Source organism: Zosterops lateralis (assembly GCF_965231275.1).
Source record: "Zosterops lateralis genome assembly, chromosome: 29".
In the NCBI taxonomy this organism is placed as follows: domain Eukaryota; kingdom Metazoa; phylum Chordata; class Aves; order Passeriformes; family Zosteropidae; genus Zosterops; species Zosterops lateralis.
In genome coordinates, this window is record NC_139789.1 from 2,126,968 (window position 1) to 2,369,836 (window position 242,869).

Below are 242,869 nucleotides of genomic sequence, written 5' to 3' on the forward strand. Positions count from 1 at the left end.
AGAACCACATTCCCATCCCCCAGGTGCTGTGTTGCAGTCTCCAGCACCGTGTTCCCCTCCTCAGGAACCATGATTTCTTCTCCAGAGCCACTTTTCCATCTCCAGAGCCATGGTCCCATCTCCAGAGCCACATTCCCATCCTCAAGCACTCTGTTCCCACTGCCAGGCACTGTGTTCCAGTCTCCTGCACTGTGTTTCCATCTCCAGAGCCATATTCCTGTCCTCAAGCACTGTGTTCCCATCCCCAGGTGCTGCATTCCAGTCTCCAGCACGGCGTTCCCATCCTCAGCCACGACGGTTCCTCCTCCACAACAACATTCCCATGCCCAGGTACCACGGTTCCTTCTCCAGCAGCTTGTTCCCATCTCCAGAGCCACATTCCCATCCCCAGGCGCTGTGTCCAGTCTCCAGGACCATGTTCCCATCCTCAATAACCACGATTCCTTCTCCAGAGCCACTTTCCCATGCCCAGATCCCACAGTTCCTTCTCCAGAGCCATGTTCCAACCCTCAAGCACTGTATTCCCATCCCCAGGCACTGTGTTCCAGTCTCCAGAGCCACATTCCCAACTCCAGGCATTGTGTTCCAGTCCCCAAGGACTGCTCCCATCCCCAGGCACCACAATCCCTTCTCCAGCTCCATATTCCCACCCTCAGGTGCCTCTGGCAACTTTCTGACTCCTGAGGGTACAGCCAGGGAGGGTCAGGCTCTTCCCCTGAGCCCAAGGCACAGGACAAGAGGAAACTGCTCCAGGGAGGTTTAGATTGGAGATCAGGAGCAATTCCTTCAGAGAAAGGACACTCAGGCACTGGCACAGCTGCCCAGGGCAGTGCTGGAGTCACCATCCCTGGAGTGCTCAAACAACCTGTGGATGTGGCACTTGGGGACATGGAGTGGTGGTGGCCTTGGCAGTGCTGGGGTGAGGGTTGGACTCGATGATCCCAGAGGGCTTTTCCAATCTCAACAATTCCCTGATTCCATGTTCCCATCCCCAGGGCCACTTTCCCATCCCCGATGCCACTTTGCTGTCCCCAGTTCCATATTCCCATCCTCAGGGCCACACTCCTGTTCCCAGGGCCACACTGCTGTCCCCAGTGTTATGTTCTTGTCCCCAGTGCCACATTCCTGTCCCTAGAGCTACTTTTCTGTCCCCAGTGCCACATTCCCATCCCCAGGGCCATATTCTTGTCCCCAGTGCCACAGTCCCATTCCTAGGGTCACATTCCTGTCCCTAGTGCCACTTTCCTGTCCCCAGTGCCATGTTCTTGTCCCCACTGCCACATTCCCATCCCAGGGCCATATTCCTGTCCTCAGTGCCACTTTGCTTCCTCCAGTGCCACATTCCCATCCCAAGTGCCATGTTCCCATTCCCAGTGCCACATTCCTGTCCCTAGTGCCAGTTCTCTGTCCCCAGAGCCACTTTCCTGTCCCCAGTGCCACATTCCTGTCCCCCTGGGCCCCTGTCCCAGCCCATCCCGGCTGTGCCTGCCCCGGGGCCAGGCTGATAAAGGCAGGGTGTTGCCCGGGCTCTGGGCTGAAGGAAGGACGAGATAACAGCGGGAACTCCCCGTCGCCCTGGGGCTGGGGTGATTGGGGTGATGTTTTTCCCTTCCCTGGTGTGACAGGAGCACACAGAGCTTGTCCTGGCCAGCCATGAGCTCCAGGAATGCTGCTGTCGTCACAGGGGCCAGGACAGGGCCAGCAGGGCGGTCACTGCCCGTGGCCCAGGGGGTGGCCCCGGGCCCTGCTGTCCTTCCAGGGGGTGACAGAGCTGCTGGGACCCCCTGCAGGGCTGGGGAAGGTCCCCCCTCATGACACACAGGGCCACCAGTGCCAGGGACCCCCCACAGGAGGAGGATTCCTGCAGGATTTGGGCGCTGCTGCCTCCCACTGCATTCAAAATTGCTGAAAAAGGAGCCAGAGAAATCTCTCTGATCCACGACCAAGGCTCCAAGTAAACAGGAACACGAGGGCTCACAGGCCAGGCTCCATCGTCCCTCATTGTCCCCTCTGGCAAAGGGCCACCAGCCTGCCTTGTATGGCAGGAAATGGCTTTGTGGGCCACTGTGGGTCATTTCTGCCACTTGGCTCCAACGCCAGCCTGCTCTCCCTGGGAGGAGCAGAACGTTCAGCAGAGGGGCTCAGCCCCAAAGGGACCAAACCCACTCTTTTTCAGAGCAGATAAGGGGTATCTGCGTGTAGAGAAATTGGCTTTGATGCATTTTTGGCACTTCTGTGACTTCTCTCACTGAACACAGCTCAGTTTCTCCAGCCAGAGAGCTGAGAGGGGAGGGCACCACAACAGCTCCCCCTCCTTGGGGTGGCCCTAAAGAGACACCCAAAAACACCCAGTCCTGGGGCTGTGCGGGGCAGAGGGATGGAGGGTGAGATGAGTTTTGGGGGCACTGCAGGAGCAGGAGAGCAGCCCCAGGCTGGAGTGAGGACAACCTCTGAGTGCCCTGCCCTGCCCAGTCACATCCCGGGGGTGATGCAGGGAAGGGGTTTGGAATAGTGGAATTTTTTAGGTTGGAAAAGAGCTTTAAGACCATCGAGTCTAACCATAAGGTCAAGGCCAGGCTGGACGGGGCTTGGAGCACCGGGGACAGCGAGAGGTGTCCCTGCCATGGCAGGGGTGGCACTGCATGGGCTCTAAGGTCCCTTCCATCCCAACCCATTCCTTGATTTGATGATTGTACCACCATGGAGCCCGGCCACAGTCGGGTGGGTCGGGGTGATCCCAGGCTCCTCTGGCCCCTTTCGGCTGCACCAAGCCCCGCTCTTGGGGCGGCTCCAGCACCGAGGGGTCCCCGCTCCCCGCCCCGAGCCCCGGGCAGGCAGGCGGGGGATGCTCGGAGCCATCCCCGCTCGCTGATCTGCATTTGTTTTAAGGTTCTTTCATGTCCCCTTTGAGGCTCGTTTCCTGTCCTTTGTAGCAAACAATGGCCCGTCCCCCCCGCCCGGGCCGGGGTGGCTTTATCTCCCCTCCCCTGGGCCGCGCTCCCTCGGGAGCTCAGCTTTATGTTTGCCTTCCAATAAAACCCCTGCTCCGCTTCTCCCGAATGGATTTTAAAGCTGCGGCTTGCAGGGGCTGTCTGGGCGATGCATTTGCCGGGATCTCGGTTCCCTGCGCCCGGGCAGATTAACGCGGAGCCGGTAATTTACTGCGGGCGGCGGCGCTGGAGGCTGCCTGAACTGCTGACAGGGGCTGAAATTCAGGTCTGGAGCTTCTCAGGCAAGCTGCAGCACACATGCCGAGAAAAACGTATTATCTGTCTGTTATACAACACAATATCACCGGCCCGTGTTTTACAGTGTTTAACTGCTTCGTTCCTGGCCCGGTGCCTCCTCAGAGTCCCCGGGGAGCCCTGGCTGGGCCACGAGGAGCTGCTCAGCACGGCTGTCCTGTCCTGTCCTGTCCTGTCCTCTCCTGTCCTCTCCTGTCCCCAAAACAGACACAAAGGTCCTCCAGGTGTCCTGGTGGCTGCAGATCCCCCAGCAGACCCCCAGGAGAGCTGGGGGTCTTCACCTGGAGAAGAGAAGGCTGCAGGGAGAGCTCAGAGCCCCTTGCAGGGCCTAAAGGGGCTCCAGGAGAGCTGGAGAGGGACTGGGGACAAGGGATGGAGGGACAGGACACAGGGAATGGCTTCCCACTGCCAGAGGGCAGGGCTGGATGGGATATTGGGAAGGAATTGTTGGCTGTGAGGGTGGGCAGGCCCTGGCACAGGGTGCCCAGAGCAGCTGTGGCTGCCCCTGGATCCCTGGAGGTGTCCAAGGCCAGGTTGAATGGGGCTTGGATCACCCTGGGACCGTGGGAGGTGTCCCTGCCATGGCAGGGGTGGAATCTGGAATAAGGGGTCTCCAAGGACCATTCCAACCCAAACCATTCTGGGATTCCATGATAAGGCAGTTTGCTCCAGAGACCCTCGGGTCAGTTTGGGAATGGGCAGTGGATGTGCAGGGATCTGCAGAGCTGGAGGATGCCACCAACTTCACTGAAGGTTTACAAGGCAATAGGGAGTCTGCTGGGATACAAAAAAAACCCCAAACAGTTCCCTTGTGCACCCCAACCACTCCCAAGGAGGAGGGAAATGAGGTTCATGCAGGCCCTGGTAGCCCTTAGGAGGAATTGGTAGAAACCTGGACTGGTTGGAAGTGGAAGAGACCCTAAAGATCATTTAGTTACAACCCTTGTGAGTTTTGTTTGTCTATTTCTCTGGTGGAAATCGGGGATCTCAAAGTCGGGATACCCTGGGTCCCTCCTTTTCCCCTATATCCGAGGTCCCCCCACACCCCATATCATCTTTCTGCCCCCAGATCATGATCTGCCCTCTCCCCCTGCCCTGGGTGTTCCCTTTTGCCCCATATCCCAGCTCCTCCATCTCCTGCTGTGCTCTGATCTCCTCTCCCCCTGAACCCTGGGTTCCCCTCTCCCACACACCCTAATCCCTCCCTTTCCCCATATCCCAATCCCTCCTCTCCCTGTACACCAACCCCCCTTTCCCCCATATCCTGATCCTCCTCTCTGCCCATACCCCAATCCTCCTGTTCCCCTGCACCCCAAATCCCTTCTCATCCTCCTGTACTTCAATCCCCCTTTCCCAGTACCCTAATCCCCGTCTCCCCTAATCCCCCCTTTCTCCCTCATAGTTCAATCCCATCCCCTAATCCCCCCTCCTCCTGTACCCTGACCTCACCTCTCTCCCCAAACCATGATCCTCCCTCTTCCCCTGTACCCCAATTCCTCCTTTCCTCTGTAACCAAATCCCCTTTTTCCCTCTGTACCCTGATCACCCTCTCCCCATGCACCCCAATCTCCACTCTCCCTCTAAATCCCAATCCCTCCTTTCCCCTATATTCCAATCCCCCTTTCCTCATGCATCCCAATCCCCCCTTTCCACTCACATCCCAATCCCTCTCTTGCCCTGTACCCCAATCCCCCTTTCCCCCACACCCCTTCTCCCCCTGTACCCTGATCCCTTTCTCCCTCTGTACCCCAATCGTCCTTGTCCCTCTGTACCCCAGTCACCTGTTTCCCCCCTCACCCTTTCCCCTGAACCTGAATCCACCCTCTCCCAATATCCCAATCTCCCTTTCCCTGTACCCCAATCCCCATTCCTCCCATAACCCAATCCCCCTTTCCCTGTACCCTGATCCCTGTACCCCAATCCCCCCTTTTGCTGTACCCTAATCACCCCTTACCCCCATATCCCAACCCCCATTCCCCCATACCCCAAACCCCATTCCCCTGTACCCCAATCCCCCTTTCACCATACTCCAATTTCTCTTTCCCCGTACCCCAATCAATTCCCTTTCCTCTATACTCCCAATCCCCTTTCCCCGTACCCCAATCCCCATTCCCCTGTATCCAATTCCCCTTTTCCCATACCCTAATTAATCCCCATTCCCCCGTACCCCAATCCCCGTTTCCCGCTCTCCGGCTGCAGCGCGGCCCCGTTACCCGCAGGGGGCAGCACCGGCACGGCCATAGGGGGGTTCCGGGACTTGGGGGAGCCCGGAGGGTCCGGGGGGACCCGGGACGGGGCGGGAGAGAGGGGAACCCTGTGCAGGAGGGGGAGAGGGGAACCCCTGTGCAATAGGGGGAGAGAGGGGAACCCCTGTGCAATAGGGGGGAGAGGGGGAACCCCTGTGCAATAGGGGGGAGAGGGGGAACCCCTATGCAATAGGGGGGAGAGGGGGAACCCCTGTGCAATAGGGGGGAGAGGGGAACCCCTGTGCGGGAGGGGGGAGTGGGGAACCCCTGTGCAATAGGGGGGAGCAGGGGAACCCCTGTGCAGGAGGGGGAGAGGGGAACCCCTGTGCAATAGGGGGGAGCAGGGGAACCCCTGTGCAGGACAGAGGAAAGGGGAACCCCTGTGCAGGCGGGGATCCTCCCCTGTGCAGGAGGAGTCCGGGCACGGCCGGGCCCCGGGCTGACCCCGGGCACGGTGTCCCGGTCCGGGGTAACGCGGGTGCTCCCGGGCACTGCCGGGGTGGGATGTGCGACCTCCGGGCGGCTTTTTGTGACTCGGGACGAGGCGGAGGCGTCCCAGGGTTTGGGTGGCACCAGAGTCCCTGCAGGCATTTGGCAGGAGGGGCCGAAACGGGAGCATTGACCCAGTGACACCACGGTCACTGCCTTGTCCCCAAGTGCCACATCCGCGCTGCTTTGGGGCATCTCCGGGGATGGGGACTCACCACTGCCCTGGGCAGCTGTGCCAGCCCCTGGCGCCCTCCCGTGAAGGAATTTCTCCCAATATCCGATCTAAACCTCCCCTGGCCCAGGGGCTGTTCCCTCTCCTCCTGTCCCTGTTCCCTGGAGCAGAGCCCGACCCCCCGGCTGTCCCCTCCTGTCAGGGAGTTGCGCAGAGCCACAAGGTCCCCCCTGAGCCTCCTTTTCTCCAGGCTGAGCCCCTTTCCCAGCTCCCTCAGCCTCTCCTGGGGCTCCAGACCCTTCCCCTTCTCTGGACACACTCCAGCCCTTCAATGTCCTTCCTGGGGTGAGGGTCCCAAAGTGTCCCCAGGAGCTGAGGGGCCTCAGCAGTGCCAGCACAGGGGACAGTCCCTGCCCTGGTCCTGCTGGCCACACTCCTGACCCAAGCCAGGTGCCACCGGCCTTCCTGCTGCCCTGGGCACACACCGGCTCCTGCCCAGCCCTGCCTCTCTGCCCTGCAGTAATTAGCGCTGCTCTGCAGTAATTAGCCCTGCTCTGCAGTAATTAGCTGTGGATTCTGGCATCCCTGCGCCGTGTAACCATGAAACAACAGCCGGCCCCTATCTCAGAGCAGATCTGGAGGCACCTGGCAGATCCCAGCCCCATCTCCCCGATAGGGCAGGGCAGGTATTGACCCTCCACCACCGCCCTGCACAGAGCCCGGCCCGGTGCTCCCAGACAATCCACACCACATCCATGGCCTTGGAAAGAGAGAGTGGGGATGGCTCTGCCTGCAGCCCCAGGGATGTGCCTGGGTGGGGTTTGGGCAGTCAGGGCTGCCTTAGGGTGCTGTCCCCACCTCAGCTGCACATGGAATTGTCACCTCCGGCTGCCCCCAGCACCTCCCAGGCTGTTTGCAAGGCTTGGTAACAATTAATTACTGATTTTACAATGTCCCCCAGCCCAGCCAGACCAAGCAGTAACACCAGGAACAACCACAAGGTTGGTCGTTCTCCAAGCCCTTGGTGTTGTCAGCGTGTTTTTGTGTTTGATAAGGCTTCATGTTCTTCACTGGAATCCACTTTGGTCCTGTGGAGATACAAACATACCCTTTGCCCCAGGTTATCAGTGAAAATGGACCTTTAATTTGTCCTGTTTCTGGGTATCAAAATGAAAGGATTTTCTTTCAATTTTGCCCATGTGCTGTTGGAAAAAATCCAAATAATTGGTGGATTCCGTTCTGCAAAAGAGCTATTTAAAAAATTTAAAACATATAAGGCTTAATTTAAGTGCACTTGAGGCATCGCCTCTGCCTCCCTGTTTGCAACTCTTGGTAAAAATTAATTACTGATTTTACAGTGTCCCCCAGCCCAGCCAGACCAAGCAGTAACACCAGGAACAACCACAAGGGCAATTCCTGCTTGGCACTGCCGAGGGGTTCTGGATCCCTCAGAACCAACACCCAGAGAGGCCACAAAGAAACCCCCTGTCCCAGATGGGAAATGGACTCCAGGTGCCTCAGGCCCCAAGGTGCACCCCTGATCAGGGTTAAGGAATGCTGCATCTGCTGGGATGGCATTTCCAGGGACTCCAGGAGCACCAGAGAGCACTTCACTCCAGGATGGCAACACAGACAGGCCAACAGGCAGGAGGCGTCTCAAATGTCACCACTTTGGGGCCTACAGCTCACAAATGAGGGGTTGGAGCAGCACTCACACCCTCATTGGAATATCACCATGTCCTGCACCACTTCCCTGCCACCTGGATTGTGCTCCAGCTGCACCAGGTCTCAGCCAGTTCATGGCATTTCTGCTCAGTGTGGCCATGGACAGCTGAACCCTTCTCTGGCCTGGGCTTGCACCTGTCTGGAGAATTTCTGTCAACATGTAGGAAAAACTCAGGATTTCTCTGTTTGCTCCCACAGCACTGCTCAGTCAGAGCTGCACTTGCCCCTAATTCACACAGTTTGTGTTAATATCCTGGTTTTTTTGCAGGAGAAACATTGGAGTGAGAGCACCCCTGGGCAAGCTGGAGCTCCTCCTCATCACCTCTGTGCTCCCAGAGCATGAGCTGTGCTCTGCTCCCTGCCTGCAGTGAGATTTCAGGACATGAAGATCAGATTTGGGAGACATCTGTCTTTGGGAAAGAGTGGCACAGGGAGAGGCCCACTGTGGGTGGGCTGCTCCCTCTCCCTGTTCCCATCCCAGTTTCCCAGTCTCAACAACAGGGGAGATAGGCACGGGCTCAGCCTGGAGGCCAGAGCAGCCTCCTCTGTCACCAGCCTTGTGCAACCTCTCGCCCTCCCTCCGAGGGTGTGGGAGAATTCCTGGCAGGCAGGAGCTGCTCAGGGTCCAGCTGGGCTTGGGAAACAGCTCCAGGAGCACGGGAGAGCCCCAGGCTCCCTCCTGCACCCTCTCCAGTCTCCCACCCAACCTCTCAAAGCCTTCCATGCCTCCAGAGCTGGGATGGGGTGGCCAGATGCTCCTCAGGGCTGATTTGACAGCCTGGAGCTGTTTTGATGCCAAATTCCATCCTGATGCAAGCAGGAAGTCAAGGGAGTTGCAGCAGCCAGGGGTTATTTTGGGCCCTTCAGCTTCACCACAGAGTTGCCTGAAGACTCAAACTCTTGGGATTAGTTTGTTTTATTAGTTGGAGATGGGTTTTAGTTCCTGCAGGGAGAGGCAGGAATTAAAAGAGTAACGAGGTAGTGAAGAATTGGGAAGTTATTAAATGAAGAAAGGAAACATCTCTGCAGGTGAGGGCTGGAGAGGGCCAGGGTGGATGTTCAATAAAAGGAGTGTTCCCAAACATCTTCTCCACAGAGTTTGGCTCACCAGACACCTGGTTACCCATTAGATTGTAGCAGGGGAGGTTCAAATTGGGTATTATAAAAAATTCCTTTGTGGAAAGGGTGTTCAGGCACTGGAATGGGTTGTCCTGGGAAGTGGTGGAGCTGCCGTGGCTAAAAGTGTTCAAAAACCCCATGGGATGGCACCTGGGGACAAGGTTTAACTGTGGCCTTGCCAGTGCTGGGTTGATGGTTGGACTTGATGGCCTTAGAGGGCTTTCCAAGCCCAGGGATTCTGTGATTCCACGTTTGGTGATTCCCTGGCACAGCCCTGAGAGATTGGGCACAGGTTTGCCAACAGATCAGCACTGGCACAACCCTGGAAATGGCATCAGGACCTTCCCATGGAATGTGCACAGAGGAGGAATGTCCAGGGACACTCCTGCACCTCCCTGCCCTTCTCAGGCTCTGCCAGTTCAGGTGACAAACTCTCCCAAGAGGTTTTTCCAGTGGCTCTTCCAGGTGTCACCGTGTCCCTGTTCCAGCAGCCCCTCTGTGCCCTCACACCAAAACTTCTGTTCCCAAAAGGGAGACTGTCTCAAATATCCACCTTCCTTTATTTAGGTAGGAAGACAGAGCTTGAAACCACCTGGGATGGGATGGGCTGCCTTGAACAGAGATGGGAAACTCCACAAGGCACAGGGATGAGCACTGGAAATGAGCAGGGTGGGATGGGGAGGCCCAGGGGATGCACTGGAGGGGTCGGGGGGGGGAAGGGAACAGGGAATAACTTCTTGGGATTTCCCATTTCAGAAGGGAAGGGCTACCAGAGCAGCAGCCAGGCAGTGGGTAGGCAAGGGGGCACTGCTTTTACATTGCCAGAGGGCAGGGAGAGATGGGATATCAGGGAAAAATCCTTCCCTGTGAGGGTGGTGGGGCCTGGCACAGGTTGCTCAGAGTGTTGGTGTTGTGGCTGCCCTGGATCCCTGGGAGTGTCCAAGGCCAGGTTGGACAGGACTTGGAGCAGCCTGGGACAGTGGAAGGTGTCCCTGCCATGGCAGGGGGTGGCACTGGATGCTTTTCAGGGCCCTTTCCAATTGAAACCATTCTGGGATTCTAAGAGGAGGTGCTTTTCCAGCCATCACCTAATTAAACAGAACCCTGTTGCTGTAGAATAGTCTTTAAAAGGCTCAGATAACCACGGACTGGCCTGTCCTGACTGATTAAACATGCTGTCCCAGGTCCTCCAGCTCAGGAAGTATCACATTACTGACCACCAGAAGATGGGGCAGGAGACAAACCTGTGTCTGCCTTCTTAGGAACTTCCTAAGGCTCTAATTCCCCTACCCGAAACAGAGGCAGTAGGGAGCAGGGAGCACAGAGGGGCCAGGGGTCTCCTCGAGAGCTCAGAGACAGCCCTGCATGGAGAAATCTCTGGTTCCCAGGGCTGGTTGCAGATTTTGCTATCAAATCTCTCCCAGCACTTGCACAAACCACCGGGGTCTCCTGCCAAAACTTTGCACCACTCTGGGCAGGATTGTGGCGTGGGATAACACAGCTCTGAGCTGCTGCCAAGGCCCTGCCAGCTGGGATGGGGAGCAAAAAGGAACTTTCTCTGCATCCCCTTCCATTTTAATATCTCTTCAGAGTTAACATTCCAGCAAATGTCCCATCCTGGGAGGGTTCAAGGCCAGGAGCAGCCTGGGGTAGTGGAAGGTGTCCCTGCCCTTGGGAATGAGATGGGCTTTAAGGTCCCTCCAACTCAAACTCTTGTAGGATTTTATGAAATGAAGGTGACAAGTTGCTGACTGCAGGGGTTTGGTTTGGCAAGAGGAGCCTCCCTGCTCTGTGGCTGCTAAATCTGAAACCTCCCAGGACTCCAGGCAGCCCTGTGGCTGAGAAAGCCCTGGCTGTGCTGTGCATGGCCAAGGTGATTCCTGTCCCTCCTGACTGAGATATTTTCATCCTCAAGAAGGGGAGAGTGGGGCAGGTCCCTGCTCAGCCCTGCAGGTGCAGCAGCTCCTGGTGAGTTGCACAAGCCGAGCTCTCCCGCACAGCCCGCGGTGCTGGAGGCACATGTGACAGATGACAGCGCCGAGAGAACGTCCTTTAATTACTTCTCTTCTCGCTGTCACCATCAGCAATTATGACATTTGCTTCAAACCTGTCAGGATTTCCAAACAAGCCCGGGGTGTTCAGATTGACACAGCCTCCTGGGCTGCCTGGAATGGCATCCTGCCTGGAGCGCAGATCATGGGCTGCCTGGGAGATTGCTCAGTGCTGAGGGATTGCTGGGGAATCTCTCCTGGACCCTGAGACCAACCCTGTGGGGCCTGACAAGGCTTGTGCTGTGCCCCTGTGGAGGCTGACTTGCACAAGGTGTTGCACAGAGCAGGTGTTTCAGGCACTGGAGGCTCCAAACCACACCTCGCGTGGGGTGCTCCTGGCTTTGCTGATCCTGCTGCTGCTGCTGGTTTTTGGTTGCCTGGAGCCCCTGCCCTGCCTGGTGAGGAAACACAGAGATAATTCCAGCTCTGCAGAAGGGAAGGGAGTGGGGACATTGCTCCTGAGGAGCTCTGAGGCAGCAATGGAGGCAAATGCTCCCATTTGGCTGAGCAAGGCTCATCCAGCATTAGCACATCTCCTGCTGCTCTTGTTATTTCTTCCTGACCACAATTTGTTAAACAGCTTCCCAGGCAGGCAGAGGACAGATTCCTGCACTGTGAAGCCAGGAAGGAGAGGGATTATCTGACTGTTCAGCTTTAGCAAGGCTCCCAAGTCACCTGCCTGTGTTTTTATCTCTGGAAGCAAGAAATTGCAGCGCTGGAGTTGATGTACCAAAAGCTAAGGATGGCAATGGGATGGAGCCTGTCCAGGCAGCTCCACAGTCTCCCTGGACAAGGACAGATTGCTGCAGCAGGGCAACGAGGAGCCAAAATGCCTGATTCCCCTTCCTGACTCGCCCTAACCCTCGCTGTGAGAATGGAGCAAAGTCATTTGTCTCCATCCACCCCTGGGCTCTGACTCACTCGTGCTGAGCCGACAGCAGTGGGAATGTGAGATGCCAGCACTCCCACCCCATCCTCCCTGCCCTGCTCCTGCTGCCCCTCTGCCCACAGCAGCCAAAGGAATAAATAAACACACATAGCCCTGAACCACGGGTGCCATTGGTAAATTTCTCTGGAAAAAAATCCCTCATCAACAGCAGTTTGGGTGGAAATCTCCATCCAAAGTGCCACAGGGCAAAGCAGGCAGGACCAGCCTTGAGTTAAGCAACTGGATTCTCCCAAACTCACCTACCTCTTCCCAGTTTTGGTGGCAGCAGCAGCAGAACTGCCTGCCCAGCATGGCTTGTGGGCACACAGCTATAAACCCCCTGGCAGCTGGGCCCTGAGGCTGCTGCTTCAGCTCCTGTGAAGCCTCTGCTCCATCCCTGAACGTGGGCAAGGTTTGGGACACCCTGGCATGGTGGAAGGTGTCCCTGCCCATGGCAGGGGTGGCACTGGATGGACTTTAAGGTCCCTCCCAACCAAAACCATCTGGGGTTCTGTGGTTCACTGCCTGCTCTCAGCTCTCCCAGTGACAATCTCAGCACTGTCAGTGCCTGACCCAGGGATGACAGAGAGGAAAATGAGCTGGGATGAGGCTCTCCAGGTGAAACCCTGTCCTATGTCACAAAGCCTGGGACTTTGCCTGGGATGCAGGGCCTTGCAAGAGGCCATCAGTGCCAGGGAGCAGGGAGGGACCAGCTGGGGGGACAGGACAGTCCCTGAGGAATGCCACAGGTCACTGACCTTCACAGAGCTGGGCTGAGGTGTCTCCTGTGAGGAGCCAGGTGGGGAGGAGGCAGCAGGGCTCAGCAAGGAGGTGAGGACTCTGGGGAAGCTTTGAGAGAAAGAAGTTTCACATACAGGGAGGATCAGAATTATAGAGTCCTCAAGGCTGGAAAAACCTTTAAGATGATCAAGTCCAACCATCAGCCCAGCACTGCCACTGAGTTCATCACTGACCCATGTCCCCAAGTGCCACATCCACACTGCCTTTGAGCACCTCCAGGGATGGTGACTCCACCACTGCCCTGGGCAGCCCATTCCAATGGTTTACAATTCTTCTGTGAACAAAAAAAGCCTCTAATTTCCAATCTAAACCTCCCCTGGCCCATCTTGAGGCCATTCCCTCTCCTCCTGTCCCTGTTCCCTGGGAGCAGAGCCCGACCCCCCCCAGCTGTCCCCTCCTGTCAGGGAGTTGTGCAGAGCCACAAGGTCCCCCCTGAGCCTCCTTTTCTCCAGGCTGAGCCCCTTTCCCAGCTCCCTCAGCCTCTCCTGGTGCTCCAGCCCCTTCCCCAGCTCCATTCCCTGCCCTGGACACACTCCAGCCCCTCAAGGTCCTTCTTGTCATGAGGAGTCCAAATTTGCCCCAGAATTTGAGGTGTGGCCTCAGCAGTGCCAGCACTGGGGGGGTCTCTGTGTTATTCTCACGAGGCCCAGAAGCTTCACCCTGTGCTCCCTGGGCACCCTCCTGTCCCCAGCCCACCCCTGTGTCAGCACCCCCAGCATCCCAGGCTCTGCTGACCACAGCCAGGAGGATGTAAACATTAGCTGGAGTTTGGAGTGAGGACTCAGCAGGAAACCAAGCTCTCTTCATGACCTACTTATTGATGAATCAGGGGAGATGCAGACCTGTGACATCCTCCCAGTTATTTACCCACTGCTTGGCACAGGATGTATCAGGGATGTTTGGACACTTTGCTCACCCCAAGGATGCCAGAGATTTTTGGGAAAACTGATTCTTTTTGAAGATGTTCACACAGACCAGGCATCACCTGTGTGGGCTCTTCTTCCCAAACCCATCTCTGCCACCTTCCCTGCCTCTCTTCCAGTGGGATGGGCAAGTCACCACTTGTTTGTCACTGAGATTCCCTGTGGAACTGGGGAGCTCCTTTCAGCCTGGGAGCTCAGTCTCCTGCTTGCAGAGTCTGCTGAGAGTTCTAGGTGAATAAAAAGTAAATCCATCGCAGATTCCCTCTCCATCCAGGGGTGGGAGCAGCTCTCTGGGATCCCCTCAGATCCTCTGCTCCAGGTCTGTCCTAGCAGGGCACCCAGCCTGGGTTTGGTGACGCGTAATGGAGGTTTCCCCATGGTGCAATATTTGTGCTGCTGCAGTGGTTAATTACCCTCATTTCCAAACCCAGGGGGATTTGTGAGGTTTTTGTAAGCCCTGGCTCAGCCTGGGTCTCCCAGGGATGCTCCTTTTGACAGGAGTAGCAAAATAAATGTCTGAGCTTCCCAAGGAGCTTCTCACCATGGCAAAGGCTTGATCCCTACTCTTCAGGAAGGGCAGGGACAGGGACAGGGACAGGGACAGGGACAGGGACACCTTAGACCTTGGTCACACCCTGCCTTGTGATGTCTCCACCAGGAAGCAGTGACCAAATAATAAGTTTCATGTTTAAGAAAACAACATATTTCTCTCAACTCTACACAGAGGGAAAAATGTTGTTTTGGGGGGGAAAGCTTAATTGCTGCCAAATGTCTTGAACACCTGAATGAGGTCCAGGAGGAAAATATTTGCAAAGCAGTCAACCAAAGGTGCCTTGTTCGGATAGTTCTTTAACTAAATAACAAAATAAACTGGCTAGAAGATGTGAGATTTGATAACAACATTCTTTTTGATAATAAAACAGCTTTTGGGGAAAAAGTTGAAAAATGGCTTGAATTTAAACCCTGAAAGAGGCAGCATCACCTTGCTCCGCACCTTTTGGTGAAAATTCTCCTATTTTTCTCCCCGTGCAGGGCAGTTTGTGTGGATGTTCCCTCCCCTGGAGAAGCAGGACCAGGTGCACCTGCGCCTGCGCAGGGAACCTGCCTGAGGGCACTCGGATGATTTCAGGCTGCATTTCCACCCCGCTCTTCCAACCTTTCCAGCTCACACTTCCCTGCCCTGCCTCCTTGCCCCTGCCCATCTTGGGGCACGGATATAAACCCCTCCAGCCAATATGTTTCCTGTGGGGGCCCAGGTTTGCCTGGAGGGTGCACATGGCCCCTGTCCCATCCCAACTCCTTCACTAGGGACGGAGAGAGGGGATTTTCTGGCAGCTGCTGGTGGTGAGCTCACACTGTGGGCACTCCTTTGGAGCTAGAGCGGCAGGGCAGGTTCCTGCTCCGGCTTTGCTGGAAACCTTGGAGCTCCTGGAGCGTGTGGAAGCAGTGCTGGTCCATTCAGGGATCACAGGTAAGCCAGGCTGGGAGGAAACACCAGCAGCCAGTGCTGGGCACTCCATCACTGCTTCCATTTTTCTGCTCCTTCTTCTTGTCTTCTTCTTCTACTTCTTCTTTTCTTCTTCTTTCTTTCTTCTTTTTCTTCTTCTTCTTCTTCTTCTTCTTCTTCTTCTGTCTCTCCATCCCTTCACCATTTCTCAACTGACATCTCTTGAGCTTTGAGGTAGGATTTGCCACCCTGGATCTGGTTGTTTTTTCACCTTGCATCACTGTAGAAGTGATGAGGGATGAGGAGAGGGTCCCTGTGGTGTGATGGAGCACATGGAAACCCAAGAGCTGAAGAGTCAGCCCTCAAACCTTTCTGCTGCCACCTATTTGGCTCCTGCAGCTGTGATCTGAGCTGCTCTGGGGAGCAGCCAGCCTGGGTTAAGGAGAGGCCATGGTTAACTGTGGAGGTTCACCCTCCAGTCGGTCTGTCTGGTCAGAGCAGGAGCTGCAGATGAGCTCGTTTGTGTTGTGTTCACTCCTGTGTTTTCTGCCTTTGAACTGCTTGGGAAGGGAGGCAGAGGGAGCTGTGGGAGTCCCTCCCTGCTGCACACCCAGGGGACTGCTGGACACGGTGGTGGCTCAGCTCATCCCACTGCAAATGGGGAGTTTCTCCTCAAGAACATCATCAACTGATGAGAGGGTTTGAGACAAACTTCCCTTCCCTGCATTAGAGCTGAACAGATTCTCAAAGAGAAGCAAAGAAAGCTGTTTGCCACCCGTGCCTCGGGAGCTCTGAGATGTCACTGAGGCAGTGTCACCTCAGTACCTGCCTGGTGTCACCCCAAACCTGCTCACTCTGCAGGGCTGGACAGCACGGGTGGCTGGGTTAGTCCCACTCCACATCCAGGGACTGAACTGCTCAGCTCCAGGACATTTCTGTCTCTGCTTTGTACCAAAAATGCAGCTACCATGCTTCCAGATGCCTCTAAGGTTGGCACCTGTCTTCAAAAAAAGTTCTAAAGTCTCAAGGATCTGAAAAAATATATGGCAAATAGGAAACTTCTGATCAAAATAAAGTCAGAACTGCTTTTTCAAGTTAATGAAAGAGTACTGAGAAACAATGAGGACAGGAAAGTTTTTACTAAGGGGAAAAAAACAGGCAGAAGGTTAGACTTTCCTTTTGTTTGGAGTCCCATTTGTACGTGCGGTGCTACCAGAGGTTGGGTCTGGCAGTGGAGAACCCACTGGAGGTGTCAAACTCTGATCCCTTTCACTGGCAAACCAGGGTGGAGATTGGCTGGGAGGGCACTCCAAGCGAAATCCAAATCAGAGGGAAGAGGCACCTCCCAGTGCTCCCAGTGCCCCAGGACTCTGGTAATGCCCAGGGTCTGTGCTGGTGCTCCAGGGCTGAGCTTCCACGAGCCGAGTTCCAGCCCTCAGGAAGATGCTGAGGAATGATGGTGGAGAACAGAGCCAATGAGCACCAATCTCTGTAGGGTTGTCCACTCCCCAGAGGTAACTCACAGAGCACAGGGAAGTCCTCCTGGCAGGAAGGTCTGAGTCATAAAGAAAGTGAGGAGAAGGGAGAAGACGAGGTGACGAGGACTGGGCAGAAATGGGGAAGCGTCGTGTGGCAGCAACGGCGCCTGAGGAGAGATGTTAATGCCATGGATTGGTGACCATCCTGAGTCCAAGAGCATTTTCTGGGGCGATTTGCAACTCCTGCATTGAGGAGAGAGAGGAACTCTTGCGCAGTAGGATGTGTGTTGGGAAGAGGATGAGTCCTTGGTAGCCAGGTAAGGCACTGGGCTGGGCTGGGCTGGGCTGGCTGGTGCCACACGTGTGAGGATCAGGGTTCTCTTTGGGTGTGCAGCCCTCTCCTCCTCTGTGCCCACCACTGACCTTCTCCTCTCTTTTTCCCGAGGTGCCTGACGATGCCGAGCATATTTTCCTACGAGAGTGCTGAAGTGGATTGGTGTGAGAGCAACTTTGTGCGCTCGGCGGTGATCGCAGAGTACTACAACACCGTGAGTGCTGGGGGAGGCTGGGGCTGGCTCCAGGCACCCAGGAGCTGCTTCTGGGATCCAGGCAGGACAGGACATCCCTGTTTTCTTTCCTCCTCCTCGCTCCTTTGAACTCCCTGGTGCTGGAGGGTGCAGGGATGGGGAGAGTTTTCTGAGCTTCAGGTAAATCAGGGGACTTTTGTTGCTTGCAATGGTGGCTCCCCAAAATGTGCTGGGGTCAAGGGCCCTTCTGGTGTGTGTGTGGGGTTGATTCCCAGTGAGAAAACTCTGGCAGAGCTCCTTCACAGCCCAGATCTGTGAGTTCCTGTTATACCAGTCCTGCAGCTCTGCTGCCAACCAGGGTAAGTCCCACACAGGGCTCATGTATTCCAGCTAAATGTACAGGAGTGGCAAAACGAGAGGCAGCACTTCCATGAACCGTGTCAGGCAGGTTGGGAACTCAGAAGGAAGCTGGTGCCTGAGCCAGTTTCACCTCCTGTGATCCTTTTTCACCCAGTGCCAGTGCCTTGGCTGCAGCATGGCTGGAGCATCCATGCCTGCCTGCAGAGGGCTGGGAGATAAGCAGCCTCTCCAAACACATCCTGCTCCCTCAGAGCAATTAAAGGCTCCCAGGGGTGTGAGGCATGTGGATTTACAGCCTTCCACAGGCCTTGTTTACAACTTTTGGCAATTACTGTCTAACACTAGAAGATCTTGTTCTCATGGAAATGGCTCTTCCTCTTTTTTTTAAAGCGTTTCCTGGTTTTAATAAATTACCTGTAATAACGATAATTCCCCAGCTCGAGTCCTGCAGGCTCTAATCGCCCAGCCAGGGTCTCAGAGGAGGGGGCTGTGTGTAGTCACTGCTCTTAGAGGCACTCAACAGAGAAAGATCTGCCAGTCCAGACCTAATCCTGCTTCCCTGTGGCACCCAGCTGGGTGTTTTGTACTGCTCCTGCTGTGTGGGCTCAGAGGTGCAGAGCAAGAGATACAGAAATCACTCAATACTCACATCAGCATCTCAGCTCTTGGGGCATGGAGCAACCTGCTTGAGTGGAACATGTCCCTGCACATGGCAAGGGGTGTGAGATGATCTTTAAGGTCCCTTCCAGCCCAAACCATTCTAAAAGCAGTTGGAAGTGCCCAAAGTCTCTGTGTTTGAGAGAGTCACTACTAACACTGGAGAGGGGCTGATTTCCACCAAGAGCACAAAGCCTGAAAGTGAAGGTTCTGGTTTTGGTCAGAATTCCTTCTAGGAGATAAATTTGTCTCATGTCCTAGTTTGATACATAAGGCAGCATTTTTTAAACACATTTTTGGAGCTGAGATACCATTTACAGCCAGACTGACAAAGTGGCTCAGAATCCTTATCACACCAACAACTATCTCAGGAGCTCTTCAAAAGCACTTCAGTGTCTGATTCCTCTGCTGGACACCAGCTGGTGTGGCCAGATGCATGACTAATTCTTGTAGACCCTCTAATTCCCATAAAACATCAACTCTCAGCTGCCTGGGTCATTTTATGGCACAGGTTTCTGTGGCTACTCCTGAAAATCTCACCCAGGTGCCCAGTCCTAGAGGGAGGCCCCTGCTGGCCACAGCCATGTCCCAGGTTTCCAGACCACATCACTGGGCTTGTTGGGATGAGTTCTCATTGTGTCTGACTCAGGCATAGCGAGGAAAATCTCTCCAAATCATGTCTCAATGCAGATAAAAATGAGTGTGGTACTGAGGGACAGAGGGATATGGACAAGAAAACCCTGCAGGATTTTTTTCCAGCAGTTGGACTTGCCCTTGTTCTCTGTATGACACTGGGCACCTCTTCCTCAGCAGAGAAAGAGCTTTTTATGGTCCCTGCACTGATGTCCTTTTTGCCAGGCTCAGGAGATCAGCAGAGTGCCTGTGCAGGCAGGGAGGGAAACAATTCTATCTTAGGATGTGATTCCTGAGCAGCAGGAATCTAACTCTGCCATGTCAGCTGCCTGCCTCAGGCTGGCTGGTGACCTCCTGTCCAGACAAGGACAGAGGAGCAAACCCTCCTAAAATCTGCCACTATCTGAGCACCTCAGAACAGCCGCAAGGTGTGCTGTGCTCAGGGCCAGACCTTGTCACCAAACGTGAGCAGGAACATCACTGACATGGGGATCACCCCTTCCTCAGCAGCACAGCCTGGCTAGCACTGCCTGGGTCCCTTCCTCAGCAGCACAGCCTGGCTGGCACTGCCTGGGTCCCTTCCTCAGCAGCACAGCTTTAGTCTCACCCCCTGCTGCAGCACAGGGATCCCCCTTCCTGCTCTGGCATCTCCCCCAGGATCAGGCTCCTTGTGATGTGCCCTGAAGGAGGGATTACAGAAATCTGACCAGGCTGAGCTCTGTTGCTATCTCCACTGGCTGCATCCTGCAGATCCAGCTGGGGCTCAGAGCACTATCCCAGGTGTGATCTTAAAAACCTGCATCTTCTCTTCTTCCCTCCACTCATTTGTTCCCTGTATTCATGTTGCTGCCTCTCTGCAGCAAGCGTTTCTGCCCTGAATTAATTATATCAATATTTACCTCAGTGTCAATTTTCCAGAGTTTTAGGCTAGCTGGGAATCCAGCCAGCTCCTACCCAAGCCTCCTGGATCACTAATCAGCAGGGTTTCCTCACAGAGCATCCTCTTCAATGTCTTCCTCCCAGCCCTGCCTGGGGCTGGAGCAGAGCTGTTTTGTGCCAGCAGCAGCAAATGTGCTGCTGGGGATTGCTCTGTGCCAGCCACACTCTCTCAGGCCTGCTTGGCTTCGATGCTTTTTATTAGAAATAAGCACCAGGGGTATGAGAAAAGAATGTAAACAGTACCTTTAAGTACCTAGTAATACATGGTGGCTCATGGCTGGATGCAGTTCAGCAACAAAGCTCTATTTATAGTGACTCAGTGACCCAGAAATTTATTGTCTTCTGGTTGCTTGGGGAAGAGCAGAATTGTGCTCCAGGAGGGTCATCAGTCAGGGATTTGTCTTTCTACCCTCGTTTCTTTGCTGAAATGACCGATCCAGGATGCTGGTAATGACACCCACGTCCTCAGCAGAGTTTCTTTGCAGCAGCTCTGATGCTGCTCACACTCAGAGCTCCCAGATGCTCCACTGAGTGGTGAAATAAAGGGTGCAGATCTGCCAGAGAAGGGCTCAGCGGCAGTGGCAGGGCTGTGTGGGGTGTCATGGCCCACTCACATTCTCACTAATCCCACGGCTCTCTTGCCTGCCCAGAAAGTTGTGCTCAGCTGCCTCATCCCCTGCAACACAGGTCTGCCTTTAGGAACTTGCTGCACAGGTCTGGAGAACCTCAGAGGTGTTCACCTCTGTCTCTGGCCCTGTGGGCTCCTCTGTCAGCTAGAGCTGGTTCACTGTGAGTGACAATGAACTCCCAGCCACAAATCCTGCAAGAATCTCCTTCCACTGCAGAAAGTGCCTGGCTGGAGTGAGGAGCAGCCTCTGCTGCCATTGCACTGCTGCTGTGCTTAAACCAGCACCTCCTGCCTCAATCCAGAGCAGAGGTTGGTCCCACCTGTCACAGGTGAAGGTTCTGTCCCTCCAGCTCAGGCTGGAGCTGCAGAAGTTGGGTCTTCCCAATGATCCCATTAATGCACCAGGATTAGAGCCCTGCTGCTGATCCCAGCCTCGCTTCTCTCCGAGGAAGAGAAGCAAACAGTTGTGCTCAGGTGAGGCACCTGAAGAAGTGACTCACACTTACTGGGGAGTGGGACAGGCTGGGAGCTCAGGCAGGGGGACTCTCACTTGTTCTATCACACCTTGGCCCATCACCAATCCCTCATCTCCCCCGACAGCCCGGGCAGAGGAGTTGGTGCCTCCTGGCCAGTGTCACCAGAGAGGTTGGAATAGAAGCTGTGCTAGTGGGTCCCAGACTGAGCAGAAACTCCAGAAAAACTTCTAATGGGTGTCCTGGGAGCAAAACCCTCCTAACCACGTCTGAGACAGAGCTTGCCACATCCCAGAAGGAAGACAGAAAGTCGGCGTTTACAAATCAGTGCTTGAGCCAAGGAGTGATGAAAACGCCGTGTCCCCCACAGGGGTGTGAGCTGTCCCCTAAGCTCCCAGCTTGGCTGCTCTGCAAGGAATCCCGTTTATCTTCCTGACCCTATTGGCACGGCTCCCCTGGTTATCCCTCCTCTCTGTTATCTGATCTTGCACATCCCGTTCCCGAATTAATGAAGTGATAACACAGCTATCATGTAATTAATGGCACTGTTGCAATGCCCGGTGCTCAGGGATCCAGAGCTCTCCTCTCCCTCACTAACTGCGTGCTGACACTCGCACTCTCCTGCCTTTTCTCCAAGCGTTTTCCCTCTCCTTGCTATCCCTGCTTGCCTTCCAAAAGCCTCCTTAATCATTTCAGGGAAAAAAAAAAAAAAAAAAAAAAAAAAAAAAAAAAAAAAAAAAAACAAAAACAACAAAAACGTTTGAAGTATGGTTGTTGTTTGAACACATGGTTTGATTTCTCAGTCGTTTCTGAACAATTTGACCTCGAGGGTGCAAGTGGGAGCAGCACTTCCCTTTTCATGGCTGGAGTGGGAATTGGCCTGGATTTGGCTCTAAGCACCTGTGGAAAACCGATACATTCGGCCTGAGAACTGCTGCTAATGGGAGCATCAACTTGTCTCATGGAAGCCTCAGGGAAAATCAAGATGAATCTCCGGTGTTTAAGGGAATAGAGATCTCACATTAGGCGTGAATTGTGTTTCCCTCTGGAATAGGATGGGGTGTGTTCCAGAGAGATGACAACATCCCAGTGATTTGCAGCCCTGTTACCATAAACTGGGATCCCAGGGGACATCACAAGCCCAGCACAGATTTTACAATTTACCTGATGCTGCTGAGGCGAGGGAGAATCCAGCTGTGGATGCCGAATTCCAGGCATGGGGTCTGGGTCAGCATGGAGCTGGAAGATGAAAGGAAAAGGATTGTTAGGCTGAGATAAAAGTCACTCTGGTGCTTTGCCAAATGGCACTTCAGCAGATGGCTCCAGAGCCCCAAAGAGCTGTCTGGCAGGTAAATGCAGCACCATAATCCCAATATTTCATAAGCAAAAACCATTTTCTCTGGGGAGGCCGTGCTTCCCAGTGATATCCCTTCCCTGAGCTTGCAAAGTCAGGCGAAAAAGGGTAGGAACCCACAGAGGGTGATTAAATTAGTTCAGATTTCCCTCCCCCGTGCTGCAGGGTGGAGCAGACCTGGCCCAGCAGACAGGTCCAGGCTTTGGGCACTCGCTGCTCCTCCCCAGCTCCCACATTTTGCCCATCAGCATCTCCTCTCTCCAAAGCAATGGCACCTTCAGTCAGTCCAGCAAAGGCTGAGCCCCACCACCGTCCCCTGCTCCCCAGCACCATCCTCTCCTCCCCAGACTAATCAAAGTCCATCAAAGGAGGAATTTTGCAGAGTTGGAAACCAGAGCAGAAGAATTCCTCTGTGTTCGTTTGCCAGGTGTATTTAGAGGAGGTTTATGACCTCATGTAATTACCAGTGTCCAGAACACCTCCCTCCCCAGGCCAGGTGGCTTCACACCTGACACCACAGGATGTCACCTCAGTCCTGCCTGTTCCCACCTACTGATGTCCTGCTCATCCTGCTGCTCTCCACCACACCCACTCCCAGCTCAGGATGTTTTGCTGACCATGGCTTGCTGTGCTGGCAGAGCTCCTCACACCCTCCCAGCCCCTCACAGGGGAATCACTGCTGGCTGGAAGGGTCAGGAGCCATCCAGGCAGCTCCTGGAGGGTCTGGGTTGACACCAGAACAGAGGAGTTGCTTAGAGACACCGGGCAGCTGAAGATAAACCAGCATCACCCAAAAGGGACACAGCAGCTCACCCTGGGCTTGCTGGCCCCAGAGGGAGGGCAGAGGTGTCTGCAGCCACTGCAGCCAGAGCAAGAGCTGCCCTTCCAGTCCCAGCCCAGCTCTGTCCTCTCCCTGTGCCGAGAGCAACTCCTGTTTCCACACGAGGCCTCTGCTGGAGATCAGGATCCTCCTCACACACAGAGATACTGAGGTACGTGGTGGGATGGGGATTGCCAGGATCTGAGTGTGCATCTTGTTTTTCAGATCAGCAATGTGAGCTTCTTTTTGCTGTCTCCTGCACTGCTGTACCTGAACCGGGAGTACTGCCAGAAGAAAGCTGTGCCCCTCTACTTTGTCTCGGGGCTGCTGCTCCTCGTAGGTGGGTGCCAGTGTTGCCAGACTACCCAATATGAGACCTTTGGAGGGTCTCAGTAGCCAAAGCACAGGGAAAACTCGGGTGGGCCACCAAGTAGCCAGGTCTGTTTGAAGCCTGCAGCCCATGATTCCTGCCAGCTGTGGATATGCAGCTTCCAGCCCTGTAATTACCCATGGTGTGACTGGACTGACTCAGCCCAGCCCCTTGAACACCAAAATCCATGCCCTGCTCTTCAGGAATGGTGTATCTTCAGGAACAGCTCCCCTAGGGCTTGTGGGAGGATGGAGCTCTGTCATCTCAAGGTGCTCTTGCTCCTTGCAGGTGCCTTCTCCATGTACTTCCACATGACCCTGAGCTACGTGGGACAGCTCTTGGATGAGCTCTCCATCCTCTGGACACTGGCTGTGGCTTATTCCTTCTGGTACCCACAGGCTTACTTCCCCAAGTGCATCAAGACCAGGTATGACACAGAGGGACACAGTGCAGGCTCTGAGGGAGGGATGGGACATTGTCACTGAGGTGTAGTGACCCATGGATCCCCCAGTTCCCCTGCAAGGGGTCAGCTCTGACGTCACTGAAGGGCTTTAAGGCCAGGCCCTCCTTCTTTTGGTGCTGACAGAGGAGAAGTCACAACCCTCCTGTGCCAGGCCCCTCTCAGCTGGAGCTGTTTGTGTTTGTGTCGCTGCAGAGCAAACTTTGCATGGAGAATTTCAAAATTAATTAGGAAATGAAACGTTCCTGAACATTAGCATTCAATTACTCACCCTGTCAATCTGTTCCAGCATCCTCTATCATCCACAGAGTTTTCCCTCAAGGCTGAGGGGGTTTCCCATAGGACAAGATGGTTACACCCCTCATTTCAAGGAGGGCTGGCTGGAGGAGCCCAGCAGAAAAGATGGGGCCATTGGGAGGGCCTGGACCAGCAGAAATGGGAACCCGGCAGGGCTTTACTCAGAGGATGTCCCGTCCTGGATGAAGCCCCCTGAGTCAGCCTAATTCCTTGCAAAGACCTGCTCCAAGTCTGCTCTTCCCATGCCGAACAGGAGGTCACCAGGAGTTCACCGTGGAGACGGGGCTGGGAGAGAGGGAAGGGACTTGGGAAGGGATTTGCATGTGAAAGGCCCCACTGAGCCCTATTGTTGCTCAGGGAGCCCAAATCGGTGTTAGCACAGTCCTGCCTGGCAGCCCTTCCCTGTGCAGAGCTCCCTGCCTTTGCCTCATCCCTGGCACCATCATGGAAGAGCAGGAGCTGCCCCCTGGGCTGTGCACAGACCCACTGGGGGCTGTCACCTCAGCCTTCCTGCCAGGACCCCACAGACACTGAGCTCAGCCTCGTGCAAACAGACAAGGGATGCTGGAGAAGCTTTTCCAGTCTCAGGACAGGAGCAGGACCTTTCCCATCCTTACCCTCCCCTCCTGTGAGCCCTGGGGGCACTGACACTCACTCCCAATTCCCCTCAGGAGGCATTTCTTCTGGCTGACTGGTATCACCACCGTGATCAGCACCTTGATGTCTTTTGTCAAGCCGACCCTCAATGCCTACGCGCTCAACTGCATCGCCTTCCACCTGCTGTACATGACCAGGAAGGAGCTCAAGAAGTAAGGAGGGGGCTCGGGGCTGACCTGCAGGCCCAGCTGTGCTCGTGTCAGGCAGTGACTCTGTCCTCAACAGTGAATTGAGCCCAAGTCTTCACCAGCCACATGTACTGGGGAGGGGCCAGGCAGGACCGTGGGCAGCGGGGTACAGGAAGGGCACCTGGCCCAGGTGGCCACACAGAATGGGGACAACCCAGGGGACAGTGGTGGAGTCATCATCCCTGGAAGTTTTCAAAAACCCTGTGGATGTGGTGTTTGAGGACAGGGTTTTGTGCTGAACATGGTGGCAGTGCTGGGTTAGCAGTTGGACATGATGATCTTACAGGTCTTTTCCAGCCTTTACAGTTCTGAGTCCGTGATTCTCCCCCCCAGCTGCCACCTCTGCAGCTCCTCCCCCTTTGTGGGGCATTTGGGAGCTACTGTGGGGCTGGGAGGACCCAACAGGGTCTAGAGAGAAAGACAGGAGTGCTTTGGCATCTCCCAGCATCATCCTCACACCCAGAAAGTCAGAAATCCCCTCCCCAGAGCCAAAATTCTCCAGTTCCTGTGGAATCCTGAGGAATACACTCCAGAAGGAGCCTGCTGGGGTTTGCACTGCTGCATGTGCAGGCAGGAACCAGCCCTCTTTAAAACTCCCTTTCCTTCCAACATGATCACTCTGCTCCCTGTCACTCACTGTGTCCTACAGGTGCAATGACAAACGTGTTCACCGGATGGCCGCGGTCATGGTGATGTGGTGGGCACTGGCCATCACCAGCTGGATCAGTGACCGGTGGCTCTGCTGGCTCTGGCAGGCCATCAACTTCCCCTACTTCCACAGCTTCTGGTAAGGGCTCCAGGAACCCCAGCCCAAACATTTCCTGGGCTGAAAGGTCCACAGCAGACAAACAGCAGCTGAGATGAAACACTCAGCTGCATTATTTCCCCATCCTCTCCCCCTTTTCTGTCACTGTGGGTGCTTCTCCTCATTCAGCCCAAGGATTCACCACTGTTTAATGTTCCCTTCCTCCTGCACACCAGCCAACCAGCAAGTGAAATGGCTCCAGAAGTCCCTCCAGGTGGGCAGCTGGCTCTCAAAGGGCTGTGGCTGCTCTCGGGTGCTGTGTGAAGTGCAGTATCCCTGGGGTTGTTTTAGCAGCCAAGCTGAAAGGCAGGGCTTTGTTTGGACCTGACATTTCAGTGCCTGCCCAGGTGGGGCTGCAAGTGCTGCACATTCAGATCCATCCTCACAAAGCACTGGGATGCCTGGGACAGACAATGCACAATGCAGCCAGGAAACGGGGAATGGTTGGAAGGAGGCCCCTATGTCACCCCAGCCCCTTTGTACCAGGAATTGTCCCCAGCCCAGCTCACAGAGCACTGCCAGGATTTCCCTGTAGGCACAAGCCCTGCAGGACCCACACTCCCTGCAGCCTTCATGGGACCTTTAGGGGCTGCAGCCTCAGGGTTACCATGCCAGCAGGCAAAGATCCCTCTGTCCAACACAGGTTTTTGGTTTCCTTGGCAGGCACGTGCTGATAGCCCTGTCCCTGCTGTACTGCTGCCCGCTGGTCATTTATTTTGACGTCACCTACGAGATGCCCTCGTTCAAGCCAAAGCTGGAATACTGGCCCAGCGACTCATGGCCTGTTGTGGTGCCCTATGTCACCCTGGAGGAACCCCACAAGCAGTGCTAGAGCTGGGTGCCCTCAGACCTCCCTGGGCCACGGGGTGTGCCATGCTCACATGGGGAACATCTCGGTTGTGCTCCTCCTGTTCCTCAGGCAGGGACACTGTGGTAGTGGAGGGGGCAGGGAGTAGCTGAGGCCTCGTGATGCTGGGCATGAAGCAAGGTGGGAGCCCACAGGTGCCTTGGAAGGCTCTGCCCAGACTGGTGTTCAGAGAGCTGGAGATTTCCTCCAGCAGATCCCCACGAGGAGGGGAGGGACACAGTGCTGCTTCTGTGTCCTCTGTGTTAGTCAAGGACCAGCACCCCTTGCTGACAAGGGCACAGCAGAGAACACTGAAGCCAAACTGGTGACAGCTGGGTTTGTTGGGGCTGCTCTAATTATTATTATTAACTCTATTTATTGATGTATGTGGTCTTACTCAGGAGAGCTGTGCATTAAAGCTGTGGACACTGACTTATACTGAAGCCCATTTTTGTTCTTCTGACTGCACCCCATCCTCTCATCTGCCAGTCACTCCCATAGACAGGGGGGCAAATCTCTCTCTGACCCGGGGAGAGCTGTTTATAAAGAGAAATCCTGGGTGACAGCCCAAAAGAGGCTCTGCTGGCCCAGGTCCTGGCGTGCCCTGCCTCAGGCTCTTCCCCTTCCTCAAACCCCAGTGGCCCTTGTTCCTCCCCAGCTCTGAGTCTCCAAAGGCCACAAAGGTAACTTAGAGACTCCTCTGATTTCTGGAAGAGCTGTCTGGGGGCAGGATGAGGTAAGGAGCCAGGATGGTCAAAGCTGGCTGAAGGAGGGGATTGTCCCTCTCTGCTCTGCCCTGGGGCAGCCTCACCTCCAGTGCTGGGGGCACTTGGGGCACCACAAGATCAGAAGGATCCAAAGCTGTTGGAGACTGTCCAAAGGAGGGACACGGAGTTGGGGAAGGCTCTGAGGAGAGGCTGAGGGCACTTGGCTCGTTCAGCTGGAGCAGAGGAGACTGAGGAGAGGCTCCTCGGGGACTGCAGCTCCTCCCGAGGGGAGGCGGAGGGGCAGGGGCTGAGCTCTGCTCTGGGACAGGGACAGGAGCCCAGGAAGGGCTGGAGCTGTGTCAGGGCTTGGGATGGAGCTCAGGGAAAGGTTCTTCCCCCCGAGGCTGCTGGGGCACTGCCCAGGCTCCCCAGGGAATGGTCCCAGCCCCAAGGCTGCCAGAGCTGCAGGAGCGTTTGGACAACGCTCTCAGGGATGCTCAGGGTGGGATTGTTGGGGTGTCTGTGCAGGGCTGGCGGCTGGGCTGATGGTCCTGTGGGGATCCCTCTCAGCTCAGGATATTCTGGGATTCTTTGATTCTATGACAGTCGATAAATTGTCATTACTTTTGCAGGAACAAAGAGATGCAAAACCTCAGAGAAAGACAGTATTGTGCTATCCAGGTTGTTCACACTGTTGCTCTCACAGCCATGGAACACTCTCCTGTCCCCTAAATCTTGCTGCTCACAGTGACAAGCTGAGCCTTGGTGGTGGGTCTGGGTCCTGGCCCAGCCTGCAGGGACTGTGGCTGGGGAGCATCAGGGCTGGCAGGTGGCTGAGGCTGGCTCCCTGCAACCACACCAAGGTAATGTCAGTCCAGGGACCATTTTTGGGCCCCTGCGAGTAAACCAACAGCAGGAGCACTCTGGATTTTTTTTCTCTGAGGTGATGGGCAGTGCCTTCTCCCATGGCCGCGGCTGTCTCGTGGCTCCCTCTGCAATGGTCCCCAGGGCCACTAGATGGCAAATTCGGCTCATGAACCCCGAGCAATATTTCATCCTGCGAGAGGGATGCCTCGCCACGGACTGGACTCCCAGGCCCCGTCCCTCTGCTCTCTCCCTCCCCCAGCACCGGGGTCAGACACCTCTCCGCCAGCACGGCCACCCCCCAGACACCTGCACAGGGTGCCGGGCACTGGGAACTCTCATCTCCAGCCTGTGCAGGCCCCTGTCTGCCCCTCCTGGTGCCCATCCCGTCCCTTTGCCTCTTTGTCCCCTCCGAGTGCCACCACTCCCACCTCTCCCCTCATCACCCCGTCTCCCTTTCGCTGACCCTCCGTGCCGCTCTCCCCCCTCCTCACCCTTTCCCCGGCCCATCACATTCTTCCCCAGCCTATTAATAACTTCTGGGCAATTGCACCGGGTCCCCGCTGGGCCGGGCCCCGCCGCCGCCGCTGCCCCGCGCAGCCACTGAACGCGCCGGCAGCAAGTTCAAAAGTGCAGCGGGGCTTTCACAGCCCCCAGCCCCGTCGGGGGGTGGAGGAGGCCGCTTCCAAAGAAAAGGCGGCGTTGCCAGGGAGCCCCTGGCACAGGAAAAGGGGGTCACCTTCACCTCCGGCAGGACCCGCCGGGATGGACGGGCGCCAGCGGCCCCGCGGGCTGGAGATGCCGAGAGCGGCCGGGGGGATGAAGGGCCGGGCCGGGGCCGAGCGGGGCTAATTGGCCTCCTCCGGCCGCAGAGCCCCGGTGGGATGCTCGGCCCGGTGGCCAAATTCCCCCGTGCGGTATGGAAATAAGGGAGGTGTCCCCGGCGCTGCTGCCGGGAGAACAATGTTGCCGCAGTTGAGTGACTGTAACAGGCCCCGATGACAGCCGGGGCCGCGTTAAAAATGCCTATTCAAGCAGATCAAGACATTGAGAGGCCTCGTGGGGATCTGAAACCCTCGGGGATTTCTGGATGAGGCCAGAAGCTGAATCCCCAGCCCTGGGAACCTGGGGAAGAAAAAAAAAAAAAAAAAAAAAAAAAAAAAAAAAGAGAGAGAGAGAAAAGAAAAGAAACCCACAAAGCAGCTTTAAAAGGGCGGCAGCGCCCGAGGCTGGGCCTCCTGCTCTGAGCAGGGCTGCAGCCTGAGGAAGCAATGCAGCCCCAAACCCAGCCTGGGACAGGGCTCTGGGCATCCCCAGCACTGCACAAAGCCTGGGTTTGCACCTCCAAAATGTCCCCGAGCTGCTGGGGATGCTCTGTCCTTCCTGCCCGGGAGCCAAGGCTGCAGCCTGTGGTGCAGAGATGACAAACATCCCTAAAAACTGTCAGGGGGACAAAGGGATGGCCAGAAGGGTGAATGGGGAACTCCTCAGGGGGTGAGAGGCAGCAGTGGCCCCTTCTCACCAGCCTGGGGAGTTGTGAGGGTTCCCTGTGCCCCGGGGGGTCCTTGGCCGTGGGGATGTGACAGGGTGACACCAGCTCAGCACAGGCCACCTGGCAGGAAGGGAGGGAGGACCTGCAAACCTCTGTGCTCAGGGGGTCAGGCTGGGACTGGCCAAAAAGAAACCTCTCCTTAATTCTGGCACATCATTGCCCTGCTTTGGTTCTCCACGTGGCTGCATAAACCACAAAAAAGAGAGGCAAGAGAAGGTGCGGGAATGAGGAAGAGGATGGAGGCTGCTGCTGTCAGCTGATGCCAGATTAAAGAGGTTGGGAAACAACAGCATCAGTGGAGTCTATTTGGTGCAATTGCAAAACAAATGAAAGAAAAACGTTGATAAGGCACCAGTCCTGCAGCATCAAGGATTAACATTTACCTGTTCTGCTGCACCAGTTGCCTCCCGCTGTTTCAGATTCCCAGGATCTGGCTGGCAGGCTGGAAACTTTTCAAGGCAGAGTGATTTATCTGTAAAAGATATTGCACATTCATAGACCTGCATAAATAATGCAAAAGTAATTAATAATAACTCAGTCCCAGCTCTTAACAATGCCAGGAAAAGAAATTGCTTCACTGGAGTGTCGCTTATGCCTTTTGGAAAAGATCTTTATTTGTTAAAGTGCCTCCAAGAGAAAGGACAGGGTAGTTTTGAAACAGGGAATGGATGTCACACAGTCCTGGGATTTTAGTGCCAGCCTGGCAATCTTCAGGATTGATTTAAAGAACCTTCTGCTGGAATCATGTGAAACCAACACTAATTCAGCTTAGGTTTTATGTTTAGTTTTAATCTCCTATGTCTGCAGTCAAAAGTTTGAGACCATGAGCACAAAGGGCTGAGAAACCCAGGAAGGAAAGAGATAAGCTCCAAGAATTATTACTTACAAAAATCTTGTCCTTTCAACTCTCAGTTTAACTTTTGAGATTTGACACAGGATTTCCAACTTGGGGTCTTGCAGTCCAGTCCCACCCACTTCATTTTTTTTTTTCTTTCTTTTTTCCCCCCTCACTGTTTTTCCTACATCCTTGCTGTCCATTTTTCTCAGAAGACAAAATTAACCATAAATGCCAGGATTTCATAAATATTGATGGCTGTTCTGGAAAGGTAGAAGCTATTAGAGCCTGACTAGCTGACAGGGAATACTGTCACTATATTCCAGGGAATGCTCTGTTTTTGCAGGGTGTCGAGGTCCCTGCCTGTGTCCTTCTGTCTGAGCTGCACCCACAGCCAGGGCTGGGTTTGACCAGGGATCACAGAGATGTGGGGAAGAAGAAGTACAGCCATTACCTGGGCAAATAAACCAGCTGACCAAAAAATGAGGTTTTAATCAAAAGATCAAATAATCTCTTCAGCTGTTTCTATAAACCCCTGTGGTTTGGTTCCACTTGGGAAGACATTCTCACTGCTGCTGGCAGAAGAAAAACAAGCAGCTCCTTTCTGTCTGGCAAAGTGGTTTGAATAACTTCAACTCTCCACTAATGGCTGCTATCAAAATACCTTAAATGGAAGGATTAATTTTACTGTGCCTTCCCATTACAGCTCGAAAGGTGGTTTCAATTAGGGTCATTCTCCAGTGGTTTTTTTGTTCACTTTCTATGAACATTAAGTCACTTCTGCCCCTATTTGTGAGCTCAGTTCTGCAGAGGTTCTTCACAGATGTGTTCAAACACAAAACTGGATTGTAGTGAAATGTCACACTTTGCTTCTTCGGCACAAACATTTAACAAAAGGTGAAAATTTACCTGAAATGCTGAAATATTCAACATTAAGTTGTGGATGGGGTTATAAATTTCACAATCTGCTGTAGATGATGCATTTATTTAGATATGCCTTCAACAAGAGACCAGCTGTCTCAGCTTCCTGAAATGTTTAAGCATATGTTTAATTTTAAGAATATGAATAATTCCATTGATATCAATGGCACTTACTTACACTTCAGAATATATTTTGCTGAGATGGAGCAAGGAATAGTGCCATGTAATGCCAATAAAGTGCAAATTGCAATATCTCACTAAGTGCTTTCTGGGACCAATTTAAAAATTAATCAATGAAGATCTGTCGTGTGAAAACGCAGGAATTAATATATGTGAGGTTTTGCTGTTTGCTATCCTAATATTGCCAAGTATTAACATCCACCAGAGCACTGACAAGTGAAATCAAACCCAAATCTGTGAAACAGAGCAAAAATGGCAACAAGTTGCATGTGTTGCTCATCATGAATCATCCTATCAGGCTTCGTGATTTACCTGTGTAACATTAAATAAGATTTACCATCCTTACAGGCAGACACAGATATAGATTAATTCCAATTAAGATTTGGAATCAGATGATCTTGAAGGTCCCTTCCAAGACAAACACTCTCAGGGATGCACAGGGTGGGGTTGTTGGGGTGTGTGTGCAGGAGTTGGACTCACGATCCTTGTGGGTCTCTTCCAGTTTGCGATATTCTGTGATTCTATGACTCCTTGTGATTAAAATATCATAGAGCAAAGGGTCAAAAATAACATTATTTCCCTCCTCCTGCCTCTTACCCTCTACAAAACTTTTTTTTACAAGGATCAAATAAAAATTTCCAGGCACAAACACTTCAGCCATTTGTATTTGCCCTCACAATTTTACTCCTCACGAGTTCAACACCCCTGACACTGCCTGTGACCTACAGGGACCTGGGCCATGCCCCTCTTCCCCTGGGATGGTGTCACCAGATAAATAACTCTATATCCATATGCAAATGATTGCTGTTTTCAAGCTGTTCCCCAGCGACCTCACACACTGCCCAGACGGTGCAGGAATATGTTTCCCACATATGTCAGATGTTTCGTGACACATTTCACACGTATTTAAAATAAATCTCCTGGCCTATAAAAATGCCCAGGCACCCAAACCAAGCTTTCTGCACCTGCAGTGTTTGCAGAGTGCAATTCCAAAACTGCATGAAGTGGGTCCAAATTGATTGATTGAATCCTTCATCCAGCTCAAATATTGATGGTTTATAACTTTATAATTGCAGTGGGTTCACTCAAGGGAGGGTATTACCTGGCCTTTTTTGATGGCTGAGTAACAAAGGGAAAGGATTTGTTACAGCTCTGCCTCCACAGTGACAGCTCTGAATCCTCCCTGTGTTGGTCAAAACAGTGTTTGTCACATGTGTTTGTCACTTTATATTCCAGCCTGACTCCCTTGAAACTGCACTGGTTGTGCTTTTATGCAACAAAATCCAGCTCCAGGGTGTTCGAGATGTGCCAGGCTGCTAAAAAACAGCTTTGCTGCAATCAGGGGCACTCCTGTCTCACAGGTAACGATGGCACTGATAAAGCTGAAGTTTCAGTGGGCTGAATTTCAGCATGGCAGGGCCAGCCAAATGCCCTGAGTCACAGCACGTTGGCATAGCCCCCACTGCAGCGTGGGGCACGATCTGAGCTGGTATTGTACCTGAGCCAGGTAGAGCAGGGCTCATTTGCATACATTTGCACATGTGGCAACCCCTCCTGCAGTTGCTGTACAGACAGGTGAAAGCTCTCTTTACACCATTCCAGAAAAACAGTTTAGTGGAATCTGTCATGGAAGCAGCTGACCCAGAATCCACCAAAAAAATCTGAAATTCCTAATAATTTCATACAATCACAGAATCAATCACAGTGGTTCAAACCAGCAACCCAGCAGCACCACCACTCAAACCATGTCCCTAGAGGCCGCACCCACAAGTTTTCTGAACACTTCCAGCAATGGTGATTCCCTAACTGCCCTGGGCAGCCCATTCCAATGCTTCACAACCCTTTCTGTGAGGAAATTTTCCCAATATCCAACCTAAACCTTCCCTAGACCAACTTGAGGCTGGATTTTGTCCTGTCCCTTGTTCCCTGGGAGCAGAGCCAACCCCTACATGGCTGCACCCTCTTGTCAGGGAGTTGTGGAGAACCAGAAGGTCAGCCCTGAGCCTCCTTTTCTCCAGGCTGAGGCCTGGAATGCTACGGGCTCTGAAAAACAGCCCCAGGGGCTCTGGCTTTGTCTCACAATGTGCTCTGAGTGCAGAGAGCATCACACACCTGGACTGGGGATTCACTGCCCCCGGAAAATGCCAGGGGCTCTCCAAACCACCAGGCCGAATTACTGAGGTTGGAAATAGCAGAAACACCAGTGCCAAGAGGAAAAGGCTCCACACAGCGTGAGAAGGGCTCAGGATGCTCAGAACCAGGGCAAGCATGAGCGTGCACCCATTGGACTGCCACCTTTGTGGTAATGCAATCCCTACACCTCTAGCAGGTGCTTCCAAATAGAGAAAGAGTCTCACTTTACCTTTTGACATGTTAAGAAGTTAGCTAGAAAGTTCTGTGGATTTCTCTTTGTAATTGGCTGGGAGCCAGCCCAGAAGTGTAGATTGGACCCCGAGAATGTTACTCAAAGATTGTTGTTACACTCATTGGGCCAAGGGACAAAAAGCCCACCTATTAAGTACTATAGAGAGAGAACAAAGGAACTCCATGCTTTTTGAGGTGCTGTAGCAAGCAAGGAGTTTGTCCCTGTGCTGTGCTCAGCTTTATTGTTTTGGTTTTTTGTATTATTTTCTATCTTTATTAAAACCTTTTTGATTTTTCGAGACACTCTCAATCAGCCATCTCACTCATTATTATAGCCACATTTCTGCCAGGCTGGCCCTCAGTGTGTGGGTAAAACCCCTACACCTTAGAGCCCTAGGAAACTCCAAACACTGGGAGGGCCTTGGGAGAGGTTCTGTCTCAGTGTATTTGTAGAATCATGGAATGGTTTGGGTTGGAAGGGACTTTAAGCCTATCCAGTCCCACCCCTGACACAGGCAGGGTCACCTTCCACTATCCCAGGTTGCTCCAAGCCCCACTCGATCTGGATTTGGAAACTTCCAGGGATGGGGCAGCCACAGCTGCTCCAGGCAATGTGGGATAGAATCCCCTACTCACTTTTTGTGTTCTTCAACCCAGAACAGAACTCAGAACAGACTCTTTGGTCAGACTTCCCTACCAATCTCCTTCTGCCATGTACTATTTTTCAAGCTATTTTGCCCCTCATATGGTATTTTTCAGTGGCCTAAAGGGTACCCTGCCGAGGGTGACAGCCCTCAGTCACAAGGTGGCCTCTCTCTCAGCATGCAGATGGGCACCTTTCAAAGACCTTGGCAGCAGCCAAAAGCAGCCCTGTGCAGAGCAGACACCGATTTCAGCAGTGGATCTGCCTCCCTCCTATTGTCCCACGATTGTGTTTGCTCCAGTGGCCACATGAGGTGCCCGGGCCCGTCTTCTGCAGCTGTCCTTGTGCCAGCAGTTTGTATTCAGCCTGGGACAAATCCAGCTGGTGAAATTCTCCCTGTGGCAGGTCTGGCCAGCTCTGGCAGCACCAGGCTGTTACATCACTTGGCCAAAGCTGACCTCTGCCTGCAGAGCACAAGGGGAAGGTGCCCTCACCTCAATAGCCAGCGCGGAGGATTGATGGGTGTCACTTCAGCAGCCCATTATAATGCCAAGCTCACCTTTGGTGTTAATGAGGCCCCTTCATTAACAGCCTGGAGCAGAAGGGTCAGGGGCTGAATAGTGACAGGCTCCTTTCTCCCCCAGCAGGCTGGTGCTGCTCATTCAGAACTGGGTCACGTTGGCGGGGCAGTTCGAGGACGCTTGTGCTGCCCATGTTGCATCTGCAAGGGACGTGATGTGTTTGGGACTATTCATCTGGCTCTTTTCACCAGCACTAAATACCCAGAAAGAATAAAATAAATTCTCATTGTGTTCCCGCTTACTGAGAGAAAATTTTCCCTCTTCCTTCTGGTTCGGAGGGTTATTGTACATTTAAATCCTTCTGCGTTTTTCAGTAGCTATAGCATGCTATAATTTAGATTTTCCTCGGGCACAAAAGAACGTAGTTAAGCTAAACTATATTACAGTGTGGGTTGGGTTTTTTTTTTACAAAGTCCTTCATTAATAAGGAACTCAAGAATTTCCAAGCTGTCTGTAATTTTTCCCAGATGCAGCTAGTAGTTGCTAGGAGTATCTTTTTGGCAATCAGAGTTTTTGGTTATTAACAATCTGGGCTCTTGCTACACTACACCAGTGTTAAATATGTTCTGTGAACACTGCAGTGTGGAGTGTGAACTGCAGAAGGGGAAGGCAGACAACAGGCAAAAGAAAATCATTTTTTTAGAAGAATAAACACTGCTGGGGTTCACAGCTGATTGAAACAAGCACAGGATTCCCTGCAGGGATCCCAGTGTTGATTAACAAACCAGGAGCCGGCATGGCTGCAGTTCTCACTCACCCCTCACTCACAGCTTCTCCCTGTCACCCTGAGGTGACCCTGTGCCAGACACAGACCAGAGCAGCACCCAGGTGCCCCCAGAGAAACCAAATCCTCCCTCAGCTTCAGGACATTTTCAGAGGCTGCACACAAGGATGTGATGCTGTGTTTGGCAAAGTCTTGGTCCACACCAGGAGAAAAATCTCTGCCCCTTCTTACTTAAATGTCACCAATTCTGGGTTTCAGCTGCAGATTTGCTTATCATGGGAACACCACAGAGCACTTGGCTTATGGGATGCGCTTTGCAGAAGTGGGTGAAGACCACTGTCATCATTTTGCAGCTGTCAGAGAAGGCAGTGAAGTCACTGACATCCAGAACTTGAGAGTCTTTCCACTCAAGCACGTTGAACATGGGCACAAAGTGGAAGAGTGAATTTTCTCAGAGAAACTCTGCACAAATGTAAGGTTTCTGTCCTAATCTTTAAATCCTTTAGAGCTATTACAAGATGATAATTTTTCTGCACTGCCTGATTCTTTCTGTGCTGGAATCAGCCTTGCCTGTTCCCTGGCTGGTGTCCAAGCCACTCAGAGCCCAGACTGACCACAGAAGTCGTGGTCCTCAGTGCAAGAGTGGAAACAGGGAAGGCAGCAACTAAATTAGTAATGAGAAAATAATAATGAATGATGAAAATCAGTGAAACAAACTTGTTTCTCCAGAGACAGGAAGGGCAAGCCACAAGCACAGACATACAAAACCATAACAGGGACTTGCAGTCAATATACAGTTGATGTACAGCCCACCTCTCAGTGAGGGATGCTAAACCTACAGGAAAGAACTTTTGCTGAAAAATGAGCAATTCTGGCATCTTGGGCTGTAGGAGGATGGTCTGGAGGGGCTGCTGGGGAGGGTGGGGGGCTGTGTGTGTGTATGAGCAGGTCAGTGCTGTGTTCCTGCAGGGAAAGGGAGCCAGGAGAGGGAAGAGGTGCCTCGAGGGGCAGTTTTGTCTGCAGTTGCTTGCTCCTCAGATTACCCCAAGAGCTGGGGTGGGCTCTGCCAGTCTAGTGACTGGGGGGACACCTGAGTGTGGGCTGCTCTGTCAGGACTTTCCCCACTGGAGCACCAGGACTCACCTGATCCCAACACCCTGGGATCAGATGAGTCCTGTTCCTCCTTTGCTCACACTTCCCAGGAACAGCCACGTTCGGCCTGTCAAGCATCCATGGTGTGCACAGGCAGGAGAGAGAAAGAACGTGTTGTCCTTTCCCAGAGCTGGAACCTGGGAAAACACACCCGAAATCTTTCCCATCCCTGGCCAAGGCAGGGATAAGCGCGGTGCAAAGTCTTTTTTCCACTTTATTTTCCATCATCCCCAACTCTCACGGGACAGAACCAGCCCTTGGCATGGTCCCCTACCATGGGCCAAGCCAGATTAAACACACACCTTTCAGTCCCAGACAAGGATCTTTGAGGCAAGACTCTGGAAAGAAAAATAAAAAAAATAAAAACCCCAAACAAAAATGAAGGAGAGCTGTCGTGTCTCATTTGCATATTTGAATATGCAAATAAGGGCTGTTTCTTATCCATTGGCATTGGCCCTACTGTAGATGGCAGCAGCACAGCGGATCTCTGCCAGCATCCAGTGCCACAAAGAAAGACGCTAATTGGATTTGCAGACGCTTATTGCAAAGCCCAGAAGTTGCTGGAATAGGTATAAAGAACCAGGAGCTCAGCCCACGGCTGCCTCGGGTGCGAAGGCACTCGGCTGACAGCTCGTTAGCTTGAGATCTCCCTGCAAAATTAGGAGTTTGGAGAAGCCTGGATGGCTGCTGGCTCCGGCATCCCCAGCACCCGAAACTCCCAACACACTCCCAAAGAGCCTGGCAAATTTTCTACCCTTGGCTGTGATTTTTTTCTTTTTTTTTTTTTTTCCTTTTTGAGGGGAGCTTGAAAAGAAAAATGGGGGTAGGTTGATCAGTGGTTGCGCTGGAAACGGTTCAGGCTGGGAACTGCAAGCAGAGCAAAGGCTGGTTCTAGGAATTTCTCTCCTTGAGTGTTTTCGCAGTTGAATGTAAAGAGCCACCCCAGCACATTTTTAAATTAATCCGTTCACGCCACTTCATCGAATATCCTGAGCTGGAAGAGATCCACAGGGATCAGCACAGTCCAGCTCCAAAGTGCTTGTCCCAGCCGAGAGTGCTTGGAGCACCAGGTGGTGCTTACCCCAAATGGGACACCTCAAATCGTTCAGTAAAAATGTGTTTTAATGCCCAATTATTGGGCTGCCAGAGTGCATGAGGGACCTGGCTCTGGGTTTCCCATCTCGGAAGTGTCCAAGTTCTTGCTCAGATCCTGCCCCTGAAAGCTGGAGGAGTGACCTGTGTCCAAACCAGAAGTGGGATGGCAGCTGTGTCCTGCACTGGGAGACCACAAAACAACCATTAACACCAGGCTGGGCAGAAATAAAGGCATGGAAAAATTGCCATTGAGGGAAATTAAATCAAAAAGCAAATTCTAATGGTGTTTCAGAGGAAGTAACAGGCAATTTTTCAAGAAAAAGATCAGGGCTTAGTTTGTCTGAACAACATCTCTCGCACAAGGTGGAAACTCAGCAGAGCAAGAGCAAACTTGGGAAAGACCAAGACATTCCCAGGAAATACTCAGCCCTGGGGGCACAGAACCACCGAGGACTCTGATGAGGCCTTGGTGAGTGAATAGCCAAGATGGGGAGGTAGAAAATAAAAAGATTTAGAGCCGAGAGTCACGTGCATGGGAATAATGTTCACAATTAAAGATATCAATGAGAACTCCCAGAGAAAGAGGCCCTTTCTCAACGGAGAAGAAAAGGGACTGTCCAAGGAGATGTCTCTTGGGACTGCATCAGACAGAAACATGGAAAATTAAAACCGGAGCACTTAAAGGAACCCAAATCAGGCTCTTTTTTTGTTGTTGTTGTTGTTAACTGAAGCGATTAAGCATTTTGCTCCGCTAATATCCTCTATCAGGTTGATGAGGTAAAGTGGCTCTTTAGAACGATTTGGGAACCGATTAATCCTCGCCTGTGGCGATCAGTCAGCGACACACAGAGTTATTGGCTAACACGGGGGGTTTCTGCCGCCTCGCAGAGATCAACAAACTACCTCAAACAAGAAAAGTTGCACGGAGAAAAATTCTGGGCGAGTTTGCTCGGAAACAGTCACCAATAGTCCCGCGTTCCTTTAGGGCCGGCAAAATTGAGAGCTATAACTTGTCACTTAAAACTATATAAAAAAAGAGGGTAAAACTCTCCCCGGGAGGGAGAAAAAGAAAGGGGAGAGAGGGAAGGAAGGCGGGAAGGGGAAGGGAACTGCGGGGGAATGAGGGACAAAGGGGAGAAATGAGGGAAGTGAAGGGGAAATGCAAACCGAGAGGAAATGTGGGAGACTGAGGGGAAGAATGAGGGGAAAGTGAGGGAGATTGAGGGGAAAAGAGGAAACTGAGGGGCAAAATGAAGAGGATTGAGGGGGAAAAAATGAGGGGAATGAGGGTGACCAAGAGGAAAATGGAAACTGAGAGGAAATGTGTGAGACTGAGGGGGAAATCTGGAAGACTGAGGAGAAAAAACGAGGAAGACCAAAGAGAAAAGGAGATAAACAGAGGGAAATGAGGGAGACTTGGGGGAAAAATGAATGAGACAAGGGATAAATGGAAACTTAAGAGGAAATGTGGGAGATTGAGGGGGGGAAAGGAATTAAAATGAGGAGGGAAATGAGAAAAACGGAGGGAAAAATGAGAGAGAGTGGGGAAAAGGAGAGAAGCTGAAAAAAGTAAGATTGAGGGAGAAAATGAGAGAAAACATGGGATACTGCAGGGAAAACAGAAACTGAGGGGGAAATGAGGGGGAAAGAGAGAAAATGAGGGGGCAATGAGAAAAATTGAAAGAAAATGAGAGAGACCAAGGGAAAAAGAGTGAAAGACGGAAAGGAAAAAAACAGGAAGAGAGATAAGGGGAAAATGGAAACTGAGAGAAAAAGTGTGAGATTGATGGGAGAAGTGAGGGAGACTGAGAGGAAAAGGAAAGAAATGGAAAGAAAATGAGAGTGTGGGCAATTGAAACGAGAGAGAGCAAAAGGAAAAATGGGGGAGAACAAGGGAGAATAAAGGGGTAAGGGAAAACGGGGGAGAACAACAGCAAATGAGAGAAACTGAGGGGGAATAAGAGATGGTCAGAAGGGGAGCAGTGAGGGAAAATGAAAGACAACGAGGGGAAAAATGAGACGGGAGAAGGTGAGGGAGAAACGGAGAGAAAAAAGGCGCAGGAAGGAGCGAGGCTGCGGAGAACGAGGCGAGCCCTGCCCGGCCATCCCGAGCCCACAACATCGGGACCTGCGGCTTCCCTCCTTTCCCTTTGCTCCCACCTCATTTGTGTCGGGAATTAACACACCGCCGGGGAAACGTGGACCGAGGGCGGGATGGGAGGAGAAGGGGCGGGATGGCGCGGCCGGGAGCGCACGGCGAGGCCCACACGCCCGGCGCCGGTGTTGATTGTGCACTAAGAGGAACATCGCGGGGGACAGGAGCGGGGACAGCAGCGGGAGGGCGGCGGGAGCGGAGCGGCCCCGCATCGCCCCTCACGGGCCTGGGGGGGCGGCCGGACCCGCTCCCGCCCCCCGCCTGACCCACAGCGCTGGCCCCGCCCACGGATCCGCCCACTCTGCAGCTCGCCCGTCGCTCATTGGCGGATACTCCTGTCCATCATGAGAAGGGGCGGGGCCGCAGCCGCGGCGTGCGGCGCGCGGGCATTGGCGGCGCGCGGGGGCCGCTGTGGCGCTGAGGCGGTTTCCGGTTCCGCGGGGCGGGCGCGGGGCTGGCGCTGCCTGTGAGTGACACACAATGAGGCGGGCGGCGGGGCCGTGAGGGGCCGCGACCGAGCAGGCGGCGGCCGAGGCGGTGGGGAGGGGGGTGGGGGGGAACGGAGAGAGCGGCTTCGCTCGTGGACAGAGCAGGGGAAGAGATTCTCTCCCCCCCCGCCCCGCCGACCGGGCAGCGAAACCGCCGCGGCGGCGGGAGCGAGTGAGCGGGGCCCGCGGCGCTGCTGTGCCCAGCCATGGACAATCAGGTGAGGGGAGCGGCCGCGCCGCGCTGCCGGAGGGGTGGGGCGGTGCCGCCCCCCCTCAGAGAGGGGGGCACGGAAGGGAGGCACCCCCGGGGAGGGGGCCCTGAATGGGGGGGGCGCCCCCATCCTTAGGAATGGGGGTCTGGGGGGCATCGCCCCCCTTTGGGGGGACATATCTCCTCCTCACACCCTCTTGGGGGGGGGGGCACATCTCCTCCATACCCCTCATTTGGGGGGTACATGTCTTCCCCATACTCTTTAAGGGGCACACCTCCTTCCCCCCATTCCCTTTGGGGGGGCCTACCTCCTCCCCAGCCCCTTTTGGGGGGCACATCTCGTCAGTCCCATTTGGGGGGCACAGCTCCTCCTTCCCCCACCCTGTTGCGGGGGCACATCAATCCCCTTTGGGCGGCACACGTCCTCCTCACCCCCCTTTGTGGGGACACACCTCCTCCCTGCACCCCCCATTTAGGGGGCACGTCTCCTTCTCACACCCTTTTGGGGGTGGCAGATCCCCTCAGTCTGATTTGGGGGGATCACACCTCCTTCTCACCCCCTGTTTGGAGAGGGTGCACGCCTTCTCCCCGCTCCCCTTTTGGGGGACACATCTAAATCCCATTTGGGGGATACACCTTCTCTCTCCCACACCTTTTCCACGGGCACATTCCTCCCTGATCCCATTTTGGGGGGGGCTCACACATCCTTCACACCCTCCATTTGAGGGACACACCTCCTCCCCAAATCCCTTTTGGGGGGATACATCATCTCCCCAATCCCATATAGGGGGGGCGCATCACACCCCTCATTTAATTGGTACTCCTTCTTCCCATCCCGCATTTGTGGGGGAATCACATCCCTTCCCCAATCCCATTGAGGGAGGGACACCTCCCCACACCCTTCTGTGGGGGGTTTCAGCCCCGTCCCCTCCGTGGGCGGCCGCTGCAGCCTCGCCCGCGGCGGGGGGTGTGAGCAGCATTTCCCGCAAATTCCTGCCTGGGATTATTGCCGGGGAGGGAGGGAGGGAGGTGCCGGCGGGGCGACCCCCCCCCAAGCCGCGCCGGGAAGGGTTAATGCCGCCGGGAAGGGTTAATGCCACCGGGAGAGTCCCCGCCGGCCCCGGGGCTTTCCAGGATGCGTGCGGGAAGTTTACCTGAGGTGATGGGGATGGGGAGCCTTTTGTGTGCGGGGAGCGGTAACAGGTACCTCCCGGGCTGAGGTTCGGAACCAGCCCCGCTATCCCGGATAATCACCCCGAGGAGCGGGAATGGGAGCTGCTGATGGCTTTCAGGCAATTAGCACATCAAACAAAAACCAGAGCAGCCTTCAGAATGTTTATTGAGAAGTTGAAAGCAGGCTCCTTTGTATTATTACAAATTGTTTGAATAGGATCCTGATTTCTCTTTGTTGAGAGACACGCTTGGAAAAAAAGGGAAAAAACCCTCCATTTTCAGCGGAGCAACTTTGGATGCTGGTTATGTTGGGAGATCTAATTTTCAAATGTGTTTCAACTTCTGGCTTAATTCACAGCGATTGTTAATTGGAGCAGGGTGTGAGGAGTGCAGCAAGTACAACTTTCACTCTCAGTTAAACAGTTCTCTTTTATGTTTAATTTTGTTCTCTTCTACACAGCCCCATCTGGTTCTCAGCTCCAATTTCTCAGCCGTTTCAACTCGGAAAGGCAGATTTTGTAGCCTGACAGTCATTTGCACTTCTCAGGAGAGAGGGGTAGTAACTGGCAACAGTAGCAGGATTTAAAGGGTAATTATGGAATCGATAACGTGAGGCTGCGGCACAGCCTGGCTCAGGGGATGTGAACACTGTGGGAAGCATCCCAGATAAAGCAGGCCTGCAGGCACACTCCAATGTGAGCTCAGGATTTCGGCAGCCTGGCTCCACATAAAGCTTTTGCGGCGTTGGAGGGATTGCTGTGCTGGGAGAGAAGCACACCTTGCCTTTCTTCTCAGCCCTTAATGCGACATGAAAGAGCAGCCGGCCCTGGGCCTCGGTTCTTAGCGCAGGAGCGAGGTGGAGCTGCTGTAGATAAGCCTTAAGAACAGGAAAAAATGGCCTGCCAAGAGAACTTGCAGGGAAAGGTATCCCAAGGAAATGCTGTAGCAATAATGGTGAAGGAATTAATTAGATGAGTTTGTCCCCGAGCCTCAGGATTGATGTGTTGGGTGGCTGAAGGTATTTTGCTGTAAGGATTTAAACTGCCTGAAAGAGTGTGTTAAGGCTTATGGTTGAAATTGGAACTGGACTGCAATTTGGGAGGTCAGGCTTTGATGCCTGGTGCCCTGCAGACCTCCTGTGAGAGCTTTTTACAAAGACAAGGAGGCTGAGATGGAGTCACTTGTGCTTTTCCAGCAAGCATTCACCATGCTCTGGAAAAAAAATCTCGGGTTGGAGATGCAAAATATTTTTTTTAGCATTAATTGTGATCAAATTCCTTGCTGCAGTTTGTCAGGGGGAAAATAAGGATGATACTTTCCCTAAACATTTGTCTGGAGCTCAGGAAGCTTTCTAAGCTTTCTCTTTCCCTGCTCATTGTCTAACATGCCCTTGGTTTGGCTCCAGGTCAACATGTAATATAGGTAATGACAAATAATGCTGCCTCTCCCAATGGTAATTGGGATTTGCTAGGAAGAGCAAGACACTTATTTTCAAGCCTGAAGTGAAGAATGGGGTAGGGACTAAAACCAGCCCCTTTTTCTATGAGCCTCCTGGTGCTGAAGCTGAATTTTGGTAGGTTTAGTTTGGAATCACTGCTGCTGCTCTGGTTTGTGTAATAAATGTGCACAAAAGTTAGGTACCTTGAGTGTTATTCTCTGTCTACAAATGTAGCTCTAAGATTTCCTTGATTTATCTTGTGTTGGAATCCCATTTGCCTTTTCTCTGTTACATCTGTTTAATTCATTTCCTTTCTCCTGGCTGTGAAGTCTGCAATACTATGTGGAATTTCACCATTAATTTCATTTGGTTTTTAAGGCACTTAACGGGATTTTTGTGCTTTGAGCCAGACATGGAATACACCTTCTCTGTCACTCAGTGATCAGAGTAGGATTCAGGAGTGCAAACCAGAATTAGGTCAGTTCAGTGCTGGACATTGTACAGGCAGATATGTTAACTTGATCTTTGAAAGTGAGATAATAAAATATATTTAGAACCATACAGGAAACGTAATTTTCTTCTGGTGAGTGATATATTCTAGAGACTATCATAAACCACCAATTCATGATCTGATTTTTCCTGTTTCAAGATGAGTTTTCTGTCAGTGCTGTGAATTCTGTAAGCTGTGAACATCAAGTTCTGTCTCTGACACTTTCTAGAAATAAAGATTCCTCAATTAGGACTTTGCTGACAATTTAACTGATAAGTGAGGCAGAGAAACCGATCCCTCTTGTAGAGCTGCTTTCTCTGCAGTGTTAATATTAGGCAGAAAATAGGTATGAAATGGTGCTGGGAGCTATTTTTGTGCCGGCTTTGCCGTCGATAACAGCGGTTTGCAGCGCGAGGCCGATCCCCGCACGGGGCCTGCCGCGTTCCCTGGCGGATCCAGCCCGGGTTGTGTTCTCTGTGCTGACGGTGCTGCCTCTGTCCCCACGCAGTGCACGGTGCAGGTGAAGCTGGAGCTGGGGCACCGGGCCCAGCTGCGCAAGAAGCCGACCACGGAGGGCTTCACCCACGACTGGATGGTGTTCGTGCGGGGCCCGGAGCAGTGCGACATCCAGCACTTCGTGGAGCGCGTCGTCTTCCGCCTGCACGAGAGCTTCCCAAAACCCAAGCGAGGTCAGAGGGGTTGGACGTGGTTTATCTCTATGAAAAAGCATTTTGCAAGTCGAGGTTGTGTCAAACTGTCACTTTTCTGTGAAATATCTCCTTAAAGAGGAGCGAAATGTCCATTGCGTGCGCTGCAGCTTTAACCTTTCCCCACTGTGTTTGAGGGAGGTCAGGGAGAATGGGACCTTTCTTCTCCTGAAAGGGCAGGAGGTGAGCTGCTTTCTCCTCTTATTTAAGCATTAGTATGTGCAGGTTCTCAAGACACAAGTGACAGCAGAAGATAATTCATGTTACACAATGGGAAAGATGGGTTTGATTTGTTAGAATTCACCAGCAAAAGCTGGAAGCACATGAGGGATGCTCTAATACTGGGCTCAGATGTGTACTGGGTATGGCGAGTTTTGCAGATTCTTGCAATTTCTGATCTCAGGTGCCAGTTCAGATAGCCTTAACCCAGCAGAAATCAATGCTGTCATGGGCTGATGGTGTCTTTGCTGTACATTCCCCCTGCAAGCCTGGTGCAGCTATTGTGGTTGGGTTGGAGTGTTATTTTCTGACTGCAGCAAAATGAACCTTGTTGTTGGCATGGGGCAGCAGAAGCTCATGAGGTTGAGGTGGAGGAGCAGGAATTGCCCTTCTCAGGGGCAGTTCAGTTACATCTGTGTAGGATTGTGTAACTGAAGCTGCAGCATTAGTGCTTTAAGAAATACAAGCTGCCCATGAGAATTGGTGTACTGTGCATCCTTGGAAATATTGCTTTGGGAGCAGGACACTCAGGATGCCTCAGGACAACCTGTGACATTGGGTATTTTTGGGAGTCCACAGTGGAAGGGAACTGAGGTGCTCAGCATTCACAAGGGTGTGACTCTGGTCTGTGTGTTGATTTCTCCTTCAAATTGATCTGCTAAAACTGATATATGATAAGCAGATACAGGACTGAACTGAAAGCTGATTTATAGAATAAAAACACAATCTGTAGGTTATGGTTCTTGTCTTCTGGTGTAATTAATCTATTACAAATAACTGTGTTGGGATAGGACATAGAATCCTGGAATGGTTTGGATTGGAAGGGCCCTCAAAGCCCATCCCATTCCACCCCTGCCATGGGCAGGGACACCTTCCACTGTCCCAGGTTCCTCCAAGCCCTGCCCAGCCTGGCCTTGGACACTGCCAGGGATCCAGGGGCAGCCACAGCTGCTCTGGGCACCCTGTGCCAGGGCCTGCCCACCCTCACAGGCAGGAATTCCTTCCCAGTATCCCATCCATCCCTGCCCTCTGGCAGTATAAAACCATGGCCTTTGCTCAGTCAGTTGCTGTATCATCTGCCTTTACAGGGGTGTTTTTTCCCAGTGCCTGGGTTTTCCATGTCCTTGAGCTTGCTCCTAATGCCAGCTTGCCTTTGACCAAGGCGTGTCTGGGTTGTACCTAAACACTGTGGAAAATGCCTCTCCCATTCCTCAGTTTGTTTGAAGGGTTTCTTCAGATGGTGCCCTCTTGGAGCAGATCCTGGTGCTGAAGGTGGGCTCGTGCTGCTGGCAGATTGCTCTTGGAGCCCTTGGAATTTGTCAGAATAGAGTGGCAGAGGAACAAAGGCTGCTTGGCAGATAGGCTTAAGATTCCTGCTGCCATATTGGCACTGCTCTTTGGTTTGGGATTTTTCCCTCTAAATGACAGGGTTCTTACACGAAATTCAAGTTAAAGCAAGTCTAGAGGTTTTTTGTTATTTTTAGTGATGCCCTTTTTTCTCAGTTGCATTTGGAGTGCTGCTTTCCAGCACCTTAATGATGGTAGAAGTGCTTAGAGCTGGGTGGGGATAATACAGCTACATTAAAGGAAAATAATTTGTGTGCTTTTAGATTTGATGTACTGTTCCCTAATCATATTAATTACTTGGAATTCTTAAGAGAAACTCAAAAGATTTGCACTGAATTCCTCCAATTACCTAATTGACTTTATTTACATATATTGCAGTGCATAAATTATATGCAAGTGCATCCGGTTCCTGAGAGGGAGAATATCTGTGTGGGTCTCATGTTTCTTCTGGCAGCTGCAGTGTGCTGCTAGATCATGGCCAAAGAAATGATCCTGGAATCCTTCAAATTGGATATCCTGGAATGGATAATAGGAAGGATTCAGGAGCAAGAACCCACACCAGATAGCGGGACAGGGGGAGCTGAGGTAGGGACATGCAGATTAATTTCTGAGAAGCAATTAACTTTTCTAATTGCTGTTTCTGAAGTAAGCAGCTCTGACCTTAGCAGCAAACTGGTTCACCTTCCTCCTCTTGTTTCCTTGTGTGTGGAATAAATAGCAGTGCTCACCTGCCCTTCAGGTTTGTTCACCTGTGGGGGAAGCAGCAGCCTGGAGTGTGGCTGTTACCCAACTGTGAGCATTGAGGAGTGCAGGGGAGTGTTTCAAGGAAAAAATAATCACTTGCTTGTGTGTGGTAGTGTTTTGATTCAGAAATAAGGGCATCAGAGTTTACCTTTCTGTGCTGTTCCACCTTTTGGTTCTTGGCCTTTCCTTGCCAGGCACTTGGAGCTGGCAGTTTGCATTGTTGTGGAACTGCCCAGAAATGTAATTGTATCTCAGTGCACAGGAGGGGAAGGATCTCACTGGGGCTCGGGCCTGCAGTGTTTTATGTTTCCGTTCCATGGGAGGAGCTAAGAACAGATTTCATGTTCTTAACTAAGCCTGTGGCCACCATCTTATTCTGTGTGGGTTTTTCCACAAAGGTCAGTGTTTTAATTGTGCCCTGAGTCGTCAGAGGCCCAGTTCTCCTCTTGCAGCTCCTTTTTGGCTCAGATAAAGTAGTGCTGAATTCCAAGTTCACATTTATTTGTTCTCTTTCAGTGTGCAAGGAGCCCCCCTACAAGGTGGAGGAGTCTGGCTACGCTGGCTTCATTATGCCCATTGAAGTGCACTTCAAAAACAAGGTAGAATCTGATTTCTGGTCTTCTAATTGTTTTGAGCTGTGCCAGAGCCTGAAACTGCTTGACAGAAAGACTCTAAATTATGTGACTGTTTTATGTGTGTGTTTTTTATTAGTCTAATAAATAGAATTTAACTGGGAGTTGGAAGCTCCTGCCAGACTTCAAAAGAAAGCTTTTGGCAGAAATGGAATTGCATAGAAAGGTGATACCAGGACAGTGGATGGTCCTAGAGATTCTGAGCAGAGATTGTACCACCTGTAGCTTCTTTAGCATAGAGGATATTAAAGCAATTTAAAATATTTTATGTACATATGGAAGTAAATAAACATAAACCACTGATACTATAAATATTTGTAAACACTGTGTTGTCAATATATTAAAATATCTGCTTTTGAATTTGCAAGCTTATTAAATTAAACTGTATAGGTATGAAATCTGCAGAGGCCCAAGACAAACATTTGCATGTGTAGCACAAGTGTTTAGAGCTGTATTAAAGATATCCTTGTTCCAGCTCAGTGCTCTCACAGAAAGAAAACACTAAATATTTGAAGTCTTAAGATGCATTGCCAGCAGGTATATGAAAGTTAAAATTTGGATTTATTGCTTGTTTTAAGTCTACCACAGAGGTCACATGCTGTAGGTTATGAAAACAGGGAATTGGGCACTTGTGTTCATATTACCTCAGTTTCAGTTAAGTTGTTTTGTTAAACATGAATAATGGATGTTTCTGGGTTTGATTACTGCTTAAATAATAAAATAAAAACTAATGTTTTGCTTATGATCCCGAAGAGGGAACTGAGGTAAACTAAACCAAGAATGTTGAGCCACATCCTTGTAATCTGTGCTCTCCCACCCCCTCAGCTCTCCAAGCACCAGCCCTTACCCCAGGTGTGTTGACAGCAGACCACATGTAACAGCCTCATTCCATTTAGCTTCCCATCCTCCTTTCCCTGTCCCTCCCACAAACATCTGTCTGCTGTTCCCTTCTGTCCCCACTCCAGCCCAGGATACTCTGCTGGCAGTGTCACTTTGTGAATAATCAGCATTTTGGGTTGGGTTCTTGGCCTACCACATTGCTCTGACCCCACTTTATGGGTTGGAGGAATAAGCCAGATGATGGGACTGAGCCACTGAAGACAGAGTGTCCTGCTAAACCTGGGAATGTTTTGCCTACAAGTTGTTTTTTGGATGGGTAGGGAAAGCCAAAAGGCTGGGAAGAAAAATGGCAGGCAGGGGCTGAGGGGTGAATGTTGTTGATAAAAGCAGCTGTTTTGGCAAACACTGAAAACTACAACTTGAGTGCAAGAAAAACACCTCAAAAGCTTGAAAGTAGTTTTACTTCTGGTGGCTTTTCTGAGGTTTTAGATAGGAATCAGAAAATTCTCCCTCTGCACTAAATGTTGGCTTAAGTCAGGTCCAAAATCCTTTACACTCCTGACCAAAAAATTATGAACTTCTCCAGGCTGATCCCTTAAAAGTGGAACCTCTAATGCCTGGGAGGCATGAACTGTGTTTTAGTTCTACCCTTTCCTTTTATTTTCCCTTCATGTCTTCATCCAGCCATTCCCACTCTTCCTTTTACCCTGCAGCTCTCCAATGATTTCTTTCACAAATCTTCAGATCTCCCTCATTTCTGTGCCTTTCTGTAGATGCTCACGTTCGCTGTGACTGCCATCTGCATTCCTATGTTTTCTTTCCCCTCTGTCCCTCATATTCCTGTGTTCCTCATGGAATATGGAGCTGGCAGCTTTTCTGCCTAGAACTTGCCTTCACACCCACTGGGGTCATCGCTCCTCATTGTTTCTCCCCACACGTGACTGCGAGTTGTTCCCCAGCACTGAGCTGAGAGGTGGCTTTTATAAATAAGGGAAATAGGTGGGCTCTGTTCTCCCTGGAAACAATGGAAGGAGCTGGTAATTTAGGAGAAGGCTCGTTGTTACTGACATTTTGGTCTTCAGAAACATGACAAATAAATAGTTGCAGACTTGTTTTCAAATCTACAGATCTTCAAGACACTCATTTTTGCCCTGTTTTTTAGCTGCATGTTTTCTGGAGAAGTTCTTTTCCATTTTCAAGCTGATTAACAAATTGCTAATTAAGGAGTTTCAGGCAGCACCTCTCATTATTTAATTGGGGCAAGTGGTGGTTAAGGGAAAAGGTGGAAAATGTTCCATCTTCCAGCACATCATTGGAACAAAGATGCATTTTCAGATTCAGCCGTGAACTAACTTAGGACTGCAGGGAGCCCAGAAGCTGCGGAGGGGGTGAGCAGGGACAGGAGCCCAGGAAGGGCTGGAGCTGTGTCAGGGCTTGGGATGGAGCTCAGGGAAAGGTTCTTCCCCCCGAGGCTGCTGGGGCACTGTCCAGGCTCCCCAGGGAATGGTCCCAGCCCCAAGGCTGCCAGAGCTGCAGGAGCGTTTGGACAACGCTCTCAGGGATGCTCAGGGTGGGATTGTTGGGGTGTCTGTGCAGGGACAGGGGCTGGACTGATTATCCCTGTAGGATCCTTTCCAATTTAGAATATTCTGGGATTGTGTGTGAAGAGCTGGGCTCCTCTGTCCACCACTACCCAATGATGATGCCATCCAGGAATTTTAAGAGCTCTGGTCATTTTAGTAAGTGGAGTTGAAGGAAATGTAAGAGGTAAATGCTTCTACAAAAGCAGAAATGCAAAGACTGGGATGTAGTAGAAAGATAGGGTAAGAGCAGGAGGAGGAGTGGCAAAGGTTTCGGGTACAGCCTGTGTTCTGAATTAAAGAGGATGGTGTTAAAACATCAAATAAATCAGAGTCTTCATTACTTCAAGACCTTGTTCTCACTCTGATCTGTGTAAACCTGTTGACATTGGTGGGGATCAGCTGGTGTGTGTGCAGCAGATATTGTGAATTGATTACAGCATTTGGGACTCATCCTTGAGTAATTCTCTTCAAGTAGATGTTATGGATTGGTTCTGGGACTGGGGGGAAAAGGCTCTTTGGAGGTGACTGGGCTGGGAGCTGGGTGGGTTTTGTGGCCATATGTTCCTCACATTCTGACACATTTTTGTTGATGTGTGTCCTCAGCTGAAACCAGACTTGCAGAGGCTTTGGGATTTGTTTATCGATGCATGTTTAGCTTTGTGAAGGTGAGAAGAGAGAGGATTTAAAGAAGGAGTGAGCCAGTCTGTGGAGATTGATCTTTGCCTTGGTTAGCTGAAATGAGTTTTTTTCCACAGTTGAAGCCTCCTTTCTTAGCCATTTCCTTTCCCTGTTCTGAATTGTTACTGGGATGACAAATCTTGGCTGTCAGAGCCAGAATGCTCTTTGCTTTGGCTAAAGAATTACCAACCTGTGCTCTGGGAAGGAACAGCTTTACTAAGAACCGTTTTAATGAACTTCATCAGGGATTTTTTAAGCAACTTGGCATAAAATTGCCCATTGATTCTTTGTGCTGCAGGGACTCCCTTTTTGTTATCACTGTTGTGTGTTTGGAACAGCAGACTCGGTGCTCTTGGTGCCTTTTTGTCAGATAAGGAGGTGTCAGCAGAGTGTGAAAAAGGTGTAAGAGGCTGTTCTTATCCTTTGTGAACATTGCTGGCCTGTGTTTGTCCTTCCTGTGCTGCAATCCAGCTCCTCCACGAGTAGATGCTTTCTCAGGGCTGGTATTTGAATTGCAGAATATAAATTGTGAATATTGCAGTGAGCCTGGGCAGCTGGGAGCTCTGAGCAGCCACAGGGCTCGTGGTCTCCTTTAACACTGGCAGAGCCTTTGCTGCTGTAACTGATCCTGAAAAACAAATGGCAGGGGCTCAGCAGGTTGATTGATAAAGCTTTTGAAAGTCGAGTTGGCTAATGACAGCAGATCATTTGGACTGGAAATGTTAGTGTGCTATTTTTGTTTTGAAATCCTTTGTGTTCCTGTAACGAGGGCTGCTGTGAGTGGCTTCTGGTGCTCGAATCGATACAAACCGGGTACAACAAATGCGTTGCTGTTTTTCTCCTGCTCTTCCCCTTCCCTCTCCCCCTCAATTTCAACAGTCTGGAGGCTTTTTTTCATTGTTGTCTCCAAATAAATCTCTTCTAGTGGTACATGTTGTAATCTGGAGGCTTTAATGCAGGTCTGGCTTTGGTATTCATTCCCTGTGACATTTTTTGCATCCTAATCAAATTAGATCAATCCTCCCCACAAAGCTAAAGGTCTAGTAGATTTTCATGTTATTCTGATACAAGGCAGATGATATTAATGCAACATGGATAAGATGTTGTATTAAAGTCTCTTTAAAGATGCTACCTCCTAATTTTAGTGCTGGAGATAAAAGCCTTCCAGGATTTACATAATGGATACATGGAACTTGGGTTTTTCCTATTAGTGAGAAGGAGATAAGCAAAGAAAGCAGAGAAATTCGTTTGATTTTTCCAGTGAGGTTCAAAAGAAAAATATGCATATTTTACCCCTTCTGCAACCTTTGTAGAGGTGATATAGAAAACAAATAGAGAAATATTGGAAAAGAGGAAAATTATTTGTGTATCAAAGTAGGAACTCAGTGGAGACGTTGTAGGTGGGCTGCACATATGGCAGGGGAGGTGAAACAGGATCAGCGGCAACCGGTGTCAGGACTGTGCCATCAGGAAAGGATTGGCCTGGGAAACACTCCTGGGGAGGGCTGGGGCAAGAGTTGGCCAGGGAGATACTCCTGAGGAAGGCTGAAGAGCCTGTGTTTGCATGAGACGTTTGATTTTACTGAAATTGCCATTTGGGGCAGGATGTGCAGAGGTTTGGAGAGGAGGAGTAGCTTTAGCCTGTTGGAGTTTACTCAGTGTTGCTGAAACCTGGGGAAGGAGGATTGAAAATTGTTCTTTTGTCTGCCCTTTGAGGGAAACATTTTAGGTCAGTCCTTTATCATCTTTGTTCCCAAACCTGCAGCAATTCCTTTTGTCCTGCTGCTGCTGACTGGGGAATCTTTGCTTTTACCTTTTTCTGTCAGAAATTAGGATGGATTATCAATTTACCCATTCTTTTATCTGAGCAGGACCAAAACCCCTGGAGTGTGTGTGTTTGAGTAGCCATTCGGTGTGGCACATCCATAGGCACCTCCAGATGCTGAAAATACATATATATATTTATAGATACATATTTGCAGTGTGGGGCAAGGCTGTGTTTGCAAAGACAGAAGCTTTATCAGCCTTTCCAGCTTCATATCATGTATTTGTAAGAGTTAGTAGATTATTAAGTGCTTGTCTTGGAGTAGTGAGTAGATAAAGAGATGTATTTACACTAATCTATATTATTTATACTCATATATTTATTGTATTCATTATATCTATAAAATAAAATTATATTAGGAAAACCTAATTTTCAAACAAAATAGTAAGCATCTGATGGAGGAAAGTCCTAAATGCTTAACCCTGGGGAATGTCCCAAAAGATAAGGATGGTTTGTGGATGCCTGAGTGGAACATAAAGCTGATTATTTCAAAATGCGAATATTGGGCTCTTCCCTTTCCAATGCCCTGTGTGGAAGCTGCTCCAGGACCAGTCAGACGGGTTGTACCAGCCCGGGAAGGGGTTCCATTTCTCCAGACGTTCCGGATAAATGCCTCTGTCAGGCTGGATCTATGGCAAAAGGGAAGTGGTGTTAGATGTTATAGTTATTGAATAACCATGAGCCTGCTTCCTTGGTGTGCTAGATTTTTGTAGATAATTTTGTTTTATGGCTTTCTAAAAGTGATTTATGAGCTTTATGCGCACGCTACCAGTGAAATTCTTTTGATTTGTGTTAAGTGGCAAAGGGCACACCCTGCCTTAAAAACAAGACAAGGAAATTTTAACAAAAGACTTTTAAAAATTCCTCCTCTTACAAAAAGTGCCAAAAGAACTTTAACCCATTACTTCAGAACTCAAAGGAAAAATAAAGCAGCTTCAGAGCTCGTAACAACGCAGTGGCAGGCCGTGCAGACAGGAAGCAGTAAAAATAAAACCTAATGTACCCAGCTCAGGAGATTGGAGGTGGAATAGGGGGATTCAGTGGATGAAGGGAAGTTTACAGCAGCTGCAAATAAAAGCCCTGGCTTTGTGGCGCTCACTTGTAGTTTACTTCTCTGGCATCCTGGGATTTAAGGGGCAGATGCAAAGTGAGGTTCTGAGGTGCCTTGCTGAGACATCCTGCACCAGCTTAACCATTTCATGGCTAAATGCGCCACTGAATTTGAATCTGAACAATTCATATCTACCAGTTAGAAATGGACTTTTTAAAGCTTTTCGTGGATATAGGGCCCTTTAGGAAAGCTTATGGTCTTGGGAGCAGCAAAGTGTCTTCCCTTATCAGTTTTTCTGGCAGACATCAAGGATTATCAGAAGGTGGAATTACCCAAGAGCAAAGCTTGGCTTGTGTATGTAGTTGCTACTGGAGCAGGAGTACATGAAGGATGTGTAGGATTGTCTGTACCAAAGTTTGTAGGGTGAGAAAGAACCTACTCTGGGTTGCAGCTCCCAGCAGCAGGATGTGTGGATCCCAACATGTTGTTGAGAAAGGCTTTGAAGTGTGGCACTGTGGACTCAGCCTGGCTTTCCATTTAAAGTTAGAGGATGGGTAGGTCTGGGTCAATTGAGAGAGATTTTCCTTGCGTTTCTCCTCCCCCCCCTTCTTCCCCTTGATGGTTGTTTGGGGGGGAAGAACCTTTTAGGGAGGACCGGATGGATTAAGCTTTGGAGTGGCCTGAGCTGTAATCATTAGCTGGGCAGTGAGGGCAGTAAAGGAAAGAATGTTTATTTGCAGCTTTTTGCTTTGAGACTTTTGTGGTGGTTCTTTTAGGAGTGCTGTAATCTCAACTATTCACTGGGGGGGTGGGGGGCTCCTTATGGCCTGGGGGATACAAAGGAGATTTTAATGGTCAGGGCACTCTGCTGGGGCTCATTCCCAGGGCAGTTGTGATCTCTGAGCTGGAAGAATATCACATTAAAAACCTGCCTTAATTCTACAAAAATTCAACAGACATATGATAAATATTTCAGTGCTTGTGAAAAAAAGCACCAAAAAATGGGATAGCCAAGGTGAGAGGGAGAAGGATCTGCTGCCTCTCTCCTGCTTGGAAAGCAAATGGGCAAATGACAAAGCAGAGCTGGTAATGGGATGGCAAAACATCTCCTGACCAAAGCCTGCGCTTGCTGATAGAGCCAAGATTATTTACTCTGTTGTAAACCAGGGAAAGCATTTTAGAAGCCATTATTAGGCCATATTTGGATTTCTATTCATCCTTCATTTCAGTTTATTAGGCTTTGAGGGACCCTGTGCAGCTGCTGTTTGAACTGCAGCGAGCGCACACGCAGAGCTCGCTAATGATTCCGTTAATGAGAACGGGCATGGAAAACAGGCAAATGACAGGGCAGTGGATTTTGCAAGGATTTTTCTTTTTCCTCCCATCTATCTGTTTTAGTAAACTCCTTGCGGTAGTGTGTGGATTCTTCAGAACTTTCCCAAAGGAGGGTTTGAAGACCTGGCATTGGCAGCACATTAATCTGAGGCTCTTCTCTGTGTCTGTTGATGCCTGCCCCTGTTTGAGGGTGAGGATCCAAGACCTCAACTCCTAGATGAGCTCAGGGTACTGATTTTGATATAAACCAGGTGTAGCTACCACCCTTTGTACTGTTAGAGGTGTAGTTTGTCCGAGGAATGGCCTCTGGAGCAAACAGCAGGAGCCGGGGTGGTCTGAAGCCGTTTCAACCTATTTTCAGCAAATGTAATGGCTGAGGCTGGGAGCCTGCAGCGCCTGTTCCCATCCAACAATGCCACTGCACCAGGAAATGGAGCTGCTGGATGGGAATTCTGGAAAAGACTGCTGTGCAGCTGCTCAGTGCTGCGCAGGGAACGAGGCACGTGGGATGCATTCATGGCAATGCGCAGGGCACTGCCAGCCTCGCTGGGCTTCCCAGCACAGTCTCTCTTGCCACATTGAATTTCCAGCTTGGAAATGCAAACTGCAGGAAACACCAGGCAGTGTGTCCTGTCGGTATTTGTAATACGCAAGAAGAGTATTTGCAATTTTGGAAGGGGTGGGGAAAAGGGGGGGGTTTCTTCCATTCTGTGCTGCAAACGCAGCAGGTGGAACAGAGGCAGTGAGGCGCAGATGATCCCCCCACCGCGCATACAAACTCCGGATTGCTTGGGTGAAAGTGCCCTTGGAAAGTTCAAAAGCCTGGGATATCTTCCCATTCAGCCCCTGCAATATGCATATTGAAAAGGATTTTACAAACCAAGCCATCCTTTTCCCGTCGCGTTTAATCTTTTCTCGGTGCCCGCAGAGATCCTGGGAGTTCAGAAGTTGTTCCTTCTCTCAAAAAGGATTATGCTTTTCTTAATATTGATACTTAGAGTTGCTTCCCAAAGGAGATGGGATGTGAATTTTGGTGAAAACAGTAGTGCATAAAGCTTGTGAATCTGCTTTTCTGGGGAGATTTGAACAGCTTTAAACAGACAATTTTCAGTCAAAATCTGTGTCCATGCATTGCTTTTGCTGTGGGAAGCCTCCTGCCTGAGTTCCTGATGAACAATGTTAACCTCAAGTATGAATAGTTTAATTTCCAGCTCTCTGAGCTCATGGTGAAAAACTCCATGAGCACAACACTTGGTGGTTTATTTGGGATTTTCAGGAGTGACTGTTCAGATCCCCAGACTTAGTGTGCTTGCCAAGCTTCTTCCGGTTTCCCAAAGCCTTTCTTGTTTTCAGGAGGAGCCCAAAAAGGTTTGTTTCACATATGACCTGTTCCTAAATCTGGAGGGGAACCCACCTGTGAACCACCTTCGTTGTGAGAAACTGACTTTCAACAACCCCACCAAGGAATTCAGGCGCAAACTCATCAGGGCTGGAGGGGTAAGTGCCCAGTTTGGGATCCTAAAAGCAGTGGACTCATTTTTCTCTGAGGTTTCTTTAAGCCCAGCAAGCTTCAAGCAATTTTCTGCATTCATTTAAAAGGTGACCCAACCAGTTTTGACTCGTGGTTGTAGCACTTGCAGCAGAACAAATCCATTGTTGGTGTGTGATTGGTGACACTTCATTTGTTAATTTAAATGTGAGCATTAATATCAAAGAAGAAAACCCCTCTGGAAGGTGAGATCTGCTGTGGATATTGCAGGCAGCTGCAGTTACCTGTGACCTTCTTGGTGCCAGGAGCTGGCTCAGTACAGAAAAGCTCAAGGAAAGAGAGAGGCTTTCAAACCATTCCTTATTAATTTTATTTTTTTGCTTAATAGTTGGTGCTTCCTGGTCAGTAAATGGCCTCTAAACCTGGCATCAGCTACTTGTGGCTTAGATAATAAAAAAATGTATGAAAAATTGGACAATATAGGGTAAAAACAGGTGTGGGGGAAAAAATAGATATTCTCTAGAAGGCCCAGTGAAGTGTGCGTTACTACAGTAGCTGAACCCTTCCATCTGGGAAGGTAATGAGTAGCAATAGACTCTAAAGGATGATCCTCAAATAACTGCAGGATCTGGGCAAATCCAAGCCACAAAGTGCAAGAAGTTTGTAATGAGCCGGAGGATGTCAAGGCCAGGTTGGACAGGGCTTGGAGCAACTTGGGATAGTGGGAGGTGTCCCTGCCCATAGCAGAACATGGAATGATGAGCTTTAATGCCCCTTCCAGTCCAAATCACTCCATGATTCCTGTTCCTCGGTGTGTCAGTGCTTTCCTGTATTGGGCAGAGAGAGGAAGGTGCTCATTTCAGCCCTTGGATGGCTGGAACATCATCTGCTTTCTAGGATTTTCACAATGTGGTATTTTAGTCCTTGTGTACTGAGGTGTTTCAGCTGTTAATCACTTTTGATGCCCATTCTCTGGTGGCAGTTTTCCACAAAATTATCCTGACAATGTAGGGAAGGTAAGGGAATTGTTCCATGGAGCTCAGTGCTTGGTGTTAAGATTTTGTGAAGGGAGAGACCCAAGCCATGTTTTTTCCTTTTTTCCCCTGAAAGAGTAAATTCAGCTTCTCCTAAAGCAAGGAAGCCTTGCTCATTCCTTCCAGATTTATCTCCCTACCCTTTTTCAGGGGAAGAGCTTTTGCAGCAGAACACACAGTTCTTGTCCAGAGCTTTATTGCCTGCCTGTGCTCAGAATATTGGCATTCCCTTTGGGAAAGACACTCGATATTGCATTGCTGCCTTTCAGTTTTTGTGGGTTTAATATTCTGTATTTGAGGAGTTGCCTTGAAACTGAGCATTCCATAGACAATATCTTTTTATGGCCTTTAAGCAGGCAAGGAAAAAAACATTGAAAAGATGAATAATAGTGTGTTAATTGAGCAAGTGGCTTAACATAATCGTGTGTTAATAGTTAATAGTCCGTGAGACTTTGCACAGACATAATTTCCCTCCTCTTTATTCCCAGGTAATGGTGATGCCAGAAGGAGCAGAGACTGTTTCAAGGCCGAGTCCCGATTATCCGATGCTGCCCACGATACCTCTCTCTGCCTTCTCTGATCCCAAGAAGACCAAACCCTCCCATGGGTCAAAGGTCAGTGCAGCACACGTTTGGGTCAGCCCAAGGTGAGGGAGTCTTTCAGGCCAGGCTGCTGAGAGCTTGTTCAGCAGCTGTTCCTGGCTGCTGCTAATTCTGAACCTCCTTGTACTCTGCAGTTCAGTAGTTAATGGTCTGGAACTTCCCAGCCTTTAGGAGGCTTTTTTATGATCTGATAGACCTCTCTCTGGGGAAGTTTCGAAAAGAAAATTAAATGTGCAAGACTGGGAATTTTTGGTGAATTGTATCTTCCTTAAAGGCAGATGAAATCCTCTCTGATTGTTCTGGTTGTGTCCTCGATGCTGAGGATGGGTTCTGTGTCTCTCACTGTCTGCCATGCCCAGCTGCACTCTGAGTCCCTGCACCTCTTGGCAGGAAGGCTGAGTGGAAAGTCAGCCCTTCCTCTGTCCTCGGGGCAGTGCTGGAGAGAGCATCAAGTACGCTTCACTTGGTCCAACGGGTGCTTTCCAGATTGGATGTTTGCCTCCAGCAGTAGCCAGGTCCTGAGACTTCCAAAGAACCTCAAGTTTTTTTCTTTTTTTCTCTTATGTACTGAAGCTATTTTTGTATAATCCTACATGGGAGAAACAATCCCCAAGCAATGTGTTTTGGAGCAGATTACATGCACTTTATCAGCCTGAACAGTCACAGGTATTAACAACAATTCATTTTCCAGTGTAATTCAATTCTGATAGCCATGTACTTTAGGGCTCTGAACACTCTGGCACTTCAGTTATGCCTTCTGATGTTATGAAACAGAGTGAAGATGACTTACCTGTTAGTGGCTGATTTAATTTTGGTCAGGAATTAAGCACTGGAAAACACAGCAGAGAAATAAAGGGCTCTGAGATGAGCTCTGGTGAAAATTGCCAGTTGCTAAAGAGACAACATTCTTCTGCTTCCCTTCCTCCAGGGTGCCTTGAGAGGTGCATCTGTGTTTGCATTCAGGTCAAACCTGAATTAAACGTCTATAGATGTTTCTAGACCTTTGACAGACCATGGAAAGAAGCAGAACATGTTTCATCCTTTCCTAAATGTTGAAATGCTCACTCCCAGGTTGTGTGCAGCAGCTTGAGGGAAGTGTGAATGTTTACCTGGGCACGTGGGGGTGGATTTCTGCACGGAACAAAAGCTGCAATGTGATTTATGAGGATGTGTTTTATCATTCTGTGCAGAGCTGCAGTTTCATACCCAGCTTGCATGTTTCTGTTGCTGAATTTTAGGATGCAAACAAGGAAAGTAGCAAAGCATCCAAGCCACATAAAGTAACCAAGGAGCACAGGGAGAGGCCCAGGAAAGACTCTGAAAGCAAAAACTCCTCCAAAGACCTTGAGAGAGAACAGAGCAAGCCTTTGAAGGACTCCTCCAGAAAACCAACTGAGAACAAACTGCCTAAGGAGGAGAAGGCACCTCCAAAAGCTGCTTTCAAGGAACCAAAACTGGCCGTGAAGGAGACCAAACTGGAGAACACCTCTCCAAAGGGGGGGCCACAGCCGGAGTTAAAGTCTTCCAGCAAGAGGCCCTCCAACGTGGAGTCACCAAAGCCTAGTGCCAAAAAACAAAAAAAGAGTAGCTCCAAAGGGGTAAAGAATATCCTGGGGACATCTCCCAGAACCTCGTCTTCCTCATATCCAGAGAAGAAACAAACCAAGGAGAAGATGAATGCCAAAGTGGAAAAGGTAAAATCTGAGAGCGAGGCCAAGGAGATCAAAAAGCCTGTGGAAATGGAGGAGTCAAACTCAGAGGATGAAACTTCTTTCAAGTCAGAGGTGAGTAGGGATTTATTCTTTACCAGTTTGGAAGGATGATGTTAAATCCCTGCCTGGAGAAGATGTTAAAAATAATCTCTCAGAGAAGATGGAGCAGCAGATTGGTAAATGCTTAGGCTGGGTTGCATCTCAAAAAAAAAAAAAAAAAAATCTTCTTTGAAACTCCAGTCAATATTAAATATTCCTCCTGTGTGGTTTAGCTCCTGTTTCAGATACAAACTTTTATTGAGATTTTTCTGCAGGCAGTTATCTAAAAGTCAGAGTTTAAGGTTATGGTCCCTCATTCATCCCTTGTGGTGACATGTACAGAGCTACAAGAGATACAGAGACACTTTCTGCTCATCACAGCAATGTTTTAGTAAGTGATCATATTTCAGAAAAGAAGGGAATCATCTGTTTTGGTAACGAAAAAAACCCAGTATTAAAATGTAAATAAAGCCCCTCTTCCTGCCATGGCCTGTAAGAAATGTGCCATTGGCTGAAGCTCAAAATACAACCACATGCCACTAAATCTAAATAAGTTGTGTTGTGAAACATAAAACAAATTATGTTCTCGTACTACTATTTTTAAAAGCTGTCTAAATATTTTTTTCCTTTTTACAACTGAGAACATTCCTCATTCTCTCTTTTCTAAAAAGTGTTTTCCAAAAGAAGGCAAAAAAAAATGCAAGAAGGGACAGACAAATCCAAACTCTTGCCACTTTTCACTTGTATATTTGTTATAAAGAAGCCATGTATCTTGTAATAGGGTTCACAGGATAATGTCATGGGAATTATGGAACTGGTTCCTCCTGCCCAGTTTAAAAAAAGGTTTATTTTATTAAGATGAATTTTCTAGGGACAGTTTGTATTATGATTTAATCGGCACTGTGATACAGCAAATATCGATGTGTTTGTTGGGAAGGTTTTTTTCCCTGCAGGATTCCCAGTAGAAGAGTTTATTGGGCAAGTGTTAATTCCACTCTGCAGAGGAGTCACATCCCTGGCAGTGTCCAAGGCCAGGCTGGACAGGGTTTGGAGCACCCTGGGACAGTGGAAGGTGTCCTTGCCCATGGCAGGGGGTGGCACTGGATGAGCTTTAAGGGCCCTTCCCACCCAAACCACTCTGGGATTTTATGACTTTGCTTCCCAGATGGATGAAATGTGCACTTTGGGCATTAAGAGGAGGCAGTTCCAGGTGCCCAGCCCTACCTGCAAACCTGTGCCTGTGCTGATCCTGGAGTGTCCTCCCTTGTCCCCGAGGTGTCCCCATCCCCTCTCAGTCCCAGCAGTGTGAGCTGATGGTGCTGCCAGGCTGTCCCTGAACCTCAGCCTGTGACAGTGGGGCTCAGCATCTGCTGCAGCCTGTCCTGCCCAGTGTCCTCCCTGGCCCCAGCTCCTGTTGGGTGCTGGACAGGGGATCTGAGGACACTCAGTGTGACAGACAGGGAGTGGTGGCAGCTGCCCCTCACAGCAGCTGAGCTTCCTGTGGAACCTGAGCCCCAGGGCAGGGCTGCACTGTGCTCTGGCAGCAGCACCAGGGTTCTGCAGTCCTTGTGCCCCCTGGGGGGATCTCCCTGCTCCCAGCACTGCTGGTTGCTGCTCCAGGGTTTCTCCTGGCACTGCTGTGTGTGGGGCCGTGTGGGAGCCACATCACTGAGCTGGAGGTGGACCAGGGCCCGGAAACTCTTAAATCAGCTCTGCTGCTGCAGCCAGGGGATTGTGCAACAGCTCCGGGGCTGCAGCTCCACGGTGGCTCCCAGCTGACATCTTTACAGGCTGCTGTGGAGAGGAGCAGCCCTGCTCCCATTTGTGCTCCTGGCCTGGGAGCTCAGAGGGAGACTCTGCAGAGGGATGAAGGAGTTTCTCCCGCTATTTCAGCTCCTGCAAGAAATTACTTAGCCTTTATTTCTTTTTTTTTTTAAACATTTTTTTTTTTTTTTTTTCCCTCCCCCATCAAGTCCAGTTCCCTGAGCTGGCCCCATGCTTGGCTGCCTCAGTGCTGACAAAAGGGAGAGGCAGGGGTGGGAGCCAGAGCTGCTTTTTGCCATTGTCGGCGTTGCTTTGGTCACATCCCGGTGACAGTCACTGAGCACACGGAGCGTGTCCAGCTGCATCCTCCTCTGCCTCAAAGAGCTGATGGTGTTAATGGCAAAAGGAGAGATGGGCTGTCTCCAGCAACTGCTGCTTAGCTCCTGTGAAGTCATTTTAAGGGAAGACCTGCAGATTTCCAGGAATGAGGGATGTAGGATTGGAGCTGTGGGTCAGATACAAGAGCTGTGCTCTGTTAGCTTGAAAAGATTCATAAAATCCCAGAATGGTTTGGGTTGGAAGGGACCTTAAATATCACTCAGTTCCATCACCTTCCACTATCTCAGGGTGTTCCCAGCCCCATCCAGCCTGGCCTTGGACATGTCCAGCTCCTCTGGACAACCTGTTCTCTCTGCTCTCCACTTCCATGTTGGAATTCCCCTAAACAGCCAGGGCTGCTGCATTGTGCCAATAGACCTGATACTGGAATTGTTAAATTATTCTTCTTTGCTCCTGAACGCTTCCCTAGGGTTGTAATACCATTTTTGACACATTTTTCCCCTTCTTGCCAATACTTGGGTGACCAGGACCAGGACAGGGATTGTCCCTCTGCATTGGGCACTGCTGAGGCCACACTTCAAGTGCTGTGTCCAGCTCTGGGCCCCTCAGGACAAGAAGGACACTGAGAGGCTGGAGCGTGTCCGGGGAGAGGAATGGAGCTGGGGAAGCGTCTGGAGCCCCAGGAGGGGCTGAGGGAGCTGGGAAAGAGGCTCAGCCTGGAGAAAAGGATGCTCAGGGAGGACCCTGCACAACTCCCTGACAGGAGGGGACAGCCGGGGGGGTCGGGCTCTGCTCCCAGGGAGCAGGGACAGGAGGAGAGGGAACAGCCCCTGGTCCAGAGGAGGCTCAGGTTGGAAGAATTCCTGCATGGAAAGGGTGGTCAGGAATCAAAAGGGGCTGCCCAGAGAAGTTTGGAGTCCCCATCACTGGAGGTGTCCAAGGAAGGCCTGGATGTGGCGCTCAGTGTTCTGGGCTGGGGACAAGGTGAGCATCAGGCACAGATAGGAGGGATCTGTGAGGAATTATAAAGAAGGGTGATCTTGGAGGAAAAGAAAATTGCTGCCACTTTCACTTATAAATTGCTGAAGATGCCAGTGTGCCTCTTTTGTGCCTGTCTCAAGGTTTTTATAGTATTAACACTTCCTGTGTCAAATTATTTATCAATGGGTATGTGTGATGCTTCCAGCATCAGGATTTGGCAGCAGTAGTAGTATGTGGATTCCTAGAAACGAAAGGGTGAAACTGAAATGCTGATTTCCAGGGAGTTACTTTTAAGAAGGCAAGATATTACTTTGTAATACTTTGAGAATCTTTAAAGTCGAACCCACCTGAGTACCAAAAAACGCATTTTGAGGGGATTTAAGGAGCTGTTTGGGGGCAGAGGGAGTTGCTGTGGCCTCTTCTGCCCTCTGGCGGTTCCCAAGGCTATTGCAGGTGACTGCTGGATTTACGATTAAAATTTCCCAATCTCACTCAAAATTCCTTCCTGGATGCTGCTGTTACCAGTATTTCATTTACTCTTCACTCACTCTTACTGCACAGGATATTCCTGCTATTTCTGCCAAATGCTGACAGAGCCGGGGTCACAAGGGTTGAGTTGGTATCTGTTATGTTTTCACAGTACAGTGGATCACTCAAACAAGTATAGAAACAACTGGGTTTAGGATATAATAATAATTCAGAATTAATTTTGGACTCAAGTGAACTAGTTGGGATAGACATCTCCATGTCTGTGAGGAAAGGGGTAGAGAGCTGGAGAAGAGAAGTGTTGGGGTGATCTCATTGTGGCCTTCCAGTGCCTGAAGGAGCCTGCAGGAAAGAAAAACTGTTTGTAAGGGATGGAGTGACAGGACACAGGGAATGGCTTCCCACTGCCAGAGGGCAGGGCTAGATGGGATATTGGGCAGGAATTGTTGGGTGTGAGGGTGGGCAGGCCCTGGCACAGGGTGCCCAGAGCAGCTGTGACTGCCCCTGGATCCCTGGCAGTGTCCGAGGCCAGCTTGACAGGGCTTGGAGCAGCCTGGGACAGTGGTTTGGGTTAAATAATCTTCAAGGTCCTTTCTAGCCCAAATCATTGCATGATTCTGTAATTCCATGGTCAGTGAGAGATCAGCCTGAGCTTCAAGGGGACCTTGGTGGGTATGATAAATACACTTTTTAAGAGGATTTGAGTAGTTGTGGGTTCTATGCTGGTTATCTGTCACACTTCAAAGTAAGGGTTTATATTTAAATGTTTTTCAGATGCTCCATATCATCATTTGGGGGGTTTGAACTTTGTGGTGTGCAGGGGTTTGATTTTGGTCCCAGGAGTGCTGAGCTATATTCTGCCACACTTCCATAAATGTTTTTATTCACCTCACATTTTGTTTTTTTCCATAACCCCAAGAACTGTATTCAGTGATGGGTGATGCTGTAGAGTGCCCAGGTGCTGCTGCCTCACAGTGCTTTGTGTTCTGGTTTTCTGGATTAGAAAGATTAAGATTCTTTTTCTTTTGTTTCCCTTTTATGGGGGGTTAAGTCTGTCCAGTCCAGCCCTTCCAACTCCAGCTCCAGCTCCGACTCCAGCTCTGACTCTGATTTTGAACCATCTCAGAACCACAGTCAAGGTGTGTTGCAAGAAATAGTTTGTTAAAACCTTCCTTGTGTAACCTTAAAAGGCTCAAGAGAATTAAATCTGCTTTTCCAGCACTATAGTAGTTTCTTGCATGCAGCCATGTGTTGGAGCTGTGATGCTTCAGCAAGAAAAGGCAATAATGTTATAACATCATGAACAAGTATTTTTCTTCTCTTGGCAGCTAATTTATGAGTAGGGAATCCCTCTGGATTTGGTTCTTTCCCTTTTGGCTTTAGTTTCTGCCTCAGTTTATAAATGTATTGCTGCTGCCTGATCTGTAGAATCACCAGAACAGTTCTCTTCCAATCTCATCTATGTTTTATTAAAAATTAAAAATGTGCCATTCATCATTTTGCCAGTGTGTAACAGCTCCTTTCTCAGATCCCTCCACTGATAACCCAGAGAGGGAAACTGGCAACAGTAAATGTTCCAAGTGCAGCAAATGCTGTGCTGCTCCTGTCTCCAGTGACATTTAAATCAACTCCACACACATGAAAAATGTGTCCTTTTGTTCTCATTTGGGAGGGGAGGGAGCTGTAAAGTTTGTCAGCTCTGCTTTAGCTGAGCCTGGGACCGGGTGTCCTTTCCCAGCCCCACCTCACTGGGAGTCAGGATGTGTGTCAGTTTAGGTGCTGGGGGGAGTTGTGCTGGTTGTGTGCTGGTGCTAAATTCCCTGTTCCCCCGTGCCCCAGGCCCCCTGCGCTCCATGGTGGAGGATCTGCAGTCAGAGGAGTCGGATGATGACGACAGCTCCTCGGGGGAGGAGGCAGCAGTCAAAGCAAACCCCGTCAGCCGCGATTCCAGGTGGTAACAAATCCGGAACAGAGATCTTTGGGTGGCTCTGCACCCTCTGCACTTGGGATTTTGGGGTGCTCTCCATTTGGAGGGAGGAATCACAATGCCAGAGCTCTGTGTGGGAGGGGAGGAAGGGCAGATGTGTGGGGTCACTGAGCACAGGGTGGGGACACAGAGCTGGTGACAGCAGGGTTGGCTGAAGAGCACAGCAAGGGGAAGGCACTGGGAGGTGCTGAGCTGAGCTGGAAGGTGTTGGTGACTGAGCTCCTTCAAACAGTCACCCAGTTGTGACCCTCAGATCTCTGCAGAGCTGCTGGAGTGTGATACCTTTGATCTGCAGATTAGAGAGGTGTAGGGGACAGGCAGAGTGTGCTGCTCTGGCTGCCTGGACTGACAGGACTCAGGAGTGACTCTCTGCCCACCCTGTGTTGGCTGCTCCACTCCTCTGGACTCAGTGACAGCTGTTTCCTGCTCCAGGCCCTGGAAAGAGTTGGACTTCATCCTTCTTCCCTCAGGAAATGCTGTTACAGCCCAAACCTGGGGTCTCAGTGAATACTTGAACCCGAATGCTTGGCCCAGAGAGCAGCTGCATGTTGGAAATGCTGCTGGTGGTTACCAAAACAAACAAACAAGTACGCATTATTGCACCTTTCATCATCAAAGAAGCAAGACTGGAGAGACTTTGAAGGGTATTTTTGTAGACCTTTAGGGGATAACCAGTTTAGTTGTAGGATACCTGCCATACCTGTAGGGCCAAAGGAGAATGAGAATAAATAGGAAATCTTAGAGGTTACACCAGCAGCAACAGTAAATGCATTTTTTGCCTGTGGAGGTGTCAGTGAGCCTCTAATGCACATACTTTGTAACATTGGAAGGAATTCCTGGAGTTGCTGTTTGTGAAAGGAAGTGGTGCTTAGTTGTTCTAGGGGGTTTGTGTATTCCAGAGTTGAACTGCTGCCTGTAATGTGTCACCTAAAGCTCCCTGCTCTGGGAATGCAAGGTGACATCAGCTGGGAACAAAGGGAACCTTGGAATCTCCAGCGCCCCATTCTCCCAGCCAGTGCAGTGGTCTGTGATGAAGATGAGAATTTCACATAGCTCTGTGTGGCTCAGCTGGCAGTTTGCTGCTGCCTGGTGATGCTCATTCTCTGCTGGTGGTTTTTCAGACTGAGCCTCAGTGACAGTGACAGTGACAACAGCGCCGACTCGTGCCCGCCCAGCCGGGAGCCGCCTCCTGGGCAGAAGCTGCCCCCAGCAAACAACAAGGTATGGAATCCCTCCTTCCCCAGCTCTGCTTCCCACCTGCCCTGCTCCCTGCCTTGGGAATTCCCACTTGCACCAAATTTTCCCTGTTCTTGTCCTCCCTTTTCAGCTGCTGCAACACCCCCATGTTTCCTGAGCTAATTTTGGTCCTGTTGTTGGTTTCTTTTCCCCTCAGGCATCTGGAAGGAAAAGCCCAGAGTCTTGTAACAAGCCAGAGAAGATCCTGAAGAAGGGAACCTATGACAAGGTGTGTCCTGTGGAGAGGCATCTTTCATGAGGGCCTGAAGTGCCAGGACATAGAGGGCAGGGAGAGATGGGATTTTGGGCAGGAATTGTTGGCTGTGAGGGTGGGCAGGCCCTGGCACAGGGTGCCCAGAGCAGCTGTGGCTGCCCCTGGATCCCTGGCAGTGTCCAAGGCCAGGCTGGACAGGGCTTGGATCAACCTGGGATAGTGGAAAGTTGTCCCTGGATGGTCTTTGAGGTCCCTTCCCACCCAAACCATTCCAGGATTCTGTGATTGAGGAGCTGAGCCTCACAGAACAGTTGGGCCTCACTGTGCACAAAGCCACCTGAATCAGCCCAGCCTGTGCATTGTTCTGTCTCAGCAGGATAAAAGCTTGAGTTTAACAAAAAACAGATGTTGAAAGGACAGACTTTGGAGAGTGACACTGCAGAAATTGTGTACATTAAATAGCTGGAGCCCCAGGTGGTGTTCATAGGCAAAATCTTGAAATTGTTGTATTTGTTTGCCCTTTGTCTGAACCGGTGGCCTGGTCACTGCTGCAGTGCTGGGGCACTTCATTAAAAGGCAGTTTAATCTGGCTTTGGTCTTATAGATTGAAGATTATTTGATGCTCTGCTTTGCAGGTTTAGTTGGAACCTTTGTTTGTTCAATGAAATTCCCTCCTTCCTTGCCTCCAAGGAGGGCGGAGCAATGTCCATTCTGTGATTCACTGATCCTGTGAATCAATTCTGTTGATACAGACCTGTTGTTGGCTGTCTAAAAAATTGTAAAATTAAGAAAAAAACAGACCACTCCAAGAACAATGAACATGTTGAGCCTGTGAACAGTCCTTCGTTTCCTATTGTGGTTTAGGTAAAACTAACTGGGAATACAAATTGGACATCCTGAACTCCAAGGATTTTTCTTTACCTAAATGCAGATTTCTGGTGTTTTGGTCACTGATGCACATGATGTTTTCAGATAATTTGGAATTAATTAGGAGAACCTACTGATGAGAAGCTCACACTGAGGGTCACCAAGGTGAACTTCACCTCGCTGAGGTCCTTAAAGGTTCTGCCCAGTTCTTGGAGCTGGTTACAGGTGTGAGTGTCATTAAATTTTAAAAAATGGCCTTCAGAGCACTTGTATTTAAGGCAAATCCTCAGTCCCCTAGTACTTGAAAAGGAGGAGGAGGCAGTAAAAAAAGTAGAGAAAAATTGGGAAGGTCTGAAAGGGCCTCAAGTTCTTCTGATCCTCTCTGGGGAAGTCCCTTTGGCAGCCTTCAGGCACTCCACGTGTCCCTGTTTGTGTTCCAGGCCTACACGGATGAGCTGGTGGAGCTCCACAGGCGGCTCATGGCACTACGGGAGCGCAACGTGCTCCAGCAGGTACAGCCTTGTCCCTGGGGTCTGGTACAGCCTTGTCCCCGGGGTCTGGTACAGCCTTGGCCCTGCTGACCCTGGGATGTGGGTGTCCAGGGGCTCAGCCAGGCCCTTCCACACAGCTTCTGCTTGGCTTTGAAAGCAGAAATACAGAGAAAAAACATAAAATCAGCTGTGCATGCAATGTTTTTGTTACAGGAGTGTAGTGTGGGCATCTTTCCTCTGCCATCCTGGTAGCAATCCCAAAGTTGGGATCTCCTGGTCTGACTGACAGCTTGGTCTGATTGACAGCTTGTCTGACTGACAGCTTGCTCCTGGGGGAGGCGGAGGGGCAGGGGCTGAGCTCTGCTCTGGGACAGGGACAGGAGCCCAGGAAGGGCTGGAGCTGTGTCAGGCCTTGGGATGGAGCTCAGGGAAAGGTTCTTCCCCCCGAGGCTGCTGGGGCACTGCCCAGGCTCCCCAGGGAATGGTCCCAGCCCCAAGGCTGCCAGAGCTGCAGGAGTGTTTGGACAGCACTCTCAGGGATGCTCAGGGTGGGATTGTTGGGGTGTCTGTGCATGGACAGGGTTGGACTGATGATCCCTGAGGGTCCCTCCCAGCTCAGGGTGTTCTGGGATTTTATGATTAAAAGAAAACCTGCCCACATCACTTTCCAGACTGAGCTAGGCAGGCAGGCAGGCAGGAGGAGCTGGTTTGCTTTTTTGGCGAGAGGATTCCTTTCCTGTTGTGAGCCCCTCCAAGGGGTAGGGAAGCCCAGGGACTCTGCTGCCCCCTGCTGTACTTACATCCATGTCCCTGTCTCCAGATCGTGAATCTCATTGAGGAAACTGGGCATTTCAACGTCACCAACACAACCTTTGACTTTGACCTCTTCTCCCTGGATGAGACGACCGTCCGCAAGCTGCAGAGCTACCTGGAGGCCGTGGCCACATGACGCTGGGCCTGGGAAGCTGGCTCTGCTCTTCAACCAGAGATCCCCTCCATTGGTACCAGGACACCACCCCACGGAACTAGGCCTTCTTATCCTCCTGCCTCACCCGAAGAAGCACTGCCTTAGAGAACAGCCATGCTCTAGGAATGCTCAGCCAGCTGCACTTTTCTTGTAGGCTTCAAACTAGCGCCCGCCTTGCTGAGTCTGTCCCCCCCGTGGGCCAGGCCCCCAGCAGGGCAGGCGTGCTGCACTTAGGCTGCACAGCACGACCTTTTCGGTTTCCCTTCGAGCAACTGTGTTTCAAGAGCACATTTTCCAGGCATCTCTGAGCTCTGAAGAAGCGTGGATGCTGTTCCCTTCCCCTGGAGCTCGGGACCAGCCTGTGGAGAGCTCCAGAAGCAGAGCCCTCCCGCCTTGCCCCGCGCCGTGTGGGTGACAGCGGCTTTGGCAGAGCTGCCCGGGACACTGAGGACACAGGAGGCTCTCCGGGGTCCTGCTGGTCTGCAGGAGGGGGGATGGATTCCAGCTGCATTCCAGCTGGGATCACACACCGGTCCAGTGACCTGGCTCCCTGTGGGGACAGGACCCTCAGCTCCCTGCAGGGACACTCTGTGCTCGGTGAGGAGGCCTCTGGAACCTGCTGTCTCCTGCTGGGGTTTGGAGATGTCTTGTTTGTTGATCTGAGCTCCTAAACAAAGTCCCACTCCTTTCAGTCTGCTTTAACTGTAATAGGACTCCAAAACTGTAAGCTGTATATTTTATATATATATATTATATATATGTATGTACTGTATGTATAAGAAGGGCCTAGTTGGGTCTTATGATCTTAAGGGTGTGTTTTTCTGTTGTTTTTTTATGGCTCTGGCAGGGGAAGGCGCTTAATAAGATTTGACTCGTTTGTTCAATGCCTCTTGTGGACAATTTGTAGTGTAAGGAAGCTGGACAGCAACCTCCAGGCATCCCATGCTCCAGAAGGGGCTCACCCGTCGTCTTTCCATTTGTCAGTGTTTGATAACTTTGCCAAAACATGTGATTGGTTTTGTTCTGTGTTCTCAAAGAGGAATCTCCTTACAGTGGCCCCTATAGTAGTGGCTGTACTTTGGGAAAACCAAAACAAGGGAGAACTTAAATCTATGGACACGCCCGGGAGACGCTGATGTGAAACACAAAGTGGAGTTGGGTTTGTCCCCTCCTCCCTCTCCCACCCCGCTGCCTGTGCAGGGAAAGGCAGGAAACAGAAACACTAATGCAGCCCCTTCCCTGGATTTCTAGTTAAACTAGTATTGACCTCCAAGTGTTGTCCAGGTGGGCGTGGGGAAATCCCAGCGCCTTCCTCAAAGCTGTGTTACACTCCTGGTCCCTCAGTTCAGTATTTGCCCAGGAATTGCTGTTGTTCCCAGGGCTGTGGGAAGCTTTTGCCAAATGTCCAAATGTGGAGCACAGGCGGTTGGGGGCAGCGGTGCTGGGGAGCCCCTCTGCTCAGGGAGGGTTGCACCGCTCCAGGTTTGCTGTCCCTTGTTTTGGGTTCCCCTTTTCTTTATCATGGAAATGTTGCAACTAATCAACTGAAGTGGCAATATGATGATAAGCTTGTTTGAGTTGGGTCATGTTGACCCGATTCCCATTAATTTTGTCCTTGTACCACCTTTCATGTGTTGTGTGTGTGTGTGTACATATATATATATATATATGTGTGTGTGTGTATATATATATATATATGGAAGTTCAAGCTCATGCCAGGTGCAAACCCTGTCACGCCAGTGATCTCAGCTCTTTTCTTTCTTGCTGGACGATGCCAGGGCTGCATGGAAAGGCCAGAGAAGGTGGAGGGCAGGGGGAGAGGAGGAGGTGGCAGCAGGACACCACAGTGGAGGCTGGTGGTCACAGCTGGTGGGTGGGGACTGCGAGCTCCTCATGGGGCTGTGCCAGGGGGCGGCAGCTCTGTGCCCACACTGGGTACCCTGGGGTGGCCTTGGTGACACTGTCCCATCCCTAGAGCAGTGGGGGTGGCCGGGCTGAGGCCCAGCTCTCCCGAGGTCTTTGCTGCTCTCTCTGCCCAGGCCTCTCCTCCCACAGCTCCGCTCCCAGCACTTCAGACTGTCACAGCCTCCAGAGCTGCCCCTCAGGGGGCTGGAGCTGCCCCCCTGCCCCTGCTCCTGCCAGCCCCCCTGGCCACAGCCCCCAGCCAGCCCCAGGACACGTGTGGGAGGCTGGTGCTGAGCCTGGCTGGAAGCACCGTGGCTGTGGCATCATCCTGTCCTGGAAGTGACTTTGTTGGTGAAGTCTGCTGAGCATTGATAGGGGTTTTGTTTGGTTTTTATAAGAAGAATTTTACACATGGATTTTTTTAGACTGTTTATAATCCCCTGAAAACCCAAAGTAGGATTGTTCCCCAGCAATAGTTCCTCTCCATTGTGTGCACATGCTGATTTGTTACTAAAAGGTTTTTGCAAGTACTTAGTTGTTCTACAGAGTTGATGTTTTTGGGGTATGTGGTAGCGTCGGGGAGCACAGGAGGGGTGACTCTGCAAACAAAGAATGGTCACATTTGGGCCTCACCTTGTGTCCCCTTGGAGTTCCCTGTGTAGATTCCCTCTAGGCTGGCTGAACGCTGTTCTGAACATGCCGTGTACAGGTTTTTGTGGATAAAGTGTTTGTTCTTGTGTCACTCTTGAGAGCATGGATGGATTATTGTACTCTAGGAAGGAGGGGGCAGTGCTGCTCTGGGCATTGCTTCAGGTCCTCGAGGATGTGTAGTAGCTTGCGTTGTTAAAAAAAGGAAGAAAAGAAAAAAAAAGAATCCCAAATTGACTTGTAGCCATAATGGTTTTTCCAAGGGAAACGGACAGGACTCTGTTACTTTTCCGTGTCCTTCGTGGTGGTGCTGCTGGCACAGGCAGGTGCTGGGCAGCCCGAGGCCTTCCCGAGGTGCTGAGTTGGAATCGTGGTGGAGGTGGGATCAGGACTCGGCTCCTCCTTCCTCGGCCGTCGGATCTGAGGGCCGGGAGGGTCAGGAGCGTTTTCCTGGGTCTGGTCTGCGATGTGTTAAGCCTTGAGGCTTGGATTACTGACATGTACTATGGAAAAAGTTTAAAAAGAGAGGAGAGGAGAGGAAGGCTGGCAGCAAAGCCCGGCTGAGGCGTTTGGGCCGCGGAGGGAGCGAGGCTGGCTGAGGTCAGGCTGAATCCATGGAAGTGCAATGACTCTGCCACCCGTGGGATCGTGGGGTGCGGTGGGAGCATCAGAACGAGCCAAGCAATTGATGCAACAATCCAGAAGCATTTTTTTTGTCAGATCTTGGACCGTGTTTGATGGTGAGAGGTTTCAACGTCCCTTAGGGAGGGGCCTCTCCACGAGCAGGGCCCGGAGCGGCTCCGGTGCCGCAGATTTCCATTGGGGATGTGCTGGAGCCGGCTCTGCCCGCATGAGGCTCCTCCCTGCTCACCCAGGTGATGCTGTGACAGCCCTGGTGCACCTGGGACAGGTGTTAATTAGTGTTCAAAGGACCCAAAACGGTGTTGCTTTCCTGGGGCGTGGAATAGCCATCAAAAACTGACAAGATGAGTTTGCACTCCTAAAGAAAAATGTAAGTACTTCAACTTCTAGAGAATTTTTAATTGTATTTCTGCCTAGAGCCGAGGTATTAAATACCTCAGCACCTGAGGATTTTAAAAGTTGTGTTGGGAGAAAGTTCTTCACTCAGCTGGAAGAAATGCAGCTGAGCCAAGACTAACTGCAAAATTAAAAAAGAAAAAAAAAAACCACAAAAAAACTCATGTTTGTAATACGTTACAGGATTGTTTGTCCTGAATTTTAAACTTTTTGTTAAATTTGTGGAACTATGGAGGAATTTTCTAGAAAAAGTGAAATAAAGTAAGATGGAAAAGTAACAGCTGGGAGTGTTTTTCAGTTGTGTTGTTTCTCCAGAGGTGGCACTGTCGCTTTTCCAAACCCTCCCCTATGGCACAGGTAACACCAGGGGGCCTGGGAGGGGAAAAGCCAAGGAAAAGGGAATTGTTTTAAGCATGGGGTGGCGCCAGTGTCCTCTAATCCATCAGAGCTCTGTGTGTTCAGGTGAGGGTCCCTGCCCGTGGGGCAGGGCTTTGCCTGGGGCAGCTCCCATGGGATTGGAGGGGTCCCCACTGCCCCCAGCCCTTGGCACAGGGACAGAGCCCTGGCACGGGCAGTGCTCAGCACAGGTTGAGGGTGGCACGTTCAGCCCCTGCCCCTGGGGGTGTCCCTGGGTGCCCAGGGAGCAGCTCCAGCGCTGGGACTGCCCCAGGCACGGCTCAGCTCTCCCAGCCCAGCCCCAGGCCCTGCTCCAGCCCAGCAATGAGTGAGACTTGAGAGACACAAACTGAGGAGTTTATTTCACATTCCTCTGCAGCTCCAGGGAGCTCAGCACACACAGGCACAGGATGAGCTGCAGCTCCAGCAGTGCATTCCCACCCTTCCACCAGGATTTCACTGACCCAAAGCAGAGACAGTTCTGGGTTTAAGCCCCGCTGAGCCCAGCCCCACTGTGATACCAGCACTGAGCTGCTCCCAGCTCCTCCCAGTGCTCCTCCTTTCCATGGGAAGTGGTCCTGGGAATCAGAGCTGGGCTGCTCTGCCTGTGTTCAGGTCAGGCTTTCTGGTTTGAAGAGAGACAGTTCACAGGCAGTGCTGCACCTGCTGGGCTTGGACAGCCTGGAATAAGCCCAGCAGAGCCCTTTGGCAGAGCACCAGGAGCTCCTGGGTACAGGTGCTTCCAGTTTTGCAGGTGGGGGACTCTGTGTCCTCCAGTCAGTGAATTCACCATGAAGGACCTTCCCAGCTTGGGGCTGGTTGATCACAGACCCTCGGGAGGAGCAGCCTGGGCTCCCAGCAGCATCTCCTCTCCCCAGGCACAGGTACACTCTGCAGCTCCCCATTTCAGACACTACAACATTTCTGGATTGTAAGACACAGACAGATTTCACACATTGTACACAGCCTTATAAATAATCCTTGGAGTAAATCAGTTCCCAGAATACCAGCCACGGATACAACTTCAACAATACAACTTATGGCTTCATTATAACTCAAAAAGGTAAAACAAACTCAAAATATTGCACAGACAAACCCAGTTCATGTGAGGTTCCACCTCCACTGCTGTGTGTAGTCACTCAGCATTTGTCATCCCAGACAGGAATAGTTTGTGAGGAAGGAGATTTAAAATTATATGGATGCCATCAGCATGCAGGGAAACGTGCAGCAGGGAGTGAGGACACTGCTGGAAAATGAAATCTGCCTTTGCCCCTTAGCAGGAAAAGGACAGCTCCTGATTTGCAGCTCCTGTTTTACATTCATCTCAGGAAAAGAAAACTTTGGTTAGAACGTAACAGCTCACATGGATTGAAGGTAAACATTGTATCACCCTTATAAAAATGGAAATAAAAAATACAAAGTTGAGATATTTGGGATATCTCAGCACAGGACACAAGACACAGGAGAACATGGGCAGGACCACGCTCACCACACTGCAGGGCAGGACACGGACAGCAAAGCGACGCCGAGGGGCTGCCTGAAGGCTGAGCCTCTTTATTTCCACAGGATCCAGGGAATCCTTGCTGGGCAGCTGGGAGTGTCCTCGGGAATGGCTCCAGCCCAGGGCTCTATGTCCGGGCCGAGGGCTCCCCCGAGGGCGTTTCCATGTCCGTGTAAAACTGAGCGATTTGGTCCCGGTATTTCTGAGCCACCACCGGCCTCTTCAGCTTCATGGTGGGGCCTGTGGGGAACCAGCACAGGGTCAGTGGGGAGGGAACCACGGGGAGCACCCACCAGGCCTGGGGGAGGCAGAACATGGGAACAGGGAACATGGGAACAGTTCTGAATTTCTCTTTGGGTTTAACAGAATCTCCCTCCCTTCCCCCCGAGGCTGCTGGGGCACTGCCCAGGCTCCCCAGGGAATGGTCCCAGCCCCAAGGCTGCCAGAGCTGCAGGAGCCTTTGGACAACGCTCTCAGGGATGCTCAGGGTGGGATTGTTGGGGTGTGTGTGCAGGAACAGGGGCTGCACTGATGATCCCTGAGGGTCTCTCCCAGCTCAGGATGTTCCATAACTCTGCCAGGGGCATCAGGGCACAAGGGTAAGTGCTGCTCCACTTGGTGCCGCTGGGCAGAAGTGGGAATTCACCCCAGTTCATCCCACCCCAAACTGCCACATGGAAAAGTCACAGTGAGGAAAGGCTGGGGGCAGCTCTGTGCATTGGGAGTTGTGTTGGTGTTCCATAGGCAGAGAAGGGGCACAGGGCAATACCCAGACACCACCCCCAGCACTCACCAAGCTCTCCACCAAAGAGGGAGAAATCCTTCTCCAGCAGGACCCACTTCTGGACTTTCTGGGCATTGGACACAGCCCCCTCATTGACAGCAGAGATCCCTTTCTGGATGGCAGAGTAGATGGCCTTGTCTTTGCTGCTGATGATTTCAGAGACCTTGGTGGCATTGCTGCCCAGCTTCTGACAGAATTCCAGAGCTTCTGGACTGAGGTCATCCTTGGGCTCACCCGTTTCAGCATCCACAACGCACTGCAGGCCAGGCCAGAGCAGGGAACTGAGCATTGCTGAGCACCTGAGCCCTCTGCACCAAGGAGCCCCCAGCCCTGGGACAGTTCCTGGGTCCTTTCCCACCTCAATCCAACCCCACCTCAGCTCTCACCCAGCCCCTGGCTGCCAATGGAAACTTGGGACAAAGCACAGATAAATCTCCTCAGAGCTCTGCCTGCTCAGGAGCCAGCAGGGTACAGAGCTCATCTGCCAGACTCCTCCTAAAAAGAGTTAATCACTTCTTTCCAGACCTTTTCTGGAGCACAGTTTAGTTCCCTGCACTGTGCAGCAGCAGTCTGGGAAGTCACACACAGCACTCAACCCTGACAAGTGCAGCAGGGCCACCCCCAGGGCCTGGCTCAGGCCTCCTGCCCCAGGCCAAGGCTGTTGGCCTCGGTCTCACTAAGGAGCAATTCCCACTCTGACACTCAGCACAGGCCACCTCAGACGTGTCCTGGTGGAGTTTAAAGACAGAGTCTGACAAAGAAATCCCTGACAGCTTTTTACCTCCCAGACTGCTCTGAAAGAGATTGAAACAGGTGAGGAAAGCAGAAGGGTTTCCTTTTCCAGCCTCACTTTTGGGTCTTTTCCCTCTGCTTCTTCCTGCCCTCTGTGGCACAGAAAAAGCTGCCCTGAACAACAGCAGGGCCTGATGGTCTGAGCAAGTGACAACTCTGTGCTTTCAGCTGCTCTTTGCAGCTCAGCTACAGTCAATTATGCTCTGGGCTCCTGTTTCCACAAGACAAAAATGTGTAACTCTTCCTCCCTGGAATTAATCAGATTCAGCAGCACAGGTGGTGGATCCCCATCCTGTTTGCCATTACCTTTAGTGTCAGGAGCATAGAAAGGAATTTGGCTTTGTCTCCAACCAACATGGCATTGCTGATGATGGGAACAGCATTCTTGACAGCATCCTCGATTGGAACAGGAGGAATGTTCTCACCTCCTGCAGTGATGATGAGCTCTGGAAAATAATCAAATCCTGATTAATGCTTGGAGCTTCTCCCCTTCCCACAGTCTGAAACAACTCAACTGCTCCTTTGTGTCTGCTGGCTCAAACAGTGTGTGTGTCAGCAGAGCTGGAGAAGGCAGCACACCAGGACTGGGAAAGTCACAGGGTGACCATCCCCAAATCGTTCAAAAATGTGGGGATGTGGCACTTGGGGCTGTGGCTTAGTGGTGGCCCTGGGGGTGCTGTACTCAATGATCTTCAAGGGCTTTTCCAGCCTCAGTGCTGATCCCATGGCTCCAGCAGGCCTGGAGAGAGGAGCAGGAGCTGTTCAGACACAGCCCAGCCAAGGCTGCCTCAGTGCTCCAGGGCTGTTTGCAGTCTGGCAGTGCAGGGTGAGCCCCTTGGCACCCTGGCACAGACCCCTGGGCCTCTAAGGCACCTAAGTTGGCACCCAAATGGTCATAAATGGAAGTGAAAGGAGGTTCCTGTGTGCTGCAGAGCAGAGGGGAGCCCCATTTTCAAGCTCCTGTTCCTTAGAGCAGCCCTCAGATGAGCACCTCTCTCTTTCTGGGGGGCTGAAGGCTTGAGTGACAATGGCTTTGTCTGGGGTTGCTCAAACTGCTGTCCCAAAAGCCACATTGCTACAAGGCACTTGCACAACAGTGTTAAGCTGCTGTTTTCCTTGGAGGTCACCCAGCAAAGCTCCTGAAACTGAGAGAGCTGCTGGTAAAAGAAACCCACAAAGAATTAACTGCACTGGTGCTGAAATCAGAGAGCTTCTTACTCTGCAAACACACCTTGGCCCCAGAGGCCACCCCTCTCCTCCAACCACAGGGAAAAACACCCTGCAGCCACATTCATGTGGAGACTCCAGGAGGAGAAGGATTTAAAGATTCTTCTGTGCAAGTCACTATCACACAACCAGCAGAGCCTCCCCTACACCAGGGGAGGTTTAAGGTGGATATTGGTAAAGATTTCTCCACTGTTCAGCATTGGAACAGACTGCCCAGGGCAGTGGAGGGATTTAAAGGATGTGGAAACTGGGGACATGGGTTAGTTGGGCTCCGTGGGGTCTTTCCCAACATTAACAACACACTATTAGTGCTGCACAACATCAAGATAAACTTGGGGGATGTGTTACCTTTAATTCTGCCTGTGATGAAGAGGAATCCATCCTTGTCATGCTTGCCCAGGTCCCCTGAGTGCAGCCAGCCATCCTCATCAATGGCCTCTTTGGTTTTGTCCTCCATGTTCAGGTAGCCCATGAAGACATGCCTTCCTGAGAAGCAGATCTCCCCAATGCCATCCCTGTCTGGTTTGTGGATCAGGGTGCGGCAGCCAAACAGCTCCTTCCCACAGCTGGAAGAGAGCACAGACCCAGGGTTGATTTATTTTAAACTGGATTTACGCACAGGTTACTGCAGCTCCCCTCAAGCTGAAGAGTTTGAACAAAGCCCACCAGCTTTTTAGCACAACAGCTCCAGCAAAGAGTTTCAAAGGCATCTGCTTGTGTAAGGGCAGCTGCAGAAAGAACTGCTATTGCAGAGAGCAGTGCTCACACACCTGCTGGCTTGCACTCATTGTTCTCAACACCTGGGCTTTGAATGAGCAGATTTGTCCTCAGCAGCAAACTTTCACTGTGCAGACTGAACAAGCCATTCAAAGACACCCTGCACCCTTTAGTTATTTGCCATTAAAGTGAAGGGTAGATTGGAGTTACCAATTCTTCCTTCATCCCACCAGCCCCTCACTTCTTCCCCAGCTCCCACAGGACGAGGCAAGGTAAATTCACACGCCCCTGCTGCTGCTGCCCCTGGCAGATCTCTTCACCTGTGATGTGCTCCCCAGTGGCAGCAAGGCTCTGGGCATGAGCTGCACCAGCAGAGATGGATGTGCCAGAGGCAGAACCCCCCACTCCCTCCGCTCCCAGGAAGGTGCTCACCTGCCGAGCTTGAAGGCGTGAGGTAGGGAGATGGTGTGAGGCCCAGAGCTCTCACTCATCCCATAGAGCTCCAGCACAGGAATGTTCAGGCTCAAAAAGAACTCCAGGGTCTCTCTGGTGATGGGAGCAGCCCCCGTGTAGCACTTGGTGCAGCGGTCCAGCCCCAGGGCCTTGCGCACCTTCCTGTACACCAACTGCCGGGCCAGGCGGAAATTCACCGGCACCTCGGAGCACCTGCACCAGAAAACAGGCACACATGGAACTCCTCCCCCTTCCTCCTCTTATCTTCATCCTACTTTAGTTCATTCAATAAAATAATGGATTATTTCCCTCCCTCCAGCCCTTGCTGCTCCTCCTCGGGTCCAAGTGCCACTGGCCTGTCACATGGGATATTGTGGGCCTGACATTTCTGGGGCTGAGAGATTTCAGCCTGCTGGCAGCTACTAACTTCTTCCCCAAGAAAAATTTCTCAAGAAAGTTTCTTCTCAAAACAGTCTTGGCAAACAACTCTCCTTTCTCAAAGCAATCTTTTTCCAGGTGTGCTTTGCTGTTTCTCTGGTTTAACCAATGGGATTAGAGAAGTGTCGTTCCTATTCACCAACCATGTTAAGTCTGTATCAGAACACCTTATAAAAGGTAATAAAAATTAGACAATAAAAGCCTTTTTCCTATGCTCTTTGCATTCTGAAATATTTGGAGTATCTCATCTTTCTTTCGTGTCCTACAAAAGATATAACTCTGGATGGAATATAATCCCTGGATTGAATATAACCCCTGATCTGACAGTAAAGTTCTCCTAAAACTCATCAGCATCCCTGAAATGTAGCTCATAATTACCCATTCATTCTCTTCAGGTTGGTCTGCAGCCCCACTTCCTTGGCCCATGATGCCACTCTCCTTCGGAGTGCTGAGGCTTTCATGCCCACAGATTTCATTTTCTCTTCCATTTTTTCCCAGACACGAGGAACTCCCAAAAAAGCAGTTGGCCTCACTTCCCGCAGGGTCTCCACCAAGCTGCCCTGAGAGAAGTAGGATTTAATGCAGGCTTCAGGTCAGTACTGGTTACTAGCAAAAACCTGGGAGTCTGCCATAAGTTTTGAGGAATTGTTTGTTTTTTGCAGCACCACCAAGAAAAGGCAACCCCTGAGGCATTCCAGTGGGAACTGGAAGGGAACAAAGGTCAATGCTTTCAGTGCCAGTGCTGACACAAGAACCATTTACTCAGGACTCAGGTTTAGCTGAGGCTATGGTGCAATGTGGGCAGAGCAAACACAAGCCTGTTGCTCAACCACTTCTTGATGTGGCACCAGGTGTCAGGTGAGAACTCAGCAGCTCCCAATTGTGGAGTGCTGGGTCAGCTTCTCCCAGTCTGTGACTGAGTCAAAAGGTGAAGGCCAGGCCACAGTCAAACCAACAGGGGCACTTGGTCAGTGGGCAAAGTAAACCCATTTAGGAAAGCTGACAGAATCACAAGATAACACCACCTCGTTTCAAGCACCCACCCCAGCTCAAGCAGGTAGATAGGTGTAAGTTTATTATCTTTTTTTTTTACCTTCAATGCATCTGGTTGGGCAAAGTAAACTTGCACTCCGAAGGACATGGCTGCCCAGATGTCACACATCTGTGCAGCGATGTGGCTGAGGGGCAGGTAACTGATCACCTCCTCTTGCCTGTCACGGGCATCGCTCAGCGCAATGAACTGTCCGCCCACCGCCGCCGTCCACGTCAGCTGCAACAGGAACCCACAGGGGCCTCAGGGCAGGGACAGACAGAGCACACAAGGCACAACACAGCTACAGCATCCTGGGATTCCCACAGCAGGGCTTGGCTCGTTCAGCTGGAGCAGAGATTGAGGGGAGGCTCCTCGGGGGCTGCAGCTCCTCCCAAAGGGAGGCGGAGGGGCAGGGGCTGAGCTCTGCTCTGGGACAGGGACAGGAGCCCAGGAAGGGCTGGAGCTGTGTCAGGGCTTGGGATGGAGCTCAGGGAAAGGTTCTTCCCCCCAAGGCTCCCCAGGGAATGGTCCCAGCCCCAAGGCTGCCAGAGCTGCAGGAGCGTTTGGACAACGCTCTCAGGGATGCTCAGGGTGGGATTGTTGGGGTGTCTGTGCAGGGCCAGGGGCTGGGCTGATGATCGCTGAGGGTCCCTCTCAGCTCAGGATTTCTCCCTCAGCACCCCGGGGTCACAGTTGCTGGGGTGGCACTCACATTGTCATGGCTGAGCATGACACCCTTGGGCTGGCCCGTGGTGCCCGAGGTGTAGATGAGGGTGCAGCACTGGTTGGGTTTCTGGGATGCGATGATCCCGCGGAGCCGTGAGTCCGGCACGTCCCTGCCCAGCTCCATGAACTCCCTCCACTGCAGAGAACACAAAAGCTCAGTCACTTTGTAAGGTATCACCCACAGGAAAAATGAAACTCTTTGCAATACACCAAGAGAAGGAAGCTGTTCTCCCTGTCCAGTTCTCTGGAAGAGGCTGTAAATCCACACTGTCACCCCACAGTGTTTTGTGGCTGACACAGGGAGAAGCAGAAAGGAGACAGACCCACCCCCCGCAGCTTCACAGCCCTGTAGCAACTCCCTGGAGTAACTGTGGGGCTCGAGGGTGTCTGGAAAAGGTCAGTAGCCTCACAGCCCCCTTACAACATGGATTATCCAGGTTGCACATGAGCAGACACCTCCTCCCACCACAGCCAACACGAGCTCAGGGGATCACAGTCACAGAATTCTGGGCTGGTTTTGGGTTGGAAAGGACCTTAAAGACCATCTCATCCCAAAGCTCTGCCATGGACAGGGATGTGACCCACCAGATGTTTAAGGCCCCACAGCAGGTCACAAGTATTTGCAGCCATCAGCTGAACACAACCAGGACTTGGAAGCCGTGAAGAAGCCCAGGACTTACTGAGTACAGATTTGGTCTCTTCTCTTTGATCTCCTCCCCATACTGGACAATGGCCTTCAGATGAGGTAGTTTGTCTTCAATCTGTGTTAAGAAGGGAGATTTGTGAGAAAAGCAAATGCTGCTTGTCCCTTCCAGGCCTCTGTAACCCCACTTAGCACACTCCTTACATTTGCCACTTTATGTAAAGCCAAGAGAATCCCATCTGTGCTCCTGAAAGAATGGGTTTGCCTCACCAGAAACAGTCACAATTTGAGCTGGGATGTTGCCAGACAACCTAGAGGATGCTCAGTTGTTCATTTTGGCTTTTCCTATTTTAAGCCCAAGGCTTTTAGGAAGTGAAAACACCACTTAACCTCTTGTGAGACACAGTGCCAGTGCCAGCTCAGCTGGATGGAGCAGGGAGCACACCAAGGATTTCACCTCTGCTCTCAGACCCAGCACTTCCCTCAGCATTTTACCCTCAGGGGTAATGCTCTCCCACAGCATTTTACCCTCCCACATCTGTCAACAGGTTGCTGTAACTCCCAGCCATGTAAAAAACAATTACTTCTAAGATTTTCTGCAGCTGTTTATGATTTTCCACCACTATAACGTTGGCACTGCAGTTCTCTGCCACGTAATGACAGGCCTCAGGAGAGTTTGTAGTGTAGATCCCAACAGCAAATCCCCTGCAAAAGGGAAAAAAACAAAACAGAGTTAGAGGACAAGCAGAGTCACTGGCAAAATTCAGACAATTTCAGAGAAAAAAAAACTTTAAGAAGAATATCCCATAAAATGACAACAAAGAGGGGAGGGCTTAATTCCAAGAGGAAAGATTCTACTCTGGGGCGTGGGAAATGTCAAGAGTGGTGTGAGGGACCAAAATATCTCATGGAAAAAGCAGATAACACAATTCAGTCATGGGATTCTCTGGCATTTCCCACCATATTTTAATCATTCTGTACATAAGAATGCTTTTGGATTGATTAACCTCTGCTCATTTTATTTTGAAAGAAGCAGCTGGCTAAAAAAACCCTTTTTGTCTCATTAATTCATTATGAAATAGTTCAGCTTCTATCCACCTTCATTAAACCCAAATATAAGCAATTTGGTTTGGGATTTTTTTTTGTTTGTTTATTTTACTGGGGTTTTAATCAAAACCTGCTTCTCATGTGAATACTGCAGTCACTCTGTGCCTGCCAAAGCAAAATGCATGGCAAGAAACAAGAGTCTTACCCTGCAAGGATGGCTCCAATGTCAGCAATGAACCACTCTGCAGAATTAAATCCCAGGATGCCCACTCCATGGAAACGCTCCAGGCCCAGCTGTAAAACAAGAGATGGTGTTACAGCAGCCTGGCTTCTCCTCTGGACAAAGCTCAGGGTTCATCTGCAGATCTTTGCTGAGCACAGCACTGAGGGAAGAGTTTGTGCTCTTACATGGGGTAATTCCCATTGAAAAACTCCCCAGGAGCCAAGGTGGAACCAGAGAAAGTTCCACATCACTGTTCCACTGTAAGTGGGCAGGAAAACAGGGATTTGCTGAGCTCTGTCCTTGGAAAGACTGGCTCACTGGAATTCACCAACAGGAACATAAACCTGCAGTCCAGGGAGTTACCTGTTCCCCTGGGCTGGGAATGAGGAGGTGAGAGGCGAAGTCAGACAACACCTCCTGGGACATTTGGAACAAGCTGGGAGTGTCAGATATCAATAATGGCCAGAGCAACAAGCTCCAGTGCAGTCACATTTGGCTATGAAATTCCAACTCTTGGAGTCCCAGCCTTTAACTCCCTCAGCCAGAGTCTGGTTTTGTCCCAGAGTGGAAGATCCCACCACAGGAATAAAACCAGGCTGGCCTTAACATGAAGAAATAAGACTTGATCCCAACAGTAAAAACAGGTAGTGTTGGTTTCTGTCTCCTAATCCCAGCAGCACAAGCAAAAGGCTGGGCCATGAGGGACATTTAAGTGGTTTGTAACCATCCCTTTAAGTTTTTTCTTAGAAAGATGAACCTTTCCATGCCTCTGAAGGGGCAGGTTTGCCATACACCTCAAACACTTCACCTTAAATGTTTCCTGTTCCCTTACATGCCTTTTTTTTCCTTGATTACATGAGGAAACAACTTTCAAAAAAATTAAATACCAAGGTGTCCATAGCATGTTCAGACACTTCCCTGTCACTGCAAGATTCATCTGCACTCAGGGAGTTTGCAGGTTTAAGATAGACTTGACTGCAGCCATTCCAGCACTTAAATGAGTGAATATTAAACTTGACTTTTTACATAGTTGTAGGAAAAGGGAGAAATCAAGGGAGAAAGTTTTAAATTAAAAGAAGAGAGATTTACATAAGATATTCTTGGCTGTGAGGGTGGGCAGGCCCTGGTGCCCAGAGCAGCTGCCCCTGGATCCCTGGCAGCGTCCAAGGCCAGGCTGGATGGGGTTTGGAGCAGCCTGGGACAGTGGAAGGTGTCCCTGCCATGGCAGAGGGTGGAATGGGATGGGTTTTAAGGTCCCTCCCAACCCAAACCATGCTGTTTTTAGTATTCTGTGAATAGCACAAAGAGAATTCAACAAACTTTTACCTTCAGAAAGCTTTTGGCTGCTTTCCAGCACTCATCATAGTACATCTTATAGGTCAGCTTTATCCACTGGCCGTTTTTTTTGGATGCAAGGGCGTAATAGTCACTGTATTTGTCCACACTTTCCTGCAGGAGCTGGTGCACAGTCTTTGGGGCCTCACTGCCAAAGCCCTGTTCTTCCATCCTCAGCTTGACCTCTCCATCACGATGTGTTGTCCACACACTGGAGCCAGCAGGGGAGGCTGCTTTGAGAGAAAAGTGTTCAGCATCTTAGATTTACAAAATTCCTGTTGCTGTAACAGCAATAGAAATACAAGTATCAAGCATATGAAAGCAAATGCTGTTACACCCCCTCCCACACCCTTTTTCTGACTCTTTCTCCATGGCAATTTGGCCAAGTGACCCCCAGTATTTTAGACTACAAGCCTCTAGAGCACTTTCAAATTTTGTTAAACATTTCCCACTCACATCTCTTCTAACCTGCTCTGCTGCCCCAAGGCTCTTGTACTGGTAAGGTGAAAGTTTCCTGCATCTTATACTCTGCTATTTTTAATTTTTTTTTTAAGAGGACTGAAAGCAGGACACTGGTACCTGGTAGATGAGCACCAGGCACTGACCCTGCCTATTTAATCCCTGAAGCACAGCTGTGCTTTAAAGTCTGAGTTCCAGACTGAGTTCTGCATAACCCATCCTGCAACCTGAGCTGCTTCTTCCATTGTCATGGTTTGACAAATCCCTCTCTCATTGCAATGATAATTTCAGGCACCCCACAGACCCCAAACTTCCATCCACTCACCTTTGGGACTGAGTGAGTTCACCTGATGTCTCTCCATCTTGGAATCTTCCCCTGGCTCGCTGTTGTGTGGCTCAGCAGTGCTGCAAGGCACAAGGAATTATCCCTGGATGAGAACACTGAGGGCTGCCTGCCACAGGCAGGTTTGCTCCAGCCCTTAATGTCACCCAGTCCTTGGATGTCAAAGTGATCCCTGATGTGCTGCAGGTGACTTTATTAATTCACTACCCTGCACGGCCCCAGCAATGGAATGGGTCTCTCTGAGTGTGCAAGCTCTGCCTGTGCTGGTTTTGAACACATGAGTGTTGTCCTAATTGCAGCTTTCAATGCAGACAAGCTGCAGCAGAATGCATAAACATCATCCCAAAAACAGCCATCATTTAATTCCTACAGGCTGCTCCAGGTGCCTGAAACAAAGAGTCTGCAGCTGGGAGGAGGAGGAGGAGAAGGGGGGCAGGAAGGGACACTTGGATCTGGAACTCATCTCCTGTCTGCAATATGTGAGTCCAACAACAGGAGAGGCCCTGGGGACACTCTGGAGTCACCCCATGGGGAAACCCACAGAGATTTCCTGCAAAAGAGCAGGAAATTGATTTAACAGGAAATCTTGTCCTTAGGTATTCCTATTAAAGCCAGTGCTCTCACCAGATGCTTGGTAAGAAACAAAACCAGGCTCATCCCTGTGTGCTTCAGCCATGCTCCTCCCAGCTGAGTTGTCCTTTCACTTTCAGCCCTGCAGGAGCTGGTGAAGCACCACTTGCCTGCTTGCAAAACTGCTCTTACTCCATCCCTGTCCAAGCTGGACTGTCTCACAGCCCCAGTGAGGAGAGTAAGGGATAATCAAGCCTCATGTCCCACTTGAGAGCAGGAGCTGGAAGCCAGACCAGTGAGATTTGGGAGTCCACCCTCCAGGCAGGCAGCTGTTGCTTTGCTCCCTGCCCCGGGCAATGCCCTGCCAGGGCCATGGGCAGAGCACTGAGGTCTGAGTTTTGGCTGATTTAATATTTCACTGCAGAGACCCAAACTTTCCATCTTGCCCTGCCCTACCGGGCCCTTTCCTCAGCCCATCACTCAGGTGTTGTTTCTCCAGGCTGGTGTTTCCCTTCTTCACAGCAGCACCTGCAGCACAAGCCCAGGCTCTTCCAGCAGGGCCCTGACATCACAATCACCCCAACACTGCAGGGGAGCAGAAAGGAGCCCTGACTCTGCCCATTACAATCACACAGCTGAGAGCTCCTCTGGGCCCACACAAACAACTCAGCCTAAGGCAGGCAGGGCTCCCACCAAGTCCCACCTTTTATTTCCTTTCTACCAGGCCAGAGACAAGACAATCCAGCACAGGCACTGTGTGAATTTCGGGGTGACGGGGAAAACTCTTCCCTCTAATCTACATTTATTCTGCATTTCTAGGGAACAGTCAGCTATGACTGCTTTGGGCATACGAGGAGGTTTAAGGCCCAGGGAAGATCTGACATGGCTGATCCCATGTCCTGTCCTAAAGCAGAACTGCTTCTCTGAACCAATCTGCAAGCCAGCAACCAGGGTTGAGTAAATAATGTCTTTATTTCCCCCAAGGGGGTTCTGAGATGTTCCCATCTCTGTTCTCCCTCCTCATTACTGAGAACATTTTTCAGCACAAATTAATCCTCAGTTGCAATAGTTCTGCACCATTTCTTCACCAGCTTTTATGATCAAAGCATGCAAATGACCCAGTAATATGAGCAGAAAAGCCCCAGCTATTTCCCTCACAGTCAGTCAAGCCATCTTTTTCTCCCCCTTATGACATGTAATTCAATGCAGCCCCAAAAAATTTAGGTAAAGAGGTTTTTAGTCAGCTAGATCCCATTATGCTGTGGTGAGATATAGACCCTAATCTGCTCCTTAGTCTGTAAATCTAAGCAGCCTCTTACCAGCAGGAGTTTGAGATCAGTCTAGGTACTGCACATGAGCTGTTCTCTGCAGAGGGAGGACTCTCCCAAACTCATTTTCATTAATCAAAGTGAGCATGGCAGAATACAAGCTATATATACAGGGTAAATAAAATCCTAAATGAGACAAACCTAGGTGAAGAGTTGAGCAGCACATCTTCCTGTGGCACCTCACAGGTCCCTTGAAGAGCTGAATTGCAGTAAGCCACAGAGACTGGTTCTGCCAGTGCCATCCTCGCCTCTGACTCACACAGCACTGTCCCTGCAAAAACAGGTTTGAAAAATAAAAATACAGCCAAACGTCACAGCCAAGCAGCTCCACTGACGTGAGGGAGGCAGCCCCAAAAGTGGCACAACTCGAGCCTGCTGCATCCGACAAAACACAGGAAATTCTGACACTGGGCACGCTCCAGTCATTGCAAAACCCCACTGCAGAACAAACGTGACACGCGCAGCCCCCCCAGAGCACCAATTTCATTTCCACGCTCCCTTTGCCCCAAATGCTGTCCCAAAAGCTTGGCTGGCAGCCCCCCCTGCTCCCTGCAGCCTCACCGTGCATGGCCCGTCCCGCAGCCTCCCCTCCGCAGCCGCTCAGCACCGACGTGTAATATCCTTTATTTTTAAACTAGCGCCCAGGAGGCAGATCGAGAGCATCTTATGTCATGTGCTGCTGCCTCGCAATTGGAAGCGGCTCGTCACCCCACACCGCCGCCTCTTAAGGAGGCTCTGGCCCCACGCCTGCCCAGCCCCGGCACTCCGGGGATTTCGGTCCCTCTGGGGGCACACAGCCCCGGGACACACCTTATTTCAGCCTCTTCACATAGAAATCAGCGTTTTGCAGCTGTTTGGCTTTTTTTTTTTTTTTTTTTTTTTTTTTTTTTTTTTTTTTTGGTGGCTCCCCACGCTGCTTTCAGCACTTTGTCTTGGGGGATTTCATCACCTAAAAGAAGTGTTTTCTAAACGCCGGTTTTATTTAAGGTTTGCACTCATCAAAAGCCTTTGATGCTTATGAGTCGCCAGGCTGAGCTTTAATTGTTTCAAGGGATTTCAAGCTGATTGGAGATGAATCCCAATATCCCTGATCTCTCTAAGAAGTGGATTTCAGGCTGCTATTTTGTACCTGCATTAGACAGGCGCATTTAAATCGTGCGGTGCGAGGGGCATGTTCATCTCCACGAGGGACAGAAGTGAAAGAATCTTTATGTCACGAATCCGACCCGGCAGGCTGCAGCCTCCTGCCCCTGCCGGGAGGGGAAAGCCACGCCGGGCAGAGCTCAGGGACGTCCCCCTTTCCGCTTACTCATCTGCGCAAGGACACGTTGCTGCTCACGCCACGCTCCGCTGCGAGTCACCACGCCAGAAATAGTTTAATTAACCAGCAGCGAGAGCGGGATGCCCGCAAAAAAACCCATCTCTGACTGGCAGACGCTGCCGCAGACCTGCTCTGGGCTGGAACGCCAGGGCGGATTATTGGCAGTGTCAGAAGATGGGGTTGGATCTGCAGCCCCGCGCTCGGAGCAGCCACTCGGACCTGCCCAGAGGAGCCCAAACCCACCCGCGGGACCACCCGAGGTGTCCCCACGGCCTCTCTTGCTCAAGGAAAACCCGAGCAGAGCCCAGGAGGGACAGAGGGCAGCAGCTGCCATCACTCCTGACCCCCTTTACAATGCTGCTCCCACTGTCCTCCCCAGCACCCCACAGTGAGAGGTTCAGGGCACCCCAGTGCCCCCAGGGGAAGCTCTGGTCTCCGCACTGATTACAGCGTTTCTCTTGCCAGCTGTGCATTAGTGCAGCAATGGAGCTTCAAGGGAAAGGGCGAGGTGTTCTCACTGCTGCTGTCAGGGAATCATCTCACTGCTGCTGTCAGGGAATCACGGCATCCCAGGGTGGGTTGGAAGGATCTTAAAGCCCATCCTATTCCACCTCTGCCATGGCAGGGACACCTCCCACTGTCCCAGGCTGCTCCAAGCCCCATCCAGCCTGGCCTTGGACACTTCCAGGGATCCAGGGGCAGCCCCAGCTGCTCTGGGCACCCTGTGCCAGGGCCTGCCCACCCTCACAGGGAAGTACTTCCTACTAATTCCTGATCTAGTCCTGCCCTCTGGCAGTGGAAGCCATTTCCCCCTGGCACTCCAGACCCTTTCAAATAGTCTCCCTCTCTGTCTCTCATTTTCTTGCAGGATCTCTTCAGGTTTTGGAAGGTTACAATTGAGATCACCCCACAACTTCTCTTCTCCAGGCTGAACAACCCCAATTGTCTCATCCTTCCCTCACAGCAGAGCTGTTCCATTCCCCCAAGTTTCATTTCCATTGCAGGCTTTCTGCATCACCTTTAGTCACCCAAGAGGGAAAAAGCTCTTCCCAGTGTAGACCATCCCCGAGTTCTGCTCTCACTGTGCACAGCCCCGGGCACACTCACACCGTGAACTGAAATGAAATCTGATTGTGCAGCTTCCCAAACCAGACATGCATTTGATCCAACAAATTCAGGTTAGAAGGAAATATTTCCCAATATAAACAGACTCTCCCTGGCTTTGCTCAGCACTGCAGCTCGGGCCTTCCCTCCCTGATGCTCAGTTACAAACACACAAGTTCCAGGGTTAGGAAGGGATGCTCTCTCCAACACAAACCATTCCGTGGTTCACCAGAGCCATGGTGGATACCAAATTTTGGGTGCTGAATGCTCCCACCCCAGCTGTTCCCTGAGGAATTAGCACACCATGATGTACCAGTGTTAGGGAACATGGAGGATACACTCGCCAAAAAAAAAAAAAAAAAAAAAAAAAAAAAAAAAAAAAAAAAAAAAAAAAAAACACCTGCGGGATGAAACCTCCCTTTTAATTAAGGCTGCTTGACTCCTTAAACCACTTAAATAAAAACGCGTTCTGCTCTGAGGGAGCGTCGTGACCCAGAAGAATTGCAAATGGAGTGTTTCTGTGCAACCACAATGGGACTTCACTGACCAACCAGAATAAACGCCTGAGAATGTGCAAACTTGTGACACCGAAGGGGGAAGGAGTGGAGTTTTCATTCCTAACAGGCTTTGGACACACCTTTACCTAAAATACACACCGAGCTTCAACAACACCAGTTCAAATTCAAATTACCGAGCACTTATCAGCCACTTGACATTTTCAAGCACGGCCCCACTCGGCTTCCTGTGCTGGTTTCTTTTAACCAGTAAAGGCACCACATCCGCCCCTGTCCAGAGCAGCTCCAGGCAATTGCCACATCACCATCAAAACCGAAACGGGCCTTTTTGTTCCTTTGTTCCCTTTAAAGACCTACTAGGTGAGGAAACGAAAGCGGAGCTACTCACTCTTCGTCCTCTTAGATAAACTCCGTTTTTAGGAGAGGCAGTGACAAATCTTCCTGAGCACTAAAGGTTTTGATTTTCTCCCTGACCGCAGCACTGACCACAGGCGCCGGGCAGTTACCCCACGCCCTCCTGATGCTGCAGTGGAGAAAACAGGAGCAAAAGTAACTCCAGCCTCTGTTGGGATGATGAGTGACTGTCACAGGTGTCTGACTCCACCGCAGCACCTCCGGAGCTGAGATTCTGGCCGCAGAAAGCTGCCCACTGCCCATCGCTTGGTCAGCAAACAACCAGACAATGCTCAATTTCAGGAGCGTTGCTTCTCCAGGGCACCGCAGTGTTTCAGGTGAATTCCCCAGCAGTGGGACTCGGCAGGAGGCCGAGCTCCTCGTTCCTAAAGCGCCGCTCCCCGCACATCGCACAGCGCGGGGAGATCCCCGCAGGCCGAGCGGGACAGCGCAGGGCGGGATTGTCACTGTGCTCCCACACACGGCTGTGTGTCCCCTGGGAGCGGCCACAGGAGCGCCCCGAGCACTGGGGGCACTCAGAGCACCCCCGGACTCCGGGGTCACTCAAAGCACCCCCAAATTCTGAGGTCACCTCACGGAGCATCCCCGAACTCTGGGGTCACCGCAGAGAACATCCCTGATCCCTCCGGTCACTTCATAGAGCGCTCCCAGCTCAGGTCACCTCGTGGAGCATCCCAAACTCCCAGATCACCTCATAGAGCATCCAGGACACCTCAGAGCATCCGAAACTCTCACCTCACCTCATGGAGCATCCCCTGATCCCTCGGGTCACCTCATAGCGCATTCCCACCTCTCAGGACATCCCAAACTCCCAGGACACCTCACGGAGCATCCCCAGATGCCTCAGGTCACCTCACAGAGCATTCCCACCTCTCAGGACATTCAGAGCATCCCAAGCTCTCAGGTCACCTCACGGCCCCTCAGGAGGGGTTCCTGGACAGCACAGGGGAAGGGACACCCCTTCTCCTCAGACCACCTCCTGCCCTGACCGGCGGCTGGGGAAACCCCCACCACAACCCACCCCTGGTGTTCATTTAACCAAAACCACCAAGAATCTCCCCCGTGCTGCGCAGACAACCACCCACGAACGGGACATCAAGAGAAGCATCTGGCGGGGTGGCGAAACCCCTGCGGTGGGCGGGCAGCCCCCACACACACCAGGTGTCGCTGGGGTCCCCAATCCCTCCCTCAGCCCGGGCTGGGCCGGGCTTTAGGACCGCGCGTTACCTCCGGGCCCGCCGGGCGCGCGCGGCCCCTCAGCAGCTCCCGCGCGCCGCCGGGAGGCGCCTTTTACAGCGCTCGTGCATTGTGGGCGTGGCCAGGGCCACTTCGCTCCGCCCACTCCACAGGTTTGAAACATCCCATTGGGCGACAAGGCGGTGGGCAGAAATCAAGCCACGCCCTCTGCGCTGGGGAGAGGCGCACGGCCAAGCGATTGGATGAGGCGGATGTCAATAACAGCTAGGCCACGCCCCCTTCCCGCTAGGGTTACTCGTGGTCAATGCCCGGCGCCGTGTCCGGGACACGGGAATGGGAAGAGCCAAACACCGGGGCTGGGCCAAACACCGAGAAATCGGCTGTACCAAACACAGGGAATGGGCTGTGCTGAACACCGGGATTGGGCTGTGCCGGAGTCTGGGATTCGGCTGTTCCCAACACCGGGAGTGGGCTGTTCCCAACACCGGGATTTGCCTGTGCCAAACACCGGGAATGGGCTGTGCAAACCCTGGGAATGGGCTGTTCCCAACACCGGGATTCAGCCATGCCAAACACCGGGAATGGGCTGTTCCCAACACCGGGATTCAGCCATGCCAAACACCGGGAATGGGCTGTTCCCAACGCCAGGATTCAGCCATGCCAAACACCGGGAAGTGCCTGTTCCTGGGCCCGGAGCATGGCCCAAACACCGCCCCAGGCTGTGCTGGAACAGGTTGAAGCTCTGCAGCACCCAGGGTGCTGTGGTGGTGTTTTGGGCTGACCCAGCAGAAGTTTTTGAGGAAGGGAGGAAAATAGTCGAAATCCTTCTGAAAGCTGGTTTTTCCCTAAAATAAAGTAAGAGTAAGGGCAAGATTCAATAGGACAAGAGGAAATGGCCTCAAGTCGCACCAGGGGAGGTTTATGTTGGACATCAGATAAAATTCATCATGGAAAAGGTTGTAAATCATTGGAACAGGCTGTGCAGGGCAGTGGTGGAGTCACAATCCCTGGAAAAGCTAAAAAAATCCATGGATGTGCCACTGGGGGACGTGGCTTAGTGGTGACCACGGGCTGATAGTCGGATTTGCTCTTAGAGGTCCTTTCCAGCCTTTATGATTCTGTGAAAGAGATTTTTCAAGCAGAGCCTTGAGCAACAACAACCCTTTGGCCAAATGAAACAGGAGATGGTTCATGAAGAAGCTCTTGGGCCATTCTGGACAGGACAAGATGCAAAATGTGCTCCAACCACAGCTGGGGTGGGGAACAGTCCAACCTGGAGCAGAAATCTTTGGGGAAGATTCAAAGAGCTTTTAGATTTAGGGATCCAGGGAGGAGCACAGTGAGGGCTGGCAGAGCACAGCCCTGAACAAACCAGCACAAACCAAGGGCACGGGCTGGACCTGCTAAACAGCACCACCAGCACAAGCACTGGGCAGTTCTCGCTCTGATGTCCAGGCCCCCATTACCAGAACCTGTGGTCTGGTGGCGTCTCCACCATCTCCTGCCCTCCCTGCATCTTGCTTAAGCAGGAGTCCAACAGTGAATATTGATTTTTTTATTAATTTCTTTTTAAGTGTTATGATCAGGTGGATCCATGTAATTGTTCTCAGTTGTTCCTGGCTGATAAAGCTGCAGAAGAGCCAGGATTTTGTTTATCCTGTTAGGAAAACAGCTGTATCTGTGAAATGAATTATTGCAGCTATTTTCCTGCTGCAGAATAAGAATTCCAAGCCATTTTTTTTCCTCTGTGAATTCTTTTCTGCCTCCTCCCACTGCCCAGAGACATTCCCCATTCACACAGGGTTCACACCACTCAGCTGATGAGCAAACCTAAGGAATATGTAATTAGGGAAGCTCCTGCCAGAAGGTCAGGCTGCAGCTGGAGCAGGGGCAGGGCCAGAGGACAGAGCAGTGCTGGGGATATTGCAGCTGTAAAACAGCACCAGCAGAGCAGGACAGCAGGGCCAAGGCAGCCTCGGGAGCCCTGAGCTGTCCTGTGGCCCAGGCACCTCCAATTCTTGCTGTGTTGGCTGTTTCCCTTCTCCTGCACTCTGAGCCTTCCCCTGCAGCTCCTCAAGGCTCTCACCTCCCCCTCTCTGCAGCCCCTCCAAGGTGGCTCCATTCTCACTCAGATGGTGAATTTATTTTGAAAAGCAAAACAAAAAAGCAGCCTGGAAGTCGATGAGATCTGTAAAATTCAGATTCCTGACCTCATAGTCCAGCCTGGCCTGGTGCTCAGCCAGGACCTGCTGTGCTGATGAGGGGCACAGAATTGCCAGTGAGCCAAGGAGAGCACCAGGGGCACAGCCCAAGGGTTATCTCTGGTGGCAGGAGTCACCAGATCTATTTTTGGCCATTCCCTGAGCCAACAGATCACCTCGGGTGAGCTGGTTTTTATGTGCTGCCCCTGTCCTTGTCCATCAAACAGGGGTTGCATCACTCCCAAGGTAAATCCTGTGGTGTTTGCTGAACTCCTGCTGGTTCTGAGGCCAAAGGAGAAGAGCAGAGATGAGCTCAGGTGATCCTCAGGCACCCCTGGCACAGGCAGGAGAGGGTCTGATACCTCGGAGTCATTATTGATTGGTGATAACACAGCACAGCTCTTTATAAACAAGCAGGGGGTTATTGAGCTTGGAATAGCAAATGCACCAGAGTGACTGGGCATCTGGTCAAACAGCTCCTTTGCTGTCTGTGTTTGCCAGGATTAACTCCTGTGCAGCCACAGGGCTCTCGTTTTCTGAGGCACCAGGAGCAGGGTGGCCCCAGCAGCTCCAGGACAGTGAAGGAACCTGGACCTGGACAGGTTGAGGGTGACCCAGGGGAGAGCAGCTCTGCAGAGAAACACCTGGGAGGGAACTACAACCCCAGGAGGGACAGTGGGGCCCTGGGGGAGTTGGGAAGAGTCCCAGTCCAGCAGGGCAGGAGTGATGCTGCCCCTTGGTCCTAGTGAGACACATCTGGAGCAGTGTCCAGGGTCCTGTTCTGGCTCCTCAGTACAAGAAAGACAAGAAGCTACTGGAGAAGATCCAGTGGAGGCCACAAAGATGGTGAGGAGCCTCCAGCATCTCTGTGATGAGCAGAGACTGCAGAAGCTGGGCCTGGTTAGTGCAGAGAAGAGAGAGCTGAGAGAGGATCCCACCAATCCTACATAAATATACAAATGTCTCCAAGAGGTGTCCAGAGGATGGTGCCACTGCTCAGTGCTGCCCAGCGACAGGGCGAGGAGTAATGGGCACAAACTAAAACACAAGACAAACACCTCAGCATGAGGAAGAACTTCTTTACCTTGAGGGGAGCCGAGGAACAGCTGCCCAGGGAGGGTGTGGAGTCTCCCTCTCTGGAGACATCCCAAACACACCTGGACACTCTCCTGTGTCACCTGTCCAGGTGACCCTGCCTTGGCTGGGCTGGGTCATTTCTTGTGGCACAGGATCAGGAGAGAGGAGGTGGCTGCAGGTTCAACAGCCTCGAGCTCTGCTGAGAACAAAGGCTCAACATCGAGAGGACAACCAGAACCTTCACTGTCGCCCCTGACTTTCTTGCTTTCAAGTGTTTGAACCTTTGCAGCCTGATTCTCATGCTGCTTCATGTAAACAATGTGTATTCTTAGAATTTATCAGTATGTTTTGCATAGTTGTTCTCTGAGAGAGAATTTGACTGATGGTCACAGTGACCAATGGGGTCAGGAGGTTGTGACCTCCTTGGGCCAATCTGGGCCCTCTGTACAAAATGTATATAAGTAGAATTGGAGTCAGATAATAAAGAGCCTTCCATGTTTGACCCTGCTTGTTACAACTTGTTACCCCTCTAAGGGCAGGGGTAACACTTCACAGAATCCATTTTGTTCCTGTTGGTAAATCTGTGGTGAGAACAGCCCTCAGTTCATGATCTTGGGTGAGTTACAGCAGTGCCTGGGATGTCTGTGCTGGGATGTTACAGATTTTTACCTCTTGTTACAGATTTTTACCTTGCAGTGTGGTGCAATTCAGTGTGGCCAAAACCAATTCACGGGGCTCAAGCAGGAATAAGTGACCACAGAATTAAAAAATAGCTGTTTATTTGGTTTATTGGGTGGTTTTTATAGGAAAGGTCTGGGCTTTTCCAGCAGGAAAACCAGAGGATTGCTTCATCTGTAAAACAAGAGATTGAGGGAAGGAATAAGAACAACCTTCAAACACATCAGGAGTTTTTAAGGCAAATCTCAGTTTCCAGGAGTAAAGGTGGATGTTTATGTGTACTAGGTGATTTTTAAAAAAATCTTTTCCTGTGATTTTTTTTTTAAACTCTGTGATAAAAGTCACTTTTCCCAAAGTGTAGACACACTCCTGGAGGAGTTTAAGAGATGTGGAGATGTGGCACTCAGGGACATGGTTCACTGGGGGGCTGGCAGTGTTAGATTATTTGCCTTGGTGATTTTAAGGGTCTTTTAAATAATTCTACGATGTCTTCACGTTTCTGCCTCACCTGGAAATTTCCAGGTATTTCCCATGACTAAGGCAGGGGGATGCCAGCAGGGACAGAGCTGCCCCTCACAAGAGAAGAGCATCAGGATAAGAGCAAAGGCCCAGGATAATGCAGATGGGGCTGTGGGATTCCAGATTTGTGCCTGTCAAACCACATCACTGAGGGTGGAAACTCTGGTGCACAGGTTTGCCAGTGAGACATGGGCTGGCTGCTGCTTCTTCACCTCAGCCACAGCTTTCCTGTGCCCTACAGAACATCACCCCAGTGAAATTTCCCTTTGCAGGTTCTTTCCTACCTCAAGCAAAGCATCATCTCTTCATGCAGCTGTGGGCACAGAGAGTGGAAATCAGATTCTTTTTCAGCTGAATCGTTCCCCGTAGGGAACAAGCCCTGTCTGCCCATCCAAATTACCCAACACAGTTTACATAATTTTCACTTTTGTCACCAGCCCTGGCACTGGCTCTGGGAGCTATTCTGGGCTAGAGCTCCTCTGATAAAATTCCCAAATTCCAGCTCCAGAGTCGCTGGTGGTGAATGACTCAACCCAAGCTGTTGCACCTCAGGTCATTGACTTGGAAGATTAAAGGGCAATAAAATATTTCAGCAATTTCCACTTGAAGCTGGACATGAGGAGGAGATGGTTGTGATGAGGAAACAGGCTGGAAACCACATGGTCACAGGCAGGAAGGGAGACAGAAGAGTCTTTGTGCCTGAGTCATTTCCAGACTTACACTGCTCATGGTGCCTTTCCCATCAAGGACTTGCAACATCTCTTCTGGTCCTGTAAAGGGTCTACAGCAAACAGGTGTGGGAAATACTGGAAAACCCCCAAAAAACCACAGCCCAAAAGCACCCAAACACAACAAAAAGACGCACACACATTAAAATCCCCACCAAATTATGCTCTAGATTAATATCCAACTCCCAACTGTCATAAATCAGCAAAGCAAGGGCTCATCACCAGGACACAGCAGCTGATAACTGACCCTTATCTGCCTCTGTCTGTGATTAAATGACTCTCCTGCAATTCTCATAAATAAAACAGGGCAAAAACTATTTACCCTGGCCTGTCATGGGCATAAATTCCTTTTTAATTTTTTTAAAACTCATTAAAAACTGCACACTCATGGATTTTGAAACAATGTGGAGCGGGCAAAGGCTGTTTATGCAATATGCAAAGAGCAGTGTGTGGAATACATATTTATAAAGCCTGAAAAGCAGTGGAGAATTAGGATTTCTTGGCTGTATAATTATTTAGTTTGATGTTAGATATCATCCCAATTCAGAGGCCATGAACATTAAACTTAAACCCAAACTGCAACACTATCTTTGGCCACAGGTAATCCCAGTTTTGGAAAATAATTTGCTGGAAAAGCTGTTTGCTCTGAGATGTGGATACAGAAGTTTCATGGAGAAGAGTTGTTTCCAGCAGCTCAGACAAAAATCCAATTGCACCTCCAGAACTGCAATAAAAATGGAATTCTGTCTTTTCTCTGCCTGCTGGAGGCCGAGAGCAATGGGATGTTCCCCTCTGGCCGTGCCAAGGGACTTTGTGGCAGTGGTGTCACAATGTTTGCCAGGCAGAGCAGGGCTGTGCCCTCCCCACTGCAGCTGTGCTGTGAGAGGAAAGGGATGAATGTGTAACCCGAGACAGAGACACGGAAACTGGGCTCTGGCCCTTGGTGACACTGGCCAGGTGCCACTCTGGGAGCAGGGGGACAGCACAAGCTGATGAGTTTCTGCTGGTGGCTGTCTGGGCTGGAGGGAGCTGCAAGAGTTCTGCACCTGCAATTCAGTCAAAATGTTAATAATCCACAGGGCCATTAATGATTTTCTGTGGTTTTTAAACATAAACTCCCTGGAGTAAAACAGTTACAGAGCTTTAAGACGCTCCCAGACACGGGGGTATTGATCTTCCCTATGTCAACAAACCAAAGCTTTTTGCTCAATATTCAGATTCCAAGCTTCTGCCAAAAAGCCCTGCCTTGTGCCAGTGCCCACCAGGAGCAGTGACTGTCCCCCTGTGCTGGGCTCACACCTCAAATCCTGGGTTGTTTTGGACTCCTCACGTTTAGAAGGACATTGAGGAGGTGGAGTGTGTCCAGGGAAGGGAACGGAGCTGGGGAAGGGTCTGGAGCACCAGTGTGATGAGGAGCAGCAGAGAAGGTTCTCTCCAGGTGCCTCAGAGGCTCCTCTTCACTGCCATGCAGGTGCTGAAGGTGCCACCACTGTGTGTTCTGTTGATTTTGTGCCTCCTTCCCACCACATCACCCAGGCCTTCACCTTGACTCTCTCACCTCCTGCTCACTCTGTTTCAGCACCGGTGCTTATGTGGGGAATGAGAGGAGCCTCACTCACTCTCACTCACCAGAAAAGCTGCGCTTTGTGCAGAAATTCCATTTAAACCCTGCACAGGGGCTGTTCAGCCACCGAGGGTTTAATGACACACATGTTGCCTCTGTGCAGAGGCTGTGTTGACAGAAGCTGCGCGGATTCAGTGATATCAGTATGACTGCACTTGATTACATCCAAACTGTGGACACATCCTGCTCCTGTGGGCTCGGGAGGCTGCAGATCCCTGCAGGGAGTGGCACACAAAACCCCACAGGCACTGGGGTTTTTCCATGACTTTATCCAGTGTTTTCTGTGGAATTTCCAGACAGCTGAAGCCAAACCAAACAGATAAAACTGCAGATAAATGCTTGGTCCTTTAAAGTAAAAGGAAATTTCCAGGGTGGGGGAAGGAGAGCATTTGGGGTTTTAGCTGTGCTAAAAACTTACTAGGAAGAAAATGTGAAGTTGAGAAGAGTGACCTTTCCAAATCCCACACTGTCCAGGGAAGCTTTTGCCAGGGATTGTTGGATACAGCCCAAGGGAGACAGGAAAAAGAGCACAGGAAGGGCTGAACATCCTCTCTTCTTTCTCTCACTTTCAGCACTCACCTGTTTGATTCCAGGCTGGGCAAGGCTGAGGATAAAAATGCTCTGGGCCACTTCCAGGACAGGACAGAGCATCCAGAACAGCCTGGAATTCAGTGTCCTGCTGCAGAGACGCGTGGGCAGGGCTGGACAGGGTACAGTGCCACTGGGAAATGCCAGCGTGGCCTTGGCACAGCCACACTCAACACATTTCTCCTCTCAAGCCCAGCCAAAAGCACTGGGGAATGTTGTTGTGTGACCAGCAGCAGGATGAGGAGTTTGTGGTGCAGAAAACACAGCCCCGGGGCTGTGGCTGGAACAGGAGCTCACCCAGGGCTGTGCCAAGGGGTGTGGCAGCTCCCTGAAGGAAAAGCTGCAATTTGCACCAGTCCCACTGAAATTTCCTTGGAAATAGCTGGAGTGGAGATGAAATGGAGATTTAATTCCTAAGTGCACCCCTTGAGTGACTCCCTGCCTGCAAAACCAGGAGCTATTTATGTGCACCACAAATTAAAATGATTGTGAATTGAAATTATAGTTTCATTTTATCACTGAAATATTAAAGGGAAAATCCACAGATTAAATGATCCTCATAACCTGCATGAGATGGAGCTGTTGGGCCTGTGGGACAAGGGACATGGAGAAGCACCAGTTCAGGCTCCAGATGTTCTGCCCTGAGCTCACTCAGCTGTAAAACACAGCAGGGAGAGAATCCCAGAATTGTTAGGGCTGGAAAACACCTCCAAGGATGAGGGAAGCTGACACAGAAATTCCCCAGGAAGGAAAATGCTGTTTGGTACCTGTTTTGGGACTGGGGATTCTCCCATTTAAAACAAGGAAACTTTTTCTTTAAGCAAAAATCCCAAAGGAAATTGTTTGTTTGTTTGTTTGTTTGTTTCTGTTTTAACCCTCTGGGAATTTTTTTCACGCAGGAAACAATTTAAAGGAATAGTTTCATTTCAGGTTTCATTTCCAGCACCCAAATTAGCAATATGATTCGTGGATAAACACAATATTTCAAAGGATCCCGCTTTCACCAGAAATTTGCTTTGGTCAGAACACAATTTTTCTGTCGGAACCTCCCTTTAGTGAAAATGGATCAATCAATGAGATCCTCTGGGCGGGACTGGCTTTGAGCTGAATTCCAGTTTGCTTTGAGGAACGTGCCCTCCTGTGGGCAGCAGAGACAGCTGCAGCTGCTCCTCTGGGGGAAAAGGAAAGGAAGAGGAAAAAAAAAATCAAACTTCTCTTTCTTTTCCAACAACTTTTTGAAATTAATTTCTTTCTCCTAGACCCTGGTACAGTGTGAGAGGAGCGAGATGTGCCTCATGAATCCCAGTGATCAGAGGAGGGGGGCAGGTCCCAAATTAAAAATAACAGCACTGTGGTGATTCCCAGGGAACTCCCAGGGGCTGCAGGGATCCCAGAGGTGTTGTGCTCTGCATTACCAAAAAATTCAAGCATTATCGAGTGTTCAAAAATACACTTTGCTATACACAGTGGCTGATGGTGGCCTGGGCAGTGCTGGGCTGGTGGTTGGGTTTGGTCATCTCCGAGGACTTTTTTTCTGTGATTCTGTGAATGATTCTGTGAATTTGGGGATGTTGTTGTCACCTGTGCTTTGGGTTTCACGCAGTAATTGGCACTTTGGGAAGAACGGGAGTAAATCCAAATGTGTTTTACATTTTCTTTCCCAGAGGAATGGACGCTGTTCAGTGGGGAGTCGTGCCCTAAAAAATAACAGAGCTGCAACAACACATTGGAGGTGATAATAAAGGGGAGAGGACTGAGGAATTTCATTCAGCTCCTGGTAAATTTGAGTGATAATTCAAAATCAGCGTGGTGCAATTCAGTGTGGCCAAACCCAAAGCACGGGGCTCAAACAGGAATAAGTGACCACAGGATTAAAAAATAGCTGGTTTTTGAGTGGTTTTTAGGAAAGGTCTGGGCTTTTCCAGCAGGAAAACCAGATGATTGCTTCATCTGTAAAACAAGAGATTGAGGGAAGGAGTGAGAACAACTTTCAAACATATCAGGAGTTTTTAATGCAAATCTATTAATCTGGTCTCAGTTTCCAGGAGTAAAGGTGGATGTTTATGTCCTAGCTGATTTTTTAAAAAACTACTCCACATCTATTTTCTCTTTTACTGTTTGTTTTGGTCACCTAAAAATTGCTCTTTTTAAATATCCATAGCTTAGGCACCTACAACCCATTAAGAATAAAAATTATTTTTCTCAGGAGCTTCTCAAAAGCTCACTCAGTGTGTCTGTGGTGGTCAGACACACAACTCCATTAATTTTTCCAGTGTAATCCTCGTGGTAATCTCCCAAAAGCAGGAACAGCAACCCCAAATCTGCAGATGGACCACACTCTAAACAGTGTCTCCAATTTATATTGCCTCACTCAGTCACTTCCTTTTCCAGGAACTCCTTTCCCGAAGCATTAGGTAAGAAAAGTAATAATCCTGTGGTGGTTGGAGCAGGCTGTGTTATTGGAGTCTCCATGGGTACAAATTCTACACACTTCCTTGGCTGAGCCTGGGACATACTTTTCAGAAAACGTTGCAGAAAAAAATACATCATAAAAAGCTCTTTTTATTGCATGTCAGGAAGGTGATCCTGGAAATCGTGAAAATTCCTGAAGGGGATTTTTCAGAGCAAGTGGTGGTGATTCTGCTGAGTTTAACTGTAGGGGGAAAAACCCTTAAAAACCCCACAAACAGAGATATTTCGTAAATCTTCATAAGAAATGCTTTCCTTGGCAGCACCTGCAGTCAAAAAATACGAGAGTGACCTAAAGCCTGTGCTGGGTGTCACTGACAAAATAAAACAGGGCAGGATGTGGGGAGTGAAGCCCCATCCAGCCTTGGGCACTGCCAGGGCTCCAGGGGCTGCTCTGGGGAACCCATTCCAGGCCTCACTGCCCTCCCAGGGAACAATTCCTGCCCAATATCCCAGCTGTTGCTTCGCGTATCTGTCTCTCAGGCCAGTCCAGCGGTCGGCTGGACCACCCTGCTAGCTCTGATACGCCTCAACAGGACCTTTGCGTGGGTCTTTGGCTCCACAGCACTTTTACCTTCACTGTCACAGCCGTGGTTCGAAAGAGGGGACACTCTTGAGGCTCGAGGAACAAAGGTTTTATTCGGGGATCACAGGGGCAGTCCCTGGTCCCAGGCCTGTGCCTCTGGAGAGTGACCCAGGGCCTGGTCTGCAAGGGGTTTTTGTTCAACAGAAGTCTCAGGGGTGGGCACAAGTTGCAAACCAATGAAACAAAGCAAGGTGGCTAATGCCAACTGCAATACACAAACATCAACAAATCAGGTAAATTGGGGTGGGGTCTCTGGGGGATCCACCAACCACTGGCTGACACCTCTCAGAAGGTCTCAGGCCTGGGAGATTGATGGACAGGAGGGGGAAGAAGATACATTGGGATGAGGGAAAAGACAATGGGAAGACCAGTCTCCAGGCAGAGGATTAGGTTGTCTTGGAAATTCTTATCAACTTCTGATAAGAGCATTCCAGGACAGGGGCCCTTACCTAGCTAGGGTTAAAATTCAAACCATACTAAACTTATAACTAAAAACCTATAAAACAATTCCAGCATCCCCACACCCAGCTAAAAGTCACTTTTTCAGTGGGAGGCCATTCCCTGTGTCCTGTCCCAGCCCCTCTCCAGCTCTCCTGGAGCCCCTTTAGGCCCTGGGCCTTCTCCTCTCCAGGTGAGCCCTCCCAGGGCAGCCCTGGGGCATCCCCGCCGCTTTCTCGGGACTTTCTGCAGCAGTCCCACGTCCCTCTGTCGTTCCCGCAGCACCGGGCCGTGTCCGTTTGTCCGCAGATGTCCCGGTTTGATGTCCCGGTTTGATGTCCCGGCTCCCCCCGCGCCCCCCCCGGGCTCCGGGGCCCCTCAGAGCGGGCGGGGGCCGGGCCCGGCAGGGATTCACTGATATTCCCCCAATTGGCCCCGAACCCGCCGTTCCCGCCCGCTCCCGGCCCGTTGTTGTCGGTGACGTCACGCCCCGTCGCCATGACGACGGTTTGATGTCATGTGGAGGGGGTTAATTAAAAAACAAACCAACCCCAGCGGCAACGGGAGAAAACGCCAGCCCGCCACGTTGTAGTGTTTAACAGCGGGAAAATCAACTTTCTTTTTATTATCATTATTTTTTTAAATTTATTTGGGGGTTGATTTATTGAGGTGAAATCACCGCGGCGCGCGCCGGCCCCGCCCCCTCCCCGTTCCCCCCCCCGCGCGCGCGCGTCACGCGCCCGCCCCGCCCCGCGCCGAGGCGCCAAACAGCGCGCCAAGCTCTGGCCACGCCCCCTCCGCCACGCCATTGGTCCTCCGGCGATGCGTCCCGCCCCTTCAGATGACGGACACGCGCTGCACCAATGGGCAGCGGAGAAGCGCTGGGCACGCCCCCTTGGGGCGGGGCCGGGCGGTGACGCGCGGGGCCGGGGTAGCAACAGTTGCCTCGAGACCCGGCGCCCGGCGCCATAGTGACCGTAGCCCTGGAGACTGTTACTTGCCAACGGCGGCAACGCGCGGCCCCGGCGGCCGGAGCCCAGCGCAGCCCGCGGCACCCGGCGGGGACGGCAGGTGAGCGGGGCCGCCCCGTGACGGGCTGGACGTGGGACTTCGGCCGGGGAGGGTGCCGGGGATGTGCGCGGTCTCCGCGTCCTCGGCGGGGCGGGCGCTGCGCGGGCCGGCGGAGCGGACCCCGCTTGTCCCGGCGCGGGATGCGCGGGCCCGCCGTCACCGGGGCGGGGAGCACCGGCCGCGCCGCCCCTGGAAAGTTGGGAGCGGGGGAGCGGCGGAGGCGGCACCGCCGAACGGCCCCGGGCTCCCCCTGCCCGGGCAGGGGCCGCTGCCCCGGGGCACCGCCCGCAGCCGGCCCCGCCCGGGCCAGGAACCGGCACCGCCCGGCCCGCGGGGGGGCCCCGCACCGCCGCTCCCGCCCGGGGCTGCCCGGAACTGCCGGCCCGGCCCTGCCGGGGATCCCGCTCGGCGCCGCGGGGTGCGAGCCCCAGAGGGTCCGCTCAGGGTCGGGAGGGGCTCAGGGCACCGCTCTGTGGGTTCGGAGCGGGCACCGCTCCGTGCGGCCCCCGTGCCCCTCTCCGTGCTCTGCCTCTCCCTGTGTTCTCCCCGTCCCTCTGTCTGTGCTCTCCCCGTCCCCCTCTCTGTGCTCTCCCCGTCCCTCTCCCTGCTCTCCCCCTCCCCGCGCTGCCCCCAAACCTCTCCCCGGGCTGTCCCCGACCCCTCAGGCGCTCCTCCTCCTCCTCTGGGGGTGGAGGGAGGTGGTTTCAACTCCGGCTCATCGCTGGAGTTGCCAGAGCCGGGAGATCCCGGCGCTCGCGTCCGTGTCGGTGTTAGAGACGAGGGGAAATCGCAGCGAGACCCATTTGCGAGCTTCTGCCGCCTGTTCTTGACGTGGTTTCTCCTGTTTGTTTTGAATAAAGTGTGTTGTGAGACAAGATTCATCTCCTGTTAGAGTGGGATTTTGTGGACGTGCCTGTTTGAAGCGTGAGTTCCCTCTGCCTGATTAAATCTTTCCGTTCTCTTTACTCAGATAGCTCTGAAACCTTTATTTTGGGCTTTGCTGTTGAAAGAGGCGAGACTTACTAATTAAAGAGCAGAATAAATAATAATTTTATTAAATATTGTTAAATCTACTTTACCTTTTTGCATTTGCAATGTCCTTAAACTGAGGCTTTAACTGGTAGGTTTAACTGAAAGCTCAGCTTTGGGATCATTTAGTCGAGTTTTTTTCATCTGCTTCTGCCCAAACTTTTCAACTCTATCTCGGTTACAAATCACTTGAGGATAGACAGTAACATCTGGCTTAGAAAAAAGGAAAAAATCAGTCTCTAAATATGACCTTAAGCTCCTGGGCTTCCCTCTCTGCCTCTGCTGTTTCACTTTTCGGTCTGAGTTTGCTTCAGTCAGTTCAGGATCAGACCAGTCTCAGGTTTTATTTTAAAGGGGCACGTTTACTAGAAGGGGAGGCATTTTGAGAGGCTCTTTCACAGTTACCTCGTTCAAGACGGGTTGAGTCAGCCTGTGACTGTGTCTGCTGAGAGAGTTTGGGATGAACTGTTTGATTTCTGGAATCGGGTGAGGCAAAACCACCAAGGCAGGACCTTGTAGGACTTTATAGGATCAGCCCGTGGGGTGTTGGATACCTGAAAATCTTAGTTGATGTTTTAAAAAGAAAACAACACATCCAGCTGTGTCTTTACCTCTCAGTGTTGCTGTCCCAGGGGAGGGGAGATGTGTTGGAATTCTGTGAGATGTGTTGCATTTGCCTTGGGGTTACACAGCTGTGGGCAGGCTCTGGGGGTTTGTTGTTTGGGCTTGGTGTTGTCAGAGCTGTTCCCATAACCACTGATGAGGTTTGGAACTGCTCATCTTTTTAGTCGGAATCTGGGTTCTTAGGTAACAACAGGATCTTGGCCTGAAGGCTGAAAGCGCAGACAGAAGGGGTTGACAGCTGGAATTTCTTTGTCCCTGCTTGCTTCCTGCAGAACAGGAATGATCCCGGTGTGATGGGGTGGGGATAGCAGCATCCGCTGGCACAGAGGGAAGGCAGAGAGTGACTCCCACAGACAGTCCCTGCTTTGCATCTCCCTGCTGAGCCATTTGCATCTCATGAATTCCTCTCCCAGGAGCGTGTCCCTGTCCTGGGGCCCCTGTGCCAGCTCTGCCCCGGGGAGGGCTCTGAGCCAGGGGAAATCTGCACCACCTGGAGAGGGGTGGGGACCTGGAGGCCTCCCTGCAGCAGATTCTTCTCCTTCAGCATCACATTTGCCCTCTCTGAGTGTTTGGTTGCTTTGCCATATAAATTTGTAGGGTTGCTGTATAAATGTGTAGGATTGCCATACAAATGTGTAGGTTTGGGCTATAAATGGAGGCCCCTCGTTCACCAAAGGACTTGGCACAGACTGAGCCCCTGCAGCCCGGCTGGGAGGGAGGGAGGGAGGGATGGGGTCACCCATCCCAAGGCTTGAGGCTGAGTGTGGTCTAGAGAGAGCTGCTGTTAAATCGTGTGTCAGGTATGTGAAAATACATCAGAAGTACACTTTCTGTGTCCTTCTGGGTGTGTAAACACAATCAGACCCATCCCTGGAGGTGTCCAAGGCCAGGTTGGACCAGGATTGGAGCACCCTGGGGAGTCCCTGCCCATGGGACAGGGTGCACCAAGGTGGGATTTCAGCTCCCTTCCAACCCAACCTATTCTGGGGTTCTGTAATCACTGAGCAGCCAGTGCCTCTGACGATGCCGTTTGTCCTGGCTTTTGGGGGAAATCCTCCAGCTGAGAGAGTTCCCTGCCACTAAAAGTCACTTTGTGCCACGGAGTAACTCGGGGGCTGCCGCACACGCGGCTCCATCGCGGCGGAATAGACGGCGCCAGTCATTGTCTGTAAATAGTCCCCTGCTCGTAACACCTCGGAGCACCGACAGCTGCCACGTTTAATCACAACATGTTTTCCCTGCTGATAGAGGCCCGTAAACAGAGCTGCTTTCCCGTGTTCCAGCCCGTTTCCCCCGCTCTCTGTCAGCCCTTGCCGAGCTAAAAGCGGAGCCCGGGCGCGCTGCTGATTCAACAGGCGGGTCCCGCCCGCTCGGCTCCTCCGCCGGAGTTTCTGCTCGAGGCTACCGAGTTATATTTAACCCGAGTTCTCCCTGCTTTCTTTCCCTGCCTCCCTCGGAACAAATGCCAGCGCTGGAGCCCGACGTGCCAGGGCCGGCCCGGCTCGGGGCTCGGGATCCATCGGGGCCGCCGATATTTGACACGCAGGGGAGGTTTGTCTCTGTAATCTGCGCTTTCAGACGCCTTGTTTTGTCTTATTTGGACTGGCAAGGCTTTATTCCTTTGTTCAAACACTGACAAATCCAGCTTATTGTCTGGGAACGTGCCGGCTTTCCCACGTCGGGATGTGTCTGTCCCAGCAGCTTATGGGGTAATTCTCCATAAATACATAAATAGATGACAAACCCTCCCTTCAGCACAAACCATGGGCTCCTTAACCCACTGAGCAAAGAGGAATCCGAGCAGCTTATGGGCTAATTAACCATAAATTCATAAATAGATGACAAAACCTTCCTTCAGCACAAACCTTAACTCCCTGAGCAAAGAGAAATCCATTTGGACAGGGCACTTCCTACAGTCCCTTTTCTTAGCACATAAAGTACAGAGGAAATTATTTCAGGGTCATATTAATACACAGATTATTTTAATTCAGGGGGAAAGTAGAAAAAAAATCCACTTTCAGCTTTTGGTGATGTTTTATAAGAGGTGGCAATGTTTGCATTTCAGAAATTATCTCAGGACACATTAATACACAAATTATTTCCAGGTAGGGGAGGAAGGAGCAAACAAATCAAACTTATTTTCAGCTTTGGTTGATGTTTTATGAAAGATGGCGATTTCTAGAAAAGTTTAAGTGTTGTTAATTCAGCTGAATTGTTAAAACAATCTGTAGTTATGTCTAGACATGTGGTTTCATGTCATTGAATGAGAAAATCTTCCTCTTCCCACAGTATTCCTGTTCAGTTATGTCACTGCAGGGGTTAGGCTGTGTCTACCCAGCAATAAAGTTACAAGGTGTATTTTAAATTGCAACAGAAGCAAGAAGTTTCCCAAAGAGAACTTCAGAAACTGTTTTGGTTCCTTGATCTGGTCATAAAATCGCAGCAGAATCTTTCCCTGAGATCCATCCCAACCCCCCGACACAACTTCATGTCGTTCCCTTGGGTATTTCCCCATGTTCTACAGGAGTGAAGAGCTGCAGAAATCCCAAATGAAGGCATTTGAAAAGTCATTTAAAGGCAATTCATAAGTCTGCTTTTATCCTGAGTTGGATTTCTATTAGGAATTTGTTTTTCTGAGCTTTATAAATGTCAGAGAAGTCTCAGCATTGTACAAATGTGTCGTGGGAGGAAGCTTTGCAGGAGGTTAATGACTGAACATTGCAGTCAAAGGAACAGGTCACAGAATGCTGCACCAATAATGACTTTTACATAAAGAATATCCAAACAAAAAACAGATGCTTTGTTTTCTTGTCCAAAATCTGAAAGAAATCCTCAGTGTCTCCAGTAAGAAGCTGACAAAACTAATAATTATATTGACTGTAGAGATATTCCTCCCTGATGCTGCATTTAACTCACTGGTGGATTCACTCACTGGCAGATTCACTGACTGGATTCCCAGCATCCAGGTTCCACAAATCTTTTTTGTTTGTTTGTTTGTTTTTCCCTGTGTGAGGGTTTTTTTCTTTGGCTTCATGTGCAGAACGTGTGGATGTGTGTGAGGACAAAGAGCAGCAGGTACCTGCGTGCAGGCTCCGAGCAGGAGCAGCTCCAGACACTCCCTGTCTCCCCTGGCAGGGTGACTCTGACTCCTCCAGGGCATCTCTGATCCTTACCAAGTCTCATCCTGGCAAAGAAAATATGGAACATGAGCAGGAACAAAGCAGAGATTCAGGGTATGGCACAGTGCAGCAGCATCTCGGAATCAGGAGCTGGAGGGGCAGGACAAGTGGACTGGAATGGGTTGAAACTGAAAGAGGAAATTTAGGTTTGATAACCAAATAAATTCTTCACTATCAGGAGGGTGAGCCACAGGTTTTCCAGAGAAGATGTGCCTGCCTCATCCCTGGAAGTGCCCAAGGCCAGGCTGGACAGGGCTTGCAGCACCCTGGGACAGTGGAAGGTGTCCCTGCCCATGGAATGGGAGGAGCTTTAATGTCCCTTCCAACCCAAACCATTCTGGGATTTTATGTTTGCACATATTTCCCCCATCCCTTCTAGAGAAGAGGATCCTGGCTGGATTTACTTCTCTCCCAAGCAGCTTTGGAGTGCACATTTTCCCTTTCCCATCAGGACCTGAACCAGAGCTCCAAACTCATAAACATCCCCTTTGCAGCTGTGCTGGGGATGAGGGAATCCCTGTGGACTCCACACATCAGGAGCAAATCCAGGATGAAGAGAGAGGGTTCTGTCTCCATGGCTGAGTTTTGGAAGCACGAGGATGGAGTCAATGCCGGGTCTGTGCAGGGAGGCACCAGTGATCGAGGAGTTTGTCTGGGATTTGTGGCTGGTGGTTCTCTGAGGTTACCACGAGGCAAAGGGTCCTGCTCAATGGAGCCCATCATTAATGATGCCTCTTCTGGAGATGTCACTAGTTAAGACTGACAAGAAACATCAGGGGAAGAGGAGAGAAGGGAAAAAGTGGGGGTGGAGTGATTATAGGCAAACAACCTCAGCAGAATTAGCAATTTCCTTAACCACCACCTGGTTAGTCATTGTCAGACTGTTCCTTAGTGTCAGCTTAAGATCCTGTTGCCACCATGACAACCCTGGAACTGTTCTGGAGAATTTCTGGCTTAACACACAGCTGATTAAACATTCACCCTGCCCAGGGAATTATATCAGTTATTCTCGTTCTTCTGACCTCTGCTGTCTGGGAGTCCTGGAGGCTTTAGATAAAGCAGCCTCACACTGACAGGTAAAACCCTGCACCGCCCTTGCCCTTGTGCAGCTGAGCAGGGACAGAGTGGGACGTTTGGCAAGGATTTTTTTTCCCCCTAAGACAGTGATTGGAGAAACCAGGGCACTGAGCACTGAATTTTTATTATTCTCATATAGAGACATCCAGCAGTGCTACACTGCAATAGAGTGATGGCCTCAATGCAATGCTGGTGGAAGTTCCCATGTTCCCCTGATTTGTGAGGGTTATTTATGATGGATGAGTGTCTTCTGGAATGGACCTGAGCATCTGGTGATGCTTTTGCACACAGGATTTTCCATCTTTTAGGTGCTGTTGGAGTGGAGCATCAGCTCATGTGAAAGGGAATGGCTTTAAACTGGAAGAAAGGAGGTTTAGATGAAATATCAGGAAGGAATTGTTCCCTGTGTGAGTGTTGGCCGTGGCACAGTTTGCCCAGAGAAGCTGTGGCTTCCTGGAAGTGTTCCAGGCCAGGCTGGATGGGGCTTGGAGCAGCCTGGTCTGGTGGAAGGTGGCAGGAGGCAGAGTGGGATGGGCTTTAAGGTCCTTTCCAACCCAGATCATTCTGGGATTCTTTTTCTGTTCCCTTCTTGGCTTTCTCCAAGATCTGATCCTGAGCTGAGCTGATGCTTGATGATGTGTGGGTTGGCTTAGTGCTGATGGCACCTAGGATGGCTTCAGGTACTGGCTGGTAATGGTAATTGTTTATTAATTATCCTTTACTTGATGTATGATCAAAGGTGCTTTAACAAGGCACAAGAACTCCAAATGCAAGTGGCATTTCTTCATCACCTCATGACCACAGTGGGACAGGGTCTCACCAGTGTCTCCAGTGCCCAGGACAGAACTGTGTCACCACGGGGGCTTTGATGGGGAGTGTGGGGAGAGTAGTGTGTCCTTCCTGAGCCTGTTCCTCACTGCTGCCAAACCTTTCCAGCCTGCTCAGCCCTGCAGGGATACAAACATGGGAAAGCTCTGAGGAGAGGCTGAGGGCACTTGGCTCGTTCAGCTGGAGCAGAGGAGACTGAGGGGAGGCTCCTCGGGGGCTGCAGCTCCTCCCGAGGGGAGGCGGAGGGGCAGGGGCTGAGCTCTGCTCTGGGACAGGGACAGGAGCCCAGGAAGGGCTGGAGCTGTGTCAGGCCTTGGGATGGAGCTCAGGGAAAGGTTCTTCCTCCCGAGGCTGCTGGGGCACTGCCCAGGCTCCCCAGGGAATGGTCCCAGCCCCAAGGCTGCCAGAGCTGCAGGAGCGTTTGGACAACGCTCTCAGGGATGCTCAGGGTGGGATTGTTGAGGTGTCTGTGCAGGGACAGGAGTTGGACTGATGGTCCCTGTGGGATCCAGCTCAGGATATTCTGGGATTCTGTGAGCCCAGACTGGAGCAGGAGGCACCTGGGGATGTGTGGTGAGGTGGACAGCAGCCCCTCTCTGTGCAGCCCGTGGGATACAAGGTTGGTTCTGCACAGAGCTGGATATTCCAGCCAGCTCAGCCAGTTCTGGGGCCTTTCTGACCAACAGTCTCATATTTTCTGTTACCCTGGGCTCTTGTTTGGGCAGTAAAAGGAGGTTGTGCAGAGCCTGTGATAAGGTGGGAGGAAGCAGGTTGGGAGATAAGTCCAAGCTCTGTGTGCTGGAGGTGCTGTTGTAACTGCTGTCACCTCACTGCTCTGTCCAAGGATATTTTTCTCCTCCTTCCCTGGGATGGTCCAGTCTAAAAAACAACTCAAAATCCACCTCTGAGCTGTGAAATGTGGGGGGAGATAGGAGTAGATGCACATGGACTGGTTCTGTCTAACTTATCTTCAGTCCTTGCATTTAAACAATTTCTGGTGCTATTCAAACCCCCACCCTTCACCCCAAAGGAGATGAAATGCAGATCTTTTCAAATATTCATGACTTTAAATGACCAGTCATTGGAGGAAATTTTTCTTTAATAGGTACAAATAATAAGAGAAATAATAGCTCCTGGTCACCAGGCTGGTCTTCAGAGCTTCCTTCTTCCTAGCAAATATTTATTCTCCTTAATGTGGCAGATGTGCACCATTGTTAGAAGACTTCCACCTGCCAGGAAGGTGAAATATCCTCCACGGAGGATTTCTTCAAGCCCCTTGAAGAGCCTGGGGCTGGCCTGCAGGCTGCCCAGCTCTCACAGCTGCTTGCACTCAGAATGTAGATTTTTCTACATGAATCACCTCTCCTCAAACTATAAATGTAAAGTTCACCCTCATATTTTAGGCACCTCCTCTGTCACATTGACCTGCACCACTCTGACCTGAGCTGGGCTTGCAGGAACAGAGTTGTTGCTTCTCCTGGTGTACCTTAGAGATCTGTTTGGGGTCCATATTTTCTTTTTGGAATAGAATTTATGGGAAAATCTGGGAGTTTCCATAAGATCTCTCCCAACACCGTGACTGGCACAGCAGCCTGGGGTAGTGGAAGGTGTCCCTGCCATGGCAGGAGATGAGCAGGTCACTTCCCACCCAAACCACTCCATGAATTCGTGGTGCTCTGAACATTCCCCGGCAGGCAGGAAGCTCTCAGAAGGGCAGAACTGCTGCTTGTTGTGCTGATAAATTGACTTATTTAAATTCCAGAGTATTGTCTTGTGTGCTGCCACCATTAGAGGTAATTGTGGAAGGTGAGGAGTTGTAAACCAGATAATTCATGTTTCAAATTGTACTGGAACAGCAAAAGTGCTTTTTGATTATTACCACTGCTGTTCTCTACAGTTTCATTCTTCCCAATGTAGATGCTGCTCAGAATATAATAATCTTTAAAAAAAGCCCACAACAACAACCTCTAACCAAAACAAACAAAGAAACCTTAAACATCCTCCCCCAAAAAGAAACCCCCAAGAAACCGCCACCAAAAAAAACCCCCAAACCTCACAAAATCCTCACAAAAAGGGTTTTAGGTAAAAAGTGCAGTAATGTTTTGGTAACAGTCAGAAAACTCTGTGTTCCCAGAGGTTTATACCTGGGGACCAATATTTGAAGTGTTTATTCATTATTTATTTATTTATAAAAATATTATATAAATATTATATATTTATTTATAAAATATTATATATAAAATTAAGTCATTATTTATTCTTATAAAGTGACTATAAAACTGATAAAGTACTAAACTTATAAAGTGAGGTAAGTAGAAATAGCTTCTTTAATTCTCATTATCTAATATTAGTTTAAAAACATGAAATTTTGAGCTGTTGCAGTGCCAGGAACCCCAAAAGGATCCTGATAATCTGTTACCCTGGATGGGGTGGGGTGTGTCTGTGCCCCAAAGTGCTCTCAGAGGTTTCATGGGAGAGGCAGAGCAAAGATCCTCTCACGGGGAGGGTTAATTATTTAATTATTCTGTGCTGTCAGCGAGTTTCATCCGTCACAGGAGCCTCCTCTGCAATCCCCATCCAGGGACATTCCAGCGGGGCTGCGTCACCCAGCCCGGGCTGCTGGGATGGGCTGTGGGCACAGGGATGAACCCAGGGGCTGCTGGAGTTAATCACCCTGTTCATTAGGGATAAAGCCCATGGGGGGTGAGGCTGGAGACCCTCTGCCCTGAGCTGGGAATGCTCACCTGGAGAGGAGAAGTTCCAGGGAGAGCTCAGAGCCCCTGGCAGGGAATAAAGGGGCTCCAGGAGAGCTGGAGAGGGACTGGGGACAAGGGATGGAGGGACAGGACACAGGGAATGGCTTCCCATTGAAAAAGTGAATTTTAAATGGGATATTGGGAAGGAATTGTTGGCTGTGAGTGTGAGGAGGCCCTGGCACAGCTGTGGCTGCCCCTGGATCCCTGGCAGTGTCCAAGGCCAGGTTGGACAGGGCTTGGAGCACCCTGGGACAGTGGAAGGTGTCCCCACCCATGGCCAGGTGGTCTCCAAGGTCCCTTCCCACCCAAACCATTCCATGATTCTGTGATTGCAGCTGAGACAGGGAATGGATTGCAGAGTGAGTCTCTCTGTGGACCACTTTGTCCTTTTCTGCCCCCTTTCCATGGATGAAATCTGTAATAAAAACATGATCCACCTTGTAAAACTCAGGATTTTGAAGTCCCTGACTGCTGCCCTGTGGGGAAATGTGCTTTGTCTTTAGCTCCACACGTTCCTTGCAGGCTCTGTCTTTGAGAAAATCAAAATCACCACTTCCTTCCTGGGGGCTGAAAGGAGATATTTTCATATCAAAACATCTGAGGGTGTGACTGTCACGAGAAAATCTCTGGGTTTTCAGGCCCTGGGGCTGCAGCTGTATCAGGGTCTGTGGGATTTGGGTTATTTTCTAGATATTCATACACATGATGTATAAAACATACCTGTATGAATACATATACAGATATATTATGAGAGAATGGATTTCCAAGAGTAAATTGTGATCAAGTGCAGTTCCAGAGGTGTCTCTTCCACATTTCTGATTCATTTCTTTGCCTCTGGACTCCATCCTCACTGGGGTTTCTGTGCCACCTTTGACTTCCCTGTGTCAGGGGTCCCACACTCAGGTCTGTGCTCTGGGGCATGAATTAATCTCTGATCTGGCCAGTCCCATATTTTTCTGATCCACAATCCACATCCATTGACACTTCAGAGTGTGTTTTGGAAACCTTGCTTTGCTTGATCTGTGCTTTCATTTCCATTTTCCAGTAGGGAATAATTCAAAATTTCTTTTCTCCTCTAGAAGCCAGAAAGTTAAAATGGGCAAACTCATAAGGATTAATATTTGTAAAGTGCTTTGAAGGCCTCAGGTGATTGTTGCTTTACTCACTGATCAAAACAAGACACACATTTTTTGGGGATGGTGTCATTATTGCTCTGCTTCTATTTTTTTATTTGGGACGGTGCCATTATTTTTCTGTCTTGCACCCTCCTGGAATATTTCATGCAGAGGCACTTAGAGAATCCCAGAATGGTTTGGTTGGAAGGGACCTCCTGGCTTCTTTCTGCTCCCTGAAAATGATCCCCCAGGAAAAGCCCCTACCCAGAGGATTTTCCTCTTTTCCTATTTAAAAATTTCCTCCTCTGGTTTGCTGGGGGTGGGGATCCTGCAGGGCTTGAGCTGGTGAAGAGGCAGAGATGATGCTCAGAGCTGTGTTTTGGTGCTGAAAAAATTGAGAGAGGAAAACCAGCCAACAAACCCCTGGAGAAATGGTTTAATTAGAGAAATTTGGGGGAATGAGTGGTTGGGGCATTTCTTGCTGAAGTGACTCCAGTATCTCTCTTCAGGCTGTTTTACAATCCTGATAAACACACAGCTAGAATGTCTAAAAAGGGAATTTTGGAACAAAAATGATCTGCAGATGAATAAACCTCTGTTGTCCCATATTGTTCTGTTTGCAGGACCCAGTGAAACTCAGGACATTTCCCTCTTTGCACATTTAAAAAGTCACTTTATATCAGGGGTTAAATTCCTCCAGCTGTGTTGTAACCTCGTGTCCTTAAAACCCCCAGCTTTTTTCTTCAACTGCCACTAAATAATTAATACATCACACACTGCAATTCTAATTCACTTTCCCTAAGAATTACTTAATACTTTGGTGATGAGTCTCTCCTTAGTCAATCATTAAGGAATTTCTGTTCTAACTTTTTATTTTGGCAGCTACTTGCTTGAATTTATATTGTGATGTTTGGGCAATGTACTGTTCCACACAGAGAACATTCTGAATGCATTCTCCTGATTTCTGAGTGCTCTCTGAATATATGAGGATTGAATTATGTGATTAGCCAGAACATCATGCAATATTCTGCTGGGGAAAAGTAAATTGTCTGTGGATGAATTTCCACTTTACACTTCAGGTTTATAACCATTGTAGCACAGCAGTGAAGTGGAAGCTGGTGACAACAGACAGCCTCTGGCCATTCTGCAGTGATTTTTATACCTTTTTCTTTCTCAGTTTATAAAAATTTTACTAATTTTTCCTTAATATAAGAGGTGAGCTACTGCCTGTTCCCTGGAAGAATGATTTCCCCCAAAACAGGAACATGTGCAGACTGGTTAGAGGCTATAGGCAGTAATAATGCCCAATAATGTAATAACACAGGATTTTAATTTTAAAAGTCTGCCGCCCATCCAGCCTCGGCTGGGTGCAGGGAGCTGTGTGAGTCCTTGGAGGATGCTGAGTGCTGTGAGCCTGGCTGGGAGGTCAGTCACCCCTAGGGATGCCATTCTCTGAGCTTTGGACAACTGTGGCTGTTTTCCCACTGCACAAGCACAAACAACTTTGGCCCTTGCACACGAGTGCAGGGGCTGGTGGGGCTGGAGAGCCAGGCTGCAAACACTGTTTGATTAAATATCTCTTCTCTTCTCTTCTCTTCTCTTCTCTTCTCTTCTCTTCTCTTCTCTTCTCTTCTCTTCTCTTCTCTTCTCTTCTCTTCTCTTCTCTTCTCTTCTCTTCTCTTCTCTTCTCTTCTCTTCTCTTCTCTTCCCTTCCCTTCCCTTCCCTTCCCTTCCCTTCCCTCCCTTCCCCCCGCTTCCCCCCTTTCCATTGTCCCCCTTTCTCCCTTTCCCCCTCTCCCCCGTCCTCATTTCCCTCTTTCCCCTTCTCCCTTTTCCCCTCTCTCCCTTTCCCTTTTCCCCCTTTCCCCTCTCCCTTTCCCCCTTCTCTCCCTCCACAGCTGTCACTCCTTTCCTAGAGACACCAGCACCTCTTGTGAACTCCTACAAAATCCTCATTGTTGTTCCTTTGAGTCCATTTCCTGAATTGTGTCATTCCAGGCTCCCTCTGTACCTTTGTGTCACTCCTGGAGGGGCAGTCACCTCACACTCTGGCCCAAAGTGATTGTGAGAGACAAAACCCCTCAGCTGTGAGTGCAGGACAATGAGAATTATTCCTTCTGGAGTGCTTTCTGCCACAGCACCTGAGTGCAGATGCAGGGAAGATGATGGTGCTCTCTTTTTTTTTTTTTTTTTCTCCCTTCCATCTGCAGAAAGTAAAACTTCTCCAGTAAAAAAAAAAAATTTCAATGCTCTGTTGATTGTTAAAATTCGCTGTTAATGTCCTGATTGCTGGACTCCTCTGCCCTGTACCACTAACCCCATTCACTTTAGCACCAGGTGGTGAATAAGAGCAAAAAATGTCCCTTCTCCTTTGGAAGGTTGAACTGGAAATTCAGGACTAACAAAATCTACTTGGCTTTTTTTGCCTTTGAAACAGGCAGATGGGATCATTTAACATATCATTTGCTAAAGCTTATTTTGACTGAAGCTTGATGTCAAGTAGCACCCCAAGCAAATATTTCAGAATAAAACAGCAAATTTCTGACTTACAATTCTGTTGCTGTTGGTTTAAACTAACTATGGTGATAGAATCCCTCCTGTTGGCACAGGTTCTGGTAGCAGAGCAGGAATTGTTTGTATACTGTATTTTAAACCACTCGTGCTTTCCGCTGTTACGTTAATGGAAAACATATTTTGACATCTTCCCTTTAACTCCCTGCCTGAACTAACTGGGCTTGGAATTCCATCTGGCTGCACAGAAGAGACTCTCCCCTCTATTCCCCACCCAAAGCTCTCCTTGGTAAATAAAGGAGCCAATGAAAGGTTAAGTTTTTTTTTAAGAGAACAAATCATTCTGCTGTTAAAATTGGCAGCACCATGGTCTTTCCTGGCTACCTGCTGGTCTGAGGCTCTCCAGAGCTGCTGGAAGCTGTTTCTAAAATGCTTTGAGCTGTTGGAACACGTTTGGCTCATAAATCCCCACAGCTCATGGCCCATCAGAGACCTGTGAGTCAGAGAGGAGTGTGGATGTTGTAGAAACCCAAATCCCAAGACTTCAATAACAGAATAAAGTGGAGTTTCATGCTCCTCTCTCCTGTCCTCTCTCCCCTTCCTCCAGGACTCTTTTCCTTCCTTCACTGTTTGGGAAGAATGCTGCCAAGAGGGGATTTACTCTATGGAATGTCACATTAGTGTTGGGTTGTATCTTTTAAAATACAGGTTTATGCAATTCAGTCACAAAGAAAAGTTAAGAGAGCAATAATGGGGTGATAATCAAACAATTCATAATTTCAAAAGGAAAATAGAGTGAATCCCTAGTACAGTGGAGGACCTGAACGCTGATTCCTCTGATCCTTTTGAAACTGGGTAGCTCAGGCAGGAGAGTCAGCTTGAGGTGAGTTGATCAAGCCTTTTCTGCAATGTCTCCTATGGAAAAAAAATCCTTTGAAAGCTTCCCAGCCCACACAGAGCAGGGTCTTGGCTCCCAGTGCCTCAGACTGATCTCCCTCTGCTTCATGTGATGACAGATCTTCAATATTCTTCACAGCAGAGTAAGGGGGGAAAGCTGCTGCTGCTGCTGGTTCAGTGTTCTTGCACTGTGATTTTGCAAAATCCAGAACGGGTCGATGCCTCAGGCAGGTCTAGGGGGGGCTTAAACCCAGCAATGTTCAGAGATACAGATATCCAGGAGCTACAGCGTGGACAGCATCCTCCTGCCTCCTTTGGTGCTCCAGAAGGAAAAGGTTTGCTCCTGGTTCTGGAGCTTTGGCACAAAACTCTTTGAGGTCAGCTGGGGTGTGGCTGGCAGGGAGGCTGGCCTTGCTCAGGACAAAACTGAGTTAATCCTTGCACTGGCACAATTTGGGCTCCTTGTGGGAATTTGCAAACGTTTGGGTGGCCAAGGGAGAGCTGTGGAGCTGCAGGAGAGCCCTGCTTCCTCCCCCACCACTGCCATGTACTCAGAGAATTGCAAGGTATGGGGTGAGATAGGCTCAAGGGCACAGCTTTGGGGGATGCAGTGGCACAGCAGAGACCTCTCTGTCCCCATTTAAACTCTCCCTGAGCAAAGGAGTGTGGCAGGAGTCTGAGATTTGAAATATCCACGGAAAAAAAGCAGTTCCAGGTGTGCCAGCCTGGCTGTGTCAGAACCTCAGGGGATGCTGAGGAGATTCCTTCTCCCTCTGCCTTTTTTGCTCCTTTATGAGCTGCTGCACCCTTCAGCCTCAGCAGGAGGGATTTCTTCACTAGAAGGGGAATTAAACACTGGGAGGGCTGCTCAGGGAGGTTTGGAGTCCCCACACCTGGATGTGGCTCTGGGCTGGGGACAAGCTGGGGGTCAGTCACAGCTTGGACTCGATGGTCTAGGAGGTCTTTTCCAGCCTAAATGATGCTCTGTCACAAAACCCCTGCAAGAGGATTCCTAGAAAACCTTTCTCTTTGCTCACAGTGCTGCCCTTCTCCACACGGGTATTTGCATTGCTGATTATTTGGCCTTAGGAGAAGAGTTGCTCTGCTCTCAGCAGCTGGTGGCTTTCCTTTCCAGAGGAGATGGATTTGTTTTTTCCACCCCTGAATAATTTAGATACTATTCATAGCTGAAAAATATTACTTTGCAGAGTAACGAGGTGCTTGTATGAGGCTGAAAATGAATGTTCTGATGTATTTCCACCTGCAAATTACAAAACTGCTGCGTGAAGTTTGCTGTGACAAAGCTTTAGGGACTCCAGTTCAGTCTGCATTTAATCAATTTGTTTTGTAGAGGAAAATTTATATCAAATCTGGCAGCCCTTTTAATGGGTAGGTTTCAGAAATGAAATTATGCCTCATTCTGGTTCCAAATGTGCTGTGACATTAGTGTTAAAAAAAATAAATTAAAATTACAAGTTTTGCGTCTCTTTCATTGTGAAATGGGCAGACATTGTGTATAAAGAGATTTGTTTCAGTTTTTTAACCTTTTTAACAGCTTTTGTCAGTCTTTAAAGCCTTTTAAAAAGGTTTTGTCATCGTCAACTGATATTGCTTAGGAGTGGAGCCCCACCATAAGAAATGTCTCATAATTTGAAAAACAAATATTTTCTGGCTGGCCAGTATTGGAGAAAACACTTAGCCTGGACTCTTGAATCAAGCTGGTGACATAAATCAATAAGATGCTCCCAATTGAGGCAAATACTCATTTCTTTGTTTGGAAGATGTGAGGAGTGACACAAGTGAAACCTTCTCATCCCCAAGTCCCTCTCACACATAGAGTGTGAAGATATTCCCCACACACAAAAGATATTGGGCAGAAATTCCTCCCTGTGAGGATGGGGAGGAGCTGTGATGGAATTTCCAGAGCAGCTGTGGCTGCCCCTGGATCCCTGGAATGTCCAAGGCTGGGCTGGACATGGCTTGGAGCAGCCTGGGACAGTGGAAGGTGGCTCTGGATGGGCTTTGAGGTCCCTTCCAAGCCAAACCATCCTGGGATTCTGTGAACGTTTCCATTGCTTGGCAGCTTTTCTGGAGCCCCCTGCAGCAGAAGAGGGTCTGATCCCTGAACCTCCTGCTGCCAGGACATGCCCAGTACCTGTGATCCTGCCCAGGCTCTGGAGGTGCCTGTGGGATGCTCCTCTCTGCTCCAGCTCCTGCTCACTTCAGTTCGGAGTGGAGGCATTCTTAGCATTCCTTCCAGTCTGCATCGTAGCTACACAACATCTAATCACACTTCTCCACAACAACTGGCCTGTAAATTAACATTATAATGGATCGTAAGGGTTTGTAATTACTCAGAAATGTCACTGGGCTGGAAGAGTGCAGGGCTCTGCCTGTCAGCAGCCTTCCCTCTCCCGCTTCTTGGAGTCTTCCTGCAGGTGAAAGATTCGGTTTTGTTGTCCTGAGCAGCACCTTCCTCGTTGTGTTGTAATGATTGTCCTGGTAATGGCACAGGAGTGTCACCAAAGGTAGGGACCAGGCTGAGGGGAGCTCGGTACATCAGTGAATTTCTTTCCCAGGCATTTCTAAACACCACCAGCTTCTGCTTTCTTCTGTCCCATCCCAATTTTGATGTTTATTTCTTCAGACAAAACAGCCACTGGGATGGCTGGAAGAGTTGCCTTTGGCAGGGATGGAGATGCTGCTCCCAGAACTGGGAGCAGAAATCTTTGAATTGTGTCTCAAGTCCTGCCTTGGGCAAAGCAGCAGCATCCTTCCTGCTTCCATCTCCAGCAAAATCAGGGCTTATTCCCACAGGAGAATTCCCACCTCCAGAGGGACACAGGGACTGCAGCAGTGGAGGTGGTTGCTGCTCCACCAAACTGACACCAGAATTTTTGGCTCCCTGTGTGGGCAGCACTGCAGTTCCCTCCAGAGCTTGGCTTGGAGCAGCTGCATCTCCTGCTATACTAAAAATGAGTTTTTCATCCCCTAAGGAGAGCTTCAGGTGGGTAGTGCAGGCTGTGGATGCATCCCATCCTGGAACTAAACTGGGAATATCCACCCAGCTCCATTCCCAGCTTCCTTCAGCCAGCATTCCCTTTTGGGAAAAGAATTATCTGCCACGAATTGAGGTTGCTGCCTTTTTGTGGAAAGGGGGGAAGGAATGAAATAATAGTTAATACTTAATGCATATGAGCAGCGATGCTGCTGGGGTTGCCTAGCAGCCACTTAGACAAGCAAGAGAATAAAAAGGGCTGAGTGAATGTGTTTGGAGCTGGTTCCTTGGTCTGCGGGTGGAATCTAACCCATGCAGCCCGTTGGTTTTTTTTTTTTTTTTTTTGGGAGGGGGAGGAGATGGTGGAATTTACCACTAATGGATATTTTAGCTCTGGATCATCTCTATCCACTCCCCCACCCCCATCTGGTTTTCCTTTTCGTTTTTGTTTTTTTTTTTCAAGTGTAACTTGGAGAGCTTTAGCCAAAGGGAGGTGTTAAAGTTTTGTGTGGTTTTTCTGGAGATGGAATAGGCAAAAAAAAAAAAAAAAAAATCTCTCAAAGAGATTTTTTCCCTCTATTTAGGACGGTATCTCTGGCAGTCTGGAGATCATTAGCATTTCATGGCCTCTTCAATATACTGCTCAGTAAATGCTGTAGAGACTGGAAATAGCTCCTGCAGTCACACTTAACACTCCTTGCATTGCTCTCCTTCCTGCAAGAAGTTCATTTCATCTTCCGAACAGCAAAAGTAGAAAGAAACTTTGGGGGAAAAAAAAAAGAAAGGGAAGGGGGGTCGAGCTGCTCTATGAGTGGAAATGTGGAAATAAACTCCTTCCACCATGAGACCAGAAATTCCCCACACTATAAGGTTTGGTTAAAATCCACTAGGAGATAAAAATAAGGAAGGCTGACAGTTTAAATAGTGATTTTTCTGCAATCGTGTTCTTCTCCTGACTTTTTTTTTTTTTTTTCAGTAAAAGTTGGAAAGCTGGAAACCCTTTTCCTCATCAGGCACTTGTGGGAGTTACAGGACTCCAGCAACTGGAATCCTAAAACCTCCGCTGCCATCCACACTTGAGAGGTGTGAACTCTTAATTTTAATGTGTTTTCCTCATCCCAGCAGTAATTTTTAGCATATTAAAGCAGGGAAAAGGGCACTTAGGAGAAAGGAATGAAGTGAGAAGCATCTTGGACTTAATTTGGAATAAATACGGTGGGTCTTGGAGGGCAGCTGGTCTCTCTTACACTCTGAGAGGAGCTGATGGCTCTTGGGTCAGTGCCAGCAAAGATATCCCTGCAGGAATTCTGTAAGGAGCAAGGGGGTCCAGACAGGGACTCTGGGCTGGTTTTTCAGGCTGGGCTTTGAGTGAGACCAGAGTTGTCAGGAGTTGGTCACGTCCACCTTTGCTGCTTCTGCTGTCGTGGCCAGAATTGTCGTTTGAAGTCCTTCACTTGGCCAAATGTCACAGTGCTAAAGCATCTTTTAACCATTCTCGCACATTTTGGAGGCTGCAGTGCTGAAGTTGGCCTTAAAGCAGTGCTGGGATGGGCAAGGGTTGAATGAGCTTAGTTTGATTGACTTTTTCATTAATGAGTGTAAATGCTCTGGGATCACCTCAGAGAGCTGCAGGTGCTGTCTGTGTTATCCCTTTGCCAGGGAGAGGCTTCAAATTCTGACTTTTTAATTTCCAGCTGTCATTTTTAAGTTGCTCTTGCCCATCTTCCATAAGTAGCTGCTCTGAACGTCTCCAGCAAATGATTATTTGCCTCCTTCAGAATATTTCTGGGTTTACTCTTCTCCTGCAGGGCAGTTCCCCTGAGAGAGAGAGAGAAATGCTAAAAGACCAAGGAGCAGTTTGGGGGCTGGGTCAGCAATAGCTGAGGGGAAAAAAAATCCTTAAACAAAGAACCAAAATTTTGGAAGACTTTATTCAAAACGTGCTCAGGATTGTGACTTTTATTTTTCATCCAGTGAATGAGTGATTCCAGCTTTTTGTGACATTTATGACACTCAGAGAAGTGAATGCCTCAGTCCAAGCTTGTGCAGCGCCCTGGGGGACTGTGCATTCCATCAGAGGTTGGGCTTTATCCTGGAGCTCCTTTCCCAACTCAGTGATTCTGTGATCAGTAGGAAAACACCTGGAGAAACACCAAAGGAAGCACTGAAAGCACCCACACCTGGGAACCACCAGTGCTGAGCTTTTATTGATCCCTGCCAAGGTGAACCGAAGTGATGCCGCTGCCTGAGCTGAGGTTGAAAGGCTGGAGAGACAAATTCTGCCCCAGATCTGCTCCTGTTGAGCTGGGAGCCTGTGCCAGCAGTCTGTGGCCTCACTGATGATCAGCAAGCGCAGCACAACTTTTATGTGCTGGATCAGACCACGGCACCCAGGACAATGCTGTTTCCAGCAGCCCAACAAAAGCCTTTCTCTATTCTTTATTTCCCCAGAGCAAACTCTTCCTTAAAACCCTCCGAGTGTCTCTACACTTTTGCTTATGATTAATTGCCTCAAATCCTAATGTAACAAAATCGATGTGGAGAATTTAAATTAGCTTTCCATGTTCGTGGCACTAGAAGAAAACATCCTTTTGATTAATTTCTCCTCTTCATCAAATCAGAGGACACTCCAAACCCACACAGACCCCAAAGCTCATTTCCCAGCCTTTGCCTGGATTCGCAGCCACCACCAAGAAAAGCAAACCTGTTTCAATAAGCCAAACCCTGCTTGAAAGGGATCGAAATTCTGTTGGAAAACTTGGAAGGGTCTACAAATAGGTGGGGGAAAATAAGAAGTTGAAAGAGAACTTGCTGAGGGACTTGTGTGTGTGGAGAAGCACCGCGAGTAGTTTACTCCCAGCTCCAAAAAAAAAAAAAAAAAAAAAAAAAAAAAAAAAAAAAAAGCTTAATTCCTTAATATTATTTTTTATAAAACCCCAACAGAACAAAAAGATTTCTCTCCTGAGCATCTGCTTTGACGAGCTCTCCCCCAGCCCGCTAATCCGTTTATTCTGAAATAACAATTCAATAAAATAAACCCGAACCAAAACAAAGGCCCGGCGGCGCCCTGGGGCCCCCCCTCGCAGTTACCATGGCAAAGGCGTTATTTGTCCGTCCTGCCTTCCCCGGCCTCCTGAAATACCCGCTGACATATTTCGTCAGGCGGGAGCGGGATGGGGATGTTTGGTTTGGGAAACGCTCCCCGCGTCTCCCGGCAACGGGAGGGGACCGGGAGGGGACGCAGTCACCCCTGGCAACCGCTGTTGCTCCCCAAACATCGCAGCTTTCCTCCCCCACATCCTTCCCCGCCATCCAGCCGCGGCTTCCGAGCCCGCCCCGGCCCCTTCCGAGGGGTTTGGGAGCTTCGGCTGCTCCGTGTGGGGCACCAAAACCCCTCCGAGGGGTCTCACAATTAGCAGCGAAGATGTTTTTTACTCCCCGCATAATTTATGGTTCAAAAGGGTTTAAATCTTCCCCACCTCGTGCTGGTCCATCAGGAGCCTCTGGATTGACCCAGCCTGCGGTGGGGATGGGGGGGTGAGGTGGGTTTGGGGATGGTGGAATCAGTTGAGTTTTGGGGATGATGGGGTGAGGTGGGTTTGGGGATGGTGGGATGAAGTGAGTTTTGGGGATGGTGGGATCAGGTCAGTTTTGGGGTCCTCAGAGCCCCTGTCCAGCCAGACCACAGACAGAGAGGTCACTGGGGTGAGCTGCCTGTCACAAAGCCACCCACTGGTTCTCCAGGCCAATAACGCTGCCCACAGGAATTTATTGCTGCATAAACGATCTCACTCAATTAATTCCAGTTCTGTAGCAGTCAGTTCTCTTTCTTTGGGACAGTGGGAGCTGTTGGAGCAGTGTGAAGCTGTTGGAAGCCTTTATCTCCTCCCATTCCTGTAGGATACAGTTTATCTTACTGCTGTCCTCACCAAAAATCCACCAGTGCTGTTCTCCAAGTGCAGAATATTCCAATCCATATTCCCAAACTGCGTTTCTAGGACATCTACAGCAGCCTTCTCTTTGCCTTTCCAGGGAGAATTGCCTGTCTCTAGATAGTTTCTATCTTCTATTTGGGGTCTTATTTAGTCCTGGACTCTGCGCCAGTCACCAGCAGCTTTATGAACCTTAAATTCCCACAGAAAAAATCCCCAACTCCTTCCCCCTCCTCACTGGAGCAGTGCAATGTGAGGAAGCAATTGCTGATGTCCCTGTACTTGCTGAAATGTGCACTGGACACAGCAAGAGAGTGGCTGAAGAACTGGGAGTTTAATTTTGGGGCACCCCCTGAGACTGAGGAGTGGCTGGAGATCACAAAATCACAGAATAGTTTGGGCTGGAAAGGTCCTTAAAGCCCATCCAGTGCCACCCCCAGCCATGGGCAGGGACTCCTTCCACTGTCCCAGGCTGCTCCAAGGTCAGTGCTTGGACAGTTCCAGGGATCCAGGGGAGCCACAGCTGCTCTGGGAATTCCATCCCAGCCCCTCACCACCCTTCCATGGAAGAATTCCTTCCCAATATCCCATTTAACCCTGCCCTCTGGCGTTTGAATCAATTCCCCCTTGTCCTGTCCCTCCAGGCCCTTGTCCAAAGTCCTTCTCCAGGTCTCTTCTCCCTGACTCCATTTCCTGTGGAGTGCAGGATCAGAGCTCAGATTTTCGTGGTGGTTGCTCCCCAGTTACACCAGTTCCTGGTCAGGGCAATGCTCCCTGTGCTGTGCTGAGCTGGGACAACCTAGAACTTCCTCTTCCTTCTCTTCTTCCTTTTCCTTCTACAAACTCCCAGTTCATCCCACAGTTCACCCCATGGTGGGATCCTCTGGAGATCTGGAGCCGTGACTCCGCTGTTCCTGTAAAATGTGACACAAAGTCATCTCTTCTCCAAACAGCCCCAGTTTGTGTTTGTTGCTTCATCTGCTTCACTTTGTGGGGCACCACAGCACTCCTGAGTGGTGCTGTGTAAATAAATAGCAACACCCTGGGCTGTGCTGGCAGCAGTTCCTGCTGTGCTGGCTGGGAACAGCTGCTGCTGCTGCCCCACATCCCCGTGGAATACTGCAGCAAAACTCCATGGAATACTGCAGCAAATTCCCATGGAATACTGCAGGAAATCCCCAGGGAATACTGCAGCAATTCTCCATGGAATACTGCAGCAAAACTCCATGGAATACTGCAGCAATTCTCTTTGGAGTACTGCAGCAATTCTCCGTGGAATACTGCTGGAAATCCCCATGCAATACTGCAGCCAATCCCCAGGGAATACTGTGTGAAATCCCCATGCAATACTACAGCCAGTCTCCATGGAATACTGCAGCAATTCTCCATGGAATACTGCAGCCAGTCCCCATGAAATACTGCAGCAATTCTTCTTTCACACTGAAATCCTCAAAGGCTGCTTGGTCCTACAGCCAGGGAAGGGTTGTCTAGTCTAAGAAAGTAAAAAATGAGAGCTAGTGAAATACAGGTGTGATTTCAACTGAGGTCTTGGAACTAATTTCAAGTTAGTGACACATTCTGTAGTTCTCTGACGCTGGAGAAGCTATAAAAGCCATAGGACAAGCTATAAAAAGCGGCACCAAGGTTTGCAGTTCCTTGTTCCAAAACGAGCCCAATTCAGCCAGAGGAGGATTAGCTGTACCCAGGTACCTGGGATTGTCCTGGGAGCAGGCACCAGCTCTGAGAGAGCCACAGACTGCAGGGGACAAGGAACCAGAGACTCTGCTTTGGCTGACGATGGAAACTTTTAGATGTGTCCTGGAAAGGAACTTTTGAAATGCTTTGATGCCAGATTTTTCCTGGAGACGCTGTCTTCTCACAATGGCCTGGAGGAACAGGACACAGCGAATGGCTTCCCACTGGCAGAGGGCAGGGAGAGATGGGATATTGGGAAGGAATTGTTCCCTGGGAGGGTGGTGAGGGGCTGGGATGGAATTTCCAGAGCAGCTGTGGCTGCCCCTGGATCCCTGGCAGTGTCCAAGGCCAGGCTGGACAGGGCTTGGAGCAGCCTGGGACAGTGGAAGGTGTCCCTGCCATGGTAGGGGGTGGGATGAGCTTTAAGGTCCTTCCAATCCAAACTGTTCTGGGATTCTATTTCAGAATATTTCTATTTTCAGAAATTGTATGTCCTCCATTGAATCACAGTCCTGGGAAATCCATAAGTAGACATGTTAAAAATATGGGAAACAATTAATTCAAGCCCAGAACCTGTGCTTGTTTTCACCAGGTAGCCCCAATGTGTTTGTTACAGCAGTAGAGTGTGACTTTTAATTCCTCCTTCCAGATGTGAAAGCATCCTCACTGCTCAGCAGATTCCCAGATGTTGTTTCTTATCTTACATTTTCCATCATTGTAGCAAAACCTTTCTGAAGTCAAGGTTTAGGTGGTTCATAGGAAAAAAATAAGGAGTTCCACTTGTTGACAGGGTTGTGCTGCACTAAAAATCTGGAATCTCTTGGACTTTTCCTACCAAGAAACAGCTGTGAGCAGTGCAAGTGAGTCTGTGAGAACCCCAGGAAGGGCTGGAGCTGTGTCAGGCCTTGGGATGGAGCTCAGGGAAAGGTTCTTCCCCCCGAGGCTGCTGGGGCACTGCCCAGGCTCCCCAGGGAATGGTCCCAGCCCCAAGGCTGCCAGAGCTGCAGGAGCCTTTGGACAACGCTCTCAGGGATGCTCAGGGTGGGATTGTTGAGGTGTCTGTGCAGGGACAGGGGCTGCACTGATGGTCTCTGAGGGTCCCTCTCAGCTCAGGATATTTTGGGATTCTCTGTTGGGTCCTGAGGGTGAAGAGCAGCAGGGCAGGAACAGGGACACTTTCAAACCTGAAGGAATCCAATCCTGGCTTTTGATGCTTGGAGAGTGTTCAGGTTATTAACCTAATAGAAAACAGGTCAGGTTTTTATATGGGAAGGATGTTGCCAACAATTCTTTGCCCCTGTTCTGAGATTCCTGCTCGTGGAATTTGGATTTTGCCAGCACCCCCTAAACTATTGTGGCTTCTGCTCTTCAATTTCTTCTGGCTCTTAAAGAAACTCCAAATTCCAGGACCAGCACAGATCCATTCCTGACTCTTTTCTGCCCTTAAAGTTACTTTTAAAGAAACAGCAGAGATTAGTGAACGGCTGTTACACAACAGTTTTGTGTGTATATATATATTACCTGACTTAATTCTGTGAAATCTAATTAAAGACTGAGTGTATATTTGTATTTCAGTATATTATTAACTTGCTAATAAAAGCTATTTCCAAATTTGTATTTTTCCATGAGGACCAGGTTTCTGAAAAAAACCCCAACCCCAGCTATAGTGCCTGCTGCCCTTGAAAAGTATGTTTTGGGTTTATCTGTGTTTCCAGGTAACTGGAGCTTGTAGACAAGCAGTATTTGCTTCTGTTTTAAATTAATTTAACCTAATCAGTGGCAAGGTCTGGTGCCTTCTCTTGTTTATAGAATTTTGAAGCAGTGTAATGAGTAGTCTCTTCAGAAAGCTTCTTTTCAAGCTCCTTGGCATGTTTGCTTCCCACTTCCATTGCCCTCCACTTTACAGGACTCGTGGAAAGGGGAAGGGTTATGACTCGTGGTTCAGGAAACTGTGGGTGAGCTGGTTCAGGTGCTGCCAGCAGCCTGGGAGGGGACAAGGACGTGTCCCCTCTGTCAGAGGTGGCCCAAAGCTCTCCCCGTGCCCTGCTGGGTGAGGAGGGGCTGCTCTGGGAGGTGGAGGGTGCTGTACCCAAGAGCTGGTGCTGCTGTGGGGATCCCAGGCACTGTCCTGCCCTGTCCCAGCCTCTGTGGGGTGGTTCAGTGTCACCTCAGTGTGGGATGGAGAGTTCTGGTGCTGAGGTCAAGGTTTGGATGAGCCAAGGTCTTAATCTGCTCCCATATCCTTCCAGAATGTGAAGGGGCTGGCAAAGAAACAGGAGAGAGGCTCTTTGGAGCTGGAGAGACAGGACAAGGGGAATGGCCTCAAACTGACAGAGGGCAGGGCTGGATGGGATATTGGGAAGGAATTGTTGGCTGTGAGGGTGAGGAGGCCCTGGCACAGGGTGCCCAGAGCAGCTGGGGCTGCCCCTGGATCCCTGGCAGTGTCCGAGGCCAGGCTGGACAGGGCTTGGAGCAGCCTGGGACAGTGGAAGGTGTCCCTGCCATGGCAGGGGTGGCACTGGATGGATTTTGAGGTCCCTTCCAACCCAAACCATTCCATGATCCTGTGAGATTTCCTGGCTCCCTCTCAAAGCCAGACCACAGCTCATCTTGCAGGGCTTTCAGAGCAGTTCAGATCCCAGGCACTGCTATTCCCAGTTGCTCTCCCAAGCCCAGGGAATGCCCCAAGTGGCAGCTGTACAAACACCATGGACAGAGGTTGAGTCCATGTGCTGAGCAGGCAGACTCCAAATGCTTTGAGCTGCACCCCGTGCTCACAGCTGAGGTTGGGAGCTTTGCTCTCTCAGCATCCCTGTGTGCTCTGGGGAAAAGATCATTCCTCAGTGGGAATGCTGGGCTCTCCTTTGCTCAGCCATCAAAAAAAAGAGTTTCTTTGGATTTCCCATCTGAGGGAGCTGGAATCAAGTTTTTCCAAACAGGATGCAGAGATGGTGGCACCCCATGGCCTTGGTTGGGAGCCGTGTCCTGCTCTGAGCTCTCCACCTTGGGAGCATTTTAGGTGATGGAAAAAACAAAATTGGTGTTTTCCTGATTGGAATTTCAGGGGAACGCCTGTTGTTCCTTGGAGGTCTCATGCTTTGGAGACACGAGCAGCAGGGATGAAGGATGTGTGTGAGGCAGGAGCCAGGCTGGGTTTAACACAAATATTTGTCTCAGAGGAGGGAGAAGTCACTCGATCCATTTTCATTCACATCAAATAAACCAGTTCCTTCTTCCAAAGAATGAAACACTTCCTTTCTGTGCCCTGCTTCGAGCACAACCAATGCCTTTTCAGGGCAAGATATTACATCCACACTGAGCCAGAAATGTTGAATGAAATGGAAAATATTTAAGAAAGTTTTCTTTAGTAAAATAACTGTGGCCTAGAGTGTGGTGGATGAAGTAGATGGATATTTGCATCTGCTAGAAAATAATCAAAATCAGCCATTCCTTGCATTACTTCTATCTTTTTCATTCTGTTTTGAGAATGTTGAGAATTCTCAGTAGTGAAAGCATTGAATGTAAATTCCCTGGTTCCTTTTTCTGCAGTCAGGGGAGAAAATACCATTTAGAGCCCATCTAGAACATGATGGTTAAATGGCATTTTTATTTTTCCTGCATTTCGTTATTGCTCTTCTGGTTTTCCCATTTATCTGAGCTCCAAGCCAACTAAACCTGAATAAAAGTTCCAATAACCAAATAACTATTTTTAAATGTAAGCCTTCCCTTCAAAGGCTGAAAAAATTTGCACAAAATCAACCAAGAAAAATCTGTGTTTCAATTTTGATCCTTTCGGGTTAGTGTAGTGAATGAGATTTTTTTTTTCTAGTAAAACTGCAGCCTTTCCATTATTTTCAGTAAAATAACAGCTATCAGGAGATTTTTATTAAAAATTCATGGCTGTATCATGGACTTGCATATGGAAATGGGGTTGGATGAGATTCCCTGGGTAATTCACCCCCTGGCCAGCCCGAGATCCGTTCAGCAGAAGGAAAACGTGGAGCACAAACTGTGCCAGCTGAGGCTGTTGGCTGCACTCAACCTCATTAATTCTTGATAATATTAAAGATGAACAAAGGTTATTTGCTGTATTAATTTAAGGTGAATTTTCCTGTATAAAATGCCATTGGCAATCCCATCCACCTCCAGGTTTCCTGCAGTTCTGGTGCATGCAACACTTTTAGCTCTACCATGGAATTTTTAAGGCTGGAAAAGACCTCTAAAATCAAGTCCAATAAATACAAATCTTGCTGTAGCTCAGCTTGTCCCTCTCCTGTGTCTGTAGAGATTTCAGCTGCAGATTTCTTTTCAATTCTCACAACAGGAAGTGTCTGACAGTCTGCCCAGGTGATGATTAGAAACCCTGGGTTTACCTGGACAGCCAAGGCTGTTGGCATTTGAAAAGCACCAGAAATAAAAAGCCCAACATCATTAGAGCAGCTTAACATGGAAAAAAATAAACTTTTCCCACCTTCAGGTCTTAATTTGAAATAAAAGCTGTGGAGTTTTGTGGTTGACTTGGCAGTGATGGTGGTTGGACTCAATGATCTTGAAGGTCTTTTCCAACTGAAATGATTCTATAAATACATCCTTCAGGCATCAAAAATCTGATTTAACATTTCCTGTACCTCTAGGCAGTCGTTTTTCTGTCAGCTTTTTATGCCCCACATTTAAATCCCCTTTGAGAAGAAGTTGTTAAGCCCATTTATGAATGGCAAGGACAGGGGCAGTGGATTTCTTGCCCATGGAGGTAATAACACTCACCAAGGTTTACTGGGAAGCTTAAATATAAGTAGCTATAAAAAAACTTTATCCCAGAGGTCAAATAATTGATTGTTCTTAAAACTAACAAAAAAACTCACTGAGGATATTTTCCTTTCCCTCATTTATATCCCAGTATTATATTCAATTTCAAAAGTCCTGCCAGAAATAAAAGGATGTAATAAAGGAATTTGAAAAGTTTAAATAAGATCAAAGGATGACCAACCAAGTAAGCTTTGAAAAGCAAATTAAATAAAATAGTTCATGATCTGTTTTTTTTCTTCAAATGAGCAAGTGATTCACTGGAACAGGAACAATTTTAATGTTTTGAGAGCAGCACTAATAGAAATGTATGATTCTGTAGAGAGGAAATTCCTGCCTGTGAGGGTGGGGAGGCCTTGGCAGTGCCCAGAGCAGCTGTGGCTGCCCCTGGATCCCTGGCAGTGTCCAAGGCCAGGCTGGGCAGGGCTTGGAGCAGCCTGGGACAGTGAAAAGTGTCCCTGCCATGGCAGGGGTGGCACTGGATGAGCTTTAATCATCCCTTCCCATCCCAAACATTCCATAGTCCATGATTTTCTGAGCTGGCTGCTGCTGTAGGGTGGCTCATAGATTTTACAATTTCACCTTAAGGAAATAAAGATATGTAAATACAAGACCTAAAAACCCATGACAACCAAGGCTGTGCCAGTCTCACCTCTGATTTATGTGACCTGCTCTTAAAAAATGAAAATAAGGTGGAGAGGGAGTTCTATCCATGCCCAGTGGTGACCTGTAGGATAAAACCAAAAAGTTGTGTGGCCACAATTACAGCAGGAGAGACCCTGGGCCTGAGGAAGGCAGGGACTTAAATCCCCTTTAATTTGGAGTTTGGAGCTGCCTGGGATGGATGGATGGATGGATGGATGGATGGATGGATGGATGGAGGGATGGATGGAGGGATGGATGGAGGGATGGATGGAGGGATGGAGGGATGGATGGATGGATGGCTGCTGCTGCTGCAGAGCCAGGACCAGACCACCATAGACACATAAACCAAACATTTCCCTGAGGTCTGCCCTGGCTCACATCACCAGAACTCCTTCCACATTTGAGGGCTCCATGTTCAGCTCTGAAACTTTTATGTTTGAAGGCTCAGGGGCTGATGGTTTCTGTTCAGGCATTCTGTGGAAAAATCCATCTCCTGGCTGGCAAAGCCCATGGGTGCAGCACAGGGAGCAGATTCCTCCTTCCCCAGACTCTTTTGGGTGCAGGGGATGCTGCTCCATCCCCTCCTCAGCACTTGCAAGAGTGGCCCTGTGATCTCCCCCTCCTGCCTTCCTCCTTTCCCTCCACTCCCCCTGCAAATCTGAACACAGAAAATATTTTGAAATGCTCCCCTTATCTCTGTTTTCCCAGCGGTTTGGAGCTGCTTTAGGCAGGAGGGATGAACAAAGGCAAGGCCATTTACATGGAGCAAGGGTTCCTTATGAATGAAACGGTGACAAGCCGAGTTTTTATCAGCCCTCAAGGCTTGTACTGTTACTCCTTGTCTTTCTGAAAGGCATTCAGGCTCTGACAGCCCTCAGAGACCAGGGCTTGAAAAACACCTTGCCTAGGGGAGTATTTGTGGCTTTTTTAGGAGTGGGAAAATTGAAGCCCAGGGAAAGGGAAGCATCCTGTTCAAGGTCACGGAGTGAGCTGGTGGCAGGACCAGAAATAGCACCCAGAAGTTATTAGGATTTTTTTTTTCTTGAATTTCCTTTCCTGTCCCTGCTGTTTGCTTGGATACCGAGATAGCCGTGTGTAAACAGAAGGTTTCCAGAGGCAGCAGCCTCCTTATCTGCCTGATTCATTCAGTGATGATGCAACCTGGAATCCAGATGTCTGTGATGCTTTCCAGGGCCCTGGTGGCCTGTGTGACATCACTGGTCACGTTGAGCAACCAGAGCTTTAAACTTGTCTCTCCCTGAAATACCAATGTGTTGAATAAATCCACTGTAAGGAGAGCTTAAAGCAGCTTTTTGGTGTCCAAAAGGTGCCTGGGAAAGAGCTGGAAAGGGATTTTTTATAAAGCCATGCAGTGACAGGTCAAGGCAAATGGTTTTAAAGTGAAGGAGGGCAGATTTAGATAAGAAATTAGAAATTAAAAAGGAATTCCTGGCTGGGAGGGCAGTGAGGCCCTGGCACAGGGTGCCCAGAGCAGCTGTGGCTGCCCCTGGATCCTTGATGTGTCCAAGACCAGGCTGGACAGGGCTTGGAGCAGCCTGGGACTGTGGAAGGTGTCCCTGCCCATGGCAGAGGCTGCAATGGGATGGGGTTTAAGGTCCCTTCCAACCCAAACCATTCTCAGATTCTCACCACAATTTTATTCCTTTTGCATGGTCAGGTCCATCTGTTCCTTTCTCCACCATATCTGAATTATTTTGCTCTTCTTCATCCAGTAAGGAGCCCTGGAACTGAGAATATCACCTGTAGATGCTGCTGATCCTCTCTGTGACCCACCAGCAGATTTGTTGATTATTAATTAACTTCTCAGTTTGCAAATTCCCCAATCCCAGGGGCTGCCAGGCTGTCAGAGGCCATGAGACACCTTTTAATGTCTTCTGTCAGTCCTTCTGTGAGAGAGTTACAGGTGGCATAAACCTCTGTGTCTTAGGTCAGATCTAAGAGGAAGAAGCAAATCTTAGATCTGTGGGAAGCAGGAGATCTGGCTTTTGAGCCAGGGATTTCTGCTAAGAGGATGATCAAGAGCACCGTAAAACTTCCTCCCCTGTGAGAGGTGAGCAATGGGCTGGGGGGAGAGCAGGGACTCCTTTCAGAGGTGTTTGCTTCAGGGATGTGGCAGAGCTGCCAAAGAGCTGCACGAGGCTGAGGGAGCCCCAGGGGAGTTCCTGACCCTGGACCTGCTGAGTCTGAGACAGAAACTGCCCCTGGATCCCTGGCAGTGTCCAAGGCCAGGCTGGACAGGGCTTGGAGCAGCCTGGGACAGTGGGAGGTGTCCCTGCCATGGCAGGGGTGGGATGGGATGAGGTTTGAGGTCCCTCCCAACCCAAACCAATGATGGAAATACAATGAGATTATGCCCCATGAGAACCATGCCAGTCTCACCTCTGATTTATATGCTCTGTTATTAAAAAAACTCAAATAAGCTGAAGAGGAAAGAGCAAGACTTTGGGTGCCACATTTCCTCTCACCCTTGGAAGCTGATGCTTTCTCCACCCTCTGGAGCCTCGGCTCAGGTGCAGCTCCCTTGGCAGCCGTGCTGCCAGGGCACCAGCAGAGCTCTGCAGCACCTTGTGCTGCTTTTCTGGGAGCACAGGAATTCTGTGTGTGCTGTCAGCTTTCCATCAGCGCAAATTAAGCAGAGCAGATGGCGCACACGGATCTCAATCCAATTCTCAGGATGCGCAGGATGGCTTTAATGAGAAGTGAATTATTCTTTCTCCAGGATGTTGCGCTGATAAATAAAATAATAACAAGTCCTGTACGTGTGGCTTTGGCAGTCCAGGACTTCTCTGTCTGTCTACCTTGTCTGGAAGTGCCATCTGCAGATTTCCTCGGAGCCTTTGTGTCTGGCCTGGCTGTCATCACTGCCAGAGCCTGCCTCGTGGAGCAAACCTGAAAATCACACTGGGGATTTGTTTTGGCAGCAGACAATTCACCTTCTGCCCTGCCCACATCTCTCTGCTCTCTTCTGGTCACTGAGGGAAGGCAGAACACAAAATGTATCACCAAAGATGAGTCGCTGGTGATGGGAATCACAGAATCGTGGAATATTCTGGGTTGGCAGGGACCTACAAGGATCATCAAAGTCCAACTCCATCTTTTCTAAGTGCTCCTTTCTGATTATAGCTACACTTAAAAGGAGACCTTTTGGAGACCTAAAACGCCAAGAGCTGACCCTGCCAGAACCATTAATAGATGATTAAAATATCTTTGTCAACTCACCCACCTCTCTTCTGTAACCTCACCACGCTACATTTGACACTCAGAAAACCCTGGAAAGCTGCAAACCATAGCCCTGGGCACAAGGGACAGACAATAAACACTTTGGGAAAAGTCAGGTGTGGTAAAAGTGCCCCTCTCTCCTGCCTGAGCATCTCCACCTGAGCATTCCAAACTGGAATGTGCTGGCCAAGTGTTTAATTACTGATAATTTGGGGCTGGAGCAGGCAAGGAGCTGTTTCCCTCCTTTACTGAGAGAATTATTATTTTCCTCATCCCACGGCGCTGTTGCAACTGGAATCTTCTCACGGGGAGGTTTTGGCTCCAGCCCAGGCAGAGGCAGTGATGGGGAGAGGCAGGTGCTGCCTTTATATAGCAGAGCTGCAGGGCTGGGGGAGCTGAGGGCAGCTCCAGGGGCCTGGGGAGGACACAGGAATAAATATTGATTTCATTTCCCTTGTTTCTGGCTTGTTGGATTAATCTGGTAGCTGTGACTGTGTGGGTTCTGTATCTACTTTTTCTCCCAGATGTGAGAAAAATGATTTGCAAGCTCTGAGGTTTCAGGAAGGTTGGGAGAGTAATTGTAATTTGCTAATGAGAATATGGAGTATTGAGAAAAAAACCCTTCAAAACCTGGTTTTTTTGGGAATTTAATATTTGGGCAGTTTTGTCAGTGGCTGAAGGAATAAACAGGTAAATTCTGTAACTTCACACCCCCCTTGCACTTCTTTTGAACACAAATAAGCAGGTCCAGTGTCCTTCAGTTTCTTATTTTTCTTTTTTCCTCTTAACTTGCACAAAGTTGAGGGAAAAGTTTAAATACTGGCAGGAGAAGGGAAATAAAACAAAACACATCATAATATTGTCTGGAGGCTCAGCAGTGAGACCAAGAAAGCAGAAATGACACTGCCCAAAATCTGGATGTTTACAACCTTTTGATTTTGAAGTGACAGCAGAAACCCTCCTAAAACAGTTTATTAAGCAGGAAGTTTCACAAGAAACTGAGAAAAAAAGGCTCCTCCACCCCCAAAAACCCCCTCAAAATGCCACTGTGTGCTGTGGAGAAGCCCCATGTCAGCATCCCTGGGTGTCCCCAGGGAGGGACACGGGCTGGGACAGTGCCAGGGGGGAGAGATGGGACATTTGAGGATGTTGAGGGCACCATCAGCTCTGCAGGGCTGTGGGGCAGTGGAGGGCGATGCTGTGGCTGTCCTGGGACCTTGTGGGGATTTTGAGGCAAGGGCAGGGGTGGCAGGGGGGAGATGCTGCTTTGGGGGTTCTAAAATGATGACAAATAGGTTTTATTCTCTTCATTCTTGATTATTTCTGGTTATAAACCCAAGCTGGCCACCCCACTTTCCCAGTGAAATCTTAGCCAAACTCCAGGCACAGGCTTGGGTTTGGTTAAAAGGCTTTTTGCAGTAGTTAAACGTGATAAGGCAGAGAAGGAGAAAGCATTATTTAAAAAACCTGCCCCAATCTTCCCCATCATGTGTGATGCTCACCGTGACACAATCATTTTCCAACGCCACTTTTCGGTTAAATATAGAAGTGCATTTTCTGTTCCTTCCCTCTCCTCTCCGTCAAACAATTGTGCAACTTTCTTTTCCCTTAATATAATTCTGCATTAAAATTAGCTCCAGGACTAAAAAGAGTCCTGTGTGTAGGACGGGAGCTGCCTGCCTTCCCTCTGGATCTCCCACTGGGATTTTACCCCTGGTTTGAAGGGGTTTGGGGGGGGTGTGGCTGTGCTGTGCTGTCCCCCCTGATGTCCCCTGTGCTGTCCCCAGCAGTGAGCATGCAGAGTCCCGAGGGTGGATCAGACTCAGCAGCTTCTGTGGCTCTTCACACGTCGGCCCCAGCCCAGGCCCCGGTGGTGCAGCCAGTGCCAGCCTCACAGCAGGTAACGTATGCACAGCTGGGGATGCTGTTTCCATGGAGAAGAGCCCTGCTTTCCCTGGCAGATGGATTTTAATCCCAGGTTTTGATAGTGGGGAGGTTTTTAATCAGTGTGTTGAGGTAACAAGGACAACCTGTTGGTGGACTTGGTGTTGGTAAAGGGCCCTGTGGGTTTGAGGTCTCCCAATCCACGTGCAAGCTTTAAAATGTGGGGTGTGGGGTTTAATTCAGGTCCCCAGGGGAGTGACTTCACACCAGCTGGGTGTTTGCTTAGGATTAATTCCCTGTTGTCGTTGTTTGGTGTGTCAGGAAAAGCAGGGGAAGGTGGAGCAGCCCTGGAAGGTACCCAGGGCACGGGGAGAGGTGAGGGCAGAGCTGGTGGAGGAGCCACTGCTGGATCCACAGAGGAGTGGCCACAGGTCCACAGGTCAGGGAGGGGATTGTCCCCTCTGCTCTGCCCTCCCCCTGCACTGCTGGGGTCAGGTTTGGGTCCTCAGCACAAGGGCATGGACAGGTTTGAGCAGGTCCAGAGGAGGCCACAGAGCTGCTCCAGGGGCTGCAGCCCCTCTGCTCTGGGGACAGGCTGGGAGAGCTGGGGGTGCTCACCTGGAGAGGAGAAGGCACAAAGCCCCTTGCAGGGCCTAAAGGGGCTCCAGGAGAGCTGGAGAGGGACTGGGACAAGGGATGGAGGGACAGGACACAGGGAATGGCTTCCCACTGCCAGAGGGCAGGGCTGGATGGGATATTGGGCAGGAATTGTTGGCTGTGAGGGTGGGCAGGCCCTGGCACAGGGTGCCCAGAGCAGCTGTGGCTGCCCCTGGATCCCTGGCAGTGTCCAAGGCCAGGTTGGACAGGGTTTGGAGCAGCCTGGGACAGTGGAAGGTGTCCCTGCCCATGGCAGGGGGTGGAATGGGATGAGCTTTGAGGTCCCCCCCAACACAAACCATTCCATGATTCCATGGTCTTTTCCTTGGGTAGAAGAATCCCAACACTTTGATTTGCAGAGGGGGGATTTATGATCAATGTCCATGAATATGCTGCATTTGGGAGGCCCAACAGGAGACAAGTGATGGATTCAAGTGATGAATGGGAACCACCCAGTGCAAAACAGGAAGGGTTAAGTGAAACTGGTTCCTTTTTGTTCCTTTTTATGCCTTTTGGGGAACTTTCAAAAGAAATTTTTGTCACAGGAAGCTGGAGGGATAACAGGATGGGTGGGTGTAACTCAGCTTCATCCTTCTCCAACTCCCAAGTGAGCAGTAGCAGCTGCCATTGGATGCTGATGAAAAGGAGCAATTAAAGATTGGGAATTGGGAGGAATATTGGACTCTCCAGGAGCCATGGACATTCCCATGGGGTGATCCAGAGCACTGCTGTCACCTCCCAGCCTTCCCATCCATGGAGAGCATTCATTCCTTGCTGGCGTGGCAGGGATGGGGACAGCAGTGACCAGCAGTGCCAGGTGTCCCCAGGATCAGTGGTGTGGATTTGGCTGTGAACAAAGGTTGGAAAAGCTCTGGATGATGAAATCACCCATTCAACCTCTGCCCGTGCTGTCATCGGGACATGGAACTCCATGGATAAAGGAAAATACAGGGGATAGTGGAAGATTGCTGAAGAGGAGGAGCATCCAGAGCCTTCCCTTCTCACCAGCAGGACAAAGAAAACCCTGGGAATGAGCTGCTGGCAGCAGGAATGGTGTGAGGCTGAAGCCCTCGGGGTTGTTGAGCACTGGTGCCCCTTTTGGCGTGAGCAGAGGCTGTTTGAGCAGGATGGCCTCACCTTCCAGGTTGGGGATGATTCCTTCTTTTGGCTGGAAGGTGATAGCAGAGCTCCTGGACAGGCAGTGAGGAGCTGAGCTGAGCAGCTGGGCCAGGGATGTAGCATTTGGCAAGAGCAATGCCAGAAAATGGGAAAAAAGTAGGAGAAAGGAAAGAGTCTTTGATGTAGGTGGCACTGCCAAGGCCTGGCTTCAAAAAGGATTTGTGATGCCCCCATCCAGCACTGGTGACAGCCCCTTCTGGAGGGAGAAGGGGCCAGGTGATGGCTGACAGAAGTGTAGGTGTCCTCAGTCAGGATCTCCAGGGAATGCAGCCTGGGGACTGCAGATGGAGCAGCTGCCTGGAGATCTGGGCAATTGTCATAAACCTGTAATTCTTCTAGAACTGGGTTTCTGGTTTCACATAGATATGCTGGGAGGGATAAAAATCATAAATATCCATGTATAAGGCAGCCAGCAATTAACAATTTGCTTCTGGGATCGTTTTCTGGCTCTTTGTTCTGTTGGCCCAATCTCCTGGGTGTTTTTAAAGCTTCCAACCACAGAGGATGTGTCTGCTTGGAGAAGGTGGAAAAGACCACGGGGATGCTTGGCTCTGTTCCCACTGAATCCTTTCTTTCCATCCACCACATCCCCAGTTTGTTTTGCTGGACCTGAAGGTGCTGAGCACTCTGAGATGTGTTGACAAGCTCAGACTGAAAGTGGAGTGTAAGACAGGGATGATGGAAGTGACAGAGCCACCACCACAAAAGGTCCCTGTGCCCTTGGTGGCACTGCAGGGACAAGCAGAACCACCCCAGCTTTGGTGCTGGCAGAAGCTTGGTGGGATTTCTTGTTGCAGGAGGCAGAGTGTGGTTGGGTTTAGCAGCTCTAAGAGAAGGAATTTTGCAGCCAAATGTGGATGTGTGAGGAGTGGTTTCTCTTTAGCTGTGGCTGAACTTATCAATGAACTGCTATTTCCTTTCATGGAGGTTTAAAAATGATTCCTGTCAGAAATTGTGGAGGCAGCTTTGCCCAAATTCAGGGGGCTGAGTTCAGGCTGGTGCTCCCTCTGGGAGGGTGGAGACCACAGGGACACCAATTACAAGATGCTGCTGCTGGTGCCAGAGGCAAGTTGGCCATGAAATGTTGGAAGAGAACACTTGGCTCACCTGTGTTGTGGACTGAAATTGTCTCTTCTTGTATCTTCTTCTTGCAGAGGGTTTTGGTGCAAGCCACGGGCTCCGCTCCCAAAGGGGCGCAGATGCAGCAAATCTCTGTTCCCAGAGTGCAGCAGGTTCCACAACAGGTAAGGGACACTGGGCACTCACACACCACTTTTGAAACTGTGCCAGATCTAGAAAAACTTTAATTAAAGAGTTGTGGGCAGTCAGAGAGCTGGGATCACTTTCTCCAGCTCTCCTTTCCTTTCTTGGAACGATGACAAAAGAAACTGTCAAGATATTTGAAGTTTAGGAAGAGCCTTTGCTGTAGCAGTTGTCTTTCATGTATTTGAAGATTTGATGAATGCTTTCAACTTAAATTTAAAAGCATTTATTAAATCAAAGTTAAATTAAAAGCAATCTCCTTTGGTAAAGATTATTTTTGAGGTGAAATGTTTGGAGTTTTTTTAATTAACAATTTACTGACTGCACGTGGCTCTATAGAAAGGTTTGGTGCCAGGGAGCCGTGCAAGTGTTTTTATTTATTTGAACTTTGCCTTTTCCAGGGCTTGTTTCCTGAGAAACCAGGAATATGTGGTGCTGCTCCATATGAACAGCAAGTCTGACCCTCTTAATTTTTTTCCCATAGTGATTTTTTATTTGGTTGCTCCATTTCAGGGGGAAAAAAATTTGACAGAGGGCAACTCCATCTCTCCTAAAGCAACAAAAAAAGGGGCTGGGGTGCAGCTGGACACTGTCAGGCTCCCCTCTGAAGGAAAGGCTGCAGCATGAGCTCACCCCTATTAGTCAGCCCAAGACACATGTGCAGAGGAAACCCAGCTCCATTGTTTCCACTGCTCATGGAGCAACCACTTATTTATCTATTTTAACTTGACCTTTGAAAATAAAAACCTCCTTTGAGATTCCTAAGCATGGGGGCGGGGGGCAGAGAGGGTGATTTAAAAAAAAAAAAAGAAAAAAAAAAAAAAAAAAAGCCTGAGTGTGAAGGTAAGGTTGTGCAGTTTACCCAGCAGTTCCTGGGCAATCCCTGACTTGTTGGTGCCTGTTGCAGGTGCAGTCTGTGCAGCACGTTTATCCAGCCCAGGTGCAGTATGTGGAAGGAGGAGAAGCTGTTTATACCAACGGAACCATGTAAGAGCCTCTCTGAGTGTCCCTCTCCCACCTCCCAGCCCTTCCCTCCCCCAGGCTCCTTCCACCCCAGCCCCACAATGGAAGGAGGAAGAGGAGGAGCTGTTTTAGGTGTTCTGTTGGGTGTGAGGGTGGTTTCAGCCAGACTCCAGCCCTGGGGGTGTTGTCCTCATGGAGGGACTGTTCTCCAGGGAATCCTGGTCATGAAGGGTCTGGTGCTCCCCTGTGCTGAGCACTTGGTGTGCTGACATGGGCAGCTTTAGGAGTGGAGCTTGTAGAGGAACAAGGGGGTATTGGAAGATTTTATAGAGCCAAGAAATCCCAGATTGGCTTGGGTTGGAAAAGACCTTAAAGCCCATCTCCTTCCAACTGTCCCAGGCTGCTCCAAGCCTCGTCCAGCCTGGCCTTGGACACTTCCAGGGATGGGACAGTCACAGCTGTGCCAGGGCCTCTCCACCCTTAGAATTTCCTCTTCCTCCTGGCTGCTGTGCCCCATTTTGTGCCTCCTTTTATCCTTTCTGCCCCCAGAGCTCCAGGCTCTGCCCTCACTATGAGCTTCTGCTGTGGGGCTGATTGGTCCCAGCACAGAGTCCCATTCCAACAGAGCAAACCCCACCTGTAGCTTTTTATATCTTCTTTTCCTGTCAGAGCCAGGATTAAATGCTTGAGAGATGTTTTGTGTTCATACTCAGATGTTTATTAATTCTTATCTATGTTACAATCTCACGAGTGGTGAGTTCTAGTTAACAAAGTGAAAAATGGCTCTGTCTCTATCTCTCTTCAAGGCCTTTTAAGAACAAACTGTCCAATTATGAAATGACCCCTAGATTATTTTTACTTTTGACCCAATAACCAGCCACCCGTGGCCTGCAATGCAGATTTTTCTACCCAACTACAAAAAAACACCCAGACCCATGAAAAGGGTGAAAAAGAAGGACTTGGCCTATGCCCTAAATCCTCCATCTTGCTCTATATATATTACTATATTCTAAACTATATTAAGAATATTTCTACATTTAGAATGTTACTATATTCTAACTCTATTAAACTCCAAGTTTTCCACCTTGTGATATTACATACTTCTATTCAAACTCCACACCCATAATAATCCCAGTGCTATCATTCAATTTTGGAAGCCTCTTCCAAGGTCTCAGGTCAATGCAGTGTTTTCTTGGGGGGTCAACGCCTGTCACCATAGAAAGTCTAAAATTCTTCGTGCCCAGAGTTCCAACACCTGAGGTGATGCTGTTTTACACCATGACACAGGCTCTGAGCTTCAGAAGGCTGAAATGACTCCTTTATTTTTGGGATGTGTCTCCCTTTTATACTATTTTACACAGACCAATCTGATTGGTGACAAAAAGGCAAACCTCCTCAATCACATTGGTCAGAGCAGAGGGACATCAAGAAGAAGTCCCTCTTAGGAAAAGGAATGAAAAACTAAGTACAGTTTACAAAAATATTTCGCCTGTTTACAGAAAATTCCCTGGGAAAAGAATTTCAGAAAACCAAAACCTCTCAAGCACAAAACCAGGGCTGCACTGAGGGGGTTCTCTGACACTTGTGCATCTTTCAGAAGCTGTCAAATACGGGATTCCCTTTGGCAGCTCCTCTCCATGTCCCCTTTTTGTCCCCGCACAGACGAGCCGCCTACTCCTACAGCAGCGAGGCGCAGATTTACGCCCCCGCCGGCGCCGCGCCCTATTTCGAAGCGCAGGGAGGAGGTGGAGCTCAGGTGACTACAGCGGCATCCTCTCCTACAGCCATTCCCTCTCACAACATGGTGGGCATCACCATGGACATTGGGGGAAGTCAGATCCTCTCCGGCTCGGGCGCCTATCTCATTCATGGGGGGCTGGAGAACTCTAGACATTCTCTGTCACACACCTCACGCTCCTCTCCAGCAACGGTATGTAGCCCTGCAGGCACCGCAGCTCGGGGGCCAGGAATGATCCCAAAGGGAGCTGAAAAGCCTGCAGAGAATAAAACTGGCCTGTCATTGTCACTGTATATGTCTGTAACGTGCAAGGGAGAGAATAGACACTGGTGTACTGCACTTGTTGTTGAGTCAGGGTTTGGGCTGTTCCTCTTGCTCAGCAGATCACTGAAATTATTCAGCATTAGAAAAGAGAATTAATCATTCTAATATTAATAAACTAATAATAAATTAATAATAAATATAAATTAATAATAAATATTAATAACCCAATTTGGTTTGGGTTTTTCACCCCCACCCCAAGCAAAATATTTTGGCTTTTTAAGATTTGTTTCTATTTACGTTTTTCTATTAAGTCAAACATCTCGCATGTGCTTACCCAAAATATTGAAATGTATCTTCAATTATGAAGAGACCTGAGAAATCCTTTCTTAAACCAGTGGATAATTAGCACATAAGTTATGTCAAGTTGATCATGCCAAGTGCACAGTGATCAAAAAGTCTTTGTGTATATATCTCCTACACCATTGTGTATTCTGCCCTTGCCGTATGTTTAGAAAATGTCTTTTAGGGGTAATAGTGATCAAACAGAAATGGTTTAAAGCTCTGATTTCTCTAAACTGTGTCCCTCCAGCTGCCAGCCGAGGTGGCAGGTGCTGGAGGCACAGCTGTGTGGGACTGAGGCCTTACAGCTCTTCACCCAAAACAGCCTTTTTGCAGTAAGAAGCACCAGAGCTTTGGTTTGGGAATCTCCCAGCCCTTAGCAGCTGCCAGGAGTGCTTGGAGCTCATTTCCTGGGACACTGCTCACCTCCCTCTGCAGAATTCTGCGTGTTTATGTGTTCATATATAAATATAAATACTAATGTAGGTGTAATTCAGGGTATGTAGCCAGAATTTAAAATGTGAGCAGCATCACTAGGGAGAAAAACAGGAGCTGTTGCTACTGAGAACTCTTGTAAATCTGGCCTGTTAAGTTGTACTTTCTTTTCTCATTGGGTTTTAGAATATAGACTTGATGTTTTTTGAATCTTTGTGCCTTGAAAGGTTGCTTTGATCCTGTAGTAAATGTGCTCTGCCTTGGGTAGGGATAGCAGAAAAGTCCTTAGTTTGGGTGGAAGAGAAGATGACAGATGCTGAGGTTCTTTTCTTGGGTGAGAATCGTGTGTGTGTGTATTTTAACTGTTCATAGTTAAAAATTAGCACTGGGCCATTTGGTTTTTACTTGAAGTTATTATTTGGAAGCATCACCTGTGTGGGACTGCATCTTACTAAACTGCACAACTTTACTCTTGGATTTTTTGGGGGATTTTTTTTGTGGTTGTTTGGGGTTTTTGTAATTTCCATGGCGATGAGCACAATATAGAAGCCCAAGTGGAAAATATGTCAGAAATTTCCTATTAATGGATTTAGTTGGTGGTTATTACATGAGATAAGGCTGTTCAGGGAAAAAAATTTAGAAAGAAACTTTTTTTGAAATATATTTGAGATAAATTCACCCTGTTGCATGTAGGAATGAGCTTTCTGAAGGTATTTTAACACAAAATGTCTGAGGAAGGGCTGGAAAAGGTGGGAAAGAGTCTGGCAGGTAGTCCAGGGCTGTGTCTGTGTGAGGCTTTCAGTCCTTCCAGCACAGACTGGGGTCAGAGGTGGGGAGCAGAGCCTTGACTGCTTGGAATGTCACTTAATCATGGAGTTATTTGGTTTGGGACCTCAGAGCTCATCCAGTGCCACCCCAGCCATGGCAGGGACACCTCCCACTGTCCCAGGCTGCTCCAAGCCCCATCCAGCCTGGCCTTGGACACTGCCAGGGATCCAGGAGCAGCCACAGCTTCTCCAGACACTCACAAGAAAGGATGGATGACTTAAGGAGAGCTGGGACTGAATCAAATCCATGGGCAGGAACATTATTTTCTGTTTTAATGCCCAGCCTAAACAGAGACTGGAAAAGGTTGGTGTTAAAGAGGCCAGAGGGGCTCTGGTGGTCCTGGCAAAACGTGGTGGGGCAGGACTGGGAGCTTTGTGGGAGGAAAGGAAAACAGAGCTCGTGCAGGTGGAGTCAGGGAAGCCAAAGTGTGTGCAGTGGCCTTGGGGATGGACATCAGAGTGGTCAGCAGTGGGGAAGGAGAATTGGAGGTGTTGAGAGGGAAGAGACCTCAAAACCAAGGAGGGCACCTCCAGAGGAGAATGGAGACAATTCAGGAGTAATTCAGTATTGGAGTAATTCAGGATTAGCAGGTCCAAGAGCTGCTCAGGAGGTTGAGAGATGTTTGGTAAAGTCTGTGTGTGCACTAAAGAAAAATCTTTAGACACTTGGAGAAATCTCTGAAGAAACCTTCCCTGTCTGCTGGAATCTCAATGTTCTGCTCCATCAGCTGAGCTGAAACAGCACAGGGAACACTCAATGTCTGTGCCAACACAGCACTGTTAATCTTCACCTAAATTAGTCTGGACCAAGAGAGGAAATCCTTGAGACCTCCCATAAGTGGGTCCTCAGAGCTCTTCACCTTCCTGCAGGGCTGCCTAAGAGCTTTTAGTCTTTCCCCTGTAATATTTTTTATTGCAGATGCAAGGTGTCCTTTAGGATGGGACTCCTGCCAACAGCAAAAGGCCAGGCAGCATTTCTGTGCTTGCCTCAGAGCTGTTGCTCAAATAGCCCCTGAGCAGAGGAAGGAAATTGGGTCTCCCTCTAACTCTGACTCATTTCCTGAAGGCTGTGTCAGCACTCGGGCTTTGGTTCCTCGTGGTCCATCACAGCGTGGGGCAGTGCTCACTGAAACCCCGCTGATCTGAGGCTGAATGCAGTGAGAACACCTCCAGAAGTGGCTCCACTGTGGGGTGGAAACCAAGGGACCTGTGCTGGAGGTGGAGTGTCACCTTCACACCTGGATGTGGCACAGGGCCTGTGGCTACTTGATGTCACTCCAGAGCTGGCTCTGCTGTGCTGTGCTCTGCCACCCTCCTGTGACAGAGCCTGGCTTTGTCAAGGGCTGGGTTTATCTCAGCCCTAATCTGCACTGTGGGGTGAGTCAGTGCAGGCTGTGAATGTGGGCAGGAGGCCACAGACAGATCATCTGCAGATGCTTTCTGGGTGTGCCCACGGAGGTGTTAAATGAGGACAGAGGCAGCAGAGCTCTGGCTGCAGGTTCTGTGCTGCTGCCTTGTCCTGCCTGCACTGCCAGGGCACAGAGAACAAGCTTTGACAACATCTGCTGGAGACAAACAGTAGGTTCTGCTCCTGCCAGGCTCTGATGTGAGGTTTGGGGAGGTTTAGAGACTTCTTTTTACTTACAAAAAGCTTGTAGATGAGCACTGGAGCTTTGGGACCAGCTAAAGGAGCTTCCCAGATTTTGCCCCAGCAGCAGAGTGGAGAAGACAAGAAGGATTCAGGAGAGGGTTGAGGCACAAGGCAGCAGCCACAGCTGGGCTGAAGTGGAACAGGAGCCAGACAGGGAGTGAGGAGGATCCTCAGGAGCCAGAAGGCCTCACCTTGGATCCTGTGAGATCAATAGAAATGAGCACAGGTGGCATCAAATGTTCCATCCTGCCTTCTGGGGGAGAACTGACTCAACTGAAACCTGGCTCCTCCCTGCATCCATCCCTTGGCAGTTCTCAGCATCAGAGAGCCCTTATCCATACCAGTTCATGCACTCTCTTTGCACCACAGCTTTATTTAATTTTTTAGGTTTTTTGACAAAATATGAAGAGGTGACAGTCACCAAGCCATCACTGCCAGCTCTCCTGGGAAGGCCTGGGCACAGCTCTGCAGCCAGTCCCTGCCCCGCTGCAGTGGATCTGTCTGGCCATGGTTTATTCTCAGCAGGAAGGGAAAACGAAAAGGGAAAATGCTTTTTTTTTTAATAAATAGGCAGCGATTTTAGTGGAAGTTAAACCTCCCCCTGGCCTGGCTTTGTCACCCCCGTGGGGATTCCTGCTGTGTGTCCATTTGCATGTCCCAGTAACGCCTCTGCAGCTCCATCCACACCGACTGTGCTCATCTGTTTGCCTCTTTTCCACAAGCTTGTTGATATAAAGCATTAATCATTCAAATATTAATAAAGAAACAATAATCCTGGCTGTTGCTAACTATCTGATTTCCTTTCTTTTTCCTTTTTTTTTTTTTTTCTTTCTCTCTCCTGTGCACATTTTTCTTTAGCTTGAAATGGCGATTGAAAACCTACAAAAAAATGAAGGGATTACATCACACAAAAGCAGTTTGCTCAACAGCCATGTAAGTTAAAATCAGAATTTACAACCTTTTGCCCTGCTTTGGTAGGAGAATTATTTCTTGGGTGGATTCAACAGCACGAGTCACTCAAAAGCAGCCTGTGATTGAGCTGTGCTGCCCAAAACAGCCCATGCCCAAGGAAAAGGAGTCTGCAAAAAAGTGCCATGAGATAATGTTTGCTGCTGAGATGCTCTGGAGTCTATGAACTGCCTCTGCCCAGTGTTTATTTCTTTCATCTGCCTTGCAATGGAAATTGCTGGCAATCAGATAAACACATTTGAGGAAGTTCTTTTCCTTTCACTGCAACTGAAAAATGGCTGGAAAATTACTTGTAAATCCGCAGCCATGACTCTGTGTGAACTGTGACAGACTCCCCTCAGCCAGCACACACCAAAAGCCTGTGAATGCCTTTTTTTACCTCTCTCTGTGCCTCAGGAAGCCCATTCCTGTCACAATGCTGTGCTAAATCCATGTGCTGGGCCTCTCTCTGCACTCTGCCAACGATTTCCCTGCTTTGTGTGATATTCCCACTGTTCTGCTGGGCCTTTGCATCTTGGTTTGTGGCTCCCGTGCAGGAACACCGAGGGCTGAGCACATGCTTGGGTGAGATTTGGGTTGATCCAGGTCAGGCTGGAGTCCCTGGACTTGCCTTGGTTTCCCTGTGTTTGGATTAAGCTCAAGCATGTCCTGCACCCATAAATCCCAGTGCACAGAGTGGTGCTTCTCTATTCTAACAGATTTCCTCTGTGTTTGGGGCTGGTTTGTTGTCATTCTTAGGGCCTAAAAATAAAATAAAAAAATAAAATCTTGGAGTTCTTCACCATAGATAAATAGCCTGAGATACCTAAAGGGACTTTAAACCACTCTGATTCTCTTCAGCTGATTTCAAACTCCAGGCCAGGGCTCCTGGGGGAGTTCAATCCTTATTTCATCTGGTGGAGAGTGAAGGTTTCTGGTTGTAGTTGGGGAAGCACAAACATGCAGGATCAGGCAGTCCTTGTTCTGGGCATCTCCCTGCACCCCTCCCACCCCAGGCTGTGCCAGGCTCACACTTTTAAAGTGCTGCACAAGGATTGTGTTGCTCTGCAGGATTTGTCTTGTTCATTGAGGACAAGGTTTGAAAAAAAAAAAAATCAGGAAAAGAGCAGAGGAAAGAAAGCAAAAGGTAGAAAAGAGATTTCACTGACCAGAAGCTGTGCAAGAGGGAGTGGGAGGATCCAGCCCTTGATCAGACCTTCCCCACCCTTGTCTGGCAGAGTAGAAGTGCAGAACTTGATAACCCTGGTTCTGGGTCATGGTTCATAGTCTGGCCTAAGGTTTAAATGCTCTTACAAACTCTGGAGCAAAGCAGCTCCTTCCTGAGCACCTGTGGGCACAAACAAACTCCTTCCTGAGCCTGTGGGATATATCTACCCTCAGCTGATCCCTCTGAAGGTGCTGCTCCTGCACAAGGTGCAGGGCACAGAGCCTGAGCTGAGGAACCCTGCAGGCTCCTTCCTGTCCCTGCTCAGCCTTCCCAGGGCACAGGGAGGTGTCTGGGGACATGTGGGAATAAAGAGAGGGGTGAGCAGTGCCTGGAGGGGACACAGCACACTGGGGAACCAGATCAGGCAGTTCCAGGGCTGGAGGAACTCCAGAGCCATTCCCCAGGGAGGCTCTGCAGCCCCTGCATGGGGAGGGAGGTTCTTTTAGGACTCATCTGAGTGAGGGACCTGAGCCCTGGCAGTGCCCCCTGATAGGAGCAGGGAGCTGGAGCAGGATGGTTTGGGTCGGAAAGGACCTTAAAGCTCATTTAATTCCAACCTCCTGCCGTGGGCAGGGACACCTTCCACCAGCCCAGGGTGCTCAGAGCTCTGCCCCAGCCAGCCTTGGATGCTCCAGGGATGGAGCAGCCACCACCAGCGGTGAACCTTCCCCAGCTCCTGCTGGGCCACAAAAGGTTTGTGATCCCCATGGTGTTCCAGTCCCCACCTCTTCATGGCGAAGAGCAAAACCTCAACTCCAGGGAGGGCATTACCCATCCCAATCTGCCCATGGCTGGCACACAGGATTGTCAGGCTCTGCTGGAGGAAGGGAGCAGCAGGTGAATGCAGTTTGTCAGGGCTGAAAGCAAATTCCAGCTTGACAAAAGCAAGAGGAAACAGGGAGATGATGTTAATTGCACTTAGTTGTGACTTAATTGCTCTGAGCCTTAAGGTTGCAAAGTTCTTCATTGTCTTCTGTCCCTTGTTTTAAATTTGGCATTTTGGAAATGTGCAAATTCTTGAGATAATGAGGCTTGGTTTGTTACCATCAGCAGATGGTTCACGCCAGGAATCTTTGGGGTTTAAAAAAAAAGATAAGAGGACAATTAAAGGTATCTCAGCTTAGAGGGGAATTTTTCACATAATTTAACTAAAATCAATATGAAATGGAGCTTGATAACTGGATTTGGCTTCAAAACCCCCTGAGAGGGTATTTAAGTGCACTTGAAAAATGCAGTGGGGAAGGTGAAGCTCCTGCTGAGCCCCTGTGACCTGGGGAGGTTCTGATGGAGCCGTGTCAGTGTGTGACTGCAGCTGACAGTGCAGAGACCCTGGCCCAGGGGGTTATTTCCTTGCCATTTATGAGCTTGCAGATGATGCAAAGAAATCAGAGAAAAATAACTGCAATTTTTGTACCCAAGAGCCTGAAGTTGGAGGAGTTGGATGCCTTGAGGCCCTGTGGCTCAGGGGTATCCACAGCACAAGTAGGAGTAGGGAGAAAATGCAATTTTTCCTCATTGTCTGCAAAATGAAATACAAAAAAAAATAAAAATAAAAATAACCCCCACTGGAATTCCTTCCTGTGAATGAAAGGCTCTGTCCTAACTCTGAGCTCGACTGAGTGGAAATTTAGGAACCTGCTGATGATGGTTCCAGCTAAAAACACCTTAAATATGACCCACAAATGGTTAAATTTTTATATTTCATAGAAGCGGCCACCAGAAAACCTCTCCAAACCTGTACCTTAAAAAAAAAAAGTTTTTTTTTTTTTCTCAGCCAGCCCCAAGAGTGGCTTTTTTCATCCTTGGATTGAGCCAGGATGATGTTTTTGCCAGTGTTTTTTTGGTTTTTTTTTTTTTTCAAAGGAAATCAAACAGTCAGATAGAAATAAAGTTAAGGTAGAAATGAAAATTAAATGTTCCCCTGTAGCGCCTATAACAACCACAGCAGCATATGGCTGTAGAGTGATTGTGTTGGAACCTGATTGTGGCATAAACAGAAATAAACTGGGGAATATCTGATTGTCACAACTGAGCAAAACTCAGAGAGCAAACAGAATAAGAGATTCAAATGGAAAGGGTTTTTAATTTTTTTTTATTTTAAGTGCCCAATGTGTTATTAGTTGTGCAGGAAGAGCAAAAATCACAGTTGGAAAATTATTTATATTCTGACAGATCTCTGTTTCAAGCTCTTTTGTGTGCTTCATAACAAATTTCTAATTCAAGAGTGAGAGTTCATATTGTGAAACTCTGCAATGTTTAAGGGAATATAAAAAGGCATTTGCAGGAAAAGGAAGCTGGGAGATGAAGGGAATCTTCTAGAAATATCAGGGATTAGAATAAAAATGCCCAGGATCAAATTTAAATGAGAGGGTTTATCTGTGTCTGAATTTTCCATAGCAATACAGAACTTTTATGTATTTTTTAAGGCTTAAGATTTAGGAGATAAATAGCTGATGCACATTCAATATCTTCCATAGGATAAATAAAATACCTGGTTTAAAAATTTGAAAGGATCTTAAGCAATAATCTTTTAAATATAAGGGATGGGCCAAAATTAACATAGATGTGAACAACCTAAAAACTGAATTCCTGCTGGTGTTTTATGGCAAAACCACTGGGGTCCACTTTTGTTAGAGGGAACTGAATGGCTCAGGACTTTCTGGGGCTTCCAGGGGTGTCTGTGCTGCAGGTGGGAGCAGGAAGAATCATCATGGACCTTTAACAAACCATCTCTTGGAACTTTGGGGGTTTGGAGAATGATCTTTGTCTGTGGGAGATCCCCTCAAAGAGTGTCTTGGGTGGTGTGGAACTGGGGGAAGCTGGGAGGAGGAGAAGAGGCTCCTGAAAAGCAGGACAGAGGGAAAAGTGGCCTGGAGGTTTTTCTTTCTTCCAGCTGTGGCAGCCCCTGGTCTGCTCCAAAGGCCACCAGAGCTGATGGATGCAGTCATGGGAGTTTGTGGTGGGATTTGGATCAGCTCCAGCTAACAAATCATGGAATGGTTGGGGTTGGAAGGGACCTCAAAGCCCATCCAGTGCCACCCCTGCCATGGCAGGGACACCCCCCACTGTCCCAGGGTGATCCAAGCCCTGTCCAGCCTGGCCTTGGACACTGCCAGGGATCCAGGGGCAGCCACAGCTGCTCTGGGCACCCTGTGCCAGGGCCTGCCCACCCTCACAGCCAACAATTCCATCCCAATATCCCACAAAAATCTCCCCTTTTCCATTGAGGAGTCCTGTTCCCTCCATCCCTTGTCCCCAGTCCCTCTCCAGCTCTCCTGGAGCCCCTTTAGGCCCTGGCAGGGGCTCTGAGCTCTCCCTGGAGCCTTCTCTTCCCCAGGCTGAATGGAATAGTTTTAATTGTAGAGCTTAAAGTGCAGAGTTTTGGATCCAGCTGACTTTGTGCAGCAGCAGTTTTAAATTTGGATGTGTGAAGGAGACCCACAGAACACACACTGAGGCTGCTGCAAAGCCTCTGAGTGAGAGCAGAGTGGGAGATGAAACACAGAAACTGGAAACAGCTCTGTAGAGTGAGGTGCCAGAGATGTCATCACACAGCCCAGGTTGTATTTTTGCAGAATTATTGATGCAAAACTCCAGCCTTGTGGGGAATTTGGATCTTGGAGTGTCACCAAGAGAAAATGAGAGAAAAGAGAGGGATACAGGGGTGGGAGTGGAGAGGGTTTGAGTGCAGATCCATGGGCTTTGTCTAATCCCACTGATTTCTAGACCAAATCCATGCTCAGTTCCCATATGTGCTTGGACTCTCAGTCGTATGGAGATGCTGTGGCTGATATTTGGCATCCACAACCCAAGTCTGTTTTGTCCTGATCTGGTGGGAATGCAGCTGGTTCTGGTGCAGGGATGGAGATCTGGGGGAGAGGGAAGCCTGGAAAACATTAATCCCAGACATCCCTCATGACAGTGAAAGGCCTCTTACCCACCCTGCTGATATTAGTCCATGTGTACATCCAGTTCCTTCCAAAATTCAATTATTACAACACTCATTTTATTGATGCTGAAGTCACTTAGTCAATTAAAGGAGACTGGGGGCTTTGCATTTCAATTCCTGTGCTGACACCGTGTGCTGGACCTGCCCTTTCAGACTATCTCGGTATAAATAATTTATATTAATTGCAAATTTTAATCAACAGCCATGTCAGAAGTTCAGACAGTAAATTTTGCAAAGTAGATGGATTCCCTCAGATTTCGAAGGTTGCTTTGGCAACCGTTAATTTTATTGTTAAGGGAGCCATTGCAGACATGCCAATCTTCCAATTAATAAAGATTTTGCATCAATTTGCTTCCCCTAAAATTTATTTCTCTTAGGCAATATCTCAAGATCTCTTTTCCTTGGAGAAAATGTGAGTTTTTACAGCTTTATTTTGGCTCTGCAGGAATTCATCTGAACCTGAGGTGGACACTGAGGTGGCAGCAGGACTGTGTTTTAATGAAAAACCTGACTGGTTTTGTTTGGGCTGGGGGTGCTTTTGCCATCCTATAAAGTAGCATAAAGTTATATAAATTATAAAATATGTGAATTAACCCATCTAAATTAATTATTCAGTTCTCTTGAACTTCTCCATCCGGACGTTTACGTGCTGACCCCTCCTGACCTCCCAGCACTCTTTAGACTTGCATGTTCTTTATTTTTCCCTGCCTGAAGCTGCAGTGGCTGCTGGATAACTACGAGACAGCAGAGGGTGTGAGCCTGCCCAGGAGCTCCCTGTACAACCATTACCTGCGGCACTGCCAGGAGCACAAGCTGGACCCCGTCAACGCCGCGTCCTTCGGCAAACTCATCCGCTCCGTCTTCATGGGGCTGAGGACACGGCGCCTGGGCACCAGGTTGGTGGGAACCTGCAGGGAAATAAACACAAAGGAACCCTCCTGCAGCATCTCTAGTGCACTCAGAACCTCCTGAGCATCTTTAGAAGGTTCAGGTGTTTCTCTTTTGAGATCTACAGAAACATTCAACCCTCATCCGGTGGGGAAATGTGTTTTATGTGAACCTGAACTGTTTCTCCTCCCAGGAGAATCCCGTTACCCCAGGGAATGGCTGGAGCTGTGTCAGGGCTTGGGATGGAGCTCAGGGAAAGGTTCTTCCCCCCAAGGGTGACCAGGCTCCCCAGGGAATGGTCCCAGCCCCAAGGCTGCCAGAGCTCCAGGAGCGTTTGGACAACGCTTTCGGGGTGGGATTGTTGGGATGTCTGTGCAGGCCCTCAGTGATCCTTGTGGTCTCTTCCAATCAGGGTATTCTGGGATTCTGTATTGTCTGACAAAGATGAGGTAACTCTTCCTCACAGTTTCCACTGCAGAGCCCAAAATTCTGGGTGGGTGAATCCGTTTCTCCCTTTGGGTCCAGTAAAGATCCCCCAGTTCAGACCCTTTGCCCACAGCTTTGTTGCAGACAAGGTGTAAAATTATAAATGGTTTATTTCTGAAATACCCAAAGCATCCGGCTGAATCTTGCAAGAAGGTTTTTTCTTCTAAACTGTCAAAGATCTGTAAGATGTTACAAGAAAAGTGTAACATGAGAAAATAAACTGTAAATACAGACATGTCCTTCAAGGGAGCATCCAAAGCTTCTGCACAGCCGAGTGTGAACTTTATCCCAGCTTATAATATTTTAAAAGTGGGTAATATATTGCCTGTAAAGCATTCATTATTTTGATTGTTGAAGATTTTATAATAAAATTCAAGCTTTTAAATGAGAACAAAACCAGATGTGCCCAGGGCATTCCACAGCTGGAAAGTGAAGGTAACAGTTGTGGGAAGAGCAGGGGAGCCTTGGATTCCTCTAGACTGGGTCAAATGCAAGAGCTCTCAAGTAATTTCTTTGGAGGAGAGATATTGTTTAATCCCATCAAGAATTAAAGAATAAACAAGTGAGCAAAAAACCTGCACTGAAAATTGCAAATGTGCAGGCAAGGAAGGGGACAGGGAACCTCAATTAGTATGGAAAGAGCTGACCCCAATTATTTTCTTACTCATTGTAATTTTAGGTTATAAAGGCAGCTGGTATTTAATTTGCAGGCACTTAAACCACTTAGGACAGGGCTGAACACAGGATGTGTGTAAAAGCCTTTGGACAAAGACCCAACAATTCAACTGGGCCTTTGAAAATAACAAATTGTCCCCAAAAAGAACCCAGAATGATAAATACTCCTCTCTTAAATTTCTCTAATTTTCCAATGGGAAGCACCCTTGGATTTAAGGTGCCTCCAGTCCCAGTTTTAGTGGCACAGCAAAGGAATTTGAAGCCTCCCTACTCTGTGCTCTGGAGATGCTGTTGGTGCTTCCCTGGCTTGGTCTCTTCTCCCTCTGAGGCCTCAGTTCACCCATTTATGGTGACAAATGGGCTGAAGCCAAGTTGGACACACTGTCACCACGTGTCCATGGCTGCAGAACTGTCCTCGCTCCCACTGGGACCAAAAAACTCCAGTTTGGTGGGAAAACTTGAGCTGACACATCTCTCTCCAATGTGGTGGAATCACATCCTCCTAAGGAGCACCACAGCAGCAAAGGAGAAAGAATTCCAGCCCCCTGTGCTTGGAGAAAGCTTTCAGTTTTTACAAAACCTACAAAAATGAGCAGCTCCAAGGACAAAACCACATCAAAGCTGTTGCTGCAGAAGTGCTGGCAGCAGAAAGACATTTTTCTGTTCATAGTGGGCCATTCAGTCAGGCTCGTTTTATCCAAGTCTAGATGAAGATGAACACTTGTTTTTATGGAAAAAACAAACCCCTAAACCCTAATCAAATTGCAAAGCATCCCCTGTGGTCTTTCAGTCCTTCTGTTTAATAACACTTTTTATCGTAGCACTTCCCTCCTCCCTTCCCCACTCACCATGGGTTGCCTGGGACAAACCTGGCCAGGTTTAAGTGTGGATGCCACTGCACTTGGCCACACATGGGTTGGAATTTTCTCAGGAATGATGGCATTTCATCAGTTCACCCCCTTAGCCACTCAAACAGGGCTTGGCTGTCGAGATTTTGGCACATCTTCACTGAAGACCAGGAGCTGAGTAGTTGTAAAAGCAAAGTCCTTTATTGCATCATTAAATCAGTCCCATGAAGGGAAAGTTATCAGTCTGTAGCACTTTGCAGAAGCCTTGTAACATCAAGTTTATAATTCCCAAGCAGAAGTAGCAACAGCAGCAGCAGCACATATTCTGTGTCCCCTAAACATCTTATCAGTAGCAGTCACAGCAATAGCAGCAACAGCAGCATCGGTGTTTTCATGACTCCTGTGTCTGTTCTAACATTCTCAGTGCATTTTATTCTATTTTTAGCCAATCAGGCTTAAACACAAATTTTGTTACAATAGTGTTGGGCCTATCCAGAGCTAAAATTGATGTGTGAAGGCAAATGTAAATTCTTACACAAATTCTATGTATATAATTCTGTCTGTTCCATCTAGGAATGTTTAGCAAGGTTACATTATTTTCATTATGACTAGAGTTTATCTGTCTTTGCAAAAAGCAAAGCTACTGAGTTTTAAACTAGATTTTAGGTCCCTTTCTTACTGACACAGGGTCTTATTTGTTTAAGGCACTTAAAAACCCTCTATTTATTTAAAACTAAACTTGCATTTCTACCTCACGTCTGTACAGATTTATGTATTTTAGTTTCTCTGAAGGTTCTAATTCAATTCTCACATTTCTGGGCACTCCTGGGCCTGTGTGGATTTGGCCCAGGGGGATTCAGACTCCAACACTTGGCAGCTGTGTGCATTGTCCAAGCAACCAGGGCCACGATGCCCCTTCCACTGACTGAGCTGGTATTTGCAGGGGAAATTCCAAATATCACTACTACGGGATCCGCCTGAAGCCGGAGTCGCCGCTGAACCGCCTGCAGGAGGACACCCAGTACATGGCCATGAGGCAGCAGCCCATCCACCAGAAGCAGAGGTAGGTGCCTCCAGGCCCTTCCCAAAATACTCAGCAGGTCTCTGAGATTTAGGAAAGTTCAAACTAGGTTGGTGAAGAACTAGAGCTGAGCTGTGGAAGGGTCCAAAACCTATCCCAGGTAATGCCCCATCCCTGGAAATATTCAAGGCCAAGTTGGATGAGACTTGGAGCGACCTGTTTTGGTGGCAGATGTCCCTGCTCACTGCAGGGGGTTGGATCAGGTGGCTTTTAAAGGTCTTTTCCAACCCAAACTCTTCTGGAATTCCATGGAATAGGATTTATCTGCCTATTCTCCTTGTCAGTGGCATGTTCCACCCTGTGAGCCACCTTTCCCAGCCTCCCTGTAGCCAGAATGGTTTGGGATCTCAGCTGTGGAGATGTTGGTGCCAAATCAATGTGACGGACCTGGGGGCTTGTGCTGTGTTTGGGTAGATTTTGGGTGTTTTGCTGTGCAAAAGTGCAAGTTAAATACTGCCATGCTTAGTCTTGTGCCTGAGTCATTTTAAAGATAAAAGCCAGTGTGGAAAGGGATTTGGAATTGTTTCCTGCAAGCATGGACACTTCTGGTTGTTGCTGAAGTGCAGAAGGAGCAGAATTTATTTCTTCAGCTCCCAGACAGAACATAAATGCAGAAGTCAATGCTTGAGACAGTCTGCTCTGGAACCCACTGCAGCTCTGCTTCTCTTTTTTGGTGTCACCAAACTTCTTAGTCCCCCTAATTCTGTCTTGGGGAAGCTTTTCAAAAGGAGCTTCTCATTTCCCCTCCATCTGAGTCCACACTATAAATGATCAGCCCCCAACATGTTTGCCTTGAGCGTGCCAAGCACTCCAGGAACTCCCAGATCTGTGTTGTAAATAACATGTAGGTATTTTCTCCTGTCTGTGTAGATCCTAATCCATCCTAATTCTGATGGAATTTAGGTACAGGGCAGCCCAGAAGATGGATGGGATGGCAGAGAGTGCATCCAACAGCAACCCCCACACCACGCCCGAGCAGTCAGTGGCTGCTCAGAGCCAGCACCACCAGCAGTTCATAGGTGAGGAGATGGTGATGAATTCTTCCACATCAGGGATTTGGGCTTTAAGAGGAAGGTTCTATCCAGCAAGTCCTGACTGTTGTGCATTTGGGTTTTTTCCTAATAAATCTACAGCTTTTTTTTTCTCCCAGATATCGATATAATTTTTTATATTTTATAGAGATTACTTTTGTTATTAATATATATTATTATATATTATAATATATAATGTAATAATTATATATATAGTTATAGTTATATATTTTTTTATATATAGTATGTGTGCTATAGGTTTTTGTAGTGTCACATTTGCTAAGTTTCTCTGCTGACTCCTGTCTCCCCAGGAAGGCTTTTTCCTTGAGCCCACGGGTCTGTTTGGTCCCTCATAGTACATTTTTAATCCATTTTTATCTAAATTCCATGGAAGAGTGGAGGTCCTGGCCAGAGAGGGGAAAGCAATGACTTGCAGTGGGGATCTGAGTGGAGATGATCCACATTGACCTTCTCCTTGTGGAACAGACCCTCTGGATTTGCTGGTCCTGGATCTCCATCACAAATCCCAGCTCCTGACACCTCTGCTGCCCAATTCTATTCCCCATTGTACTCCTTAAATACCAGAGAGACATTTTCCAGGCTTCAGGGACATTCTAATGGCTGGTAGATGAGGATAATGTTTTCTTGTTTCTTTTACTACAAACAGAAAGGAAACATTTTCTTTCCCCACTGAATCCACTGGGCTGTGGTTGTCTGTTTTTTCTCAGTATAACAGCACAAATCAGGGAAAGGACTAAATTATCTCATTTTTCATGTCTCATCCCAGCTGGAACATGAAAGAGCCTCCAGTGATAGCAGCACCTTGTGCTCACCTGTGCTCTGAGCTTCCCTCACCCTCACCATCTCTCCGAATTTCTTTTCCCAGATGTAACCCATGTCTTTCCCGAGTTCCCAGCCCCTGATCTTGGTAATGTCCTCCTACAAGAAGGTTTCACCTTGAATGACGTGAAAACTCTGCAGGTTCTCTACAGGAGACACTGCGAGGTGATTGTTTGCAATATTCTTTGGTGGTTATTTGTAGTTGATTTATTAACTGATGTGGGACATCATTCATATGATCAGCTCATATCCCATTCTTAGGAAAAACTGGAATTATAATTCCATTCTTGATTATAATCAGGAATGCTTCATTTGCCAGGAATTACAACTCAAATATTGATTTTTTTTCACTATGTGACCTGTTTTATCTTAAGTTGGTTACTAAACCAGTGCCAATTCCCTTGTTTTCCATGTAAATTATTTACTGTGAGTGGCAGCACTCGAGCTGAGTGCTGACCCCGTGCTGTTCCTTGCTGCCAGGCCACTTTGGATGTCGTGATGAACCTCCAGTTCCACTACATCGAGAAGCTGTGGCAATCCTTCTGGAGTCCCAAGGCACCCCCTAGTGATGGCCCCACTGCTCTGCCTTCCAGGTACTCCCCGGCCTTCCCTGCTCCATTTCTTGCAGGTAGATCTCTTTTTTAAGGTGCATCAAGTGGTTTTTAGGTTTTTTGAGTGCTTTGAAGAATTTGGGAGTCTTTTCTGCCCTGCAGAGCCGTAACAAAGAGTGATGGAAGTGTTTAATATTGTAATGCAAAGTTCAGAGCTCTGGGAAAGGCTGATTAGGGAACTGTGGGGTCACTGAGGTTGGAAAAGCTCTCCAAGATCATTGAGTTCATCCATCAACCAACCCAGCCCTGGTGGTCACCTCTCAACCACGTCCCCAGAGCCACATCCCCACATGTTTTGGACACTTCCAGGGATGGTGACTCCACCACTGCCCTGCACAGACTGTTCCAGTGCCTAATCACTCTTTCAGTAAAGAAATTTTCCCTCATATCCAACCTAAACTTGCCCTGGGGCAGTTTGAGGCTGTTTCCTCTCATCCTGAGGCTGGACATCCGTGTCCCTTGCACCTTCTGCAGCAAAGGATGGGATCCTGCTTTCCCAAGTGCTCAGGAGCAGAGGGTGATGATTCCCTGCCATGACTCAGTGCCATCCTCTGGCTCAGATTTCAGGGACTATCTGAGGTTTTAGATATATCCAGCCTGAGTCTCTGCCTTGCCTGACTGCCCAGACCTGTCAGTGCCTCGTGTTTTGAGGCACATCATTGCAAATGAAGCTGATTTAATCTCTTCACTCCTGCCTGGCTCGTTGCTGTGCCTCTTCCTCATCCTTTATGCATTGGGAGCTGCTGCCAGGGGAATGGAAATAAGTGAAAACAGATAAAATTGAAAAAGTGAAGGTTTCTTCTTAAAATTTCTATCACAAATCTGTCCACTTTTACTGATGCTGTAAAGAAAAAGGTTTTCTCTTCAGAAGAAAAATGGTAAAACATGGAGTAATAAACAAAAATACCTCAAAAATCTGTAGAATATGGCCCTGTACATGTTGCCCATGGGATATTTTCCTGCAAGGACTCACTGCAGCTGTGTTTGCTTGGTTTAAAATCTCACTTTCTTGAGGGAACAGCTCCCAGGCAGATTGCACACCCCAGGAGCTGTTTCTGGGTACACAGGGGAAACTGGAGGCAGCTTTTCTGCAGGGCTCTCCCACCTCTCCCACCTCTGCCAGTAACCCAGAGAAGTAAATAACACACTCCCTCCCCTTCTTGATATAGAAATATAAAAATAAACCCCAAATATTGGGGAAGTGGCTCACTGAAAATGTGAGAAGATGCAGAACATGGATGCACCTCACAGCAAGTTTCATGACCTGTTTCTCCATGTGGGATTTTCCAGGAGTGATGCCCATAGAGTTCAGCACTAAAATTCTGCAGCCTGAGACTCAAATTTCCCCTTTAGATCAGGCCCCAGGCTTGGCTTTAATGATTTCTATGCAATGCATGGGGAAAGACCCTTCTAAACTCCCAGTTCCTGACACAGTGTGTGGGTGAGCAGCTCTGCTGTGATGCTCTCGGTGTATTCAGGTTTCAGCTCTTTCTGCTCTCTGTGTAACAAATATCTCGTGCCTTTATACATGTACAAAGTGAAGATGGCAGCTGGATTGACCTCAGTCAGTTACAGACAACTGTTCTGTTCTCATCCAAACATTCAGTCTCCTTCCTTCTGAAAACATTCAGCATTTGGAGGTGTTAAATGCCTTGAAAACATCTCAGTATCAGCTAATCTACCCCTACTCCGGCTGTGAAGTTTTTGTCCCCTGTGCTGTTGAGAGCAGAGGAGAGAGGAGAGGGGTGGGCAGGTTTTGGGAGCAGCTGGGGCTGTAAGGAGGAACCAGCACAGCCTTTGCCGGCTGAAATGACTGTGCTGGAGCTCAGCTCCCACATGAGCAGGGGGTGTGAGAGGCAGTGAGGTTAAAAAGGGAAGAGGGGAAGGCACCAGGAGTGTGGATTTGAGAGAAATCTGCTCCGAGCTCTGGCCCCAAGGACAGGGAGGTGCTGGCTGACAAGACCTGTACAGGCAGTCAAATATTTCCCCTTGCAAGGCACACAAACATCTTTTTTCCACTGAAAATTTGAGTTAGAAATGCAGAGGAGGGGGAAAGCACTGAATGCAAACCTGCTGCTAACTCTGTCTCTTCCCTCCTCCTCCTGCTGCAGTGAAGAGGAACCCGAAGGGACCCTCCCAAAGGACAAACTGATCACCCTGTGCAAGTACGAGCCCATCCTCAAGTGGATGAGGAGCTGTGACCACATCCTGTACCAGGCCCTGGTGGAGATCCTCATCCCTGACGTGCTCAGGCCAGTGCCCAGTGAGTACCCCCAGCCCCTCCTGGGGCTGAGCCTCATCTCACTCTGGCCACCACTTGCCACAGAGATTCCCACTGTAAAAACCCACTTGGAGGTGTTTGTCTGAAATATTCCTCCTGCAGCATTGCTCTGGGGGGATGTTCTGCACCCCCTGGGAATTCCCCTCCCTTTTAAATTTGCTGTGTTACAGATCACATCTGATTTTGGCCAGGAGTCAGATAAAAACCAGTTTGGATGTGGGAGCTTTTTGGGATGTGGTTCCTTGGAGGTCTTTGTTTGCACAGGACCATCCTGTCCCTGACTGAACTCCTGGAAATTAGGGCTCAACTTTTTGGGAGATTAATGATGGAATATTGAGGATTTTCTCTCTGATTTGAATTCCCAAATGTCCCTCTGAGGGCTGTCACAAGCTGGGGCACAAGAGTGTCTCTGAAGAGCAAATTTCAATGCTTGGAAAATGCTCTGAAGGCCCATAATAAATAAGAAAAGAATTAAAGAAAATAAGAATAATAAAAAAACATAGAAATGTGTAGGTTGGAAAAGACCTCTAAGTCCAATTGTCATAAGGATAACAGGAAGAGTAAGAGTAAAAGTAAGAATAAGAGTAAGAGTAAGAATAAGAATTAGAGTAAGAATAAATGAAAAAAGAAAAAGAGAAAGAATAATAAGAAGAGTTTGAGTAATAACATCAAAAAATAATTTAAGTACATCAACCCAGCTGATTTCCTTGATGCTGAGTTGACATCCCAGCTAACCCGCCCACAGGCTGTGCCTTCCCAGCAGTCCTAACCTAGAAAGTGATACCCAAAAATGCTACAGAGGAGCCTTTCTGACTTGCAGCCTTCTTTGCAGGCACGCTGACACAGGCCATCCGGAACTTTGCCAAGAGTTTGGAAGGGTGGCTGATGAATGCCATGAGTGATTTCCCCCCACAGGTCGTGCAGACCAAGGTGAGCAGAGATGGGCCCAGTGTGTTTCTGCACTTGCAGTTTTCCACAGGGGTTGGAAGTTCCTGCTGGGGTTTGGCCACCTGGCTTGGTGCAATGATTGATTCTGAACCAAAATCAGCCGGGAGTGGGAGGACAGGGGGGCAATTCCTTTGTACCAGAGGCTGATGATGCTCTGTCCATGGAGCTGTTCCTGTGTCCTGAAATTGCAGAGAAAGCTTTGTGGGAGAAAATCATAGAATATCCTGAGCTGGAAAGGACCCACAGGGATCATCAGTGCAGCCCCTGTCCCTGCACAGACACCCCAACAATCCCACACTGTCCATCCCTGAGAGCGTTGTCCAAAGGCTCCTGCAGCTCTGGCAGCCTTGGGGCTGGGACTGTTAGCTCTGCCCTGGAATGAGGCTGTCCTCCTGGAAAGCACAACTGGCAACAACCCCTAACCCCTAACCCTAACCCTAACCCTGACTGGCATTGCCCCAAGGCTCCTGTTCTCCTAAAGCCAGGGATTCTTACTGCCTCTTCCCACCTTGCTGGGCTCTGCTGGAGGCAGAGTGTGAAAACCTGGTAGCTTAAAGAGAATAAATAATGGAATCAGAGAATTATTTAGGTTTGGATTCTTCCACTGCTTTATGATGAGTGCATGTTCTACCTGGTGGAGCATTGTGTGGCCCAGGCAGGCAGGGAGATGTGATGGGAGAGGTCAGAATCCTTTATTCCTTGCAAACCAACCAAAACTGAGCAGCACCCAAAGAGACTCCACTGATTCACAAACCACACTGTGCCCTCAACATGTTTTACAACCACCTGTGCCCAAGGATTGACTGACAGTTCCAAGTGCCTGGCACAAGGATTAGGTTGGAAATGACCTTTAAGATTATTTCAGTCCAACCACTGCTGTCGTTGTAGGACACGAAAGAAAGATGAAAGACTCCAAATATTTTAGAAAGCAAAGAGCATAGAAAAAAACTTTATTGTCTAATTCTGATTGCCTTTTATAAGGTGTTCTGATACAGACTTAACATAGTTGGTGAATAGGAGTGACACCTCTCTAATCCCATTGGTTAAACTAGAGAAACAGCAAAGCACCACCTGAAGAAAGATTGTTTTGAGAAAGGAGAGTTTTTTGTCAAGATTGTTTTGAGAAGCTTTCTTGAGACATTTTTCCTTGGGAAAAAGTTAGCAGCTGCCAGCAAGCTGAAATCTCTCAGACCCAGAAATGTCAGGCCCAGCACTACCCCAGGTTGCCCAGGCTGCCTCTAACCCTTGTCCCCAGCAGGTTTTTTGACCACTCACAGGGCTGGTGACTCCAGCAACGCCTGTGCTGGTGCATGCAGGGCTGTGCAGGGAGCAGAGCGTGCCCTGCAGCCCCTGTGCTGTGTTGCAGGTGGGGGTGGTGAGTGCCTTTGCCCAGACCCTGCGCAGGTACACGTCCCTGAACCACCTGGCGCAAGCGGCGCGCGCCGTGCTGCAGAACACGTCCCAGATCAACCAGATGCTCAGCGACCTCAACCGTGTGGACTTCGCCAACGTGCAGGTAACCCACGGGCTCCTCTCCCCCTCAGCTGCTCCAGGGGTGGGGCTCCACAGCCAGGTCACCTCTGCTGGTAACCAGGGCTCAGCTCCCAGTGCTGGAAGGCAGATGAATGAGCAAGGTGATGGGTTTGGTGGTGTTTTGTCAGGTAAATTTTCCACCTCGCTGTGAGCGGTGGGAATGGAGCTTCTGTAAGACTCACAGGTCATTAACACTAGAAAAGAGCTCCAAGACCATCCAGTCCAACCTTCAGCTAGACCCCACCATGCCCACTAAACCCTGTCTCCACACCCACTCGTTTTTTGAACACTTCCAGGGATGGTGACACCACCACTTCCCTGGGCACCCCATTCCAATGCTTTACCACTTTTGCAGTGAAGAATAAAGTGCAATCAACAGTTATGTAGTTCTAAAAATACTGTGGTCCACACAGATCAGAGGGGCCATCATTCAGAGCTGGTTTGCAGCCCTTGCTTGCCAGAAATTAATTCCTGGATTGGGATGCAACACCATGCGGGGCTGGCATGAGTAACTGTGAGCCCTTCCTTGTTGGAACCCTGGGCACTGAGAATTTTAGGCTTTCTGTGCTGGCAGGCACTGACCCTCAGGAAAACACTGCATTTGACCTGAGGCCTTGAAAAAGGCTTCCAAAATTGAATGATAGCACTGGGATTATGGGTGTGTAGCTTAAATAGAAGTGTGTAATAGCACATGGTGGAAAACTTAGAGTTAAAGGTTTTATAGTAATATATATATATAAAGCAAGATGGAGGATTTAGGGCCTAGGCCAAGTCCTTCTTTTTCACCTTCTTCTTCATGGCTCTGGGTGGTGTTTTGTAATTGGATAGAAAAGTCCACATTGCAGGCCACGGGTGGTTGGTAATTGGGTTAAGAGTAAAAATAATTTAGGTGTCATTTCATAATTGGACAGTTTGTTCTTAAAAGACCTTGTAGAGAGATAGAGCTAGAACCATTTTTCACTTTGTTAGTCAGAACTCACAACTTGTGAGACTGTAACATAAATAAGAATTAATAAACATCTGAGTCCAAACACAAACTGCATTTCCCAAGCATTTAATCCTGGCTCTGACAGAAGAAAAAAAAGATAAAAAAGCTGTACTTCCTCCTGAGCAGGAGCAGGGCATGAGTAACTGTGAGCCTTTCCTCCTGTGCAGGAGCAGGCCTCGTGGGTGTGCCAGTGTGAGGAGGGCATGGTGCAGAAGCTGGAGCAGGATTTCAAGCTGACTCTGCAGCAGCAGAGCTCTCTGGACCAGTGGGCCAGCTGGCTGGACAACGTTGTCACTCAAGTGCTGAAGCATCACGAGGGCAGCCCCAGCTTCCCCAAGGCAGCCAGGCAGTTCCTGCTGAAGTGGTCCTTCTACAGGTACATTTTCTTTCTCATTTTGGGGGACTTTCTGCATCAGAGGCAGGTAAAGAGCTCCTTGAAAAGCCAAGGCCAAGTTCTTTACTCCCATGAAACTCCGGCTACCTGTGGTTCTGGTGTCCTTTCAGGACCAATTTCTGCAAGTGTTTTGATACTTTTGGGTCAGAGGCAGAGACAGTGTTGGGTCCCACACCTCCGGGGTCCAGAATTCCCATCAGCCACAGCACAGGTGTAACCTGACCCCAGATTTGTGACTGTGTCTGTCCCCAGCTCCATGGTGATCCGTGACCTCACCCTGCGCAGCGCCGCCAGCTTCGGCTCCTTCCACCTGATCCGCCTGCTCTACGACGAGTACATGTTCTACCTGGTGGAGCACCGTGTGGCCCAGGCAACAGGGGAGACCCCCATTGCTGTCATGGGCGAGGTGAGGATCCTTTATCCCCTACAAACCAACCCAAAATCAGCAGCTCCTCTCAAGAGACGCTGCTGGTTCACAAACCGTGCTGTGCCCTCAGCTTGTTTTACAACAAAAATTGTTTAGTGAGTTGTTTTGAGTCCCTGGCACAAGGATAGAGCTCCTGGAGCAGCTTCCCTGAGCTGGAGGGGTTTGGGGTGGTTGAGCATCATTTGGGTTTTGGAGGCCTGGAGGAGGGAGGGAAAGGATCTCTCCACTTCTCTGCACCACCTGTGACTGCCAGCCCTGACTTTGGGACTCCTGACAGGGCAAAGTCCATCTAAACAAAGCAAACATGGTCCAAAAATTGCTTTCAGCAACTGAACTTATCCAGACCTCTACAAGTTCCAGCATTATATGCACAGTCAAGCACTTTCACCGTTTTTGAGGTGGAGAAGAGGATGATGAGGTTGTTTGTGCTGTTTGTGAGGGTTTGGGGTGGTTTTTTTGTTCACCAATCAGACAGTAAGTCTGGTGCCTGGCTTGCAGGCAGGTCCAGTCCTGCCTAGCCGGAGCCATATCCAGTTTTTCCTTCTGAAATACAGAGTTAAAAGCCCCAGATGAACCTGTGACAGCAATGTTGAAACTACTCTGAGTTTAAAACTGAGCCCATGTGTTCAAAATTGAGCTCATTTGCTCCTTGAAGCTTCCACAGAGCTCACGTAGGGAACCAGCAAACCAAAGCCTCTTGGTTCTGCCTTCCCTCCTCCTCCCACATGCTCCAACTGCAGTGCTGAGTTCCCACTGTTCCCTGCAAAACCTCTGCCTTTATTGATATTAAAGGAACATGAAAGGCAGAGTCTGGCTCCCAGCAAAACCCAGCTGTGGGAGGCTCTCATCCCTCAGGCTTTTCCTTCATTAAACCCTTGCAATATTCCTGTTCTCCAGGAGGAGGCTGATTCTTCCCAGCAAAGGAGGAGGAATGGTGTCCTTCCATTCCCACTGAACTTTGCAATTCCCACTCTCCTCAGCTCCTGCTGCTGTCCATGACCTTTCAGCATTTGCTGTTACAGCAATTTGGTGTCTCAGACACTGTGGAGACAATGTGGAGAAGGACACCACATCTCCAGAACCAAGGAGTTCTCTGGTTCCACCTGGCACCACGGCCTGGCTGGCCAAACTCTCTCTGACATCACAGCAAAGGCTTTGCAGAGAGTCCAGGAGAGGGGAAATGCCTGAGAGCTGGAAAGGGCTGGAGAAAAGACATCACTTTTCACTTGGGAGATGGAAAAAATTTCTCCCTCTATTCCAGAGCTGAATCCTGCCCTGGATTGTTGTGTGTGGTGTTTGCCCAGAGGTTTAAATGGCAACAAAAGGCTTTTCCCCAAAAACCTGTGGTTGGTTTTGATTTCTGCTCTCCACCACCAGCACTGATGCTCAGGGTCTCTGCAGGGTGGTTGGGATTGTTTGGTGGTGCCATGGAGCAGGTCTGGCACCGTGACCTCCCGCAGCCCCCTGACCCTGTGCCTCCTTTATCTTTCAGTTTGGTGACCTCACATCCCTGTCCCCGACACTGCTGGACAAAGGTACCTCCCCTCCCTGCCGGGGGCTCTGCAGGCTCGGGGTGGGATCCCCGCGGGCGGGGGAACCTCAGGAGCTCTGCTGGGACGGAGCTCCCGGTGTCTCTGTCCCCTGCTCTGACCCCTGTCCTTTGCAGACGACATCAGCGAGCTGAGCACCGAGGTGGACGCGGAGCGGGCGCTGGGGGAGCCGCTGGTGAAACGGGAGCGCAGCGAGCCCGGGCACTCCCTGCAGGACATCTGACCCCATCACCCCTTCTCCCGGCCGCACGGAGCCGTCCGGAGCCCGGCTGGGTGTGCCGAGCTGGGCCTCCCCGGATCTGCGTTATTATAGTGCCTCTTAGTTTCTCTTTATGTTTACTTGTGTTTGAGGATGGGCTGAGCCGGGGCAGGCGCTGGCACGGGGCTGGTGTGTCCCTCCAGAGCGGAGGGAGAAGCTCCAGAGGCTGCTCCCAGGGGATGGAAGCCTCTGTGGTCAGCAGCAGGTGGGATGTGCCTGGCTGGGGGATCCTGTCCTCGCTCTCCAGCCCCAGCGAGGCGCACAAACGAGGCTTTCCCTGGCGGGGAAGGTGCTCTGGGTTCCTTCCCTGCATCTCAGACTTCACTGTGATACAAACTTGAACCAATCAGTGCCCAAGAAGAAGGAAAAATACCCGGCCCTGCTCCTCCAGCCTTTCCAGACAAGCTGTCCTGGCTGTGGCTTTGCCAAATCTCTCATATGGGGAGCACAGGACAGTTGGTGCCTCTTGTCCCCGCCCGGGGAGAGGCTCCTGCTGCACATCCCAGCGGACACAGCCGTGCTCTGAGACATTGGGATGAGCATTCCCACTGCTTCCATGTCTCCCCAGCTTGGCACTTCACCCCAAAGCTCCTGGGACACGACTCAAGATACCAAAGGACTCCGAGGCAGTGGCAGCTGGAGGCAGAGCGTGGTCATTGTCCCCACGCCACGATGCCTGGGGGCAATCCCATGGCAATCCCATGGCAATCCTATGGCCAATCCCATGGCAATCGTATGGCCATTCCCATGGCCAATCCCATGGCAATCCCATGGCCAATCCCATGGCAATCCTATGGCCAATCCCATGGCAATCGTATGGCCATTCCCATGGCCAATCCCATGGCAATCCCATGGCAATCCCATGGCCAATCCCATGGCAATCCCATGGCAATCCCATGGCCAATCCCATGGCAATCTCATGGCCAATCCTATGGCAGTCCCATGGCAGTCCCCATCCTCCACTCTGCCCAGGCAGACAGGAACTGGTCCCACACCCTGGGGTTTGTGAAATTCCCACTCCATGTCCTGCTCTGTTGAAGGAGGGTCTGGAGCAGGGTGAGGGTGTGTGACTGCAGTGCCTTAGGGTGGACCTTGTTCCCATTTCCCCTGCTCTGGGGGGGCCAGCACAGCTCAGACTGGCCCAGCACAGTTCAGGCTGGCCGAGAAGCCCATCCCAGGTAGGGACGGGCTGGCACAGACCCTGTGGGGGGCTCAGCACTTCAGTGGCATTTCCCTCTCTCTGGATCCCTTTTCCTGCGGGAACAGTGTGGGGGTGGCTCCCATGGGGCTGAGCTGGGGGAGCTCAGCAGGTTTATCCCCTTTTCCCATACCCTGTGGGGTCTGTGCTGACATGGATTGCCCTGGGGTGCTGTGGGCTATGGGGCAGAGGATGGGAGGATCTGTCATCAAGCTAAACTGCAAAAACAAAGCCCTGGGGCAAATCTCTCTGTGAATAAAGGCCGTGTCATAAATAGCTTTTATTATTATGGTTTCTAATGCTGCAGTGTTTGGTGTGAGCTTTTCCAGGAGTCTCGTGTATGTTTGCCAAGCAGAGTATATTCTATCCAAATCTCTGATTTTCTCCTTCCCAGTGGCACTGAAGGCCAAGTGACACTTTCAAACACGTTCCTAATGGCAAGGGAAATGAGAGTGTGTGCAGTGGCACATCTTCCCTCTGTCCCAGGCTGTTGTGGCAGGGTGGTGTTTGTCTGTAAATGTCTCACATGGAGGTGGCAGGAGAGAAGAGAGACAGATTTAAATGCACATAACCATGAAAACTCCCTGGGTCAGAGTCCACACTTGGGATCCTGCTGATGAGATAAGAGAGTCTAAAAAAAACAACTGAGTGACCAAATCTTAACTGCCCTGCTCCCACTGAGGGCCATAGGAAGTTCAGCTCTTCCTCCAAGGGAAGCCAGCATGCAGAGGAGATGCCCTGGAGCTCTGCAGCAGCGTGTGAAGAGGCTGGAGAAGCTCCCAAACGCCCTTGCACAGAATTCCCAGCTAAACCTGAACAGCAATAAATGTGTATCCAATGCTCAGGCCTGCACAAGGAGTGTCGTGGTCCCATTTCTTCTGTGATCCCTGAGAGGTGCCAAGAGATGCTGCAGCAGCCTCGGGGGGATGCAGGAGCTGCCCAGGGCAGAGGAATTGAAGCCGTTTTGGTCAGGGGTCTGCAGGAAGGCAGATTCCCCCTGGAGCAGCAGCTGGTGTCTATGGATAACCCTGTCACTGCCAGCCTCAGAGGGGAGGAGAGGCTGAAGGATCAGACTGAGCACAGGGCCACAGGAGGATTTTCTAATTAAGCTTCCAGACTAATTGAGAGGATGGGAGCAGTGAGGATGGGAGGGATGTGACAAGTGCTAGGTCTGACCCCTTGGAAGGTTCAGCCTCTGTGCCCTTGCTTCACTCTCCCTCTGGATTATGCCCAGTCTGGCTGGACCAGACAGAGCCTCTTCCTTTGGGAATCTGGGTCTGGAAACAGGAGATTCCTGCATTATTTCCCCCAGGGGAGCTGGGCTAACCCTGAGAAAAATCTGCCTCTGAGCAGAAAGCAAACACAGCTCAAAATCCTCCTGTTAGTACCTACACCCCCCATCCTCATCCTGCCTCTGGCCCCATCACCTCTCCCAGATGGGCAAATCCTGCAGGGATTTCAGCACAAGCAGGATTTTGTCTTCCACCTCCTCCCAACCAGCAGAGAACAGCAGGAGGTGGCAGGAGAAGGGGAGGTGGCAGGGGCTGACACCAAGCCTGGGGAAATCAGAGGGGTACAACATTCCAGGAGCAGTTGGACATTGCCAGTCCCTGTGGCTCATCCCAGAAGGGTGACCTGGGAGCTGGGCAGGGTGACACAGCCCAGAGAGCCCTTGGGAGCAGCCCAAGGGGCAGGGAACACTGCAGTGCCACCAGCCTGGGAGGTGCTGCTGGTCTGGGGACAGCCAGGACAGTGTGGAGAGCTTCAACCTGAGCGTGGCTGCCAGGATGGGAGGGTGGGATGAGCCCTGGACTTTCCTCCTCTTTGTCCCCTTGTGAATGTGTCCCTTGGCTGGGATGGCTTTAGGTTCATGGTCTGGCACTCCTGGATTGTCCCCACAGTGCCAGAGAACAGGCACCTGTGTCCAGGAAGCCTCTGGGACAGGGGACTTGTAAAGAGAAATGAGATGAAGTTCTCAAAATGAATAAACACAAAAATACAGATTTGAAAACAGGAGCCAGAGCCAATTCTGTTGTTTACTTGCAAATTCTCCCATCACTTGGTCTCAAACAGCATCTTCTCTTGTGCCAGTGGAGCCCTTGGTCTGTCCATGTGGCCACAGGAACATCAGCCAAGGCCCTGGAGTGGCAGGAGAGGCTCAGGGAGGCTCCCAGATCAGCCCTTCCAGGGGCAGCTCCAGTTTCCACCCAGCTCCACAGCCCCCCTGCCCTGGCACTGTCCCCAGCCCAGTGTCACCCCCTGCCTGCCCCAGCCCCTGTCCCCAGCCCTCTGTGCCCTCACCTTCCCACTGCTGCCCCACACAGGGCTCATCCCATGGGATGTTCCACTCCAGACCCTTCTCCTGAAGCCAGGGGCCCTCCTGTTCCCCTGCCCTGCCCTGGGCTTCACACCATCCCTGCTCCCTTCCTGGCCTTTCCTGGGGGATGTTTCTGCAGGGAGCAGGGCCTTTCCCTGCTGCTCTGGCAGCCCTGAGAGCCCAAAGGATTCCCTGGACAGAAGGTTCCCTCCCCTCCATGTGGCTGTCACTGTCACTGTCCCTGCACACTGAGGACACCGAGGCACAGACTGAGAGGCCTCATGGCTGCAATTCACACCCCCTGGGTACCAGAGGGGACAGGTTCTGCTGCCCTGCCCTGCCTGGTCCCTGGCCTGGCTCTGCAGCCTAAGCAGGAGGTGCCTGACTCGTCCCAGGGCTCAGCTGTGGCAGTTTAACCACAAACAGGTTTCACCTGGAGCAGGCAGTCTGGGGGCAGGTCCACAACCACCCCTGCAGTTCCTTCAGGCTGTGTTTATAAACCCACCCCCCCTCACCCCAGGGGCTTTCTCTCTCTTTCTTTCTTTTTCCTTTTTTTTTTTTTTTTCTTTTTTTTTTTTTTTTTTGCCTTTGTGTTTTGGGAGCCTTAGTTTGGAGCTGAGGGGAATTTGGGAGTTGCTGCCTTCAGGGTGTCTGGGATGTACTGCTAGAACTTAGAACTTCCACCCTTCCAGTGCTACAAGCAGGTAAGGACACAACAATCACCTCCTGCAGTGCCCCTGCCCCGGGTTGGGTTTGGGGGCTGCAGCCCAGAGCAGGGCTCTGTCCCAGCGCTGTCCTCCTGTGTCACATCCCAGGTGAAGGACAATGTCTTCACATGGCTCTGCAGTGGCCTTGAGGCTCAATTCCCAGCCCAGCTGCAGCACTCCAGCTCCTGTTCCAAGGAATTCCCTCCTGGCACAGCCTCTCTCTCCCCCGTGGAGCTGCTCCCTCGCCCTGCTCGGCCAGGAGGACATCATGGACAGCTACAGTGGGTAGGTGGGGAGGGGCTGAGCCCTGCTCCTTGTGTGTGTTTGTCCCTTTCCTGGGGACACGTCCCTTGCCTGGGATGTGCCTGTTTCAGCCTGGCTCCCTGGGGAGGCTCACGAGGCACAGGCTGGAGCTGTTCCCTGTGCCCAGGGCAAGGCTGGGGGCAGCCCTGTGTCCCCGTGTGTCTCTGCTGTCCCACCACAGGCCTGGGCAGCAGCTCAGCCCTGTGTGTCCCCACAGGAGCTCCTGTGAGCTGGGGGTGGCTCTGCTGGACTGCAGCTGCCCGGCCCCGGACCCGCAGCTGGTGCGCAGGATCGTGGCCCAGGTGGAGTTCTACCTGTCGGACGAGAACCTGGCCAGGGACGCCTTCCTCCTCAAACACGTGCAGAAGAACAAGATGGGCTTTGTCAGCATCAAACTGCTGACATCCTTCAAGAAGGTGAGTCCTGGGTGTGCAGGGGTGCTCCGGGCTGAGTCCTGGTGATCTCTGCCCTCCAAACCCTGCAGCAGCTCTGCTCCCAGGGAGGGGGGCTGGGGGAGCAGTGAACACTCCCCAAAACACCCCCAGGAGCTGGATTCACTTCTTCTACCCCACTTCCCCGAACTGCTTTGGAGATGATCACTCCTTAACCAAAAAAACCCAGGGCAGTGCTGGTGGTGAGGCTTAGGGGGAAGTTGTGGCTTCCTGCTGGAGCTTTGGGGACACAGGGGGCTGCCTGCAGATCCCAAAGCTGCTCAGGCAGAAGGGGGAGATGGCAGTAGGGGATATTGGATTGGGGTCACAGCCTGCTGGAGGGTGGGTTTAGGGTTGTCCCTGCCTGGGGGTGCTGATGGCGACTCCACCCTCTCTGCCCAGGTGAAATACCTGACCCGGGACTGGCGCCTCACCCTCTACGCCCTCAAGTTCTCGGCGCTGCTGGAGGTGAACAAAGAAGGCACCAAAGTGAGGCGGCGGCTCCCCATCCCCGAGCACCTGCTGAGCGTCCCCCCCAGCAAACTGCTGCTGGCCTGGGAGCTGCAGCCGCGGGAGCAGGACCTGCCGCTGCAGAAAAACTTCCTGGAGACCATCACGAGGATGTTCAGCCCCTTCGGGGCCATCGTCTCCATCCGCCTCCTGCGGCCGGGCCGCAAGCTGCCCTCGGACGTGCGCAAATACTCCTCGAGGTTCCCCGAGCTGCTGAGCCGCTGCTGTGCCCTGGTGGAGTACGAGAGCCTGGAGAGCGCCCGCAGGGCCTTCGAGAGCCTCGGGCACCGCGACTGGCACAGCATCAGGGTGGTCCGGCTCTGCGGGAAGGGCGGCAAGAAGAAAGGCGGGGAGGAGCGGGCGGGCTGGAAGGTGCCGCCGCCGGCCCTGCCCTTCCCCGGCAGCCTGGAGGATTCCCTGCCCGGCAGCTCCCCGGAGCCCGATGACGCCTCGGGGTCGCTGTCCCTCCTCCTGAACCAGGACCTGGTGGCGGCCCCCGCCTGGCCCGGCGGCGACTTCCCGGCTGGAAATCCCAACGCCTTCCCCGGCTCGTTCCTGCCCAGCGAGGGCTTCCCCCCGCTCGGGGCGGGCGCCGAGAGCCGCCGGGGGGGCGCCGCGGGCTCCTGGACGCCCTGGGGCGGCAGCGGCCTCTGCCCCGCTCCCGGCACCGCCCTGCAATGGGGGCAATGGGGGCAATGGGGCTCCGAGCCCCTCGGCCTGTGGGACACGGCCCTGCGCCCGCCCCGCGGCCCCGAGGGCACCAAAGGCTTCGGCAGAGGAGAACTCGTCCTCCGGCGCTGAGACTCCTTCACATTCAGGATTTATGGTTTTGTTTCTTTTCCCTTCTTCTCTCGAGCGGAAGAGTTTTCTATGGCCCTGCGAGCTGTGGGCAGTGGCGGTGCAGCTGATCCAGGGGACAGAAGTTTAGGGGCAAGGACGACGCTCGAGGCAGAGGCTGAGCAGCAGCAGGAGCTGTGCCGTGCTGTGCCCGTGCCGGTGGGGCTGTGCTTGCTCAGAGCCCAGAGCTGGGCTTGGCGTCCAAGTTTTGGATGAGAAATGGACAATAAAGAGAGATGAAGTTTCCAGGCACTCTCTGGTGTGACGCTGTGATTTTTATTTTAATCCCCCCCCCCCCAAAAAAAAAAAAAAAAAAATTGGATTTTTTCCCTCATCTACCCAGGTCTTGCTGCTGCCTGAGGTGCAGCCAGACAAGGGAAGGAGGGTCCCTGCCTGCCTGCAGCTTCTTCCCCTGGTGTCCTTGGGGTGCTGGGGACACTGAGGGGGGTGCCCAGGACAGGCGGCCCAGGTTGGCTGAGCCTGATGGAGATAATAGTGACGCCTGTGGTGGCAAAGCCTCCTGGCCTTTGGCTGCTCAAGGCTCTCTGGCATCTCTCTGGATGGAATGTGGGGGCTTTCTGTGTCCCTCCTGCTCCCACAGCCTCCCCAGCTCCTCTGGGAAAGGGTTAAGGGAGGCTGCAGGTGGCTCTTGGTGCCCTCGGTCTATACCCAGAGCTGGGATGGGATGGGATCAGCCCCACCTGCAGTGCTGGAGTGGAGGATTCAGGTGGGCAGGGCTGGGGAGGGGATGGGCTCACCTCTTGTGTGAGGAGGGGATTGAGGGCAGTCCCTGCAGCTGGGAGCCTCTGCCTGAGGATGGGGGGGGATGGAGAACAAAGCAGGTGTGGGTTCTGGTGCCCATCACCCAGACATGACCTGGGCACTGAGGAGTTGTCCTACAGGTAGTGAGGAGGATTCTCTGGATCAGGAATTCCTTGTCCTTGTGGTGAATTTCCCAGACCCCAGCTGGGAACAGCCTCTTGCTGGGGCAAGCAGGTCTGGGAAATTTCTAAAGTCTACTGGAGATAATTTCTTGTCACAAGTGCTCCTGGAGCCACCAGGGAAGATGCCATCCTAAACCTGCTGGTTGGGAATAGTGAAAGACTGGTGGGAACTGGGATGGCCTTGGCCCCAGTGCTCCTGAAATGCTTGAGTTTAATGCTGTCAGTGGGAGGTTGACATGATTGCAGAGAAAGTTGGACATCAGAGCTGCTTCCCAAGACTTAGAGGAAATGTTCTGCTGCTCAGCAGAGTTCCCTGAGAATCTTCAAGGGGCTTCTTTGTGAACTTCTGGATCAGAGTCTGGAGGGCAGCCCCAGTGCCCAGCCCCTCTCCCCTTCCCACTGTGGCAGGGCAAAATCACCCTCTCCCTGCTCCTCCCACCACAGCACTCCAGCTCCTGGTGGTTTTCAACAAAAATATCTTTTTTATTGTGCTCTCTCTCCTCCTCCAACATCCCTCAGCGCCTGCAGCCAGCCGGGAACTTCGGGGCCGTGGAGCTCCCACAGACTTCAGGCTTCTCCCCCTGCCAGAGCACAGCCATGAGAGCCCCAGCAGGGATGGGGACGTGTCCCCAAGTCCTGTTGTCCCCCCAGAGCCTTGTCCTACCTGGTAGAGGTGGCAAACCAGCCCCAGCAGCGAGGCCTCTGCCTGTGCCTGCAGCTCATCTGTGTGTTTCTGTGGGGGGACAGGGGGCCGGTCAGGGGGGTCCCCAGGGTGTCCCAGCCCCACTGGCCCCCTGCTGTCCCCTGCCATACCCCATTGACGGTGATCCAGGGCACGTACTGGTGCGGGGGGTCCAGTGCCTGGGTCACTTGGGCGTTGTGGTGCATCAGGGCCACCCCGGTGTCCCCCTGCACGCAGGCGGCGATGCGGCCACTGTCCACCTCCGGGGCGTAGATCTGCAGGCACTGCCGGGCACAGGGGGAGGTCAGGGGGACAGGGGTGTCCCCCAGGGTGGGGCACAAGGGGCAGGGAGGGGACATACAGCCTCCAGGTTCTTGGTGACAGAGGTGCCCGACTCCAGGCAGAAGATGACGGGGAAGTAGGTGCTGAAGTTCTTGGCCTCGTTCATCAGACAGGCCTACGGGGACAGGGCGGGGGGTGAGGGGCTGCGGGACCCCCCCGGGCCAGCCTCGTGGGAACGGGGACCGTCACCTCCATCATGTTGCCCAAACATTCCTCGGGGCCGTGCTGGCACTCGAAGTCCAACTTCCCGCTGACGTTCCTCTCCTGCGGGACCAACCGGTGTGAGCGGGGCCGGGACAGAGACAGAGACAGAGCCCGCGGCGCCGGGAGGGGCCCCTCCTACCTGGGCGTTGCCGTAGGGCACCAGGGTGATGCTCAACATCTCCTCGGGCAGCAGCAGCCAGGTGGGGAAGAGCTTCAAGACCAGGAACTGGCGGCAGGCCGGGCACAGGCTCTCGTAGTACAGACTGAGCTCCACGGGAGCGGCCGCGGGGCTCGGGAGGCTGGGACAGCGGCCCTGCACCTGCACACGGCAAGGATCCGGGCTGCACGGGGGGATGTGGCTGCAGCCCCCATCCCAGGATCTGTAGGGATGGGGCAAAGCTCCGGGGATGCAGGAAAAAAGGGGATGAGGATGTGCAGGGCTAGAGGGAAGTGAGAGTGGCCGGGAGGTTTTTGCTGCCACAGGATCCTGTGCGTGGCTGGCACCCAACGCCGGGGCTTTCCACCAGAACTTCCCCAAAATATTTCAGTGGAAAACAAATTTAGACCAGAACATGAGTGGGGGTATGGCCCAGCACCCACTGCCGGGGGAAGCTGCAGCCCCCGGGGCTCACAGGGCGCTGTCACCCCCGGGTCCCCTTGGGGCAGGATCAGCCGAGAGCGGTTTGACACTTAAAAAGCAGAAGTGCCAGCGGCGGCTGGGCAGGGGCCGCGGTCAGGGTCCGCATGGACCACAGCATTCCGCGGGGATGCTGGGGAATGCCACAGGGCCCTGTGGCACCGGAGGCTCTGAGCATCCCTGTGGATGTGACAGCCTGAGCCCCAGCCATGCTCACAGCTGCCACTCGCCCCAGGCACCGCGGCCAGGCGCTGCCCCAGCCCCGTCCCCGCTCCCTCGTCCCTGTCCCGGGCAGGCGGGAGGTGACCCCGCGTGCCAGGTGACCCTGCCCTTGTCCCCAGCCCCGGCAGCGGCAGCGGCTCTGACCTGGCAAGCGGCAGCGACGTCCGGGGAGCTGCACCAGCGGTGGGCAGGGTGATCACAGCCGGGGGCCGCGCCGAGCCCCGGGGCCACCAGGGCCACCAGCGCCAGCACAGCCAGCGGCACCGCGGGGGCCATGAGGACACCGGGGTGACGCGGAAACGAGCCCGGCCCAGCGGGGACTTTTAAAGCTCGGCTGTGCCCGCCTCCCTGCGCCCTCCCGGCCCTTCCTGCCGCCGCCTCCCGTGACGCCGCCGCCCCACGTGGGGCCGCCGGGTCCCCGCTGTCCCCCCGGGCTCACAGCTCTGCTCACAGCTCTGCTCACAGCCCTGCCGGCTTCTGACAGCCCCGGGAGTGAAACCCAGCCTGGGGCAGCCCCGCGTGGAGCTCCCCGAGCAGCGGGACGGGGCTGGTCCCAGCACAGCCCCCAGCGGGTGCGGCTGCCGGGGCAGCTCCGGCTGCGGGAACGGGGTACAGCCCAAGGCATCCCGAGCTCACCTGCGGGGCCGAGTGAGGAGGAACCTCGTCGTTCCCCCGTTTGTAGCCGCTGTTTCCGGCCGTGCCCGAGCCCTGCAATCCCAGGGAGCACAATCCTGGCACCATGGGTCACATCCTGCACCCAGCCCAGGAACTGGGGCACAGCCCCACCACCCTCCTGCCCCCGCACAACCTCCCACAGCAATCCAGCAGCCTGGTTCATTAACTCTGTTTATTTCTTTCCTTTTTTTTTTTTTTTTTTTTTTTTTTTTTTTTTTTTTCTTGTTGTTTTTTTGGTTGTTTTTTGTGGGTTTTTTCGAAGTACCGTACAAAAAAAAAATCCTCTTACAGTAACAAATACTGGGTTTACATTAGTAAACATCAACAGAAAGAGCAGAGAGCACTACTGCTGGTAACGGACAGCTCGGGGGGCAGGTTATTCCTTATTGCATATACCTAGAAACTAAAACCTCACGCAGCAGCCACGTCCTCTCCGAGCACAAAGCCTCCGCTGGCACCTCGGGGGTTACATGGGGGAGCCTGGAGCCCCCCAAGAGCAGGACACGGAGGGACAATCCCCAACCTGTGCCCTGGGGGGCAGAAACAGCCATGTGGCACCCACAGGGTGTGTGGCTCGGCTGGGGGACATGGGGGTCACAAGCAGCAAAGCACAGCCTTGAAACACGGCCGGGTTCAGAACGAGCCAAAGCAGCAAAGGACAAATCACAACGAGCTGATGCTGGGGGAGCTCCAGGCTGGGCTTCCACCCCAGGGAGAGCAGGGGAAAGCTGCTGTTTGGGGAGCCAAGTGAAGCACCGTCAGGGAAAGGCAGCCCTGGGGAAGGGCATCTTCCTCCTCGTCGTACACAGGACGTGAGCAGTGCCCTGCCAAGGACAGGCTGCCAGCGGGCAGGGAAGGCAGTGCTGGAAGTGCAGAGGGGGGACTGGGACACCCCCTTGGGCTGTGGCTGGACAGCAGGAAGGGACAGCACTGGGAGAACAACAGAAATTCAGCCAAAAGGACAAGAACACAGGATAAAGAGAAGCTGGAAATTCCCTGGGCAGCAGAGCCAGGTGAGCACCAAGGAGGTGTTGACAGGTGACAGCTTCAAGCTGAGACTCTTCCAGATGCTCAGCAGGTCCTGACATGAGCAGGGAGCAATCCCCCGAGGCAGGACTGGCCTCAAGCTCATGTTTAGGGGTGGTGGTGGAGGAACGTGGAGCCCATGGGATGAGAGGCTGAGGATCCCATCTGCCTACAGCCTGTCCTGTGATGTGGGGATGTGCTGGAAGTGCAGAGACAAGCACAGGACCAGCAGAGTCCCCAGGCTGAAAAGGTGTGGAACACTAACAAAGCTTTGGAGTGTTGGTGCAGCCCCCTGGCAACTCCACAGGCCCCAGGAGGCCTTTGGATAGAGCTGTGAGGACTGAGCCTCAGTCCCACGTGCCCTCATCTCTCACGTGCCTGACTCCAAACTATTCCTTTAATCATCCCTGGCAGCCTTTCCCAAGTGATCCCTTGAAGCCAACCACAGTCTCTCCTGGGCCGTGCCCCCACAGCTCCCCTGACCCACTGCCTTCACCTGAGCACCAAACACTGACAAAACAGACCCAAAAACCAGGGCCCAGGGCCTGGAGAGGACATGCAGAGCAGGGAATGGGGCTGTACAACTGAGCATAGGAGAACTGCCACAAGCAACAGGAATGGGATGTTTGCTCCAGCAGCCCCAGCTCCAGAAGGATCTGGGGACCAGCCCAGAGCAAGGCAAGCAGCAGAGCTGGCCGGGGAGGAAGGGACAGAGCAGTCCCCAGCACAGGTGGCACATCAAGGACAGGATGCAGGCACAGCATGAGCATAGGGCACCCCATGGATCCATCAGAACCCAAACTGCAACAGGAAACAGAAGTGCCAAAGTCCACGGCATCCACCTGCCTGTCCCAAGGAGGAACCTCTGAGAGGGAACGAGCCACTCTGGCAAATCAAGAGGACCAAGAATGCTCTCCTCCAGCCAGGCAGCTGAGATAACCCAGGAAAGCAAATGCCACCATGGCCTCAATTCTCAGCACAGCTTTTAAAGCTCTTCCAGGCCCACCTGGGCTGCCCTGGGGCCCTCTGAGCTCGGACACAGCACCCTGCCCACAGCAGCTGGCTGTGGTGGGCAGCCCTGCCCTGGCCCCATACAGTACCCACGATTGTAAGTGCTTTGCATACATAGTTCACCATCATGCAGATACATTTCAGCATGCCCTGGGCCCCGCAGATGTGTCCTCCTGCAGCAGAGAGGTCCTTCATTCCAGGTAGGGCTCGTCGTGTGCGTTGGACTCCAGCCCTCTCCTGCTTCAGCTGCAGGGCCTGGGGCTGTGGCAGCCTGGCAGCTGCTGCCCACGCTGGAGGTGGCACTGGGGACTCAGCAAACACCAGCACCAGGGGAGCAGCCGGTCACAAAAAGAACCATATTTACAGAGCTACAGTCAACTTCAATGGGTTACGTGTGCAGAGTCACCGAAACCGGCCGGAAACAACGAGCTGTGCATCCCACAGATCCTGCCAGGAAAAACACGGGTACCAACACGGATTTCACAGCTTCGTTGGCACAACTAAGGCAGGGGATTCATGGCTAAGCAGATCCTCCCTGCCCAGGCAGTAATGCTCCAGAGGTGGTTATGACAAGAGGGAATGGTGGTGAGGTGGGGCACAGCACGGAGCAAAGGTCTCGGCCGGGGAGCCCCATGAAGGATGAGGTTTATCCTTCTTAAATGTGTCTCTGCATGCAAGAGCAGCACCCCTCGTACCAGACACCATCACAGCCTGCGAGGCCACCGAGGGAAGTGAGAGTGAAGGATGCACACACTCAATGGAGGCTCCTCCTCTGCCTCCTCCGGTGTCCCAGCAGGGAACCCCTCGGTCACAGCACCGAGGAATCAGGAACCAAAGCTCTACAGTGATGCATAGCGGGGTGACCTGCCAGCAAGAAGGGGATCTGACCTGCTTATCAGGGAAGGGGAGGGGGCTGTGCTCACCCCCAGCAATTCAATCACAGCTGGATCCCACCTCCTAGAGGCTGGAGCCCACTGCGAATCTACAGCCCAGCCTTTCTGTCCCATCAGCCAACACGGGTTTCAGCTACTGACCAAGAGGGACATCAGGAACGGTCACAGACATCTCAGAGGCTCTGAAGGAGCAGGATCACAGAGACTCAACTATACAGGGTGCAAGAGTCCAGAGCCAGAAAGCAGCGCCCTGGGGAGAAGCTGAAGGCAGCTGTTGTGTTGTGCATGGGCTGCTCATCTGGCTGGTGGCTGGGAAAGGACCGGGTGAGCCAGCGTGACATTCAGGGAGTCATTGTGCTGCACCAGGGATGTGTGCTTGTAGTGCAAGACCAGGTCCTTGAGGGAGGCGTAGAGGTTGTAGGGTTCAGCAAACCCATAGCCCGTCGCCGTCTTGTAGATCACGCAGTGCTTGGTGTCACCATCCACCCTGCCAGGGAGACACGGGAGCCTGGGTCAGCACTGGGACAGGGGAGCACAAACAGGGCCACCAAACCAGCCTAAAGATACACCTGGCCCTGGCAGAAGCCAAGGCAGATGGGAACTGTCACCTCCAGCATCTGGCAAGGGGAGGGTGGAGCGATGCCGGAACACAACCTGGGCCAGCCCCATCCCATCCCATGCCATCCCATCCCACCCCACCTGCACAGGGATACTCACACCACGGAGCAGGCATAGCACCCCTTCTGGCTGCTCTCACGGATCAGGAAGGTGCCATCCCGTTTCCCACACAGCATCTCCTCTGCCTGCACACGGTTGATCTTCCCCACGTACCACGTCCGCTCCTCATGGTGGGGCAGCTCCTCCTCATCATCCATCATGGAGTACTGACTGCAATCGAGCACAGGCAGGGTCAGATTCCCTAAATTTGGGAGTGTGGTCTGTACATCCCCCCACACTGCCAGTTGCCATCACCCATCTGGCAGGGAAGATATCCTCAGCCCCCAGGCAGGGAGTTGGGATTTGCCCAGGGCCACAGCAAAGGCAGAACCAGCTGCACAGCCTGTGCTCCCACATCCCCCAAATCCCACAGCACATAAGCAGGACACTCACTCCTCTGTCTCGTTCTTGATGCCCAGCCACTCGTTGATCTTCTTCTGCCGTGCACCCTTCTGCGTCAGCCACCTGGGGAAGGAGGGCAGAGCTGAGCACGGCTGCAGCGAGCCCCGGGCACAGCCATCACCAGAGGGCAGCAGCCACCGCTGCCGGGGACCGCCGAGCCCCGAGGCCGCGCTGCGGGAGCGGCTCCTGCTCACAGCAGGCTGCGAGCCGGTCCAACGAGCCACGGGGCCCTGGGGGAGGCAGCTGGGTGGCTCCCGGGCCGCAGGGGTTGCAGGGGCACTACGTACACCAAGTACTGGTCCCGCAGCTTGCGCAGCTGCATCAGGTCTGGCTTGAGGCTGTTCATGCGCTTGTCGATCTCCCGGTTCTCCGAGGCTTGTTTCTTCAGGTCCTGCTCCAGCTTCATCTTGCTGTCATGGATCTCTGTGATGCGGGACTTGAGCTTCTCCGAGTTCATGAGGATCCTGGGAGAGAGAGAGAGGGGGGTTTAGGCTGTGAGCCAGAGTGGGGGAGGCGGAGGAGGCAGCCTGCCAGCTCCAGCCCACAGCATGCTGCTGGAGAGACAAGGAGTCCGCGTGCCTCGGCTCTGTGCTGAGCCAGGAGGATCCTTCCAGCCCCTGGGGCCCTTCTCCAGGCAGGGCAGGCCACCACCACCCCCATCCTCACCGTTGCACCTCCTTCTCATTGCCCTCCCTCCGGAAGCGCTCAATGTACTCCTTGCTGCACTTCTCCTGTGTCTGACACTGCTCCTCAAAGATCTTGATCGTCTCATTGAAGGCCTCGATTGCCGTCCTCTTCATCTGCAGCTCCTGGGGAGAAGGGAGGGAAAAGCTGAGGAATATTTCTGCACATTTGCATCCCATCTTTCAACTTCCCCAAAGCAGCTCTGTCCTTGCTGCAGCCAAAATATCCCCCTCTTCAAAGCCCGTCCTCTGGGGAGTCCCTGCAAGTCCATGAGCCGACAAATGGGGCAACAGGTGCCCCATCTCTGGTCTCCCCTGTGCACAGCAGGGCGGCTGCCAGCACTCAGGGGGTGACAGAGCAGCCCTTGGGGTTCTCAGGCAGCCCATGGGGAAGGCATTGCCCACATACCTGGGACGTGCGCGTGTACTCCTCATACAGCAGGTCGTACTCCCAGCTCTTGTCCTGGTACTGCTGGTGATAAACCTTCAGCTGCTCCCCCACAGCTTCCACACTGTCCTCCTTCACCACCTGGTCCTGCCATAGGCACAGCCTCAGTCAGGACCTGCTCCAGCTGGTCCCATAAAACCCCCACAAAACATTCCAGCACACAGGGAGAGGGATGGGACATGGTCATCTACCAAAGGGGCAGGAATGGATGAACACACGCCTCTGGCTCAGGCTGTGCTTGCCAGCCATGTCCCTGCAGCACAGGCCTCACCTGCTGGTACTTGGAGATGGGGTAGAGCAGCCTGGTGTCCAGCTTGGCGTTGTACTGGGCCAGTGACTCGTGCCGGTAGTGGGTGATGAGCTCCACCACCGAGCCGAAGGTCAGGGGCTCCGAGAACCCATACTTGCCTTCCCGATGGAAGATCTTGATCAGCTTGTTATTGCCTCCCTTCCTGTAGTGGAGGGGAGAGAAGAGGGCATTTACCACCACCCCAGCACCCTACACCAGCAAGACCTTGGCATCCCTGCAGCTGGAAGCACAGGGACATATCCCAAGAGCTGCATCCCTGAGGCTCCCAGGGGATCCCAGCTCCCAGAGGATCCCAAAGGCCTACCTGAGTGTGAGTGTGTATTCCCCCTGGATCTTGCTGGAGGCATCACGCACCAAGAAGGTCCCATCTGGTGTGTCCCGGAGCTTCTCATTCACCTCCTCCCTGCAAGGAACAGGATTGTCACGGCCTGGGAGGGGGCCCCAAGGCTCACCTGATGGACAAGCCACCCCAGGTGTGAGCTGTCAGTCAGCTCCTTACCGAGAAATGTCCCCCCAGTACCACTCGGCGTCCTGCAGGGGCGCGTTGTTCCCGTTGGCCAGGCTGGCTGCGCTAGGCTTTGGCTTCGGCGGTTTGGGAGGCAGGGCTGGGAGAAGAGGAGGGATGAAACAGGGTGAGCCCAAATGCCAGATCCCCACTGGCAATCCCTTGAAGTGCTGAGTCCCCCTCCCTCCAGTGACTGGCCTCTTGGCCACCATGTTTCCTGGAGCTGCTCCAGGCACGTCTACAGCAGCTGAACACCTTGAGCTGGCCTCCAGGCACAGCTGGGCTATCAAAACACCCTCGGCAACCCAATCATGGGGGCAGACGGTCCACACCCATAAAAGCCAGTCAGTGCCTCAGGCCCCAAGGAAGGGCTATCTCAGTACCTGGAGGCAGCTGTTCTGGCTCCAGCTCCTTTGTCTGCAAAAGTGTCTCCAGAAACAGCACAGAGAAGTCAGGGCTCAGCTCCGGGCTGCACAGAGAGAAGAAGCAAGTTAAGAACAGCAGTTGTGGGGTAAAACATGGCCCTACTCCCATGTCCCCTGGCATCAGCTAGTTCATCCCCAGGCTGACAGGGCACCAAGGGTTCTGTCCCAGTTCTGAATCCCACCTCTGTGTGCTGCCAGCAGTTTAATCCCACGTGCAGCCCAGGAGGGGCTGTGGGCAGCCCTGTTGTTCCAGGCTGGACTCCTTGTCCTGGCAGGCACAGTGGCCAGAGCTGGGAACGCTGCTGGGACCAAAAGCCTCACGTACCTGGCGCCAGGCAGCCGGAGCAGAAGGGGGCCGAAGATCTCTCCCAGGGCCCGAGGGTGGAGGCTGTTGCTCTCGGCCTGCTGCGATACCTTCCCCAGATGCCGGAGCAGGAACTGCAGGGTGAGCGTGTTCTGGAGCGGGACCGCAGGCGACTCCAGGGCCAGCAGCAGCTGCTTCCGGCAATTCTCTGGCTGGGGGATCTCTGGGGAGAGAACAAGACACAAGGGAAGAGCTGGGACAGCTGGCACCACTCTCCACACTCCGGCTGCGTCACAGCTCAGGAGCGCTGTCAGCAGTGGGGCCATGTGCCAGGCCCCATAGGGACAGGGCTTATTTTAATAGCCCAGATGTGTCCAGCCCACTCAGCTGCCCATTCTCAAGGCAGCCAGGGGAGGCCCTTACCCTGCAGGATGCGAAGGATATCTCCATGCACTGACACTGGCACCACGGGGGAGGGCAGGTCCTGCAGGTAACCTCGCAGTGCCTCGCCCAGGGAGTGCACGTCCAGGGGCTCCAGGTCACCCAAGGTCCAATCTGTCAGGGCAGAGATTTCCCATGGGAGGGTGGATACAGGACCGGGCACTCAGCTCACAGCTCTGGTGCTGCCAACAGCCCTCCCAGAAACCATCACACAACAGACAGCTATCATGAGAGCTCATGAGCACCACGAGGGAGCTCAGGCAGCCTTCAGGCAGCCCATGTGACAGAGGATGTGCACCCCAGAAATAAGCTGGCTCTGGGAATCCCAGCAGTTCCCCTTGGGATAGGGCAGAGGCCATTCTGGGTACCCACAGCCTTTGCCCTGAGCCCCAACACAGGAATTCTGGCAGGCATAGCTTCGGTGAGAGTTTTGCTTCTCACAACCAGCAAGAGCTGAGTGCAGACTGAGCAGCCACATACTGAACCCAAGTGGGAAAACACCTCCCTTGAATACGGGATGTTGGGAAGCACATAAAGCCTGTCCTGAGAGCACAGCCTGGGCTGACAGCACCGCGTGGTTGGGGTTTCAGGAAGGTCTGCGGGAGGGGACTCGCCAGCGTGGTGCCGGATGAGGCCCCAGCCCAGCTGAGAGGCAGACGGCTCCCAGGGCTCCCCAGCAGAGACACGGGCTGCCGGCACCGCGGAGCCACAGCTCCACCCACCAAACCGAGCTGAAAGATCCTCCCCTGCTTATTAGTGGCGTGACAGAGCCACAGAAGCCTCCAGCAGCCCATCAGCAGAGCACCCCAAAGACAGTGGGGGACAAGCACAGGGACAAGCACTTGTTTGCTATGAGTCTCTGAGCCAGCACCACATCCCTTTGTTGCCCCCCACGGATGGTGCCAGGAGTCCCCCCCTGTCCCATCCCTTCCATGCAGGACAAGGCTGTGCTGGGATAGGGACAGCCCAGCCCCAGAGGCAGCGTGCTGGGAGTCAGGAACTGCCGGGGACAGGCAGCCTGGCCTGGATTGCATTACTGCTGGCGCTGTCACATCCACTAATCTCCTCCATCTGAGCCGATTCGCCTCCACCGCGCCGAGCTGGTTCTTACCGGTTCTCAGCGCCTGCCTCAGTTCGGAGCCAGATGTCCTGTACAACATCTCGCTGTCCAACCCTGCAGAAGGGGGGACACTGCTGTCAGCTCCAGCACAGGCACTGTTTCAGTGCCAGCTGGGCAAAGCCTGTGGCACAGCAAACCAGGCCTGGATGGTGCCCAAGCCAACCCCCTGCAGAGGCTGCTGCTGCAAACCCCCTTGGCCCCCAGGACACCCAGTTCAGTGGCCCCATTTCTCCACCATGGCACAGATCCAGGCTGGAAGCACTTCCCAAACCCCAGCACCCAGCCTGTGTGTGTAGGTGCTCAAACCAAACACCCTCATGGGCCTCATCAGCTCAACCCAGGGAGGAACATGAGAGCAGTTGTGTCCTGTGTGTCCCACAGAGCTCAGCTCTCATTGTGGGGTTTTGGGGTGTATCAGCACCCCTGGTGCTCAGCATTGCCCCCTTACCTTTCTTCTCAATAGCTTCCACCAGCTTCACCAGGAGCGGCGGAGCAATCTCAGGAGGGCTGAACTGCTCCTGCAAGTCCAGGAGAGGAGACCCTGGGGCAGAGGGAGGGAAAGAAGGGCTCAGCACCAGCTCAGCCCTCAGCCACAGAGCTGGGCCAGGGCACAACCCAGGCAACACCCAACAGGAGTAAAGAAAGCTGTGGTCCCCGCTCTGAGGCTGTGGCTCAGGCAAACACAGCATGGAGCATGCAAGAAACCTGCCCAGGAGCCAGCAGAGCACTTGCTGAGCTCCAGCCGTGACTGGGTGTGCACAGGGAGATATCAACTGCTCTGTGCAGAGGCTTGGAGACAGAGCCCATCCCCCTGGGGACCCACACCCCCTGGGCAGGCAGCACAGGGGTTACCAGGGCTCCTGGAGCTCAGGGCTGGGTCCCTGCCCAGCATAGGGGCTGTGCAGGGCTGGCAGCAGAGCAGGGCCAGGGAGCTCGCTCTGCTCCGTGGTGAGCTGTGATTAACCCAGCGATTCAGACAGAACGCCAAGTCAGCAAATTCCTGCCCTTGATTGCTCGTTTAACATGGAAACCGGCCCTGTGCCTCCCCCTCCCTGTGAGCCCACAGCCTCTGTGCAAGCTGCTACAGGGCACAGACAGCCCATGGCACGGGGCCAGAGTCCCCCCATTCCTGGGGGATCTGCAGCCCCATGTCAGGTGGTATTTCACTGCCACTTCCAGAAAATCTTGAGGTTCTGGCTCCAGGCACTCCTTCCCCTGTGCATGCCAGGGCAGGAGCACGCAGGCCTGGCTGAGGAGCTGCCAGCAGGAGGTTTGCCGAAGGATGAGCAGTGCCAGGCTCCATCCTGCTTCCAAAGGAGCACCAGCCAGAGCAGGAGGTTCCTCCAGGCTGGTCCACAGCACCTGGCAGACCCTGGGGAGCCCGCAGTGGGTGAGGACACCCAGCACACTCCACTCTGCAGAGGCAGAGCCAAGAGGCTGCTCCCCGTTGCGAAACAGCTCCGTTGTCATGGATCTGACCCGAACTCGCCTGGTGTGGTCTCACCACAAGGCGCAGCAAGCTGGAACTGCGCACCCAGCTCAGCCTCCTGCACCCACGGCCTCGAGGGGAGACAGAACAGCCATGAGAAGGGAAGCACACGGGTCAGGCACCCAGCAGCTCTGAAGAGGCCTGTACTGCTTGGGAAAGGAGGATAATGCCTCACTGGAGCGAGCTCCTGGGCACGGGAAGGGGCCCAGCATGGTGTGGGTCGGTGTGGGGAAGCTGCAGGCAACTTTCCAGGCTGGCAGCTCCCAGCCTGACCCTTGGGAAGGGCTGAAGGGAGAGTAAATACTGGCGCTGCCCACGTGGCCCGGCCGGGAATGTGCTGCTTCAGCAGGCAGCAGCTTGTCTTTTTTTGTCAGGCACAGAGCCGGAGCCAGCAGCAACTCCTGAGCCTGCCGGGCCTCCGGGCTGGGCCGCCGCGAACAAGGCTGCTCACAGCACGGCCCGGGCAGCTGCGGAAATATTCCCGAGCCGCATTTTCCGCTCGTGTTCTCTGCGGAAGGCAAACACCAGCAGCTCGTAAATCCACTGGCAGAACACGCTGGGTCTCGCTGCTCCGCGAGGCCTGCCCTGCTCACAGGACAGCTGTGGTGCTGGCCCTGCTCCACAAGTGACACTGAGGGGTGATGGGGTCCCTGCCAGCCAGGGCAGGACCTGGGAAACAGGGAAGGAGCTTCGTGGGGCTGCCAGGAGACTGTTCTGCACCTCCTGAAGTGCACGCCATGAAGAAATAAGATAGGCTTGGCTCAAATACAGTTTTTCCATTGCAAAAAAATGTGTCTTCCCAGCAGAATACAGAAATAAAGCATCACAGAATATCCTGAGCTGGAAGGGACCCATAAAGATCTTCAAGTCTAGCTCTTAAGTGAATGGCCAATACAGGGATCAAACCTGCAGGCTGAGTGAAAAATGGCTCTGGGTGTTTGAACTGCCTCCTTACAGGCCCTGTCTGTGCCCAGAGTGGAGGCTGACTCTGGGGATGCCCCCACAGGGGACAGGGACAGGGCTGGCACTGGTCTCATGTGCCCTAGTACCACACCCTCCATCTCTGGGCAGGATGCAGAGAGGCTGGCTTCTGGTTTCCTTCCAAATTTGTGTTTTCTGTGTTTCAGGAGCTTTATCACGTATCTTGTTCCACATCCCGAGACCCCACTGGTGGCTTTGACCACCCAGACACACCTCCAGCAAGCCCCCTTGAGAGGAGGGGAGAGCCAAGGAGGACAAAAATCCAGCCCCTGAGGGAGCACCAGGCCGCACGCAGGCCAGGCCAGCATATCCAGCACAGAGCACATCCCAAGCTCCTGAGAGGAGCAGCTTTCTTGGAAAGGCAGGTTGTGCGCAGGATGACTCAGGTCAGGCTCTGGCTGCCAACCCAAACTCACACAGGGCCCGGCCGCATTCCCACCCTGCGGAGATGTTTCCTGGGGCCACCCCTCTGGCTCCGGGAGCAGGAGTGAGGGAGGCAGCTGCAGGGAGCCACACCAGCCCCACAACCCCGGTTTCGTAAGACCCCAGAGGTGTTTTCACACAGCCAGAAGCATCTGCTGGGGTAGCCGTGGCTCCCAGGCAGAGAGGGATGGGGAGGGTGCAGCACTGCCAGCTGGGAGTGTTCCCTGGCGCCCTCCAGCTCCTGCTGCTGACCCCAATCCTCCCATGTACACCAGCACAAGGTCTTGTGCAAGGCATGGGAAGGCAAAGTGTGGCTGTCACCTCTCAGAGAAACACAGAATGGTTTGGATTGGAAGGAGCCTTAAAAGATCACCCAGTTAAAACCCCCCTGCCTTGTGCAGGGACATTCTCCACTAGATCAGGTTGCTCCAAGCCCCATCCAGTTTTATCTGGAACACTTCCAGGGATGGGGCAGCCACAGCTGCTCTGAGAAACCTGTGCCAGGGCTTCACCACCCTCACAGTCAGGAATTTCTTCCTAACATCTAATCTAAATCTCTCCCTCTTTTAATTTAAAACTTCCCCCTTGTCCTATCACTATCTGCCTGTATAAGAAGTCTCTTTCCTTCTTTTATATAAGTTCCCTTTAAGTACCGGAAGGCCACAATAAGATCTCCCAGACCCTTCTCTTCTCCAGGTGAACACCCCCAGCTCTCCCAGCCTGGCTCCAGAGCAGAGGGGCTCCAGCCCTTGGAGCACTTCTGTGGGCTCCCCTGGACTCGCTCCAACAGGTCCACATCTTTCTTGTCTTCTCCAGACCCAGACTCAGCACTGCAGGTGGGGGGGGGGTCTCACAAAGGAAGAATAGAAGGGGGGAACTTGGGGGCTGCTGAGCCCTGGCCACAGGCTTTATGTGCCTGGGAGCCAAAAAAACATGCTAAGAGCAGGCAGCTGCCCCAGCTCCACAGGCAGGGCTGAGGCACATTGGCTCTCCCAGACCAGGTCTGTGCCAAGGCCAGGGCGGCTGGGAGGCAGCTGCAGGTGCAGGACAGCCCATGTCCAGCCCCAGGGTGGCTGCCCGGCCCCAGCGAGGGCTCTGTGACCCGCGGGGTGGGCTGGCTGCCAGGCAGACAAGCAATTAGCTCCAGTTCTCAGAAGCACTCTTTTAGACCCTGACTTTTCTCCTCTTGCCCAGAGACAAGTAATTGTGTCTCTCAGCAGGGTTGAGCAGCTCTTGGCAGGGAGCACTGCCCCAGGCGCTGCAGAGGCGGGGTGGTGGTGGTTGGGAGAGGTCAGGACTTATCCTGAAGGGAGGGAGCCTGGCAAAACTCAGTGGAGCAGGGAGAGGGACCATGGAGATCCTGGCTGGTTGCAGAACAGAGAGGGAGAAGGATCTTGGAGATGTAAGAGGGGGACAAGGCTTGCTCCAGGAAGCTCTGCTGAGCAGATTGACAAGCTGGAGGAACAAAGTGCTTTTCTCTGGGCCAGGACTGAGAGAGGCCAGCTTTTGGTTGCAACTTAACTGCGTTGCTGCCGGTGGGGCAACCCAGTGCTGCCGAGCTGAGAGTTTCACCACTGTCCTACAAAGCCACTCACACACTCTCATCTGTCACACAGCGAGACTGGAGGTGTCCCAGAGCAACAGGGCACCCAGCAGGGCTTACCTTGCTCCAGAGCCTCGGGCAGCCGGCCACCGCTGGCCCCCGGGGTGGCGGGCAGGGGTCTCTGCACTCGGGGCCGGTGTGAAGGGACGGCGATTTTCACCGGCCCCACGTACTCCACGTAGGTGCCAGGAAAGTCCCCCTTCTGCTTGGTGCGCTCGTTGACGCCCAGGATCCACCCGATCTGATTGGGGGTCTGCTCATCTCCATCTTTGAAGCCCAAGGCTTGCAGGGCCCCCTTGCTGACAACCAGGATGTCCCCGGGCAGCAGGTCAATGTCCTCCTCGCGCTCCTTGCGGTAGGGGTAGAGCGCACGGTACTGGAAGCCGTCGGTGCTGCCCATCCTCTCTGCCAGGGGAGAAGGGCTCTGAAGGGTAAAGGCCGCACGTTCCAGGTGGGAGAGGAGGGCCCTCAGAGGCAGCTCTCCCCCATCAGCACTCTGAACTGTCTCTGTGTGAACCGGCACCCCAGGAGCCTGGTCTGGGTGCCTCGGAGCGCTTTAGGTGCAGCCCCTTTTCCTCAGCTTGAAACCACGATTCAGCCAAATTATGGAGCAAAGGGAGAAGGAGACGAACATAATCCAGCACTGCTGAGCGGGCATGCAGCAAAGAAACCCGAGATCAGGGTCTGTTTCACCAAAAAAGCCAGTCTCTTGGAGTCTGGGGAGGAAAGGCACAGTAGGCTTCCAGCCTGGAATAGCGTTGCACGCTACGTTCCCCTTTCCAGTGCCTGCAAAGAGAAGAAGAATTGTCACTGCACAGCCAGGCACTCCACACCCTCCCAACACGCCAACATTCAAACCAGGGGTTCACCTGAAAGAGGCAGGACTTGTTTCTCTCCTACCTAGCAGCTGATGCTGAGCCCTGGATCCAAGCAGGGCATGCTAATCCTGATTTACACTCCCAAAAGCAAGTGAGCAGCCAGTGGCTGCGGGCAGGAACGCTACCTCCTCTCTGCTACAGCCAGGCACCAGCTCTGCATCTCAAAGAAGTTCACCCCTGCTTCTTCAGCTTACCCTCCTCGCAGCACTTATGCAAACAAGGAGACAACAAGTGGGACAAAACAGCCTTTATGCAGGATAACTTCTGCATACAGAAAAGGGTGACCCTGCACCCAACCAGCTGCAGGCCCTGAATAGGAGCAGAACAAACAGATTTAACCTTCCCTTGTTAAATCGATTAAATTTCACAGTTCACCTTTACATCTTGCCATGCAATCCCCCACAAAGGCATCTTCTGAAGGGAGCTGCCCACAAATGTAGGTTAACCACGCTTTCAGCAAAAGGCTTTCGAGATGTGCTGCCATTCCCACAGAGCAGCACTTCAAAGCTTTGCTCTGAGCAAAAAGTCAATTTTTGAACTTTTCAAAAGCAGCAGCAGCAGCAGCAGCAGCCTCAAGTGCAGGCACAGGTTCTTTTCGCAGAGATGGAGGCAAAAGGAGTTAAAATAATCTTTAGAAGCCTTCAAGTCTACTTAGAGCTCCTAACTGCCTTTCAGCTATTCAGAGAGAAATTGAATATACTGCCTGCCCTGCCCAGAAATCCACCAAAAAGAATAAACCTGGGTTATAACATGTTGCTGAAGAGATGTACGAGCTGGGACATTCCCACCAGCCAGGCACGTCCTCTTTTCCCATCCCCTCCTGGCCGCACAGGCCAGTTTTCCACCTCCCTCAGGCAAATCCCAGAGTTCTGGTTCCCGCAGAAATGGCACGAGGCCGAGGGCTGGACCTACAAGGCACTGGGGCAGCCGGAGCCCAGCCTTCCCAGGGACACCCTGGGCCTGCTCAAACGCTGCAGTCCTGTTAAAGGCTTGAGCTGCTTTGGCCCAGAAACCACCAAACCCAGCTCAAACTCTTGAGTCTCATCTGAAAACTATTAATGAGCAGGAAGGTGCTTCTCAGGGCTGTGGGAGCCTGGGCAGATGGAGGCAAGGAGGCAAAGGGAGCCAGGACACCCTTCCCAGAGGGGTCAGTGAACAACCAAGCGTGGCACAAAGCCAAGGCTGCTCCGACTGCTGGTTGGACTCTGTGACAGGAGGCACCAACGGCGGTGATCTGCAGGATTTCAAAAGAATCCTTCCGGCCCAGCAACACCTCACAGTTCATATCAGCTATAAATCCCTCTTTTCCTCCTGCACGAGCTATCACCCCTGTACATGTCACCACACCTGCACGTGGTATCACCCCTGCACGTGTCACCACACCTGCACGTGCTGCCACAAAGTCTGAGATGGGGGTGAGTCCCAAGAGAGGAGCCAGCCCCACCTCTCAGCCAGGCTCTCCAGCCCGGCACCAGGGCTCCTTCCCTTGACAAGGACAAAAGGCACAAAGAGGCCATGGCACAGGAAACCTGTGCAGCAGCCAGAGCCCGCACCGCCTGCCTGAGCTCGGGCAGGCGTCCCAGCCGGGCTGTCTTTGCCATGAATGAACAGGCACTGCCTGCGGGGAGGTGAGGCACTTGCGGCCAGAGGCGGGTGGGGAACAGGATTGAGCCTGATCCAGCTTGCTGGAGAGCTTCTCCTGAACTCCAGGAGCAACATCAGACTGCAGAATTCATGGAGAGACCCTACAGAGGTTTCTGATGTTCATGGGGGAAGCAGCACATCCCAGCATGGCCGCTGTGAAAGCTCCCACCACGCTGGGATGGTGGCTGCAGGGAACTCGCAGCAGAGCCCACATTTCCCCAGTCCAACCAACCCCAGCCAGGAAAATATTACTTCATAATCCAGAGCATAAAGAGAGATTTATGAGCAGGCTCACTGGCTGCCCCTCTGAGTGCTGCCTGTCAGTGTTCCCTAGAGCAGAGTCGCTGTGCTGGGGGCACTGTCTGAATGCCAAGGGCCTGAGTGGCCGCTGCCCGCCGGGCACAGCACTGGCAGCTCTCCCTCTTCCCAGGGAGGACAGACCTCAGAGTGGCTCCTCGCAGAGAGGACAGACCCCAGAGTCACCCAGAGGCAGCAGAGCCCATCCCCAGCAGGGTCGATGCTCCCCTGCAGGCACCCCCCAGCTTCCACCTGCGGATCCCAGCCTCGACTCCAGGCGTCTCCGACAAGCTGGTGCAGCTGAAGAGGCTGGAAGGACAAAACGCTCAGGCCTGGCAAACTTGTTCAGTAGCTTTTAAAAGCAGATCTGAGTGGAGGGGTGGGAAGAGGAGAGTGACTCCGGAGCACCGAGTGTCTCCAGAGAGCAGGTCCCACAGCTTCTTCCAACCGACTCCTTCCACAACCTTCTTCCCTGGGGTGGGAATGTAGGCACAGTTCTGTGCCACCGCACTCTGCACGTCCCAGCGGGTCACTGGGCACACAAAAAATTCCATAACTCAGAGCCAGGCTACTCCTGGAGAAGCCTCACCTGCTTTCCCCACACTCAGCCCAGGTGGGCTCGTGAACATGAGTGAGGAGCCCCTCAGAAGACCCAAATCCTCATGGCTAATGCCGGCACCGTCCTCTCCAGGAGCAGCAGTTGTCCTCTGTCCTGCCACGGACCCAGCCAGAGGCTTCCCTGGCTGAGCTGCAGGAAAGCTCTGCACTCTTGGAGAGCAGCTGACAGAGTCTTTGGGGATTGGGAACACAAACTTCCCAAAGGTCTGGAACAGCTCTTTGGAGGGAAGGCAGCGCCGAGAGGCTGGGACACGCACAAGCCTGTTGGCTGGAAGCACACCTCTGAGCAGGAGAGAGGCAGCACCTTGCCAAAAGATTTCTGCTGGGCCCAGCTCCAGGTTTGCTCGGCTCTGGGAGAGGAACCTCATGTGTCTGTGCTGGCGAACACTTGCTTAGTTAGGCTGCTCTGAAAATCCCATGCATCAGACAGCTAAATACCTTTGGTAAATCTATCTCAGTGCCCAGAAACAATCCCTCGATTCATTAACTGCTGTCAATACTTTCTTTGTTTAATACATCGGTTTGAAACAAAAAACACATTACAAGTCTTTTTTTCTGTGCCCAGTACATAAATAAAAGCATCTTAACATTTTAAATGTGGTTCCTGTGCTTTTTAACCCAGTTCCAAATGCAGTTCAAAGTGCGGCTTGACTTGAAGCGAGACTGAGTTACTTTCCTTCCAGAGAGGGGGAAAGAATGCATAAAAATATTTAAAAGAAGAATATGCTCACAACAGTTTGCACAGCTCCAACCTCTCCAAGTTATATCAGATGCTCAGCGAGCAAAACAAACACCATATCGAGTTTGAACTGCAAGTTACAGACAAAAAGAACAAACTTTTCCTTTAATTAAAAGAGAAAATAGAACAATGCAATGATGGATGGGAATAAAAATGGACAGGGAATTGCCTGCCATGGTGACATCTGCTTCTGCATCACATCCTTCTGACCCACGCAGCCAGGACAGCTCTGATGGCCTCAGCTCCTGAAGCTGGCAATGGCAAGCACATCACAGGTCACCCTGTGCCCACCAGCACCCCACAACACCGAGTGGCAGAAGCAGAGAGGGCAAGAGCCTGGCAGTCCCTGATTTACAGCCAGGACAAACAGCACAGCAAATCCCTGTGCTCCCAGGCAGCTTCCCGGGCCCGCTGCCTCCCCAGCAGGAACAATGACTGGAAAAACGTCTCGCGAGGCTGGAGCCATGAGCGAGGCCGTGGAAGAGGCAGCAGTGCCACGAGGAGCTGTGGGGGAAGGAGCCGGGAGAGCCTGCGGGGAGCTGGAGCGGGCGGGAAGCGGAGCTGGACACACTCCAGCAGCTGCCCCTGGGGAAGCAGCCAGCGGAGCAGGGAGAGCTGGAGCCCGGGCTGGCCACGGCGCTGCCAAGCCAGCTGGTATTTCCTTCCAAACAGGGAAAAGCTGCAGGGGAGGAGGGGAGCTATGCCTGAGCCGTGCCCCAGCCAGGCATGGGACAGCCGAGACCGTTTTCACCTCTTCTTTTCACCAGAAATTCTTCCCAGCCAGCCAGCAACAGATCCCCAGGAGCAGCAGCTCCTGCCCACAACCACAAGCCACTCTTTGCCAGGGACACAGAGCATTTACTGCCCATGCCTGAGTTTCATTAAATATTTTGCTTTATTCACCAAAGCCCGAGGAAGTGAAGGAATATCTGAAATATTTCACTGAAAAGGTCAATGCCATGATTTAGCAGGGACATGAGGAGCTGAATGAAAAAATAAAAAAATTACCAACACCTTCCTCACTTTTGGGAGACCTCTGGAGGTCCCAGGGACCTCTTGCTCAAAGGCTGGACAGCATGAGACCACCTCAGGCAGTTTGTACACCTACTCCAAGGCTTCTCATACTGTCCAGAGGTTTCTCCTGACACTGAACTTCCTTGCTCCAGCTGAACTTGCTCTTTCTAAACGACCTCACAAATTTTCTCCTCCTGCCTACAAGAGCTTTTTTTCTTGGCCAGAGGCTTTTATTTGCTGGCAGTGGGGAGAGAAGGACCCAGTTCCCAACACCAGCCCCATCACCTCACTCCAGGCTGCTTTTACACCATCCCCCACGCAGCAAGAACACACTAATTCCATTTTAGGAGCATTCATGGAGTTGGCTTTAGGGATATAGAAACCCAGGAGCTGTATTTTGGCAAAAAAATTACAGTTCTAAAAAAAAACTGAGTACGTGAAAAAAAAATCCAACTGCTCTTGCTAACTTATCTGCTTAAAATCACATTCCCCAGGGTATTTTGAATTTATATGATTTATTAGCAGCTCTGTACAGCTCAGCAATCACATGAAACAACCAACAAGGTAAGAAGCACCCAAGTTAATAGATCAGCTTGATTTGGGTATTGGTGAGAGAGCCAAGACCTTCCAACTTGAGAAATCCACCATCCCTTCCTCTGTCTGCTTTTCATCTTCCATTACCCAGCTACTTTAGCTCCAAGCTGCGGCTTCAGAGATTCCCAGAGGAATTAAAAGAGCCCTCGATATTATAAATACTCTTTTTCATTGTAAACACACCCCGGCACTCAGAGCCCTGACACGGCTCCAAACTGGCTCCGCAAACCTCTCTGCTCCTCGCCACATTCCAGCTGAGCCGCGCTCTCCCTTCCAACCCAGTGCTTTTGTCCAGGCAAGACCCAACTGCAGGCAGAGAGGATTTTCCTGCGTGCCTAAAACCCTGTTCCAGGGAGTTGGGAATGTGGGGTTTTGGGGCAGAGATTGGCTTTAGGAGGAACGAGTCCGTGCCACAAACCACGCGGGCAGATGGAAGCACGAGCTGCCCACGTCAAAGAGAGTCACCAAAGAAACCAAACCATGGCTTTGGACTTTCCCACACCATGGAAGGCTAGAGCAGAGCCCAGTCCAGCCTCGGGGACACAGCAGCCCTTGGCATGTCAGGGGAGGGTGGGGGAATGGCCAGGAAAGCAGTGATTTAGGCTATATTTACTCAGCTGTCTCCATTCTCTGCTCTCACAGAGAAAGTCACAGGGCCAGTTCCCCAGCGGCTCCAAGAGCTGCTTGGGAAATCAAAGCCGCGCATTAATGGGAGGAGAGGCAGCCACGGCTCCATTGAAAGGCAACGCTGGGGCCAGTCCAGCTCCTCACAGCTCTCATTTTTCGATAGTTTTGCCCCCTGGCTTTATCTCCCACCCATCACAGACCCCCAGTTTAGGAGGTACATGACCATGGGAATCTTCCTCCTCAAGGGGCTGAGAAACATCCACAGGAAGAGAAGAAATGCAATGACCAACGTCCCTGGGAAGCAGTGGGGGGCTCATCCCAGAGCCAGGGTTTGGGGGATGCTGTGTTAAGACACCCTTGGGCTGAACTTGGCACATCCCTGGGGCACCAGCTCCGGCCTGGGAACTGCTGGGGCCGAACTGCCCCGGGTAGGGGGAACAGAGCTGGCCCCCAAAGCCCACTCTTTTCTGGCTCCAGGGGGTCCCCAGAACTCTCGGTAATGGAGACTGTACCGTGCTGAGGGGGTTCCTGCACTGTCACCGCTGTGGGGACAATGGCACAGGGGGGAATCTGTGATTGCACTGCTGGGTTGGCACTGGAGGGATCGGGGGACACAGCCCCGGCACTGGGAGAACAGGGACAGCTGGATGGGGATCGGGGGACACAGCCCCGGCACTGGGAGGACACAGGGACAGCTCTGGGGGGGACCGGGGGACACAGCCCCGGCACTGGGAGAACAGGGACAGCCCTGGGGGGGATCAGGGGGCACAGCCCCGGCACTGGGAGAACAGGGACAGCCCTGGGGGGGATCAGGGGGCACAGCCCCGGCACTGGGAGAACAGGGACAGCCCTGGGGGGGATCAGGGGGCACAGCCCCGGCACTGGGAGGACACAGGGACAGCCCTGGGGGGGGACCGGGGGCATAGCCCCGGCATCACGGCGAAGCCACACGGCAATAGCACTGCCCTGGCAGCGGGACACCCTCCGCCGGCAGCTCCCGAAGGGCCCGGGGACACCCTCGAGGCTGTGCCATGAGGAACAGAGCCTGGCCCAGGGCCCACCCCGGTGCTCCCCTCTAAGCCCCGCGGCGCCTCACGCTGAGGGGGTCCCGACGCCCACCCCGGGCCTGGGTCCGATCCGGGCTCGCTCTCCCCGACCCCGATCATCCCGACCCCGATCCCGATCCCGCCGCTCCCGGCCCCGCCGCACCTCTCCGCCGGCCCCATCCGCCGCCGCTCGCCTCCAGCCCGCTGCTGCCTCCGGCCCGGCGGAGCCTTGGACAGGCCCGACCGCCGCCGGAACGGCCCGAACCCGCCCCGGAAACAGCCGACAGCAGCCGAGAGGGAGCGGAACTGCCCGAATCTATCCCGGAAATTACCGAGAGCAGACGACAGAGGACGGAGCTGCCCGAAGACTCCGGCCCCGCCCCTCCCCGGGCCCGATCGCCATCGGGGCCCCGCCTCTCGCGCGAGCCGCTCCGGAAGGAGCCGAGGGGGCCCGGAGGGAGAGCGCGGCCGCGCCCCCTGGTGGCGAGCGGAGACAGCACCGCATCGGGCACCGGGGTTGAACCGGGGTTGGACCGGGACTGAACCGGGACTGAACCGGCATTGAACCGAGATTGAACAAGGAACGGGGCACAGCACCAGGACTGAACCGAAATCACACCGGGGTCACACCGGGATTGAACCGAGAACAGGGCACAGCCCCAGGATCACACCGGGATCTCACCGGGATCACACTGGGATCATACCGGGATCACACCGGGAACAGGGCACAGCACAGGGATCATACGGAGACTGAATTGGGATTGAACGGGGATTACCCCAGGACTGAACTGGGATTGTACCGAGATTGAACCGGTACCGGGGCACAGCACCAGGCACTGACCCGGCACTGGACACTGGGCACAGCACCGGGCACTGCACGGAGACAGAGCATGGGGCGTAGATTTGGGAACGGGACATACCTGGGAGTGGGGCACGGCACCAAGCATGGGGCACTGCCCTGGGCACGGGTCACAGCACTGGGACCGCACCAGGGCTGTGGGACACTGCTCCGGGCACCGCCCCGCACCGAGCGCCCACAGCCGGGACCCGGTGCTGGAGCCATCCCGGTGCCACTGCAGGGCCACCTCCCTCCCCTCCCACCTGTGCTGGGACCCCGTTCCCCCCTTTCCATCCTCCCCAGATCGGGCACTCACAGCCCTGCACCCTCCAGTGCCACTGGACACCACACTCAGCGCAAGGGACAATTTTAATCCAACATAAAACTTCTTGAAGGTACGAACAGAGCCGGGCACTGGGCAGGAAGACACAGTCCCCTTGGCATTTCCCATTTAAAAAAATCCTTTTCCCACCCTATCCACGCCACCAGTGCCCAGCCAAGCCCTCCCATCCTGCCGTGCCAGTGGGCAGGGGGTGCAGCCCGGTGTCTCCCCAAAACCCCACTGCCTTTCCAAGACCTTAATACACCGAGAGTGGAGGGAGAAGCAAAGGAAACACGGAGCAGCTCTGGTTACTCGGGTTTTTGGGGGGGTTAACAGCACCAGTTGAACGGGAGAAGCAGGATACGGAGCCTGGCACAAACCACACGTGCACAAAAGAATCCAACACGCAGCCCAAAAACCACCAGGCCATGGTGATGCCTGATGGCAAACCAGGGGTGTCCCCCTGTCACCATCACAGTGCACCAAACCACGCTGGGGGGGAAAGCCAGAACATGCAGCAACAAATGGAAACGTTTATATCCCAGAAAACGGTAGAAATGGGGGAGAAATGCTGGGTTGAGCTGTTGTTTGTTGGATAAAGAGCAACGGGGCAGGGAAAGAAAGGGCTGAAATTCCCAAATTACAAGTGAAGCAGCATAGGTGCTCACTGGGTTGGGGTAATTTAAAAAAAAAAAAAAAAAAAAGATAAATTTGGATTTTGTATAGTTGTCTGTGCACTGACCAATCAACTCCACAGGATTTTGTGTGAGAGAAATGGAAAGAGCAAAAACTGACCCTAAAAATCCCATTAATATTCCTGTCTGGGGAATGTCTCAGTTTTCCCCACCTGGAAGGGCCAATGAAGCCAGGTGGCTATAAAACCTCCAAATAAAATAATTAAACCCTTTTTATATCTCCTATAAGCTTATAAAATTATCTATATGCTCATCATCAGATGATCTATATGCACAGAATACCCCCCCCCGCATCCCAGCCCAGAGTACCAGCATTTGGGGGATATTATTGTGGATTTGGGGTTTTGTTTTAGTTTTAAATATTAGAATTATGGGGTTCTGAGGAGATCTGGGGTGTTTCCAGCTGGAATTGAAGTTAAAAAGTAGGGAAAAGCGAGTGGGTTAGAAAACAGTGGGCTGGGAGCTGGGAGACGCACGGGAAAGGCTGGGACTCCCAGAGCTGGGTTGGCCCCTGCGACAGTCCTGCACTGCCCGTTTAGCTTATAAAAAGTAATAAATTAATTAAGGAATATTTGCATCAAGTCCTTTCTGTACACAGAGGTTGGGGCCCAGCTGGGAAAACGCCGCTGCCGGAAAAGCTCCTGCGTCTCTATAAAAATATGAGCATCTTTCAGGGAGTACAAAAAGCCTTCCAGGGGGGCACAGCCAGCCCGGCCACGGTCCCGAGTGGCTCCAGGGACGTTTCTCTCACGGATTTGCCGCACAGGACGGGGTGCTGGGGAGGCACCGGGATGCCCCAGGGAGCCGGAACCATCCCTGGTGCCAGCGCGGGGCTCAGGCGTGCTTGGCCCCGCTCCACACGCCCCGGGGAGCCGGGAGATGAGCCCCCGGCGGCTCCTGGCCCTGGGCTGGCACTTGCCAGTGCCCGGGCGATCCCTGCCCGCAGTTCCGCTGCTGCTGCTGCTGCTGGGGGCCACGGTCCCGGTGCTCGCACCCATCCCACCACGGCAGGGAGATGCTGCTGTTTGGCTGCTCGGCGCTGCCGATGGGGTAGGAGCCCTGGCATTCCCACTCGGCCACGGCCGGCTCCTGCTCGTCGCTCTCGGAGCCCTGCACGGCGATCTGCGGGACCGTGCTGGGCTTGGGCTTGGGCGGCGCCTCCTCTCCGGCCGTGCCACCGCCCTGGGCGGCCGTGCCCGGCCCTTCTTCACTCTTGCCGCCCTCTTCGCTCCCCGCCGCCGTCTCCTGCTCGTCAAAACTCACTTCTTGAACCGCCTCTTGCTTCTTGAAAGAGTCCCGGCGCTCCGACAGGTTCAGGCGCCGCATCACCACCATCTCCTGGTCCCGGTCGTGGCGCTCTGCCAGGCGGGAGCTGGCGGGGTGGTAGCCGTGCTCCCCGGGGTGCGGCAGCGCGTCGCCCTCCCCGATGGCCTCCCCATCCAGCGTGGACATCTCCAGCCCCAGCTTGCGGCCGCCGCCCGTTTTCTTCTCGGCCAGGATGGTGACGATCTTCTCGGCCGACTGGACGCGCTTGAGCAGGGGGGAGCGGGGGCAGTCGGCGCTGCGGGGCCGGGAGCTCTGCCGGACGATGGTGGGGGGGGACAGGGTCTTGCCCTGGAAGGAATGGGGCGTTTTGGGGTACCCGGGCAGCGGAGACGGGGAGCGCTGGGGGGAAGGCGGGCGCTGGGCCGAGGAAGGGGTGCAGGCCAGGGGCGAGGGGGGGATGCTGCTGGTGGATTTGCGACGTCCCACTTTGTAGCGCGGCCCACCCAGTTTGGGGGCCAGCCCGTGCAGGGAGCTGGGGCGCACGTGGCCGGCGGGTGACGTTGGGGTGCTGGAGGAGGGAGAGGTGCTCTGAGGGGACACAGCATCTGCCGTACAAAGAGAAAAGGTCACTGTAGGGCTGGAGGGACACGGCCTCCCCGAGGGACACGCAGCATCCTGCCCTGCCCCGAGCCAACATCCCTCCCTGGGGTACCTGAGGGCAGGTCGGGCGCGGGGCTGCGGCACGGCGTCGTGGGGCCCGGGGACAGGCTGTGCGTGGGGGACTCCGGGAGGCTCTCGCTGGAGGACAGCGAGTGATGGAGACCGGAGGAGAAGCTGCGGCTGGTGTGCAGGACTGACGACTGCTTGGAGATCTTCTTGAAAAGGGATTTTCTCCTGCTGCGGGGACAGGAATAACTTTGGCTACTCCTTAAAACTGTTGGTCTCAACAGTTGGTGGCAGCAGGACCAAACCCCACTGGACATCCCAGTATGGCAGATCCAGAGCATCCAACCCAGTGCTGGCAGGACCAGACCCCACTGGACACCCCAATATGGCAGATCCAGAGCACTCTCCCAGTACCTCACACATTGGGACAAATGCCATTTTATCCCTGTTTAACCTACCTGTCTTGGCCATCCCTTTTCCTGCTCTTTTTACTCCTCCGTGCCATCCTCGTCTTGGAGCTGTTTTTCCGTGCAGGCCCAATTTTAATGGAGGTGTTCTCCAGGGCAGTGGTCCTCAGGGCCACTTTATTCCCACTCTGGAGGATGGAAAACAAATCTTTGAGCACCAGACCCAAGCCAGCTCCTGCCTCAGCTGCCAGGAAAGGCAGTGCCAGGGAGCTGCTGAATTGATGTCCTGGGAGAGCAGTGTGGCTCTGGTCACCCACCTTCAGCAGCAGCTCCACGACGTCCCGATGGACCAAACCCAGCACAGACTCGCCGTTCACGTGTGTGATGAGATCTCCTGCCCTCAGCCCGGCCTCCTGCGCGGGGCTCCCCTCCTCCACGCTCTGCAACCCAAACACAGGGATTTTATTTGGATGCAAGCTTCCTCCTGGGGTTTTCCCACTGGGAAAGGCACCACTAGACCCCGGGGCACGTACCCAGACCATGTGGTGGACGGTGTAGACGTCGCTGTCACCCATGTAGACGCGGATGGCGCGCAGGGTGAAGCCGTACTTCTTCCCCGAGCTGTGGATGATGATGGGTGGCCGCAGGCTGGCGATGGCCAGCGAGGAGTCTCGGCTCGGGGAGGAGTCCCGGGAAGAGGGGTTGGATGAGAGGGAGTGAGGGGAGATGGGGCTCATCAGGGCACTGCCACCGAAGTCATCTGCAAGCAGAAGGAGCCAGCTCAGTCTGGTAAAAGCACATGACAGCAGCCATCCAGCAGGATAAATCACCCAGCACACAGACCTGAGGTGATGATGAGGGACAGGGCTGAGACAGAGGCAGATTTGGGCACACGGCTGCCCAGGGAGGCTCTCTGCCTCTCCGGCATGTCCTTCTGTGTGCTCAGCCGACGGCCCCCACTCGGCTCCAGGCTCCGCGGAGTCGAGTTCTTGTTGCCGGTGCTGTTGCTCCGCAGGCGGATGCGGTTCAGGCTGACGAGATCAGCTGCACAGAGGGGAGGAGGGAGAGTTTGGGGATGTGGAGAAGCCACCCCATGCCATGCAGGACCCTGGCTGCCCCCAGAGAACCCCACACTGGTTCCCACAGCCCACGCACCGGATAACGCCGACTGCTTCACCGCACCGCCAGCCCCTGCATCCGAGTCTCCCACCACAAACTTGGGTCTCTCTGGCTTGGAGGACGCCACACAAGGGCTCTCATCCTCCGAGGAGAAGGCAAACTTGGGCATGGTGTCCAGGCTGAGGGTGCTGGGCAGTGCAGTGGGGCTGCGGCTCCGCTCGTGCCGGGAGGTGTATGGTGTGGAGCTGCCGGACGTCCAGGAGCGGAGGCTGCGTGGGAAGAGCAGGAGGGCTCAGGACTACTCAAGGTGGGCAAGGGGGTGGCACTGAGCCACTGCAGCATCCCCAGAACACATCCCACTGACCTCACTGAACCCTCAGAAATAACTCAAACTCTCCAGTGCCACCACAAACCCATGATGTCGGCACAAATCCTTGGTCCCAGCACAAACCCTCAGTGTTGCCACAAACTCTTGGTCCTGACACAAACCCTCAGAGCTGGCACAAGCCCTGGGCACTGTCAGGAGCCCACACCAGCAGTGCAGCCCCCTCTGAGCACGCACCGGGGCTCAGTGCCCGCTGGCCTCCTGTCCTCATCTCCCGACTGCCGGTCCCACCGCTCCTCCTTGTCATCGCAGTGACTCCGGTCAGAGGAGGAGAGGCTGAGGGTGGAGTTGACCGCCAGGAATTCTGAGCTGCTGTACACCTGAGAAGGAGAGGAGCCATCAGCAAGGAGCAGAAATTTGGGGATTTGGGTGGTCTGGTGTCAGCCAAGACACTGATGCTCGGTGCAGCCACACTGTTTGTGGTGCCAAAGCATTTTGGATACTGCAGGGGGGGTACCCAAAGGAGGAAATATAATGCAGGAGGAAATGCCAGAGCATTTTGGATACTGGAGCACCTTGCTGAAGCGGTGGGAGCAGGAGGAGAACTGCCCGATCTCCACTGATGATTCCTCGTCATTGGTTTCCTCATCCTCCGAATCCAAGTGACGATACCTCTCGGAGCGAGCTGAAAGCAAGAGCCAGAGAGGGAAGAGATGTCACCCTGCCTGCAACACCCCACATCCTGCCTGCAGCAGGGCCAGGTGGGACCTACACCCACAGGGTGACAGCCCAGTCCCAAATCCCAGGGGATTCTTGTGGGGTGGAAGCTGGTACGGGTGAGCAGCCTGGAAAGAGGATTGCATCTGTTTTGTGACTTGGGTTGTACAGCCACCAGCTTCACCCAGGAGATTTCCACCCCCCATGGGAGCATCCAAAGTGCAGCTGGAATAATGGATTGGCAGAGGTGGAAGAGGGACGGGTTTGGCCTCACTGTCAAAGTAGCTGGTGTCATCCTCAGACTCCAGCTGGGGGATGAACTCAGCCTTCTGCCGCAGCAGCCCGTTCCAGTCCAGATGGAGGAAGAAGGAATGATGCTTCACCTCATGTGCACCTCCTGCCAGGCAGAGAAATCCATGTCAGGTATGGGGCAGGATCCAGGATGCTCCCAGTCCCACCCCAAACAGCACAGTCTCTCCTCCACACAGGAGGCTTTAAAAAGATGGACAGGAGCACTGTGCAGCCCTCCTGGGGGGTACCCCGAGCAGGAGACCTCCTCCTAGCACCCTCAGCATGGTAGGACATACTTTGGACTCAAAGCCATGCAAATTTGATGGGAATCAAGGTGCCAGATCATCCCCTGAGGGCCCTGCTGTGCATACCAGTGCCCAGGCGCTCGAGGGGACACTGCCTCAGCAACCGTGTGATCAGGTCCTGGGCATCTGCAGGGAGAGCTTCATCCCCTTCTGGCCACATAATTTCATCTGCAAGGAAAAAGGAACAGGGGTTGGGGGGGCTGGAAGGGTTTGGACACTTCTGGGCAACAGGAAAGTCCCCCAGAGCAGCAGCAGAGGAAAGGCCTCCCAAAGTGGGAAGTCAAAGCTTGAGGAGCCTCCTCACTGTTCAGCCAAGTGTGACAGGAAGGAATGAAGCTTCCCCCGTGTGAAAGGACAAGCCTTGGCTGCTGGGAACACAAACCTGCTCCTGACACTCACCACTGATGACCTGCCCAAAGAGCTCCTCGGGGGTGTCTCCGAAGAAGGGGACGCAGCCTACCAGGAACTCGTAGAGGATGATGCCCATGGCCCACCAGTCCACAGGCTTCCCATAGCCCTGGATGAGGATGACTTCGGGGGCAATGTACTCTGGAGTGCCACACACCTGTGAGGGAAGCAGGGGCTGACACCTCTGCAGTGACCCTTGCAACAAATCCCAAGGTTATCTGAGACCCCAGTGATGGCAGGTCAGCCATGTGGAGCAGGACCTCCTACCTGCTTGTCCATGAACTCCCGCGTGTCCTTCTCCATGTGCCCTTCGTAGAGGTTCGTGGTCATGTTCATCAGGCCTATCTTTGACAGACCAAAGTCTGTCAGCTTTATGTGGCCCATGGAGGTGATGAGCAAACTGCAAGAGAAGACAGACACCCCACAATGCTGCTGTTTGCTTCTGGGGAGACCTGAGATGGACCAGCTGCACCCCAGGGTCTCTGGCACAGAGATAGCACAGAACCAGTTTCTGGGGAAAAAAAACCATTCTGCCCTTGTCTCTTGGCTTTCCTTTCCCCATTAAAGCCACCCTCACCCTTGCTCAGACCCAACCCACATCCTCACTTGTCAGGTTTGAGGTCCCGGTGGACAATGCCGTAGTTGTGGAGATACTCCAGTGCAAGAACAGTCTCAGCAAAGTACATCTTGGCCATGTCAACAGGCAGCGGGCCCATGTTCTTCAGCAGCGTGGCACAATCCCCCCCTGTGGGAACACGAGAGGCTCAGGGAAGGCAGCAAGGTCAGCAGGACCAGCAGGCTCCCAGCCAGCCCCTCTGAGCAGCTGATCCCCAGGTGTGGAGCACAAACGCTCTCCTAGGTGACCATGGCCACCACCTTCATCAAGGAGATCAGGATCACAAAATCATCTCCTTGTGCCTCCCTCTGCTGCTTGGAGCAAAGGGGGACAGGAGATGTCCAGGTGGTGTCCTTGATGCTCAGACTTTGCTATCCTGCCCTCCTCCCTGCACTGTCCAGCCCCCAGTCCTGCTCTCACCTTCCACATACTCCATGACCATGCAGAGGTGTCGCTTCGTCTCGAAGGAGCAGAACATGCTGACCACAAAGGGGTTCTCGGCGAAGGTAAGGATGTCCCTCTCCACGAACACCTGCTGGATCTGATTCCTCAGGATAAGGTTCTGCTTATTGATTTTCTTCAGAGCGAAGCGCTGCCGCGTCTCCCTGTGCCTTACCAGGTACACAGCCCTGGAGGAACAGCTGGACCTCAACACAGGTCCTCCAGCCACCACCACTGACCACCCCACACTGTGGGGCTCAGACAAAGAGGGGCTTTGGAGTTGTTTACAGATGGAGACAAGTGTTAGGAAATCCCCAACTCACCCATAAGCCCCATTGCTGATCAGCTTGATGGTCTCGAAGTCCCCCTCGCAGGGCTTCCTCCGCGGGACAGTGACTGAAGGCTGGCTCTGAGGAATACATGGGTTTTTAATGCAGGCAGATTTCACTCAGCACTATCATGTACCACTTCCAAAAGCTTCTTTCTGCCAGAGCCCTCTCCAGTCACAAATCCCAAACCAGAAGCCCAAGATGCTGTGCAGATCAAGAGCCCCCACACACTGAACTCTGTCCACTCAAGAAGGCAAATGAGGGACTGTGAGATCTTGAATACATCAGTCACCCCTGGGGACAATCCAAAGTGAACATCTCCCAGTCTAGGACAGCTGAAAGGAGCTCTGGTGTGGGGTGAGGCAGGAGGAAGCTGAAGGCAGCAGGTGGGACATGCAGGTGGGACCACACTCACCTCACAGGTGTCATCGTTCTCTGGTGTGATGGTGTTCCCGCTGTCAAAGTGATCCAGCTGCCCCATTTCTGCAGATGACAGGGATGGATTTCACTTTCCTCATGCTCAACACCCACCAAAATCACCCCCTGCCCAACCACTCTCCCTCCAAACTCAGAGACCCCACAGGGATTTAGCCACATGCTTTGCTCGAGCTATCGTACGGAGAAATTCAGGTCATGACGTTAAGAAGTTCAACACGAGGTTAAACATTTATATAATTCTTTTTTTTTGATAGTCATTCCTGCGTTCTCCAGGGATTATGATTCCCCCCCCAGGGCCATGGATTAAGTGTTTTTGAGCTTAATCTGCTTTGCTGAACGTGTTGGAAGCAATAATAAGGGATGTGGGCTTGGCCAGAAGGACTTGGCCATCATCCTGGTCCTGCTGTGACCTCCCTGCCATGACACCAGCCCAGCCCTACAGGTCTCCCTGACACCTCCCAGTGCTCAGTTGTGATCACCACAGGCCAAACTGGGAGTCCAAATCCTGCTGCAGACCTCAGAGCCCCCAGTCCAAGTGCTTCCCTACCCTCCAGTGGGTCCTTGACAAGCCCCAGTTGGCTGATGATGTATCGGGGAATATCCGTCTTTATTCCCTGTCCAACTTTGGCATGCCCTTCTGCAGCTTCCAGGAGATGGTAAAACTCCTCTGGGTCGAACTCCTGCATGGGGAAAGCCAAGCACAGTTAAGGAGAGAGATATTGCAAGGTTAAGCTTTTCCTCTAAGCCTTGCAGGTGACACCTGTAACAGGGGACAGGCCCTGGATGCATCATTCCCCATGTCAACGGTGATAGTAAAAAAATGTAGCTCTGTGAGTTGGCTTTGGAAGAAAAAACTAAGGGAAATGAAAATTTCATCAGGAACCACAGCAAAAGGTCACTGCTTTAGAAATTCAGCAAATCAACTGAAAAAAAGCCCTGGAAACCACAGAACCATAGAATGATTTGGGCTGGAAGGTTGGGCTGAAAGGGAACTTAAAGATCATCTCATTCCAACCCCCTGCCATGGGCAGGGACACCTTCCAACATCCCAAGTTGCTCCAAGCCCCATCCAACCTGGCCTTGGACATTTCCAGGGATCCAGGGGTATCTAGGAGGTTTTGTCTCCTCTCCAGGCTGGCACAGACCATGAAAGACAAGACAGGAGCTTCCATGTCTTACCAGGCACTCTAGAAGTCGGGCAGGGCGGGAGATGATGATCAGCAGCTTCCTCACCAGCTGGTCAATGAACTTCACTTCCTCACTCTCAGATCGCTCCTGAGCCTGTTGGGAATGGAGACAGGAGCCAGGTGTCTCTTGGTGGCCTCACGAGGTGGCACCAGGCAGGGAACTGCCCCGTACTCACGTCTCGGAGCATCTTCTCCAGTTTCTCCTGCAGCTCCATGAAGTAGCGGGAGGTGATGAGAGCTCCCTGGGACTTGGCCAGGCAGTCTCGGGCCAGCTCGATGATCTGGTGGTGGATGAAGCCCAGCACCCCATCAGCCAGGGGCAGGGTGCTGCTCGGGGAGAAGTTTGTGATGGTGTCCTGCAGGCGCTCCTCCATCTGGGCTGTGGCCTGCAAGGCAGAGGGGATGGTGATGGCCAGGAACAAACATCCCCATGCCATGAGTTTGGCCAGCCAGGATCTCACCCTACCACCTCCTGCACTGGGTTTGGCCAGCCAGGATCTCACCCTACCACCTCCTGGACAATGTTTGGCCAACCAGGATCTCACCCTACCACCTCCTGCAGCTCAAATATTCACATACACAAGTGAATATTTGGAGCCATTTTTTATGCTTTTAATAGAGATCAACCTCTCATCCTTGCTGAAATGGAATTACTGCCTTAGGGAAATGATTTAAGGCTTGCAGTTAGCACTGCTTTTTATTGATCAACATATGAAATTAATTTCATAGCTACACAGCAAATTTTATTTAAATCATTGACTCTTTTCCTGATGTATTATGGTATTTGGGATGTGTTAGCCAGGATTAAGTGTTTTAGCAGTAACAAATCCATGGTGGTTGCTGTCATATGTGAGGATTTAACTTTGCTAAATCCTCACAAAAGGCCCCACCTGGGACCTGCAAAAGCTCCTCCAAAGCCTCCAGAGCCCTCTGCCTGCTTGTGTGATGGGGCACTTGTGTGGATAAGAAACCACAGGTTTATTATGTCTCCAGTGTCCCCAGCACCCCCTATGATCTACCCAGGCATTCCATACTCCCACAGGGAGCAGAGGTTGTTCTAGAGAAGGTTCCTGGCTGCCAGGATGCCACAGAGGCACCAACACACTCAACCCCCAAGTCCTGGCAGTTACCTTGGGGAACCTCTCCTTGTAGACATGGTTCATCATCACCACCTCATTATCAAATGTTCCGCTCGTCCGTCCAGGGCTGCAGAGGGAGGAGAAGGGTGTGTTAGGAGGTTCAAGTCATTTACACCTGTGCAAACAGCCACTACTCCTGGAGAGCAGTTTGATCCCTCCTCCCAACTCCTGGCTCCAAGTGGTTAAAACTCATCCAAGTGGAGCCATCAGCCTTGGGTCAGCACTCCCAGCAGCATCCCAACCACCGGAGGCCCCTGGGATGTGGTCTAGGGAAGCTTAACCCAGGTGGCCAAACAAAAGTCACTTGGAAACCCAGAACTGAGAGAGTGTTCCATCATCCACTCAGCTTTGAAGAATGAGCTCATCTTTCCCTTCCTCTGGAGCCCACAGTTTCTTGCCATCGTTGCCATTTTTGCAGCTCACCAACAAACAAAAAACCCAACAAAACCTTGTGGTGGACACAGCAACCTTAATTAAACATGGTTTTCCTCCTTCCCTCACCCAGCACTGCCCCTCCCAGAGCTCTGCCTGATGATCCCGTTATGCAAAGCAAGTCACAAGAGCAGCCAGCAACTCATTAACCACTATAAAATAATAAACATGGTGATAAAAACCAGCCCCAGCCCAGCCCCAGCTCTGCCTCAGACTTTGCTGTGCCAACTGCAGAACTGGCATCTCCTCAGTGAAAATCTCGCCACAAACCCCTGTCAGATAATTAATCTGATTTTAATGAAATTTCGGCCGGCAACACGCAGGGCTGTAGCTCTGCCTCTGGTAGCAAAGAGAGCCAGGAAATTTTTCAGAGAGAAAAGAGGATTTAACCAAAACATCCCCTGCAAAAAGCACAAGGCTCTGGTGCTGGGCAATGTGGGTGGCTCACTGCACAGGGTGTGGTCCTGGAGCAGCAACCTGGAGCTCAGCAGGTACAGCTGAGGGTCAGCTCACACAATGCTATGGCCACTGGCTCAATGCCTTCTCCAAATTTTCCTCTCTCCAGCCCAAAAATGCTCATTCACCTGCACTCCTTGTGGGTTGTTTTTTTTTTTGCAGAGGCAAAGGCCAGTCCCAGTAAGCAAAGGTGATGTTTTCTGATCCAAGCCCAGAAATTGGATTTTTATTTTTTAACAGCAGGTAAGTCATACAAGAATGGCCACTGCTTGGGCTTCTGCTTGGTGATCCCTTCCTCACCACCAAAATCATTCAGACAACTGGGCAAGAGGCTGCAAACCAACTCCTGTGGAATAAATCCCAGCTTCTCCAGCTTCAGCTCTAGGATACAGGTATTGCCTGCTGCCAGGAGAGCAATGCCACGCCCCAACAGCTGAGAAGATGCTGAGAACCAGACCATGGAGCTTATGATCACTCACAAAATCATGGAACACTTCAGGACACCTTCCATCAGGCCAGGCTGCTCATAGCCCCATCCAACCTGACCTTGAATATTTCCACAATGAGGCACCTACAACCTCAAGCCAAAATTTCTCCACTTCCCCACAAAGGGGGAAAACCCACATTGGGGTTTGGGACAAGTTTAGCAGGACCAGGAACAGCTCATGAGAGGGCAGAGGATGCCCTGGAGGTGCCAGCACTCAGAGCAGTGTCCTGGAAGCCCGTGGGTGGCCCACCTGAGGCTCCTGGATCGTGGGCGCAGGCAGGGCGAGTGCCGGCCCTCCTCGTCCGTGACGCTCTCCGTACTGCGGAAATGCTTAGAAAGGAAATGCAGCTCGTCGGGGGTGGGCTGGTACGGCAGCTGGTGCAGGCGCTCCTGGGAGGATGAAGATGACTGGGGAGAGAGAGAGGGATGCAGGAGATCAGTGGATGGGTCCGTGCTTGTTGGTTCTTTATCTTCTTTTCTTGTGTTAGGGCAGGGATTAAAGTACAGGAGATGCAGTTTTCTTATGTTCAGACTCAGGTGTTTATTATTTCTTATCACACAGTCTCACAAGTTGTGAGTTCCAGCCAACAAGGTAGAAAATTACTCTGTCTCTTAACTCTTTCCATGGTCCTTTAAGCGCTAATTACCCAATAACCCTATATTATTTATACTTTTAACCCAATAATGACCACCCATGATCCACAATGCAGACCTTGTCACCCAATTAGAAAAAACCACACAAACCCATGAAGACGGTGAAAGAACACCCAAAATCCCCCATCTTGCTCTATATACATTACTATATACTAAAATCTTAAATCCTAAGTTTTGCACCCTGTGATATCACAGAATTCTATTCAAACTACACACCCACAGCCTAAAGTCAAATGTAGTGCCTGCCTGAGGGTCAATGCCTGTTAGCACAGAAAGACTGAAATTCTCAGCCTCCAGGGTTCCAACACGAGCTTCCCAGCAGTGGAGTAGGAACCAGCAAACCCATGAGGGAAATATCCCTTGGAGCCTCTTAGGAGGCTGGAAACACTGACAGGCAGCATGGGCTGGGCTTGGGAGAATGAAATGTGGAGAGGAGCAGTCTGGGGAGGTCTGCACTGCCCATTCCCAGCCCAGTAGCCCCCATTCTCCCACTCAATTTGGCTCCACTGAGCCCCATCCCTTGTAACTCCAGCATCCCAGGGATGTCAGTCCTGTCTCAGCCAGGGATGCTGCAACTCCCAGGGATGCTCTAATGTCCAGGGACTGTGTAGCCCCAGGAACATTGTAACCCTAGGACACAGTAACTCCCAGAGATGCTGGAACCCCAGGGATGAAGTTAACTCAGAGATGCTCTAATTGGACACTGTAACCCCCAGGGATGCTGCAAGCCCACAGCCAAGCCTTATGACTGTCTTGAAAGCTCATTTGGGAAGCAGGATGCAGCTAAAGCACAGTGATCCTTTAGAACCCAGCACCATGGAGCTTGGAAGGCATTTCACCCAAAAATGAGGGGGTTTAGGATCTTATAATCTATTACCATGAGAAAGCAAACATTACCGAGACCGTGGAGCTGGGGGTGTTGGTCCCATAGCCAGAGGAGGGTAACGAAGCCAGTGACCACCTTCTGCCATCAGCCCTGTGAGTGCAAACATGACAATCACATACAGGGAAAAAAGCCCAATATCTAAATGCAAATCAACAACATCAGAGCCAAAAGCTGGGGAACAGGACACAGGCATGGCTTGAGGGATAAAGCCCTGAAACCTCTTTTCAGAATGGACTGAAATGGGGTGAAATAAGGGGTTTGCAGGAGAGAGGGGCTGTTCTGCAGCCACAGTGTGATGGGCCAGTGGCAGGCAGCAGGGTCACTGTGAAGGGACAAATCTGGGGCCCCGTCAAATACATTTCAGACAGGGCAAAAAAAACCAAAACCCGCCTGTGAGAGCTTGATTTTTAATTAGAACAAAATTCAGCCTGCTGGAGGTTTTCTTGGTGAGAAACTGGGATTCCCAAAGACTCATCCTGAGACAGCAGGCGCCGGGGAGCAGAGCTTGGCCATAAACAGGAAGGGAACTGCTCATACGCAGGCCAATGCTTCCTCTTGGAGATGTTTCCGAGGGATGGGGACACGTCCAGGTCAAGATGAGGCCCTTCACCTCCCACTGCCATTTCCCGTGTGGGGTCAAGGACAGCAGGAGCTGGCAGGGTGCCACATGCAGCTCCAGCACTGGCAAACTCCTGACCCCACAGCCTGGCTGTTCCCTCTGTGACAAGTGTGTGAACAATCCGAGAGCCTCCGGCGTTTTTCCATGCGACAATTGATGGGTTAAAATCAGCCACCCGCCCTCCATGTGTGCAATTAATTAATTAGCTGAACAGGGTTTGGTGGCTGCATCTGAGGTGGCGTGGGCTGGGGAGGGGATGGAGCAGGATCTGCCTCTGTGGGGACCTGGATGAGCATCCATCCCTGGACATCATCTGAGAATCCATCAGGAGTCCAAGATGGGGCTGAACACATGGACAGGGCTGGTGTGATGGGAACAGAGAGATTTCTGCTCCCAGAGCTGCAGGGAGGCCAGTCCTGGTGCAAAATTTCCCACCCAGGGATGCAAACAAAGAATCACAGAGTCCCAGATGAGCTTGTATTGGAAAGGACCTCAAAAGCCCAGTCCCACTCCCTGCCATGTGCAGGGACACCTTCCACTTGACCAGATTGTTCCAAGTCCTGTCCAGTTTGGCCCCGAACACTTAAAAAAGAATATCCCTGATGATGTGGAACAGACACCTCCCCAAAATGCCCATCCCTGGTACTTGCCTGTCAGTCCGAGGAGCATGGCTGGGGTGGCAGAAAAGACCAGTCATGGCAGAGGAAACATCACCAGGCCAGAAACCAGGCAGAAGAGAAGCGAAAATAAAAGCAAAACAAGTCACTTGAGATCAACAGAACAGTTCCCTGGTAGGGGAATGATCTTTACTAGTGAATATTTACTGCTCTGGGACTGGGGTTGGGAGCTCACCTGCGAGCAAAGGGGAAGTTGATGGAGGTGCTGGCAGAGAAGTTCCGTGGGCTGTCCAAGGGACTGCTCCCAGCTGCAGGGAGAAAGAGGGAAAATTCATCCCCAAACCCATCCCAATACAATGTCCAGGGTGCTTTGGGCTGCTCCTTCAAGGGAAAGTGTTTAAGTCACTTCCCAACCTATTTCCCCCCTGGAAAAGGCACTTGGCAGCCAGGAGCCAGTCCACTGCTGCTAGGAGGTGCTGAAGCCCTCCAAAATATTTGGGCAATTTTGGGGGATGCTGAACCCATCCACGGGGATAATCCCTTACCTGTTGGCACAGAGAGCGGGGAGAGAGGCCGTGAGAGGGTGGGAGAGGGAGTACCCACCACTAAGCTCTTCCTATTGCTGCTTCGGCAACTGGGGAAGAAAGAGAGGGAATTAAATCAGGGAATCGATGACAGCCAGAGCTGGATGGGCTCAGGCATGTATCTGCTAGCACATGAATTCCTGTGCCAGGGAACACAGCTGCTGTCACCCCACTGATTACAGATCTCCTGCCACAGGGAAGACCCATCCCCAGGCCCAATGCTGCTGGAGATGGGCAGACAGGGTTATTTTTAACAAAGAACTCTCCCATTAAGGTCTCACTTCTGGTTTTGGCTCGCTGGGGAGGACAGAGGCAGGAGGCCCCTTGGGCAACAGCCACAGGGCAGGAATAGAAAAAGGGATGTAAAAGGAGGAAGCCATGGAAATGCCAAGCAGCCCCAACCTGACCTGCTCCAGTGCATGGAAAATGCCCCCAGTTCCTATAAATCTCCCTGTCCTTGGTGGTCCCCCTGTCACAGCAGAGAGGATGGTTCCAACCCCCTGAGGCTGCAGTGTCATAAGGAATTTCTGGGAATTTTGCCCCAGCCAGGCCGTGCTCTCTCTGGCAGCAGGAGGGAGCCACATGCACCAGCACCAGGTGAGAAGCAGAACCAGCACCCTGACAGCCCAAAAATCCCCAGAAATCCCATCCTGGTAGCACAGCCCAGGATCCCACAGAGCATCTCTGCAAGGCCACATCCACAAGCGCTGGGTCTCCACATCCCCGTCTCCATTCCCACTCTCCCAGCACACAGGGTTTCAATCCTTACAGGAATTTTGTTTTTCCTTTCCTTTCAGCCCTGAGTCCAAGGCTGCCTTGCAAGAGTGGCTCAGCCTCAAAAACCCCCACTGCTGCAGCCCCACTCCTGTTGTGCCCCACTCCCACATTTCAACCCTGTTCAAAACATGACAGGCTCATTTAAGTTCTCCTTCACTCTGCCAAGAGGAAACTGCAAATATCCACGGCACAGAGCAGAAGCTCAAGCACGAGGACAACCCTCCCCTTCCTCTATTTCCGCTTCCTCAGGCTGCAGATTCCGCAAAGACACCGAGTTTCCTCACCAAGCTGGGAACAGGAACCCACACAGATGCTACTAATTAAAGGACAACATTTAACATCCCAGCAGGGCCACAAACACCCACAGCACTGAGGGGGTGAACTGGAAGTGAAGGGATTCTCCACAGATCCCAAAAACAGAAGGGAGTGGCAGATGTGGCATCCAGGGTGTAAAGGACAGTGATTCACAACAGGTGCCTCCAGGTGGATGTACAAGACACTGATGAACAACCAACGCCAGCAAGGCGTGGTCAGAGCTCTGCACACAAGGACAGAGCTCCACACACATGGACAGAGCTCCACACACATGGACAGAGCTCCACACACATGGACAGATCTCCACACACATGGACAGAGCTCCACACACATGGATAGAGCTCCACATGCAATGACAGAGCTCCACACACATGGACAGAGCTCCACACACATGGACAGAGCTCCACACACATGGACAGAGCTCCACATGCAATGACAGAGCTCCACACACATGGACAGAGCTCCACACACATGGACAGAGCTCCACATGCATGGACAGAGCTCCACACACATGGATAGAGCTCCACATGCAATGACAGAGCTCCACACACATGGACAGAGCTTCACACACATGGACAGAGCTCCACACACATGGACACAGCTCCACACAAATGGGCAGAGCTCCACACACATGGGCAGAGCTCCACACGCATGGACAGAGCTCCACACGCATGGACAGAGCTCCACACACAAGGACAGAGCTCCACACACATGGACAGAGCTCCACACACAAGGACAGAGCTCCACACACATGGACAATGCTCCACAGGCAAGGACAGAACTCCATACACATGGAGAGAGCTCCACACACATGGCCAGAGCTCCACAGGCATAGACAGAGCTCCACGTGCAAGGACAGAACTTCATACACATGCACAGAGCTCCACACCTGACATCCAGCTTCCCTCACCTCCCTCTGGCAATCTCTCCCCTGCAGGGCTCCTCCTGCTCTGGGCTAAAACCAAGAGCCCAAACTCTTTTGAAGGTCTCACCACCAGGGAAGGTGCTTGGGCCCCCCAGACCCCTCCCCTGCACCTCCCTGCACCCAGGATGAGGAGTCTCTGGGTGTCCCCCGGGACACACATCCTGTGACTGCTCTGAGCTCACCTGGAGCTGCAGTGACCGTGGAGGGCTCAGAGGTTCCCCCTCAAGACCTGAGCTGAGATGTTGGAGGGAGACAGAAACCTTCCCCTCCCTGACCATTTGCCCCTTCCTGCAATCACAGAATCCCAGAATGTTTTCTGTTAGGAGGAAACTTTAGGATCATCTCATCCCACCCCCTGCCATGAGCAGGGGTTCCACTGTCCCAGGTTACTCCAAGCCCTGTCCAGCCTGGCTTTGGACACTTCAGGGATCCAGGGGCAGCCAAAGCTCCTCTGGCACCCTGTGCCAGGCCCTCTTTGCCCTCACAGGGAACAACTCCTTACCATCTAACCCTACTCTCTTTCCTGCCTCTGGTGTTTGATTTTCTCACTTAAACACAGGCTTGAAGCCCAGATAGAGCTGTGAACTCACAGCCAGAACCCACAGCCGGATGGGAAACCGAGGCAGTGTGAGCAGACCTGCCCCGGCCCCGCAGCGGCACAGGAAGAGGTTTGGGAACCAGGAGAGCTGCAAAGAGCTGCCGGCAGCTCTGACACTGCTCCACTGCCAGCCCTGCCACAGGCACTGGGTGCACATGTGTGTCCTGCAGAGGGGACGGCCCGGGGGACGAGAGGCTCACGTCTCCTCCCTCGCTTTCATTTTGGAAGTGAAAACAAACCTTTAGTGAAGCAAGTTCCAGTAATGGTGACACACAGAGAGAGGCCGACGTTTCCTGTTTCCGCGCGCTCCACCCTCGGCTCCCACAACCATCTTGCGCCAGTGTAACCCCCCTCCTCCTGACACATCATCTACAGCTGCTTCCCATCCTTCCCGCACGGAAACCTCGGGCTACAAACCAGCCCCGGGGCACAGACGAGCTGCCGAGCCCCGATGGCAGGCGCTGGGGCTGCTGCCCGCTCTGCCTCCATCACCTAATCGCACGTTTGGTACCAAAAATGGAGTGGAAAATCGCTGTCAGCATCTCCCGTGCTGAGCTGCCTCGGCCGTGGCGCTGCCGCTGCCATCCAGCCCTTGTTCCAAGGGATGTGGAAAGTGTGTGACGGGCAGTGTGACCCCAAAGCCTGGAGCAAAATCGTGTGTCACCCGTCGGGAGGCGGCCTGGGAGGAGGGAGCGGCATCTCCCGGCAGCAGCAGCGCCCGGCCTCGGCACGGGACATCCAGAGGAGGAGATGGAGCAGGACCTGGCAGCTCCATCGAGTCCCAGAATATCCTGAAGTTGGAAGGGATCCGCAAGGATCATCGAGTCCAACTCCTGGCCTTGCACAGGACACCCCGCCCCAGTCCCACGCTGTCCCTGAGAGGGTTGTCCGGACACTCCTGGAGCTCGGGCCGGTACCGTGAGCGGTTCCCGGGGGAGCCTCCCGCGGGCTCTCCCTCGGAGCTCGGGGAGGGCAGGATGCGCTGCACAGCACAACGCCCATGTCCCGACTGGCAAACGGCTCTGCCGGGACCTGGGCGAGCTCACAGGGATGGGGGGCTTGGGCTCAGGGCTGTGGAACAGCGAGGGGCAGGCAGGGAATGCACAAAGGGGCCGCAGTTCCCGCTCCTCTCCCACGGGATCCGCCCCTACAACTTCCCCGGCCACCAGAGCACCGTGTGCAGCCGCCAGCCCGGCCCGGCGCTGCGGGCAGGTGAATCCCAGGCAGAAAACAGCCGGTTTGGGACAAAGAGGGTGCGGGGTGCGGGGAGCAGGGCGGGGCGGGGCGGTGATAAGGGAACAAGCACAATCTCAAAGGGCAGAGCAGAGCAGAGCAGAGCAGAGCAGGCGGCTCCGCTCCTGCTGCGTGACTGAGAGCACGTGTCTGTGCTCCCGGCTCCTTTCCCTGCCGGCTCCATGTCCCCCCAAACAGCTCCGGTGTGCCTGGAGATCCGGGGAATGCCATGGATCACCACGGCCTGGAAAAATATTGCTTGCCAGTGGGATAAATTCATGTTTAACTTTGAGACCTGCTGAAGCAAGCAGCTGCATCCCAAGTTTCTCCATGGCATTTGTCCTCCAGGACTCAGGACAGTGCTGAACTCGGCTGCCTCCAGGGATGGGGCTGGGAGAGGGCTGGAATGGGGCTGGGGTGAGGACCAGGGTCTGGATGGTGAAATGCAACATCTGGCTGGCACAGAGCCCACCACACCCTCACTCTGTCCCCTCATCCCACCTCAGCCAAAAGCACTCTGGGTGCTCCTATGAACCCCCCCTGGAGCACCAAGCAATACATCAGAGACCTCCCGAGAGCAAAATCCTAAATCCTCAAAGGGAATCACAGGGTAACAAGTTGGGTATTGACTTGTTTATTTCTTTGCACTGCAAGGAAAGCCTCAGGAACCTGCCCAGCACCCTGGGGTGCATCCCTGCACGTCTCTGCACCACAGGTTCCCAGTGGTGGGTAGGAAATCAAACCTGTAAGGTTTGCTGGGCTGTTTTCCTGTGCTGTTTGGGGTGTGAAATCATACCTGTAAGGTTTGCTGAGCTGTTTTCCTGTGCTGTTTGGGGTGTGAACAGCCACGGGCAGCATCCACAGAGAAGGAGAACCCCGTCAGCATCGAACCAGCAGCTTTCCTGCCCTGTGCCAGCCATCTCTGCATCCCCCCACGGGAAATTAGGATCCCTCAAACCTCTTAATCCCACTAAATAACATCATATGCTTTCTGTGAAATAGGCCAGACCGGTCCTCACCGTGGATTCTAGGAATACCAATGAAAGAGGAGCAAATCCCCTGCCCTTCATGAGAATTACAGCCTCATCATGCTCAGCTGGAGACAGATGACTGCCTAGATCATCTTTCCAATTACACATCTCTCCCAGATCCTCCCCAGCTTGGCCACCCCAGTCTGGAAAACCCCATCCAGTGCCTTTTCTTCATTTTTAAGGGTCCTCTTCGCCCATCCTCATGCAGTGGCAGCAGGAATTCCCGCAGCCCAGGTGAGGCAGGTGCCTGGGATGGGATGGATACCTTTGCTAAGCAACCGTGTTGCTTTGTGCCAGCTCACACTGACACTGAGAGACAGCAACAATGGGAATCTCTCTGCTCTGCCTCCGCACCAGCTTAAACACCTCAGTCACACAAAGCCTTGGCAGGGTTTGATGCCTGGGCCAGCTACAGCACCCCAAACCTGCAGGATGGAGGTCCCAGCCTCCACCACCCACACTTGGGGGGCTCAGAGGGTGCTCTGCACCCCTGTCCTCCTCCTTGGGGGTGTGTCCCACCAGCCTGCCCGGGTCAGGCCTGGCCTTGCAGCTGGAGGCCCAGGGTAGCCCCATTGCACCCCATTTATGCACCTCCCACCACTGCCCCAGCCCTGCTGCCAAAGGGGGTGGGAGTTCTTTGCCACTCTGGAGCCCTGGCCCCTTCCCACCCCTCCAGGCACCCTGGAGACCCTCACCCTGGCTCAGGCCATGTGCCACATGGGATCCATCCCATCAGCAGTGTCTGCCCTGGCACAGGGGGTCACAAGGGTTATGTCCTCCCTCGAACATGTCAGACACCCCCTCCAAATCCACACACACCAAGGATGGGCACCCCAAAACATCCCCTAATAGCCTGGAACCCCCAACCCCACATCCCCCCATGGCACTGGGGTCCCAACCATCCCACCCAATGCTGCACAGCCCACCCCACCCCGCCACACTCAGCATCTGGATGCCTCAGTGCACAGCATCCCCCTAAAAGATGCAGCTGTGGTGCACAGCCCCTCCAAACCCACACACCCACATGTGACACCCCCCCGTGCTCAGACCCCCCAAACCCACAGCCCCTGGTGCACAGCCTCCCCCATATCACACAGTCTGGTGCCCACCCCCCATGCATTGTTGTCCCTCTCAAACCACCCTGCTGCACCCACAGACCCCCCAAACCGCACCCCCCTTTGTGCCTCCCAAACGCTACAACACCACCCCAAACCACACACGTGCCCCCCCCCCCCCCATACACTGGTCCATCCTCTGGTGCACCCAGACCCCCCAACAAACACACGCCCGCGGTGTGAGGACCCCAAACCCCCACAGCACGTGCGCCCCCCGTGCAGACACATCCCCCCCCCGCACAGTCACGCACATCGTGCTCACCCCCCCTGCACGGTGGCGTGTCCTGTCCCCCCCAGACCGCGCACCCCACCCCGAGCCCCTCCCGCGGAGCCCCCCCGGTGCCGGTGGCGGCGGCCGGTACCTCTTGGAGCGCTGGAGGAGGGCGCCGGCCGCCCTCTGGCCCCGGTAACCGGGCGGGGCGGCTCCCCAGCAGCTCGGGTCCGACATCGCAGCCCCGCCGCGTCCTCCGGCACCGAGCGGCTCCCCCGGCACCGAGCGGCTCCCCCGGGACCGAGCGGCGCCCCCGGGACCGAGCGGGGCCGCGCCGGGGGCCGGGAGCGGGGCCGGGCTCCCGCCGCCTCCCGCCGCCGCCTCCCGCTGCCGCCCGCCCCTTCCCGCCCGGCGGCGACGGGGTTACCATGGAAACGGGCAGCGCCCCGAAACGGGGTCGGGGTTTCCATGGAGATGGGGGGATCACCCCAAAAGGAGAGGAAGTGGGGGTGGGGGGTGGCACAAAACGCGGTCGGGGTTACGGTGGGGATGGGGCATCACCCCAAAATACGGGCACGTTGGGCCTGGGGGTGGGGCAGCACCCCGAGGTCGGGATTGCCATAGAGACAGGGCAGCCCCCCAAAATGGGGTCAGGGTTAGCCCAGAGATGGGGCAGCACCCCAAAGTGTGCTGCAGGTTATCACAGAGACAGGGGCAGCACCCCAAAATGGGGTCAGGATTACCATGGAGATCCAACATCTGCTACTGATGCATTGGAGGGGCACAAATATCATCCCCTCAGTCAGCGGGGGCAGCCCCGAGGCCTGGGCCTTCCTGAGAGCCCCTGCCAACCATGGGCTGTGTCCTCCGAGGGCCCCCACTCACCATCCTGGCAGCGCCCTCCCGCCCACAGCGGCTTTCCCGTTCAGCCGGGGAGATCCCAGCGCAGAGCCAGGGACACCATCCTCCGGCGTGGTGGGACAGCAGGGCCACCAGGGCCTTCAGGACCCCCCGAGCTGTGTGGAGTGGCATTGCCACTCTCATCAGTGCCACAGCCAGAAATCCTGGTGCTGCTGGGTTGAGCACGGCTTCAGCACCTTTCCCCTTCCAGCCCAGAGCCATGAGACACCAGCACAGACTGCCTGTCCTTGTCCCCATCCTCATCCCCCTCCTTGTCACCATCTCATCCCCAAAAACTCTCTCCTCGAGGCCTCATCTGAGCGTTCACAAGGCCACGCTGGTTTTCCCACATGCTGCTGTCGCTACGGGACAAGTGGTGGCCGGGCAGGGCTTGGGGAGGGGGCCAGGGGCAGGGCACAGGTGCCTCCCTGCCCACAAATGGCTCTGCCTGTTGCTGAGCAGCAGCAGAGCTCCCGGCGGATCCCGCTCTGCCGCACCAGCTGCTCTCCCGGCAGACTAACGGAGGCACCGGAGTGACGCCCCGGGCGCGGGGCAGGAGCGGCTCCGTGTGTGCCGCGGGGCACGGGGCGGGGTGTGAGCCCGGTGCCAGCACAGCGCCTGCACCTTGTCCCCGGGGCACAGCGCGGCTGGCACGGGGAGCACGGCCCGGCCACCACCTCCACCCCCGGGGCACCGCAAGGGCCGAGTGGCGTTTTGGGGGAAGGTAGAGGGAGAGTAGAGGGGGAGTAGAGGGGGAGTAGAGGGGGAGTAGAGGGGGAGTAGAGGTGGGTCCCATCCCCCTGGAGCAGCCCCTCCTCACCTTCAACCCACGGCGCAGCGGAAAAGGTGACAAAGGAGGTTTCCCAGGCTCCATCCCCACTCCCACCCTGCTCCCATCACAGGGCCCTGCCCTGGTCCAGTCTCGAAGTCCCCCCTCACAACAGGGATGCTCAGAGCCTGAGCTTGAGCTGCTGCCACAACATTCCCCCTGGGGCTCCCCAGAATGGACCAGTCAGCAGCAGAACAAAGCCAACAGCACAGCCGGGCTGGTTTGGGGGTGTGCAGGGGTTGGCACAGACCCCAGCCACATCACTCCGTGTGTCCCATCAAAGACAGTCATACACTTCTGGGGTGCCCAGGACATCCCTGGTGGAGGGGACCCACCTCTCTGTCCCCATCTCCAGCTCTCCCCCCTCATTTCCTGAAGCAGGTGGCCGCGGTTCACAGGGAGGGTTTGGGGGGCTCTTACCTCCAGGGGTGCAGGGTTAGTAAGGGGCTGCAGGGGCTGCAGGGGCTCAGCAGCGTCGGGCTCTGGCTGCTCGGAGACAAGCTGCAAGGCAAGACGTGCCGGCGCCGTGTCAGTGCCTGATGGATGGCGCTGGTGGCCCCTCGGTGGCACTGTCCCCTGGGCCGGAGGGGGCCGGGGCCCAGAGCAGAGGGGACATGGGCCGGGGGTGGGGGGTCAGGCAGGGAAATGAGGCAGAGCTGGAGGGGGAGCGCAGAGGACAGCAGGGATACCGCAGTGTCTGAGGCCGTGCCTGGGAAAGGCAGCGGGTGGTCTGGCGCTGTGGCGGGGGCTGTCACCGGGAGGGTCCGGGGCTGCCACTGCAGGAGAAAGGAGCAGGACCCTCGGCCCGGGGTGGGGATACAGCGGGATAGGAGCGGACCGGGATGGGGCATGTACCGGGCCAGGGAAGCAGCGGGACGGGGATGGCCCGGGGTCCTGCCGCCCTCCCCCGGTGCCGGTGCCGGTGCCGCTACCGGCGCGCCCTGCCCCGGCTCCCACTCACTCCAAGGTCAGCGAGGGGATCTTCAGCCTGTCCCGACGCGACTTCATGCCGCCAGCACCGCCGCCGCCCCGCTCCGCTCCCGCTCCGCTCCCGCCGCACCGGCTGCCCCCGCGCTGGGCGGTCCCGCGGGCGGGCGGGCGGCACCGGCGGCCCCGACGGGGCTCCCTGCTCGGCCCGCCGGGCCCGGGCCCGCCCCCACGGCTGAGCACGGCTGGGCACGGCTCGGCTCGGCACGGCACGGCACGGCTCGGCACGGCACGGCACGGCTGGGCACGGCTCGGCTCGGCACGGCACGGCACGGCACGGCACGGCACGGCTCGGCTCGGCACGGGTTACCACGGCCGGCACGGCACGGCTCGGTACGGCACGGCACGGCTGGCACGGCACGGCACGGCACGGCACGGCACGGCACGGCACGGCACGGCACGGCTCGGCTCGGCACGGCACGGCTCGGTACGGCACGGCACGGCACGGCACGGCACGGGTTACCACGGCCGGCACGGCACGGCTCGGTACGGCACGGCACGGCAGCCCCCGGGCCCCCGTACACCCGATCCGGCCCCCCCGGTCCAGCGGCGGCCCCGATCCTCAGCGCTCCCGGGATGTGCCAGCACGGCCCCGGTACCTCCCCGGTGCAGCCCCGGTACAGCCCCGGTACAGCCCCGATACAGCCCCGGTACAGCCCCGGTACAGCCCCGGCACAGCCCCGGCACAGCCCCGGTACAGCCCCGGCACAGCCCCGGCACAGCCCCGGTACAGCCCTAGCCGTGCCGGTACGGCTGCAGCGCATCCCCAACGCAGCCCCGGTGCTCCTGCCGGGCATCCCCAGCACGGCCCCGGCACAAACACCCAGGGCAGCTCTGCAGCAGCTTCTTACCACGCCCAGTGCACCCCAATGCACCCCAGCACTGCTGAGAACAGCCCAGCACACTCCAGTTCTGCCTCGAGCACCCCAACACACCTACAGCAGAGCACAGCACACCCCAGTACACCCCAGTTAACCCCAGCACAGCCCAGTACACACCAGGAGATGCACAATCAGGTCCCTCCAATGCATGAACATGATGATGCCACTCCAGATTTGGGGACAACAAGGCCTTGTGCCATTCAAAGCCATCCCTGCTGCCACCCACGGTGCCAGTGCTGTGTCCCCAGGTGTGACCCCCCCGGTGACACCCCACCCCACGCCCCGGGTGGCCCAGCTTGGGGACTTACGCTCTTCCTCGGCGCGGCAGGCTCAGCTCCTTCTGCAACAAGACAAGCACGAGGTGGGGTCAGAGTGTGGCCCTGGGACTGGGGGTGCCCCCCTGCAGGATCCCCACTCCTGCCAGCCACACCCACACACCTGGCAGCAGTCCCATGTCACACCCGGCTGTCACTGCAGGATCCAACCCCCCACAGTGCCCAGGGTGAGGGTGACAAATCACCCACCCCTGGCCAGCACAAGGGGACATCTTCCAGTGTCCCCAAGGCTGGTGGTCCCATGGCCAGGCCCAGGAGGGATGGCACAAGGGCAGTGCAGTGGGAGTAGCTGCAGCATGGCCCCAGGACAGTGGCTTCACCCTGTCCCCACCTTGTCCCCCCTACCCCGGGAGTGGGCAGCAGCCAGCAGCCCCTACATTATTTATTTTTCCAGCCTCTGGGAATATTTCTTGTGAGATCTGTTTGCTCACAGGTGGTTCAACAGGCCAAAGGGCGGCTGGGGACAGGAACCCAGGCCAGTGCCATCCTCCTGGTGTGTTGGGCACTATCCAGCTCCAGCACTGCTCTGGTGCCCACCTGTGTGCCACCTGTCACCCCACACAGTGTCACAGATTCCTCCAGCACGCTGTGAGTGGCACAATGTGGAGAGGCTGATGTGTGCCCTGGCACACCACGGGATGCAGGGACATGTGGCAGCTGCAGGTGCTGGTTAATGCCCCATCATTGCCCTGATCCTGTGCCCACCAGTCCCATACCCCTGAGCAGCCCAGACCCACTTTTGGCTCAGGCACGGAGCTCCCTGCGGGCTGGAGCTGCTGTCACCCATGAGGGGGCCCCCAGCAGCACCCATACAGCCCCCAATCCCCGAGGTACCCACGCCCCATCCTGCTGCCCACGCCACGCAGCCCCTGTGGAAATCCCGGGATTGGGGCGCGCTGCAACGCAGTGATGCAGCAGCATCGCCATGGCAACGGGTGACATCATGCCTGGGTGCACAGGGACTCGGCAGCCCCGGGGCCCACGGGTGCACGTCTGCCCGGGGTGGCATGGGACACGTCTGTGGGTGCAGGGACAGGGGACACGGCGTGGTGTGGGTGTCCCTGCGCACCCAGCACAGGCTGACCCCAGGCCCGGGCTGGGCAAGGGGATGTGGGGTCCCTACATGGAGGGGGAGCCCCCCAGCACCCTCACCCAGCCCTGCTGTCACCCAGCCCGGATCCCCACCCACACCCGGGGCTGTGGCACTGGCCACCAGCCCCTCTGCAGGGGAGGAGGCACAGGAGGGTCACGCTGAGGGTTTTACCGCCCAGCGGGACAGAGGACTGTCCCCTGTGCTCACCCACATCCACCTACGGGTGCAAGAGCACACAGAACCCAATACCCTCCACTGCCAGGGGCTCTCCAGCCACTCTGTGTCCCCAGGGACAGCCAGAGCATCCCCCGGTGGCCCTGAGGACCCATGTGGGGGAGTGTCACAGAGCCAGCACCCACAGGGTCCCTGATCCACCCGTCCAGCACTGTCCATCCCCCTTCAGCAAGTCCCAGTGGGAGCCGGGATTAGCCACCAGCTGGTCCCAGTGAGGACAGCATTAGGGACCGCACCGGGGCAGCACTGGGGATGGCAGCAGTGATGGCATTAGGGATGGCATCAGGGACACCATCGGGGATGGCATTGGGACACCATCGGGGACGGCATCTCTGCTCAGCGCTTTGGGATTAAGTCCCTGGTGGGAGCCCCTTCCCAGCCCTCCTGCCACGGCCGTGTGGACACTGAGCCTGGTCCCACGGCTCTGCCAGGAACGACACCCAGAGCCAGAGCCCGAAGCCCAGAGCCATGGATGGCTCTGTCCATCCGCATCCGCGGGGAGGCAGCTCCCGCCCAGGGCTCCCTCCCGGGCTGAGCGTGCAGCGGAGCGCAGCTGCCCGCGGAGCTGCCAGCTCGGATGAAGGCAGCGCCGTGCCATCCTCCAGCCGCCCCGACAGCTCCGCCCGGGCCCCCCGGATACTGCAGATGGGGATGGAGGCGTCAGGTCACCCGGAAAATCCGGCTCAGCATTCAACTCTGCGAGCCGGGGGGTCCCTGTTCATCCCCCCGCCGAGCGCGGCGGTGAGCGCCGGGTTCCTGCGGGAGCGGTGCGGGATGGGCGGGAGGATGGGTGTCCCTCTGCCCAGGCAATAGAGGGGCTCGGAGAGGGCTGGCCCAGCGGTTCGGCACGAACCGGCATCGGGAGCTGGGCTGGAGGGACCACGGTGCTGCCACCGGAGCCCCCACACAGTTGGGTACCCCCCACCAACATCCCATGGCACAGCTGGGGCCAGACCCTGCCGGGCTCCCGGGTGGGTGCCCGGCTCCTGTCCCACCTGTCACACACAGCACCCACCTCTGGCCCCCGCAGCACCCACCTGTCACCCACAGCACCCAGCCCTCACACGGCCCCACGCAGAGCCCCCCACTCCCACAAGGAGCACCCACTTCTCGCACACTCACGCAGAGCACCCAACTCCCACCCGCGGCACCCACCTCTCGCACAGGCAGAGCACCCCCCTCTCACCCGCAGCACCCACCTCTTGCACACGCAGCACCCGCTTCACACGCACCCGGAGCACCCACCGCTCACCTCCAGCACCCACCCTTTGCACACCCACCCCCGGAGCACCCACCTCTCAACTTACAGCACCCACCCCTCGCAGAGCCGCATCCGGAACACCCACCTCTCACCCCCAACACCCACCTCCCCCCCGGAGCACCCACCCCTCACTCACAGCACCCACCTCTCACCCACAGCGCCCGCCCCCCGCGCCCCCGCAGCGCCCACCCCTTGCAGACCCGCACCCCCTGCCCCCCCCCCCCCCAGCCCGGGCTCACCGGGAACGGGCTCCCCGCGCTCCCTCCGCCCCCGCCCCGCCGGGCCGCGGTGCCGGTGCCCGTGCCCGGTGCTCACCTGGAGGCCCCGGCGCCGCAGGATGCTGGGCTCGTCCATCCCGCCGCGCCGCCGCCGCCGCCGCCGCCGCCTCCCGCTGCGCCCGCTCCGCCCGGTGCGCCCGGTCCGCCCCGCCGGTGCGCCCGGGGCGCCGCCCAGCGGCCCCGCCGCGTCACCGGACGCGCATCAGCACCGAGCCCGGGGCTGGCACGGCACGGCATGGGGCTGGCACGGCATGGGCTGGCACGGCACGGCATGGGGCTGGCACGGCATGGGCTGGCACGGCATGGGGCTGACATGCCATGGGGTTGGCACGGCATGGGCTGGCACGGCATGAGGCTGGCACGGCATGGGGCTGGCACGGCACGGCATGGGGTTGGCACAGCACGACTCGGGGCTGGCACGGCACGGCTCGGGGCTGGCACGGCATGGGGCTGAAATGGCATGGCGCTGGCACAGCACGGGGCTGACACGGCACGGCATGGGGCTGACACGACATGGGGCTGGCATGGCTGGCACGGCACAGGTTTGGGGTGGCACAGCACAGGCCTGGCACAGCATGGCATGGGACCCACATGGCATAGTGCTAGAACACAGCACAACATGGGGCTGGCACGGCACAGCATGGGGCTGGCACGGCACAGGGCTGACATGGCATAGTGCTGACATGGCACGGCATGGGGCTGACATGGCACGGGGCTGGCACAGCACGGCTCAGGGCTGGCACAGCATGGGGCTGACATGGCATGGGGTTGGCACGGCATGGGGCTGACATGGCATGGGGCTGGGATGGTATGGGGCTGGGATGGTATGGGGCTGGCATTGCATGGGGCTGGCACATCTGGCATGGCACAGGATGGGAGTGACACAGCACAGGGCTGACATGGCACAGCACAGGCCTGGCACAGCACAGGCTTGGCACAGCACAGGCTTGGCATAGCATGGCATGAGACCCACATGGCACAGTGCTAAAACACACTGAACACAGCACAGCATGGGGCTGGCACAGCGTGGGGATGGCACAACACAGCATAGGGCTAGCATGGCATGGGCCTGGCATGGTACAGTGTGGGGCTGCACAGCATGGGACCGGCACAGCATAACATGAAGTGGCACAGCACAACATGGGGCTGGCATGGCCTGGGGGTGGCAGAGCACAGGGATGGCAGAGCACGGCATGGGGCTGGGGTGGCCTGGAGATGGCACAGCATGGCATGGGACCCACATGTCCCAGGGCTGGAATGACAAAGCACAACATCACACAGAGCAAGGCATGAGGCTGACATGGCACAGGGCTGAAATGGCATTGGGCTGGCAATAACATGGGGCTGGCACAGCACATGGCATGGGCCTGGCATGGCACAGGACTGGTATGTCATGGCATGGTGTGGGGCTGGCAGGGCATGGCACATTCTGGGTCTGGCACAGTCTGCCTGGCTCAGTGCAGCCCAGTATGGCACAGTCTGGCATGGCATGGCGCAGTATAGCACATCACGGGGTTGGCAAAGGCTGGCACAGTCTGTGTGGCTCAGCACATCCTGGCACTGCAGAGTCTGCCACGTCATGACACAGCACGTCACGGCACAGCATGGCACAGCCCAGGCCTGGCACAGTCTTTCTGGTTTGACACAGCCCAGCAAACAGCTCTGGCACACACAAGATGGCCTGGGGCTGGTACAGTCTGCCTGGCATCATACAGCCCAGCATGGCGAGGCCTGGGGCTGGCACAGCAGGGCACAGGGTTGGGAGCTTGGTGTGGTCCAGCCCAGGTCTGTCCAGGTTGCCACAGGGCATCACAGAGTGTGTGGCCTTGGGCAGCACTGCCCAGCACAGCACAGCACAGCCAGGTCTGGCACAGCATGGTCCAGCATGGCCTAGCATGGCCTGGCCTGGTTCAGCATGGCACAGCCCAGCCCAGCCCAGTCCAGCCCAGTCCTGCTGTCTGTTGTGGCACAGCAAAGCCCAGCACGCTCCAGTTTGGCACAGCACGGTTTGGTTTGTACCCTCGGCCCGGGCTGGACAGGGAGACACACAGGGAGAGCACACGGAGAGTCAGGAGGACCCCCTGTGCCCCCAGCCCGGCCGTGCCCACGCTGTCCCAGCACAGGGACACTCCCACCACCGCCGCCCTCCGGCCCCCAGCAGGGGCCACACAAGGGGCCGCTTTCTGCGGGAACAAGGGCACTCTGTGCCCGGCCCTCGGTGCCACCCGGCTCCACCGTCCCGGGTCACCCGGCCCGTCACACGGCTCTGCTGCCACCGCGCCCTCCCGCCTCACTGGGGCTTTGTTCTCGCGGCGCGGGGAGTGAGTGACTCTGGGGACAAGCACAACAGACAACGCCCCCCCCCCCAAAAAAAAAAAAAAAAAAAAAAAAACCACCAAAAAAAAAAAAAAAAAAAAAAAAAAAAAAAAAAAAAAAACCACCATAGAACCTCAACCTTGGAGCAGCCGCTGAAGATTCACCCAGTTACGGGCAGAGGAGCAGAAACACGCTGTGTGTACAGAAAAAGAAACCCCAAGCAAAAGCCCCAAGACTCATCCGTGCTTACCTTGCTCTTCTCGCACGTGGCCGGGCGCGGGGCAGGGCTGGCCCCATCCCGGCAGCCGCCCGGCCGAAAAAAGGGGATACTTTGCTTGCTTTCTCTTTTGTTTTTGGTAAAAGTGGGGCACGCACTCACGTCTAGGGCTCTGCCCTGCCTGGAAACGGCACCTTCTCGGCAGAAGAGGAAACCCCAAGAGCGGGAAGCGGGGCTGAGCAGCGGGGCTGGCGGCGCGCCCGAGAGGGGCACCCGCGGGGGCCGGGGCTTTGGGGAGCCGGGAAGGGCAGAGGACAAAGGGCAAAGATCCCCCGGTGTGGGACAGCCCGGGTAGGCCATGCTGGGGTGGCTGCTGGCGGCGCTGGCGGCGCTGGCGCAGGGCGGTAAGTGCTCCTGCGGTGCTGCGAGATGAGAGATAACTTCAGAAGACTTTCAATGAATGATTGGGGGGTGATAAGACCTGGGGAGCTCCCGGAGAGAGATGGAGATATTCACCCAAAACCACAGGGACGGAGTAAAGACGGTGAATCCCCGCTGGCAGCGGGCAGGAGCCGGGGCCGGTGGCAGCGGTGCCGGGGAGGGGGAACACGGGGGGCTTGGGGTGAGAATCGCTGGTGCAGCTGCTGATTCCCCATTTGAGCAACACGGCAAGCAGGGAACCGCCACACCAGTTCTCCCTCCACGCATGGGATGGAGTTTGGGATACAGGAGCCTCCAGCCACCGCCCTGTCCCGCAGGCACCGTGACAGCCCAGCTCGTCTCCTGCTGGAAGAAATGCAACAACTACAGGGTATTCCACTGCTCCTGGCCGTCCCTCGGCCCCGCCGGGAACACCTCCTACATCCTGAACTTGTGGTGAGTCGGGCAGCGCGGCGAGGAGGGGGAGGCCACGGGATGTGTCTGGATCCCACCCTGTGCCCACTCCCTCCCCAGGTTTGAGCAGCACAGCCGGTCCCAGGAGTTTAAGGTGGGCACGGTGACCCAGTACAGGCCCCCATACCGGCAGCTGTACACCTTAGACAACACCACGGCCTGGGTGGAGGCACGCTGGGGGGACCAGGTCCACAGGACCCCCAACCACACCCTTCACCTCGACAAGGCTGGTGAGTGCCCCAGGGACCAGGCTGGCAGCCAGCACCAGCACTAAAAACTGCCAGACCATCCAAAAATTCCTCATCTTTCCAGTCAAACTGGATGCACCTCCTGCTGGGATGCCCTTCTCCAAGACTGGTGGGCAGCTGAGGCTGCTGGTGCCACGGCCACAGTGCCACGGCCTGGAGCAGCCACCACAGCGTGAGGCTCGCTTCCGGAGGGTGGGAGACAGCAGCTGGACACAGGTAAAAATGCTCTTTGCTGGAGCTGGCAGTGACTGACAGGACAATCAGGAGCATCACAGCAGCCCAGGGAGTGTGGGGGCTCAGTGATGTCACTGTCCCCCCCCAAACCCAGCTGTGTCCCATCTGTTTCGCTGCATTATCGGCTCTGCCTTGGCCATGGGATCCTGCTGCTGCCCATAACAGGATTCTCAGGGATTACACAGACAAAACCCCAGATTATACTAATGACGACAATGGATCAAATCCGGATGCTTGTCCCCAGCGAAGCTGTCACAGCTGGAGACCCCCCATCCCTCTCAGTTGCTGCCAGGAGAGTCCCACGATTGAGAGGGCCCCTGATCACCATGACCCCTGCACTGTTTGGCTGTCCCAGTCCCTGGGATGTTTGGGGATCACAGGGCAGCACTGATGTCCCAATAAAATACTGTTTTTATTGGGTGGGTGTCTCCACGCCCGGTTCTCTCTGCAGGTGACATGTGAGAGTGTGATGGTGACAGAGGAAAATGACTCAGGTTGGTTTATCCTGTGGGGTTGTTGGAGACCAAGCATCTCCCGGGGGTGCTCCCATGATGTACCCCCCATGATGGCCAAACGTTGGGCAGAGGAGGGGTCACTCCCAGCTGACCCTGCCACCCCTCTCTAGTGACCTGCGCCCTGGAGGTCAACGGCACCTTCGTGGTCCAGCTCCGGCAGAAGTTCCCCCACTGGAGCAGCTACTGGAGTGACTGGAGCAGCAACATCTCTGTTCCGGAGGGTGAGGAAGGGGAGGGGAGCCTGGTGAGATCCCAACAGCTCCCAAAAATGTTGATGGCTCAGTCAGGCTTGTTCCTCCTGCAGAAAGCCTGGGGAGCCCGGTGCTGAGCCATCAGCTGGGCAGACTGGGGAGAGATGGGCAGCGGGAGCTGAGGCTCAGCTGGCAGGTACAGTGGCATCCCTGGGGGCCTTCCTGGCTGTCCCCCACCGTTTCATGCCCCAAGCCACCCCCTTTTCCTCCCCAGCCAGTCCTCACGGAGCAAAGGGATGTCACCTACAAGCTGGAGGTCCACATGTTGGCGTGTGGCTGTGCAGAGTCAGATGAGGAGGACAATGTGGCGCTGGGCTGGGAGGTGACAGAGCACAACCTCACTCTCTCCGGGGCTGAATACAAAATCCTGCTGACTGCAGTCAATGCTGCAGGGCCGGGGCCGGCACAGCAGCTCCATGTGCCACCAGACCAGCACGCAGGTACCTGCCCCTCTAGAAATGCTGAGCTCCCCTGGCAGCCCTCGGGGCGTTATTTTTTTCCAGCTACCCTGTTTCATCGCAGATCTCAGCTTCAAGGAGATCAGTGTGGTCGGCAGCACCGTGACTGCGCTGTGGGAGGCGCCGGTCCCTGGCGATGCCTCCTGCTTCGAGCAGCAGACACTGCCAGAGCCTCCCAAACCGGGAGTCTGCATCCCGCAGGAATTCCCTGCCAACAGCATCCGCCAGGAGACAGGCAAGGGAGCGCCCCAAGCCCCCCGCTGTCCCCCCACCCGGGGTCAGGGGGTTTAACCAGCACCCCGGTTCCTCCCCAGGAGAGCTGGGAGCGCCGGGCTGTCGCCGCCTGGCCGTGCACGGCCGGGACCCGGAGCGGGGCTGGGCCACCTTCGCCCTGTGGCACCGCTACTCCAGAAACGGTTTGTGTGCGAGCACGGGACACCGCACCTGCCTTCGCTCCGGGAGGGGCGCTCCTCAAACAACCCCCCGGGTTTTCTGCACGCAGATTCCCTGGTCGTGCCCGTCAGCATCAACATCAGCACCGGGGATGCCGCCGTTGTCCTCCAGTGGGAGCCGTCCCCACGTGCCGCCTGTCCCGGCGCGCTGCACAAGTACCTGGTCTGCCACGTGACCGAGGGGGACAATGTGACCTGTGAGTGGGACCCCCCCGGCCCCTGGGGCAGGAGGAGGGTGCTGCCCCCAGGCACTGCCAGACCGCCCCACGTTCGGTTCTGTTTGCCCAGACAGTGAAGTGGAGGCCACGGCATCAAACTACACCCTCCAGAACCTGGAGCCTGGCACGGCCTACAGGGTGGGTGTTTGGGAGGTGACAGAGGACAGCAACGAGCCCTGCAGCCCTTGGCAGCCCTTCCAGACCAAGGCTTTGGGTAATGGCTGAGACCCCCCACTCCCCATGGGTGCTCTCTCCACTGTGTGCTCCCCCTCACCCCAAAGCGTCTCCTGTGTCCCTGTTGGGGGCAGGAATGCCACCACCCAGCCATGCCTATCCCCAGGTCCCCAAGGAGCAGCGTGGAGAGGCAACCTGAAGTACCTGGGCATCTCACTCGTACTCCCTGCCACAGCTGTCATCTACCACCTGAGCAAAAAGAGGTGACAGAGCACCCTCGTCCCCAAAGCCGCCCAGGCCACCCCCACCATTGCCCGTCCCTCACCAACCACTCCCTCCCCAGAGCTCGGCGCCTCCTCTTCCCACCCCTGCCCAAGCCCGTGGGCACCAAAGCCACCCAGTTCTCTGACAGCGAGATGGGCCAGGTGAGGTGTAAGGTGCAGGAGGGGGCAGATCCCACAGCCCCAAATGCCCATGCACAGCCTTGGCATGGGATGTTCCATCCCAAACCCACCCAACCCTTAGGGCCAGCCCTGGATAGGCCTCCTGGAGCCCTCGGAGAGGTTCAACCCAGCCGAGCTGCTGCTGATGGAGCCGAATCCCAGCGAGGAGACGCCTGACACGGACACCCAGACTGCGGGGCCACCCCCCGATGTGTCAGAGGCCGGAAAAGCCCGGCTGGAAAAGCCGGCGGCAGTGGTGCTGTCCCCGCAGGGCTGCGGGGAGGAGCTGCCCTTCGCCTACCGCAGGCAGGAGATGCTGAGCCCCGGGGAATCTCCACCCGGAGAGGAAGAGGAGGAGGAGGAGGAAGAGGAGGGAAGGCAGGGGCTGCACCAGCCGCCGATCCCCATTGCCCTGCTCATCTCCGACAAACCCATCATCATCAGGGATGAGGAAGGATGGGATCCCACACCGGAGGAGGTGGTGTCATAGCCATCACCGGCCTGCAGCAGAGGGGATGGAGGGCAGGAGGGGCACAGGGGTGTCCCGTGGAATGCACAGTGTCCAGTGGGATGCTGGGTGCCCAGCCCATGGGTGGCACCGGCACTTCCAGGGGGGTTTCTGGTCTCCAGGACAGGGAAGGCGATGACTCTGGATGCAGCGTTGCACCGGGACAGGGTTTGGCCACGCAGTTTCCAGTCCCAACCTTTCACCGGCAATAAAACCCGAGAGAAGGCAGCGGCAGAGTCTGGCCAGGGCAGAGGGTATTGCCATGCCTGGATTGGAAGGAGAGGCAGAGCCTCATCCCAGCCAGCTGCTGCCTCTGGAACCAATATCCTGGTGGGAATGCAAAAAGCCCCAGCACCAAACACCAGCTACCTGCAAAAAGAAAAAAAAAAAAAAAAAAGTGCAAAAAATAAAGGGAAAAAAAAATAAAAAAATAAACACAAACATTGAAAAAAATTTAAAAACTGCACAGAGCAGCAGGGCTGAGATGGTTTTCCCTCGGCTGACCCGAGCAGATTACAGCGAGGATTTAGAGGCGAGGTTCAATTCACGGGCTGTGGAGGACACAGCCAGGCCGCCGGGACGGGGCGATCCATGGGGGCCCCCCCAGCCCCTTTCCCTGGGGCCACCTCAGCCTTATCTGGGACAGAACCGGAGATGAAAAGCGATTTGTGGTTTTCTCTGCCTGGCGCGGCAGTGTTTATTTGCTGAGATAGCAAAAAAAAAATCTCAAAAACCTGAAAGCTACGTGGGTTTAGTAACTCGCGGTGTCTCAGCCATTGACGCTCGGCCTCCTCGTGCTCCTCTTGTCTCCACTCGTGTTTTGCCAAGTATTTCACTCAAATTGCACTCACAGCAGCGGCACCCGCGGGCGGAAACCACGGCAATGAGCGGGGACAGCAGTGCTCCAGGGCTGCACCTTCACCCAGCCCTCGGCCAGGGACACCTGGGCTGGATTTATGGCCATTCCCAGCGCTCCGGGCATGTCGCTCCCATGGCTGGGGGGTCTCATCCAGGTGGGGCCATGCGAGACCCCATCACCGTGTCCCCAGTGCTGTGTCCCCAGTGCCGTGTCCCCATCACCGTGTCCCCATCCCCGTGTCCCCATCACCTTGTCCCCATCACCGTGTCCCCATCCCCGTGTCCCCATCACCGTGTCCCCATCGCCGTGTCCCCATCACCGTGTCCCCATCCCCGTGTCCCCATCACCTTGTCCCCATCCCCGTGTCCCCAGTGCCGTGTCCCCATCCCCGTGTCCCCATCCCCGTGTCCCCAGTGCCGTGTCCCCATCACCATGTCCCCATCACCGTGTCCCCATCCCCGTGTCCCCATCACCTTGTCCCCATCCCCGTGTCCCCATCACCGTGTCCCCATCCCCGTGTCCCCATCACCGTGTCCCCAGTGCCCTGTCCCCATCACCATGTCCTCAGTGCCGTGTCCCCATCACCGTGTCCCCAGTGCCGTGTCCCCAGTGCCGTGTCCCCATCACCATGTCCCCAGTGCCTGTCCCCATCACCATGTCCTCAGTGCCGTGTCCCCATCCCCGTGTCCCCAGTGCCCTGTCCCCAGTGCCGTGTCACCGCTGTCCCCACTGGCGTCCAGCCCGGCTCAGCTGCTGGTGGAGCCACGAGGTGGCACCAGCCCCACGTCCCCAGGGCCATTCCCAACCCTTCGGCACAGCAAATGCACCGTTCCCTCCCTGTGTCAGGAATGTGTGTCAGGAGTCTGTGCCGGGCCCTTTGCCTCCCCAGCCCCCCAAACCCCCGGGGATGGGCTGGAGAGGGGAGATCTGACATCCTGCCACGAGGAAGGGCAGCGCAGAGATCAGATTGAGGGGTTTTGTTGGGATTTGGGCGATGCCAGGCTCACTGCAGAGCGCCCCAGGCACTCGTGGAGGAAGTATCGAGTTACGGGCGTGGAGCACATCGGGGTTCAGCCCCGGCCGCTGTTTACAGCCGCCTTTGGGGTCAGAGCCGTGAAGGAAAGCGCTGGGGGTCACTGAAAGCTCAGCACGGTCGGGTGGCAGCAGTAAACACACGGCCCGGCTCGGGGCCAGCCCGATGGCAGTTAATCATTCCAGCTCATGGAAGGAGTTCACGGCAGGACAGCCCGGCCTGGCTGCTGCATTAAAAACACCCCGGGCAGGGAGGGGACAGGAGACCCCCCCCACTGCCCCCACGGGGTCAGTCCCCAGGGATCCATCCCATCCATGGGGACACTCACATCCCCTCTGACACCTGGGGACACTCACATCCCCTCTGACACCTTCAGGGATGGCCCTGTCCCCACCAGTGGCCCTGTCCCCACCAGTGGCTCTGTCCCCACCGGTGGCCCTGTGCATTTCTCCCCAGCCGTGCCCCAAGGTCCCAGTGCTCTGGCAGGAGCCATGGACGTGCCAGGGAAAACTAATCAAGCCAGCCTTGCCAATTAGTGCTAGTGAGCAGCTCAGGACTTGCTAATTAGTTTAAATTTCACAGGACTGGTTTCCAAATGAGTCCCCAGGCACCGTGCTGAGCTTGGTGACCCAAGGACAGCCACCAGGCCAGCTTTTGCAGCCAGGATGTGACCTTGCCTGCTCCTCTATCCCAGCACAGCACCCAGACGTGCCACAGGGCACTGGTTAGTCCTGGCAGGAGCCACTGCCACCCACAGCCTGAGCACAACTCATTGCACCCAGCAGGGGACTCATTGCACCAACGGGGGACTCCTTCCAGGACAGCTCTGGGCCAAAATCCACCCCAGCAGGGAAGACAAAGGCCAGCCCAGTGCCATTGGGATGCATCAACACCAAAGTCACTCCATGGGGTCCCTCATACACACCAGCAGTGCCAGCACTGCCCACACACCACCAGTGACAATGTCATTTGCTGGCAGAAGTGTGGAGTATCCCTGCCCTAAAGGGAAAAAACCCTATTCTCCCTATTCTCCCTGTTCTCACAGAGTCCCCCTGCTGTGTCCCCAAAAGTAAATGTCACTGGGGACATGTGCACATGGATTGACCTGGCTCCACTTGCTCTTGTGGAGTGGAAAATTCAGCACTGCATCCCAAGGAAGCAGGTGGGGCAGCCAGAAGGAGCTGCAGGGAGGTGGTGGCAGCCTGGGGGTTTGCTCTTGGCTCCCTGATTTTATAGAAGCTCAGGATCATTAAGGCTGGAAAAGCCCTGTGAGATCATCGAGTCCAATCCAGCACTGCCCAGCCCAGCACTAACCCATGTCCCCAACTGCCACAACCACACAGCTTTTAAATCCCTCCGGGGCTGGTGGCTCCACCACTGCCCAGGGCAGCTGTGCCAGTGCTTGACAACCGTTCCCACAAAGGAATTTTTCCTAATATCCAACTTAAACCTCCGCTGGTGCAACTTGAAGCCATTTCCTCTTGATTTTGGGGGTGTGGTCTCAAAGGCAGAACATAAAATAGCAGAGGGGTTTGCTACAGTCCCATCAACATCAGCTCTCGGGGAATCTGAGCCCCTGCAGAAGGAGAGGTGAAGGCCCAGACTGATATTTTAACACCAGATTAGGATGTTTTACTCCCAGGTTGAGAAGTCTAACTTATTTTCCAACCTCAGGGAAGCAGAGCCACAGCCTGGCTTTAACACAGGAGAGGAGGTCACAGCTTTGCAACCCTCTCCCTCATTCATCCACCCATCCCTTTCTCAGCCCCTTCTCTTATCCATACCTCCCTTTCCCAACTCTTTCCCTGCACCTCTCACCATTTGCTGCTCCCTAAACCCCACCCCGGAGAAGAGCTGATACCAGTGAGGAGTTTGAGCCCCGCCTGCCCACCAGCCCTGGCCCGGAGCAGGATTATTTGCTGGGCAAAAAGCCATCACTGCCACCACCTCCACAGTGTCACCCGCTGCCAGGCAGATTAGGTGACTTAATCCCTAAGCAAACAAACTGATCCCTGGGATTTATTTTTTTAAATTATTATTATAATAATATTTTAAGCAGAATTCAAATGCTGCAGACAGCTCATCTCATTCACCTCCCAGGCACTGCAAAGCCCCCCTGGGCAGGATACCTGGTAGGAAACCTCTGCAGCTGGGGAATTGGGGCTTTTCCTCCCTAAAAAAAGCTTCTGGGATTATTTTTCCCACCCAAAAAACCCCCAAGCATTGCTGGTACAGACATCCCAGCAGGGAAGGGGCTGCAGGGCCCACAGCCGGACAGCTGGACACATGTGGACAGAGACCCTCTGGCCGCAGCTGGGCTCATCTTGTTTTGAAACTCACGGGTATTTAAACGCCGCCGTTTTGCAACCATTCGCTGTCACAACAACAACAACAATTCGGTTCTACTTCGCAAACAGGCCCCGGGGCCGGCCCGGCTCTTTCCTGCTCGCGTCAGCTGCAGCTGCCTCACCCGGCCACGGCTCTTTCCAAACCCGGCCGCGGAAAATGACTTGAAACAGCAGCGAAAGTGAATATTTCATGGTTTATCCTCCATCTAGAGGGGCTCGGAGGTGCCCTCGGGGCGGCCCTGGATGCTCAGAGCACAGCAAACCCCCCCGGGATGCTGCGAGCCCCAGCACGCCGGGCGGGAGCAGTGCTTGAAAAACCATCTTCTTCCTGCCCGGAACGGCCGGGCCATGGCAGGAAGCGTTTTCCCTGCAGTTTGAACATTCTCGGATGGCTGCTCGCAGCGCCGGCAGCCCCAGGGGCAGCTCAGCCCCTGGCACGGCCAAGAGCTTTCCAGGCTTTGGCAGCTGCGAAGCGACAGCTATTCAATTATGGTGGTGCTTTTTTTTTTTTTTTTTTTTTTTTTTTTTTTTTTTTTTTTTTTTTGGGGGGGGGTGGGTTAATTTTATTTTATTTTATTTTATTTTATTTTATTTTATTTTATTTTATTTTATTTTATTTTATTTTAATTTCAATGGAAGCTTTATCATAATGGTAAAAGAAATCATACACTCGGGGTGTCGGGAGGCGGGCGGCCCCCGGTATCGGGTGATCGGGAAGGGGAGGACGCTGCGCCCTTATCGCACCCGCTCCCTGCCCCCTTGGCAGCCGAGCCGCCCAGAGCTTCCGCAGCATAAACATATTTTGCTCGAGCAGACGGCCAGAGTTGAGCTGAGGACAGCTCGATAACCAGAGAGCCCCCAAAAAATCGCCTTTTTCCAGCAGCCTCCCCCCATCTGTCTGATCCCAGCAAGGCGCCAGCCCGGCTTTGCAGCGATAAACACAGGACCGAGAGCAGCCCCCCTTCCCGCACATTCGCTCCCAGGCTGTTTACCAGCTCTTTGCAAGCAGATTGACTCTCCCTCATTTTTTTTAACAAGCCAAAACCGCCGGGAAAGCGGAGGGAACCGGCTGGAGCCCCTCGGGGACGTCCCGCGGCTCTGAGCGCCCTCCCCACCGGCAGCGCCCGGCACAGCCGCCCCCAGCCAGCCCGGGGCCCGCGGGCTATCGCTGCTCCATCGCCGGGACGGGATGTGGCGGCATTTACACAGCTGCTCAGCAGGAAAATCCCTCTCCCTGCCCCAAACAACCCCTCGCGTTTAGAGATAACCGCCTTCGGGCTTGCTGATGGGCTTGGGAAACAGGGAGGGGGTTCATTGGGGATGTGTGGGCATCCCTGCCCCTGCCTTGGAGCCTTCTGCCCCAAACCGAGCTCGGCCTGACTTCTTTGTTGTTGTTGTCGTTGTTGTTGTTGAAATCAGCTCAAATTTGCAGCTTCTTGCAGGGTGATAGGGAAGAAAAAAGGAACACAAGCCGATTTCTGAAGGCTTTGAGGCTGAGGCCTGGGAGGAGGGATCAGATCCGTGGGGTTTGACAGGGCTGTCCCGTCACTCCTGCGGGGACAGGGAGCAGGGAGGGTCACAGCCCCGCACGCCTCGCCTCTGACACCCAGGGCGGCTCACCAGTGACTGCGGTGCCCCTCGCTCCTCCCTGGTGCCACACGAACAAGGCTTTATGTGCGGGGTCGGGGTGTGGAGTGTCACCGTGTCACATCCCCCTGGACACGGCGGGGGCCGCACAGGGGATTTTTCGGGGATTTTTTTCGGGGATTTCTGCAGCGGCTCCTGGGAGTGCCGGCAGAGCCAGCCGGGGCGTGGAGCCACCCTGGGAGCAAAGTCCCATCGCGCCACGTCCCGGCACAGGGAGGGCACGGCCGTGTCACCGCGGGGCCCCGCCCGGCCCGTCCTGTCCCCGCGCGTGGCGTGGGAGCCGTGCCCGGCCCCGGCTCCTGTTTGTGTCCCAACACATCACGCGCCGCTGGGTGACCCGGGCCGGGCGGGAGGGGGGATTATTTTTTTAAGTGTTGTTGTTATTGTTGTTTTAACAAAGCCAAAATATTTGCGTCGCCCCGCGGGAAGCGGCTGTGGGTCACTGGGCTGGAACGCCAGGCTGGGGGCCCGGCAGGAGAGAGGGGACACCCGGCCCCGTGGGGAGGGTCCGGCCCGGCGGCTCCATCCCTGGCGCGCTCCCCAGTGTTTATACATAGACATGTTTGTGCGCGGCTCCGGCCCCTTCCTCGCTCCCAAACAACTGCAGGAAAGTCAAAAAGTCACCAAAATTTTCCATTGCCCGAGGAAGGGAGGGAGCGAGGAGTGACCGTGCAAGGGGCCGGGCAGTGCCAACAGACCCCGCATGAGGGGTCAGACCCAAAAAAGCGAGGGGCTGGTTTTGATATAGGGAATAAAAGTGGCTGTTTGCTGCAAAGACAAGCGGCGGCCCCGGCCCCTCTCGGGGTCTGAGGGGTGGCCGCTGATGTCACCGCGCTGCCGGCACGATTCTCACAGGGGACGGCACGTGTGGCACGTGCGGTACGGCCAGCCGGCCGCTCCAGAGCCCGTTTGTTGGCGTTAAAGAAGAAAAAAACAAAAGCGGTTTGGAATTTAAAAATCCTGCGGTTTCCCCGCAGTTTTCCCCCGCAGCCCGAGGGGCTCGCTGCCCGCACCAGGCCGGGGAAAAGCTGCCATTCCCGTCCAGGCGGAGGGAAAAGCCCCGGCGGAGGGATGCGGGGACTTTGCCTGCGGTTTCCGTGGGCGGGAGCGGCTCCGGCAAACTGGGGCTGAGTCAGCGGGCGGAGGGCGATGCCGCCCCGGCATGTCGGGGTGCACGGCGGCTTCCCGGAGCCTGGCACGGCATCCAGGGGAGCCCCAGAGTCCCTGAGCCCAGAGGTGCTGCCAGGCCCAAGCCCTGGTGCTTCTGCGGCGCCGGGGGCTGGAGCAAACCCACAGCAAGGCCTGGGGCTGCTGGGGACCCTGTAACCCCGGCTGGGCAGGTCCCTGTGCTCCCGAGCCCCACCAGCACCGGCTGCTGCTCCACAGGGCCCCAGCCTCCCACCGGCTCAAAGATGCTGAATTTGGGCAATGCCCAAACCCCGACCCCAGCGCAGGGACAGAGCAGGGCATTCTGCTTCGGCCAAAATCTGGATTTATCATCACTGCCCGTCCCCTGTGCAAACAGATCAGCCCCCGGTGGGTGCCCCCGGGCAGGTTTTGGGGTGAGTCGCACCCCGCAGGGCTCAGCCCAGCTGGGACGGGGAAGGCGGTGCTTGTTTTGGGAGCTGGACGGGCGCCCGGGCCGGAGGCAGCAGCGGCGCAGTTAATCCCGGCCCTCGCCAGCCCCGGCACATTCTGTCCTTGCCGGCCCCGGGACGGCCACAGGCTTTGCGTGTCCCGTCCCCGCGGCACGGCACAAACAGCCTCAGCTGCGGCCACCGGGATGGCCCCGAGCATCCTCCGGGCCGGGAGGGCCGGGGGAAGGGGAGCCCCCCAAAAGAGGCCGCAGGAGCGGCGTGTCCCAGCGCCCTGCAGAGCCCTGAGCTGCAGTGGGGAGGGGGGTCCCTGCGGCCCAGGCAAAGGGGTCCCACAATTCTGGGAGTGAAAGGCAAAAATGTCAGGATAGAGGAGCAGAGCAGGGGCTGGGGGTGGGTCTCCGTGCCCCTCGCAAGGAGCAGATCCTGACGGATGGTCCGGGCAGTATTTTCCAGCGCACGGGGCCAGGAGCTATAAATAATCCCGGCACTGTAATTGCATCACGCGCCTCCCGCCCGGGGCCGGCTCTGGGCATCGCCGCAGGGCACGGGGCGGCTCAGCGGACCCCACCAGCCCCAAACCCCCGGCCTGGACCAACAAACCCGGAGCGGCCCGGGCTGTTCAATCAGGACTTTGGAGCCGGGGCAGATAAACAACAGAAGGTTGGAGGGAGCACCGGCAGCGCTGCCAGCAGTTGTGAAAGCGCTGCCTGGAAGGGTCTGCACCGTGCCCTGGCTCCAAATGTCCAGACGAGGTATTTTTAGCCCCTCCAGGGTTCAGGATTCAGGAGTGCAGCCCTTTCCTGGCAGGAGCCCCAGCTTGGCCATGCTCCCCCCAACCTCGCTGTGCTACTGCCCGACTGTACAAGAAAAACCTGGAGGCGCTCGGAGACAAGAATCCCTGCTGGAGACAGAGATCGCTGCTGCCACACGGCCCCGGGAGCGCTGCCCACCGGCATTGGGTTCCCCGGGCCGGCATGGCCTGTCCCCCGCACCGTGTGACGCGATTTCCCAGGAAGATGCAGCAGGACAAACACGGGGTGCGGGGCGCTCGCCTCCCCCTCGGGCCCGCGGAATAAACATCCCCTTGTGCAGCCGGGGCAGATGATCCCGGGCTGACCAGCAGCCCCCGGCCATCCCCGCTGCTCAGAATGGCACAGAATGGCTCCCTTGTGCCTGGCTGGGATCAGCCTGGTCACAGGGCTGCCACAGGGCCATCCTCACCTGGGGGGGTGTGCTGTGCTGCGTGTCCCCTTTGATGTCACCAAAAAAGCCCCAAGAGGCCGCACAGCACAGGCCCCTGCTGCTGCTGCCAGCGGCAGATCCAGACACGATCCCCCCAAACGGGGATTGTAAACAAATTCCCTGCGAGGCCGGTTAATCCTCCCCCGGGAAGAATTAATCAGAGCACCAGGGATGCCAAATAAAAACCAGATTTGAATAAAGGTTGCAGGAGCACCAGGTTCTCACAGGCAAACTCAGGGACAAGTTCTCTCCCCTGGCCCAGGGCAGGAGCACGTGCTCTGATGCAGCTGCAGGGCTGAGCAGCTCAGCAAACATAAAAAAATAAATAAAAGGAGGGGAGGGAGAAATCACATTCCAGTGGCAGTATTTTTAAGCAGCACAGTCCATGGAAAAGAAAACTAAAGCCCTGATTCAAACCCCTGCCTTGCATACACCAAGATTTGCCGTGCCCAGGGCAGATGTGGAACACAGAAATGCTGTGAAAAACCAAATTCCAGCCCAGGGAAGCAGGTGAAGGAGCCTCCCTACTCTTCTCACAGCAGCTCCCAGCTCGCCCAGCATGGGGCTGATCCCAACCCTCCTCAGGACTGGCTGAGCTAAGGGAGGAGTGTCCCAGCTCCCAGCTGGACCTGCTGGGTCCCTGCCAGGCTTCCAGGATGGAGGAGAATGTGTCTGTCCTCCAGGAGCCTGGACACAAACAGGAAGCAAG

At 52.8% G+C, this 242,869-nt stretch overlaps 9 protein-coding genes and 1 long non-coding RNA gene across 17 annotated transcripts; 5 read left to right on the forward strand and 5 right to left on the reverse strand.

Moving 5' to 3' along the window:
- Window positions 1-14,847: 14,847 nt before the first annotated feature.
- On the forward strand, window positions 14,848-27,018 carry ACER1 (alkaline ceramidase 1). Of its 2 annotated transcripts, none has more exons than XM_083879984.1 (7): window positions 14,848-15,170; window positions 17,070-17,172; window positions 23,241-23,355; window positions 23,674-23,812; window positions 24,814-24,951; window positions 25,637-25,774; window positions 26,456-27,018. In XM_083879984.1, exons 2-7 carry the CDS (start codon window positions 17,080-17,082, stop codon window positions 26,622-26,624), a joined length of 792 nt encoding a protein of 263 aa, XP_083736110.1. In that variant the 5' UTR covers window positions 14,848-15,170; window positions 17,070-17,079; the 3' UTR covers window positions 26,625-27,018. The 2 variants fall into 2 exon arrangements, with proteins under 2 accessions (XP_083736110.1, XP_083736111.1); XM_083879985.1 differs by lacking the exon at window positions 14,848-15,170 and adding an exon at window positions 16,701-16,941.
- A 13,944-nt stretch (window positions 27,019-40,962) lies between these two features.
- On the forward strand, window positions 40,963-74,742 carry MLLT1 (MLLT1 super elongation complex subunit). 2 transcript variants are annotated; one of them, XR_014591915.1, is made up of 13 exons: window positions 40,963-41,118; window positions 44,721-44,901; window positions 47,746-47,828; window positions 56,527-56,670; window positions 58,185-58,310; window positions 59,537-60,082; window positions 64,671-64,758; window positions 65,459-65,570; window positions 66,728-66,827; window positions 67,000-67,071; window positions 68,364-68,435; window positions 69,235-72,946; window positions 74,649-74,742. XR_014591915.1 is itself a non-coding variant. In XM_083879898.1 (12 exons), the coding sequence occupies exons 1-12, from the start codon at window positions 41,107-41,109 to the stop codon at window positions 69,361-69,363; spliced, it is 1,665 nt and encodes a 554-aa protein (XP_083736024.1). In that variant the 5' UTR covers window positions 40,963-41,106; the 3' UTR covers window positions 69,364-73,241. The 2 variants fall into 2 exon arrangements, 1 of the variants encoding a protein (XP_083736024.1); XM_083879898.1 differs by lacking the exon at window positions 74,649-74,742 and having other exon boundaries at window positions 69,235-73,241.
- Window positions 74,743-74,996: 254 nt separating this feature from the next.
- On the reverse strand, window positions 74,997-91,594 carry ACSBG2 (acyl-CoA synthetase bubblegum family member 2; the record flags this gene model as incomplete). Of its 3 annotated transcripts, none has more annotated exons than XM_083879897.1 (15): window positions 91,569-91,594; window positions 87,129-87,258; window positions 85,072-85,151; window positions 84,279-84,520; window positions 82,935-83,023; window positions 82,267-82,387; window positions 81,720-81,800; window positions 81,026-81,175; window positions 80,374-80,550; window positions 79,659-79,840; window positions 78,822-79,055; window positions 78,021-78,238; window positions 76,752-76,891; window positions 75,663-75,909; window positions 74,997-75,109 (listed from the first exon to the last, which is right to left on the reverse strand). In XM_083879897.1, exons 2-15 carry the CDS (start codon window positions 87,227-87,229, stop codon window positions 74,997-74,999), a joined length of 2,175 nt encoding a protein of 724 aa, XP_083736023.1. In that variant the 5' UTR covers window positions 87,230-87,258; window positions 91,569-91,594. The 3 variants fall into 3 exon arrangements, with proteins under 3 accessions (XP_083736023.1, XP_083736022.1, XP_083736021.1); XM_083879896.1 differs by lacking the exon at window positions 91,569-91,594 and adding an exon at window positions 87,549-87,651 and having other exon boundaries at window positions 84,279-84,517; XM_083879895.1 differs by lacking the exon at window positions 91,569-91,594 and adding an exon at window positions 87,549-87,651.
- Window positions 91,595-95,591: 3,997 nt separating this feature from the next.
- LOC310920035 lies at window positions 95,592-99,075 on the reverse strand. Its single transcript, XR_014591904.1, has 3 exons — window positions 98,945-99,075; window positions 96,734-96,794; window positions 95,592-95,668 (listed from the first exon to the last, which is right to left on the reverse strand). It is a non-coding gene; the product is annotated as an uncharacterized lncRNA (long non-coding RNA).
- Window positions 99,076-103,473: 4,398 nt separating this feature from the next.
- RFX2 (regulatory factor X2) lies at window positions 103,474-167,773 on the forward strand. Of its 4 annotated transcripts, none has more exons than XM_083879959.1 (18): window positions 103,474-103,517; window positions 136,637-136,746; window positions 139,721-139,810; window positions 140,737-140,816; window positions 142,455-142,722; window positions 146,905-146,979; window positions 152,886-153,067; window positions 156,012-156,131; window positions 157,053-157,168; window positions 158,067-158,185; window positions 158,501-158,613; window positions 160,743-160,894; window positions 161,745-161,842; window positions 163,227-163,376; window positions 164,549-164,757; window positions 165,028-165,181; window positions 166,695-166,737; window positions 166,869-167,773. In XM_083879959.1, exons 2-18 carry the CDS (start codon window positions 136,642-136,644, stop codon window positions 166,973-166,975), a joined length of 2,181 nt encoding a protein of 726 aa, XP_083736085.1. In that variant the 5' UTR covers window positions 103,474-103,517; window positions 136,637-136,641; the 3' UTR covers window positions 166,976-167,773. The 4 variants fall into 4 exon arrangements, with proteins under 4 accessions (XP_083736085.1, XP_083736084.1, XP_083736083.1 ...); XM_083879958.1 differs by lacking the exon at window positions 103,474-103,517 and adding an exon at window positions 109,377-109,425 and having other exon boundaries at window positions 136,634-136,746; XM_083879957.1 differs by lacking the exon at window positions 103,474-103,517 and having other exon boundaries at window positions 136,567-136,746.
- A 3,417-nt stretch (window positions 167,774-171,190) lies between these two features.
- On the forward strand, window positions 171,191-173,591 carry LOC310920309 (la-related protein 6-like). Its single transcript, XM_083880183.1, has 4 exons — window positions 171,191-171,230; window positions 171,342-171,518; window positions 171,754-171,952; window positions 172,370-173,591. Exons 2-4 carry the CDS (start codon window positions 171,352-171,354, stop codon window positions 173,276-173,278), a joined length of 1,275 nt encoding a protein of 424 aa, XP_083736309.1. The 5' UTR covers window positions 171,191-171,230; window positions 171,342-171,351; the 3' UTR covers window positions 173,279-173,591.
- A 1,134-nt stretch (window positions 173,592-174,725) lies between these two features.
- IFI30 (IFI30 lysosomal thiol reductase) lies at window positions 174,726-176,628 on the reverse strand. The gene is made up of 7 exons (XM_083880070.1): window positions 176,490-176,628; window positions 175,626-175,805; window positions 175,472-175,546; window positions 175,302-175,397; window positions 175,072-175,224; window positions 174,923-174,991; window positions 174,726-174,839 (listed from the first exon to the last, which is right to left on the reverse strand). The coding sequence occupies exons 1-7, from the start codon at window positions 176,619-176,621 to the stop codon at window positions 174,774-174,776; spliced, it is 771 nt and encodes a 256-aa protein (XP_083736196.1). The 5' UTR covers window positions 176,622-176,628; the 3' UTR covers window positions 174,726-174,773.
- Window positions 176,629-176,735: 107 nt separating this feature from the next.
- Window positions 176,736-197,514, reverse strand: PIK3R2 (phosphoinositide-3-kinase regulatory subunit 2). The gene is made up of 17 exons (XM_083880102.1): window positions 197,422-197,514; window positions 189,862-190,587; window positions 185,754-185,846; window positions 185,297-185,359; window positions 184,168-184,299; window positions 183,766-183,967; window positions 183,399-183,484; window positions 183,010-183,115; window positions 182,815-182,913; window positions 182,472-182,652; window positions 182,162-182,287; window positions 181,736-181,878; window positions 181,357-181,533; window positions 181,061-181,132; window positions 180,668-180,838; window positions 178,534-180,437; window positions 176,736-178,500 (listed from the first exon to the last, which is right to left on the reverse strand). The coding sequence occupies exons 2-16, from the start codon at window positions 190,199-190,201 to the stop codon at window positions 180,245-180,247; spliced, it is 2,184 nt and encodes a 727-aa protein (XP_083736228.1). The 5' UTR covers window positions 190,202-190,587; window positions 197,422-197,514; the 3' UTR covers window positions 176,736-178,500; window positions 178,534-180,244.
- Window positions 197,515-199,932: 2,418 nt separating this feature from the next.
- On the reverse strand, window positions 199,933-222,581 carry MAST3 (microtubule associated serine/threonine kinase 3). The gene is made up of 28 exons (XM_083879778.1): window positions 222,398-222,581; window positions 221,857-221,937; window positions 213,464-213,552; window positions 213,154-213,226; window positions 212,952-212,972; window positions 211,694-211,772; window positions 210,393-210,550; window positions 208,759-208,834; window positions 207,805-208,014; window positions 207,621-207,722; window positions 206,989-207,121; window positions 206,419-206,486; window positions 205,998-206,083; window positions 205,654-205,862; window positions 205,224-205,362; window positions 204,885-205,017; window positions 204,609-204,774; window positions 204,276-204,377; window positions 203,888-204,010; window positions 203,472-203,581; window positions 203,134-203,276; window positions 202,608-202,840; window positions 202,296-202,496; window positions 201,986-202,212; window positions 201,770-201,892; window positions 201,504-201,640; window positions 201,092-201,276; window positions 199,933-200,984 (listed from the first exon to the last, which is right to left on the reverse strand). Exons 1-28 carry the CDS (start codon window positions 222,442-222,444, stop codon window positions 199,948-199,950), a joined length of 4,491 nt encoding a protein of 1,496 aa, XP_083735904.1. The 5' UTR covers window positions 222,445-222,581; the 3' UTR covers window positions 199,933-199,947.
- A 7,252-nt stretch (window positions 222,582-229,833) lies between these two features.
- IL12RB1 (interleukin 12 receptor subunit beta 1) lies at window positions 229,834-234,428 on the forward strand (the record flags this gene model as incomplete). Its single annotated transcript, XM_083880125.1, is given in 14 exon segments — window positions 229,834-229,952; window positions 229,954-230,162; window positions 230,245-230,396; window positions 230,866-230,908; window positions 231,040-231,150; window positions 231,234-231,316; window positions 231,395-231,620; window positions 231,703-231,873; window positions 231,953-232,054; window positions 232,141-232,287; window positions 232,379-232,522; window positions 232,649-232,745; window positions 232,826-232,907; window positions 233,008-234,428. Coding segments are annotated over 14 exon segments (2,094 nt in total). The 3' UTR covers window positions 233,416-234,428.
- Between the last annotated feature and the right edge of the window lie 8,441 nt (window positions 234,429-242,869).

Excerpts from the sequence above, each read along its gene's own strand:
- MLLT1 (XM_083879898.1), top strand. Across the intron at positions 44,902-47,745 it reads CTTCCCAAAACCCAAGCGAG|TGTGCAAGGAGCCCCCCTAC; the intron begins GTCAGAGGGGTT and ends GTTCTCTTTCAG. Across the intron at positions 66,828-66,999 it reads TGCCCCCAGCAAACAACAAG|GCATCTGGAAGGAAAAGCCC; the intron begins GTATGGAATCCC and ends TTTTCCCCTCAG.
- LOC310920309 (XM_083880183.1), top strand. The coding sequence starts at position 171,352 with ATGTCTTCACATGGCTCTGCAGTGGCCTTGAGGCTCAATTCCCAGCCC. Across the intron at positions 171,519-171,753 it reads ATCATGGACAGCTACAGTGG|GAGCTCCTGTGAGCTGGGGG; the intron begins GTAGGTGGGGAG and ends GTGTCCCCACAG. Across the intron at positions 171,953-172,369 it reads TGCTGACATCCTTCAAGAAG|GTGAAATACCTGACCCGGGA; the intron begins GTGAGTCCTGGG and ends CTCTCTGCCCAG.
- PIK3R2 (XM_083880102.1), bottom strand. The coding sequence starts at position 190,201 with ATGGGCAGCACCGACGGCTTCCAGTACCGTGCGCTCTACCCCTACCGC. Across the intron at positions 182,653-182,814 it reads GAATACACACTCACACTCAG|GAAGGGAGGCAATAACAAGC; the intron begins GTAGGCCTTTGG and ends CCTCCACTACAG. Across the intron at positions 181,534-181,735 it reads AATGAGAAGGAGGTGCAACG|GATCCTCATGAACTCGGAGA; the intron begins GTGAGGATGGGG and ends TCTCTCTCCCAG.
- IFI30 (XM_083880070.1), bottom strand. The coding sequence starts at position 176,621 with ATGGCCCCCGCGGTGCCGCTGGCTGTGCTGGCGCTGGTGGCCCTGGTG. Across the intron at positions 175,398-175,471 it reads GTTTGGGCAACATGATGGAG|GCCTGTCTGATGAACGAGGC; the intron begins GTGACGGTCCCC and ends CTGTCCCCGTAG. Across the intron at positions 175,225-175,301 it reads TCACCAAGAACCTGGAGGCT|TGCCTGCAGATCTACGCCCC; the intron begins GTATGTCCCCTC and ends TGTGCCCGGCAG.
- MAST3 (XM_083879778.1), bottom strand. The coding sequence starts at position 222,444 with ATGAAGTCGCGTCGGGACAGGCTGAAGATCCCCTCGCTGACCTTGGA. Across the intron at positions 208,015-208,758 it reads ACAAGGAGAGGTTCCCCAAG|GCCACAGCCCAGATGGAGGA; the intron begins GTAACTGCCAGG and ends TCTGCCTTGCAG. Across the intron at positions 207,122-207,620 it reads CCCGACTTCTAGAGTGCCTG|GAGTTCGACCCAGAGGAGTT; the intron begins GTAAGACATGGA and ends TTCCCCATGCAG.
- RFX2 (XM_083879957.1), top strand. The coding sequence starts at position 136,612 with ATGTCCCCTGTGCTGTCCCCAGCAGTGAGCATGCAGAGTCCCGAGGGT. Across the intron at positions 139,811-140,736 it reads TGCAGCAGGTTCCACAACAG|GTGCAGTCTGTGCAGCACGT; the intron begins GTAAGGGACACT and ends TGCCTGTTGCAG. Across the intron at positions 158,186-158,500 it reads TCTACAGGAGACACTGCGAG|GCCACTTTGGATGTCGTGAT; the intron begins GTGATTGTTTGC and ends CCTTGCTGCCAG.
- ACER1 (XM_083879984.1), top strand. The coding sequence starts at position 17,080 with ATGCCGAGCATATTTTCCTACGAGAGTGCTGAAGTGGATTGGTGTGAG. Across the intron at positions 24,952-25,636 it reads ACCAGGAAGGAGCTCAAGAA|GTGCAATGACAAACGTGTTC; the intron begins GTAAGGAGGGGG and ends TGTGTCCTACAG. Across the intron at positions 25,775-26,455 it reads CCCTACTTCCACAGCTTCTG|GCACGTGCTGATAGCCCTGT; the intron begins GTAAGGGCTCCA and ends TTTCCTTGGCAG.